This window comes from Dermacentor silvarum, chromosome 10 (genome assembly GCF_013339745.2).
Source record: "Dermacentor silvarum isolate Dsil-2018 chromosome 10, BIME_Dsil_1.4, whole genome shotgun sequence".
NCBI lineage: Eukaryota > Metazoa > Arthropoda > Arachnida > Ixodida > Ixodidae > Dermacentor > Dermacentor silvarum.
The window spans coordinates 61,019,552-61,236,008 of NC_051163.1; the positions used below are offsets into that span (position 1 = coordinate 61,019,552).

Genomic DNA, 216,457 nt, shown 5'->3' on the forward strand with positions numbered 1-216,457 from the left:
TTACGTGAGCTCAGTTTCTAATATTGTACCTTCTTTTGCGCAAGATAGGTGTTCGTTCACGAAAGAATTGCCAATTCGGCGCAGGCATCGCGTTCAAGATGCTTCTGGTACGGAACGGTAACGCGCACTAAGAAGTAATGTCTATTTTCGTCAACAGAATGATAGTATTCGCCATAAAATTTCCCCGTAATAATTCAACTGTTTCCTCAGAGCAGGTAATAAAGGCATCATTTGAGCATCATTTCATCGAATAGCATCATCAAATAGCATCACTTGCGATCTATTATTCCTACCGGTGTGAACGAAGCAGTAATGGCAGTTCGACTTCAAGATGCTACACTGTCAGCGATCATTACTTGCCTATCGAAGTCCTCCTGATAAAAACACTGTTGCAACTTCAGCATCTTTAATTTGCGTTAGCATTACAACAACTGCATGATAGATATTATTTTCTTCATTATTTCTAGCATAACCGTTTCACGTGTTTGTCGGACCTTTCCTGTTCCATACGACGATGAGGTATAGGTGGTAGTTTCGGTTAAATTTCCGTTTAACCGGGAGTTCATAAAAGATGTGTCCCGTTTAACCCAAGTTTGCCAACATTGTGCCTATGGGCGGCCAACCAAAGTTGATACAATTGTTTCGTTTATCCAGCATTTTCGTTTAAACGAGTTTCGTTTATCGGGAGTCCCCTGTATTTATTTACATTCAACGTAAGTAAGCTTGCTGCATATTTCACTGTCCTTCTGCTTTGTAAAGTCGCGCGCCACATTATACTGTGGAAGGCCAGTCGAGCTGTCTATAATAGCACAGCCTTTCTTCTTTGGATAATCCAGTTCCTTTACTCATGACTTGAGTAAACGTTCAATACTAATATATCAAAGCAAGAAGTTCGAAGCGGTAGAACTTCAGTCCTTTGGATTTCGCCCCAGCCGAACGAGCAACCAGTCTTGCCAGAGCCATGCAATTGCAGTGTCTAAAAGAATTTAAGTTGGGATAAACACTAAGGCGTGCGCTGCTGAGCACGAGATCGCGGGATCGAATCCCGGCCGCGGCGGCCGCATTTCGATGGAGGCGAATTGCAAAAACGCCTGTGTGCTTGAGTTGTAGTGCACGTTAAAGAACCCCAGGTGGTTAAAATTAATCCGGAGCCCTCCACTACGGCGTGCCTCATAATCAGAACTGGTTTTGGCACGTAAAACCCCAGAAAGAAGAAGAAGAAGCTTCGTATAATTTACCAGTAAATACACTGTAGTGGCCCTTGAGCAGAAGAATCTGTCACAGCAGACTGACGATAACACAGGGTAAAAGAAACATATTGGGCGCGATAAGTTAAGAAGCTCGTGCGCGCCCTAGCCAGTAGAGCGCGCTCTAAGTAACTTAACAGCCGAAAGGAACTTCCGGTGCCCGATAACGGAGCGCGCTCCACCAACGCCTCCTAGATAGCACTAGGCCGGTGCACTTCGATCCGTGACGTCAGCTACCTTGCCCGACTGGCATATAATTTAAAGGGGACGCTACCGAGTAAGCCGCGGTGGTTTTGACGTCACCGCTTCCGTTACACCTGACTTGGAAATTTCGGCAGCCTCTGCTTGTCAGACGCAGCGGTACGTAACCAAATAATCGTTCTTCGGCGACTATTTTACGGAAGCGTTTAGGTGCCGCCATCTTGGGCTGTTAACGCTGCTGTCTTCTATCGTTAACAACATGTATGTTACTACAGTCGATTTGTAAGCATGAAAATACTTGTATCAAGGCGTTCAGCGTTTGATGACCATGTTACGTGGCTTCACTCCTCATGAAACTTGGAAATTGTTTGTGTACAACAGCCCAAGATGGCGGCGCTCGTGAATTGAATATAAAATCAGCTGACCGCATAATTCTAAACACCTCCAATCATAAGGCTCTCCGTCCTCCTGCGATCTGCAATGAATTACTATACAGTAGTCCTACGACGGAGCAGAAACAATTGGCGTGCTGCGCGGTACTAATCATAGGCAGCGCGAACAGCTTTCATCACAAACGTAAACCGCTGTCGATGCCTCCGTCGCTGCGCGTTGAGTTCCTCGTGCTCGTCAATATCGATCAATAACTGCAGCAGCGTCGCAGCGGTGCCATGTTCACAAAGCGCGGGAAATGCGGTAGCGGATGCGGACGCGATATAGCACTCGTCGAGTGGCGCATTGGTGTTCCCGGGTACGTACATTGAAAACCTATAGAAGGCGCTGTACAGCGCCTTAGAAACCGCGGTTGAACGCGATTGGCTGAAACGCCGGACGGGGACGCTATGATGTCACGCCTTGAAGGACTATTGCCATTGCGCGTCGCCCGCGATAGGTTAGGTCAAGTTAGGTTAGGTTAGGTTAGCGTAAAAGGCGTTAGGTGGCGCGGCGTACTCTCACACTGGCGGTTGCAAATGGCGTCGAGCGTCGCCGGCGGCGTTTCAGCCAATCGCGTTCAACCGCGGTGGCTAAGGCACCGTGCCGTCTGGATTTTCAATATATGCTTCACGCGTCGCCTAAAATCGCCATTAAACTACGCTCCAAAGGCGTCGCGCCCGAGCGCGCGCTCCGAGTGCGTGGATTTTGGAGTTAACTTGGCGCGCCCATTGCTATACATGCACTCTGCGTGCGTCTCTCGTACAGTGCGCGCGGGAGACCCGGCGAAGAAGACCATGAACTCAACCGTTTTGCTCGAGCTGTCAGCTACGCTGGACAGCGTTCCAATTCCTGTTGTAAGCAAACTCTGTAAATAGTCTTCAGAGTAATTATTCCTTCATTCGCGATACAGTATTACGGCAGTTACAGCTTAAGCGAATTGAACGAAACGTAATTACACGAAGACAGACGCCAACACGTTAAACAAGGAATGTTCCCATATTTGCCTTAAAACGCTTCAGCAGGAATACTGGAGTAAATTTCACTCACTGCGATCATAAGCACGAATGTTCATCGTTCGTTAGACAACTTTATCGCACCAATAACTTAATTAGACGAAATATAACATTCCTTAATAGCGGCACAAAAACTTTCATTAGCAAATTCATATTTGCGCGAAAGTTACAATAGATGCAATAAGACGACGTAATACAATGAGATGGAAATTATAAGAGTCGTGAAGTGGACTGTTTGCAGGCAGGCAGTGCCTGCCAGTGCACTCGCCTTCTCTCGAAAGGAATCCTCGTCATCGTACGTGAGCGTCCTACGCCTCTTCCAGCTGTGGTAATACGCTCCCATGGGCGTCGTGTTGTGGTAGCCCCAAATGTAATCACTGTACTTGCATGCCTACAAGCGTTCGATAACAAAAAAACAAAAATATTGTAATGTACGTTCTGTTAATCGCACCGGCGACAAATATCTGAGGAACAACGCTGGCACATTATCAACTGAACGAGCAGTGCTAAAATTCGCGAGCTGTCAGTAAGATTTTTGATAGGAAGACCTGGTAACCACCTGAAAGTAGCAATTAGCAACAAACAAGGCAATAACTTGGCTGACTCATTTCTTTTTCCAGAGCAGTAAGCAACAAGTGGACGGCTCACACCACATTCGTTACCTCCGAAACTGCAGCTCATCGTATATGGCACCGTTTAGCTGTCCATGCATGTATTTCAGTTTTTCATTTTGTTTTGCAATGATTCACCCATTTATACGGCTATTATATCGCATGTACGCCTACACTATAGGGCAATGATCCTCGATTGGTAGCTATATTAGTCGCTTTCCGTACATACTTTTCGCTGCTTTTAAATTTAATTTCTGATTTTTTTTTCATTTTTGTACTCACTACTTTGATGTTGCATGTTATCCCGCTGGGTGAATAATGCTTTTGTTACGTTGACGTTTTTTCTTGATTTCATTATTAAGGCTTCTTTTACGTTTATGCAACCGTAGTACACCCTCACTCAATGCCTTCCTGGAAGCCTGGAACGCATTAATTGATGGACACGAAAGGTCGCAGTGTCTATTGGCCAGTATCGTCATCCTTGTGTTCTGCACGCCAAAATCGCCTCCGACAGTGAACCAAGAAACGCAGACCTTAAACTACTTATGTCGATAACTTTGGCTTTGGAAACAACGTGAACTGCCATTTAGCTATACGTGCAATGTACACCTGAGCTTTCCCGGCATGGCAGTCGGGAGTCTGGCGAAACTGAGTACAAGACATCAATCTGGCATCTGATGGGGTAACAAGGCCGATCCTGAAGTCCAGAACGAAAGTAACTGCCCAGTTTCTCGGTCATTGTCGCTATCGCACACATATATAGCACTTGAATCTGTCGCTTCAGTCCTACAATGTACTAGACATATATAGGAGACCCTCCCCCTGACAACTTATCTCGATCACAATGCGGCCGCTAATCGCTTTCATTATAGCGAGCGTATCCTTGTCGACAACCTCCGAACTACACAAAAGCTATATAGCAAAACCTGCATTACAAATCAAGCCCAGCTGCAAGTTATTCTGGGTAACAAAATGGCCTTCGAAGCGTTCTGCGACGCCCTCTCGGCATTTAATTTCTGGCTTTTCCATTATTCCATTCAAATTTCCCCACCCGTGACGCAGTTTGACTCATCTCTTCCTCTTTCGATCAGAAGGGCTGGCTACGTTAGAAAGACAGCCTTAATTCCTCGTTGAAGAGTCAGACACAGGAAGTGGCCACGAAATAGGGTAAGAGGATGAACCGAAGTAAATGAAGGGGTATTTCGAGCCCCGGCTACCCCGCCATCTCCTCAAGTTGTGAACCAATGGTTCAGTCGACCTTTCAGTAAAGGAGGACCTTTCAGTAAAGGACCGGAGGTTCAGTAAACCTCCGGTCGCATATCGTCTACGGAGAAAAATGAAGTATTTATGGCCCCGTAGTCGACTAGAGATGCATTCCTTGTCAAAAGTGTACGGGCTTCATTGCCTGCGACCGACGGCTTGACTATAAGTCTGTTTGAAAAAATTTCTGCGGTATGCCATAAGTTACAGTGCCCTGCAGAATGAATAGAATCATTGTGCGCAGCATTCAACATGTCTCGAGTGTCAGTAATGCCCCAGTTACCGCAACGCACAGTCCAACGATATACCGGCTGTTCAAAATTAAGCTTTATGGTTTTCTTAAAATTCGGCACTGGGAGGCACGCGAAGACTACCTGTGCAAATATGTTATGTGGCCAGGGGGACACAAAGTGAGATGATAATTATCGCTGTCAGCAGCCTAATTAACTAAATTTGAATAATTCGCGTTTTATTGACTGCCCTAAGTGTGTACGTTTGTATTCAAAAGTTAGATGTAGTCGTGTTTCTACACAGCTTCACTTGGAAGAATTCTTCTAGCACGTCTATGCTCCGAGATATCCGGCTCCGAATTTTGATTGTCGTTCGCGTGATCACGTAAACCTGATGTGACGCGGCTGTTGCGTGTGGCGTTTAGTCCGACAACAGGGCGGAGGCATAGTCAAAGATGATTACTCTTCATCTTCCCCTCTCGGCTGGCGAAATCAAGATATGACAGCGCGGTGTCACCATCACGCACGCGCACTGCCCTCCATGCAGCTTCTCTGCTCGCGCTATTACCTCGGCATGGCAGCTGCCGCCATCGTTACAGGCTGCGCGGTCGCGTGTTACGACAGCGGTTCCGGACTCTTCGATTTTTTATTTCGCCAGCCGAGAGAAAAAAAAAAAGGGGGGGGGCAGTTATGATCTTTGCCAATGCCTCCGCCCCGTTGTCAGACTAAACGCCGCACGCAATAGCCGCGTCACATCAGGGAGGAGCTGTGCGCCCACCCTCACTCTCTTGCATGCGTAATCACGCGAACGACAATTAAAATTTGGAGTCGGATATCTCGGAGCACAGACATGCTACAAGAATTCTTGCAAGTGAAGCTGTGTAGAAACACGACTGCCTCTAACTTTTGAATACAAACATATACACTCACTGTCGTCAATAAAAGGTTAATTGTTTGACTTTAGTTAATTGGACGTGGCAGCAATAATTATCATCTCATTTTGTGCCCCTCTGGCCACATAACTTATTTGCACAGGTGGTCTTCGCGTGCCTCCCAGTGCTTAATTTTAAGAAAACCATAAAGCTTAATTTTGAACACCCTGTATATGGCGAAGGCGCGTATCAGCCCGTATACTTTTGACAAAGACTGTACACTGTTATTGCTGTGTTCGAACATGAGAAACATACCGAGTGCGTCGAACAAATGTATGCAGCTTTCTTGTCCATTTCGGAGTAAAATTCGTTTATCAATATGAGCTTTAAAGTCGCAGCAAAAATTGGCGCCAGCTAGCGGGTCCTACATGCACTTGTAGGCTATTGAACCTTGATGCTCTCTTCGTTACCCGCTAAATTTAGCGGGCTGTTCCAGAGGGCAGTACCAGAAGTCTTTGGACAGCTCTGTGTGCAAATAGGAAAGTAGTCTTATAGGTGTGCACCGAAGGCGACGACGCGAAGAGACAGATGGTGATATGCTATGCGCAGATAAAGCCCGAAAGCGAACGATATATAGGAGCGTACCTCAGCGATGCTCATGAAAAGGGGGTCTTTGGTCGCGACATTTTTCTCCAGCATGCCGGGCTTCAAGTGTGGCTTGTAGTTGCGAGCGGCCATTGTGACCGAAAGGAAGAACTGCGTGTAGCCCACCTTCATTTTCGCCATTTTCCGGAGAGCCGCGTGGGCGGTGTCCTGCACGCATCGGAAAGTACCACGCCACGCGTTTAGGTCACTCGGCGGCTGTGTTGCGCTTTCCTGCAGATCACGGTAAAGCTACATTCGAAATATCCAGTAAGGAGATAATCTAAGAAGCATGTAAAATCAAATATAAAGGCAGGCATTGCCAACTTTCTGTGGCAATGAAGGAAAAACTACAGGTGCTACAGGGGCGAAGCTTCCGCACGTGTATTACTGCGCCAAGTAGTCCGGCAGCGTTTGACAGCGATTTTGGTTCCTCGGCACAAATACTGAATCAATCGCAGCTTCCACGTGCGGCAGTTTCGCATATGCCCCTACGCGGAAGGGAAAAAGCTGACGAACAGGTGAAAATTAACACTCAGCTAGTATTTTGTGTCATTTCGCTTTTTTAGATAGTACGTTAGCGTTTTCTCTTCCCCAGCCTAAATTAACGCGGATGAAAATGTGGGACTACTTTCAGTAGCGCTCTAAATTGTACGCGCTGTGCCTCCGTAGCCTTCCCTTCGTTGCCGCAGAAAATTTCCCACGAAAAAAAGTTAGATATGTTTGAAAGGGAAAGGGAAATATATTCAGTCGTTGCTGGAGACCGGATGTTTCGACTCTAAAAAATGTTTTAGTAGCCTATTAACAGGCACTAAAGCTATCATTTAAGAGATACACTTATAGGCACCAAATGCTGTCTGTTAGGCAGGTGCAGTATACACTCAATAAGAACTTCCGCTGTGCATCTAAGGATAAATTATAATATTCTAAGGAACACAGCCCACTAAATCTATGTTTTGTTAAATTCGCTTTATTTTTTTTTATGAAACGGACTGAGGCAAGTTGCGTAGGTAAGTTACACGTTTTATATGAAGCTTATCGTGACTATACAGCATGAGAAAAGTCGTGAGAGCAGTGACAAACAAGCACCCTCTCAAGATTTTCGGTTTCTTGTTGGCCTTTTTTCCCTGAGTATTAGCTTGAATGCCAGGAAAGCAAACCTAAACATCCACCGAAGTATAGGGACATATACAGTATTTGTACATCAAAACGTTCGATGATCGAACGCCCTCTATAATTCTAGAATGTTTCGCTGATCAGAACGTTTGGCAGTTCTTTCAGTACCGAAAAACCCGGGATTTCCATTCGAGAGAGATTGAAGTTTACAATTATTTCTATCACCAACTGGTCCATTGATGATGGAGGCAAGCCGTCCCTGAATGCTTAAAATGAGCCCCACATTCCGGGTCAAAGTTGCGTCCGAGCATTCAAGTTTCTTGATGATGCCTTCTAAAAAGGTTGTCGTGAGCGCACAAGTTCGCCAAGTCCCCTTCAAGTGTATCGTCGCGTATACCGCAGTCGGCGGCCCTTTCACAGCGATTCTCTCGTCCGCAGCAAAGCTGTCAATAACAACCTTTACACCGGCAAGGTGCTTGTGGTAATAATCGGTTGGCTTCAGCTAAGTTACACACTAGGTGATAACATTATAAACAAAATAAGGCCCGGACAAAACACGGGAAAAAGACATTTTTAGGCTCCGAGAATCCAGTACAGGCACCAATATCGCAATAAAAAGTGTCGTTAAAGAGTTATGGGACTGAACTTTTGAAGATTACAGAGGCTTGAAATGAATGTAAGGACACCGCAATAAGCGTTATAAGGAAGAATGATAATCATAACGATCATAAATAGGGTCATGCAAGTATTGGCTAGAAAGCAAACAGGCAAGTAGCTGACATTCAAGACAACATTAAAAGTATCAAAAGACGTACACCTGTGCAAGTCATGTGATGTTGGGCCGGGGACGCCCGCCGCCATAGGTCATCGCAAGCATGATGTCGAATTTTGTGGCTTCGGCTACCACCGGCCGGCAAGTTGTACTTTTCACGACAAACATTTCCAGAGATCTTATTAAATGCGAAGCATTTCTTGGCGAACATTTGCTACTTTGACAGTATCTATCTATCCATCTATCTATCTAGCCGCCTACGTCTTTGTGCTCTAATGGTCGTTTCGTTACCTTGGTATGTACCAAAATTGGCATACTATGACAAGAGTATATGACGAACATAAATGATATGTCATGACATGCGTGTCATGTACGCCATGAAACAGCCGCCTACGTCTTTGTGCTCTCATGGTCGTTTCGTTAACTTGGTAGGTGCCAAAATTGGCATACTATGACAAGAGTATATGACGAACATAAATGATATGTCATGACATGCGGGTCATGTAGGTCATGACATTGACCCAGCGAAAAAGAGTAACAATCAAAAACCACTGAAATGGGTTCGGACGTGGGTGCCAAGCGATGGAAACACGGAAGTCTGATGGTAGAAGTCATTGTCATGAGCATTACTCAGCGAAAATGACAATGACTCAGCGAAAAAACATTAATACTCAAAAGCCACGGAAATGGGTTGTGACGTGGGTGTTAAGTGAAGATAACACTAAAGTATGATGGTAGAAGTGATAGCTATGAGCATGACTCAGCAAAAATGACAATGACTCAGCGAAAAAAGATTAGCACTCAAAAGCCACTGAAATGGGTTGTGAAGTGGGTGCTAAGTGAAGGAAAAGGCTAAAGGTTGATGGTCGCAGTCACAGTCATGAGCATGACTAAGGCTTTCGCCTTAAGGTCTCTCACGTGTAGCTAAGGAGACTCCTGATGACTCATGACATGAATGTCATGACATGCGTGTCATGTAGGTCATCAAAGAGCCGAATACGCATTGGTGCTCTCGTGGTGGTTTCATTAGCTTTGTAGGCTCCCCGCACACTGCTTCGATTCCCACAGGGCGTGGGATCTGCCGGCTTTTTCTTTTTATCTACATTTCAATAAAAGCCGCAGTTAAATTCCCCTAGGCTTTTTTTTTCTTCATTGCCCGTTTGCTTTGTATGGTTGTGTAAACAATTACGCGAAACCAACGCGCTTGCGGGAATCTACATGAAGCTGGTAATCGAACGCTATAAAAAAAAAATTGGCAGTTTCACCCGAAGCGTCAAGCACCGACTGCGATAACAATGTTTAGCGTTGCGCCTAGACTTCTTGGATGGTGTTCCAACTATACGCGAGTCCAACTAACGCGAGTCCGACCAACCGCGGGCTGGTGTGCTATTTTCTGTGTGTGACTTATTCGATAAGACAGCAGCAGCAAACACAGTCACCAAAGCAGCGCTTTCTTCGCTGCCGTAATTAACCACCCAAACACTAGCGAGAAAGCTTCACTTTCTTTGCTTACATTTTTTCGACTAATGCATAAGCATAGTTCGACTAGTGCATAACCATGTGTTTGAACCATGTGCATAACTATTTTTTTTCTCTCACTCATTGTATATACTCAGTAATAAGTCATTGTTTTTGCTCTAATTCGTGTTTAGTGATTCTTATTGCCCTAATTCATATTTTCTTCTTTCGTTATGTTTTTGTGTATTTTGTGCCCCATTCATCGTAATCACTCCCCCCCCCCCCCTTATGTAATGCCATCTGGGATTTTAGGGTACCTGAATAAATAAATGAATATAACAAGCAACAGAAACAAGACAACGATTAGTTACATACAGTGAGCACGTGCAAAGTTGCAACAGACAGCTTTACTAATAGCGTCCTCATAGCCAGCGAACGCTAACCACACTCCATAAAGAGAACCGAAGACGAGTCATGGTTCAGCGCATGCGCCCGGACGAGTGTTTCAAATAGCTGGCTGGCTTTGGAACAAGAAAACTATGCGTGCGATCTTTTTCACTACAGTGTATTTATATGCATTGAGTTTTGCCGGCAATAAAGACAGAATAAAAAGAAAGATTGTGACCTAATGGTTAGAGCACCGGGTTACTGCGCGCGACGGCAGAGGTTAGATTCCGCCGATGGTTACACGTTATTTTCTTTTTGATGAGGCGAGACAGGAACCTACCTAGAATACCTACCAGCCGCAATGGGCCAAGAATGAGGCAAAGAATGCTTTGTAAAAATGCGATAAATATTTCAGAGTGTACCGTACAACGGCCTGGTCGCATTCAGTAAACTGAAACAGCTAAAGAAAGCAAATATTTGTTACAGTTTGCCTGTTGCAATCAACATGGCTTTCAATCAGTCAATAATACTACTAAAGTTAGCGTTATTTAACAAACTGCGGTGGAACTGATTGTCCATGTGAGCGAAGTTCATAACTTCGTACTGTTATTTCATCATACTACGCTTGTCTTTTTGTTCTTCCCTTTTCGTGTGTATAGTTGAAGCTTCGTGTTTTTTTTTTTTTTTTGTGCCTATTTCACAGCTGCTCCTCGCAGTCGGGTGCAAGCCTGACAGCGAGACGTGCATGGCCAAGAACTTCGTCGCAAACATATGTAACACTTTTTGCCGTGTATAGTATTGTTACGTTATAGGCAACCAAACATTCGGGTACCACGGGGAATGCTTCACTAAGCATGGCCCCCCAATCGCAGCCAGTTTTGTTCGACGTCTGTCAAGCGACAATCCCCAGCACGCGGCAGCAGCTACGCCAAACAATGGTCAGGTATAGACAAAGAAAGTTGCACTGCGATGTACGTCACACCACGTACGTCACACCACATACGTCACACCACATACGTCACACCACATACATTTTTGCGACGAATTTCTGATTCTGTCCTCTGCAAAACCTATATCCACATGCTGGGTGAAGATATCGCAGGGACTACGACTGCCAGCAACCTTAAAGAAAGGAACTATGCGACCAGCCGCTGACGCGACGGACTCACCAGATTGAAAGGATACTTTGCCGCTGTCTCAGACGAATTCCAGAAGGTGGGCGGTACGACCACGCCCCTTCCCCTGTCATCGAAGGTCACGTGCCCGTAAATGACACCTGCTTGAATGTGCAGTCTTTCTCTGGAAGTAAGGAACATTAGCGTATGAGCACTTTTTTTTTAACTTCCAATACCATTCGTGTTAACTTTGTCACGAAATGACGGCATCACTCCGATTTGCATTTCGGCAAATGTCATCATTATCATCATAATCATCAGCCTGTACTATGCCCGCTGCTGTGCGATGGTGTTTCCATTGCACAGCTCTGCTGTTCGATTGTATTGAATTGAATTGAGTTTATTCTGCAACAACAAACTTGCGAGGATGACCAGGCAAAAAGCTCCAAGTAGCAGGTTGAGGGAAACCTGGCCACCTCATACACAATGGTGCAAAGTAATTAATTTTGTGGAAATCCACGAGGTGGAAGAAGTTTCGTAAAAGGGCACATTGTAATCGACTTCTATTTAGCACGAAGCTACTGGTGGATGGCAATTTACTACCGTTTTCTTTTTTTTATTTGTAGCGTTTAACACCCCGAAGCGTACAGTGGGTTATGGGGGATTCCGTGGTCCAGGTCTCCGGATTAATTAATGCAAGGTTCTTTTTCTTTAAGTGTAAGTTACGCTAGCGCTTTTGCATTCCGCCCCCAACGGAATGTGGTCGCTATGGCCTGGGATACGTACCCTTGGCATTGTACTCAGCAGCCACTAAGCCCCCGCAAAGGATTTTACTCTTTCGCAACCCTTTACGCATCAGCCGAATTCATCGGATGCCTGGAAATTTTCGCAATATTTATGGCCTACATTCAGGATTCACACAGTGTGCCGAACTTGTGGATCAGATATGATTCTCTGTATTTTCTATCTCTGAAAGAACGTCCAAACAAACAAATTAACTACGTCATAGAAGTCATTGAAATTTCTTCCCTTTAAACTCAACATTTGCGTGTTTGGAGTTCCAAACTTGATACCTCAATTTTTCTTTTTTCTTTTATTGGGGGGGAGGAGTATATCAGTATGTGCAAATGTGAGCATACATTAAAGGTCACCTCGACACCGTCAATACAATTTATTTCCTTTAAATACAAAATTTCAAATTCGTTGAGCTGCTGCATTAAAAATGTGTTTACGCGTTTCAATATTTCTATCTTGACAATGACTGCCTTAATTTTAAATTTTATTTCAGAATTACTGCCGGAATTCAAAGAAGGCCTTAGGTAGCAGTGGGACGTACATAGCAAAAGCGAAAAAATACATAGCAGCAGTTATGTATTTTTATTTTATGCTCAGCAGTTAAAACAGACTATCGCAGGGTCACAATGGTAACTCCATCGAACGGCTGTACAAAACGCAGGAACAATTTCCGATTTCCCCATTTGGCACCGGAAATGAACAGATCACTGTCATTTGGGAGAAGATGGCTCAGAATTCTCACACGGAAATGGAATAAACAAGTGCCACACATACCTGATATTATTAAATGCATAGTTCCTCCAAACCTTGCTCCCGTAAGACTCGGCTATGAGAAAATAGCTTGGCCGTGACGGAGGGAGTCCTTTGTGAAGAGCTTCTTTAACTTTCTGCGCGCCGGCGATGGAAAAAAAAGGTAATAAATTGTTCTCGATGTCTTCGTGACAAGATGGATACACAAAGCAATGGTCACTATAGCAGCACACACAATTAACCACTCGAGGCTATTAGATCTATATAATAGTGACTTAGTGATGAATATATACTTGAATAACGCAATATTAGTTAAGTACATTATTTAGTAATGTAATATGATCTTCCACAACATTGATTTAGAAACATAATGGGACCAACCAAGTACTCCGCCCAAATTTCCAATGCAAATATCTGCAGCCGCACAAGAAGCCAGACAAACCCTCAGTAGGGTGAGAGGAACACGAATGGGAGAAAGAAATCACTTTAGACTGATACAGTATTCTTTCCAAGCAGTTCCGCGTTCGATTTTTAGAGGATAATTATCACTGGTGGAGAAAATTAATAACAAATTTCATTCTCTTGAAGTTCGCGCTCAACCCACGAAACCAATAACGGCGGTGTTACCACAGATTCCAAGGCATTTTAGCTGGCGTTCCCCACTTGTATAAAGCAAACGTTCTCAAGTGTCGTCACGTTGGGTTATTGCTTGCTTTCAAGTGCAACACAACTTTTGTTTAACTGGCAAATCAGTAACAGTCCCAAGAAGGCGCTCTCAAAATCAATAACGTATGGTCATAGGGAATGGAAATGTGGTGTCACCACTTGGCTTAACATAGTATATCTATTTAGCGTGCCTTTTAGGCGTTGTACAGGAGCTGTTCCTTCCTTGTAAAAAAATATTATCGTGCATAATTATCAAAGGTGCACCAAGAAGGCATCAAGCCCACAGATGCATGGAGAGTATTTATGCTGCAACTGCTTTTGTCTACACTTCTTATGCAGAGAGATCACCACTTCCAACTGGAAATTTCGCAGAACCTGTTGAAAATAGCAATTTCCGGCTGGAAACAGAATGCAGTCACCTCAGCTTGAAATTACATTTCCGGTCCATCATGCTACAGTCAACGCTTTCTAGTTCTCGCTTAGAAAGTGTTTTCCAGCTTGAAGCTTCTCAGTTCTAGCTGGTACAGCGACGCGCGAAGCGCGAGCTTCCGATTTCACGGCAGCTTGTGGAACAAAACTGTTGTTGACGTTGTCTTTTTCGGGGGGAGAGTATTCACGTGACATCACCTAACGCCATATTGTTGTACTATTAACAGTTTCCACTGTACTGCTCGAGATAAGCGAATTGAAATCACCCCCGTAGCTTCTTCTTTTCTGGTGTTTTACGAGCAAAACCCAGTTCTGATTATGAGGCACGCCGTAGTGGAGGACTCCGGATTATTTTGGACACCCTGGGGTTCATTAACCTGCACTACAACGCAAGCACACGGGCGTTTTTGCATATCATCATCATCATCATCATCATCATCATCATTATCATCAGCCTATATTTATGTCCACTGCAGGACGAAGGCCTCTCCCTGCGATCTCCAATTACCCCTGTCTTGCGCTAGCGTATTCCAATTTGCGCCTGCGAATTTCCTAACTTCATCATCCCACCTGGTTTTCTGCCGTCCTCGACTGCGCTTCCCTTCTCTTGGTATCCATTCTGTAGCCCTAATGGTCCATCGGTTATCCATCCTACGCATTACATGGCCTGCCCAGCTCCATTTCTTCCGCTTAATGTCAACTAGAATGTCGTCTATCCCCGTTTGTTCTCTGATCCACACCGCTCTCTTCCTGTCTCTTAACGTTACTCCTAAGATTTTTCGTTCCGTCGCTCTTAGTGCGGTCCTTAACTTGTTCTCGAGCTTCTTTGTTAACCTCCAAGTTTCTGCCCCATATGTTAGCACCGGTAGGATGCAACGATTGTACACTTTTCTTTTCAACGACAGTGGTAAGCTCCCAGTTAGGATTTGGCAATGCCTGCCGTATGCACTCCAACCCAACTTTATTCTTCTGTAAATTTCTTCCTCGTGATCAGGGTCCCCTGTGAGTAATTGACCTAGATAAACGTATTCCTTTACAGACTCTAGAGGTTGACTGGCGATCCTGAATTCTTGTTCCCTTGCCGTGCTATTGAACATTATCTTTGTCTTCTGCATATTCATCTTCAACCCAATTCTTACACTTTCTCGATTGAGGTCCTCAATCATTTGTTGTAATTCGTCTCCATTGTTCTTGAATAGGACAATGTCATCAGCAAACCGAAAGTTGCTGAGATATTCGCCGTCGATCCTCACTCCTAAGCCTTCCCAGTCTAAGAGCTTGAATACTTCTTCTAAGCATGCAGTGAATAGCATTGGAGAGATTGTGTCCCCTTGCCTGACCCCTTTCTTGATAGGTATCTTTCTACTTTTCTTGTGGAGAACCAAGGTAGCTGTGGAATCCTTGTAGATGTTTGCTAAGATATTCACGTATGCCTCCTGTACTCCTTGATTACGCAATGCCTCTATGACTGCTGGTATCTCTACTGAATCAAATGCCTTTTCATAATCTATGAAAGCCATGTAGAGAGGTTGATTGTACTCCGCAGATTTCTCGATTACCTGATTGATGACATGGATATATGATCCATTGTAGAATATCCCTCCTGAAGCCAACCTGTACTCTTGGTTGGCTGAAGTCAAGTGTTGCCCTGATTCTATTGGAAATTATCTTGGTGAATATTTTATACAATACTGAAAGCAAGCTAATGGGTCTGTAATTCTTCAATTCTTTAACGTCTCCCTTCTTATGGATAAGTATAATGTTAGCGTTCTTCCAGTTCTCTGGTACACTTGAAGTTGTGAGGCATTTCGTATAAAGGGCCGCAAGCTTTTCATATCGCCTCCATCTAAATGCGGCCGCCGCGGCCGGGGTTTGATCCCGCGACCTCGTGATCAGCAGAGCAACGTCTTAGCCACTAAGCAACCACGGCGGGTCATGTAGAACTTCATGACCACGCACTTTGGATGGGTTAGCCGTGAGAACACTACCTCTGTGATCATGGTTGGAGACTTGAATGTGGACATTTCAGAACCAGACAAGAAAGGGTTCACTCAGTTTGTGCTAGAAGAGTTTCGTTATAAGTGACACATCAATCCGATGCTGGCGCTGAGCCGTGCTCCCTCAAGGGCTGCAGAAGATAGCTCCAACCTTTCCAACTCACGCAACTACTCAACAACGGTCGTGTATATAGGTTTACCTTGGCCAAGAACTGTCTAAGGTTGTACCCGAACCAATCACTGTATAGCACACTAATCACAAAGCTATCATCATTACCATTAACGGACGGACGGACAGATGGATAGATGGATGGAAAACCTTGATTATAGTCCATTAGGTCGCGCTAGTTTAGTAGCGCGAAGCGGGTCGCTCCCTACGTTGGGACCGAAAGGCCTAGCCTTTCGGCCACTTCGTGGGCCCGTTGGACTGCCCATAGCAGTTCATCTAATATGAGACTGCGTAGAGCTGCGTCCCACCGCTCTTCAGTGTTGTCCTTGCCGCTGCGTAACGCGGAGCAACGCCAGAGCATATGACTAAGATCTATGGTGTCGTTATATTTATCGCATGAGAGATCTCCGGATAGATATTGTTGATTAATAGCGGGCTCGGATAAGTTCTTGTTTGTAAGAGCCTTAGCGTAATGGCCTGAGCTCAATTTAGTTTACTGTGCAGAGGGTGGAAGACCCTGCGTTGTAGGTAGAAGTGCTTGGTTATCTCCTTGTACGTGAGGAGGTGGTCCCTGCAATCAGGAACCTCAGCATATTCTTGCCTTGTGGCTGCATGGTTGGCAAGCCCTCGTGCAGCATTGCGGGCAGATTCGTTGAGGTTCGCGGGAGCACCGTTGATTTCTCCCATATGAGCAGGAAACCAGATCATCGTGTGGGGTTTGACGACCTTTCCGTCGAGAATTGCCAGGGCCTGTCTAGAGATGACTCCTTTGGTAAATGCTCGGACGGATGCCCTAGAATCGCTGTGGATCCTGGATCTCTTTTGGTCTCAAAGTGCTAATGCGATGGCTTCTTGTTCTTCAATTTCTGGTTGCGTGGTGTACGTGGAAGCCGAGTTGACGACTTAACCTTTGCAGTTCAGAAGGACTGCTGTGAAGGCTCGTCTATTGGACATGAAAGCCGCGTCGACGAACGAGCATTCTTGAGCCTGATATTTAGCTTTCTCTAGCAGGGCTTTGGCTCTGGCTTGCCTTCTGCCCACGTTATGAATGGGGTGAACATTCCTTGGAACAGGCATGACTGTTATATTGTTCCGCAGATCTTTGGGAATTTCTCTATGGTTATTATCTATTGCTGTAATTGGTACACCAATTTGTTTGAGGATGTGTCTTCCTGATCGCGGGGTAGAGAGTCTAAAGAACTGGGCTCATTCTTCTGCCTCGGCTATTTCCTCCAGTGTATTGTGCATCCCTAGTTAACGAGTTATCCATTAACGAATGATGAAAATAAATATGTACCCTTGTCTAACCCTGTGTGACGTGCAACAGCTTCGCTGGTCATCCCCCTTCACAGAGTGAAATGGCTCCTCAATTTTTTTTTCAGCCGGAGTGTTTTACTTCTATATAAAAACGTTCACCTGTAAGAAAATGTCCTTGACTTCCTAGCCCGAGTGATGCAGACAATTGTCATATTTTGCGATGTATGGGGAAGAGAAGACACTGGCAAATGTAACGATATGAAAACACAGGGTGTACGTTGTACGCTAGAGAGAAATACACCAAAGGCTTTGGCCTATGGTTTTTCCTGTATCTGTTTATTTTATTATCATATGTTCAATAAATTTTCGCGAGTACTTGGTTACATTTCTGATAAGCCTTGTATTAAGGTAGTTCATGCCGCTACTCGTGCTGTTTTCAGGTTTTTCAGGTGGCTATTCGTGTTATTATCAGGTTTCTTATCTAATTGAAATACTTGTTTTTTTTTCGATTTTCTTTGTTTTGCACTGCTTATTTCTCTATCTAGCATGCTGTTTTGGCACTCAGCCATGGTCTAGGAAGGTAAGCAGAAATAAAACCTCTTTCCTCTATGCAATGTCTCTCTCTCTCTTTCTCAATCTATCTATCCATCTATCTATCTATATCTGCCTTGCAGTGGCTACCTGTGTTTTTGTGAAGCTTTTTATAGTTTTTATCTCATGTAGCCAGCCAGAAGTATCTGGTAAAAAGTGCATCGAATTGAATTGAATTGACATATATTCAAGAAGACTGGTGACAGAACAGTACAAAACAGGCGGGTTGGCGAGATCGAGCACTAAATTGAGTTTTTCCCGACTAGCAAACGCGCAGTTTCGTAAGTTATTCAAAAAAAGCTTACGTTGAGATTATGGAACACATTCCTGTAAGTCCTCATGGTCAGGCCCGTGTACGGCAATCTCAGAAAGGCGTAGTGGTAAATGTTCTTTCTCCACAGATCCTCCAGTGTCTTTCTGGCTATATCTTGAGTAAGTAGTTCTTCCGTGTTATTCATGAAGCTGGAAAATAGAAAAATCCCGTCAAGTCTCTCCAATAGAACTGACAACCGGGCTTGTAAGTAATGATTCATTATAATGAGACGGTAGTGGAATACAAGACGAGTACAAGGACAGAATGACACGTGACCAGTGGAAGAAGCTTTGGGTGCCCATACATCACATACTTCCTTTCTTTTTTTCTCTTTTTCGGTCTTTCAGCTCTTCATGCGCTCATGCACACTGAAATGTTGCAACTCCGTTGTGCGTAGCATGGTAAAGAAGTACAGTATTGTTACATTATGTAGTTTTAGGTGCCAAAACCACGATCTGATTATGAGGCACGCCGTAGTGGGGGACTCCGGAAAATTTCGACCACCTGGGGTTCTTTAACGTGCACCTCAATCTAAGTACACGAGTGTTTTCGCATTTCGCCCCCATCGAAATGCAGCCGCCGTGTCTGGGATTCGATCCCGCGACCTCGTGCTTAGCAGCCCAACACCGTAGCCACTAAGCAACCGCGGCGGGTAGTACAGTATTGTTTCGCACCTTTAATATTTCAGTCTCAGAACATTTAACAGAAAATACATGCGCTGTCTGTGTTTTGTTTCATGACATTTGTTTGTGGGCTATCGTTCTCATAATTCGGGGAATAACTTTGTCAAGAATGTAAGCCAAGGTATGTGCAACTTTAGTGATATCATTGGTAGATGTCTCATTGGGTGTATGTTTCATTTTCCATTTAATTAGTACTTAATTAGCGCCCGTCCTGCTTTCTTCCTTGCCCTCGTCTTGCGAATTGCGCTACCGTCCCCATACATGAACGCGACAAGCGCTTGTAAACAAAAGTGTGACCGATCTAAGCCGGTGAATTGTGCACATTTCGTGATTTTTGTCACAAGTGTCGGCCCGTAAGCACACAAACATTTTATGCATACAAAGCATGAACATGGAGCCTTAAAAAGTTTTCGAACACATGTTCCTGGCAAGCAATGGCGAAGGATGCAGCCAATTATCGATCAGCGCTATGTGCAAGCTTCCTTGTGGCCTAGTACCTCCATCAATTCCAGTCTGTGTTCCAAGGCTATGCGGAATTTCCCTATTTTTGTTATTTGTTCGTTAACTTCACGTTCCACAAACCTAAGTTGGCTGGCGTAGATTGCTGCACACTTCAACTGTGGGACCCTGGCATTAAATCAGTGGTGCTATTAAAAATTTGCAGATAAAGAAACATATGGTTCTGCAGAGTATTTTTATCGAGCTGTGATCAGTTCCGTTCAGTTCCTCGTATGTATGTTCGCAGGAACAAATTACTTTGGAAGAGCACAAATATGCTGGGCCAGGGCCACTAGGTCTTGCAAGCAATTTGTACTTGTGTTTTGTGGAGCATAAAGACAAGTGTGACACCAATAAAAGAAAGCGGTGTGTACAAATAGCTACTACTGTAAAGCTTTTAGGTATCTTTACTTTTTATATACTTTCTATATACTTCGGCGAAGTGCGACCATGGAGCGACATTACGTGCGCACGCCGTAGCTCCAATGGTTGCGCGTTTGTCGCCAATCGGCTATACCTGGCATAATGTATATGCCACGCCTTGCTATATGGCATGCCGTAAAAGCGGGTTATATTGCCACACGATTCTATCACTAAAGTTGCTCATACATTGCCTTACATTCTTGACAAAGTTATTCCTCGGAATTATGACAATGATAGCCCACAAACAAATGTCATGAAACAAAACACCGACAGCGTATGCCTTTTATGTTAAATCTTCTGAGATTGAAATATTAAAAGTGCGAAACAATAACAGAAACCTGAAAACGATTTGATCTGTATTGGCGTGCCTTTGCACTACCTCCGGGATCGCCCCACGCAAGAGGCCGCGTTTCTACCAGAAAGCTCGCCTTCGTGCATAGCGTTCACCGCCAACATTTCCCGGTTAACATTACGGTTACATCAGCTGCAGTTGCTTGGAAGCATGAGAAGCAGTCGGGGATCTTTTAATGCTATCGCGTTTCACTCTTAAAAGCGAAGCTTAAGCGTCCTCCCATTTCTTTTTAAAGCTAAGCTTTATATGTCTAGGCGAAATCGTATATGGCTAGGTGAAATCGCCTTGTCCAGAAAACTATCATCATCAGCATTGGCTTGAGCATCGTCTTCTTCCGCAGCTGGCTGGTTGGCGCCCCTCGGGTTGCGCTCGTGCTCAGCACGCTGCTCGTGCCACTGCTCCCGCGTTCGTCGTCGTCGTCTTCTCCCACAGCTGGCTGCGTTGCCAGCTCATCATTCCAGCGTAGAATTTCCCTTCTCTTCTGTCGTCGTAATGGGGAGGCCGCGTTTATGGGGGTATGAGCCATTGCTTAAGGGGGTATGAGCCATTCATTGTCTTACGTGACGGACAGATTTAATTTTGAAGCAATTTAATTTCGAAGAATCGCAAGCGGAAATGGCGGACTAGAAGTATGCTACCGTATGCTACGGTATGCTAAGCCACGCCACCGAGCAAACTCGAGACATCGAACGCAAGCGACAACGGCGGACTGCGGGCATACCGTCAGTGACGTCGTTCTCTCCGTCGCAGCCGAACGTGTGTGTAACCTCATAATTGAGAAATACTTTAATGAACCCTCGGGATTAACCCAGTGATAAACACCGGGGCCGCACGTTTCAGCTTCGCTGGTTAACCATCTTCACGCAGTGGAAGGGCCGACGAAATTTTTGAGGGGGGATCACAGACATATATTTTTTTATTTAACTCAATATTAGCAACAATAGTATTACTGAGAATGTTCTCGCGATCACGAAATCTGCTAATAGCGGTTTGCTGCTCGGTCGCTTGCGATGTAGCTGCTGACGACATTGCGAAGGAGAGAGCAAACGCTTTTTGACCGTTTTTGACACGAGATTGTAAAGTCCCTGCTGCATGCAGTGGAATAATATTTAGCTCACATCTTCGCTAGAGCTTCGTCTACACATCGGCAACGTGTTCTTACAATGTTCAGAAAGTGTTTCAGAGCTGCTTTAATGGAATGGGGTGGACGTTACTCGCGTGACAAATCGCGATGTCCAGGCAACTAATTAAATATTTATTAACTAACCTTTTAATTATTCACTTAAGAGCACATGGTTCAAGCACAAAATCCAGTCCAGGCTGTAGTGAAATCAAGTTTGGTTAACATAAATCTTAAGTCTAGCACCACATTCGACATATCCATCCGTGAAACATGCTACGTAATAGATGTGCTTTCTAGCTAACAGTTTCCCAATAGTGTGCCTCACGCTTTACGGGACCTCAATCTTAATTGTAATGCCAGTAAATTTTGTAGCAGGTTTTGGTGACGGGCATCTCAAAAGGGACGCTATTAGGATTTGTGCTGAGCAAGCATAACATCACTACGGCAGGGCTTCAATATGAAAATAGGAACATGTGCTCTGAGGCGAACATTAAAAGCGTTAATTGAGTATAAAGGTTTTTAATTAACTACCTGTATGTTCTGACTTATCGCGAAAATCATGCCCACCCCTTCAGATAGCCTACCTGAACAAGCCGAATCAAGCTATATGCTCCACTGAATTTCTCAAAAATTCATTCAAACAAAAACAAAAAAACACGTGGTGCAGGAAGCCGCAGTTCTAACCAAGGTAGCAGGCGAAGATGTTGAAGAATGGCTCAAACTGCGGGAAAATAAGCTGGAGAGCCGGCGTAACAAGTCGAATTCTGTCACCGAGCTAAACAACACTGTGTTCTTCCCTAGGGAGACCACGCTGATTTAGTTTGATAACCACGAGTACACTTTGATGACGTGGGAAACTTTCGTTGAAGAAACCAAACTGTTCTTTGGAGATGCTAATATGCACCGTTTACTTCTACTTCTGTGGTCCCTGCGTTATCATCCCCTACTTGTCCTGTCCTTTCTGTCTCTTGTCTACGTGTTTAATCGTTACGGCTGGAAAAAGTTATCCTTTCAATTAAAACCAACGACCCCAGCTCGTTATCCTTATTACATTCTAATCATCTCCATCCGTTGCTGTCAGACATCCTCAGCAAATTACACTTATAGTTGCCCAGAGGTCTTTTCCATGGCGTTATCGACGCCGTACGGATCTGGAAACTCCAGCTGCGCACAGCCGTAGTTTCCTGCAGACCAGTCGTATCCCGAGGCAAGCAAGAGAGTCTGCCCTACTCACTCGTAGTCGAAGCTGAGACCATACTCTGTCTTGTTATGCTCGGCAGCCGCCTGCAGGATGAGCTCGAAGGTGGCGGCGTAGGGACCGCCGGGACCCTGTAGCATGGCGTGCCTCTCCTCCCACGCCTGGTAGAAGCTGAAGTCGCACAGGCCGTCCTCGGGCAACTCCGACACTGAGTTCAGGCTCGTGTTGGCGTTCAAGGTGCAGACCAGCGAGTTGTACGGCATCGCTGGCGCATAGATGGCAAAAGCAACGTGCAACTTCATTACGAAAGAGCAGCGCTTAAAAAAATTCGGAGTCGTCACTAAGAAATATCGCTTTCTCGTGGCCAGCCCGAAGTTTGTGTTTCTGCGGCAGGCAATCAGTATAGAGTATACAGATGCCGAATATGGCCAATCAGTTCCGCGGAAATCATCAAGGTGAAGGAAGATTCACGAAACATAAAAAAAATTGTCATCCACTCCAGACTAGCTCCAAAACAGAAAGGAAACCAATGGGTTTCTCTGAAAGCCTAGCAATCGAAGAAAAATAACTCAGGGTTCGAACCCGGGACCAATGTGTTCCCAGGCTGGTGTCGCTATACCACATGAGATAGCAGATTGCAGAGCGAGGCCGAATTAATCGACAACTCGAAGCACAGCAATACTACATAAGTTTATATTGGTAACGTTTTCTTTCAAAGCCTCGTTTTAATTCATTTGTCATTGTTTACTAGCGTATAAAACTGAGACCCAACTTTCCTTAAATTTCGCGCCGAAGCTCCAGTGACGACACGTCAGTGTGACACAGTTCAATGTATCTTTTCGTAGTTGGGCAGTTTTGGTGCAGCACAAGTTCAAGAAACTTGCTAGTTGACGTTCTTGCTTACTTCAGCATTCAATGTCGGCCTTCTTTACCGACACAAAACTAACTGTTGATACCCGAGTAGTCGCTGTCGAAATTCATCAAGTCACTGCGAGCTCGTGGAGAAACTTCAAGCGGCACGCCGTCCATCGTCCGTGCTGGCGTCTTTTCTCGCTTACGAAACCTCCCTGGTGTCAAGGTAACATGGACATCTACTTGCTATTGCAGAAGCGTAATTCGTTACGACTGCTGAATGGTGCTGCATGTCTACGCACAAGTAACGATCGCACCTTCGTGCGGGACTGCTTGCCGTTGTAATTTTGAAAGCGCGCCAGCGCGAGCCTCGGACGAAATGCATAAGCACCATGACTACTAATTGTTCCCCAACCGTATGTTCTGTTTTACCGCTAGTCGCGCTGAAAACAGCGAATGTTGCAATCATTTTGCCCCGTAATAATCATTCATAAAGTGCCTAATATGCAACCACGAAATAAACGGGAAAGTAATTAGAGAGCAAGAAGTACTTACCCGTTGTTGTGGTTGTCGTCCTTGTGGTTCGCGCCCCTGAAAGATTTGGTGACAAGTCAATCCACTTCGTGTTAGGCTTAAAGGCTGGCTTTATGTCGTGCGAGTCATACTCGTTGACTATGAGATCATCGTCTGTTATATACGTTTGTACGAGTTTTATCTTCCTAAAACACAATAATGATGGGTTCATATTGTTCGACAATTGATAAGCAGACAAATTCCAAATTTTACTAGTGTAAGAGAACATTGACGTCTGTAAAAGACTAACTGCAACGAAATATCACTTTGGCTAATGTGGTTGTGAGCGAGTAGTGTGCAGTATACGTATATAGATGAGTAAAACGAGAGGGGTGGTATTTGTTTAATTATCTCATTAACACTCCTAAAGCAGCACCTAAGCGGACGACGCATGCATCATATGGTTAAAGAGTATGACGCGAATCTCAGACCATGACCTCAAGGAGGTGGGACGTAATGCTAACGAATTTCTCTCGCATTTATCGTTTCTTTTTTAGTTTTTTCACTTTCAGCAATTCCCTAACATTATAAACTTTTCGTGACAAATTCACTCGCATTTCGAACGTAATTTTTTTCCACCGATGGCTGTTATACCTGCGCCATATAAAGCTAGAACTTTTTGCGCGGCACAATATTTCGTTGCAGTTGTCTTTAAGTGAAGCCAGTCCGGTCTCATCCACGTTGTAGTTACATGTGGTCAGTGACGCATGCTAATTTTTCTCTGCGCACTATGTTCATGCACGCGCGTTTATTCCTGCATTTTAACAGCGGAGCTGTTTAAGCTTTTCGTTTCCCCGCGTAGAGTTCGCAAAAACTCGCCTAGCGATGACGTCACTGCGCAAAGCTGCGCCTCGCTTTGCTAGCTCCTCCGCCGCCGCGCTAGCGATGACGTCACTGCGCGCAGCTGCGTCTCGCTTCACCTTGCGATAGCCAATCGATAGCCGATCAATAGCTAATCGATAATCGATCAATGATCAATAAATTCCGGAAAATGCGGGGGATAACTTGGTAGTGCTTAGCCTATAGGCTACAGCCCAAATACGTGGCCAATACTGTGCGATAGCCAATCGATAGTCGATCAATAACTAATCGATAATAAATCAATAATCAAGAAATTCCTGAAAATGCTGGGGATGACTTGGTAGTGCTTAGCCTAGCCCAAATACGTGGCCAATGCCTTGCGATAGCCAATCGATAGCCAATCAACAGAGAATCGATAATCGATCAATAATCAATATACTCCGGAGAAGCATAACCCGTAAGGCCAATACAAGCTAGGTGCCGATCAGCTCCGCGGTTTCTTTAGCCTTGCGCCACTAGTGCAAGCTACGCAATTTTATTTTATATATATATACACTAGCACATAAAGCCGTGCATGCATAAACATGCTCCTTACCTCTTGTTGTGGTCGTCGTCACAGTGCTTGATGCATTCCTCTCCGCCATGCCTGCAGTGGTGCCGTCCGCATTGTGTGGCATAACAATGCTCGTTTCCGTGGCTGTAGAAAAAAAGCGTAATAACCGGATATGGTTACTTGTTTCGCCCACTAGAAGTTAATATATACGCGCCTCTGTCTCCTAAACAGCATGAGAAGGCACGCTAATATGTGCACCTTGACTCTGTTTTCATTGTGCTATAAAAACCTGGGTGTGGTCATAATCATAGGTCGTCATACTCACTCACGAGCACGGACCCCTCCCCCTCCTCTGATACACTCTCTCTCCACATTCATTTCACAAGAGCGAGAGGGAGCGTCAGTGAGTGAAGAAAGGCGTGACTATAAACTAGAGCGAGTATGACCAGTAGTGAGTGCCGGTTAAGGTTAGTACGAACCAAAGTCGGTGATCTCACGTCGACGTCGGTAGATGAATGTCAGTTACTGTCGGCGATTGTGAGGACGTACGTGAATGGGTGCCTGTATGTGTGACTGCGAGAGACCGTTATATTAGCGCGAGTGAGTCTTGGTGAGTCTGGATCGAGCGTGAGTGAGTATTGAAGAGTCTGAGTACACGTGAGTGTGAGTCAGTTCAGAGCCGGCGAAAAATATTGGTGAGTGAGCGTAAGCGAGCATCCGCCTATTGCGCCGACCTGTGGTCGTTATCGTGGTCGTTAGCCTATTCAAGTCAGGTCAGGGACAAAAGTATCTCCGACCGATCACTCTTCACTCCTCTGCCTCCTATCAGCTCGCTTCCCCCTGTGCGTGCTAATTTTATCATTTCGTTACTCGGCATAATCTCTCCCTATTTCGCTTTCCCCTGTGTGGTCGACCTCAATTACACTCTCAGTAATGTTCCACTGAGGTTCCACTGAGCGGAACATTTGTGCAAATACCTTATATACTCGTGTAATGGCCGCAGGCCTTCTTTCGAGATAGCACTGCCAACTTTCTAAAAAATCAAGGGTGCGGCGTATACACGGGTACTTTTTAAATATGTTTTGGGGGGAGATTTTTCGCAAAGTTCTGGGTGGCGGCTTTTACACGGCTGAGGCCATTACACGAGTATATACGGTATGTTTCACTTAGTTGGTGAAACGATATTAAGAGTGATATATAATAACAGCGACAGCAAAAGCTCGACTGTATAAGAAAAGCTCGAGATGGACATTCTCGTTTCTGATTGTACGAATGTGCAATAAAAATAATCGATATCATATCAAGGACGCGGTCCCACAGTATGAGTCGCAAAATGCTACAAAGAAAAACTTACTGGGCGTCGTCCGGTGCTGCGCTGCGGTTGTTGCTCTTCCTGCGACGATTCGCAAGTGGACGTAAGCAACTTGTACAGAAATACGCTTATCAGGCCGAATGGTGCTTACCTATCAGCTCGCGACTACAGCCTTTATCCATGTTTTTAGCCATTGAACCAAAAGTATTGCTTAAACGCGTTCACAACTTTTTAAAACATCGTTCGCATTATAGAAGTTATTTGTTTGTAATTTACGAAACACACTACTATCCCAGTGATGAGAAGACAGCAGTTGATTCAATTATTTTCCGTGACGTAGTGTCACCGCGTTTCCTCCGACTAGGTTGCGCCGTAGTTCCAACGTCATTGTACTTAATCGAAGAAAAAATTACACACATCAAAGCTCACACCGCATATCATAGTTTTTAAGTAATCGCCTGGCGCCGATGCGTTTAGCATGGTATGCCTTTTTTTTTTTTTGCACCCTTTAGCAACACCTTATACTCCGAGACGTCCGTTGATATCTATTTTTACGTCAGAACACCAATTTCACGTTGTATTTTCCTCACCTTGGGCTGGCCACCAGCCACTACCTTGGTGCAATATGGCGTATGTAGCCTTTTTCGTACATAAGATGACACTATAGTTATGATCATGACAACCACAGCTGTCGCGATGGATTGTTGCAGAGGGCCAACGAAAGAACTCTGCCACCGACTAAGCACCACAACAACGGCACTACTTCGAAAAGGACGACATGGCGATGTTGTCGGCACGACGACGGTAACAGCTAAAGATGGCTCTCACGTTGCGAACCTAGAATTGGGCGCACAGAGAGCGATCTAGTTCACGCGCGCCGGCCTACTCTTTTTCTCACTGCTGATCTATTTTTTTCTTTTTTTTTTTTGACGGAATTGCTAGACCTCTACTTAAAAATTTCAGAGCGAAACAGAAAGCCAGAAATGATTGAGACGATCGAGGCAGTGGGGGCAGACGACGAGAAACTAGAAGAATGCTTAAGTAGCATTAAGGAAAAAGAAGAGCGCGAGCGCATAGCACGTGAGGCCGAGGAAGAGCACAGAATTCGGATGGAAGAAATTCGAAAGGAATTTCAACATATCGCAGGGCAACCTGCACGGTACCTGCTGCGCGCCTTCAAAGAGGGCGAAAACATACAAAGATTTCTTGCTTTTTGTGAGAAGGTTTGCGCGGAGGTTGAGCTTGACCGTGAATTGTGGTCTTTTGAGCTGTATGGCGTGTTTCCCTCTAACCGGTCTTGCGTCTTGTCTCGCCTTTTTATACGACGAGTACCGGAATTTCGATACAGCCGAGACAGCTTTATTTCGGTATTCCGGTTGAGAGTGATCGGAAGGGTCAACGGGACAAACAGAGAGTTCTTTCTTTTGAGGAAACTGAGCGACAAGTCGCGGTTGAGGTCGCGTCAGTGAATGGAGAGCACGGGAAGTGCAACGTTGCAAAACCCTCAGAGGTAGAGCACGTGGAGAGCGAGGCCGTCGCCTGTCTACAAACAGGGACGACTCCGTAAAGCGTCTCTTGCGAGGAAGACGCTGGTTCCAGCAGCCATGAGAAGGTTAAGGAGGCCTACCTCACGCCTCTGTATATGGGCGAAAGGCCGGAGTCGTCTAAGGTAGACCCAGATAGCGGGGCGGCCGAGCTAAGTAAGGACGCTACGATTCTAGATTCCAGCAGTACTGTCGGGGAGGGCCTGACTAAGCAAAGAATGTTCAGCGTTAGCACAGGTAAACTGACCCGACAGTACAGGGAACCGGAGATTGCTCTGGGCTCGTGCTTCGGAGATTGCGCAATGCACGCGTCTGCCGAAACCGAGTCAGCGGCCGGCCATCCCGGAGAGCCGTCGTCTAGTCCTCCCGGAACCCGACAACGGTGGTTTACGCCTCGGCAACGCTAGCGCCAACTTCCCCGGTGCGACGGCCAGGTTTCAAAGCGAGCAAGCTGCAGTGCGTGTGACCGGTTGTGGTTAGAGCACAACGCGGTACTCGTCAGTGCACTTCGTTCGGAGGAACACCGAAGAAACACACGACCAGCTTCGCTTACCCCCACTTCCTCGACAGGGGAGCGAAGGCTACTAATTTTTTGTTCTTGGAGCCTGTTTATGCGAAACGCGCCCAATTCGTGCTCAGAGACTCTGCATGTCTTCCGCGCACGTGTGTTATATCTCTACGTGAATATCGACAGCATCGCATTAGTGCCCGCTAGTACGACGAAAGCCTTTCCCGCAGAGATATCCAAAAACGCATGCATTTGCCTATCAGCCAAATGCATGCATACTACGCCGGCCACTATCCTAATTTCGTCACTACGTCTTACCCCTTGACACCCCTCAACCGCGATCTCGCGTTGTAGTCTTCTGAGGAGGTGCTCATTTTATGCATCATTAGTGTTACAGAATGGGGGTCAAAGGAACGGAAGTGCGGTAGAGGAGGGCAGAAAATTAGGTGGGGTGATGAAATTAGGAAATTGGCAGGCGCAAGTTGGGATCGGCTAGCACAAGACAGGGGTAACTGGAGATCGCTGTGAGAGGCCTCCGTCTTGCAATATAGACATAAAGAAATAGGCTGATGATGACGATGAAGGTTCTTTGACGTGGACCTAAATTTAACTACACCAGCGTTTCTGCATTTCGCCCCCATCACAACGGGCCGCCGCTGCCAGGAAACGAATCATTAGTCACATACAAATCGACTTGGCATTCACGAAACTCCGCTTCTGCGAGTGGATTGTTAGTTCAGGTGGCGCTACTTGCAGGAGAAATCACGAGGTTCACTGAACTCCAAGATATATATATATATATATATATATATATATATATATATATATATATATATATATATATATATATATATATACGCTGTTCTTCGCATTGTACCTTCATTCGAACTTTCTGTTGTGTTAGCCTAACATTGCTTCCTCATATGTATTGTAGATGTAATTAGTATTGTATGTTATTACATTTGACATTCTGCTTTGTTATTTTATGTACCCCACTCCCCGCTGTAAGGCTTTGTGCACTTGAGGGTAAAATAAATAAATAAAGTAAGTATTGATCGCTTTACAAAAGCACAGCTGGAACCGAGCTGTGCGCAGCGCGGCTCACCGACGGACGCAATTAACTGACAGTCACTTCTCGAAAACTGAGTTTGTGCAGTCGTGAATAGACAGGACAGGACATAAAGCCGATTGTATGTAATCGATTACATGTAATTGATTTCTTGTAATCACTTACATTTTTTTATTTTTGAAAAAGATCGATTACTTTTATTATTCGGCACCGGTCGCTGTAATCAATTACATGTAACCAATTACTTATTGGCTAGACAAGCTGTAACAGGAGATGCAGCTTTTAGCCTTTGAATTTGGTAGGGAACAACAGTAGCACGCCCACGTCCTGTGACGCGGCAACCTCAACGACACGCATGTTTCGACAGGCAAACCGGAGCGCTGTGTATTTGTGTCCTCATCTTAACAGCAGGTTCCGGTTCTTAACGGCAGATTCGGCACTTCGCTGTGGTTTCGTTTTTCCGTTGTCATTCGGCAGTTTCCGAACTTTTTTTCTTCTTCAAGTTCGCCGTCCGTGCCTCGGCGTTTGCGACGTTTGTGAAAACGGTAAGACACGTTTCCCTGTATAGTTGTGGTTACATTTCGAAAAGTTCGTTGCTTCATGAAAGGACGTTATGTAAACCTTTGGTTCCTGCGGGGTTGTGAGAATAATCGGTGAACAGCACTTTCTAGGGTACTGTATACTGCTGGATATTGAAAAGAGTTTCCCCATGTAGTGATGTTTAGCATGCACAAAGAATCAAAGACATTTCAGCTCCCGCGTGTGGCATCCTTGTTGAAAAGAGGATACGTAGGCTCGTTTGATTATGTAGGCTCAAAACATGGGTAGCGTTCACTAATTTCTGCCGTTGCGGAGCTAGGTGGGAGGTTTTAATAACGAAGTTCACGACACAAACCTTCTACGATGATTTATCTAAGCTGATGCGAAGCATTTCTAGATACTATGATGACGCAAGTGTAATGTGTAATCTTTTTTTTAATTCGTTTGTGCTTGTCCGGTGACGCTCCGAGCTCTACTATCTGCCCCCTGCAGCGCAAAGCAACCGAAGCTATACGCCACTTGGGTGAATTGAATGACTCACCTTTGTTGCCTGGTGGGGTGTTGAATTTTGCGGCGGTCGGCGCAGGCGCTGTGACAGCCTGCACGGCGACTTCGCTTGCGCCTGTGACACTCTTTGTACTCGCAGTTGCTCCTCCTCCTCCACCTTCAGCGCGTAGGCTACCAGGCGGCGACTTTGGCGCTGAGGGCACAAATAAAGAAACGTTTATTTAAAGAAGTTAAAGACGGGACAATTGTGTGCTGTATTCTTCGAGCATTCTGGCTTATTCGCACATTAACCAGATACTGCTTGATATTGCACAGACGCAAAGAGCATGCCACCGCACGATATGGCACAATGTTCAAGATAATATTACAGCGTTCCTAACAAACTGTGAAACTTTTAATGTTACCTTGCATACGCTGTAATTGTAGCAGTGACAAAGATCTTGCGTCGTTTCCTTTGTATTTCTCAGGATGTAATTTTTTGTCATCTCATTTAATGTATTTATGCTCGTACTTATTAATCTACTACACTTGTTTTCTATATTTAAGACCATCCAACGGGCCTGTAAAGCATCGTAAATACTTTAGTTCTGTCTGATTTAGTTGCTAATAGCAACACAGTCATTCAGTAGTGAAGGAGCCTGCTAAAAGTTAACAGGAGGTCTCGAAAATTATTATTAAGCACTACACGATAAGTTTCTGGGACAATCACATGGCATCGTCTCTTTCCATGCCTCTTCTTGCACATCGCTTGCTTCGTAAGCCATTGATATCGAGTTGACAATGACAACAGAACATTTTCTGTCGTAACGACAGGAAATTCTTGTCGAATTTCTGCACGTAACGCATTCGTCGCGACAAAAGGTTCTGTTGCAAACACGGGCTCATGGTAACAGATTTCTAACACCGTGGCCACATAAACTTATCGAGAACACTGTAACAAATAAGTGTATGGTTAACTACTTTTGCAGGAATGATCTGCGTAATCCACGTTTAGCTTTATTTTCTGCAGTTCTTGTACTCACCAAAGCAGTAAGTTTATTTTATTTGTGCCGGAGAAGAGTGAAAGTACACGGCACTCTAACAAGCATGTATTTGTCAAAACTGCAGAAAGTTGGAAAGGTGACACGGTCAGCATCTACCACAAACTTGGGCTTGCAAGACAATCTCGCATGAACGCGTGGACAATAATACCTCGGCAGATATTCCGACTAATTTGCAAATGGTCTGTTATTATAATTTGCAATCGCAAACAGTCTGTTACTATACGTTGCAAACGCAAATACTTTATTACTATATTGTCATGCGCATTGTCTCCTAACTCTCTTGCTCGTGCCGTGACGCCTGTGGCGCCTTCCAGAACTGCCGCTATCAATCTCGCATTATTGGGAATCTGCAATGGAGCCTTCAAATACCGGCTAGCCTAAGCTATACGTTTAATCAGCCACATTTTATTATGGACACCATGCATGCCCATGTCATTGCTGTCGCATTTACTACTTTTTATACTGGCATAAGGTTGTCCTAATCACGGTGTAAGCTCTTACACCGTGGTCCTAATGAAAAAGTTCAACGAAGAATATCTCGCGTCAACGTATGGGTTCTTAAATTCCGTGACCTCCGCATCACCACATGATGCTTGTTGCACCGGAATCTTGTCCGCTTTAAGAAACGGCGTTGTATATGATCAATAATGACGTACCGACCGAGCTGACCAGACCCGACACGACACGTCCCGACACTACCTGACATGACTCGACAGTGCTAGAACCAACCCAGTTTGGCCCAAACATACCCAGAGTGCTAGTTTGGACGCTGTCAAGTTTCGCCATATTGACTAATGGCCGGCATATTGAGCCAAAGGGGGAACTAGCGTCCCTATGGGCCAATCAGCGCTGGCCAGATGGCGAATTCGACACTACGGCTTTAAAGTGTCCAGGATGTAGCACCCCCGGCACGACCCTGTCTGACCCGACACGACCGGCCGACTCTATAACATTTAGACTTTGGCTTCAAGAAGGTTCACTTGCTCCATACTATATGAGCGATGCCGTTTGAGGAGGGCTCCACATTAATTTTGGCCGCTGAACTTCATTTCAAGAGCATCAAAACCTCAGCACACAATCTTTATGGCTCCGTGCCCAATGACGTGACGGTGGCCGTAACCAAACATCGCACCCAGCCGTGAAATCGCGCTCAGCAACAAAGCGTATTAGCCTTTGTTCCTGCGGCATGTAGACAATACCGGAAAGACATGTATACGTGAAACTGCGTGCCAACTGCAAGGTTGACCTCCGACTGACTGAGTGAAGCGCACGGACGCACCCGTTGAAGATGCCATCAGCATGATGACGATCAACCCGAAGACGCAGATCAGCAGGAGGACGCTCACGACGGGGCACACGAGCGACCCTGTCTTTGACCTGCGATCACCGTAATATATAGGGCACAGCCTGTGACAATAATTGCCCTCTAATCAGCATAGCAGTGTTTGCTTTCGTGCGATGGCAAACTGTGCCATTTGTCGTTATGCTCAATTACAGGAGAACTACGGCTTCCAGCTCAGTCTCACATGAAGCTACAAGAAAAAAAAACAGCAGTGACTTTTGATACAGTTAGTCTGACGTATTGAAGCCCAAAACCCTGAAACAATGCGTAAAAACACCTAACACAGCAACAACAGATTATTTCTTGCCAAATGAGTTCTGTGGAAATACGCTAGGTTGAGGAGGTTTCATGAAAGGAAGAAATCGTCATCCACCAGAGTTTAGTGAGCGCATGGCGACAGCGCTACTAGTACTAGGACTGAAGAAGGTTTGAACAGAACATGCCCGGAATACGCACTGCTTTCTGTTCTGTTGTATAGCATAAAGCTACAAAAGAAATGCACACGGGTTTCTCAAAATGGAAGCTTAGCAGTTGAAGTTCTTCCGGGAATCGTGCCCGGGACCAACGCCTTTCCTGTGTGGTTTCCCTGCGAATATGATCTAACCTGGAGGCTAAGAGATTCAGTCCTTCTATCGGCTATCCTCCTGATTAGTTCATATGGTAGAGCGACCGCCGCGGAAAGACGTTGGTTGCGGGTTCGATCCCCGGGTCAGCTTGAACTGCGAAGCTTCCGTTCTGAGAAGCTCGCACGGGTTTTGTTTGCCGCTCCATGGTACACTCACGGGCATAACAATTTAATTCTTTATTGTCCCGTCGTCTGCTCTGTTCACCGTGTTATTCACAAACCAACTTGTCCGATTTCGAACTCTCGAGAAGCCTCTTAAGTTCCAGCCAGGATTGTACTGTACTCGTTTGCTTGCAATTTGCAACTTTTTTTATCGAATAAGCTCAGTTTGCACGCGCCAGTTAACGCCGTTCTTGCGATTATCTCTCTAGGATGCTGGAAACGGAACTCGGGCAAATAAGGCATAACTTCAATGAGTTACGGCAGAGTCTTTTTAGGCGACATGGTATGATTTTTGTTACTGTACTTACTTCACGTCTTCGTTTCCTGCAAGATATTTTACGGCCACTTACACATAAGGAATTCAACAGTATGATGAAGTTTACTCACCTCGGTCAGCGGTGCTTTCTCTAGCTGAGATGAGGACGTTGAGAAATTATATAAGTATTCCTCAAAAGCTTGCATGCGAAAAATTGGCACCGACATGGATACTTACGTTCTTCTTCTTCATCAGCAATAGCTTCTTCGTCTTCGTCGTCCGTACCTGAAAGCAACGAAGCGGCACTTTATTTACAGGCAAGACTCGGACACCGAAAAATGGTGTTCGTTTGATGTTGTGCGTTTTGTGGTGAGTGAAGTACCGGCAGTGAGGCCACTTTCACTGATAAGATGACAAGCTACTCTAGCTACAAAAGCACTACAGTGATTGAACTCGGGGAGGAGATTACTCGGCAAGAATACGCTTTTCATGAGGCAGACAAATTTATAATAAATTTTGAGGAGGCAGATGTGAGGCACTTTGAATTTTGTTAGCGTGAAACAAGAGAGAAAAATGAGCCATGTTACACCAACATGCTAATTTAAGGGATCGAAGATAATAGGCCAATTGAGAAGAGTTTGACAAGAAGCCTGTTTGCCAGAAAAATTATCCGTTTCAGTTTTACGGAAAAGTATAATATACTTGGTGGAAATAGAAAGAGGGGGAAGTGAATGTTGCAGGAGATGTGCGTTACTTATTCGTAGCAATTGGAAATTTGTAATTTCCCTTCTTTTATTGCGATCGCAATTATATGCATACTTCAACCACATATTCACCATCGTCGTTGGCGTGAGGTTCCGTATAAAGTTCTAGTGCGATAAGATCCCATCGCTCCCCACGCGCCGTATGCTGTTGGTGTGGGAGAAAGAGTGCGAGGGTGAGCCGAGAAGGATGGTGGCCTGATGAGCGCCCAATGTTGCACGCCCAGCAGGTGCAAAGCACAGGCGAGCCGAGATGGCTGGTGGCTGCATGTGCATCATATTTCCGTGTGTCTGGTGCTGGAGTTCGCGTAATCTAAAGGCTCGGAGACGCGTTGAAGCGAGAGGCAGCAGAAACGTTCGTTCTCCTCTGTTCGCGCTCTTCATCACGCCAGCGTTGTGACAGCGAGTGTTCGCGGTCATTGAGTGAGATCCGTTCTTGTTTGCCTGTGCGCGCGTGGCTTGTTAATTTATTAATAGGCGAATGGTTACTGCAATTTAGTGGGCCGATCAATCTATGAGCCTTACTTCGTTTAGTTGTCTAATGCTTTGCTATCGCTATCTATGATTCGCTTTTTGGGCGAAACCACGACTTTTTTTGTATTGCAATAGCAGTTATATGGACACACCAAGCGAATTATTGCTGTCATCGTCACCGTGAGGTTCCGTATACCAGGTGTTCGAAATTGAGCTTTACGGAATTTTTTTAACTCGCCTGTGTCAGGTAGCTTAATTCTTATCGTTGAGTTGGGTTATTCGAAAATGCGGACATTAGTAGCATGAGAAATCGAAACACATATTCAATTAACGAAAATTGACTAATGGACTTCTTAGTTAATTACTTTACGACACATATTGCAATTTACCGCTCTACCACTCTGGCCGTCATCAGCCGAGTGTCTGCTAGACAGCGCCACAATACCACGCTGTGGGAAACCCAGAGGCTTCATCGAAGCGCGCAGTATATGTGTGCATTGCTAGCGCAATTGTTTTCTGCAAATAAGTTCTGCTGAATCTCGCAAGGTGGAGAGCAAGGTTCAGGAAAGGGAAATGACTGTCAGCTACCTAGACTGCAGCAAGAAACTACAAGAGAAACTCGTTCGGGATTCACAAAAGGAAAGCTTCGCAGTTGGACAAAAATTGGTACTGGCCCTGGATCTTTTTTTTTTCGTTCTTTTATGAAATACCTGTATAGGTTTTCTTTGTATCTTCTTGCTATACAATCTGGATGGATGAAAAATTTTTCCCTTTCACGCTAATTCATCAGCGTGCACCTGCAGCGGTGAATAATGAGCAACAGCACGTACGTCAGTGGCATCGTGTGCCACTCAGTCCGGTCCCAGTTTCATGAGAAGCGCACTTGGTTTTTTTTTTTTGTTTTGTTTTTTTTAATACTGTCCATCGGTATTTCGAAGATAATGCAATTTAGCCGCTACCGCGGCGTAAGGTGAAGGCATAGCGGTATACCGAACGAAAGCGTGCCCTAGTTAACGGCAAAGGCTGAATCCACTCACCCATACGAGGTTCAACTTCCTCGGCTGGTTGGCGACAAGTGAAATGGCGCAACCCTCTATACGGGGGAGCTTTTGTTCTGATTCCTCTGGCCGTTACCCACTACGGGAGAATAGGTAAGTAGGCAGGAGAGGAGGAGAAGGGGAGGGGGAGGTAGCAGAAAAGGAGGCTTCACTTGTGTGTGCCTATGCCACCTTGTCGAGCAAAATCAATTCTATTAGATACGACTGCAAAATTTGGTAAAAGGAGTAAATGTCACTAGCCATAGCAAAAAAAAGCAATGTCGTCAGCATAAACGCAGGTACTGACACCTGGATGAACAGGAATTTTGCTCAGTATAATACTGTGAACTCTCACTTGAGTGAACTTCAAGGGACCCAAGAAAATATTTCACTTAACTGAAAGTTAACTAAAGTGGATATTCACAAGAATATGGAACAGCATAGGGCACTCCAGACAGCTAATCAAAAGTGTGAAGTGCAATATATGGAGGCATGGTTTATGGAGCGTAACAATTACGCTGTTGCCTATCTAATTTTGAAAAAATCTGTAGTTTTCATTTACACTGGGGCTCTTAAAGAGTAAGAAGTAACAAAGCTGTCCAGAGAGTCTGTTTTTGTCCACTTCCTCTGGCACAGCTTGTTGAAGAGACACGAAGTTTCGCAACTTTCCAAGGCATCCTACAGCCTCAGCTAGAGTTACAGGATTTGAATCTGCCTCTGCAATCGCATCTTCCTCGTCGTACTCTTCTTCTTCGGGACGAACACTGGAAACAATTTCCAGATCTGACAGTTCAGCTCAGGTAACGAGCTCACTGTCACACTGCGCATAGTCTTCAAACGAAGTTTTGCTCTCAGCATCCAGCTGGTGACAGACCTCTGTCCCCATCCAGGGGTAAACACAAGCGATGCTGCGCCACCACCACTGCAGGGGCGATATGGGGGGGGGGGGGGGGGGGGCTCCAACGTGCAATGCTCCAATGTACAATTGCGTATTACGCAACGAAGTAGGGCATTTGTGTCTGTTCGTGAGAATGGAATGCGTAGTTCAGTCGCATTATTTAAAGCAGCTTTCGCTTCAGCGTCTGCCTGTTCGTTCCCTATCACACAACAGTGTGAGGGTATCCACTCCATTCCTATTTGCATGGTCGAGAAGCTCTGCGATTTCTATAGCCATTGAATAATACGGGCCCCGCCTGAGGACACAGTCAATGGTTTGAAGAGCTGGCTTGGAATCGCAGAATATCGTCCATGCGCGAGGAGGCTCCTGGGAGAGAAATCGAAGTGCCTCCCGGATAGCAGCAAGTTCTGCGGCAGTTGATGTTATCCCATGGTATAGTTTAAACTGCTGTGCGACGATCATATGTGTGCATTGAAGTTGCGGGCCCATTAACATCAGTTGAAAGACAAGGAATAATATTCCACATATTCTGCCGTGTCTTTCAACTGATGTTAATGGGCCCGCAACTTCAAAACACACAGGTATATGATCACCGGTTGTACAGAAATCAATCGTAGTCCCAGATGTCACGTCAGCGCGTGTGCTTTAAAAGTCCAATCTAACACTGAGCGAGATTGGCCACCGACAAAAATGTAGGTTATCTCATATTTAGGCAGGAGAGATTTTTATCTATGGTCCAGTGTCATAAACGCGTACCACAAGCATCTGTTCTGTACCCCCATGACACGTGTTGCGAGTGTAAGTGACCAGTAATGATTACTTCATTTTTGCAGCTAGCGAACGCACTATCCAAATGGTGTGTATTGGTAACGCCCTTAGGAGAATATGCATTTATAATTGAAAATGAACGGTCACCTAGCATTCCGAGGTCCACTGCCAAATTTTCACATTCTGGGGACATTAAGTGAAAAGTTATTTTCGCCATATGACAGAATTTACATGACAACAAAATCATTAAGCCACCTCCTAGTGAAAGGTGATCTAACCGAAAGGATCGAAAATCCTTAAAATGAAAATTTCTATCAGGAATATGCCCGGTTTCTTGCAAGATTATGACGTCAGGACTAAAGCTGTTTTATTAAATAAATAATTTAAGTATGTTGAAGCAGGAATCAAGCAACGACAGTTCCACTGTAGCACTTTTAAAAATGTACAGTGTTGATCGAATTACTTCAGCGACTACCGTCGCAATTTACTCTCTTGCCAGAATGAGCCGGTCATTGTTCAAATGAAGACCAAGTGCTCGCTGCACATCCTACACAGCACATGGAGGATGTGCGTCATCAGTGAGGGAAAACGAAACAAAACGAAACATTGAACATTGCCATTCCCGATATTCTATTTTTGGGAGCCTCCTCTCTAGGGCATTCTCAAAGGGACGTTGGTTAATTGAATGTTGGTTACAATTGAATCAGGACGATTTCCTTGCTAAATGCTTAGATCTATCTTTATGCGACTTCATTTTTTTTATCTATTCAAAATGTATCATTAGTGTTTCTCTTTAGACTCGACTAATCATTTTCCGAAGTCCCCCTATTCTTGGCCAATCCCCCATAGCGGGTACGAGCCACTTGTAGAGGGAGACATGTTTTGAGGCAACAACAATATGTTAGGCCAATGCGACAGTCTGCTGTAGTATAGTATAGAGCACTATATAGTATAGTACTCGGCCTGAAATTAAACTCGCTGGTGATGCTGTCTTTCGGGGTTTCTCTGCTTGGACACTCACGCAGGGATGTATGCATCGCCTTAGAGAAATTCATTCGTGAATCTAATCGACTTCATTGTTAGTTGTATTAACCATTTGATTCCTCGCTTATTGACTCTTCTTTATAAATATGCATACATAGTTTCTTTCATTTTGTGTGTTCTGTCAGAATGAGTGTTTATTAAATCGACTTGTATTTTACTCGCTTTAACTTATTCGTCAAAATTATTTATTTCTAAATTTATTTCCTTAACACATGTTTAAAATATGTCCGACTCTTGTCCAATCCTCCTTAGTGGATATGTGCCAATGTCCTTAAGGTCATTATTACCATCACACTGTCTCTTGCGCATAGTTCACACGAAAGCGTCCACATTTTCTATGTCATTACTACAAGCAAACTGTGCTTGTACACGCTGTTTGCAAAAAATGGCTATGCCGCCATTATTTGGGCAAATAGCCTCGCAGAAAAACTTGCATACAGTTATTGTGGCAAAGTGTATATAATACCAGTGCCACACGTACACTTAGATCTGATCGCGATCGAGGCTGATCCGGATCGGCTTTCTTGATCTCGAACGATCCGGATCGAGTTATTATCGTCTGTTGGTCGTCGGCAACACTCAGAACTGCATAATGCATTGGCTACAAATTCATACTTGCAAAATATGGTTAAACTTGGACAATATTCTATTTTTCAGCGTTCTATTGGTGATAAAAATGTTTTAAACGTTTTTTATTGAGCTACTGTCACTTTTTTTGTTTTTAGCGTTTTCAGAATACTGTGCGCTAGAGGGCACAGACGTCAGCCTGCGAAAGTAATCAGAAAGAAAGTGAGAGAAATAGAGACCGTGAATAGGATGCAAAGAATGGAAACAAAAAGGACAAAGAATATTTCCAAGAATGAGAAGAAAGAAATTAGAAGGAAAAATCTGTACGATAACACAAAGGGCAGTGTCTTGCTATTTGAGGCTCGAGCCGGTTGCCTAATGACGAAAACATACCGAAGCAAATATTCGGAACTAGATGAGGCGTGTGTATGCTGCAGCAAAGATCCGGAGATCACTCAACACATCCTAGTGGAATATGGAGGGATTCACCCAGTGAGAACAGTTGGTAACGTACACCCGTGAGCAAAAGTATACGGACTACAGGTCAACGCCTCCTTTACTAGGATGCCTGGCACGTCAGCGCCGAAGCCCCCGCTCAGCCCTCTCCTGTTTACGCGCGCCGCTGCCGCGCAGCGGCGCTGTGTTCTGACACTATCGTGCGCCCCACCGGCACCGCTAGTGCCCGCGCAGTATCGGTGGTAGCCCATTCGGAGTCAGGATTAACGTTCTAGGTCTTAGTTTTTCTCGGCGCCCGACGTGCTGCTTTTTATCGCTTGTCTTGCCGCTTCATTGCTCGGCCTAATAACCGAGTTGAAGCCCAGCCACACGGTATTGCTGCGTGCCCTTTTGCATGTCAAGCCAGCGCAAGAAGCTCCCTGGCTTTTCTGTCTTGTATATCTCGCGTAGTTAGTGAAAAAAATTGCGTGTGAGAACTGTGTGGCTTTAGTTAAGAAGTCAAAGAGAAACTCTGTTATGGATGGGTTGATTTCTGACCAAGATAGGGGTGGCCTCTACTACCAGACAGTAGAACTCATTAGTTCTTTGTGGTCTGAAGAAATATGTGGAATGCTATCAAACCGAAAATCTCTTCTGAAACCTATGGAGCAGTGTTTGTAGTGCAGCGTGAGTGTAATCGCAGTCTTGCCTGTGCTGAAATGTGAAAGCTGCAACGACGACCACGGGAGGCTTTTGTACAGCTCATATGAAAAAAAAAAATTAATGAAGCAGATATCTGCATCTAATCACATCAATATTGAAACTGCATATAATAACTGTAGGCTTTGACATGTTCTTTGTTTCTTTAGTGAAGTGATTTTATCAGACTGCAGACATGAAAAACTATGATATTGTCACGTAGTAGTGACGCTGAAGAAAACAGTCGTAAAACTGTACAACGAAACTGGTTGTTTATTGGGCGAACCTGTGCCCACAAAAGCAAGGTACACTCAAAGCACAACGATAGCGGCGAACACAGTCGGCGATCGTCGAAAATCTGATCAGCGGCGAAACGCGTCGGCTTTTATACCTGAGTCATCGAAGGTTCTAGATTAATCCCTGATGCCCGCGTGTCTTCCATAAAGTTCTAGACAATTCGCGTCAGTCATGCAATCAGATAACATAAGCGTCGGTGAAAACAGGCAATGGAAAGAAGCGTCGATAACGTTCTAGAAACTTCCGATACAGGCGCGTCCTGCGCCGAGCGATAACGTTTAACATTTGTTAGCCGGTGGAAAGCGGCCACCGGTGAAAGATAAACATCTATACGTGTCAATATTAACAGTGTTATGAATCGGGGAACCTTTCTTCCCTATTCCTTGCTTTCAATAATTGTTGGCTTCCTTCATATGTATGGCATAATTAACGAAGCCCCTCATTTCCCTACCCTTGTTTGTGATAGCAAAGTCATTTCCTGTTTTGCACCTCCATTAACTGTCTATCTTTTGCATTTTTCTTCATTGCTGGGACTGCTGCTAATATGCATAAACAGTGTCATACTTTTTCCTGCCATGAAATGTTTACATATTCTTTTTTCTTCTTTGTTCATAATTTCCTTATCATTACGTGCATGAACCCATATTTGACCTCGCTTTGCATTCTTGCTTTCTTTCTTCCCTCTTTCTTTCCCTCTTCCCCTTCCCCCAACGCAGAGTAGCTGGCTAGAGGAATTTACCTCAGGCCGACCTCTCTGCATTTCGCATCATTAAACTTCTCTCTCTATCTCTCCCCCCCCCCCCCCCATTCTTGCTTTTGCCTTTTTCATATTGAATCAATTTATGATCTCATTATTACAGTTCTGTGACAATGCGTTATCTGCAACATGCCCTTTTAGCAAAGAATATTTAGCCTGCACTTCTGTTGCAGTAAATAAACAGTGTGCTATTGTTATTTTACTTCATTTACTTTCTCGTTTCGTCTTCAAAACTACATAATTTCACTCTGCTGAGCTTTGCAAATCTTGAAGCACAAAATTTCCACAGTTCAGCGCTGCAAACCTTCGGAAAGAGACTGGAGCAGTGACTTTCTATTGCGGAGCAAGCGGTGCGTAGTGTCAGAAGTTAGCGCCACCTCGCGGAAAGCCGGAGAAACACAGCGGTCCCGGGCGAACAATAGGAGCGCGGCCGACGTGCCAGGCATCTCAGAGTAGAGGAGGCGCTGTACAGGTTCGCCTAAAAAAAACTGAATTTCTTCGTAATTAACATGCATAAACTGAAATTTACAGATATACTGGAAAGTTCGCAAAGCCAAGTTTGGACTGCAGTCCTCAATTTCAAGTTGCATTAGCAGGCAGTTGAAAAAATCAGCTTTATCGCGCAATCCCTGGTCCATATACTTCTGATTACGGGTGTACACCTTCCACAAACAAGCGCTTGGGTTTAAAGTGCATGGAATCATAAACCGGTCAGCAGTCGAGATAAGCAAAAAACGTTTAGAGTATTGGTGGAAAAAAAAGCAGGGAAGAGGTTGATACGACCTCATTTGATCTCTTATAGTCATGGGTAGCGGTACGAGGTAGAAATCGAAAAAAAAAAAAGATTAATGAAATGCATACAAAAGCGCGTGATCGCGCTCAAGTGCTCCAGTCTGACCATGCTAAGTGGTGCGGACCAGCTTTGTCCCTCGCCAGCTTGACCGACGGATAGCAACCACATCTAACTTGCGCGTTTTGGAAGCGCTATCAAATAGTCTGCCAAGGCGTCTAACCCGGAGCGGCGAAGAGTGAGCGCGCGCCCGCAAGCGTGCGTGTGGTCTGACCAGGCTATCTTCTTGATTGCCATCAGCATTGGTCAATAGCAGCCACTTATGGTATTCCGCTATATGTCGAAATAAAGCGTCCAGAAGAGAGTGAGGAGCAGGCTTCCGTTGAAAAGAGAGCGTTTGAGAGAGAGGTAACTTGTCGCTCCACTTGCGAGCTCCACGCGTCGCGCACGACTGCAAAGCTTAGCTGAAATGTTCACAGCAGCGTACGCTATCCGTGGACAATGTTTGTTTTCACCAAGCGCTTCTCAGGACCTTCAACAAAGTTCTTTATTGGGGTGGTTCAGGACCCCTTTAAAGCTGGCTTCGCCACTATATGAGACCTTCTGGGGTAAAGCCTGCCTTCGGGAGAGTTCGTATCTGTGCGTGCGTGCGTGCGTGCGCGCGCGCGATAAGAATGGGAATACAAACACGTGGTCTTGGGAGGCACTGCTCTCCGAACTGGACTGGGGTAGTCAACTGGGGACCCTAGACCAGGCCCGGTGAGCCGCGGAAGCCAGTGGAGCCCTGCCGAAGGGCACACCACCCGGGATTGAACGACCACAGAGAACCTTACATAAAGTTTCTACACACACGCACACACTGGGAAGACAGGTAGCCCTGTACCGGACTCAAAATTGCTTAGCACGTACTTCCACAGATATAAGAACCGTAGCAGTGGCACAGCTTGCTATCCCAGAGGCACACCCCAGAACATTATCAGCCCTCGGTCGCCACCAGCTCTGTGCGCCACCAGCTCTATGCGCCACCAGCTCTGTGCACCACCAGCTCTGTGCGCCACCAGCTCTGTGCGCCACCAGCTTGGTGCACCAGCTCAGTAAATCGCACGGTGGGGTGAGTTATTCGGACGCTGCGAAGGCACCCTAAAAAATTCAGTGGCCATTTAGCGGCAAATGCGAGAGAAATGCGTTAGAACCTCTTTGAGGTCCCGGATCCGTGATCTAACCCATGTTCACCACACTGCAAAGCGTTGTTCAAGAGCTCGCTCGACACGCGTCCTGCCTCTTCGAGGAGCGAGTATACAGGGTGTCCCAGCTATCACGCAGCACGATTTTTAAAAAAAGAGGAACGGCGTTACACGAAGCAAACCTAGCGTGTATTGTTTCCAGTAAAGTGGAGTTGCCGCCACTAATTTTTTCGTTACTGAGATTTAATTAGGTAATTGTAATTAGTTATCTAACTCGAGAATTACTGTGAAATAATTAGGTAATTGTAATTAATTATCTAACTTGAGAAGTACTGTCCTAATTATCAAAGTGTCAATGAGAAAGTTGTAGAGCAACATGAAAAACTACCGATACAGATTTCTGTTGCTCAATACGTGCTACATAAAAGTGTTTTTCCGAGCGTGAAAGAAGCCCGCAAATGGACGCAAAGTGCCTCGAGCGGACAGTCACGCGGCAATTCTGCGTGTATTCGCGGGCTTCTTTCACGCTCGAAAAAACGCATATATATATATATATATATATATATATATATATATATATATATATATATGGGGCGTAGCCAGGGGGGGGGGGGGGGTGCTGATAGAGCTTCAGCCCCCCCCCCCCCCCCCGAAACTTTTTCGTGCTGGCATGCACCCGTTTGGCCCCGTTTTTAGCGCTGTTCGTTTTTCCAAGTCATGTACCAGCTAGGTCATCGATATACATTATATAAAGATATCCATTCGTAAACGAAATTTTATATTTTTTGTTCTCATCATTTTTAAACATAGCATAAAGATGATAGCATAGTTTGTTACGAAGTGGCTGCACGCCTTAGCAATGAAAAACTTTTGTCAGAAGTATAAGCAACGTGTTGTTTCGGCAACGCAAAAACGTGCACCTGCGTTGTTAAAGCGTTCTTGTCCGTGGAGTGCTAGGAGTTTGTGCGTGGTGTACAACTGTCATATATATATATATATATATATATATATATATATATATATATATATATATATATATATACTGTGAACAGTTTGTTTCGCGCATTTCCCGGTGTCGCCAACGCGCCCGCCTCAACACCGATGCCAGTCAACAAGACCGCAAAACTCGCTATGATGCATCCCACCGTGTCGTTTCCTTCCACCCTAGAGACGAAGTGTTGCTGTGGACTCCAGTTCGCGCTCCTGGCCTATGCGATAAATTTCAGTCCCGTTTTATCGGGCCCTACACTGTTCGGGAACAGGCTTCGCCAGTTAACTATCGTGTCACTCCCGTTGTTATATGCCTTTGGACGGCCGCTGCCGTGCCACAGAGATTGTGCGTGTTTCACCTTTAAAGCCATTCATACGGCGTTCGCCGCCATAACCAGCGGACAGTTTTGCCGCTTCCATGCGCGGGGGTAATTGTGTGAGCATTATATGGCCCCTTCATCTTCTTCATCTGTATATATTCATCATCATGACCAGCGTCATTCGCTTCAGCGCGTGGCCTGAAAAATAAACCGTCGAGGTTTAAGAGCTGTTTCTTCATATATATATATATATATATATATATATATATATATATATATATATATATATATGATATATATAGAGAGAGAGAGAGAGAGAGATGTGTGTGTGTGTGTGTGTGTGTGTGTGTGTGTGTGTGTGTGTGTGTGTGTGTGTGTGTGTGGTGTGTGTGTGTGTGTGTGTGTGTGTGTGTGTGTGGTGTGTGTGTGTGTGTGTGTGTGTGTGTGGTGTGTGTGTGTGTGTGTGTGTGTGTGTGTGTGTGTGTGTGTGTGTGTGTGTGGAGAGAAAGGGAGGAATGCTAGTTTTCAGAGGAGACCCCCCCACCCGAAATAAATTTCCGGCTACACCACTTGCACTGCCGACTAATGCCATAGAGGAAGTGACTAGAACGAAGAAAATTCCGGTTGGATGACTACGCTGCCGAATTCCATTTCTAAATTTTTAAATATACACAGAGCTGGTCCCTCATCGAACTGTCCCTATTGCGGGCAACGTGAAACATTAGATCATTTCCTCATTGTCTGTCAAAGATATGCTGAATTGCGAAAACGAAACTTAGAAACACCGTTCCGACTTCTTAGATTATAATTAAATGTTCAAAATTTACTATCTTTGGGGGCCTCGACCCTTGGGCACATCGACAGGAAGGTTGCTGATGCCATCCAGGATTTCATTGCAGGGTCACAAAGATTTATACTATAAAATCAGAGCTTAAGGTTCCGTTATATTTTTACAAAATCGATGATTACCTGTTTATTTATTTTTTAATTTTCATTTATTTCTTTATCCTACTAAAATCACGTTCTTAATCTGCCTATTAATTCTCATATATACGTACCTATTCCCAAATTTATGTTTGCCGTATTTCACATTCTCCTTTCTTATTGTTATGTTGAACTAGCCGGTTCTTGGCCAATCTCCCAAAGTGGGTATGAGCCACTAGTCCATCTAGGCTCTACATGGGATAGGATAGGAATAAACTTTATTTGTCCAACGGTTATGGCAAAGGCAAAGGTGATAAGGATAAGCGAGCTCGTAGGGCCACTTACAGCAACGTCGGTGATATATAGAATGGTAACGCAAGCCATAAAATTAGAACTGTCGGAGTGGGTGGAGAGAACATTATGTACTGAGGGAACTACAGAATGGGTTCAGGCCAGGCAGACGCTTAGAGGATATTATGTTTGTACTAACTCAGTGCATAGAGATTTCAGTAGCTCAGAATAGACCTTAATCGATAGCATTTCTAGATAATAAAGTACCCTATGACAACGTAGACAGGGAATTCTTATGGGATATTATTAAACACGAAGGCATACATGACGATTTCGGGGAGCTGCTGAGGGAGATAAATAAAGACAATCAAGTGCAAGTTGCATAGGAAGGTCGAAAAGGTAATGAAATGGTGGGAATTCATCAAGGATTGAAGCAAGCATGTCCTCTGTTTTCATTGTTGTTCTCGCTTCATGTTAAGAGCATAGAAAGACGACTGTAAAACAGCAAATTAGGGTTTGATTTATCCTACATGCGTAATGGACAAATGGTGCAACAGAACGTCCCTGGACTGACGTGCGCAGACGACATAGTGCTACTAGCGGACAATACAAGAGATTTGCAGACACTTGCGAATATCTGTGGCAACGCAGCGACAAATCTACACCTTAAGTTTAACACAGAGAAATTGGGAATTATGACCTTAAATGTGGAGACGAATAATTACGTGGTGTCAATTCAACAGCAAGTCATACACGTAATTTGTGTACGCCCGCGATTGTGCGTGCGTGTAATCGTACGTGTCGATGCACCCACACAAAGCTTCGCTGTATGTAGATTCCAACTCGTTGGATATGCTGCACTTTTTTTTAGGAAGTGCATCAACTTTTTAATTATGACCTTAAGGCAACCATAGATACCTGAAGTCAACGCTCTTCATAACTCTCGCGCGCCCTCCCTATATATCACTGACCGCGTCGCCTCCGCAGTCCCCCTACCCCGCGGGGAACCATTGATGACGCATAATGAGATCACTAAGCATTATTATCTGTCAAGACGGGTATTCCCCCTCCCGCACCCTGCCTTATGCAGGGCGCGGGCGGTGACCCTTCGACTTTTACAAGCTCGTGCGTATCCTAACCTTGCGGTTGTTCACGCTATACACCCTGAAAGGTATCCCAGTGCGGACTGCCCTGCCTGTGGACTAACGGCAACATTGAACCATGTGTTGTGGGAGTGTGAAGCCATGGGCTCCGCCTTCAGCGAGGATAGGTGGGCTGCGCTTTTGAGCAGCCCCGAACTCAACGACTAAACCCTGGCCGTCCAGCGTGCGCGCGATCGGGCAGTCAAGCTCGGCTTGGCGGTCCCTACGTGGGACTAGCCGGGTGACACGGGGTCTCCCCTGCGTCTTCTCTGGACCTAAATAAAGTTATTTCACTCACTCACTCCCTCCCTACCTCTACCACGTGACCACACTTCACACATATACATTTCAAGCTCCAAAATGATGCCGCATTAAAAAGGCTAGCAAGGAAACCGAAGACTGGCAAACAAAACAAAACTAGTCTGTTTCGGTGCACGCTAGAGGATCCCAGGCTCATTGTAAAAATTAATCACCGTAATTTGTGGTGCGTAGCCGTGGTAGCCATGGCAACCCGGAAAAGGAGGAGGAGGAGACCGCGTGTATCGCGTGCGCACGCGGTCTCCTCCTTGCCAGCTCCATGCCTTCCCGACACCTGCCTCTCTTATCTCCGCGGCGCGCTGAGCTAGGAGAAAAAAAAAGGCGTGAGCTTGCACTAGGCCGCGCAAAGCTCAAGACACAGCTACAGTCTAGTACACTGTAACACAGCGAAGCTGGCCGATTGATATCGAGCGGCTAGCCTCCAGCGCGTTCGGCGTCGGCAAGCAGAAGCGTTCTTGGCACTGTGCCAACCTTGGTTAGCCTGCCTGTGTTTGTGGCATGCCAGGAACGCTATCGCTCGTAGGCGCCGACGCGTCCAGCGCTAGTCACGCGAAGTGTCGCCAACGCGTTCGGCGTCTGCAAGCGACAGTGTTCTTGGCACTGTACCAAACTTGGTTAGCCTGCCCGCGTTTGTGGCATGCCAGGAGTAAAGTCCCTAGATATTTTTTTAGGGGCGTAGCTCCTCTTAGTCTAACCTTGTCACGTCTCCGTTGTCCGGCGTATCTCCCGGCAGTAAACGGCAGTATCTCCCGTATAAGGCAATAGATGGCGCTGTCTCATAGAAGTACATATGATTTCAACGGCTCTCTAGTGCTGGATTTGTGTGATGAACAGAACCTTATAGTAGTTAACAGTGAGAATAAGTGTCATGGGCAGGTAACATGGCAATGCGGAAACAGGCAGTCATGTACCGACTACGCCTTATCTCAGAAATGGTCTACGAACAACTAGACCAAATGATAATAGACGAAAATGGAAAAAATAGCCTGGGAAGCGATCATAGACGTTTAGCATTAAAGTTTGGGCGAGATACCAGCGCAGAACATGAACCAATAGCCTCAGAGTTTTTAAAAATGAATGACGAGCAAATAACAGAGATCGCAAACAACATAGAGAAGAAAATTGAGGCTTTTCCTACAGCAGTCTGGGAATATAAGGAACTGGTGGAGGTTATGCAGCATGAAATAAGGCGGACACGGCAAAACAATTGTTGTATTGGAAAGAGGAAACCACGTAAGTGGTGGAACAAGGAAATTAAACAAGCTATAGAAGAGCGTAAAGAGGCATCTAGGGTTCATCGAGAAGCCAAAAAGTTGGGATTACAAGAAGAAGAGGTGCTCCTTAGATGGAATACATACCGAGAAAAGAAAAGGGTTGCGAGTGAGCTCGTGCAAGAGAAAATTAAATGCGCAAGTGAACGTTGGGTGCATAACATTCACAAAAGAGACAAAGGCGCCCCAAAAAGATTCTGGAACCATATAAAAGCACTCGGAGCTCCAACTAGAAACTCGCAAACGGCTATAAGGGATGAAGACGGTAACATCTATGAAGGCGATGATGCGCTGCGGTACATCACAGACGTTATCAGGCATAACTTCGGCACGAGAAAAAGCGTAGGTCAGACAACAGATCCAGCAACAACAGAGAGGCCTGAGAGATCAAAATTTAGCATAGAAAGCTTTTATTAGAAAACGGCAGCAGAAAATGTCCCTAACAACACGGCAGCAGGACCCGATGAAATCCCAATACAGCTAATCAAAAACCTCGGTCCAAAAAGCAAGGCACTGCTGACTAATGCCATAGAGCAAGTAATTAAAACAAAGAATATTCCCGTTGGATGGCGTGAAAGCAAGATGAATCTCATCTACAAAGGCAAAGGAGATAAGGATAAGACGAGCTCGTACAGTCCAGTTACAGTAACGTCGGTGATATATAGAATGGCAATGCAAGCCATAAAATTAGAACTGTCGAAGTGGGTGGAGGAAAACGGTGAATTGGGGGAACTACAGAATGGGTTCAGGCCAGGCAGACGCTTAGAAGACAATATGTTTGTACTAACTCCGTGCATAGAGATTTCAGTAGCTCAGAAAAGACCTTTATGGATAGCATTTCTAGATATTAAAGGAGCTTATGACAACGTAGACAGGGAATTGTTGTGGGATATTCTTCAATACGAAGGCATAGATGACGATTTCGTGGAGCTGCTGAGGGAGATATATCGAGACAACCAAGTACAAGTGGCATGGGAAGGCCGAAAAGGAAATGAAATGGTGGGAATTCACCAAGGATTGAAGCAAGGATGCCCTCTGTCACCATTGTTGTTCACGCTTTACGTCAAGGGCATAGAAAGACGACTGGAAAACAGCGAATTAGGTTTTGATTTATCCTACATGCGTAATGGACAAATGGTGCAACAGAAGGTCCCCGGACTGATGTACGCAGACGACATTGTGCTACTAGCGGACAATAAAAAAGATTTACAGATACTTGCGAATATCTGTGGGAACGCAGCGACAAATCTAGGCCTTAAGTTTAGCACAGAGAAATCAGGGATTATGATCTTTAATGAACACGCGAGTAACTTCGTGGTGTCAATTCAACAGCAAGTAATACCCATAGTGAAGCAATATAAGTACCTCGGCGTAGACATAAACGAAGGAGAGAATTACTCAAGCAACCACCAAGATGATCTGAAAATAAAGGGGAAGTGGAATGCAGCAATAATGAAACACAGAGCACTGTGAGGCCACAATAAGTATGAGGTGGTGCGTGGAATCTGGAAAGGAGTAATGGTGCCAGCGCTAACATTCGCAAATGCCATTATATGCTTAAAATCGGATATATTGGCGGGTTTGGAAGTTAACCAAAGATCAGTAGGCCGGTTGGCTTTGGGAGCACACGGTAATACGACAAATGAGGCAGTGCATGGTGACATGGGTTGGGCCTCTTTCGAAGTCAGAGAAGCACAAAGCAAAATTAGTTTTGAAGAAAGGCTCAGGAACATGGATGAAAATAAATGGGCGGCTAAAGTGCACAAGTATCTCTACATGAAAAGCGTGGACACAGAATGGAGGAAGAGGTCAAGGAAGTTGGCAACCAAGTACAGGATAATCGAAACTGTAAATAGGCAACCAGGGGTCATCAGGAAGAAAGTGAGAGAAATAGATACCGTGAATTGGATGCAAAGAATGGAAACAAAAAGGACAATGGAGATTTACAAGAATGAGAAGAAAGAAATTAGAAGGGAAAATCTGTACGATAACACAAAGGGCAGTGCCTTGCTATTTGAGGCTCGAGCCGGTTGCCTAAGGACGAAAACATATCGGAACAAATATTAGGAACTAGATGAGACATGTGTATGCTGCAGTAAAGATCCAGAGACCACTCAGCACATCCTAATGGAATGCGACGGGATCCACCCAGTGAGAACCGTAGGTAACGTGCAACTCCCAGAAGCGCTTGGGTTTAAAGTGGAAGGAAACATAAACAGATCAGCCGTAGAGATCAGCAAGAGACGATTAGAGTACTGGTGGGAAAAAAGCAGGGAAAAAATGGATACGACCTGATCTCTTAAAATCATAGGCAGTGGTACAAGGTAAATTTTTGAAAAATAAAAATAATGAGAGGTATACAAAAATGCTAGATAAAGAACATGTATAGTATACCTGATTAAATCAAGCAGGCTAGGTGACTATTTGTCGCCGCCCCGTTTCAAAGGGGATGCCAATAAATCCTCATTTTATCGGGCGAACTTCTCGGAAGATTAACGGTATCACCCATAAGCTCCGGAGCTTCGCCCACCTCACCATCATTCACCTCGTGGATATGCTGTGATTTTTTTTTTTTTTTTTTTTGCTTTCTTTAGCCAGGAGCGCTGTCGCTCGTAGACGCGCACGCGTCCAGCGCTAGTCACGCGAAATGTCGCGAAAGGAATGGTACCTCCGAAAATGATCGCTCGAGACCTTCCTACATGCGTAGTAAGTTCATATTGGTTCATACCAAGTTCTTACCTAGCAGTAGCAGCCAGTAAGCTTCGCTGTGCCTAAGCTTTGCGCGACCGAGTGTTTTAGCGCTGTCAGTTTATTCTCTCATCGATATTTCATTCGTTTCCGTTCCCAAATTCCTGCAGGACAAAAACACTTTTTTTTTTTTACTTTGCGTTGTATGGATGGATGGATGGATGAGGCTGAACCCTTTAAATCGGGCGGTGGCATACGCCACCTAGCCATGACTATTAACACAATTTGTACTTTGTGGTGGGTGAAATTTCACCCCTGCCTTGATTTTATCCACCAATCAGATAACCTCTGTTTGGTTATTTCTACCCGCTTAAAGTCTATTTTGCCTTCACTGTCCCTAAACCCCAATGCTTTGAAAAAATCAGCCCCGTTGCCTTGCACTGTAGGGTTAAGCCCTTTACAGAAAAGTATGAGGTGTTCAGCCGTTTCCTCTTCTTCTCCACACGCACAGCACCCCTGCACCTTGGTACTTGACTCGGTACATCTTGTCCGCAATACTCCCGTCCTGGCTTCAAACAACAAAGAGCTTCCCCTAGAATTATCGTAGATATTTTCTTTGGCAATTTCTTGCTTGAAAGTTCGGTATGTTCCCAGTGCTGATTTCGTCTGCATCCCCGTTTTCCACAGACCCCTCTCTGTTTCCTTAACCTTTTTCTTAACCGCTGTTTCCTGGTTTGCAGGAAACAGCGGTTAAGCTGTTTCCTGCAGTCCAAATATTTGATTGACAGTTTTCTGGTCAGCTTCCTCTATTTTGTATCAACATTCCTCATGTACAAATAACTGAAAACTCTCCTTGCCCACCGCTTTTCTGCCATTTCTCTCAATCGCTCCTCAAATTCTATCTTGCTGCTGCAGCTTCCCTGCCCTCGAATGACGTCCATCCCATGTCACCCTGTACCCCCTGATTTGGTGTATTTCCGTGTGCTCCCAGAGCCAGTCTACCTACCCCTCGCTGCTTAACTTCCAACCTTGCTCGAACCTCTGATCTCATGCACAGGACCGCATTGCCGAAAGTCAAACTAGGGACCATCACCCCTTTCCAAATCCCTCTCACCACTTCGTACCTATTGTAATTCCACAGTGCCCTATTTTTCATCACAGCTGCATTTCTGCTACCTTTAGCCGTCACATATTTTTCATATTCCGTTAGGTACTCAGCCCCATTGTTTATCCACACTCCAAGATATTTGTACTTATCCACCACCTCCAGCGTAACCTCCTGTATCCTATGCTCGCTGCCCTGATTATCATTAAAAGTCATGACTGCCGATTTTTTTTACTAAACTTCAAACCTAAGCTATCTCCCTCTTTACCACAGATGTCCATTAATCTCTGCAAGTCTTCCTTGCTGTCAGCCATAAGTACAATGTCATCTGCATACATCAGTCCTGGTAATGACTGTTTAATCCATTCTCCTTGCTTGAAATAGGAAAGGTTGAAGCCAAGTCCGCTCCTCTCTAATTTTTTCTCTAATCCTTGTAAATACAGCATGAACAACAGAGGTGACAGAGGGCACCCCTGCCTAAGCCCCTGCTGTATCTCTATAGGCCCAGATACCTTGTTTTCCCATTTTATAAGCACCTTGTTACTTTTATAGATATCTTTTAAAAGATTTCTTACTCCATCTTCCACCTCTAGAGTGCCCAGTATGTCCCACAAATCCTTTTGGATTACACTGTCATAGGCTCCCTTGATATCCAGAAAGGCAAGCCATAGGGGCCTGTGTTCCTTTTCTGCTATTTCAATACACTGTGTCAATGAGAACAGATTATCTTCTAACCTTCTTTGTTTTCGGAACCCATTTTGTAGTTCCCCCAGCACCTCCTCGCTCTCCACCCATGCCTGCAGTCTGTCCTTTATAATCTGCATCACCACCCTGTAAACCACTGACGTCACTGTTATGGGACGGTAGTTGTTTATGTCGGCTTTGTCCCCCTTTCCCTTGCTCATCCTGCTCAGTTTCCACCCGTCGGGGGCTTTACCGTCCATTATCATTTTGCTCACTGCCTCTCTTAATGCTTTCTTAGATTTTGGGCCCAATGTCTTTATCAACATAATTGGGATGCCATCAGGACTACTAAGTGGTTCATTTGGAAAGGAAGGGGTTGGCGCTATCTTCTGCAGCCCTTGAGGGAGCACGGCTCAGGGCCAACCATCAGGACCTGTCGACGTGCTACTAGGAACCCTCTTCTCTGCCCTTTCCCACTCGCTTTGTGCCAGTGGAGCCACTGCACTGACTAGTCCCTGCCTAGCGCTGTCATCGTTAGCGATGACAGCGCTAGGAAAGCACGGTGGCCGCTTTCAGCACTTCTCCAAAAACGGGCTTCTTGAGCGCCGCTCAACTAGCGTTGGGCGCGCTGCTGTGCATTGCATTGTTACATTTTTCACTTCTCTGCAGTGCAACTCAACTGATGCAAACTGTGTCGAATGCGGCTTACCCATTTATAGAGTGCTTGTGCGAATTTGGTGCTTTGAATGTTCGTTGTATGTCGGCAGTGTTGTGCTTATGGTTGCGAGTCTGTCGTTGAACCGTTTCTGTGATGCATCCCGTGCTCGGTTTTAGTCGGCGCTGACGCTGAAGTGGCATGTTACATCCTTGACTGTGCTTGCGCGCGAAGCTTTCTAAAGAAATGCCGGGCGATAAATGGCCAGCGCACTGTCCATATAATGTGAGTACTGTAGTGAAGTCATTACTGACTCATATATGAGTATCAAAAGCGGTGGTTTGCACTTCGTGTGCGCTCCTTGATAATGCTCGGAGATCGAAATGCGCGCGCTTTATAAAACTGGCATGCAGCTTTCGCTGACGCGATAACGATGTTTTCAAATAACAGCGAGCACATTGTCAGCACACTGTCACCTTGCCCGCAGAAACTGTTTAATGCGTAAGGTGAGGCTGTCACCGCGACGTTGACGTCACAAGTTTCCCCGTTGCGACAGCCTGAAGGAAACGAAAAAGGAAACGTTAGGCTAAACTGCTCCTGACTAAACTTTCGCGTAGTTGTGTGCGGTTCATGACTCAGTTCAGGCGCAGCAATACTGCTGCTAGAAGCATATCGTAGAATTCGCGGCTGTACTTAGTAGTATGTAATGAGCAGAAGAAACATATATTGTACCTTAAACTTCCTGTAGTACAGTTTTAGGTAATTCCATGCGAATGATAATATCGTGTTTGGCAGTTATTCTCGGTAAAAACGACACAATGCCTTTTTGAGAAATCGAGATTTTAATCTCGGCGTTTAAATTTCAGCTCCAAACTGCCGTCTCTTCGCCATTGTTGCTTTTCAGTAAGGATTAACCAAATAGGTATATGGAGATTCTGTCCGCACATAAATAAAGCTGAACAGTGTGCCATTGTTTATTTGCATGCAACGTAGTAATATTGACAACGCCATTGGAGCTTGCAAGGCAGCTGCGACTCTGATTTTCACTGTCTTACATAAATAGTTGGCCCACTCGGCCATTTGTTAACTGTGTTTCTGTGTGCAAATATTTGAAAATTTCATATAGCGAATTCAGTTTTCTGCTGTTAAAATTCAGTCATCAGGCGGAATATCTGCCATTTAAAATTTCTGATATACTTTTTTTTTCATCAAATTACGTTCTGAGCAATCCACAGTAACATGGAAATAACTGAAAAGTGTACATGAATGAGCAAGCTGAATGGCACGTCATTGAACCATAAATGCAGGCGGAGCTCACAGTGACCTCACCAAAGAAGTTTGTAATGCCTGACTTCTAACACGAATGTGCCAAATAGAATGCAGCTACTGTAACTTCACTCAGGAACTGAAACAAGCATTTCATTAATGTAATATAAAGTCAGTCACTGTAATTATCAAATTATCCAAAAAAGATTACACGGTGTTTGGGGGCTGTATGACTTGCATGCAGTTCATTTGAAAGGTCACCATTCATTGCTCTTAAGGGCCACCCTTTCATGCCCTCTCTGTTTCGTTTACAGTATATTCAGACAGCTGATGTTCTTTTTGCTTGATTCACAACACTGATAAAGTGGTAGTCGCACAGCAGTATTTGCAACAGGTCATTGCAACTGTACTTTATGTCTCAGTTCTGAAATAAAATGTACATTACGAGTCATATGTGGAAGCCACACCCCACTTAATTTTACGTACTTCGAACCGTAAGGGAAGGAAAGCTTAGGAGAGACCCCGACCGCAAAGGAAAAAGCGGGGTGCAATTCGTGTGTCTTTTGCAAAGGCACACTGCGACTAGTGGTCCAAACAGCAACATTGTTATAGCAACAGCTCCTTGATCCCCTAGTGCGGGCAACGTTGACTATGGTTGTACATCCGTTGGCACACCTTCACTTTCACCGCACACAGAGAAGGCACATGCAATGCTGTCATAGTGCTGCGTGCATTTGCAGGGCTTGCATTGACACGTATTGCAGTTTACAAATTGTAGCTGTTTGTGAGGCATATTCAGTTGGAAATAATTACAAGGATGGAACCGGTTTCGAGGTATGCACCCTCAAGCTTTTGGTAAAAATGCACTGTTGTTCCTCTTACTTTATAATAAAGAACCGTTTTCTGCATTGAAGCACAAACAGTAACTGGACTGCCAATGTATTTCATCGCATGCTTTGGGAACTAATGTCTTAAAACTGATGTCATCCTCAGAGAGAGGGTGAAAAAAACGGAAAGTCAAGGAGGGGGGGGGGTTCACCAGAAGGACGTCTGGTGTGATAACCTGCAAGGTGGAGAAAGCATGGGTGATTAAAAGAAGGAAGCAGAAACACACAGTAGTAGACGCAAGATGTTAATATAAGTGTTTTGTCTTTCGTCGATTTTAGAGGTCATATGAGCGCACATAGTTTTCTGGGTTGATGATGGATGAGGTCAAGCACCCAGGATCTTTGCCTGCGTAAAGGGTCGACCGTCCAATTGGCTAGGTGCGTTCCTAAAAGGCTGACATTGGATGTCAAAGCAAGTGCAGTGGCAGGAGAGGGGTTCAATGGTCTCCTCAAAGTTCATATATAGGTCACTTATGGGTGAGTCGGCCATTCCACTGAGGAAGGAGTATGAATTGGTGAAAGCTACACCCAGTCGTAGGCAGCACAGCAGTGTAGTGCCACAACAGGAGAGGTTTGATGGTAATCACAGTTGCAGTAGTGGATCAAGTATGCACAAACAATGGTTGCAAGACAATACTCCAGTGTCTTGCAAAGAGCCAGCATGCCATGAGTAGTTCATTGAAGTTCCCTAGCTGTGTCCGTTCTTGATAGTGGTATGAGCGAAAATAAGCGCAGACAGAAAGAGAATTCGCACGGGAAGAAAGAGGCAAAGACAAGCGCTACACTCACAACTGTTTAAAAGCAGGAAGGGTTTCACAAATATATCACCTTGTCATTCATGCGCACAATCACAATACGGAAACATAGCAGGTAGAAATGTGTAGGTCAAAGGCGGCTTGCGCGAGAAGTCGAATTCCGAGTTGAGAAATGCAATCGATGACTCAATTATACAACGATCTCTGTTCTGTTTAATAAAAAAGGCTTCCAATGCAAGTCTAGAAAAAGCGTTAGCACTCGTGCCCAGAATCTTCAAGCACACAGGCCATGAGCATGGCCTGTGTGTTATAATAGGCTGATCTGGCAGCTTCATCAGCAAGGTGGCTGACAAAAATGCCGCAGTGACCAGGTAGCCACTGGAAAATGAGATGTCCTTTTCCAACAGTGCAACTGTCGATTTCTGTTGGGTTTGAAATGAAGTATTCCTAATCTCACTGGAACAGTGCCACCTGCAGGCTTTGAAGGGCTGCTTTAGAATCGCAAAACACTGCTCATTTGCATGGTGATTCCTGTCCAATATATACTCCTGGGAATTTGTTGCAAGCCTTGCGGATACACTATCTATAATTTGTGAGTTGCAATATCTGTCATAAAATAATTAGTTAAACCAAATTTTTGAAACTTTGTCAAATAGTCAGTTATGTATTTCAATTTCTTGTGTAAGGAATGTCCACCTCTTCGAGTAATTCTGCTCAAGGACTAGAATTGTGTTATCTGGGACAGGCAATTTTCTAAAATTCTGTATAGCCTAAAAAAAGGCACCTGGTATGAACTCTCTTTGTGTTGGACAGTGGCATATTTGCCACTGCATTCTTAAGCTGTCACCAACAATGGGCAGTAGCATGTGCTGTGTGGTCATGAAGATTAGACACACAATACTGGGCACAGTTCTTGACTGATAGCTGCTTGGTGTGTGTTTTACCATGCCATTGGTGAAAAGGCACAGACTAGTTTAGAAATAGCATTTTGCAGTTCTACACAGTCTTAATAACCTTGCATGGCCCAGTTAAAGGGGCCGTGACACTTAATTTTGGTGCTTCAGTTAGGTGTTCGCACATTAAACCATACGCATCCCACAGCAAGCTGGCGAAATGTGAATGCATTCGGTGCGGTAGAAATTTTTTGTAAAATTTTCTTGTATTGCAGTTGGGTCGTACAGCAGTCTCGCAACACTGACGAATTACAAGATGAAGTTCATTCGGCATGGTTGATGTGCGCAGTATGCGTGGGGTTTCGTTTTCGCACGTGCATCTCAAAAGTCAGCCCGAAATGGTTAATGCAGGCATTCTCTGGTTTGTGCCGTATTTATCGCACGAGTAAAAGAGTTCTTGACACAATGCAACATAAATTCCCTTCTGCGCTGTTGAATGCCAGACTGTGCCGGGCAAGGGGAGTCCGGCAAGGCGTGCACATTGTTTTGGAATGTTTTGGAGCAAACGACACAGCGGCAGTCTCACATTTTTTGAGGTCACACAAGCCATGCCAAAATGGCAGTCGCTGTCGCTGGGAGGCACTTAGAGTCATGATTTTCAATTTAAAATGTCCGGTTAAATTGTGTGCCAGGCACCTAGTTCTCTTGTGTGTGTGTAACCATATTGGCACCCCTCTACTCTTGGTTACAATGGTGTACTGAAAATAATTGGACAACCATTCCATGGCCCCTTTAAAAAAACTCTTGCTTTACCTGTTAGGTCGGAGAGGATGCAACATGTCACTTCATTGCACGACTGCCTCCTTTGGCTACCCACTTATATAAGTTCCTTGCATGTTTTTCGTAATTGTAACACTGGCATTATAAAATGTCTGTGCGATTGTGGTTTGCATGGTCTGGACTCTTTGTGAGCGTTTTGATATTGAAAGCTAAACTGGTTATTTCTCCATATTTTTCAGGTTGTCCACTTCTAAAGCTGGTTAGGAATGAACGCACCCCAGCATTCCTGTGTGTTGACTCAACCATGGCAGTTCTAGTGCAGTGACTGAATAGTGGAAGCAAAAGACTGTTGTGACAGTGTTGCAGTCTTATTACTCCCAAGCCAAATGGGATAAAAAAATGTTTTGTTTAGTCACCTTAACCTTTTATGAAATGCATGTGGTAGTCAGAGAGATTGTCAAGTGTAAGAGATGTGACATTTGATAACCTTGTGTTGTGAACTTACACATAGAAAGGTGCTTTGATATGTGTTTGGCTAACCTTGGTGGTATGCTTCTTTATTGTATTGAGCCCCAATTTAGAGCTTTCATGTTTCCAATTTGCATATACTTAGTTGTGAGCACTTTGTTGCTGCAGTAGCTGAATTCATACTGCTAAAACTATGAAGTTGGGCTGAGAGCTTCTGCTGATTGTATTTTTGTGTGCTGCTTTGTGTGTTTTCTTTCATTGCTGACAGTTTACATAACGATATTTCATGCAGTCTCATATTTGTGTGCACCATTTAAAAATTTACTTGTAAACATTGCAGCTGCAATGCTATGAAGTTCATCAATGCCAGTAATGTCAGATGCAGCCTGCTTCTTAGCTCTGTACATTTTTCTTTTTTGTAGTTGCTTTGCCTACTGTATTCATGTTAATATGCTTCTTGATTGTAAAGCTCTATCTTGCTGTTGAAAAAAAAGGTAGAATCAGACTAGCCTGTGTAACACATGACTATTTATGTTTTGAATTCTAATAATGAAAAGCTTTTAAACCTTTAGCAACAGGTCTCATCAATTGCAGCGCAGCAAAAAAAAGAAAAAAAGTAGGCCTCAAGTTGTTTTGCAAAAAAAAAAATAGTTTTAGCATTTGCCAACAATAGAATGTAGTTTGTTTTGTTTTTCGGTCATTCCTGATTGTGACATAATCTGTTCCATTCATGCAGGTCAAATTGTGTTTGCCATTTGCCGTAAGCCTCCTAAAGGGCCCTAGCTGTGCAGCTCTCCTCGGGAGCAATGCAGCATTTTGTTTTTCACAGCACCTTCTTTGGTACAATCCACGGCACACACAACACATTTGACATTGCTAGAAACAAGTTGCCGGAACTTGCATTTCCAATAGGCAACAGAATTTCATAATCCACTGTGAAGAAAGTGACTGTCATTTAAATCATCACCAAGCAGAATTGCAGAATATCTTTTAATCTCCTGATTGTTGCAGTAATGACTCTCCAGAAATAAGATAATGGGGATGTAAAAATGAAAGAAGTTACAACATCACACCGCATTGCACAAAAGTTCGGCTTTTTGATGTTTGCACAAATGTTGTGCAAACGTAATGCTTGTGACGGAAATGTTAACACAAAATTATGCAAATAGAATAATTTTATTCACTTCTTGCCTCAGCACCTGCAAAGTGGATAAAAAAGGCAAAGGAAGCTTAAATTTAAAGTAGAGCAAATATTTCTGCAGCCACCTCTGTCAACATAAACAGCAGTGACATGCAAATTTTATTGTGAGAGAATTGTAATCTATTCAACAATCCATTCCTGCTTCCTCTGATTTAGCCAGAACATATTTATCCCACGTGTGCTCCGTGCCCATGCGACTGCTGTTTATTGGTTATGAGGTGGTGGCTAATCATTATGTGCAGGCAATATGCCTGTCTGCATGTACAGCAATAGAAATACTTTAACTAAATGCTTGAAGTTATTCATATATTGCATGTGAAACTCCCTGAGCTTGCATACATTACCCAGAACAGTATAAGTTATGTGTCGAACATGTAATTCTTCTTTCATTGTGCATGAACATTGTGCAAGCAACGCAACTAAGCCTCTTCTGTTTTACAAACTGCGCCGGCTTTGTTACCTGTGTTCCTCGAATGAAATTGAAAATGAGTTTGATCAACATTCTACCAATACTAGGTTCCATTATTTTTGACTAACTGCAGTATAATGTATGAGGTGATACTAGTGCCAGTATTTGTGATTGCATTTCATAGACTTGCACATGAACCAACACTGTCTCTGTATGTAAAATATTGTATCTTTTTCTTATATTAAGGTAAGGATGTGGTATGTTGAGTCATGCAGAACTCATTGAAGTGTTACGGTTGCCTAATAATTGTCATTTTTTAGCTTTTTGGCCCTGCTTGGCAATTATTACAAAAATTATGATGCTAGTTCAACTCATTGCCTGAATTTGACTGGGTTTCTTTAGTAATTCACTGTTTATGTAGTTCTAAAAATAACACAATGCCATTATGCCATGGTGGCTTCCAGACCCCATTTCGTGAATCTTTAGGGAGTTATTCAAGATGACTACTTCATTTGCATACCAGCTAGCAAAAGACATCTTTTCTCATTTTAGAAGGACACGGAAGACATGCAATGAAGCAGTTTAGACTGGTAGAGTGTTGCTTCAAAACTTTATTTGCATTTCTCTGCAAAAACTATCCTCCTTCAAAATCTGGTGCCAAAGTTGGCGCACGCATGATGCCATTACAACGTCACAAATTTCACAGCAGTTCTGATGATTTGAGCCATTTTTTGCGCAGCTAGGCAAAGTTACCAAACAGAGGCAAACTGATTCAAAGCTTACTTAACACAATGTAATCTTCCTTTATTGGTGAACACTTAAATATTCCCAAGCAGGCATTTTAAAAATTCATGACTAAGTGAGGAGGCAGCTAGTGGCAAGAGATTGTCAAGGTGGCATTGCCACCTCTAATTTAGCACCCTTTGTAGCTCACCAAGCTTCCACTTATGATAAGAGCGAGCTGTTTGAAATTCCGGCATGTGTAATCTACCAATCCATTAGCTTTCCTGTTAGTGTCCTGTTGTAACTTTAGTCTTGCATGGTTCAGTTGGTATGCATTAACTGATGACATAAACTTTGTTTTGATTCACAGGGTTGGTGCCAGGCAGTGGAGCACCTGTCACATTTTGCACAGATTCTCAAGAACAGGTAGAAGACGTCTGGACCACTACCACAACAGCACCTGGTGCGAGTGATGAGAGGAATCCAGACACTAGCAACATTGTTTTCATGCTTCAACTAGGTTTAACCAAATCGCAGCCACCGCAGCAGATTCTGGCAGATCACATCAAGACTGAACACGAGATGTCACCTGTTACCTCTGGAAATGGCCCTGATATCCAGTTCGAAAACCCTTCTCAAGAAGAGCTGTCGGTTTGCGACACCATCTGCCAACCCAAGGCTACATCCCAAGGTTTCCCAGCACCGGAGCTTTATCGTCTCCCGACAAAGCACATTAAGCTACCGCGCACACAGCCCTCAAAGGACACTATCGAGCATTCTTTGCAGCTTTGTGAAATCACCGGGCAATCTGAGGAAGGAGCGACCGGCACTGGTATTGTTGTCGGCTCTGCTGAGGACACAGGTCTGCGGGTGAAGAAGCATGACAAGACGAGTTCCGTGACTAAGCAAAAGCTCCCTGACAGAAGTGGGCAGTCCAAGCCCAAAAAACGAAGGTCTGCCCTCTTGGGCCTTCCTGTCAAGGTCATCACAGCGCCAGCGCAAACACCGCAAGGCACAGGGTATTCTCAAAGGCTCCGTCGAACCTCAGCAGAGCAGAAAAAATTGTTTCAGTGCCCACAGTGCCCAGAAGCATTTGTCTATGAGGGCAATTTACTGTGGCACATTAATGAGCACAACCAGAAGAAAGTGTTCCAGTGCCCTCACTGCAAGATGAAATTTTCAGCGAAGAATTTCCTCACAACTCACATCCGGAATAGCCACCCCTGATATACCCTTCCGCACTGCCATTCTTCTGTTCGATGAAGAGAACTGTAAAGAACTGTAGTCTCGTGCAGGTGTTCTTTTTCCATTCTTGTTAGTTTGTTTCTGCAGAAAGCTGAGTTGTTGATATTGCAAGAAGCAATATTGTTCCAGTGTAAGATGGTGCACTAGGTTCTAGTCGCGTACCAATATTTCCCACAGTGATTGAAAATTACCGCTATTTCTGGAATGCGTGCTGGTCTTGTTGAGACATTTCTGACCGCTTTATGAACAGATTTAGAACAGAAAAAGAAAAACAAATAGCACTGTTTGTGCTATTTGTATAGCACCCAGATTTTCAGGTAAACGTAATACCTGTTCGACATTGCATTTTACAGTCAAACAGCGACCACAGTGTGTAAGAATCTGGATGGTCATTTATAATGAGGCGGGGAGGCAGGCACAAAGCCATCTTTAAAGATTAGACATGCCTGTGTGAGCATTTAATTTTGCGGTTGTATCAGGATGATAAGCCTTTGGCATTAATATCACTTTGCTAAAATAAGTGAAGTATTTGGTCCCCGATATTCTGGATGCAGCACATTCTGAGTTATATATAATTGCATACCATGTTTGTTTGTTTAGCTTTATTGTTTATCTCCTATGTTTGAGTGTTCTTGTTCCAGTGTGCTTGTCAGAAAAGTTGTGGGCAAGACATTGCAGGGTGGAGCTTGTTGAGAATGATGGAGTCATTAGGAGGGATATTTCACATATTTGAAATGTGCTCAAAATGATTTAACCTTTTGGCAGTTAAAAAAGAAAAGAAAAAAGACGTGGAAGAAATGACATGGTCAGATTTGAGGTAAAGTGGTAAAACCACATTTCTTTTTCTCTTATTAGTCACTGTATGCTCCACATAGATTTCATGTCTAGCTCGTACTTTTCATTACAACTTTAATTTCTTTATAACTTGCACCAGTTTTGTTACCACATTAGTGCTTTACATGTTCATCATTGTGTTGACAAAGTGTGATCAGCACCTTTAATCTTCTAAATTGCCTATTGCTGGTGTAGTTTCAGCAGTTTAATAAAGTTCTATGAGTAAAGTTTCCAGCTGTGCATGACTGTTCTTTTGCTTATAAACCACCAGGAGCAACCAACAGTCTGCAAAATGTGACATGGAGATGTGGCAATGCTGTCGCCATTTTTGATGTAGGAAAGTGAAAAGGCTGTATTCATTGTGTCGATGAGCACAAGTGAGCTGATGGCCATAATTATTGCAGTTGCGGCAAACTTGGCATTAGTTCTGCCGGAATGAATGTTGAATAATTTGGGGCTAGTCTACAGAAAGTTACTTGTCTAAACTGCAGTTTATCTATGCCACTGCACATTAAGCTGGGTGTAGTGTTGCTGGCCCCATATTTGTTTGCGACCCTGTTTCTACTGTGTTATTTTTGTCACTCTTGGCTAAGGTTTGCCTGCAATGTGATGTCGTGCTTTGGATTGTGACAATGTTTACTATATAATCAAACTTGTGTTTGGTGAAGTGTCCGTATGTGGGCCATTTGTTTAAAGGCCCTTCTGCCAGGACCCGTCAGAAGTTCTTGTTTTACACTGGAAGTTGTAAAGCGCCATCTAGGGAGTGTTCTACTACAAGAATTATAGAAAAAGGAGTCAGTGTTAGCGGAGACAGAAGCAAATTAAGTGTTATACAATCATTAAAGGAGGTGTGCAACCCTCTCCACAGCAGAAACCCTCTCTCACTCGACCAATGCCTGCAAGCGATATTCCTCCAATGCCTTCTCTTGCATTAGAACCGAGGGCCCATACAATGTTCAGAGCACTTTCCATTGTTGCTGTGCAACACATTTCGACTGGCAGTTTTGCACGTCCTGCATCTTACGGAAACCCCCATGTTGCTCTTTGCTATTCGTGCACTGCATTTGATGTGTGAGGCAGAGGTGGTGTCAGCGGTGTTTTCTGTGCTGTCAAATAGAGTGGCTCATTGGAGATGAATGGCTCATAGGCGTTTGTTTGAATCTTCAGCTGCTCCATTGGCATGCATTGTTTTAATGCAAGAGGATTGCAGATTTGGCGAATGGAAAGCGCCCACGATGATCAGTGCACGAAAAGACGAGACCAAGAATGTGAAAACATTGGACAAGTGCTATTTTCTTATTCTTGGTCTCGTCTTTCTGGACACACTGATAATCATGAGTCAGGGTAACACTTAGCAGACGTGATGGTCATTTTAAGATGTGCCCACCGTGCTTGTCATTTTGCAATGCCAAAGCTGATGAGGGGACCTCTAAGCTTGCATAAAAGGTTAGAGAGACATTAACAATCAAGGGAACAAAATGAAGCACATTTTCACGTCACAAGATGACGGCAAAGTGCAGCTGAATCACAGTGATTACAACTTCTAGATAGAACTGCTAAATTTTGCATGTATTCCCCAAAGTTAAATGAAATATGCTAGAAAACAATTATGAGTTACTATATGAGCAGACGTAAAGACAGTACAGCTGGGTTCCATAGTGCAGAGAAGAGAGAGAGACGTCCTCATATCTGTCAGAGTGGCATCTATATTTGTTGGCTCAAGCAAACCTACACAGCTGCTTAAATGTCAAACACGTGTATGCAATATTAATGATTCAGGAACATGCCTAAATTTGCAGGTTCTGGTTCTCTTCTATAAAAAAGCCAAAATAATTGAATTAACTGAAACCCTTACTTGAATTGAGCAGCTTAAATTTTAAAGAATACAGTAGGCCAAGCAAAAATTGTCCCTTGTATTTCGCGCTGTTTTCATTCTTAATGCCATGTCCCAACAGCAAACTGTCGTGAAACACCTTGATTTGTTTGTAATTCAGCATTTGAACTAAGAGTTCGGATCGCCACTAGTTGACTGTTTTTATCAAGGAGATAGATGCATTGCATGTCCTAAGTAAATGGAATTTGTAATTCAGATAACATAGGGCCACTCTTCAGCAGTGTCAGATACTCTGTGCATGGAAAATTGCATTCTAAAACGGCTATACCTGTGTGTGTTGCCTTTAGCATGCAACCATTGATCAAGCGACGAAAAGTAGCTGTGACATCTGAAATTTGTGAATGGGCCTGCTTCTGGCAGCAGACACCTTTTCAGATAATGCTTTCCTTTTGTGATCGCTTAGACCAACGTAACTTCACGAAACTCCAGTAATACTGACAGCAATGTTGGTTAAGGCAAGCGAGATGGCCATCCCACGGCTTGACATGCACAAGTGAGCTTGCAGCCCTATTCCACAGTTTCAAAGAAGCTATGTTACACAAGTTTTGTTGAAACGGCTAATGCATGGAGACAACTTTTTAAAAATTTGCCTTTTAGTATCATTCAACGTGACGGTAGCCAATGAAGTGAGCAGTCGGAGAGATTTTTCAGCTGTTTTCATGCAAACATCTACACCCTATCCAGGCACCTTCCTGCACGACATACTGTAGTGTCCTCTTTGTTTAAAGATGCATAACTTGTTGACAGTGAGGCAACATATTGGGTATTGTATCATACGAAAGTATTATTAAATAATAATCCATGGTATGGCCTTAGTGTGCTGAAACCTTTGAGTATCTCATTATACAGGTTATAACATGCCTATGAGCCCAGCTGTCTTTGCACGCTTGCTGAAACATGAACATGCAAAATACATTAGATCTGAAGACCAGCGAAAGTAGTTTTGCCATTCTTCACAGGATATCTTGTGCTTTTTATAAAAACTTCATATTTATCGCAGTATCCAAGAATGGCATTTCTTGATAAGCTGTTCACAGATAATTGTTAACAGATTGTTGTTAACAGCTAACACTAGTCCTTAAATACCGGGCATAGATAAATTGGCAAGTTCCAACTATTTAGTGCATTTGGAGAGCTCCCCTACTTTGCACTGCGCATTGATCTCCAGAGATGTCTTTTAACCACCCGATTTGTATTAGCTGCTAGTGACAAAGGATTACTAGTTTTCCTGCTGAAATAATACCTATGCCTCTCTTTAACATTCTGCTAGTTAACACATCTCGATGCCAGAAAGCGCAGAGTATCGCCACTTTTCAATTGAAGGGGTCGCTGTCAATAATGCTGCTTGATGACTCCTGCAAAAAGGAGTTGAATTTGAAGCAGCCATCCACACAAGTACTTTTGAGGTGATGGTGAAGGCGCCTGATAATGAAATTGCAGCTCGGAAACCACCATGGAACACTTTAATTGCAGCAATGACTTCAGCTGGAAGAGAAGTGCTGTCCATTCCCCAAAGTTCTGGTGATTCGTCGATCAGAGGAATCGAGAATTTTGAAGCTAATCAACTCATGTCTGAACTAGGCTTGCACCTTCAGTACTGAATTATTGAAACGAAATGAAGGCAGACGAACAAGGAAGTCCAATGCCTGCTGGACTATAGAGTTGTGTACCTCTTGCACTCTGTGAAAGAAAACCCCAGTGCATGTACAAGCAAGTATTTGGCTGATTACACACCGAGTGGCGCAAATGGTGGTTTCTTCGCAGCATGGCCATCATCCCTCATCTTAACACCGGTGCCAGATGGTGCTGCCGAGCGCAAACCTCTTGTACCGGTCCCACCTCAAGTGACGGCCACAAGCGTGACACCTCACGGGATAGGTCAGTGACCAGCATTTCATTTGCTTAAATCTCCTCTGGTATTTTCATATTTTCAGTGTTACGCAATTTCACGAGGACTGCATTGTAGCTAGAAATCCCTGATGAAGCTGAGATTGCAATTTTTTTTGCAATCCAATCTTTGTTATTTGTTCTGTGTCCAATTAGTTGATTAGGTATAGTTCTTGCCTTTGTGTAGTATTGTTGACAAATGAAATGGGTACCCGCCGTGCTTGCTCAGTGGCTATGGTGTTGGGCTGCTGAGCACGAGGTCGCGGGATCGAATCCCGGCCACGGCGGCCGCATTTCGATGGGGGTGAAATGCGAAAACACCCATGTACTTAGATTTAGGTGCATGTTAAAGAACCCCAGGTGGTCCAAATTTCCAGAGTCCCCCACTACGGCGTGCCTCATAATCAGATCGTGGTTTTGGCACGTAAAATGCCATAATTTAATTTAATGAAATGGGAATGAATAAGGCTAAGTGAAATGCATTCTTTTGTTTCAATGTTTGCCACTTTGTACAGTCGAATGACTTCATAATGAAGTGCTTGGGGCCTCCGAAATCATTTGTTATACAGGTCAATTTTTTCGTTGTAAAGGTCGTGCACCCCACACCTCACAATAGAACTATGACATAGGATGGAATTATTCCTTCATCATACGGGTCATTTTGTTGTAGATGCTCTCAATTGTATAATGTTGTCATAATTTCAGCTTGTATGCTTAGTTTCTGGCCATGCCATCTTTGAAACCTGATATGTAGCAAAATGAATGGAACTCACTCTTACTCACTTGTGAAAGCTACTTTTAGCTTAGGGCATCTGTTGTGGTGGCGTAGTGGCTATGGCATTGCGCTACTAAGCCTGACGGTGCAGGAGCGAATCCTGGCCGCCGTGGCCGCATTGCGATGGGAGTGAAATGCGAAAACAAATGTGTACCTTGCATTGGGTGCATGTTAAAGAACCCCAGGTGGTCAAAATTAATCCCGAGTCCCTACTACGGCATGCCTCATAACTAAATTGTGGTTTTGGCACATAAAACCCCAGAATTTAATCTAATTTTATAACTTCTAGATTAGGGCCCGCTCAGACTCACGAGAGATGAACTTGGCTGAGCTCACTCGAACTCAGACTCACTGGAAATCATACAGTTGGGATTACTCGGAATGGTCTCTCTGCACCAAAGCGCCTGCCCAATTTTCTGGATAAGCTGGCACAGTACAGGTGTACCGTGCCACTACAGAACACGTGACCCAAATCAGGACCTTGCAATAAACGTGCCAAAATTTGACATAATTGTACAAAATTTAAGTATGTCGATCGCTCTCGAAACCACCATTGTGAAAGCGGACAGTCCTTAGAACCAGGAAAAGGCAAAGGGACACACTACTACTAGAGTGTACTAGATTGGAGGAGTGCATTCAATGCGGGCTCCCCGCTGAGGCTTTTTTTTTTATTTATTGAAAAGTGTGGCGCCACCGTCACCTTCTCCTGAATGAGCGGTCCCGCGCGCCGGCCAGGACGCTTGTCGTGTCGGAGACCCTACCGCAGCTGCATGGAGCTTTGACAGGCGTTTCACTCAGCTGCTTCTAGTTTTGATACTCGGTGGTGGCAACATTGATATTATTCCTCACCGATCTGTAGTAAATAAAAAGGAAGAAGAGCGACGAAAAGAATGCAAACGATGCAACAACGACGGTGCGTCAAGCCGACGACAGCTACTCAGCTCGTGAGCCCACCTCTGCCAATGGGCACTGCCGAAACATCCGGAGCCAACGTTTATTGGCCGGAGCTTCAGGCTAAGGCAGCGACAGCGCCACCGCAATTTCAACGTTTTTTGCATCACCCTCGGCGCTTGCCAAGGCGTTCGCTGGACCCACTCCCCCATTCTAATGCACTCTACTACTACACAGTGTGTCCCTGTGCCCTCACTTTCACTGCTGCTTCCGTTTACAAAATGCCGCACCAATCAGTCCATTCCAATGAACCGTTACTCAATATCCCTGGTCATTTGAAAATTTTCCCCAATAAGTGGTGCTCATTTCATTGTTTCAAAGTCCTTGGCACCGGCAGAATGTTTGGGAACTATTGTCTTGTAGAGCTTATTTGAAGACCTAACCCTTCCAAGGAACTCACTCTTAATCCTTTCTCTCTTGCCGCAGTATGCACACCCTTCGACCCGGCGATTCTTCATAGGGGCATTGACATCGCAGGGCCCTGTGCGCCCAGTATCAACCAGTGTGAGTTGTCAGCACACGGCAGCAGTGCTAGAGCTGCAGACTTTGCCGCTACCGGTGAGCCCATCATTCAGCAGCTGGGCGAAGGAGGGGCCAGCAGTGGCCAGGACATGGCTGCCCAGAGGATGCCCAAGCCCTTTGCCTGTCACGTCTGCCCCATGAGCTTTGGCTTCCACTCCCAGCTTCAGGTACACCTGCGGTCACACACGAAGGAGACACCGTATCGATGTCCGCACTGCTTCAAGGGCTTCTCGCAGAAGGGCAACTACAACCGACACATGCGGATCCACATGTCAGGAGAGGTAGCGTATCGAAGCAACGCGGACGTTTAAGGTCGGGACTCGCTCTTTCCCCGCGTTGCAGGGACAGGGAGTGCAGTGACGTGAAGTGCTTCGCCTAGTCTTGCCGGTGCTTCCGTGCCAAGAAAATTAAGTTGCTTGACAACATATTAGAATGAGAGAGCTTCCCCATGCGTCTGAACAGAAGGTAGTTTCACACTTTCTGCTCAGATGTCTGAAAGCGGCTGAACTGATGGACACTCACCTTCATGCCCTGGAATGAGACGCCCAGACCCAGACTAGCAGGGAGAGGTTTTTTGCACTTGATCTCACCCCCGCTTCTCTCTGCACATGGGCCACGTGGTATTCTAAGGCGCTGTTATCCTATTTGAGGGGTCTACGATATGGTAGAACTTGTCCCTGGCATGGTCTAGTGGTTAGGATACCTGGCTCTCACCCAGGAGGTCCGTGTTTGATTCCCGGTGTTGGAATTATTATTATTATTATTATTATTTTGCTTAGTACGCATTGACGGGGTTAGGTTAGGTTAGTTTAGGTTAGGCCAACGATGCGCCAAACAGACGGTCTCACTGCCCTCCTCCCTTCCACGGAAGATCTCGCGCCTCAATCGCTATAGCAATGCGGTGCATGCACAGAGAGCAGTAGTGGTGAGATCAAGTGCAAAAAACCTCTCCCCTAGTATACCAGGCATAGTTGTGCTAGAAGCAACAGAATCATGATCACCACCACCACCACTACGTTGGCCACCTAGAGTGTGTCGAAATGTCTGTTCATTTTGGACATGCCCCACAAGACTGTGCAGTGACAAGCAACGTCCAGTGGTACACCATGTTCGTGCTCAAGTAACTGCAGGCATATGTCAGATGTGCATTGAACATTCTTTTCTGGATATTGTAGATATCCATTGGGCATTGCTGGATGTCTAGCGCTTGTAGAATGTTTAATGTTAGTTGTGTTGTATATCTGTGGACATTGTTACTGCCGGCGAGCGTGCGATTTTCCGAGATTGCGTGAAAAAGGGTAATTCGGATTTTTTTAAGACAAAGAAGCACTGCTTCACCTTCCATGGGCTCTCGTTATGTTTTGGCCCGTTCATATAGCTGTAAGAAGCATGTGCAATCACACACCAAAGAGACTGCTATGATTCCCTTCTGCTTCTAGGGTTCCACCCAGAAAAACAGCTACAACTACCATGTGTATGTCCACATGTAACAGGAAGGCAGTGTGTGATTAACTAAACAATAGTGCAGGTGGCGTGCCAAGATGTTGCTGCTTTCTTGAACTCACTCTGCAACAGTGTGTACAGTGATGATTTGTATAAAGAACACCCAGTGAATTGCTTGGACTATGACTACTGGTTGCATAAATATTCAAGCTTTACCCTGAGAACACGTATGTGTACGTCTCCATCTCATTCTCTTTCTTCTCGACATGTGCATGTATGTGTGTGCCAGTAAGAATAAGTAAGGTTGTTCTTCGTACTATTCTGCTTGTGTATTTGCACAAACGTACATTGGTCTTCACTTAGAAAGCTGAACAAGTTGGTGTAACTTCATGGGTATGAAATGGCAGGCATACAAAACATGGACAGATAAAGAAAAAAAGGCCAGCATAAACGGTTTTTGTGTTGTATCTCTTTTTTTTTTCATGCCTTGTACGCCTGCCTTTTCATTTCTTAATTTCTCTAACTGCTCACCTAAAAGTGTGCTTGTAGTTTTTTTTATTTTTTTCTGGAAACAAGCTACGACTTAAAGTGTTTGCTGTTCCTCTACTTCTCTCCCTTTTTCTGTGCCTGTTCTTATTGGGTCTAACAACTACACTTATTAGCTGTATGCAGTTGGAAACAGCCAATCCTAGACACCTTGTTACGTGGTCCTTCACACATGCATAGAACATTGGCAAACTAGCTCTGCAGAAATTGGCTAGGTGAAGGAGATTTTGCAATAATGGAAAACTGTAATCCACGTGACCATAGCATGAAATTACAAGGGAAACCCACATGGGTTTCGCAGTTGAAGAAATAGTCGTCCTGGTCCGGGGACCGAACTCCGGAGTAAAACCTTTCCGAGTCAATCGCTTTGCCATCTGAGGTAACCAGGAGGCTAGCCGATCGCAAAGCAAGGCCGAATTAATCGACAACTCGACATGCAGCGACACTAAATATGATATGGGGGGGAGCTCTGCAGACTTTTGTGACAGCTTCACTGTCCTCCTTTCCGTACCCCTACCACAATATTTGGTCACGGAAGGTAACTCGTCTTTGTTCACAAAGCAAATAACACCCAGGAACGTACACCTTTGCCTATGGCTCAAGTAAGTGGCTGTTTCAGATCCTGAGGCTATGGCTGTTGCGTATGGTGGGTGCAAACTAAAAGTACTTGTGGAATATTTTTGGGAGTTTGCTTTTTAGGGTGGCTATTATCCAAGTTTATATTGTACTTGCAGGACTTGGAAAAAGCTTGCCTTTGTGTATTAACCTTGGTTATCTTTACGAGGTGTTTTTTTTTTTTTTTTTTTTTTTTTTTTTTTTTTTTAAGCTGCACCAAGTGTTTACAAATCGTCTATGGCAGATATCACAATTCTAACTCTCGCACTAAATTATTCGATGAGTTGCACATTGTTTCTGCAAGAAATCAAAATGTATAATCAATGAATTAACAAAAAATACTGATTAACTTTTAAATTCATTACTTCACAGCACATATTTGCAATTTATGAATTGTAACCGGCGGGTTTGCAAGGGGTATCCACTATATTTTCAGGATGACACCAGTTTCAAGATATTCACTTTTGCGACGAAATGCATTGGTGTGTTCAGTTACTTTTGTGCTTAAATGCACAAAGCATTTTCTTAAAAAGTAAGCGGAACAGTTTATTTTTACCGCAACTTTGATGGCGCATGTCACGAAACCAGTGCCTTCCTCAGAATTCATTCAAGTTGGTATGTCTTGCAACCTCACTAGCTACAATTTCTAAATTGTAATATTTGCTGTAATTTGCTTAGCAAAAAATTTAATTAGTAAAATTTTGTTAATTAGTCAATTACGCATTTGATTGCTCGTGCAAGTAATGTTGACATCACCGAATAATTTAGTTCAAGGGTTAGGATCGTGCTGTCTGCCACAGGTGATATTTAAAAATTCAGTGCAGCTAGAAAGAACGCCTGATATACACGCAAGTACAGTAATTTATTAGTTCTGTGGTAGTTCGTATTTTATCGCTTGCCACTGACACCAAAAGTAAGTTAGCGGATGGTGTGACTGGTTTTAACCTAGCTTTCTTGCCATTATTTATTGTGCCACTGAGTAGCTAACTCAGTGAGAATTTTGAAATAACATTAAGCTGCAATCAGAGCACCTTACTGTGTCTGGTAATGCAAGGAGGTATAGCATTTAAACCTGGCAAAGCTTGACGGTGGTGCTGACGTGATTATACATCTTGATATTGCGGAGATGTAGATCTTCTAATACCTCTTAAGTCACACTTTCTGGGCCTAGTAGATTGTGTAGATGCTTTCATGAGCAAGCCTCCTGCCAACATTTGCAGCAAGCGTAGCTTAGAAGCCAGGTTTCAGATGAGAATAAATGTTTTCTAATGCATTCTACAAGGCATTCCAAACACATTAACGGAAAGCAAGACCTCCTTTGCAAACGAAACCGTTCACATCCTATTAGTAGCCATCTGAACGGTCTATGAGTGTATTTTGTATTCTGCTTAATTACTAGTCAGTAATGTCATTCACAACCACTCACTCTTAACTTTGCTTTCAGCGCAACGCTGCCTGTGGACGAAGGAAGAGACTGAGGCACAGACAGCGCTAATTCCTTATTACCACTACATATATGTAGCAGTACTATGTTTTTGTGCTCATTGGAAAACAGCAGTGGTGTTTGTTTGTGGAATGCTCTCTTTCGTGTGCCTTTTCTACTGTGACAGCAGTTAAAGGCTCGAAGCTGGGTTTGCTGTGTCTGTCCGTTCTTTCCGTTACGCTGTTGTCATTGTAAAGGCGAGAGCCCTTTCGAAGGAAAGAGCAGGCTTCGTCGTCGGGGATGGACAAGCCTTGAGACAAAGAGACAATGCCGTCAGCTCGTCTTCGGCGTTATTTTCTTCTTTTTTTTTTTCTTTTCTCGTGTCCATGCACCGCATTCCACGTGCCACGCGCACTCCTCCGAACCTCTTTCTCGTCGACTTCTATGTGCCGCATCAGCGTAGCAGACGACGCTACCACTATACTTGAAACAGGCGTTTCAACAGTCATCATAGCGGCATCACCATTGTCAATTCGTCGTCATCAGGCCACTTCCTCGTTCCCAGCTTCGCCCTCACCATATGGCAAACAAAACAATATTTTGAATTAACAATATTTTGCCCATCATCGCACCAGTTGCTCCTGTCACTGCAGCAATGTGCAGTTGGGAGCCAAAACATGGCGGCCATGACATGTTTCCGGCATTTGAAATTGCCTCCAGCACATGCAACCTGCAAAAGTGTAGCCTTCGAGATTGGTTTCCGTTACTCGGAGTCATCGCTGTGGGGTAAATTTGGACAGCACCTGCGGTACAGATTTTGCACTAGGCAATGGAGGGTTTCACGATGAATGGAGTTTCACAATGAATGGAGGGTGTGCGAATTACTAGAAGTAGGCTTTTCCAGAATATTAGGTCGCCTTACATAAAATGGTCAACCTCCCGCTCACGGCACCACTGAGCCGAGTGTAGGCTGTCACCATGTGAGAGTCAAACGAGGTGCATGACAAAGAACACTTGCAGAATTTCGCATAACACCTAATTGTTGCAGATATTTGTGCACCATGCAGACTCTGAGAGAAGCAGTGCGGTGTCTTTGCATGATTTCAGAGGCCACAAAAAAAGTAATACTGTAGCAGATGAAGATGTGTGCATCGCAGACAAGTCGTTCTTGACAAGAGAGAGAAATTAGAAAAGGCAGGATTAACCAGCATTATCCGTCATAATAGCATGCATAACATTTTTCAAAGCATGTGTCATGTAATTGCTATGAGGCTATACTTAAGATTGAATCAAGATCAAGAAATGGGGTCGATGCTGGAACATATTTGAGAATTCAACTTTCCTTAGCACACACCGCCATCATGTGCTTTTTTTTTTTTCTCTCGTTTCTTTTTTTTTTTTGTACACTTTCTTTAAAAGCACAGGAAATGCAAATATTGAGTTAAGGTGGAATGATGGATCTGTGCTGCCACATCTCCAACGCACCAGTTTTCTTTCTTTGCTTCTTTCTTCTTAGAACACAACCTTTATATGTCACAAAATTACTTAAACATGGGATAGTATCGGCACCGCTGATGTGACACTACATGCTACCCTGACACTACAGCTCCCCTGACACTACATGTGTAATTTATAATTCGTCAATCCCACTCAGCCGATAGTAAAACAATATGTTGCATGTGAAGCAAAAAAAAAAACACACATTTGTCAATTTTTTATCTGATTTTCGTGCAGAAGAATTCACGGATGCTACCTTTTCACACCACTGTCTCAGCACCATTTAAAGACCTTACTATTTCTGGAAGTGCAGCACCCTTTCCCTTCAGGCGTACTACTCAAAGCGAGCTGGAATTCCCAGGAGGGCGCAATTTCCAAGATCAACAGTGAGGCCACGCAAGGGACATTGTTCAACGTGGGCGATTCGAATTGCAAAAATACGGCACAGCCCTTTCAGTCACATCTCTGAAGATAAGTTATCTCTTGACATAAAACACACATTGCGAGATTTATAGAAAGTTCATCTAGCATTATTAATTTATTCAACAGTTGTCTCTAGTGACCCTTTAAAAGAACATGGACCCAATTTTGTTAGCACTGTCGAGGGCTCCCTGACAGCTAAATGTTTAAGAGCCACTGTTCTTTATTAGCATTAAATGAACTTGGCTGGCTGCTTGATTTCCCCTTATTTGGAGGGCTTGTATACATCAATTCTTTTTCTTTTTTTTTTACCAGTGCTGGACAAGGAGGCATTGTATGTGATAACAACAGATTTATCTTAATATTGCTAACATTCCATTTCCACTGCATCTGTTTCACTTCATAAAGTGGAGGATGGTGCATGTGTTATGTTGCCCAACTGAAAAGTTGTATATATGGATGGTCAGTTTTTTAAGTAAAGGACAAGATCATGCCATACTGTTTCTATGTCTCATTCGTGCTCCAATCCATGCGCACATTTATGTTCACAAATGCTTTGCTAGTCTGACCTTGAAACTTGTCTGCCACATAATATGCTCAGCTGTTGGTCATGCTGTGCTGGTTGTTCCAGTTCTCATGGGAACATCAAAGCTAAACAGCATTCGGTTCGGCCACTCCTTGGGAAGGAGACCAGTTGGGAATCTTTTGAGTGTTCACCCTTTAAGTATCTGTTTCAGTTCGAAAAAACTACCATAATGGCTCATTTTTTAATTGCATGTGCCTTAATAAAATATGGTTATAACACAAAAGTGTGTCTGCAAGTATTCTGAGAAATCTAATTCAATAAAAAAGATGGTAGAATGTCGTCTGCCACCTTCAACATTGTATTGAGAGCTTGTCATATAAGCCGAAAAGCGACGCTCACTCGTGACAAGCTGAGGTATTAGTCAGGATCCCTTATGGGGTTAATGGCTCTCTATCTGTCGCAGAATAGAACCCTGGGTCACAATGTCTGTGGCAGCCAGGAATTGCCAGCATGCCATAAACACAACCAGCATATTGACACGTGTACTTGTTTATCACTGCCACATGACAATACACACTGCACATTACATTGTACATCATCTTACATTATATATCATCTTTATGTATGCTAGCTTTCTGCAGTGTCTAAGCTATAAGGCAGGAAAAAGTTTGATGTGGAAACAGGTTACGGGAACAGTGTGGAGCTGGACACTTTCATGCCAGCAACCATTATGTCATACTACAGTGGAAGATATGCGAGACATGCTTTGGCACTTGAGGCTGAGCAAATGCTCGGATGGAAAAGGACACGCTATGCAGAAGTGTGCGTTGCATGACTGCACTCCTTGTTTGTCATCAGCTTTAGTTCAACTTATGGAGAAATGAAAATGGCTTCCACTCCAGTGCTGCATTATTTTGGAAGAGAAATGGGTAATATGCCTGTTGGCAGAGGCTTGGAGGTCATGGGAGCAAGAAGTTTGGTCAGTGCTATGAATAGCAATCATTAAACATGCCTTTAGTACGTGCAATCAATAAACATGGCCTTTAGTACGTGCTCTCACCTGGAAGACCACCTAAGATCACACACCAAAGTGACCCCATTCCAGTGCATGCCACTGTCAGGAGAGTTTTACGGTAAAGAGGAACCTATTCCGGCACATACGGCAAAAGCACAATTGAGAAGACCATGTGTGTGAAACAGACCAATGAGCAAGCGACAACAGGGAGCTTTAAATATAGTGGACCCAAAGTTAGTGAATGACAGCTGCCTTGTACACAAAATACCGTTAAACAGAGTTTAGGTTTTGCGCATGCACAGTGACTCTGATGCTATTTTTGGGCACACAAAAACTCCCTAATACATTTATGAGCAGCAGATGCAAGCAACAGAGCATATCCGAAGGATTGGGTCAGCAGCTAGCATGGAACCTAAACTCAGTTTGAGTTCTTAAGTACCCAGGGTGGATGGCTTATGCTAAATTTGGGTTCCTCCAATGCCACCAGTTCTCTTGAAAGCCCTAGCTATGGTCCCCAAAAGAGCTTCGACATTTCATCAAACAAGTGCAGTGCATAATATATTTTAATGCATATTACCCTCTCCAAATATTTTCAGACCTTCAAGTACAAATTTAGTATGCAAACTACATGCAAATCTTTCTGTTGATGCATGGTGTGGCTTCACTGCAACATGCCACAGGGCCACATTGCAATTCAACATGGCAGTACAATGTTAATGACTGAACATGCAAACAGGGTTGATCCTGAAAATATTGTTCAAATGCTGACAGCTGTGATGGTTTACTTACTTAAATATTTGAGCATTGCTGTGTGCAGTTATTCGTGTGTGTTGTGTGCACAAACGAACAGCTGTCCTTGCTTTCCGTGCTACACTTGGCAGCGATGCTGTCCGCTTTCTGTCTGTGCCTTAAAACCCTTTGTTTTTTCTTTCTAAAGGTAAAGCACAGTACATCACTCGCTTTGCCATGGTACAAGAGGCATTTATAAACCATTAACAATACTGGCAGCTGTTCAGTGTGTTCACTGTAGCAGCTGTTCAATGAGTGTCCACATGGGTAGGGATTTTGATTGGGGTAAACAGGTATGCAAAAAAACAACACTTTTGAACGGGACAGAGGCAGAGATGACAGACACGAGCACTGACTAGCAGCCATACAGTTTATTCGTCTGGTGAAAGGCCACATATATGCAGTGATCACCTGGTGCACAAGAGCATGATGCGTTTAGATTTCGCAATCAGGATCTTACAACTCTTTCCTAAGTAAAGATTTAGAGAGTTCACTGACATTTAAAAGCACTGTTTCTTTGCTTATGTACCACCCAACCCAAGTTGGCACACTGTTAAACAGATATGTTTTGACACGAAAGTACCCACCCGACTATGCCTCTGGCCAGATCCGCAAACTGACCTACACTTACAGTTGTAGATAGGTACAAAAATATCTATGAGAGTAATGTCTCATCCAGTGCCACTGATGATGGGGAGGATTCAGCACGGGCTGACATCTTCTTCCAGAGTTTTTGATCTTGAACTTACTTCCAATCTAAGATACTATCATGCATGGTGTATTCTCAATGGAACATGAGTGCAAATGAAGCACCACAAAGAAGACAAACATCGGAAGGGTACCATTTGATAGTAACACCTTGTCATACCGTTGTGTGTTCACATTAGAAAATATTGAGTGCAGATGAAACTCCACTAAGAATGGCAATGGAGTGATACTACCAAATCGTAGTTCTCCATTGTTATGTGTCTCCTTTGCGATGCTTCGTCTGTACTTATGTTCTGTTGTGTACACACCATTGGACAACAGAGTGCAACTATTAACTGGTTGTGCTTTGTTGTTGTTGTCTGCCTTTTTTGTGTTGTTTCATCTGTGCTTAACATGATCCATTGTGAACACACCATGGTACAACAGAGTGACACTAGTGATTGGTAGCACTTCACTGCTGTGTGTCTTCTTCGTGACATTTTGTCCGCATTCATGTTCCATTGCGGACACACCTTGTGACAATGTAGTGCTAATACTAAATCGTAGCGCCTGGATGTTGTCTAGTGCTGAGCGAAATCGAACCCGCGTCAGTACATTCAGAAAATTTTGGCTGAAGATATATTCCCCTGTGCCACGTGTGGACTTTGCAGCGGCGCAGCTAATTGGCGCAGTGTGTCCAGAGGGAAATGTGAAAGAGATGCCCAGCTGCGTACGCACCTCATAAATGGCACGTCTCTGCGATGGCAATACAGTCTGTCGCTACATTGCTAATCACATTAATGTCGACATTCGCTGTGACATGGTTTCTTCCAGGACTTTACTGTGATTAGCATTTTAACAGCGAAGCTGTTTAAGCCAGCCGTAAAACGTGCGCGTTTCACGAAAAGCCAGCGACGCCGCAGCTGCCTGCCACTGCGTTGCCTAGCAACCACCTCGCGAAGCGTCGCATGCTATGCTCGGGAGAGAGAAAGAGAAAATGAGAGAGAGAAGCAAATTGTAGCAGTACCAATGAGGCAACGCGCAGAGGTGCTGCTGATGCCAACCTCGCTTCTCCGTTTCCTTGCATTAGCGCTGAACGCTCGCGGTGTCCGTGACTGCATCAGGCACCTCTGGCGGCGGCTCGGCCGAGCTCCCACCAGCTGCGCGCTACTGCACATGTGCCATGATGTCATCCCAGCATTTCATCTACTGTGCGCCACCCATACACTGTGCATAGCTTTTGAGCCACTTCCCCTACATGTGCTCGAACTGCAAGTGCTTCGCAAGGCATTACCCGATACCATGGACCAGGAGAAAATGCTTATACACTTGGTATAGCCATGACCAACTAGGAACCGATCAGCTCCCCTATGTCTTTAGCCTTGCGCCACTAATGCAAGCTACCCCGATTATTTGATAGTGTACTTCACACACTTTCCAGGGGCTAACTGTGTACCTATCTATCCATGTCTCCAACTGTTTTCCTGCAAACCTGGGTCTCTGGGTACTCCATGCTCAAATGGGTAGCGCGTCGGGCAGCGTCGGGCAGCAGATGGCGCATTGTGTCCAGAAAGTAAGCGAGAGAGAGAGAGAGCAGCCCCCCGCTGTTGCGTGGTGCATTTCTCAGCGCCATGCATTTCGGATACCACACGCAGGCTTCGCAGCGGCGCCGTTAGGTGGTGCAAAATGTTCACTGGGAACCCCGAGAGAGGAGTCCTGCTGTAGTACACACCTCATACGTGACTCGTTTCGACGGTGGCAATATTTTGTGTGGTTGTATTGATTCAATGCTAAGCGCCTTGCCGTCGACAGTCGTCGGGACATGGGTTCTGCCAAATGTTTTATTTGTCCATTTGTCACACGGGGAGGGGGGAGGGCTGTGGAAATGCACAAAAATAGTTTCACAAACATATCGGCCACTTTTTATACAAAGTAGCTACGAGTATCGCGTAGAGCACAGAAAATAGAAACAAATACGTGTGCTAAATGAAACTGAGTACAGGATATTTCAACACCCTGCACTTAAATAAATAAAAAAATAAAGAAGAAACAACAGATCAGTGCACGTGCTGACACATGCCTACAACAGTGAATAAAACAAAAATTGCTGCATCCACTGAAAGGCTTATGAGGAACAAATTAAGCTGCACTCAAAAAACATAGTTCCGCTAAGTGAATAAACTTGTGGAACCTTAATAAATATGGTAGACATAATGTTAATGGAATAACTGAAATAAAATAGTGGGCCTGCGTATTCCTATATGCGATGTGCTGTTGATAAATTCAGGGTTCAGGTGTGGACTAACACAGCAAGAAATTACGGAGCCAAGCAGGACCTGTTTCTTTTCTTTCATGTCCTTTCCCCCGTGCAAACACAACTGTGCATGAGCTCACTGCTAATCTGCATCACATATGATATGAGAGATGCAAGGAGTGTGTCTCTTTGGCATGCTTGCGGCACTAAGTAGAAGCTTTTTTATTTTAATATATTAAAGCCCACATTTAGGGTAAACTCTAACTGTGCACAAACAAAATCTTGTTGATCTTGTTGGTGTATCGAATTCTTTGAGAATGCGTGGAAGTCCAGGGTGTAGCAGCGACACGGTAATGTACCACACGTAGTTTCATCTTCATAACTGTGTTTGGGCAATGAATTGCAGTTTTTACCATAGCAAGCATGAAAATATGGTTCCTTCTTCCACACACATGGAGATGCCGATTTTGGCATCTAACCATGATACCCAAGTTTTTAAAATGTTTTTCATGTTTGTAACATGCCAGTACACAATAAAAACGAGCTTGAAGAATGATTATGTCCCATAGCTGTATTCGGGTCTCACAAGGATATACTAACATGCCGTGCCTTTGCATATTTGTTTAGGCTAGGCGTTGTGCAGCAAGCTTGCTGATAACAAGGCACGTCGTGAGAGTGGAATAGGAACTGATAAAGATTATCTTGTATATGGAAGAAAAATCAGCATGTGCGCTATTTTTGTGCGCCATACGTTAATCCTGCAACTTGACTTCTTGCAAGGTAGCTTATCATGCAACATTTAATAATGCATTTTTTTTTAGCCTTTAACCCTGAATCGCTAGCTGTACTCATCATGAGAGGTTATACGAATATCGCCAATGATGAGTCACACTCATTTAGCTCGATGTTGTGATGCTCCCAGCGCCAAAGACAAGTTACGGTCGGTAATTGGCTCTGGGTTAAATTTTCAGCATTAGAGGAAGTCCAGAAAAAATCATGTAATCAAGTATGAAGAATCAAGTAATATGTTTTCATAATCAGAATGACAGAAAAATTTATGGCTACACAAAAAATATTGGAAAACTTTGTACCTTCTTCCGGAATTATTTTGGGGATTAAAGGGTTAATGTGAACAATTTCCTATCTGAAGCAGTTCATTTTCTATGGGCTTGACTGTATGTCTATTGTGCAAAGTGTGTAAGAGAAGAAAGGCTCTTAAACACAAACGCACTGAACTTGAAATGTGTACGAAACTAATAAATATGCAAGACATATTCTCTGTATTACTAGGCTAGTTAAATTAAGCAATAAACTTGTGCAAAATAGTTTTTTTTTTTTTTTCAGACTGTGTTTCTCTTCAGCATTCATACTTGTCACTCACAAATGTGATTGTTTGGGTGTGTTGGTAAGACATGACTAAAAACTTTAAGCACACAACCAGAAGATGACGGTGAAAGAAGATGGGAGACACACGAGCACCAACTTGCAACAGTTTATCGAGAACTGCAAAGCGGTTTCCTTTCACCGTCCTCATCTGGTTGTGCGCTTAAGTTTTAGTCACGTCACTCACAGCTGAGAAGAGAGTGAATATGAGTGTGCCAGCCCACGACCTATCTAGCTCTTGGCTATTTCAGTAGCGTGACAGGGCATCTGCGCTTGACGCACATTGTGGGTGTGTGTCCTCGTGCTTCTTCATCTGCAATTTATGTGTGAACACCATTGGGCAAAAGCGACACCCAAACGGCTTCTCGCCCGTGTGCGTTCGAATGTGGGCCTCGAGGATTCTCTTCTGCGTGAAGGCCATGGGGCAGAGGTGGCAGGGGAAAGGTCTCTCGCCAGTGTGGTTGCGAAAATGCACGACCAGGCTGCTCTTCCGCGTGAAGGCCTTGCCGCAGAGGTTACACTTGTGTGGCTGCTCGCCCGTGTGCATTCTTTGGTGATTCAGCATGTTTGTACGGATAGTTGTGCTATAGCCGCACACGAGACACCGCCGCAGACGCCTTCCCAAGAGCGAGTCTGGGACACATGGGTGGCCAGGGCTGCGATTCACAGCAACAGAGTCTGCGTAAATTAAGATATGCACATTCTCAGCAATACGTAAGGGAAATGAAAGAGAATTAGGCAGGGAGGTTAGCCAGTATAAGCTGCTGTACTTTGTACTGGGGTAAAGGGGTGGTGATGGTGAAACATGATGAGTGACGAGATTATGAAAACTATGAAAGAGTGCAGAACTGTTGTCATCTTATCACACAACTCTTATTGAAATGTAAAGTGCATAACTTTTATAGCCTGTCATATAGCTCGCATGTGAGAAAGAACAGCAGTGATGCATTTAAAGCACTCTGTGCTGATAACAGTCTCGACCTAGTGGATGGGAATTTTTTTTATTTGGTGGGGGCAGTGTTAAAGTGTGTAGCATTATCAAAATCTTATCTTTGTACTCTGTACGGGGGCCACCACAAAGGGTTTTGCTCGAGTTTCTTCTCACAGTTTAGGCCAATGTCAAAAGCAACCCACAAGAAGCATACCTTCTCATGTCGATGAGAGTGTTTTCTTGCAGCCGTATGGCATTTGGCCATGAATAATGAAAGAGGCATTCCTCTGCCAAACTTGTTAAATGGCAAGTGTGTGCGAGTGACAAGATGCACAGCTGCTCCACAACCTAGATAGTTGTCAAATATGGAATGGACAACTAATGATGTACAAGCGACAATTGGGGGCAGCAGACGTCAGAGCTTGAACCTCACTTGCTGATGTATTTCATGCAGCTCTTTTGTCAAAGCAAATGCCCTGTTGTGTGTTTATTATTTCACAGTAGAAACTATAGGAACATGAGGTATTCAATGCAAATCAGGTGCTGCTCTTGACATTGATATTCAGTGTTTGCACTCACACTCTACCATGCATAGCTAATATTGACAGCTGTTGATGGTGGAGCTTTCATTGTCAACATAAGTGCAAATAGAGTCTTTCAGACTACATCAGGGCTTATTGAAGCTGCATTATTTATCACGAAGTGGTTTGTAAAATATATGTTTGTTTGCCAGTAAACATTGAAACTAGTCATGAGACATCAGTAGCACAGCTCTAGTGACATACAGGGGCTAAACTGCAAGCTTCCTTGCTTATAAGGGGGTTAAATTAAGTAAATGGTCTGGGCCTGGTAATTGTTACTGTTAAGCTATGCACGCATTGTGACGGGCAGTTGTCTGCAATTTTCTTGTGAACTAATTCTACTACAAGTTGATCTGGGGATTAAGCGCACGCATATTGAATGCATGCAGCTTAAGATCAACAAAGATGCATGAATATCGAAAATGGAAACTAGGTGATGAGACAAAAAATGTCGCAGTTTCGCCCGAAAGGCGAAGCATCGATTGCGATAGCAAATTAGTAGAGAGCTAGTCAGGGTAGGGATAGTAGTTTTATCGGCTGCATGAACTTGGACACATTGGCTTACTAACTGAATTAACAATCGTGGTGTCAGCGCGCACAAGCAAACATGAATAGATCACACTGAATGACCGCAGCCAACAACTGTCAAAACGCTGGCAGCAAGCGCAGGTTCGCGCGGTCTATCACTTCAACGGAAACTGAGCGGCGAATGCACAGCGCATAGAAAGGTCAGAGCCGTGTGGAGATAAGAGACGGTGCGGACGACCGGCATCCCCCGGCAAAGCGCAAAGGAGAAGCTTCCCCCCCCCCTCCCCCCCTCTTCCCACTTTGTTGCTTTCGCGTGGGAGATTGAGTGGCAAGATACGCCTTTGGTGCCGGAGCACAGCGCCGCCCCGCCTCCCTCCCTCCCTCCCTCCCTCCCTCCCTCCCTCCCTCCCATACCCCCACGGTCTTTTGCACGACAGTCACATTTGCTTTCCGCCGAGCGTTCACTCTCCGTGATAGCGCGGGGGGGGGGGGGGGGGGGGTTCGCTCTCCGTGATTTCGCTGGCGCATATGGCGCGCGGCGACGATTTATCGCCCTTGGAATCTATACGGAACCTCACGGTGACGACGACAGCAGAAATCCGGTTGAAGTGTCCATATAATTGCTATCGCAATAAAAAGTAATTTAGTGTAGTCGTCAGAGTACGGGATTGCCTGGCTTTATTTGTTCTCCTCTGTCAACTTATACTTGCTAATGTATTATATGCATTCTATGCCTTATGGTTAGCATTTGTGAGATTAAAGTTATCAATGGAGCACTATTTTCTGTTCATTGCATTTATCCTATCACACTGCCTTAAAATTACATGCGTCTTTTGGTACTTCAGCGACAACAAGCAACAATAAAATGAAGAAATGAACGTGTTTTTATTAGTACAGAAATACCAAAGGCAGCCAGTAAACCTTCCCTCAAGTAAATCTTTGCTTTGAAATTTTTTGGTGCTTTAGCCACAGCTTCTGTTAGCAATACACAATTTAGGTGCAGATTTACAACTTATATTCAGCATTCTGAAGTGCCTTTAAGAAATGCTTTTGCCATTCTAAGCACACTGATTGTGAAACGCAGGAAGTAAACAACATTGCAGATCAAAATAAAACACGAACACAACCTCCAACACTGCCACCCACATTGTGTTGAGTGGAACTACTATTACACTGTGCATAAACATGACAGTGAAATCGTCATCCATTGCACTTTGATAAGGAACTCTCACAACCTACATTTGGTCTGAGGCAGAACGACACAATGCAAAAAAGAAAAGAAAAAAAACATGCCAAGGACGAACAATAATTGGGCATATATGAGGTACACCATTAAACACCACCACACCACACAGCAGAGCAGCAATACTTAAGAACACTGAGGCAACTCTTTAACACCAACTCCTCAACAATGGTCTTGTAGGCACACATGGAATATAGTGCAGAATTCTGGATGTAATCCGTCTGTTGCATTGATTTCCAGGTAAAAGCGCGAGCATCTCACGAAGTAGGTGAATCTCTCAATGTGAGCTGGAAAGAGCATTTTGTAGCAACCTTGGACAAGCCAAGCACAACAACTTCATGACTGGAATGCTTTCATCACACAAAGTCTTGATTCAATGTGAAAATATATTGTTACGCAGAGTTTGCCTGACACAAATGTATACTGGGTGTTTCTACAAAGACTTCCAGTCGTATTTAAAAAGAGCCCTTTTGAAATAAAAGAGCAGTTCCTTCTAAAATATGCCGTAAGCGGTGGCTTCCATGGGGTGACGAGTGATACGAAGCACTTAGTCACTAATTGCAAAAGATCTAATAATTAACTTTTAAGCTTATAACTTCAGTGGGCTCATCGTATATGGCAAATTGAAGGGAGCGCCTCCCCCCCCCCCCCCCCCATAAATGTCACACCAACTTTTGCATCTGAAAAGATGTGATTACCTGCAGAACTGTGGCACGACCAAATTCAGCTATCCGAGCGTGCAAAACTGAAACTTGGAGGCTGCGGCACACGCCTAGCAGGGCCCCTCAAGGCAACATTCAGATTGCATCATTTAGCAGTGGGTAGCCAGCGTGTTGCAGCTCTTTGCTCCTGGCTGTTGCAGCTCGCAGGCTGGCCTGCCACTGGATGAAGCAAACAGAATATTGTTTCACAGGGTGTGACTACATGCACGGTGCTGCCTCCCAGTTTTAGTTTAACATGCTCAGATATCCAAGATTCCTCGGGCCGCAGTTACTCGGGTAATCGCATATTTTCCGATCCAAAAGTTGATGAGGCTCGTACAAGGAGCTCGCTTCAATTTCCTGATGATGATGAGCCCGCTGAAATGAAGTCTAAATGATAATTATTAGATTATTGTTAATTAAGGACTAATTACATTTCATCACGCATCACCCCATGGTCGCCACCGCTCACAGCATGGCTTCGAAGGAATTGTCCTTTTATTTCAAACTGGCTCTGCTTAAATATTACTAAAAGTCTTCATGGAAATACCTGGCATATAAAGTATTGACATGTAAAGGTAGACAAGAAGGTGATACACTGACAGTTCCAGCAAATGGCCTGCCACTACTTCACTGCTTTCTACGCAGGTTCGTCCTTTCCAAATACCTCTATAACAATATCAATCATCAGAACGTACTGTCAGTTGTACCCACTGTCACGCATTTATATTTCACAATACTCTGTAGCGCAGCTGCAAAATTACTGCATAGTTAAGCAGATAGCATTAAATCACATTTCTTTCATTGTTTTATCTGTAATGCAAACTGTCTTACCGCATTATTCAAGCTCCCTATATGACTAGCTGTGGCCATTCTCTCCAGGCCTTTGGAATGCTGCTGAAGTAGCTTTAGTTGTTCCACTTAAGTGTCTCTTTACCTATATGTAAACATTGCCATTTTGCAAAGCCTGACAATCCTGACACTCTCATAGCAACTGAAGACGAGCAAGAACCTCTCTCTTGCGAAGGTTTCCTGCAATGCTCACCACCAGCAATTGTCACCAGTACTGTGCGGCCAGCCCTTCAAGGTGCTGCGGTCCCTTATAAGTGCATGCGATGTTCGTGGTACCTCCGCGACAACTTGCGGGCAAAGGCCATGGGACAAAAGCGACACTGGAACGGTCTCTCCCCGGTATGCGTCAGCACGTGATACTTGAGGTTCACTTTCTGCGTGAAGGCCCGAGGGCACAGGTTGCAGCGAAATGGTCTCTCGCCGGTGTGGATGCGGAGGTGAACGGTCAGGCTGCCACGCGTTGTGAAGGACTTGTTGCAGTAGCTGCAAGTGTGCTGTTCGACGTCCACATTTTCAGAGGGGCACAGGCCACTTCTGCTAACTTCTGTGTGTGAGAAATGTTGTCCCGCTTGAGTGGCAGACGAGTTGTCTGCGTGCTGATGAGCACTGTGCTGCCATTTGACGGTACCTGCAAGACAGACGATTCAGTTTAGTGCAGGGACCACACTATGGAAAGTTCAAGAGCACAGCTTATATTTCTTAAACCTGCCAGATAACAGAGGCTGCAAGTGCTTGTAAAAGCTAGGAAACGCACAGAAAGTTTAACGACACAACACACTATACTAGAATTAAGGCACTGCGCATGGATTCTGCATGCTTCCTCACCTCTAAGCTCTCATCACCATGACGACTGTTATGGTCCCTAGCGCTCATGCACCAGGAACTAGCACAATTATTTGCATACAGCAGACAACCATAGCAGTACAGTTTTAAAACATTGCACATGACTTTGCACACATGACGAGAACTCGTTCTTCCACAGCTATTCATACACATAATAGCTATATAGGCAGCATAGTCAAGTATCAAATTTGTACTTAACAAGAGACACTGTTGAGGAGTTGTAAATACTTATATGAAGGCAAGTACTTTCTTCATCACTCAATCTTAAGTCTTCAGGTACCTTTATTTCTGCCACGAAAAAAAAAAATTTTTTAATTAGATGAGGGAATGGATAGTTTTTTGTGTTTGCCAACAGCCCAGAGGCCTCTGCGACAGTACACAATGTCATGTACAAAATACTTATTGCACACAATAAGGTATTAAATGTCTTGCAGCAATTTAGTGTACAGTGAAATATAAGTGTGGATTAGAGAGCGAATGGGAGTAGCCAATATTCTAGTTGGCATTAAGAGGGAAAAATGGAGCTGGGCAGGCCATGTAATGCATAAGACAGACAGCAGGTGGTCTACTGGAATTACAGAATGGGTGCCAAGAGAAGGGAAGCAGTCAAGGATGGCAGAGAATTGGGTGTTGTGATGAAATTAGGAAATTTGCAGGCGTAACTTGGAATCGGCTAGCGCAAGAGGCCTTTGTCCTGCGGTGAGCATAAAGATAGCCTGATTATGGTGATGACGGTGATAAAATATAAGTACCACTGTTATGTCATGTTTACAATACTCTATGACATATTGAGGAGTTCATGACATAGAAATAATAGCACAAGTAAACATTTTCAAATCAAAATGTAGTGCAAGAACATTGTGTTGTAAGTTCGTTGTAAATGCATCATAAAGCAGGCGGCTTGTTTGTCTGTGTAAAATATATGCAAATACTAGTATACTTTGCTAGGCGGCACACAGAATCGTAAATATGACAATGCCGTCACTGCAAATCATACCGTGTACCACTAGGTGCAAAAATTTTATATCATGCGCAAGCCTCCTGCCGAATCAAGCCTCTAGGCTCATGTCCTGTCAGGACAGACTTGTAAAAACGTTGGCCCACGTGTGTTGTCAAATGCTATGCGCACAAATTTCTGCTGCACATTTGCCATCAAATTGCTATAATATATAGACAGAGAGTTCCACAATATAAAGCAGGGCCAGATAGAGCACAACAGAGGCTACAAAAGCACTTTCAGCTAGTGAAAACTTTTTATTAACTGACAAACAATTCCAAGCAATCACAGGCAACATTAACAGCGTGTGATACATGCACGCAAAAAATCCAGCTGGCAGCCAAATCGGAGATTGATGTCCCTGACTTGACTCAGTCACCATATTGCTCCACCTGCAAGAAAATATTCGAATATTGTGCTGTGAATCTTTCTGATAAAATATATATATACTGAAGTTTTCTTCCAGGTTAAGCTGAAGCCTGTTTATCGAGCACCATCGCTCAACTGACATGATGTCTTGCTGCAGAAAATGGCAGTCATTTATACTTTCAAATAAAATTACTATACACTACCAGCAAGTAACATTTATGAATTGCAGGTCTCTTGTGTAAATCATTATTAAATACTAAAAGCAACAAAAGCCCAAGGTTTAAGACTTAAGGCACACCCGAACACGACACAAAAGACTGCTGGAAGATGCGGTCTGAGAACCTGACCAGGTTGCAGCTCACTTCAGGTACCTACACAACCACAAACAAGGCGGATGATTGTCTTGTAGCTTTTTAGTTTTAGCGAAAGTATCTCGCATGAAACCTTGCTGAATTAATATGCGAGCCAGTGGTAGAGAATGGTACGCGAGACGAAGGCAATGTAACAAGGGACGGTGTTGTGTCATCTATGTCTTGTTCCCTAGCTGTGGTTCTCAACGAAAAAACCAAGAACAACAATGTGATGCATTACCAGCCTTGTTGAATGCTTTAGTCGCGTTAATGTCTGTGCATACACACATGCACACAAAGGAAAAGTCGGCACAGCTTTGTATGGATACGTTACTTTCTTGTTTTTTATTATTTTGTTATTCTTTTCAGCTACCCCCTTCTCTAATGCCTGAGGGTATTTTAAGTAAGCAATAAGTAACTTAATTTTTTCCTTTTAATAGAGCAAATTAATGCAGCTAGTATTACGTTACGTAACAATGATAACTGAACTTTATCGAGAGCAGACGAAGTTGTTTGGTTGCCTTCCTTGCGGTTGGCCTCCTAAGTCCAGGAAGCCATGTGACCAGGCCGCCTGCCTTGCTCTGTTCACCAGCTGCGGCTGGTCATCACGGCTACATAACCAAGAACATTTTTACACAGATATTAGTTACTAAACTGATGCATAAAATCTTGCTCAAATTTCGTCCAGCTCTTCGTGGGCTTCCCGATCAATTGGCTGTCATCGCCTGCTGCCAATGCGATGTCATAGAATGTTACCAGCTCCTGTTGGCCACACCCTCTCAAACTTCACAACGAGACACACCAGAGCAACTACAGGGTGGGGGAAAAAAAAAGAAGACAGACTCGCACGATAGACCAAATACCAATTCATTCTAGAGTCGTGACGTGGCTTCGAGGTACCAAACCGCACTGTGCCAAGTTGAGTCATTGCAATGAGCCATAAATTGCATTACAGTGTGAATCTACCTTAAAGGGTAACTCTAGAAGAAATGTTTTTTTCAAACTACATAGAAAAAAAACAACGTATTGAAACCAAAACTGCTCAGGGTAGCTTGGAGGTTAACTACGCGTGACGAAATCAGAGCCTACCCTTTTTGAACACAGTGAGTGCCGACAGAGCATTCTTTGTCAAGTGTCTACTGTAGCTTGGCATTGCAAGCCCCGAATGCTTCCATCAAGTTCAAATATAAAACATTTAAGAAAACAAGAAAGGCAATTGAATGTTATGTGCCATTCTATTTGGAGGTCTGTGTGCTTTAATACTGTATGTCTAACGGCCAAGGAATGAACCTTGCACTGCATATGAGTGCGTGTGCAAAATGACTACTTGGCAAGCACTCGCTGCTCGATCAGCACCGTCTGCTAGTAGGCACTGATATCGGCAAGCACAGGACGATAACTAAAAAATCACGCATTCGCGGGCGCAAGTTGAGAGCATGTATGATAATCTTTAAAATTCATTTTATATGAAATTGAATAATGTTCTGTCATAAAATTTTACATGCCAGAGAGAACGTTTAGCAGAAATTTTGTTATGATTCACAGACCTCACAATATCACCAGAGTGGCCTTTTATGCAAAGAAAAAAAAAGGTCAAAGTCACACAAAATATTAAGCGAGAGAATGTGGCAAGTTGTATAAAACTAGCTGTGACAACTTTAGATTTACTGCACAGCCTGGAAGCCATAGGATAATTAAGCAGAGGCGATGACACAGAACTCCCCACCCCCACCTCTGCTTCCTTGTCTTATGTCAAAATGTGCTGTGTCATCTCCCTCTGCCTGTTCATCCTGCATTCCACAATGTAGTACAGTGATTTATGCCTTAACAACACATCCACCTTTGAGGAAAAAAGAAGGAAGGCACCTAGCAAGGTATTAGAGAGTTATGGTGCATTCCTCACATCAACAGGATTTCATGGCTTTCAGTATTGTGGTAGTGGCAAATGCCCAAGTAGTGCCTCGAGTGCAATGAACTACTTTGCTGTTAACACTTCAACATAGATGCTCATCACCAGAGTCCTGAATCGCTGTGTGGTATGACCCGTTAGTGGGCCACAAACTATGCATCTCAGCTGCACTATAAGTATTCTGTATTTTCAGGCTTTATTGAGGGGCAAGTCTGATGCCGTTTTTCATCTATTTTGTCAGCAAATGTTGCAGATGATCGAAACTTCCCCTCACAGAGTTATGAAATTGTGAGTTTTTCGTTCTTCTTAGTGTTGCTTGCCTTCCACCTTCTCCTACTCAAAAAAAAAAAAAGAAAGAAAAGAAAGAAAGCAGAAGGGTGTGGGGGTGGCAGCATATAGCTCTAGAAATATTCTTACCTACAATCAACATTTACAATCGCAGAAGGGTTTATTGCTGTTACAAGTTATTGTAACACATACGTGCATATTTAGTAATGCTGGGATTGATCATTGCAGCACATTTTTCCTAATTTACAAAATGAAACATTGAGAATGCTCCTTCAGCATCCACACTGGATACAATAAAAGGCAGCAGATCCAGCACAGCACGTGAAAGGACGGGCCTGTTTCGGGCATGCATCTTCCTGAACATTAGGGGCTCAACAATTTCATGACAGCATGTTCCTGATGGCACTACCTAGCCAGCAAGGCAATATATATCACACCCTAGTAGTGAAACGGCAGAAAACAACTGCTCAAGCATGTCGAACCCTGTAAACAGTTTCATCTTTATGTTTGGAAGGGTCCCGAAATTCAGAGTTTTTCAAATAAATCCAAATTATCAAATTTCTTACCAGAGCATGTTTTTAGGATTTTATCAGTATAATCTGCAAATGCAGAATCTTAACTATAAGCTACAGTCAAGTCTGTAAAATGGCAATTTCATGCATCTAGAGGCTCTTTGTGCCAAGTGCAAGAATATTCAACATGTATTCATCGACGTGATGCCCATGCTTACTCCTTGCAGACCAGGCCAAGGTGCACGTTTTATAATATTGGCAGTAATCAACTCCCAACTGATACGAGGAGTTGCAATGCATTGCAGCCCATGGACTTCTTTAATTAGGCACCAAGATTTAAAGTTACGTAAATGTTAGATTTCCTTCTATGTAACCCTTCTGCTGGCCTGTGTTACGACTGGACACAGGGGTCATGGGACTGCTAACAACTTCAGCATTCCAGAGGGACAGTGCGTCAGATTTGCGAAGGGGTCAAGAGCCTCTATTCAAGCAACTCGACGTCGCTGTCAATGTGGGTCTTGTCTGCCGAAGCCTGCACGTTTCTCAAGCGGCTGTCATCTGTCGATGCTCATGTGAAACCGCAATCGCTGCCAGAAGCCCAAGCTGACCGTCACGGAGAGCCAACTAACTGCTGCAAGGAGCCAACGTACGACGACTTCCCTGAGAATGGCTTCAACTCCTGCTTCCCGATTGCCTTGTGATAGCGTCATATGCGGCAGCGAAGGCACAACATTAGGGGCGGAGGCTGACGAGGTGGTGCAACAAAATGGGCAGAGTGCTGTGAACTGTTGACCATTCTGATTGTCCAGGTCAGGGTAGTCGAATTCCCCCGCCTAGGAACATAGGGAGAACAATTACTTTAAAAAGACTTATTCAGTGTGTCTCGGGAGAGCTACGAAATGTAAAGTGCTCCAACATGTAGTGTGCTTTTATTCAGTCATGCAGACTGCTGAGATACAGTCCTAACAACTGGTTTACAACGGTGAGATGGAACCTTTGACCAACTCCAGTTGCCAACAGCTGGATGGTGAGTGGCAGGATGAACACAGTGCATCATGACTCCACTGTATAGGAGGAGTGCCTGGCTTATACTTCATATGCATTGCGTCATTTGGCCTAGAGCTGTTAAGACCAATTGGGCATATACAACTGCCTGGAGAAATTTTGGTTCTTGTGTGGTGATCTACCGGAATTCCCATCAACTGAAGGCAACTTAGGACTGACGACTTCTTGCAATTGATTGGATACGGTGGAGGAGAACCTGAGAACATGGTGTTGCTCGGTGGGTAGGTGTTTGGTTTCTGCAATAATGTTTGCCAGGCTGGTAGATCTTTACTTGTATTGCGAATTGTGCGGGTTTCACAACAACTATTCTGCAACAGCGGAATCAAATCTTAAAGTAGTCCCTTATGAGTTTAACAGGAACTAGCTTGATGCAGTTTTCTGAGGAGCTCTCAATAGAATCTGATATTATTTGCTTCAATATGTAAATAAACCTCTTCTTTTCGCTCCTACTCCCGGACATACTCCACCCTATGCCTGGCGGGCTCCTGGCCTCAACGCTACCCTTAATCGCGACGTCTGTGGCATCTGCAAGAAACAAGAGCATGAAGCAGAGATTTCAGCAGACGAGAACTGCAATGAAAATGGGTGGCACATGCGCCATTGGGTATTACAATACACTTTGTGTCCACCTCTCAACTTCTTAACCTACCACGGCAGTTCACTGGTTACACAGGTAAAGAAAAATATGAGTGTGTCCACTAGTGTGTCTTTGATAGCCACAGTGTTGCTTTGGTACACTTTGGTACATTAAGTAAACCCCTCGAAGATCAATGGATCGTGCTCAATTCCCTAGCTCTTACCAAAAAAAAATGGTAATATTTAAAAACTTTTTTTGTACTTTGTCAAATATTTATGTACAATATATGCTTGAAAAATATGTTGTAGACAAAGCTTATCTCTCTCAGTCACCCAGAAAAGGGGCTCTTACTCAACACGTGCAAGCTTTACATCTGACAAGAAAATTAATGTAAAATACAAAATAGTATGCATGGGGTGGAGAGACGGTGGAGCTGAACACAACTGCACATGCTGACATTGCCTTGTTTCTGACAAACAAAGCAAAACTACCCACATCCTGAACTAGTTGCACTTACATTTTGTGAAACTGCATGGTTGGTTGGTTATGGTATATATTACAGGCAGTGTTAGCCTGGAACAATTGCTCCACCTGTTCGTCTCTTTTGCTGCTCAGGAACTTGCATCCACATGTACATGAGTTCAGTGTCGCATAAGATCTCCTTACAAACTATCCTCAGTCCTTTGGGAAACATTATCTGCATGAGACCTTTAGGACAATCGGGAGTTTTCAAAATAATGGGACCCAAAGTCAAGGGCTGCTATCAGGCAGGCGTAGAAAAAGAATGCAAAAGGCATGCAAAGGAGTAGGGGTTTTGTGGTACGCAAAGCCACTTGGAGGTATTTCCAAAAACTTCTGGATAGTAGTTAATGCTTGGGAGTTCAAGGGTTTGCCCTGTGCAAAATGTTATGGAAGAGCTAAAAGCTTTTGCTTTCTATGGAAGTGTTAGGGCTGGTCAAATGTGGAAGTTTTTTCAGATTGTGCAAGAGGCACTGGAAGCGGAGTGCAGTTAAAGCTCCCATATATGCTTTAAAGAAGGCATATCCAGTGACTTTAGGAGTAGTATGACTAGTACTTTAGGGGTAGTATCCTGGAATTATACTTCGTTTCATACATATGAGGCAACGCTGCAGAAGCTACACAAGTAGTGTGGTCTCAGAAGTCTCACTCAGCATGTTTTGCAATGCAGTTATTCTTGATCTGCAGCATTTTTTATGAAATGACTACTTCGTATATTACAACTGCTACTTGTCGATACAAGTTTACATCAAATCATGCATTAGTTATGCATATTTAAGCTTCTAGAAGGCGGCATACTATGTCTTCGTCACGGTGCAAGTGATGCGCTGTGGCTGCTCATCGCAGTTAGTCCATGTTAGAACATGTTAGACCACTCGTATGGTGGTAAATAGATTTAAATCTCTGACACCATTCATGTAATGAATACATCATGTTGTGTGACACAGAAGTACGAGACCTAATTTTACTTTGAATTACACAGTGCATACCTAACATTTTTCTTTCATATGTGATGCACTTCTGTTTGGTCGCAGATGCGAGAGAAGTCTCTCAAGTCTTCGTAGCATTGCCTGATATGAATGAAACGAAGTTAATCTGTGTGTTCGTGGCTTAGCACATGAGACTCTTGTTGTGTACTTCACAACCTGAAGCATCATTAGAGGCAAGTGTGCTGAGTCACATGATATACTGCTTACTGCACTCTCATGGGCATTCAAAGTATCTTAAGAATTTAGGCTCCAGCGAGATGAACCAATTAATGCACACCAACAAGCAAAACTTAAAAAATAAAGCAGTCTCAAAAAGGCATCGTTGCATCCAACCTTGTGCCCAGTCTCGTGTTGTTCTTCCTCTTTAAATGAGAAGTCTGGAATATCGAGACGCAGCCATGGTTAAGTACAATAGCTTGCAGTGTGCACCTTTTAGCCCTCCACTAAACAATGCACATGCTGCCACATTGTGTTTGATTTTCATGACTGGATAATGCAAACTGTGGGCTCGCTAAGCTAGAACCCGCGGCAGTCGGTTTCCTTTGAGACGTTAAGAACCCACAATGTGCACAACTAGACGCAAGTTTGCAACAAAACGAAGCAGTTGTGAATAAGGCTATTGTACTTGTGGTGCACTTAAAGTGCATTAGCCATAACAAAACATTTTCCATGGTACCCTCGCTCCTGCAGTTCTCCAAATAAGACATTGCCAGTGAAAGTGCGCGCAAACCCCTCCGAACGCTTTACCAAACCACGACAAGACTGCTTCAGAACTACGTACTTTACAAGGACCAATAGCATTCGCTGCAAGGGATCAAGCGCAGTCAACATTTACTGCATCATTTAGTCAAGTTAAAATAAATTGTGCAAAAGTAAAATTGAGCAGAAAATGTAAGCAAATAGCCCAAACACTTCTAGATATCTATTCACTTTATTTAAGGAATTATGCGCTCAAAGGCGTTTACTTATTGTAGTATGGATATTCAGGTAGAGTTTGTTGTTTCGTTGCATAATTCAGTAGAGAACAATAGCTGTAGAACCAGCACGTCGTTAGCAGTAGCATAGACCGAGCACTCCACTACAGCACCTAAACCTTCAAACGCCCCAAAGCTCTGGCACGGACAGCAAGCCCGTCTAGTGCCGGTTGTGCGAGATCGCACAGCTATGCATTGGTGCCTTTGTATCGGCGGTGAAAGTGCGACGTTCACAAAATCGGGCAAAAAAGCCAAAGAAGGCTATTCACAATGAACTGGCAGCTTCGCAACCTGACTGCGAAGCTGCCAGTGTGAGAAATAACTCGAGGATTACCAGCACAGTGTCTCCATCTGACTCCATGTGCGCGGGCGCGTTTCCAGTGTGTTGACACCTCGTATCTATGCCATGAAAAAAAAAATTAAAGGCAACAAGATGTGTTTCGTGCCTTAGTGCACCAATGTGTAATATGTGCCAATGTATGAATGGAGTCTTCATTCCTTTCCAACAGACGCACGTCTAAATAGAAGTGGGTAATGTAGCTCTGGATTGGCAAGCTGTCAATGCGGCTAATGTAGGTTTGTAGCGCTTACTTCTTCACCGAAAACTTCTTCTGGAGCAGCATCGGTAAGCAAAATACCAACTGTCGACATTAAAACGTTGTGGCTGTAGTTTTTTTGAACGGTAGGTTCGACACGGCACAAAAAGACAAGCCAACTAGTTTGATCTCATCACTTAGTAATTCAAGACTGTGATTTATGTATTTACCCGGGGTGCAAGGCGTGGTAAGACATGCGGAAAGCATGGCTGAAAAATATTTCCCATGATGAAATCGAAATTAGTGCTGTTTAGATGGTATTGGCAAACTGTCAACCCCCCCCTGGCAGAGATCCTGGGTGCGCTACTGGCTCAGGCATACTGATATGACCGACTGCCTCCGTCAAACAAAAACTCAAATTCGTGTAGTATGAGGCTTCCCTTGTGATGTCTGTACAAACCACCTTTTAATAGCAATAGCTTGAGTGCTGCATGCCTTGACAGATGCTACAACAAATAAGAGCAAACTTTCAGAACTTCCTTGCCTTCTATTACACACGGGATATGTACTTTTTTTCACAGGTAAGAGGTTTGGAGGTGATCCATCATGTCTACTAAAGACAGCTGTTTCGTACATGGTAGCGCCAATGCAACCTTTTCCCACAGCCGATAAGAAGCAGCTCGGTGTGCTATGACACGGACATGCGGTCAGCTGTCCTGATGTTTTTAACAACCATCATCGATCACCTTGCGTGCCACCTATATATATATATAGTGCGTATGCATTGCGAATTTGCTATAAAGGACACCTTAATGCTAAACATCTTTCCCACGGCATTTTAAATGGGTTGTTACAAGATCATTTAACAAGTCTAGCAATAGATACTATCATTGCTACAGATGTGTCAAAATGCGAAGAAAAGTCGGGTACTTGGCATTTTCTCCCCTGCTCTTGGTTGGTCTTTCTCCCTCAGAATTCCTGATTATTATTTTTAGCTGAATTCCTGGTGGTAATATTAGCCTGGAGAAAACTAGTCTACCACCTTCATCAGTACTCATAATAAGATTCGTATGTTCATCACTCACTGCCAATAGTGAATTAGTGAATCTCGCATCTTGCATACATTCCATTCTCTTGTGCCTGCCCAATTAAAGTTAAGTAAACTTGTCTGGGTACCAGGGCATAAGGGATTATTTATGAATAAAATGGAGCTCGGCGAGAGCGGCCCTCAGTGGCCTAATTCTCTCGGTACTTCCAGTGGCAACTTGCATTACATAAGCTAGACTCAGGTCATATGCTATCATGCTCAACATTTTAAACCCAGCTATAACTAATTTTACAGAGTAGCGACGCCCCTTGGCACAGAAATTTCCTTCACACTAGTAAAACTGAAGCAACTTTCACACAATTACAGTGCCAAATACCTTTCTTAAAATTTTATCAACGCAGGGCTGGTCTGGCTCCCTCACAACTGTGTCCATTCTGCGGTGAAGATGAGACAATTGACATTTTTTCTTACTCTGTAGATGATTCACACATGCAAGGAAAAGCATTTTAGAAAAAACATTTAGAAAAATTGGAGTGAATTTCCCAATTCCTGAAATTATTTCCCTCGCGCCTCCTCTCTTGGGAAATGTCACAAGGATGCTTGCTCAGCCGTTGAAGAGCTTATAGTTGTAAAAGCATCGAAAGTTCCATATCAAAAAGCGTGCTGATATGTGCATAAGTGAGCCATCTGAGTACTAACTGACAAGTTGCATTTTTGTGCGCCACCCCGATTGACATACGTAGAAACTCGGTGTATACTTATTTCTTAAATATCTCTATATTTAGTCCGCATGCTCTTGTACATGCTCACTTTACTCAGCCTGCGACCAGATAGCTAATGAATACAGGTTGTTTCAGCTAACTTTAGCCAGAGTTTAAAAATATGGCGATGCAATAGCTCCAAGACGACGCGACCAAATGCATGTTGCTCACTTTTGTACGTAGTGTGTGACGCTATTTTTTGCATTTTGCTTAATTAAATAATTAGTCAAGATTAATTGACCAACTTCTGAAGCAACGAAGCTAGGAAAAAAGTTCCAATTAGAAAGTTGCAGAGCGGTTTGCAAAACGTCCTAATAAACAGTTTCGGTCTTCCTATCTAATAATTAAGTATTAGTGTTTTTCAGCTTACTGATGATGCCTGCAGAATACGAAAAAAAAAAAAAAAAAGGCCACGTGACATGCCCGCTTGCGCGTGGCAGCGCTACCCGAAGCGTTCCGCGCTGCTGCTTAAGAAAGCGACGGGGCAGCGACGTCGTAAGCGTTGGCTGTTCGATTTAAACCGTTATCCCTTGCGCTGCGCAAAGCGACTAACGGACGTGATGGTAGTGGTAGTTCCAGACAGCGACAAACAGACTATCGTGCATCGGCTGTTACAGGGCGAGCAATTTCGTGATGCCGCCAGCTGTCGCCCTGCAGAGCACAGCCGTACAAAGCCGACCGCTCGCGCGCTCAGCGCAGTAGTAGACGGCATTGTACTACGTGCTCCCTAACCTCTCCGCTTTTTCAACACTGCCGGGAAAGTGTCCGACATCGCAGTTTGTTGGATGATGCTTTTTTTTTTTTTTTTTCCCCAGCTCTTGTCAGATTTGTTTGATTATCTGCGCTGTCAGACCGAGCAAGCAACGTCACCGAGGAAGTGTTTTGGAACTTGACGGAAAAAAGCAGCTGACATGACCTGCACCTCGGCATTCGATTCAAAATCGCGTGCAACGTGCGAGGCAATGAATGTGCTGCTCCAGCACCTGCGGCACGTTTATCCGCTGCATCGGCATTGCTCTAACTTCAGCACCGGTTCTGTAAACACAGGAATCGAACGTACCCTTTGCTGCTCATTACAAAGGCGGAGAACAAAAGTTCGAAAAAATTTCACTGGCATTGGTCATCATCGTTCGGCTGAGTGCACAACAGTGTAGTGGACCAGAACATTGTCGCCGAGTCGCACTTTTTTTCACGTAAATAACGGGCACGCGCTCATGCATGGTGTTGATGTTGTAAACAGCACCAGTCAAAACAATTGTCAAACTGGTCCTCGCTGCTGCTAGTCACGATGGAGCTTCCCTAGGCATCTCGGAAAACAAGTGAGAAAAATATTTGGTAGTGCCGAAATTGCGAGAGGCGGTTTCCATGCGGTTCCAGCCACGCACCTGGGGTACAGTGCTCAGTACCTGGCTTGCTTGAAGATAAGCAAAGCAAAAGCAAATAGATAAGCGCATGAATGGGAACGTAGGCATGCGTAGTACGTAAAACGCGGGTGCTTTGAAAATAAATAATGCGCGAACGAGTGCGAACTTCCTCCGTATCAGAAATTACGACATAAACCAGCCCATCATGAATGTCGACGTTAATCCTTAGCATTGAAGTAATGTATCGACGCGCCTTGCCGCCGTAGAGACGTGATCTGTGGGGCGCATGCGCAGCCGGGTGCCTCTCTCGCGCCTCCCACTAAACACGTTGCGCCATCAAGCGGCGCCGCGGCGAAGTACGCGCGTAGAGCGTGCTTGATTACCGAGTAATACGACATATGGGTTCGTTACCACCCAGAACCGAAGAAATTATTGTCATTTTTTTTTACACCTGAGATTATAATAAAGCAGGTGGCATAGGATCACCAGGGCATCCAACGGGGGCACCCAATAATAATTAATAATGACACGCTATTACAACTTTTAAAAAAATTAAGGAAGTATAATTACACCCAGCTGGGAACTCGTGATGCTATGATGCGAAGTTCAGCACTACCGCTTCCCGTGACTTATGCAATGCCAGTCAGAACCTTGCCATTTTTTGGCATTGCACAGCAGCACATATCCAGTGACCCAAGTTGGTGTTAAAGAGGTCCATTGAAGAGCTAATCAATAAATAATGCTAATCACATTCCTGCAAAGCAGTCGGAACAACAAAAGTCATATGTTGTTGCTCTTCTACAAAGAGCTAAATGAGTGGCATAAAAGGCACTACATATGTCTGCAATGTTGCTGCATAGGGTGCCTTTGATGTGTTTGCATTTGGTGAGAGTGGTTGCACACCAATACGTAAGCACGGGACACGATAGAGCTTAGTTTAGTGGTCTAGTTTCTCTTTATTTCCAGGCTTCCGAGATGCTCGTTTTGGCACAGGCTAAGAAGAACCGACGTATTCACCTTGGCCTTGTGTTGTGGCACTCATCTTTGGTGCCCAATTTGCCAGAGGGTCACCAATTTCAGTAGCCGCTTATGTGAAAAACCTCAAGCACTTGCTCTTGCGGTGCAATGCTTTCGAGGCGTCGTGGGAGGAACTCTTGAGCTGCTACTGCACACACAGGCTGCAAGCTGACAGCGTTGAGCCACTATTGTAACCACGTAGGCTGCAACCCCTCTCGCATGCAGGAGGAAGCTCACAAAACACTGTGCGACTTCCTCGAAAGCGGTCCTGCCTTGCCACCAGGCTGCTCAGCTCATTCACAATATTCTACCTGTCCAAATTTTATTGGTTATTTACAAGCACTAAATTTCAAAAGACAGGATGAATGTGGTTCAGTACAAAGAGATGACCTGTCAACTGTTCCAAGTTTTTCACCAAAGCAACACTGGTGTGAGACACCACCAGATTAAATTCAACCACGGGGAGCGATCCGGCGCGGAGCGAGTTGATCCAAAACGACCAGTGAAAAGCGCGAACCCGCTCCAGATTTACCAGTAAAATTCGGATTCGTTGCCGCGGAGCAGGAACTCCTGCTCCGAATCGACTAGTGAAAAACACGTGCACACATGTTTTTTCCATTACGCTTTCTTCAGCATGCAGCCAGGTATTGAACCCAAGACCTCACTCTCTAGCAGGACAAATCGAGTCTAAGCACTGGCATGCATTTTAAGGGATTGACAAAAGCATTTCATAGCGCATTAATTCTAAATTTTTACAATATTCTAAATCATGTTCTTGATGGAAACTGTGGGGTCTCACACATGCTCTTGGGACAGAGGAACGACAACACAGTAGTGCAAACAATCAAAAGGGAATTTATTGCACCTTTCTTACACTAATGCCTGCTATCCGAATTACTATACTCATAGAAGTTGCCGATGGGCGCGCAACAAATCGAGCAAGTTCGACTCACCGCGACCGGATAGCGAGCGAATATGTTTGCTCCCATGCTGGACACAGACACCTAATCATTCGTGTGTATGGTCACGCGAAGAGTGGCGCGTTTGAACGATTGTGTTCGTCCATTCCGGTGTCCTGCTCCTAAGCATTTCGCAGGATGGTTCCATTAGGTGGCGTTAGTAGCGCAACACCCGCGCCATCTCTCACACCATTCTGCAACTACACCGACAGCCGGATTACAGCTACGCTAAGCTATGTGGGGAAGCCGAATTACAGGAGATGTGAGAGCCATGCGGGGAAAACATAAGGGGGCGCAAGAGAGTCGAGCGTCCCCACAAAACCACACCATCTTACTGTGGGGGTGAGGTAAGAACTGTCCAAGAGAATTTTTGACAGATTTTTTGCAGTCCAAAAAAATCATGAAAATTACATTCTTGCAAAGACTAAGTCATTAATAGAATCTCATAGGTTGGCAAAATGGGTACACGCCAGTTAACATTTGTGCACCGGTGCCTTTTATTTTCAGCTATGCACTCTTACATTCACGCTCACATCTACTGATGATCACCACATTCTTGTCTCTAGTCACACTCGTCACTCGCAACTGAGAAGAGAGTGAGTACGAGAGTGTGCACTTATTAAGTGAGCGAGCCAGCCCATGCCTATTCTAGCCCGGACCATTTGAGTCGTTTGACAAGGCATACTGCGTTAATGAACGCAGTGGGTGCGTGTCTTCGTGCTTCTTCATCTGCCATTTATGCGTGAACACCAGTCGGGCAGAACCGACACTTAAACGGCTTCTCGCCCGTGTGTGTTCGAATATGGGCCTCAAGGATTCTCTTCTGCGTGAAGGCATTGGGGCAGAGGTGACATGGGAAGGGTCTCTCGCCGGTATGCATACGTAGGTGCGCAATTAGGTTGTTTTTCCTCGTGAAGGCCTTGCTGCAGTAGTCACACTGGTGCGGGCGCTCACCCGTGTGTCTTCTTTGGTGATTTTGCATGCTCGACTTGAAAATTGTAGTGTAGCCACACACAAGACACCGCCGCAGACTCCTTCCCTTCTTGCGACTTCCCATGCGCGAGTCTGGAATAGATTGTTGCTCAGGGCGGTGATCCACAGCAACGGAGTCTGCACAAATTAAAATGGCACATTCGCAGCAAAAAAAAAAGGAGAGGGAAATGAAAGGGAATAAGTGAAGTTAACCAGTAATGTTCAGTTGATTACTCAGTAATGGGGTTAGAGGGTGGTGATAGCGAAACATGAGCAGCGACGAGATTGTGAAAAGAATAAAACTTGCACATAAGCATGATAAAATTCGCAACTCTTACAGCTTATCATGCAGTCCACATGTGAGAAAGAACAGCAGTGATGCATCTAAAGCTTTCTTTGCTGATAACAGTTTAGACCAGTGTACCGAAATTCTGTCTTTTGATGGGGAAATTCTAACATGTTCAGCATGGTCAAGATCTATAAAGTGCAATGCTGCAGAGAGAGAAAGAAACATGGCTGAAGTTTCCCATAGCAGCCACGGATGTCAAAAGTAACACATGTGGAGCAAAAAAGCTTCCCAAGCCAACGAGTGCTTGCTTGCAACCCCAAGACATATCGCTGTGAATACAGAATGAGGCACTCACGTGTTGAACCTGTCCTTATTGAATGGTGAGTGTATGTGAGTGACAACATGTATGCCTGCTCTGCAGCCTAGAGGGCAGTCAAATGCGAAATGGAAAACTACTTGAATGATTACAGTAGACGTGCAAGATTGAACCCCACTTGCCGATACCTGGCATGCAACTCTTTTGACAAAGCCAATGACCCGTGATGTGTGTGCAATTTCAAAGCAGAAGCACTGAGAATAGGCAGTCTTGAATGCAAATCGCATGTTTCATTTTTGCATCGGTGCTCAGTGTGCACACTTGCACTCTAACAGTGCTGCATGGCTAATATCGATGGCTGTTGACAGTGACGTCTAACAGTGTCTTTCAGGCTTCATTCGGACTTATTGAAGTTTATAGCCAATATGCAAGTAACCTAAATGTTCACCAGTCAGTGAACATCTACATTACTTATGTGACACTGGTAGCACACCTCTAATGACATAATAGGATAATAAGGCAAGCTGCAAGCTTTTGTTAGTGTGTGCATGTGTGCTTGAGGGTTGGGGGGAGGGTTCAGTTGCAACAGTAAATTGTCTGGGCACGGTAACTGCTACCACTAAAGCTATGCATGCATTGTGACGTGCAGTTATCTCTACCTGTAGTGTGCAGTTTTTTTACAAACTAATTCCTCTAGAAGTATATGAAAAAGAAGCACGCACATTCTGGACCTATGCAGCTTATGAAGAGCAACAAAGACACATGAACATCTAAAATGGAAGCTAAGTGATGAGACAAAATGTCGAATCATTAAACTATTCAGGTGTATGGTTGTTGGAATACACACATTGCCTGGCTTTTCTTTTTGTTCTCTGTCAACTTCTGCTTAGTAATGAATGAAATGCAAATGTTGTTTTACGGTTTGCAGTTGTGATATCACAAGAAATAAAATCAAAAAGGTCAAGCAGAGCACAGTTTTGTGCGCATTCATTGCATTTATCCTATTACACTGCCATGAAATTGCATGAGCCATTCGGCACTTTAGCAACAACAAATTCCAATAAACTGAAGCACCCTTTATTAATTAAAAAGAAAACTATGACGTGTTTAAAAACTATATGTGTCCCGAAGATGGCATTCTGTTCACTTGAACACATTGTGTTTGAAGCACTAATATAACCGAGGAGGCGATAGAAATTTCAAGAAAATTGAAAGATCCACGTGCACTCAAGGGTGACCTCTGATCAACATTCATCACACATAGATGCACACAACCAAAGAAAAAGCAGACCATATTGAGGAAGTCTGCCTGTCTCTTATTTGCTGCAGAAGCTTGAAGACAAAGCTCGTGGCAAATAATTTTAGCTAAATGAGTGGTGGCAAACATGGCAGTGTCCCACCGAAATTTTTGAAATGATTTCCTATGCATGCGCTTTGGCCAGACACACCAAACTTGGGCAGCACGCCTCAACCCCACTAGACCTCTTTTACCTCACCCTGAGCATTTCTGACACCTCTGTCAACAAAGGAATCGGGAAACCAGCTGTGCAAAATTAGGTCATATGATAAAAAATGCAGAATTTTACATAAATGAGTGGAAACAAAAGATTCAAACTTGTATGATGTCAATAATGAAGAGAAAGGAAAAAGAAACCAAGAGCTCAAAAAGCAGCGAACAAAGTAATGTGACAATCGGCACTGTCAATCGCGAGTGCCATAGAAAATGGGCACACGAGGCAAATGGCTAAGTAAGCTGTTGATAAGACAACCAATTTTTGAAGGTCTCTTCATGTTCATATTAAAGGGTGCCTACTGTAGTCCTACATTTTGAAGGCAAAATGAAATTGCCTAGTCAACTTGAAGCATGCCACTCTGTACAAGCCCACACTTTCTTCAGTGTGAAAATTAGGGAGAGATGTGCCTCAGAGATCCACTTTCGTTAATCATGAAGCTAATTAAGGGAAATTCCCAGTTTAGTCTCTTATTTTCGAATATGATCTTATTTTCTGAATATCTTATATGGTTGTTTTTCTGTAGCCCCTGGAAGTACAAAAAGTGACGTCTCTAGTACAAGGTTTGCGCTTCATAACAGGACTATGAGAGCATTATAAAATAGTCGATATTGCTCCTTATAGTATACATATACTTCCAAGTAAGCTGAAACATCGTTTCCCTTTAGCTTTATTACTTAAAGAAAATATCTTTAATCTAGACCATAGTTATTGAAAACATTCTTGACAAGTTTCCCAAAACTACGGTGACCAAGATTGCTGTAAATTCAGTGAAGTCTATTCACTTGCATTCTACACATCCTTGTGCATGTGCATGCAAACTCTGGCCGAGACTGAGCCACACAAGTTTTGTGCAGAAGTAGCAAAAACCGCCCATGATTGGAAAAAAAAAATGTGAATTGAAAATTCTACACAAGCTTAATCAACCATTCCATCAATCAATCAATCAATCAATCAATCAATCATTTGCTTATCATGCCCAGGAACAACCATGCGGTCTAAGTGCTGGCACACGTATACATAGAAAAAGAAATACCACTGTGGAATAGCAATAAAAAATAAACTATGAATAAAAAATAGCAATCTTGAAAAGAAAAGTGTACATACAAGAAGGCACAAAATGCATACATAAGAAAAAGGAGGCGAAGGGAAGTTGAACAATAGTATGCAAAACTAAGAGACAACAACGCAAAGCTCAGACAAGAATAATGACAGCGAGTTGTGAAAAATATCAAGGTCATGAAAGTGGGCGTTATAAAGACTCTGTATATTCTGTGTACGGTTGAATGTTGGTGGTGACAGGCAGCAACATGGAAAGGTCCGTGTTCTCTGGTGATGTTGCGCGGAATACGAAACATGATACAACTGAGGAGTTCGGGCCACATGAGGATACCATGAAGGAGTTTGGAAAGAAACAGAAGGTCAGCGCGATTACGTCAGCAGCGAAGTGAGAGCAATGGCAATAATCCAACAGTGCTAGAGCAAGCTCCAGCATCTGTGTTAGCAAAGCGGTGATGATATATGCTTAGAAACTTTTTCTGGACCCGATCTATAATGTCACTGTTGGATCTAGAGATGCCGTTCCAGACGACCGACGCGTATTAGAGTTAAAGATAATCAGTTATAAAGAAATCTGGCTCGAATGCAATCCGGCTTTCTAGAAGAAGTATGAAGCTTCAAAATTATCCTGCTGCTTAGCTGGTACCTTTAGAACCTTTGCAAACCTTCTCCTGCAACCAGGCTTCCTTTGCTACACTGCCTTGACGAGATTTAGCTTCAGCTGTCTGTATTCCAGAGATTCCTTTGATTCTTTTCTGGCCTCAATCATTCCTCAGAATGATCAACTTCCAATTTGGAAGGATGCCCAATTTGTGTCCCAACAAGAGGTCATCCCCGTAACAATTCGCGAAGCAAATTGTGTTTTGGGACACAGCAACCAAATCTTGCTGTTGAGGCACTCAGCTGCATATTGGGGTTTGCCTCGAATACAGTGAAGCAACAGCTTTTTGCATGTCAGCCTCTGATATGTAGGACACACAGCCTGAAGCACTGGTGAAAATAGAGAATGAGCTAGTGAAGACTAAGCCAGGGCTAGTGCTAGCTAGTTGTTACACCAGGAAAGCTCACTATCTTGGGAAAACATGTGGTTGGGAGTCTCATCAGTAGAGAATGAATGGGAAAATAAAGGCCCTACAGCTATCAATCATCAATGAGAATCATTTTTCGCAGTCTTCAGGTTGGAGAAACGCTTTAATCTTTTACACGTGAGAATAGGATGTTGAAATGCAATTTTGCAATCGAAATCTAAAATAGAATTTTTAAAAAGCAATATGCAATTTTTCTAACCCTAGCTCTCATCTTAAACAAAAAAGGAAGCCAGTACATCTACACCCTTTGGCACTAATGTAGAAGGTTGCAATGCAGAAGGTATTGTGACATTTCCAGCCATTAAAGGTGGAAAAGAACACTTTACAAGAAGGATAAACAACAAGACACGTGTTGAAAATGTTTTAGATGTCTAAGTTCGAACCAGCCCAACTACTGTTAAAAAGGTCATTACATTATGTCTTGAAATCGTATGCAAGGATAAAACATCAAAATGCACAAACTAAATGGTAGCCAGGTTAACTGTACCTCCAATGACTTGCTTAGAAATTTTGTTGTTGCTTTGGCCATAACTTCTGCCAGCAATACACATTTTCGGTGCATATTGTGTGACTTATATTCAGCGTTCAGAAGTACCCTAAGAAATTTAGGAATTCTTCTACCATTCCAAGCACAATGACTGTGTGAAGTGAACAACAATGCATGCCTAAATAAAACGCAAACACTACCTCAAACACTATTATCCATAATGATTACGTCAAGTGCAACTACTGATCACTGTGCCTAAACATGACAGCGAAATGGTCATCTCATCTATTACAATTTGATGAGGAACTCTCATGACCTATATTTCCTCTGAGGCTAGAATGGCGCCAAGCAAATATATTATAACGACATATACGAGGTAAGCCACTAAACACCCCCACATAGCACAGCAGTGTAAAGTACATAATGAACACTGACAGTTCAACTCATGTCAACATGTCCTGCAGGCACAAATGGAGGTAGTGCAGAACTGTCGAATGTAATTAGTCCACTGCAATTGATTTCCAGGCATCTCACAGAGTATGTGTTTAGTGCATGAATCTCTCAAAATGAATTGAAAAATTCCTTACTAGCAGTAACCTTGGACAAGCCAACTGCAACAGCGTTATAATGACCAGGATGCTTTCATCACACAAAGCCTTGATCTAGTGTGAAAAGATATTGGTATGGAGAGTAATCATATGATGCACATACAAACTATTCTCATGTGAAGATAGACACGTAACGTTACTACACACTAACAAATACAGCAAATGGCCTGCCTCTACTTTTTCATTGCTTTACACCCACACGTTTGTCTCTTCCAAGTATCTCTATAACAATATCAATCATCAGAATGTGCTGTCGGTTGTACCTACCGTCACACATTTATATTTTACAATACTCCATTGCGCAGCTTCAAAATTATTGCTATATGAAATTCAGCAGATAGGATTAAATCACAGTTTTTTACCGTCCTATCAGGAATCCAAATTGGCTTGCCATAACATCCAAGCTTCCTATATGCCTAGCCATGGCCATTCTCTCCAGGCCTTTGGAATGCTGCTAAAGTAGCTTTATTATTGTTTATTCTTAAAATCACACTAAATAGAAAAACAAGTTGATGTGTATGACTGAATTATGCTCCTACAGTACCAGAAAAGCCGCTCTTATTATGAGAGGACACTTGGTAAATCTGAAAACATGGAAGAACAAATAACAAGTGGCACTGCCACCTTGATATTCCCAGATTACCTCGCCGTGACAGGGATTGTGACGGCATGTAATCCAGTCTCCATAATGTTTTCTTGTCAGTAAGAATTTACTACCCTGTATTCTAAAAGAGACAAGTTTTGAGGAATTTCACTGAGCCACACGAGCCCAAATACGCAAAAATACTTTGGAATCCATGACGATACACTAACAAACTGGCAGTGGCATTCTGACATAAAATTTAAAAAATGGTAGTTAGTCCTTCGTTTCCATTTTTTAGCAATAAACCACTTGCCAAGGAAATGACAAAATCAATGTTTTGGAGAAACACTTCAATGACTTATTCCCTCAGAACTCACATTTTTGGCAATTTCACTGATTCGCTAAGCTGATTTATTGTTCCGCTTTAGTGTCCATAATCCATTCAAGTCTGCACAAACACAGTCCTCTTGCAATGTCTGACAATGTCATAGGGAAAACACGGGGAATGCGGGAGATGGAAATTCAAGACGATGTGTCGCCTTGAAGCAGACAAGTCCACTTGTCGAAACGTTGGCTCCTGCTCTCACCTTATTCTCGTTTTGCTCATCGTCCTGTGCTCATCGTCCTGACAATGTCATAGGAACTTAACGTAGGCAAAAGCATCCTGATTGCAAAGGTTTCTCACATCGCTCACTACCAATCACCGATATGCAGTAAGCCCTTCAAGGAGCTGCGGTCCCTTTTGAGTGCATGCGATGCTCATGGTATCTCCACGGCAACTTGCGCGCAAAGGCCATGGGACAAAAGCGGCACTGGAACGGTCTCTCCCCGGTATGCGTCCGCACGTGATGCTTGAGGTTCACTTTCTGCACGAAGGCCCGAGGGCACAGGTGGCAGCGAAAGGGTCTCTCGCCGGTGTGGATGCGGAGGTGAACGATAAGGCTGCAACGCTTTGTGAAGGACTTGTTGCAGTAGCTGCAAGTGAGCTGCTCGACGTCCACATTTTTGGAGGGGCCCAGGACACTTTTGGTAACTTCTGTGTGTGAGAAACGTTGTCCCGCTTGAGTGGCAGACGAGTTGTCTATGTGTTGCTGAGCACTGTGCTGCCATCTGATAGTGCCTGCAAAACAGATGATTCAATTTAGTGCAGAGACTACACTGTGTGGGAAGTTCAACTGCACAATTTGCATTTCTTACATCTGCCACATAAAAAAGTCTGCAAGCGCTGGTAACCGCTAGGGAATGCATGGAAAGTTTGATGACAGCATAAAGTATGCTAGAACACGCTGCATGTATGTCAATCCTGATGAAAAGAGGGAACATCGACCAATAAAAAACTTTTATTGAAAAATTAAAAGACATTCAGGCTCCCACACAGCTCCCAGACGAGCCTGAACGTCTTTTAATTTTTCTATAAACGTTTTTTTATTGGTCGGCATTTGCTTTCTTCGTCATGCCTCTTCCCTACCAGACGGGATTCCGTAAAACCCTGGATTACATCGATCCTGCATGCTTGCTGATCTCTTAGCTTTCAACGCAATGACTACTGTTATCCTCCCTAGCATTTCATGCACCAGGAACTAGCACAATTATTTGCTAACAGCAGACAGCAATATCAGTACAGTTATAAACTTTGTACACATGTCTTGGTAAACATGACAAGAACTCTTTCTTTCACTGCTATCCATACAGCTGATAGCTGCTTTGATATTAGTCAAATACCAAGGCGAGAATTAGTACTTAATGCAAAATACAATGCAGTTTAGCAGTTGTAAGCACTGATATGGAGGCAAGTATCTTCTTCCATCCGTCAGACTTGCATCCTCCAGCACCTTTCCTTCTGCCATTTTCAAACTTGCATCACACTTTTTCCAATTCACGGAATAAAGCATCGAGAATGCTCTTTGAATGTTCACACTGCATACAGTAAAAGGCAGCTCAAATACAGTACTAGAAAGGACAGGTCTGCTCGGAAATGCACCTTGCACAAAACTAGGTGCTTGATGATTTCATGATGGCACGCTCCTGATCATGATGACACTACATTGCCTGCATGGCAGTGTCGCACCCCAGTGGTGAAACAGCAGAAAGCATTTACTCAAATGTGTCGAATGCTATCAACAGCTACATCTTCATGCTTGGGTTCACGATGTGAAGTTGCTGATGATGATGACTTGCCGATCTACTGCAACCACAATTTGTGAGGAACGTTTCGCTGCACGGTATGGCTCCACTGTTCTGCAACAGTGACGTAGTACTCTAGGAGTTTGCTTGATGATGCCGCAGTGCCACTCCTCCTTTACAATGTCAATGCAGGTGATGTTCGTGGCAAAAGTTGTCGCAGATGTGCAATTCCACTGAACGAACCTCAGTTTGATGAGCAGGTCTTGCGAGGAGTCACACGCACTACACAGTCTGCCCATGCGGATCTGTTTTTCACCCCCATTTCCTTTCTGTTCACCCCATTTCTGTTTTCACCCCCATTTTCAACCTGTGGACCCCAGGTCCCAAGCTACTCAAGCACAACGATAATGCCGCGTCTCTCGAAGGCATGGCATGTGACCACAAGTGAGGGTCCCAAAATTCAGAGTTTTTCAAATAAATCCAAACTGTCAAATTTTTGAACAGAGAGTGTCTTTTTGGATTTTTTTGGTTTAATCTGCAAATGCCCAGCAGGTATGTGGTGGACTGCAATATGGCAATTCCGTGCATGTAGTTTCTTTGAGCCGAATGCGAGAAATGTATTCGGTAGCATGACACCTATGCCTAGTCTTTGCAGACCAGGCCCAGGCGAAATTGTCAGCTCTTGGCAGAAATTTAAACACAGGTCATAGGAGTAACTGCAAAGCACTGCACACACTGGGCTTGTACATCTACACAACCAAGATCAAAAGTTTTTTTTTTCTGTAAATGTTCAATTTGCTCCATTGATGCTGTCCTCCTTCTGCTGGCCTGTGAAATGGTTGTGGCATCTGTAAAAGACGAGAGTATCAAGCACAGGGATTTCAGAGATTGGGTGGCATATGTGGCATTGGGTATTAAAATGCACTTTGTCTTTACCTCTGCACTTCCTAACCCGACATGGTGGCTAAGTGGCTATGCTGCTGCTGTGCTCGAGGTCATGCGTTCAATTTCTTGTTGCCACAATCACATTCCCTGAACTGAGTGCATACAAAAATGCTCATGTGCTTAGACTTGGGTGATATTAAAAACCACAGGTAAAGAAAATTAATATGAACAAGTCTGCTAGGGTGTCTGATAGCCACAGTATTGCTTTGGCACGCTAAACAAGCCACTTGAAGATTGGTGGATCACGATCAACTCCTTAGCCCTCACCCGAACAAATGCCAAATGAAAAATACATTTTTTGCAATTCATAAATTTTTATGTATAATGCACGTACTTATAAATATACTGTAGGCAAGCTTTGTCTTTGTTGGTCACCTAGAATATTTAATATTTCTTTTGTAAAAGATGCTCTTCCTCAGCATATGCAAGTTTTGCACCTAGCTGACAAAGATGACGTAAAATACAAATTTTGAGGTGGAGTGGAGGGAGAGAGGTGCCTAAATCAACCACAGGTGCTGAAATTAGTTTGTATCTGCCAAATGAAGCCAAGCAACCTGCTGCCTGAAATTTGCCGATATAAGTACTTTTAGGACATAGGGAGCTTTACAAGTAGGCAAGCCTAAGTCAGGGGATGCTATCAGCAAGGCATACAAAACAAGTAAGAGTGTTTAGGCACAAAAAGCCACTTTTGGCCGCCATTTCTACACTCCCAAATAACATTTAGGGTTTGGGAGTTCAAGGGTTAGGCCTTCTGCAAAATGCTATGCAAGAGCTAGTAGCTTTTGCATTCTATGGAAGTATTAAAGCTGCTCAAACGTCAAAGTTATTTTGATTCTACTCAATGCACTGGACACTGGGTGCTGTTAAAGTTTCCAAATATGCTTCGAAGCAAGCATATCCGGAGACTTCAGCTGTAACATACTGAACGATGCTCTGGAATTAGTGCTTGATCTCGTGTTTGTGCCAGAAACACAGGCAACTCATGTTGTGTGCTTCACAACAGCATTAGGCAAATGTTGTGCCGAGTCACCCATGATACCGTTTGCTGCACTATTAATGGCGTTTGAAGTATCTCAAGAATTTAAGCTCCAGTGAGATAAGCCAATTAATTCACACCGTCAAGGAAAAAAAAAAAAAGGTGGTCGAAAGCCATTGTTGCGTCTGACTACATGTCGCGTCTCGCATTGCGTTCCCTTTTCATCTAAGCAACCTGCAATTTCGAGATGCAGCCCCTAGTTAGCTGCATTAGCATGCGGTGTGCTCATTCTGGACCCCTCATCAAACAATGCGCATGCTGCCACATTGTGCTCGAATTTCATGACAGCATGATAGGACAGTGCAAATGTGCAACAGGCCACAAGCTTGTGAATAGAACCAGTCACAAATAAAGTTACTTTCCTCGGTTGTATAGATAAAATAAATAGGCTGCAAGAAAGCTTTTTCCATGGCACCCTAGCTCCCTCCTCTTCTCTAAACAAAATATTACTACCAACAGTGCATGCAAATCTTTCCAAATGCTTTATCAGACCACAACAAGACTTCTCCAAAACTACTTTACAAGGACCAATAATTGCTGTGGTGAATCAAGCACAGTGAACCCTACTGCACCATTTAGTCAAGCAGTGACAGCAAAAGCACTGCACTTGAACTACTCAGACTGTGCTGTAACTATATACGAGAGTGCAACATGCAGAAACGCATCCCACAAGGCAACACAATCTAAGCAGAAGAAAAATTATGTGCCCTTGCAGCTAAGGCATCTCATAGCATTAGTGTCAAGACAAGACAAATGGGGTGAATGGGCCCAGTGAAATATTATTTCCGTAAAGAAAACTGGGGGTGCTAGTGCCAGTGAAATAACAATTTCAGACTGTGGGCCCTAACATTGTTGTGCAATTTTTAATTGCCTGAGAATTTCCAGACAACGAAATAGCACCGCCCACCCCGCTCACTGCGCCTGCGCGAAACTTGTTGCAGTCGCCGGCCGACGGTGGCGCGGAGCAGACGCCACGCGCTCCGGTGTTCCCTTTAACAGTGGGCCGCTCTGTACGTACCTTTGTAGAGGCCCCGTAATCGGTCGCCATCCTATGTACACTTTAAGTCGCGATCGGGCCCCATCCGGATCGAAATTCTCGACCGCGATTGGCTCTTTCTAGTAGCTTGCGCAAAGGAGACAATCGCAGTCGAGAATTTCGATCCGGATCGGGTTAGAAAACAGGCGAAAATGCAAAAGAAAGCTATTCGCTTAAAGAGAGAGAGACAGAGAAACAACTTTGCTGTTCATCACATAAGCTCAAAAAAATAGCACTGGCATTCACCGTCCGTCGGCTGAGTGTACAACACACTCTGGCGTCCAGTCATCAGAATGCAACACGAACACATGCTGCTCATGCATGGTGTTTCCATCGACAGTCAAAACCGCGATTATAGAAAGGTTACAGTTGAGGTCCCGGTCAAAACGACGGTCAAAAGCTCGTTCTTGCTGCTGCGATTCACGATGGAGCTTCCCTATAAAAAATCTCAGGGAACAAGACATGCGAAACATATTTCTGTCAAATCCATTGGGTTTCCGGCGCGAACCTGTAGGGAACATAAGGAGGTGAAAAAAGGAGAAGCAAAGCAAAAACAAAGCGCATGATAGCCTTATCGAAACTCACGTGATCGAAGGTGGCGTGTCACGTAAGACGCGGGTGCTTTGAAATACATAAACACTGCCAGCCGGAATATGTTGTTCTTCTGTTGCAAAGAGCTAAATCTCATAACTAACTTTTCAGTCATATAAAGACTACATATCAATCCCCAAAGTTTCTGTGTGCTTTTGAAGGGTTTGCATTCGGACCGCGAGCGTGGACGTCAGTACACCAGCATGTCGTGTTGATCGCTAATAAAATGTCGCAGTTTCACCCGAAAGGCGAAGCATCAATTGCGATAGCAACTTAGTAGAGAGCTATATGGAGTAAGGATAGTAGTTTTATCAGCTGTATAAACTTGGACATGCAGCAGCACCAGCAACGCGCAGAACTGTTGTCGACGCCGTCGCCGTTCTGCCCGCGTTCGCACCGAACGCGCGCGGCGTTGGTGACTGTTGCCAGGGCCTCTGGGGGCGGCTCGGAGGTTTATGACGAGATCGAACGGGAAACTAACTTTTCAGTCATAAAACACTACATATCAGACCCCAAAGTTTATGTGCGCTTTTGAAGGGTTTGCATTCGGACCAGCCTCGACGACACAGGCGGTAACTTTAACCTGATTTATTCACGTACACCAGCGCGCGAGGGCAGGACACGGCACATATATAACTTAGTTTCTTTTAATGCATTAACATTAATTCTTAGGGTACTTCAGCACTTTTCGCAGGTTATCTATGTATGTATGTTAAAACCTAACTAACCGTTTTCCCCCTGGGTCACTGAGTAGTCCGCCCGTGGTCGAATGGGCGCATCGGGCTGTTGTGCAGAGGGGACAGGGTTCGAAATCAACCGCTGCAGACAAACTTATAGATCACTGAGTATGTGCCGCTCTTTAAAGAACCTTTAGAGTTAACCTTTTCCTTCGACCTTTCCACTGCTGCTGTTGTAGCTATCTTGCACGCGTCGCGTGTGGCGGTGGTTCAGAGCGTGGAGTTACATGGCAGGAGCGTAGCAGAGAGGAAAGGCGACGCGAGAAACTCGTTCGGACCGTTCCATCGCGTCGCATGTGCACATTGCCCTCTGGAGCTCCCTGGGCGTTGACACAATACCCTCTGGCCAGCTGTAATTATATACCCGTGATCCCCCGCAAAAGCACTGCAGAAGCTGCAAGCGCGTTCTTTTCTCCTAACCTGCAACAGTTCAAGGGGAGGTAAGAAGCAGGAGGGCCGAACCGAGAGGAGGCAAGAAATGGATAGAACGGACACAGTCACGAAACGAGTGAATATGACAGCTGCAGCCTTGCCACCCCTCGCTCCCAGGCGAGGAAACGCTACCAGCTAGAACCTGCGCACTCTTTAAGTTCAACAAATCGCCACAAAAGGTGAGAAAAGCGACCGCGGCGCTGCTAAATAAACCAGCATAGTACCTCCACCGTCCAGTATAAAAATTAATGCTCTTGATTATATATAGCACTCTCGAGTACCGACTGTTGTTTACCAATCGTAAAGGCAAAATAACGTTCCGCATCATGGACCTCCCACGTGACTTATGCCCTCACGGTTCAAAATTCTTTATTCTATGGCCGCACCCTCCCTCCCCTAACCCAGGGGCCTTTCGCGCGACGGAAGACGGCGCGTTTCCTTCCCGCTTTCCTGCCTTGCGCGCGCGAGATTTGAGCCACGATTGTCGGCTCCCCTCGCGCACACAGCGCAAGGCGACGGTGTTATCACCCGTGGACTTCATACGGAACATCACGGCGACGACAACGACAAAAATGCGCCTGAACTGCATATAATTGCTATCGCGATAAAATAAAGCACTGGTGGCCTACAGGGGACTCCTCAGGAATTGAAATTAGGGGGGGTCTAAATTTCTAGGGGGGGGGGGGGCAGGCATTGAATATAGAGGAGCTAGGAGCTGTAGTCATCTTTATTTTTTATTTGTGTCCTTGATTCCAACAATCGTGACGAAGATGCAAACAGTTATTTCACTTTACACAAGGACGAAAGTCTGATTTCTGAAGAGACAAAAGTAAAGAGGACTACATAAAACGTGTTGAGAAACTATGCGGCAGTTTAGAGTACTTGAAGTAAAACCTACAAAATCTAGCTGCTCAACCGCACTTGCGGAACGCAGACGTGGAAAATGATGTAAAACACATGCACTTGTGCACTAGGCATAACATATCAATTCTTAATTAAGCACACACACACCAGGAAGTCGAATCTATGCTGAACACTGTCGGCACACGGGGAAGGTGTATATGGGAGCTTCGATATTGGCCATGACGATATGCATGACATTGACATATCAAGATAGTATGAATTTACGGCTGCTACACACAATTGGTTGAATATGTACAAGCCCGGGCACCTTACACATCCTGACCATTTACCACATAACTAAACTAATAAAGGAATTATGAACCAAGAAGTGAGCATCACTGTCCTTCGTACCAATAAAACTAAACTGCCACAAATATATGTAGGCATTCTCAACCACATTCCAAACTGTTACATCCGCCTGGGTTTCTTGCTGCAACACCCCACCACTTTCGCAATAAAAGCTTGAAAAACGCGTCGGTCATTGTCAGTGGCATCTCGGACGTCTGGCAGTTCTGGGCCTTCAATGGTGATGCTTGCAGCTAATTCATGTGGTTAGGGAGAACTGGGTAGGTACTATGTGCCACTCAGTCTGTACTGGTCTTAAATGAATCTCTTTGATGCCTACTTTGATTGCTGGGTATGTGCCAGTAGGTGCATGCCGCTTTTCAATGAATGTCTTTGACATCAGCTTGGGTAACTAAGCATGTGCCGCTCTACAATGACGAAAAAGATCCCTTAAATTTACCCAATGCAGAGTGAAATCGAATCGATTTCACAAGAGTTTCTCAAGGAAAGCAGCCCGACACTTCAGCAGGCCGCACCACAAATGCGCTGGGTATGTCCCGCTCTTCAATGAACCTCTCGCCAAAGTGGGTTATTGAGTATATGCCAGTGGGTGTGTGGCAAACGAGGGAACAGTTCTCAACGTTCGCAGGCACCGGTGCACCTAACTTCTCAGCAACACCACTAGATTGTGCAGCGGGTCCAGAGATAAGGCCGAGAGAAGAGCCAGGCTGCTGCATTACGCGTTTCTCAGAGTTCACCATGCACGGGTGCGCCATGCATTTCGGAGTCCTTGCGGTGTCACCACTAGATGGTGTCAAGTGCTCTCAGGGATGCGGGAAAGAGGAGTCCCGCCTGCAGTGCACACCTCATACATAACTCATTTTGATGGCGGTAATACATTGTGTCGCTATACTTAATTCAATGCTAAATGCATTACCGTCGACAGTCATTGTGAGAAGGGGTCTGCCTATCTTTTTGTAATTGTAGAGCGCCACGTTCCCAGTGGAAATGGACCTAGTTACCCAAATTGGCATCAAAAATGTTTGTTGAAGAGCAGCACATCATCAGCGTCGAAGAGGTTTATTGAAGAGCGGCACATCGGTACGCAGTGTAACATACCCAGTGATCCGAGTTGGTCCAATCGGTTCAAACCCTGTTCACTCAGAACAGCAGCCCGACGTGCTAGCCATTCTGACCAATGCTGACTACCCAGTTCGCTACCTCAATGGTCCCTGAACGCGACGCTCGGCAACAGTCTTTCAGATTCCATTCGGGCTTATCGAAGGTCGCAGCTACTATGTATATTATCGCAGAATGGTTTGTTAGATAAATGTTTGCTGGTCTGCAAACATCAGCACTACTTATACAACACCAGTAGCACAGCTCTGATGACTAAGCTGCAAGGTGTTTACCTCTAAAAGGTAGTAACTGAAAACTAAGCACACACATACTAGTACAGTTACAGGTAACGAAGTTATTAGCAGAGCACAATTTGTGTACGTCATTTCTTTTATTATACTGCCTTAAAATTACATAGACCTTATGGTACTTTATCAACAACAGGCCTCAATAAAGTGAAGAAGCTTTTATTTGTCAAGAAATCTGTAGTTTCAGAACAAAATATTTTGTGCCCCATAGGTGACATGCAGTTCATTAGAATTTAGTGTGTTCTGAAGCACTAAAATAACTGAGAGAAGGCAAAGTAAATAGCAGCAAAATGGTAGGATACACATGTGCACAAGACTGACCTCTGATCAACATTATTCACACATACGGTGCACACAACCAGAGAAAATGCACACCATATTGTGGAAACATGCCACTGTGATGTATATTATGAGACATGGCGATTGTGAATCCAGCATTGTCTTATTTGCTGCAGAAGCTTGATGATATAAGCATATGTGGAGGTGATCTTAGCTACAGACAGAGTGACAACAGTCCATATCTCGTATGGAGGAGTAACTCGATAACCCTTGAACAAAACTTGCCTGAATGTAGGGATTTTTAAAGTGTTTGTCATGATTTTCACCGTGCCTAGCGTGTCCTTGAGCCCACAAGTACTACTGCCACCTCTGCTAACATCTTACACCTCAATTTTACTAAAGCTTCCGACATTGCTTCATCTCCAACGTACACGCCAGCTTTCTGAAATCACTAATTCAGTTCACCTAGCAAACACAGGTTTCCGTGTGGAAGGGGGTATTCAAGACTCCCAAAAACAGTAGGGCTAAGTCAGCAGGGGAGGGTTTATAAACATAAGTTGTCATGAATCAACTGCTATGAACAGAATGTTACAATACCCTAAAATTCACTTTCACCTTGGTTTAAGAACTCGCTAAAACGACTGCATCACAAAATGAAGTGCATATTCTGACACACCAAACTAATAAATCAAGGAGATTGTTCTGCTCATCAAACTACTGTATTAACCTAGAATACATTATGGCTGCATCAGTTGAAAAGAAAAGTGCTTTTTTATAAAGCTCTTCCACTATAGAGAAGACTGGGAGCAAAAAGAAAGGTGTGAGGTCAACTTCAAATAAGACGAACAGTTTTTCAAGGTCCCTTCATGCTTGTAATAAAGGGTGTCAACTGTAGTCTAACAATTTGAAAACAACATGAAATTGCTCAGTGAGCTTCAAACACACCACTCTGTACTCTGTTTAACATGGACTCACATGGACATGGACTGTACTCTAGCTAATGCAGAATGTTTCAGTGTGGAAAGTCCTGTCCTGTGGCATTTCCATCACTTAAAGAAGAAAAGTAACTCAAGAAAATACAATTAATAGAGGTGCTGGAAATGTATAGATTTGTCTAGGTTTCAACCAGCCCAGCTTTTTGCCTTAACTGATTTAAACAAGGTCATTTCAGTATGTCTTGAAGTTTTACATAAAGATATAAGCTGAACCTGCACAAACTAAAGTGGCGGTGGGATTGACTGTGGCTTGAATGTGTTGCTTTTGCTTAGAAAATGTTTTGTTGCTTTGGCCACAACTTCTGCCAGCAATGCACACTTTAGGTGCACATCGTATACTCGAAACTCTGCAATGCTTTTAGAAGCATGCTTCCGCCTTTTTAGGCACAGTGACTGTGAAAAGCAGGAAGTGAACAATATTGCAAGCAAAAATAACACACATTACCTGAAGTGCTGTCATTCACACACAATGTGCCAAGTGCGACTACTATTCACTGTGCATAAACATGACGGCAAAATAGTCATTCATTACACGTTGATAAGTAACTCTCAAGACTTACATTTGTTCTGAGGAAGAATGGCACAAGGCAGAAAACATTCCACGGACATAGATTAATTGGCCATATACAAGGCAAACCATTAAACACAACCACATGACGCAGCAGAGGAAATATTCATATGCAATGCTGTCTTGCAGGCGCAGATGGATGTAGTGCATAATTCTTATATGTGTAATCTGTCTGTCGCAATTGATTTTCAGGCATCTCGTGGAGTAAGCCTGAAGTGTCTGAATTTCTCACATTGAATTGAAAATGAAAAATCCAAGCACACCTAAGCACTTATGAGTTGTGAATGTGGAAGCATCGATGCCCATTTGAATGCCGTTAAGCGGTCCCTCAAGTTATTAACTTCTCGCGGGCAAGCAAGTGCGTTGAGGCGCATCACGCATTTTGATTTGGCCTTACCGAGGTGCAGTCAGAACACAGGCGAGAGCTTCTGTGGACAAGGAACACACGGATAAAACACCGGCTTTCGAGAGTGAGGGTGATTTGGCGATGCTCTTTCCCCTCACACAACACCTGGCACGCTACTGCGGCAGCAGGTGTTCCCTTTTCGACCGCTCTGCTCCGTCGAGGCGCGCTCGATTGTGACGCCGTGTCGCAGCCCATGGGAATTTAGGTGCTGTTTTGCTGCTACAGACGCCGGGTGCTGGCTTTATCACTCAATGAGCCATTTGATGCTTTCGCATCAATAATTAGACGAAACCTTGGACGAGCCACGTGCAACAGCTTTATAATCACCGGGTTGCTTTCATTACGCAAAGCATTGATCCAGCATGGAAAGATTTCAGAGTGCATCGTCAGTTGTACTGACTGTCACACATTTATATTTCACAGAACCCTATGGTGCAGTTCGACATTACTCCTGGAAATACGAGATAAGCAGATAGGATTAAAGCACTGTTTTTCACCCAGCTATCAGTAATCCACATTGGCTCTCACGTAGTTTTATGCAAGCTCCCCATGTGACTAGCGACGCGTACATTTTTCTGGCCCTCAGAATATTGCTGAAGTAGCTTAATTTCGGTTCTTAAATGGCCAATAAAGAAAAATTAGGTTGATCTGTATTAGTAAGTCACCTTTCTCCAATATCAGAGAAGCCACTGATATCAAGAGATGAGCCTTGTTGTGCCAGAAGACATGCAAAAATAATAGGCGGGTGGTGCCGTCACTTTGAAGTTTGCCATGACATCATAGATTTTGATGGTGTCTGCTCTAGCCTAGTTAAATCTTTATTGGCAGAGATGGAGTACACTGTATTCTAAGAGAGACAAACGCTTACCACGACATTGACAAAAATAAAGTTTTGAAGGAGTCTAAACTGATTTAGCCATTGCTCTTTAGTGTCCCTTTAAAAATCTGCGAACATTGGCCTTTTCTTCAGCTAATATTGACGAAGTCATAGCAACAGAAGACAGGCAAGAACATCTCTTGCACGAAGATTTCTTGCAATGCTCGTCACCGGTAAATGTCACCGTTATGTGGAAAGCCCTTCAGGGAACACCGGCCCCTTTTGGGTGCCTGCGGAGTTCGTGGTACCTGCACGGCAACTTGCGTGCGAAGGCCATGGGACAAAAGCGACACTGGTACGGTCTCTCCCCCGTGTGCGTCCGCACGTGGTGCACAAGGGTTGCTTTCTGTGTGAAGGCCTTGGGACACAAGTGGCACTGAAACGGCCTCTCGCCAGTGTGTATGCGGAGGTGAGCATTCAGGTTGCCCCGCGTTGCGAAGGACTTGCTGCAGTAGCTGCAAATGTGCAGCTCGATGTCCACATTTTCAGGGGGGCACAGGTCGCCCCCACTATTTTCCGCGAGCGGGAAATATTGCCCCACTTGTCTGACAGACAAGTCGTTTACATGCTCTTGGGCACTGTGCTGCCATCTGGCGACACCTGCAAGATGGACAATGCAATTTAGTGCAAGAACTACACTCCGTGGAAAGCACGGTTTGCACTCCTTCCATTTGTATGCTTGCCAGCTCTGCCGAACTTTCAGCAAGTTTATTGAATTTGGGCTCGTTCCATGATTTTACAAATGTTTTGTCAAGGTATCAGAAAAAGTAAATTATCCCCCTTAACACTGAAATATTTTCAGTTAATCAATTCTGTTAGTGAAGATTTTTTCCTGGTTAGTATTCAACCATTTGCTTGGAAGACTGTGGTTGCTGGAAGGACACCAGAAGGGTACCTGCATCAAGCCAGTTTATCTAGACAAGTTCCCGAAGCAGGCAAAATCGGCAACAGCAAAGTAGCTGAAAAAGTAACTGATCTAAAAATAGAGTGCTGTTTAGCCGTTTTTTGTGGTTGCATGTTTTCGTGTGTGCTGCATTTAAGGAAATATAGTAATCGTTAATGAATTGCAAGTATACTCCACAAAAGGTTTGTGCATAGGGCAATATTAAAGAAGAAGGTATGTGCTATTGCCCCATCTAGCCCTTTCATGTGCATGTGTGAGATTTCTACCAATTTTCTGACAATGATACATGGCGTTTTATGGCGCAAGGTCTAGAGATGGCCAAAGAGCACAATTTTTACCAAATTTTATGTTCACAGGCTGGCAAGCACGCATCTGCTAGCTAACAGAGTTCAAGTTCTAATAACAAAGAACGAGCTGAAACTTCGACGAGAGCACATGCTGTGCTTGAAGAAGCTGTACATCAATTGTAATAAAGACATTGAATCACGTAATAAAGACATTGAATCGACGTTACTTAGTTGTTAGGTTGAGCGGTGATGGAACATTTTTGGCTAGATATCACTACACATACATGCAGCAGAGAACATATCTTACTCAAGATTGACACACCTCTTCCTGAGCTTTCTCATGAATTAGCTACCATCGCCTGTTACAATGTGGCATCATAGAATGTTACCAGCTCCTGTAGACCTCATTATCAAAAACATCCCAAACAAGAGCCGCCAGAGCAAGTACAGTGGTGTCAAAAACAAAAAAATATATGCGAGATTCACACGATAGGCCAAATACCAATTCATTTTACTGACCAATTGCGACTGTAGCTCAATGACGCCAAATTTCACTGTACTTATGGGCTTCATAGACACACTACTGACAGTGGAATTCAGTGCCACATACTCATCCACATCAAGGCGAGAAATTGCATCCATCATGTGAATTTAGTTAGAACTATAGAACTTACATAAACTTAGAAATAAGGACAGAGTTGTGCCGTAAGTTGACAGAATGTGGCAAGTTGTGTTCACAAAGCTAGCCACGACCACTTTAGATGTGCTGGAAAGAATAATTCACTGCACAGCATGGAAGACACATGACAAATAAGTTGTGGGGATGACACAGGCTCCCCTCCCAACCTCTGCCTGTTTGCCCTATGTCACAATGCTGTTTGTTGACCCCCTTTTGTTGTTCGCCCCATGTTTTTCACACTGCACAGTGAATTACGCCTTACCAACAGGTCCAAATATCTGCCTGCAAAGAATGAGAAAGAAGGAATCCAACAAAAATGTGTTATAGTTATGCCGCATATCCCGCACTGGCCATGTTCCATAGCATGTTAAGAGCAAAAGTACTATAATGCCTCAAGTGTGGTGAACTACTTTGTTGTTTAACACTTCGAAGTGTGTGTGCTCTTCATCAAAGTTCTCAATTGTGTGTGGTACAACCAATCAGTGGAGGCCACAAGCCTCACCTCTAAGGTGCAGTATAAACTACCAGCTGGTCTATGGCAGACTGCAAGATGGCAATTCTATGCATGAAGAGTTTTTCTATGCCAATTGCAAGTATACTCAAGAAATTTTTTTCACCAGCACGATGTCTGCACCTAAATTCACAGACCGGGCCCAGGTGCAAATTTCAACGTCTTGGCACAAGAGACAGAAGAAAGGGGAAAGGCAGAGAGGTTAACCAGATGGGAAGATCCGGTTTGCTACCCTACGCTGGGGAGAGAGGGGAGGGGGAGGTAAAGTGACAGGAAAGTAGTGATAAAGAAAGAAAGGAGCACAGGCACACAATCGCAGTCGGTCACAGGTGACGCAGCACAGTCTTGGCACAAATTTGAACTCAAACCGTAGGAGTAAGTGCAAAGCATTGGAGACGCTAGGCTAGTTTATCTGCACAACCAAGATATATAAAGTTCTTTCTGTAGACGTTGAATTTGCTCCCTTGAAGTTGTCTTCCTTGTGCTGGCCTGTGAAAATGGCTCTGGCATCTGCAAAAGATGAGAGCTGTGAAGCACACAAATTTCAGCAGAAGCGAATTGCAATAAAGATGGGTGGCACATACACCGCTGGATATTATAATACTTTGTTAACCTTTTAAAGGCCAACTGCAACAAAGTTTCGGACCACGTAAAACACCTTGTAACTACGCGGTAGGGTAGTTACAACCCCACTGAGTAGTTAGAGCATCCATATAAAATTTCGCTTTTGAAGTATCAGTAGCAGCATCACGAAAAGCTCATAAAAGTAGCTATTTTTAATAACGAAATCTAAAAAAAAAAGTCATGCCACCATTACTGCTTGCCAGAATACTGATGCTTTTATGAAAAGAACACTTAAGGCCTGAGGGTTCTGCAGAGCGCTATGCCCTTGCTTTCCATGGAAGTGTACAGCTGTTCAAACGTGGAAGCTGTTCTAGAATTTGCAAGACATACTGGAAGCCAAGTGCAGTTTAAGTTCCTGTACATGCTTTAAAGCAAGCATATTCAGGGACTTTACGAGTAGCTACTCAGTGGTACTCTAGAATTAATGCGTGATCTTGTGTGTGTGTGTATCACAAATGCACAAGACCCCTGTTGTGTGCTTCACAACCTGAAGCAGAATTGTAGGCAAATGTTGTGCTGTGTCTCAGGTGTTACTGCTTGCTCCTCTCTTGTAAGCATTTGAAGGATCTCAAGGATTTAAGCTCCAGTGAAGCAGGACAATTAATTCAGTGACAAGGAAATATCACTGGTGTAAAGGCATCATTGCATTCAACTTCATGTGCAGTCTTGCGCTGTCTCTCATTTATCCAATGAATCTGGGATATTGAGACAGCCTGTGGTAAGCTACAGCAGCATACAGTGCATGCACATGCAGCTACATCGCATTCAATTTGCATGATAGGACAGCACAAGTTCATAACTCGGCGCAAGTGTGTGAAATGAAACATTTGCAAAGAAAGTGAGCTTTCTTGCGGTGCACTTAAGTGCTATGCATTTAACATAAGGGCTGCAAGAACACATTTTTCATGGAGACTCCTCACTTCTGTTCTCTAAAAAACACCCGCGAATCCTACCAAACACTTTATCAGACTATGGCAGAACTGGTTCAAAACTACTTTACAAGGAAAAATGGCATTCACTGCAGTGAATTATGTACAGTCAACCTTCACTGGACTATTTAGTTATGTTGTTAGAAAGACTGTGCTGTACATCACATGAGCTCGAACAAACTTCACTGACATTGGTAATCATCATTCGGTTGATAGTGACGGTTGAAGATATCGTAGTACACTATCTTCGAGTCAGCACTGTCAGTGCGCAGTGCAAAATCAGGCACGCAACAATGAAGGTTGATGTTGCTGTCACAAACAGTCAGCATCTGTCAAGGAAAGAGAGAGAGAGATTGATTTCTATATATATATATATATATATATATATATATATATATATATATATATATACAAAGAACAAGGTACAGCCAGCTTACAAGCAGAGGCAGGTACACCTTAAGAGCATGATAACAAGAGAAAAAGGGGAAGGCGGTTAAGAACTCAAGCTGAACACTAATCTGGCACAGTCACATGATAGTCACAGAAAATCACAGCACGCCTAGAAGTCCAGCCGATTTCACGATATCCGGGAGTATTCACTGATTCGCAGTGCACCAATTAACATTGCCTCGTCAGAAAAGAGCACCCTTGGTGTCCTGAAGCGGTAACCCTAAGCGATGAAACCATTCGTTCATAGTTATCTCGTTGCCGTATTTCGTGCACTCCAACAGCACATGCAACTTGTCGGCTTTAATGTGGCATTCAATACAGTTTGAGGACGGAAGGTGCCATACGGAGGGCAGGAGAGTGTGCGAGCACTGTTGTTGAAAACAATGTAGAACTCTCCAAGTCGTTGATGATGATGATGAAGTTGTTGATACCTCTTGTAACCAATGCAGGCTTCTCTGCCAAGAGGCCCAGTGATGGAAACACACAATGGCCGTGAACCACGCATCAGAGCTCTCCAGGGCCGTCAAGTGGAGTTGTGATGTCAGCTGATAAGAATGCGCAGGACTAGCAACACTGTCGACCCACTCATTGCTGCTATTCCAAGATGCGATGGCACCCATTGAAATGTGACCGTTTTTTTTCCAGCCTGTAGGAGTCACTTTGGTTTTATAAGAGTGAGAAACATTATGTTGTCCACGGGCTTTTGAAGGCATTGCACAGCAGCCTTGAAGTCAGTGATTACCACCACGGAGATATTGTCTGTGCAGATAAGGGAGTCCATGCAGTGCTGTGCTAATTGCAATGATTTCTGTTTGTGAGGATGATACAAAACACTTCAGGCATTCAGCCTATTCTTTGCTGGTATTGGGTATATAAAAAGCTCTTGTCATGCTACTATAGTTTGTCTGTTCACCGAGCCATTTGTATAGATCCTCAAATGGTTGTGGTATGTGTCTTCAGTGCATCTTGCATAACTGCTGTGGTTATAGTTCTTTTCGGGAGCATGAGGGGTATTGAATCCATGCAAGCAAAACCAGTCTTCTGCCATGATCCATTAGTTGTCACCTAGATGACTCGTTTTGCACTATCTTCTGCTTGCAACAGCTCTCATTCGCACTTGCTTTGATTGTCATGGTTTGCGATTGTTTTTACAGTGATGAGTCGAAACTGGGACCTCCTGACGGAAAGCTTTTGTAGACAGTACGCCATATACGATTCTGTACGACAAGACGGAACCTGAATACAAGGACACGGAGGCGACACACAGTACTGCATTCTCATTGTATTTTGAACGTGGCGTCGACGCTGTTGCATCAAAAAGGAGCACATCAACATGACTGTGAACACAGTGGCAACGACACTGTTATCATCATCTGGTATGACTCGCGTTAAGAACGAAGGACAAAGAATGTAAACACAGTGCCGATCTTTCAGCAGACGAAGCAAAAAGCATACAACATCTCACACCTACATGCAGAGTAAGAAAGAGGAGGCAAGATTTGCATGGTTTCACATGACTGCCATGGCGGCAAATCGCCAGTCAGTGTGGCAGCACTGCCGTTGCAATGTTTTACCGACGGCGGCATGCCCCGTGCGTTTTCCTCCAGTGTGGCTGGGGCTTGACAGTGCCTGAAATGCAGCCATAGAAATTTGGCAGTTTCAACAGCACTGACAGCGATAGCAGATTTGGTGTTGCACTTGAACTCCTCGAAAAGTGTTATATAAGTGGATGCGACATGTTGGCATGATGCAGCATGCAAAGTTACTCCTGCTAGGCGGAAGGAACAGCGCTCTGGCAGCTCGTGTTCCACAGGAGCGGGCAACACGTGGCAACCCTCCCAGAACGGCCGCTTTTTACAGCTGCCAACATGTGACCGAGTTTATGCTAGCGCCACCTTCACAGCAGCTAGCTTCCCCATAGAATAGGCAACTTCGGATTTTAAAGCAAACCATTAGGCCACAATCACACGTATACATCCGTCATGCCAACGCCAAGTACTTTTTAAGGTGATCGACGCGTGTGTCACATTGTGTATCACAGGTGCGCCGCGCGCAAGCACATGAGCATGCACCAGTTTCCTTTACACCTAAGATGAAGGAATGAAATCGGTAAATTTATAGCATTTGATTAACTGCATAAACTGCATATAGCATTTGATTTTGTATAAAAGGAAATTGCATTTATATGTATTGCAGGACAATCTTTTTTATTTCGCATTTATTGGCATATTAGCAGGCACCATTAGTTCCAACATACCTCTCTAATTCCCTGTTATCACGCCTTACGGATATTCGACTGCAGGCAGAAAACATGGCGCATGTTCCAATTCATCGTGGACTTGGAACAGGTTGCAACCTACATCCTTGTGTTGCAACACGAGGATGTATGGCCTACATCCTTGTGTTGTAGAACAGGCATGCTCTCACTAAATTGAATCATTCTTGACAGCCAAGAGCTGCTGACTTTACATGCACTTCAACCTTGCAACGGAAAATTGTTTCTGGGTCCTCAAAAGTGCAGAATGTGTAGAATACTGCGTTGTTTAAAACTACCACTGCAGACGTAGTCACGTATAGGTAGATGCTGAAAGAGTCATTATTGAGTAAAAACTTTGAAACGCAATAAATTGGACAAGTCCCGTTTACACTAATTGGCAAATTTACTGGTTTAGCAGTCTCACTTATAATCACCATTTAGTGCTCCAGGATAACTTCCAACTTCCAACCATTCCACTGACTTCCAACCATTCCTTTCCAACTCCATTCCGGGTGTTTGAAAATGTAGAGCGATTCTAGAATCATTCGAACTCCAGAAATGCCATTCCACAATGATTCCAATGTGTGCATTGGATCTACATAATTTTTATTTTTTAAGAACAAAGCAATTAACTTGCCAAGTGTTACATTGAATGATCCTGACCATAAAATGCACTCTTTCAACAAACTTTCATTAAGAATATAGCAGTACGGCAAAATCATTTTTCTGCAATTTTAAGCGAAAAGCACACGTCTCTGTATGTGCGAAGGCTAAGATAGAATGCGGTGCTTCTAGGGACAGGCTTGAATGCACGCCACTAATGAGCGCTCTCGAAGTTGTGAATAGCAGCATTAATGTAGCTCCCAGAGATCTTCGCTTGGATGACAAAAACGCTGGCGCCTTGCCTGTGGGAGGAGTCGAGATGGCCATATGCACCTGCTAGCTGTCAATTTTCTGTTCGGTGCCTAAAGATGCATACGAGGGGCGCATTATTTCTTAGCTCGTCTAGCTTAATCTTGGCAGTTGGCTTCTTGCTTGCCTAAGTCAATTTGTCCACTTGAGGATCTGAACTAGTGTTCCTTCTTTATCTCAGTGTCATTCTTTGTTTCTGTAGCGTCATTCGTATTCATGCAGGTCTGTTCATCCATCCTTGTGGCTGTCGGTAGTAGCTCCTGCCGATTCTTTGACCCTTCCACAAAAGATCTCGCATGCTTAGAGACAGCTTTAGAGACTGCAACCTTTCAACAAAACCATGTGGCCTTCTGCACAGTTCGGGCATTTCGGAGGAGTTTCTGGCTGGCATTTTTCGATGTCATTCTCACGCACTTCTGACATCCACTTCTGACAACAAACTTCGTCCCATGTCTCATCCTTTCGCATTTGAAGCATGTACATCAGTGGGGGCTCAAAGAATTCACTCACCTCGTGCCTTCTAAATCCCAGATTCACCACAGCAAGTTGTTCACTGTTCAGCTGGAAAGTCAGAACAACTCTGTCTGTCGCGCTGGTGGGCATTTCGTCGTTGCTGACCCTTAAGTGCATCATGAGGCGGTGCGTATGCACAACCCCTTGGGGAGCCGAGTACTCTAGAAGCTCTTGGTCTGAATGCCACTTTGGAACAGCCCTGATAATGCCCGTGTTCTTTTGATAGGCAAGTGGAATGACTGCCTTAACGGCGACAAATGAGTAGTCGGTGCACTGCGTCTTGCGACGGGAAGTCTAAGGAAAGGCCTCCGCATGCTGTGAAATGATGGCACGTTGGACTTGCCCCGGCATTTGGCGCTTAGGAGGACGATTTTATATTTTGCAGTTGCTGACAGTCTGACGGTTGGATAAGGTCAAGGACCCCTGTCCTTATCCAACCGTCAGACCACTGTCGTGCTAACTCACGATAGTGCGTTTTTTTTTTTTTTTTTTTTTTTTTTTTTTGTGTAGTTGCCGGCTGCGTCTTCCCTATCCACGCATTTCTTTGGGTCGGTATTTGTTTGGGTAGTATACCGGTACGTGTCACACGGGGCATTTTCGATTGCGATAGGGCCTGATCCGGATCTAATACCGGTGTCACACGGAGCACTTTCAATCGCGATTGGGCCCGGCCAGGATCGAATTTTGTATCGTTATTGGCTCCCTTCCTCAGCCTGGGCAAAGGAGCCAATCGCGATGGGGAAATTCGATCCCGATCTGCCTCGATCGCGATCGAAAGTGTCCCGTGTGACACCGGTATAATTTCTCAATCGCGATTGTACAGGCTGAGGAAAGGAGTCAATCGCGATCGAGAAATTAAATCCGAATCTCACTCGATCGCGATCTAAAGTGGCCCGTGTAACTTACGTCGGCAGCCTGAGAAGTCTTCGACGCGATCCACGATGGGCAGCTTCTCGGTGAACACAGCTTGACTGTCGGCAAGACGACGCATCCGCGCGCGAGGACTGATACGAAGGGACTCGGCAAAGTAGAGAAATTAAAAAAATATATATCTATGCTCGGCAAGGGACTCGGGTATACACTATAACTCGGGACTGCGCATCTGTCAAACGACTGTGCGCGAACGCGCAAACTGAATAAACTCTAAACTCGTTCTTGGTGCTGCTAATCACGATGGAGCTTCCCCATGCTTCCCTCGGCAGAAATCAGGAAAAGCGAAAATAATTTTTAAGCGTCGAATTAAAGTGAAGAGAGGAGAAGCATTGAAGCAAAAACAATATAGCAAAGCGCACGGCCAAGTCGAAATTCACGTGATCGAATGCAGGCATGTGACGTAAAGCGCGGGTGTTTCAAAAACAAATAATGCGCAGAAGAGTACGAACACTTGTTCCGTAAGAGCACTGCCTGAGAAGCCGCGTTGGAAAAACCATGACACGTGTTGTCGTTATGCTGCATAGAGCTAACTAAGTGGCATAAATCGCTCTACATGCGTCGGCAATGTTGCTTTGTGTGATTCCTTCACTGATGCGTTTGCATTCGGCGAGAGCGGTCGGCCCACAAATGCGCGCGAGACACGGCACGCGTAGAGTTCAGTTTCCATTCTGGCTTCCGAGCCGATCGAGTTTTGGTGCGGCGTAGGCAGGCAGAAAGCAAGCAAGCAAGGAGCTGAGGTACTCATCTTGTAGTCGTGTCGCGGCCCTCGTCCCCGATATTTTCTCCAGTGGTACCGATCGATTCAGTAGCCGCTAATCTTTCTCCAGGCTTAGCACGCCCGTACAGTAACTTCGTGCGTGAGAAATCGCGGTTCGGTTTCCTAACTTTACTGCATGAGTAGTATGAGCAATGAGCGAGAGGCAGTGGCGTAGCCAGGAACTGTTTTTCGGGGGAGGCACATGCTTGACCGAAAAAAAAAAGGAGAAAAAAAAAAAAAAAAGACAGATCTAGGCTACATAAGCAGATATTAGCAGAAAAAGAAAAGAAAAAGAAACACCACGAAAGAACTGAAGTGAAACAGGTCTTTTTACAGTTGTCCAGTCATTAAAAAAAAAAAAAAAACACTTCTAAATTAAGTCCTATATTAGCTTTTGTAAATTAATACTGCTTACAAAGTTGCTTCCAATACAAACTAGTTGCACTGTGTATATGCATCCTGAAATTTTTCTTGTTCAATTCGTGCTCATATTTCTCTTAAATTTCATCAGCTGTAGAATTTTATTAGCTTGCGTTTGCTTTCTAGTTTGTGCCTGCTATCTGGTAGCGTCAGTCACTACCACTGTCCTCTTCCCTTCGCTGCATATCTATATAGTACTTGTCCACGGTGGAAACATTCTTAGTCAAATGTTTATTGGATATTATTGATCAGGAGAGAGAGTGCAACAGTAGAAATTCAGTTCCAAGTAAGAAAAACCAGAGAAGGCTTGCAAAATTAGTCATATGCACTGAATACTATAAAAAGAATGTTCAAATATATAGTGATTTGGTGACACTGCTCGCATTCACCATCTTCGTTACGGCGCAGTTTCGAATGTAAGCTTACACGCGCGGTCATTTCATGCTAGAAAGCTTAGTATGAGACGCTATGGCCTAATTTATACTATAGTGTTCACATTATTTATGCAAGGTTTATGAAACAAATACACTGGCCTTGAAAATGTGTATGAACATTCCTGATCGTTTGGGCATGCAGCATTTAATTGGTAGGCATTTGGCGATTGTTGCTTACACAAGTACTCATTTCAACCTTTTAACAAAGTCAAAGCTGTTTTATTGGCCCATAATTAGTACATTTTGACGGCTGTGAAAATGAACCTGCAGCATAAATATAAAGAAAAGGCCACATTTTTTTTTTCTTATATGGCACTGAATAGAAGATACTGCCAAATTTTTCACTTCAAGAAATAGAAAATTAAAAAGATAAATAGTGAACAGCAATAACAGATCAATGCACTTTCTGATACATTCCTACAAGGACAACAACATAAGAAAACAAAAATTAATGCATCCATGCACTGGAAGGTTTATAAGGAACAAGTGGCTCTCATGAATCACAAGGTTCTAAATGCATATCTGTGGAACATTAATCAATATATAAATAAGAAATGTTAATCAAATAAATGAAATTAAAATTATGTGGATCCCATGCACAAGGGCAGACATTCCCAAACTGGCTTCTGGGGAACCCAGGGGTCCCGAAAACAGCATTTTAGGGTTCCACGAGTGGCCAAAACAAATGAAACCCCATACCCCCTTCAGTGGATCTTTAGATTAGAGTTGGTACTTAACAATTAGAACCACCCTATCCGCACTTCGGACATTCAGTTGTTCCATCGCAACAGTCAATCGTGAGGCCATGGACAAGTAGATGGTTGGAAAAAGAAGTAGGGAGGAGGGGGGGATTTCTGCGGCACTCTGAGAAGGCAAGTGGCATTCCCCACGGCCAAGATGTTTGAGAACTTCTGCACTAGGGAATCAATTTAAGGTAAGCGTTCATTGGTGTTGGGAAAGAACACCATTCTTGTTTAACGAACAATTAGCGAGTACAGACCACTTGACAAAGTTACACATTTTCACCTGAAAGAACCTCACTCGACGTAAACTTCTGCTGCACCATCACGGTCAGACGTGTCCAACACAAACCACAGTCTATCAAATACATTGAATAAATGAATTCTGGGGTTTCACACACCAAAATCACAATTTGATTATGAGGCACGCCGTGGTGGGGGACTCCGGATTAATTTAAACCACCAGGGGATCTTTAACGTAACCCCAATGCACGGGACACGGGCGTTTCTTATCAAACACATCGAACCCGAACTCACCCTGCACGAAAAATTTCTCAAAGTACTTGTTCGCAACCGTAAATTAAACGGTCCTGTTTCGCTGCTGTTTCATCACTGTGTATAGATGCCACCGGGCTTTGCATTTTTGAGCAAGAGTGCACTCGTGCTCCAAGTCATTCTTCACTGTTCGTCGACATTTCCCCATTTCATGTTTCTGTGGGCATGATGTTCATTGCACTCCTCAGAGTTGATTGGTTCTATTCGACGTTGCACCACTTTGTGTTTACGAGCACGCTTGTGCTCGAGTTCCAACCATGTTTTGCCATTTGTCGAGGATGTTCCTGCTCCGCTCGGCATTTTTTCCGAACGTCTGTCTCCTCCATAGAGTTTCATACGATAATCACTAGAGGGCGCTAGTGTCTATGGGAGCTGCAAGCGGGGCGCTTCAAGCAGCATTGGAATGATGGTCAGTGCATAGATTTGCATAAACTTTGTCCTTCTGGCTTCAAACGGCTCTGCGACTTTGTAAACTCGTCATTTTCAACAAAGTACTGCGTTATAAATAATTAGATAATCGTTAATAAAATTGACAGACGGCACGATTCAGACAGAGGACCTCTAGCGCAGAAGTCCGATATTGAAACCATTACACCACTGACACATGCATCGATAAGCGGCGTAGAACACCCTTATGAATTTACCACGCGCAAGCCAGCGCATTGAAACGCTTACAACATTTCGATTTGGCCACCTCGATGGGCTGAACCACTGCAATCAGTAGCGATTAAGCGTGATCGCAGAGTCTTCTGCATTTAGAAAACTATAGGTGGCTTTGAAATTTAGGAAAATGAAGGCAGATACTAAATGGTAAAAAAACAAAGCCACAAGAACGTCTGAATCCACAAGCATGAAGATCAGATAAATCCATGTACTCCCCATCGTTCCCATGGTGGCTTAACAATATCAGCGCCAGAGTTTCCTCGTGTAATTAATGCCACATTAATTACTCTATGGTTTCCTTCACACCTGGTACGTTCTCCAGCCCAATTTAGTTTGTGTTAAAACTCACATCTAATACCCCTGGTTGTCCTCAGCCACTTCGATTTGCAGCATCTCTGGGAACAGCCCACCCTGCAAGGCTGCAGCCAGCAGCCGCAAAGTGAATGAAAGAAGCAAAGAAAGCTTTGCTTCAAAAGTGATACAGTGTTCAACCAAGCCTACTAGCCTGTATCACGGTACTGGCACACTGTATCACTGGAACACTGCATCACTTTTGAAGCTTCAAAAGTGGGCTTGGGGCTTGTGGGCTTCGCTTCAAAAGGCAAAAAGCTTTTGAAGCTTCGCTTCAAGAGGCTAGTGGGCTTGGTTGAACACTATCACTTTTGAAGCTTCGCTTCAAAAGTCATACAGTGTTCAACCAAGCCCACTAGCCAACCACCACGACCACATGGCCGATGAGAATAGTTCGAGTTGTAATCTCTTGCGATTCATCTTGAAAGACAAAAGTCACAAGCTGCAAATTGGGGTGGGAAAGGCAGAATGCTTTATAACAATGGACCTGCACATTCCTATTATATAATAGTATTCTATAATAGTAGGTTATGGTATTCTGAGTGCTAATTACATAAAGGAACCTGGAGTAATATTTTGCAAGCACTCTATTAATTTTTCATTCTTTTCGTCCTATGTCATTAGATCTCTCAGCCATGCCACTGTCATAATGAAACCAGCCACTGATCACATGCACTGATCACATCCACTCATGCTCATTGTCACTCACTATCATTCACACCTGAGAAATGAGTTAATGAGCCTGAGGGAGTGCGTTCAGAATTGTGCCAGCCCACTGCTTTACTAGCCCTAACCTGTTGAGTGGTGTGGCAAAGACCCTGCACTTGACACCGCAGCATCGACGGCACGCGACGTGTGTGTCAATTCATGATTCTCCAGCAGCAGTTTGTGTGCAAACACCATCAGGCAAAAGCGACACTGAAACGGCTTCTCGCCCGTGTGCGTTCGCACGTGGCTAACAAGGTTTATCTTCTGCGTGAAGGCCATAGGGCAGAGGTGGCACAGGAAAGGTCTCTCGCCAGTGTGGATCCGTAGGTGCGCGACCAGGTTGCCCTTCTGCATGAAGGCCTTGCCACAGTAGTCACACTTGTGCGGGCGCTCGCCCGTGTGTATTCTTTGGTGATTCTGCATGCTAGAGTGGTAAACTGTGGTGTAGCCGCACACGAGACACCGCCGCAGACGCTTTCCCATGTGCTTGTCTTGAAGAGACCGTGGTCGGCCAGGGCGGCGATGCACAGCGACAGAGTCTGCGTAAATTAAAATGGCACATTCTAAGCAATAAAGAGAGAGGCAGGTTTGAGGGAAGACAAGGAGGTTTGCCAATATATGGTGCAGCTGGCCACTCAGTATTGGGGTAAGGGGATGGTGATAGCGAAACATGAGAGACAAGATTACGAAAAGAAAAAAAGAAAACTTGCCAGTAAAAGTGCACAACTCTTCTAGCCTGTTACAGAATCTAAATGTCATTAAGAAGAGCAGTAACACATTCAAAGCTCTCTGTGCTGACAACACTCCATACCAGGGTACCAGAATTAATTTCTTTGAATGACACAATTCTAAAGTGTTCAGCGTGGTCAAGATCTTGTCTTCACACTGTAGTCAGGGCAACCACAAAGGATGTAGCCCAACTCTCTTCATGTCACAGGCAGCGTAAGCAACCCAAACAGAGCAGAGCTCCCCATGCTAATGAGAGTGTCAGCTTGCTACTCCAAGGCATTCTCACCAAACCTATCCCTGTTATATGGCAAGCCTGTGCAAGCAACAAGGTTCAGGCCTGCTCTCTGACATAGAGGAAAGTCGTATGTGAAAGAGACAACTAATTCGTATTATGGAGAAGCTTTCGTCACCTACCCTCTTGGATTTCGATTGGCTGCTGGAGGCTATTGGATCGGTAAATATCTCAGCGGATATATTTGTGGACATGCACACAAGGCTGGTGTATGCACCAATTGCTAGTCACGTATGCTGACCGACAATGTAGTGCGACTATGCACACCTCTTTTTTGGGTAATAAAAACATTAAATTCATATGTAAAACCTGAACTTATAAAGTAGGCTCATATGTATTGCTGAACCACACACAACTCTTAATGAAAATGCGTATTATGCTCAACAGATTCTTCAATTACCTTGATAATCCATGATTTAAGCATTCGGAATGTGCCACTGGATTTGTGCCCACTCTTGGCCAGTCTTTCGGGATGTGTACATTCCACAAAGACAGAGAGGGTATAGAGGCATTAACTGTATTCATGCGTAGGTGAAAATGTGGCATACAAGGTCATTATAATTGATAGCTTTAGTTGATTTACTTGAAAGTCTTACTTAAAAACAACTTTACATTCCATGTCCTCTTTGATTTTTCATTTTTATTCTCTTGTTCAACTTGCCTACTACAATATTCATCCACTGGGTATGTGCCTCATGTGAGTGGGAGAACGCTGTTGCGGCCGTAACCAGCGTTGTCCGAGCGTATGACAGTTGCACTTAAGTCATGGTACCGAAGCAGATCACGTGTTTGCACTAGATATGAAAGGAATCGACCTTCATACTTCACGTTTCATACTTTACCATTCTTCACTGCTCTACATACACCATTTTCCCAATAAGAATCGTCCGTGGAATCGTGCGATGACACAGCCCTAGTCAGAAGCCACATATTGTTCACCAAATGACTAAAATGTTCACAACCAAATGACTCAAAATTTATTTTAAATAATATAATGTTGGGCAGGAACTTTAAAACACACATTGAAAGATGGCCACATCAGTCTTTATATAGCATAATATAGCCATCACCAATAAAGAAAGGTTCGCTTCACATAGATTCCAACATGTGCATTGGATCTGCGTAACTATTTTTAGTCAACAATTGCAGAAGATGTGCGCACTTGGACCTCCTTTGCTAATACTTGTCGCATAGCCTCTGTGTGAAAGCAAGTAGTCCTAAGGCGCGTTTGTGATTTCAGAGCAGACACACTGATTACAGCCACTCTTGAATGCAAATCAGGTTTCCTTTCATAATGGAGCTCACTTTTAGTGCATCCCTTTAAGCATATGCAAACACTGCCCTTCCACAAAGTCTGACAATGTCATAGCAAATGAGTACGAGCAATGACATCTGTTTTGCAAGGATTTCCTTTAAGGCTCATCACTAGCAAATGTCAGCCGTATGTGGCAAGCCCTTCAAGAAGCAGCGGTCTCTGTCAAGTGCTTGCGGATCTCGTGGTCCTTCCGTTCCAACTTGCGTACAAAGGCCTTCAGGCAAAAGCGGCATTGGTACGGTCTCTCCCCCGTGTGTGTCCGCACATGGTGCACGAGGGTCACCTTCTGCGTGAAAGCCCGGGGGCACAGGTGGCACTGAAATGGTCTCTCGCCAGTGTGGATGCGGAGGTGGGTGTTCAGGTTGCCACGCGCTGTGAAGGACTTCTTGCAGTAGTTGCAAGTGTACGACTCGTTGGCATGCACATTTTCGGAGGGGCACAGGTTACTGCCACTAGTCTCTGTGAGCGAGAACTGCGTTCCCACTTGGTCGGCGGACGAGTTGCGTACGCGCCGACGGGCACTGCGCTGTCGTCTGGTGGTGCCTGCAAGACAAGACAGTGCACTTCAACGCAAGAGCTACACTCTATGGAAAGTTCAGCAGTACAATTTCCATTTATTACATCTGCATGCCTACAACTCACCCGAATTTTCAGCAAAGTTCACGATTTCGGGCTCATTCTAGAATTTATGAGTGTTCCGTCAAGTCTTAAGAAAAATGTTTGCAAGAATTTGTTGCTCGTCAGTATCCAACCATTCCCTTGGAAGTCTACTGGTGGTAGAGGGACACTAGAGGGGTAACTGCTCCGAGCAAGTTTATTTAGACAAGTTCCTCAAGCTGGTGAAATTGGCAATAACAATGTCACCGAAAAATTCACAGCGATCTAAAAACAGTGTTGCTTGTTAGGTTGCATGGTTCCAAGTTTGTGTGTTTGCTGCGTTTAAAAGGAATCATCGTTAATAAAGTGCACATGTACCCCATAAAAGGTGTGTGCTCAGGACAAAGTTAAAAAAAGAAAGTATGTGCAATTACCCAACTTCCTCAGTATCCAGTGTTGTGTGCGCAGGATTTTTAATAACTTTAATGTTCACATGTTAACAGTTATGCATCTGCAAGCTAACAGAGAATGCAACTGCTAATAACAGTGAATGCATATCTTTGGCAACAGCCCACACTACACTCCATTTCATACATAAGGCACTGCTATTAAGGCTAGAGAAACTTCTCTGTTTGCATCCGCAACCAATAAGTAGTGCATCCCATATATAATAGAAATATATTAGGTACATGTCATGTAATTCCACGTAAAATTAAGTCTTGTACCTTTACGCTGCAAAATAGGGCGTATTTATTACACGAAAGGCGTCACAGAAACATATTTACCACCAAACGAGCAGAGTAATATGTTCTTGTGATCAGTGATCACAGCGCATCACTTGGCCTCAAGACTAAAACATAGTATGTCGCCTACTAGAACCACAAATACGTACAAGTAATATGTGATTTGACGTAAACTTACGTACAGAAGTTGTAGTTGTAATATTTGAAGCAGTCACATAAAATGTTGCAGATCAAGAATAACAGAACTGTGAAACGCACAGAATGAGACTTCTCTAAAGTGTATGCTTGGGATTTTTGGTATTGCATTGTTAAAACCAAGAGTGCAAAGACAACAAAAACACAGAGATAGACATGAACACCACGGCACTCTCTAAAATGCCATTATGTTCATGTCTGTCTGTGTTTTTGCTGTCTTCGTGCTCTTGGATTTAACGAGACTTGTCTAACTGCACTACCTGCGCAGCTTCTGCATGTATGAAACAGAGCATATGCTAAGAAATGCTCTACATTATTTCTACATGCTTCCTTGTCTATAAGCGCTCACCCCCATGACTACTGTTATTCTCGTGAACAGCTTTATGCACCAGCAACTAGGGCAATTATTTGTATACAGAGGACAGCAATAGTAGCACATTTTTGAAACTCTGCACATTGCATTGGTAAACATGACAATAACGTTTTCTTCCACTGCTACCCATGCAGACAATCGAATATGAAAGTAAGCATTAGTACACTGAAAGGACACTGCTGTTGAGCAGTTGCAAACAGTGACGTGGAGACAAGCATTTCTTTCACCAGTCAAGCTCATGTGCTCCAGTAGCTTTCGGCTGTTTTCTAAAACTGCACCGATGCCCACCCACCCACCCATGCACGTACACATGCACGCACACACACAGTATGTACACAACTTTGGAGGCATACACAAAAGAATACAACTAATTTTCTCTTGAAGGGCTCTGCAACATATTTTGAAAACAGTAAATGAATGATACCACTTATTAGGTTGTGTAGCGATGAACGTTTTTGTTGCACGAATATTAATTACTAAAACCATGCACAAGGCAGAGAACATAAAATATTGAACGTCTTTGACACCGACTTGGATATGTGCCACTGGATATGCTTGGACATTGCGGCGTCACCACAACATGGCACAGCACGTCCAGAGGAGAGCACGAGGGAGGACTCCGGCTGCACTGTACGCTTCATACACAATGCATTTCAGCTATTTGCAGTTATATAGTCATCACGAACGAGTTGTGCTAGAAATTTGTCCACACTGTACAGTGAATTATGCCTTACCAACAGGGTCCAAGTTTCTACCTTTGAGGAAAGGAAGGCATCCAACAAAAAGAGTTACAGAGTTGTGCTGCACGTCCCACGCTGAGAGTTGTGGCAAAAGTACGAGTAATACCTTAAGGGTCATGAACTACTCTGCTGTTAAACACTTCACTTTGCTGTTAAGCATTTCAATGTGAGTGCTCTATCCTGAATCCTGAGTGGTACCACCGCTGGACCACAAACCATGCACCAATTCACTTCGGGTGCACTATGGACTACTGCCAGGCGACAGGTCTGCAGTAGACTGCAAGATGACAGTTCTGTCCATCTAGAGGTTCTCCACACGAACTGCAAGTTGACTAATTTTCTTTTTTTTCCACTAGCGTGATGCCTACACCTGAACCTCTCAATGAGCAAATTTCACCACCATGTCGCAAACTTGAATCCAGACCACGGGAGGAGCTGCAAAGCATTGCAGCCAGCGGACTTGTACAATTATACAACTAAGATCTAAAGTTGTTTCTATAAACGTTGAATTTGCTCCATTTATGTAGTCTTCCTTCTGCTGGCCTGTGGAATGGCTGCATCTGCAGAAAAGGAGAGCATGAAGCATACAGATTTCAGCAGTAGAGAATTGCAATAAAGATGGGTGGCATGTGCAGCATTGGATATTACACTTCATGTTGACCTCCAAAATCTCTAGCCAACCACCGTAGTTCAGTGGCTATTCTGCTAAACAAGCACTGTGATCAGGCTAGTTGGTATGGATCCATAAAGTTAGATAGCACAAAAGCAATGCAGGCACATATCCTGAGTAGTTGTGTCTTTCTGCCCTCTTGCGCTATCCGAGGTTGTAGCATTTCTGCTTCTGAGCAAAAAGTTGTGGGTGCGATACCTGGCAGCCACAACCACATTTGAAAAGGTGTCACGTACCAGAAAAGGAACATGGCACCAGAAAATGTGGCACATGTTCTTACACTTAGGCACACATAAAAAACTTCCAGATAAACAGGGTGTTTTTGGTAGCCGCAGCGATGCCTACGGACATTAAATCCCATGCAAATCAAATGCTCCCGCTTAACTCCCTAACCCTTTCCCGGGAGAAATTATGAAAATTTTCCGAATACTTTCGGGCTTTCCTGCAGAATATATATGTTTTAAGGTATATTGTTGAAAAGCCAAATTTTTCACACCCAATATATTCAAGACTTGGTCTATAAAGGGCACTTCCCCTCAACATGAAAGTTTTACATCTGGCAAAAAAATTAACATAAAATACAAAGCAATAAGCAAGAGGTAGAGGGGCAGCGGGGCCTAATACAACTTCACATGCAGAGATTAGTTTGCATCTGGCAAACAAAGCAAAACCAGAAGTTGCCTACTGTTCTTTTAGGACAATAACAGCTAAGGCTTCAGAGTTCCAAAGGTAAAGCTTTCCGCAATGTGCTGTTGAAAATCTAGTAGGTATTGCTTTCCAACGAAGTGTTTGAGCTGGTCAAACATGGAAGCTGTGTTGGAAGGTACACCGGAAGCCAAGTGCGGTTAATGTTAGGGGAAATGTTGCACTGCGTCATCCGAGCTCTTGCTTGCTGCAATCTTATTAACATTTGAAAGATCTCAAGTGTTCAGGCTCCAGCCAGTATGATGTACCAATTAATTGACTGACAAGAAGAAAAAAATGGCCAAAGGGAATCTTTGTACTAGGGTTAATTTTCCACTTGGGCTTGTTGGTTTTCCATTAAGAATGTGTAGCATTGCGCACAAAAAAACATTGACAAAAGAAGGGACATGGTTTACACACACGTATGTGTAAACCGTGTCCCTTCTTTCGTCCATGCTTTTTGCACGCAATACTACACATTCTTAATGGAATATCTGTGTGTCCGACTTCCTATGAAGTCTCTCCTTGTGTTTTCTTTGTTATCCAAGAAATCAAGAGTTTCGAGACGCAGCCAAAGTCGCAGCACCGCGTGCGCCTTTTCCTGCCGACGGTTTCACTGGTCTCTACTAAACGACGCTCACGCTGCCACATCGCGTTCATTTTCAAAACGGGACAGCAGGGCTGCGATTTCGTAATGATGCCGTTTCCGATGCTATTCCTTCTCGCGCTTCCTCGATGGTCAGAGCGACGATCCGCCCGCGTTTGAGCCGGCCGTGGAAGCGGGTGGCGCATAAAATGCAGCGGAAAGCATCGCTGCACAACCGGCAACAAGTTTGTGAAGGGAAGCAGTCGCGAAGAAAGAGGGTTTCTTTCGATACATTTGTAGCAGCACCAGCAACGCGCAGAACTGTTGTCGACGCCGTCCGCGTTTTCCCCGCGTTCGCACCGAACGCTCGCGGCGTCCCGGTGCCTCTGGCGGTGGCTCGGAGGTTTTCGACCAGCAGATCAGAACTGGACACTCGCCGAGCAGCGTCGGAAGTCTTTGCCGTGCACCCTCTCGCCTCGCAACGTTTCTATAAACAAGTTTCTGTTTGTAGATGTGTGCTTACTCGTGCTTAAGCAACTTCTTCACGGGTAACACATGCACGCTACATCTACACATTTAAGCACAATGGCTGCAAGAATAAATTTTCCGTGGTGTCCCTCCCCCCTGTTCTCTAAAAAAGCAGCACGCGCGAGTTCTACCAGACGCTTTGTCAGACGACGACCACACTGTTTAAAGACTACTTGACAAGGGGGAATAGCATTCACTGCGGTCGATCAAACACAGTCAACCTTTACTGTACTTAGTCAAGTTGTTCAAAAGACTGCTGCTCATCACAAATGATCAAACACGCTTTGCCGGTCGTCGTCGTTCGGCTGAGTGCACAACAGTAGAGTGGTGCGCGGCGCAAAGGTCACAATTCTTCACACGTAAAGATCGGGCACGCAACAACGAAGACTCTGATGATGATCGCGCTGCTGTATCGTGCTGTTGTAAGGAAGAACACCCTTGTAACACAGAACACATACAACATGCATGTCTACACTTTGTAAACAGTTGTCATATGTCAAAAATAACGAGTTCTTGCTGCTGCTAATCACGATGGAGCTTTCCTTGACATATCAGGAAAGAAGTGTGAAAAATAATCGGATCGGTGGAGTACAAATTGCGGAAGGTGGTTTTTGGCACGCACTTGGGGGCCGAGTGAGGAAGTGAAGCGTGTAGAAGCAAAGCAAAAACCATGCAATAACAATGAACAAAGCGAATGGCCTAATCAAAATCCACGTGATCGAACGTAGGATCGTGACGTAGGCGCGGTTTTTGAAAACTATCGGTGCGCAGAAGAGTGCGAACTTGCGTTTGCTCCGTCAAAGTACTGTCATAGGTACTGCCCGCTCAGCGGCCGGAACAACAAAGCCGCATGTAGTTGCACTGCTGCATGAAGCTGACGCTCTACACGTGTCCTTAAAGTTGCTGTGTATGATGTCTTCGATGCGTTAGCGTACGTGAGAGCGGTCGCACATCCAACACGCAAGCGCGAAGGATGACACACGTACGTACAGAGTTCGCGTTTAAAGCGATAATTAATAGCTTTCTTTGGCAATTCCCTCCACTTTGCGATTTGTACATACATACGTATATATGTTTTGTCTGGCTTCGCGTACAGCGATTTCCACATTGCGTGGGATCTTCACAATTTTAATTGCGGTAGCAATTGTATGGATACTCCAGGCGAATTTTTGCCGTCGCCGTGATGTTCCAAGTGCAAGGTGAATGAGTGGCCCGCTCAAGCGTGAGGTTGAGCCGAGAAAGACGATGGCTTGATGCGCGCAGTCTTCGCGTCCAATGTTAGCGGTCACGTGATTGAGTGCGCGCGTCTCCTGTTCTCCGAATGTTGAAGGCAACCTGCGGCAGTTGCAATGTTTAAGGGCGAGCCAAGATGGCTGGTGGCTTCCTGCGCGTTATGGCGAATGCGCGTTGACAATTCCCTCGCGTCTGTTGTTGGACATTACGTTACCAGAGTTTCGGATATGCGGAACAGTTCTTCTTCTTCTTTCTGGGGTTTTACGTGCCAAAACCAGTTCTGATTATGAGGCACACCAGTAGTAGAGGGCTCCGGATTAATTTTGACCACCTGGGGTTCTTTAACGTGCACTACAACGCAAGCACACGGGCGTTTTTGCATTTCGCCTCCATCTAAATGCGGCCGCCGCGGCCGGGATTCGATCCCGCGATCACGTGCTCAGCAGCGCAACGCCTTAGCTGACTGAGCCACCCCGGCGGGTGGAACAGTTGAAATAATGAATTGGGCTAACTAAGCGTTGACTTCCTGCTGCCAGCGCTCCTCATCACTCCAGCATGGTGACAGTGCTGTTCGACTGAAATCTGTTCGTTTGCCTGTGCCCACGTGACATCATATATGATTATTTAGTTAGTAAGTGCATGAGCTGTTTAGTGCATTTTATACAGCTAACCTATAAAATATTAACCTTAATTGCTACATGTAATTGTCTAATACTTTGCTATCACTATCAATGTTTCGTCTTTTGGGCAAAACTACTTTTGTCTTCTTTTATTGGCTTCTGAGATGCCCGAGTTATGGCACACAGTAAGAAGACAGAAGGTAAGCAAGCAAGGAGCCGAGACATTCACCTTGGATTCGTCACTGGGCTTCGATTCTTCAGACAGCGACCAATTTCAGTAGCCGCTCATGTGCCTCCCTGGTGTGCCCGTGTACAACACAATGTGTGGGAAACCACATTTGGTGAGGTTAATTCTGTCACTCTTCTAGAAGTCAACAGTCTCTGCAATGGCCCTCGTGCCAGGCGACAATATATGTTGGCGCTCCTTCTGGCATTGCAAAACAAAACAGGCACTCACCTAAGATTTAAAAGGAAATAAAAACATATACGAGGTCTGTTAGAAAAGTATCCGACCTTATTATTTTTTTTTTTCGAACACCTGATGGATATGAAACAAGCACGCTTGCATCAGCCGACCTTGAACCTTCATGCGCATGCGCAAATTTTTTCCCACCTGTCGATAGCATCAGTCGCTGGGACGCAGCGTTTGAGTGAGGTAGTGCGCAGTGCTCTTGACGGTTTTTTTATTGCAAGGAAAATGGCGGAGCGACTGGAGCAGCGCTACTGCATCAAATTTTGCCAGAAACTGGGCGACAGCCAAGAGGAAACTATTCAGAAGATTCAGACGGCTTTCGGTGATGATGCTATGAGTAGCACACAGATTAAGGAGTGGTACAACCGGTTTGAAGACGGCCGGCACATCGGTGGACAGCGAGCCACGCTTCAGGTCGGCCATCAACATGCTGAAATGACCAAGGGCGGTATTCTGTAAGAGTCTACCTAGTGAACTGTCCATTTCGGCTGTCGCTGATTTGGCTGCTGCTTGACGTGCAGGAAGGAGACTGGCTGGCACCTTCCTGCACATCAAGCAGCAGCATAATCAGCGACAGCCGAAATGGACAGTCCACTAGGTAGACGCTTACAGAATACCGCCCCAGGTCATTGCCGAAGTGAACGCTGTGGTGATGCGGGACCGTCGTGTGACTATCCGAGAAATTGCGGGAGAGGTGAGCATCAGCACTTTTTCTGCACATTCCATTATGACCGAAGATTTGGCCATGAAGAGAGTTGGGGCGAAATTCGCGCCGAAGCTGCTCACGGTGGAGCAAAAGCAACTTCGTGTTGAAGTCTCACAGGACATGCTGGATTCAACAAACAGTGACCCCGACTTCATGAACACCATAATCACTGGTGATGAGTCTTGGCTGTACGGGTACGACCCGGAAACCAAATGCCAGTCGTCACAGTGGAAGCATTCCACGTCACCAAGACCAAAGAAGGCCCGCCAAGTGCGCAGCAACGTCAAAGTGATGCTGACTGCTTTCTTTGACTCCCGCGGTGTGGTGCACCACCCACAGGGTCAAACAATCACCAAAGAGTACTACAGGGATGTCCTCCGTCGCCTACGTGATGCTGTGCAGCGCAAGAGACCGGAGTTCTGGTCAACAGAAAATTGGCGCATCCATCACGGCAATGCTCCTGCACATTCCTCACACTTTATTCAGACTTTTTTTGGCAAAAAACCGGACTCCTGTAGTTCAACAGGCTCCTTATTCTCCTGATATGGCCCCCTGCGACTTCTGGCTGTTTCCCAAAATCAAGAGGCCATTGAAAGGAGCGCGATTTCAGACAAGAGATGACATTTATGGCTGCAATGACAGTTGAGCTAAACTGCATTCCTAAAGAGGGCCTTCTCGGAATGCTTCCAACAATGGCAGCACCGCTGGGAGAAGTGTGCGGAGTCCCAAGGAGATTACTTTGAGGGCGATTAGGTTTCCAATGCTCCAGTTATGCCAGTTTTTTTTTCTTCAGCCAAAGGTCGGATACTTTTCTAACAGACCTCGTAATGACGTTTCGAGACCGCTACGATAGCTGTAGAGGCCTTAAAACGTCATTTATGTTTTATTTCCTTTTAAACCTTAGGCGAGTGCCTGTTTTGCTTTGACAATGTATCACCCTCGCCCGACAAGTTTTTTGTCGAACCTTCGACTATCTTTCTGGAATTCCATTTGTTCCCAGTGCTAATGTCAGAGGATCTTGTACTCTAACAACCTTGAATGATCCTGCAGTCAAACCTGTAACAAGTTTTTGGTGCTGATGATACATGTTGACGATACATGTTTGACGATGCATGTTTGTCCCCGCTCACCGAAGAGTTTGGCTTTCAACTCACGTACATTGGGAAGGGACTTTACGTGCAGCATAGTTACATTGCACTTGCCAACAAAGTGCAATCAACTAAATTCACCCTGCTGTTTACCAGCAGAGACCAAATTTCGTAATTTCAACAGGTTTGTGCACATCGCTGTATTTCATGTTAGCATACTGCTCCAGAGCACAAGGCAACACATCTATTAATGTGTTACATGAATGACAAACTTAAAATATCATGATAGCACATAACCTTATGTTTATAACCTGCTTGAAGTAGACAAGGGACTATATGCAACCGAACATAATATAGGCTACAAGCAAAAATGATCGTTGCGATGTGGTGGCCCCGATTATTGTCGGATGCATCGCCATCCTCCTCACCTGCGCAGTCTGCAGAAAAAGGCTAACAGCTGGGACTTCGAGAATTTCTCTACACTACTTAATGCTACACCACGTGGCTGCATTTGCGCTTCATTCCAGTGTTTGCAGTGACTGTGTGTCCTCTTTGCATCCTGTTTCTACTGTTCTGGTAGCATGAATCAAGAAGCTCGCAACAGTGCACATGTGAAACAGTGCACATGTGTTTCTCTAAAAAGAAAAAAAAAACAAGTTCAGTCTAATTATAATATTAATGGGACGCAACTGTTGACTGTGTCAGAATTTAAATATTTGGGAGTGTATTTCACCACTGATTTATCTTGGACACGTCACATTGATCATATTACTGCCAAAGCATCTCGTGTGCTAGGATTTATGAAAATAAACGCAAAAAAATTTCCAATCAAAGCAAAGGCTCTACTCTATCTCTCTAGTGTCCGATCAATACTTGAATATGCCAGCACGGTTTGGGATCTTTGGACACGAACAAACATAGACAAACTGAAAAGAGTTCAGAGTAGGGCTGTGCGCTTTGTATTTAAAAATTACACAAGGAATTGTAACAGAGGCCAAAAAGAAAATTGAGTGGGACATGCTGCAAAAACGACGTTTAATTCATAGATTAAAACTGTTCCACAATATTTTTCATTCAAGAACAGGTATTAATCGCTTGAATTATTTACATTTGCCCGACTACGTGTCTATGAGAGTTGATCATGAACTCAAAGTGAAAGAAACTTCATGTAAAACAAATGTGTTTAAAAAATCCTTTTTCCCCAATACAATCCGTGACTGGAATCGGTTACCACGTGATATTGTGAACATAACTTCAACTGACATGTTTGTACAGACACTTCACGATGCAATAGTATAGTAATGAACATGATGTGGTGTTTTATCCTATGTTACCTGTATTATGTTTCTTTTCTTTTTTTCTGTTATGTAAACCCCCCCACTGTAATGCCTATTGAAGGCGCTGTGGGTACTCTGGTAAATAAATAAATAAAAATAAATAAAACCAACTATAGCCCATTTAACAACACCATCTGCTCTATCAGCAAACAAATCATCATGGCAAAAGCGGAAGCCAGAGCTGTTGTCTTTGAAACGTCTCGCTTGCTTACGGCCTATTCGTACATTTTATTTGCATGCAGCATTGATCATTCATTCGAACCATGTTTGAGGGCACAAAGAATTCTGTGCACAAGCATCTGTAGTCACTTGATACTTTTTCAGATTTCGTGAGGTTTCTTTGGAGCCCCCCAAAAATTAAACAGCTATATTTATGGAAAGAATTCAATTGGCTATTTCTCAACATGCTCGACAACTTTCATTTTGAGTTTGCATCGACAACTTGAGTTTTGCATTGAAATCAATATGTTAAAAATTTGTTAATTAATGGGTTAATTATTTATGCTCATATTAAAGGGACACTAAAGAGAAAAATGATTTCTTCTGTATCAGTAGATTACCCTTCCACAATACCGAAAACACCACCCTTACCGCGAGAAGCCGTTTGACAAACCAGAAAAAAAAAAAAAAAAACAGAAGGCGAGTGGTGACGCCACCTTGAAGTTCCTGCACCAGCTCACCGTGACGTCATGGATTTTGACAGCGTCTTCTGGGTCTAAGTTAATTCTTTAGCGGTAAAGATTGACTACATTGTGTTCTAAAGTAGCCAGAGACTGAATATGGCAAGTTTCGCAAACGTTTACTGAGCCAACGAGGCCCAAATACGAAAAATTACTTCAGAAGTCATGACGTTACACTGAAGTGCTAGCCGTTGGGGTACCCGCGCGAAATACAAAAAATTTAACTTAGAGCTTCAGTTTCTCTTCTAATAATTTACCTATTGCAGTGTAATTAACGGCAGCAAAGTTTTTGAAGAATAGTACTTTATCAGTCTAAGGCCCGTATTCAAGAACGCAACTCAAGTTGAAGCCCATATGCTTGACTTGATTTAAATGACGCCTGTCGTGAACGCGCCGGAGGAAATGCAATGAGCGTCCTGGGCACGTTGACGCCAGGTGTCACTCAGATCAAGTCAAGCATGGGCCTCAACTTAAGATGCGTTCTTGAATACCGTGGTAAGTTGATTTACTGTTTTGCTTTAGTGTCCCCTTTAAAGGATACATTGAGTTGCTTGAAAGGGCAGTCAACAATACTGCATTGGTTGCATTCGCGTAGCATGCACCTGATTTTTTTTTAAGGCTTGCCGCAAGTTAGCTTCATTCTGAATTCACGGTTACAGCATAAAAAAGATGGGGCACAGGAGCGTTCGTGTGCACTGCCACTTCATTGTTCTCTCTCTCTCTCTGTGCGTGCGTGCATATATAATCGTTGAACAATCGAATATGAGTGCCACAGATGCAGCAATCAACTGTGCAACTGGTAGTCCGCAAATGTGCAACTGGTAGTGGTCAACAGCTTGCAAGGCTCACCACGAGGCTGTTTTGCTGTGGCATTATGTCCGACATAATTTTCTATGAAGTACAGCAAACCAGCCCACTGAAGCACAACCGACCTCTCGGCACTTGACCAGTCATCCAAAACAACCTAGCTTCTACAATTAGCTGTACATTAATACAGCTTATAAAAAATACACATAAGTGGCTTTAGGGCAAGGTGGTCGCCAATACTGACTAGTTGTGCTCGTACATGCGTCTTGTAATTTTTCTTGTCAAGTTAGTGCTGATATTTTTCTTTCCAATTTCAGCTGTAGAATGTTATTAGCTTGCATTTGCTCTCTACTTCTTGCACACCATATAGCAGCTGTCAATTCCTCTTCCTTTAGCTGCACCTATAGTCGCCAATATGTGTTCAAGGCAGAAATATCCTTAGGCAATTTTTGTTGGCTGTTATAGATTAGGAGGGAGATTACGAGACTGGAAATTTAGTTCTAAGTAAGCAAAGGCCAGCATCCATGAAAAGCAAAAAAAAAAAAAAAAAGTCCTAAGTGATGGCTGCATTCACCATCTTTGTTCTGGTGTAGATATGAACATGATCTGATCACCCACACCCGTTCTATGCTAGAAAGCTTAGTATAAAGCTCCACGGTCTAAATTATAGTGTATACTAATCCACGCAAGGTTTATCTTACAGCCTTGAAAAAAAAAGATTACTGAAGGTTTGCGCATGTAGCACGGAAGTGGTAGGTATATTGCAATTGCTACATGCAGAAGCAGACAGTTGCGCCTTTTCAAAACGTGAAGGTGGTTTATTTGCACACAGTTGTTACACAGGGAGGGCTGTAAAAATGAACCAGCAGCACATAAATAAAAGAACAAATTGTGCATTAACATGACGCTGAATGCTCTATGCAGATAGAAAAAATAGAGAGAAGGAGGAAAGAAAGAGATGTATATAAAACAGCAATAACTGATCAGTGCACTTGCTGATATGAACCTACAAAGACACCAGCGTATAAGACAAAGCATCCACCAGAAGGTTATACAGGAACAAAGTAAGTGGTCCTCACTATGTCTTGTGACGGCTACTTATGATTGTGGCCCACTAAGCACATTCCACCAAGCACATAAATGTGCAGGACCTTAATAAATATACGAGACATCATGTTAATGGAATAAGTGAAATGAAACATTGAACTTGTGCTTTCCTAAATGCAATGCGTTGTTGCAGCCATTGATAAACTCGGGGTTTGGGTGAGGGCAAACATCCAGACACCATGGAGCCCAGGCAGTAACTGCCATTTCATTTCCTTTGGTTCTGTGCTCACTGCCCACCTCCCTTTGCTTACAATGCGAGAGATGGATAGAGTCTTTAGCTCATGCTCGTGACACCATAATTAAAGTATGTTAAATACTGTAGAGCCCACTTAAATAGGTCCCACTTAGGTTGAACTCTAGCTTAGCACAAACAACTTTTTTGTCCCCCGAAAATTTTTGCATTTCGCATACTGAGTGTACCTCATTTAAAATGACCTTGGCTCATATTCCACATAAACTCTACTCATTTTCCATTCTGTTCATCCCGTCGCATTAGCCCGCACGCTATCAAAGTCGCCTGGACAACGAATTAATGTGGTTAAAAGAAATCAACTGCTATAAAACAAAAGCTCTGGTTGCTGCACCAGTTCAGTCAAAACAAATAAAACTGTGGTGCAGCGTCATTATTTCCCGACATACAAATCAGACCTGCCAACCGTAGAATTCAAGAAAGCACAACAGTGGAAGGCAAGGAATACTGAAATTCACTGGAAAATAGTAAAAATTATTACAATTGTAGTCGGGAAGAGAGTCACGAACTATTGAGAGAAGACAACGAAGTCCAGCAGCCTGGAGAGCGGGAGACACCAACCGATGCTCTTGGTCCAAGGCTGTTGTTGCGTAGCCCTGCCCCCTTATACAATATGTGTTTACTGTTTGTTACAAGTTTGAACGCTGTGTTTCGCAGGGATGCTGTGAATAGGCACTCTGCTCTATACAGGGTGTTTCATTTTAGCTGCACCAAATATTTAAAGATTGCCTGTGGCAGATAGCACGATGATAATCCTTGATCTAAACTACTCAATGAGGCGTCCATTACTTCCACAAGAAATCAAAACGCCTAATTAAATAATTAACACAGTTACGCTAATGAACTTTTTCATTAATTATTTTATGGCACATATTTCAATCTACGAATTATAGCCGCTGAGTTCGCAAGGTGTATCCACTTGGAACGAATTCTCAGGACTGAACCAGTTTCGAGATATTAATTTTCAAAGTGTCCGACGAAATGCATGGGCGTTCCAGTGAACTTTATGCTAGAATGCATATAACAGCGTTTTCCTCAAAAACTTAACTGGAACGCCCATGCATTTCGTCGGACACTTTGAAAGTTAATATCTCGAAAGTGGTTCAGTCCTGAGAATTCGTTCCAAGTGGATACGCCTAGCGAACTCAGTGGCTATAATTCGTAGATTGAAATATGTGCCATAAAATAATTAATGAAAAAGTTCATTAGCATAACTGTGTTAATTATTTAATTAGGCGTTTTGATTTCTCGTGGAAGTAATGGGCGCCTCATCAAGTAGTTTAGATCAAGGATTATCATCGTGCTATCTGCCACAGGCAATTTTTAAAATTTTGGTGCAGCTAAAATGAAACACCCTGTATAACTCGCAGTAACAATGATCTGTGCTGCAGACAAGCAGAAATGTTTATGAAGTTTATTAATGCAATATTCACGTAATGGCTGCCAAATATTTGGTTGCAATGTTACATAGGCTCTATCAGTTTATGACGCTGCCACACATGCCTGTGTAATGAATGGCTCCGAAAAATAGGACCGCATAATTTATTCAGCGACTGTACTTGTCTTCCTTTTGAAGTTAATTTTACCCTAAACTATATGCAAATGAAAAATCGTAAAATATTCGTGTCAATATGACAATCATAAATGAGCGCTAGAAATTGGGCATTTTGCAATAAAATTGTAAAAAGCTGACAGGTATGCAACAAAGTGAAGGGAACAAAAGAAGAATACACCAAGCTGGTAAAGGCTGTATAAAATTCACTAATGACTGACCGATAGAGTTCGAACGTCCAAATGCAGCACAAGAGCTATGAGAGACACTGTTGCAAGGGGCACTGGATTAATTTCAACCTGGGATTCTTCTGACTGCACCCTAAGCTTGGTATTGTATGCACATATACAGGAGTACAGTGGAATCTCGTTGATAGGATCTTCATGGGAACCAAAAAATAAAATGTATCATCTGGACAATCGTATTACCCAAAAATAATCGTATATAAGAAAAGAAAAACACTTATCCCGAAAAACGTATTATGCAGAATCGTATCAATGAGATTCTACTGTATACTTTTTCATTCTTGCATAGCCGGGAACTGAACCTGTGACCTCACATGCAAGAACAGAATGCCATAGCTATTGAGCCATTGCCAGTGTGTGTGCATGAATTCACGAAAGAAGCAAGACCATGAAACAGAGCTAAAGGTCTGCAATAAATTTTATGCTACAACATGTCTGCACTGTGCGAATTTGTGGTGCTATAGGTTACAGGTAGCAAGCAAGTAGATAGCCTTGCACACCGCGAGAGTGCAATTGTTGTGTAGGAACCGGTAGAGCATACTCATTATGCGTCTTGCAAAACATCATTATGTGCACTATTTTTTGCAAGTCAGATGTTAATCCTGCAACTTGCCAACTTCCCGAAAGGTTGCTTTAGGTGCCAACCTTTCATAATGCACTTCTCCTAATGCAAGCGCTCTCTAATATGAAGCAGTTCGTTGTCTTCCAAGGCCTAACTGTATATCTCTATTATGCAAAGTGTGAGAGAAAAAGAAGGCTATGAAAACACAAACACACTGAACTGGAAATGCATAGAAAGGTAATAAATATGCAAGACGTATTGCCAGAAGTACAAGGCTAGCGCAATGAAATAAACATTTGCAAAATAGATATTGAAATGTCTATGCCTCGTAATAAGCTTATGGTTGGTAGTGTAACTGGCACAACACGCGTGCAGAGCAGAAAGGGTTTGTCAAGGGTCATCCACCTGCATGCAGCTGTACATCTACCACCTTACTTAGGTAACAGGAAGACATTTATACCGTAAACAGCTTGTTCGCAGGCTTTATTGTTCACAATTTTGTTCATATTCAAAACTTTTTAGGTACCTATTCACAAATGCTAAATATAGTGAGGCAGGGTGAATGCAGTTCAGCATAAAAAGCTGGTCCGCGTGCCAGCAACCCTTTCAAATTGCAAAACTTGTCACACAACCACATAGATTGGACCTACTTTGTGGTTTGCACTGTTCAAGTGAGGCAGGCTGGTAGCAGCTTCCTGTGATTTTACACTGTTCAAGTGAGGCAGGCTGGTACCAGCTTCCTGTGATTTACACTGTTCAAGTGAGGCAGGCTGGTACCAGCTTCCTGTGATTTACACTGTTCAAGTGAGGCAGGCTGGTACCAGCTTCCTGTGATTTACGCTGTTCAAGTGAGGCAGGCTGGTACCAGCTTTCTGTGGCACCTTTACGAGCGCTGATGTTAAGGTGGACCTTTTGCTTTGGCATGAAGTCCACACAGGCAGCATGAGGATGGAGGAGCATAATAATAACTGTTGCGCTTTTCAATGTCTTACAAGCATAGGTTGGCACACTCACAAGTCACTGATTCATACTCACTCCACCCTCATATCACAGCCCTGAGACAGAGCACTAGTGAGTGATGAACGGTAACGGTGGATGCGAGTATTAACAGGAGTAAAAGCTAACCAACATGAGTACTAATGAAAGTCTCTGACCGGATGTTAGCACGTACATAGGTGACTGTCGACGAGTGGATGCGAGTGAGTGGGAGTGAATGTAAATATGAGCGTGAGTAGGTGCTGGTAAGTATTAATGAAAGTCACTATGAATGTGAGCAAGTGCTTGTATCAGTGAGCGCAAGTAACGTGAGCGAATGTTGGCGAGTGTGGGTACATATGCTGCAAAAATATTGGTGAGCAAATACGAGTGAGTATCTCCTCATTATGTTGACCTATGTCCATTACAGACACCATGCTGTAGGGCTCCAGATAAATTTTTATGTGTACGCAAGTGCATTCTAGAATGCAGCCACCAAAGCTGAGAACTGAACACTGAGCTTTGCACTTCATAGCAGGAAAAATATCAGCTAAACCATTATGGTAGGTATCATTCTCTATGCAGATCTAAAGCTTATGCACATGCATACCTTGTTTAAAGGGCTAGGATAAAGAACTTCATATGTGCATAAATTCCACATTTTGGTGTTGTCCTAAGCCATGCTCACAGGTTGTGCGGGTCGAGGTGCATAAACCCGTTTATGTTGCTGCTCCTCTGCGCCATGTCTGAGCCTTCCCTGCACCATGTCGGAGAATAGAAGAACCCTGCCGTAGCGCCTTTGTGCGTTGTGGACTGGAGGAACGTTGCGCCCTTTTCTTGACCATTGCTCGTAGGGTGAGCCTCCTGCAAACCCATCTCCACAAGGCTGATCCAGAGGGGGACCCCCCTTGCCTCCATTCTCTCTCTGTATACATTGACGAGGGCTATCTCTAAATCATACTCGTTGGCAGATCCAGAGCTACTCTGGATCCATCCCTAGTCATACTTATCATAGAATCATACTGTGTTACTGCGAGAACCATTACATGCAGCCATTATCACTTTCAGACTGGCGATAAAGAGTTCAGTGATTGTTAATGTGTGTGTGTGTGTGTGTGTGTGTGTGTGTGCGTGTGTGTGTGTCTATGCAGGGTTTGAAGAGTTGAGGCAAGAATTGTCAGTGAGATTATTTTCTGGCAGTCCACGTGTAAATATTTAAAATTGGCTGCTTGCAAAGACGAAGTCATTATCAACACTGTCTGCTTTTTTCATAGTTTGGCAAACCACTGGTGGCACTTGCGAGCGACCACTCCTTTAAGATATGCACTCACTCGGACTTCACCTCCTACCTGATTACACTCACATGCACTTATGCTCACCCGCACTTGCTCCCACGTTCATATATTTACTCACACCTGAGAATAGAGTGAGTACAAGCGAGTTCGTTCGCTCAGTGAGTGCGTGTGACAGCCCATAGCTTTTCTAGCCCTGACCATTAGATTCGTTCGGCAGAGCCCCCACGCCTGATGCCACAGCATCATCAGCACGCCATGTGTGCATCTCCTCATGTCTCTTCACTTGCATTTTGCGTGCGAACACCATCGGGCAAAAACGACACTGAAACGGCTTCTCGCCCGTGTGCGTTCGCACGTGGCCCACAAGGCTAGTCTTCTGTGTAAAGGCCATGGAGCAGAGATGGCACCGGAAGGGTCTCTCGCCAGTGTGGATGCGCAGGTGTGCGACCAGGTTGCCCTTCTGCATGAAGGCCTTGCCGCAGTAGTCACACTTGTGCGGGCGCTCGCCCGTGTGTATTCTTTGGTGATTCTGCATGCTCGTGTGGAAAGCTGTGGTGTAGCCGCACACGAGACACCGCCGCAGACGCCTTCCCATGTGCGAGTCCAGAAGAGGTGGTCGACCGGGGCGGCGACGCACAGCAACAAAGTCTGCGTAAATCGAACAGGAGCATTCTTAGCAAAAGGGAGAGGAACATTGGAGGGAAAGACTGGGAGGTTAGCCAGTATGAGCTGCAGCTTGCCACTCTAACTGGGGCGAAACGGTGGTGGCAGTGAAACGTGAGGAGAGACGAGGTTATGAAAAGAACTTGCACATAAATGCGAGGAAGTACACAATTCTCATAGCCTCTCATGCAATCCACATGTGAGGAAAAAACAGCAGTGATGCATTTAAAGCCCTCTGGGCTGATAACAGTCTAGACAAGCGTACCAGAATTCGGGGCAATCTTAAACCGTTTAGCATAACCAACATCTCATCTTTGCACGCTGTAGCCAGGGCAACCAGAAAGGATGTTTCCCAAGTTTATTTTTGCAGCCAAAGATGTCAAAAGCAACAAACATGGAGCACAGCTTCCCAAGTCAATGAGAGTTTGGCTTGGTGCCCCAGGCACTTGACTGTGAATATAGAATGGGGCACTCACCTCCTAAACCTGTCCATGATATATCGAGAGTGTGCTTGAGTGACAAGATGCATGCCTGTGCTACAACCTACAGGGCATTCGAATGTGAGTGGGACACCTAATCACTTTCCAAGTAACGACTGCAGTAGACATCCAAGCTTGAAGCTCACTTGCTGATACTTGCCACATAGCCTCCGAGTCAAAGCCATTACCCTGTCATGCGTTTGTGATTTTAGGGCAGAAACATCAATAGGCTGTCTTGAATGCAAGTCCTTTACTTTCATATTGCAGTCCACTATTTAACATCACACAACACCAGTGTTGCATCACTAAGTTCAATAGCTACTGGCGGCGACAGCCACTATGTAAAATGTTGTGGTATTAGTGCATGGCACGCTTGTATCTGCCCGATTGTTTATGTATGCTTGTTCTTCGTTAAAAGGTTGTTAATAGTATGAGTGTTTGTATTATTTACTGATTCCTTTGTCTGTTCCCACTTTGTTCAGAAGATGAATCACCACACAGCAAAGCAGAGCAACAACACGTATGAACACTGAGGCAGCTCTTCACCGCCATCTCATTAACAATGCCCTACCACAAGCACAGATGGATGTATTTCAGAATCATCAAATGTATTCTGTCAATTGCAAGTGATTTCCAGGCAGGCACTACCTATCTACTGCAGAGGTTTGCATGCATTTCACACACTATGTGTTCAGCACCAGAATCTCACGTTCTGGCAGCAACCTTGGACAAGCAAACCGTAACAGCTTTGTAATGACCGGAGAGCTTTTATTACACAAATGCCTTGATCCAGTGTGAAAAGATATCACCAAAGTGCAATATCAGTCGTACTTACTGTCACACATTCATATTTCACAAAATTTCACAGCACAGCTCTACCATTACTTCTAAAGATAGGCAGATAGGATTAAAGCAGCTTACGACTGTGCCACTAGTAATTCAATATGGCTGCAACAAAGTTTTTATGCAAGTTCCCTATGACTATCCAGGCCGACTTTTTCCAGGCCTTGGGGGTGCTGCTCAAATAGCTTTGTTTCAGTTTCTTTTCTCTTTTTTTTTTCTGAAGTGTATGCAAACATTGTCATTATCTTCTGCAACGTCTCACAATGTCACAGCAACTGAAGACTGGCAAAGACATCACCAACCAATGTCACCAGTGCGTGGCAAGCCCTTCAAGGAGCAGTGGTCCCTTTCAAGTGCCTGCTGAGCTCGTGGTATTTCCGCTGAAACTTGCGCACGAAGGCCTTGGGACAATAGCGACACTGGTATGGTCTCTCCCCCGTATGTGTCCGCACATGATCCACGAGATGCACCTTCTGCGTGAAGGCCTGGGGGCACAGGTGGCATTGAAACGGTCTCTCACCGGTGTGGATGCGGAGGTGGGTGGTCAGCTTGGTACGCACTGTGAAGGACTTGCAGCAGTAGCTGCAAACATACAACTCGCTGATGTGGACATTTTCGGAGCGGCACAGGTCGCTGCCACTAGTTTCAGTGAGCGGGAAATGTGGACCTGCTTGTCTGGCAGATGAAGTGTCTACATGCTGATGAGCACTGTGCTGCTGCTGCCATCTGGTGGTGCCTGCAACACAGATAATTCAATTTAATGTAGGAACTACACTGCGTGCAAGGTTTAACAGCACAGCTTGCATTTCTTACATCTGCCAGCTAACAGCGGCTGCAAGGGCTGGTAACAGGGAATGCATAGAAGGTTTGCCTCATGAGAGCACACAGTATGATCACTAGTTTGGAAGTAACTAGTGAGAGCCTAGAGACGAGGAAGCATGCAGGATTCACGCAAAGTGTGTGCTGTCATCAAGCCTTCTATGTATACAACAGCATAGATGCACTCCTCCCAGCAGCTTGAAGGAGTGGACTACACCCCAATGGAAGTTTGAAAAAGTATGGCGGTCACTTGTGGAGCAGGACGTCATGAATGTGCTGGGCCTGGAGGCCTGACCCTACCAAAGAGTCCTGTAATGGGGCCTACAAGACTAATAAATGTTATTTCCTCCTCTTCTATGTTGTCACCACTGCGACTGTTATCCTTCCTAACACTTCCGTGCCCCAAATACTAGCATAATTACAGTTAAATGTTGATATAACAATGACTGATATAAATAATTATAGGGTATAACAAAGTAAACTTGAAATTTTCTCTCCGCACCAATTCGACAGTAGCATACAGCTGTCGGGCAGATGCCCTTTTCCCCTTTCACGAACCTTACTCCACCTTGCAGGCTACCACATTTGCCAACATTCGCATACAGCAAACATGCGCTTATCGATTCACATAATGGGTCGAGTCCCCAATTTACTTTACTGACTGATCGTGATGTGGCTCAAAGGTAACAAATCACGCTGCTCATAAGGACTTCATAGACACATTGCTGGCAGTAGGAATTGGTTCCACTCGCTTATTTTTAGTGAGCGCAATGAGCAGAACACTGCATCCATCATGTGAATCCACCTTAAACAATTTACACAAAGACAAATTCGTATCAAAATTTAAGTGAGAGAACATGGCAAGTTGGTTTCACGAAACGAGCTGTGGCCATTTAAATGCACTGGAAAGTGAATAATTCACTGTATGGCATCGAAAACAGGATGAATAAGCAGAGGAGAGGACACAGCTGCCCCACCTCCTTCCACCTTGGCCTCTTTGTCCCATGTCACAATGTTGAGTGTTGTCCAATCTGTTTTTTTAAACCTGTTTTCCACACTGTACAGTGAATTATGCCTTGTCAACAGGTCTAAATAACTACCCTCAAGGAAAGAGAAAGAAGATATCCAACATAGAAAAGTGCTATAGTTATGGTTCATGTCCCACACCACTAGAATTTCATAGCTTTCGGTATTGTGGGAGCAGCCAACATACGAGCAGCATGATGAAGTAGGGGGGCGCAATCAACACATACAAAGCCAAAGAAAAGGGCGTGCTCGTGTTGTCCTTTGCTTTGGCTTTGTATGTGTTGATTGCGCTCCCCTACTTCACCATAGAGCCTTACCAAATCGCCCAAATGTCAACCTTGCTAGAGGAGCAGCGCCTCAATGGTGGTGAAATAATTTGCTGCTTAACATTTCAACACGACTGCTCTTTTTCATAGTCCTATACCTGTTTGATACGACTCTATTGGGCCACAAACCACCCAATTACAGGTCCGTAGGGCTGTGGTGGGCTGCAATATGGCAATTTGGTGTGTATTAAGTTTCTCCGTACCTCAATTGCAATCATATTCAGAAACTTTTTTTTTTTTTTTCACCAGCACAATGCCTACACCTCACAGATCAGCTAAACTGCAAATTTACAGCCCCTTGGCAGAAATTTGCAATTGGACCATTGGAAGAACTGCAAAGCGTTGTAGGATCCAAAGTTATCCCTGCAAATGTTGGCTTTGCTTCTTTTATGTAGTCTTTCTTCTGCTGGCCTATGGAATGGTTGTGGCATCTGTAAAAAAAAGTGAGAGCGTAAAGCACTGAGATTTCAACCGAGGAGTACTGCAATGAAAATGTTGAGTGCATGCGACATTGGGTGTTATAATGTACTTTATGCATTAACCTCCCATGTGCCAAACCTGCCGTGACAGCTCAGTGGCTATGGTTCTCTGCTAATGAGCATGTAGTAAGGTATATGAATTCCTATAGTCGCCACAGCCGCACTTCAAAGGGGGTGACATACAAATACGCTTGTGTAGCTAGATTTAGGCGCACATTAAGATAATCCCAGGTGGTCAATATTAAACTGCTGTCTTTAATACCCTAGTGTTGCTTTGTCAGGTTAAACACCCAAGATCAATCAGTCATAATTAAATTTGTAGCCCTTTACAAAAAAATTTATATACACTGTCTCTACTTGCAAACATACCATAGACCATGCTTTGTCTTTCTTATTCACCAAAATATTGAACTTATTCTGTACAAGACGCTTTTACTCTACACCCATTCAAGTCTCGAATACCTGTCTGTGTGACAAGAAAATAAATGCATAACAAAATTGCGCAAGCGGGGAGGAACGGTGAAGTCTAGATCAACTGCACCTCCTGATATTAGTTGAGTGGGGTTTATATCCAGTGAGCAAAGCGAAACAACCTGCTGCCTGAACTAGTTGAGCACTCATATTTGTTCGTACTGTTGTGTTCCCAAATCCCATGCTAGCTTGGGAGTTGAAGGGTTAAGCTCTCAATAGGTACAATTTTGTGGCCCTTCCAAAGAATGCTATGGAAAAGCTAGTTGCTCTTGCTTTCCATGAAGTTAGTTACAGTTGCTCAAATGTGGTAGTAGTTTCAGAATTTGCAAGAAGCTCTAAAAGCAGGAAGCAGTTGCTCACTTATATAGTGCTTGCTTGTGTGTTAGTGGCATACATACGAGGCTCATATGCGTCTGCACAATTTGACGCAGCATCAGAGGCAAATGTTGCGTTATGCAAACTGAAATAGTGCGTGCTGCACTAGCTCTTGTTGGCGTTTGAAATATCTCAAGGATTTAGATGGGCCAGATAATTCACACTGACAAGAGAGTGAGAGAAAGAAAGGGAGGTTAAAAACTCATCGTTGCGTTCCATTTGTCCAACCTGTCCCACGCCGTTTCGTTTTTGCTTTATTCAAGGAATCTGGAATTTCCAGACGCAGCCCAAGGTAAGCTACAGAAGCAAGCGCTGTGGCAGCTACACCTTCTGGACCAAGATTTTTACTGGCCTCCAGTAAACAATGCGCATAATGCCACATCATCTTGCCAAACGGCATCATGCAATGGACACAGTCTGTGTGCACTACCGATAACTGCGTTCGATTTGCGTGACAACGCAACTGCACAACCACAGCCTCCTATATATTCTTATATAGGAGGCTGTGGCACAACCTAACGCAAGTTTGTGGAACACCGCAGCGAACAAAACGAGTTTCTACGCGGTGCATTGTGGTGCTGCGTAATTAAGTGCGAATCATTTCACTTGGTTCTCCAAGCTAAAAAAAAAGTTACCGACAGTGCGCGCGTGATCAGCGCATTACAGACTACAACAGGGCTGCTTATTTACAGGCCGTAACGGACGAATAGCATTGAACGCAGTAGATCATGCGAAGTCAACTTTTGCTACACTGTTCAGTGAAGTTGTTCAGAAGCTGCTCATCATAATTGCTAGAACAAATTAAACTACAATAGCACTGGTCGTCGCCGTCGGCCGAGAGCGCAACAGTGGAGTGGAGCGAGTACGCTGTCGTCGATGCAAGCGCCAGCGCGCAGTGCAGAAGTTTAAGGTCGAGCGCACAACACATATAAAAGGCTGCATCCCCCACTGTAGGTACGCGCCACGAACACTCGCGAAAAGAACGAAGTTTCGTTGCAAACAGTCAGCAGTCAACATCTGTCGTACATCTGTCAAGCGATCGTAAAACTCCATGGATGTAAATTTAACTCGTTCTCGCTGCTGCTGATCACGATGGAGCTTCCCAGGATATGTAAGAAAACAAGAAGTGTGAATAATGTTTGAATTGGTTTCTTTATTAGCGGTCGCATTACGTAACAATGACGTTACGCGGACGAACGACAGAAAAAAGCACCCTTTTTGTGGCTACTGCCGAGTCCCGCGAAAACAAAATAACACTGGAAGTCTCCGCATCATGAGAAAAGTCATGTTGCGGTCAAACCGAAAGAAACAAGGAGTACGCAAGACGAATGGTGGTGACGCGGAACATACACTTTAGCTTTATTCGCTCTCAATTTTTACAAGTTTGGGTAACACGCATGATGATAAGTGGTTCTTGAGGGAAAGGGAAAGGTTGGCGCTATCTTCTGCAGCCCTTGAGGGAGCACGGCTCAGCGCCAACACGCATACCCGGATGTCGCTTTTAGAAGTTCATATCATCCCGTCGCCCTCTCTCACTGTGGCGGCGGTAAGAGAGGAGGATGTCAGTCGCCTTCCAAGCCAGCGCTCGCGCAGCGCAGCGCAGACGACACACACATATGACAAATGCAGCACGATAAAAAAAAAAAAAAAAAAAAAAAAAAGGAACGGCGTTACGCGAAGCAAACACTTAAAAAAAAGTTTCAGTACAGTGGAGTAGCCACCAGTATTTTTTTTTTCGTTACTGTTATTTAATTAGGTACGTATAATTGTAATTAATTATCTAAGTCGAGAAGTACTGTCCTAATCACGGTGTTCCTAATTATCAAAGTGTAAATGAGAAAATGGTAGAGCACCATGAAAAACTACCGATACAGCTTTCTGTTGCTCCATACGTGCTACTTATAAATGTCTTTTTCCGAACGTGAAAGAAGCCCGCGAATATATATACACGCAAATTGCCTCGAGCGGCCTGTCGCGCGGCAATTCTGCATTTACTCTTTTTTTTTAATCGTGCTGCGTGATAGCTGGGACACCCTGGATATATATATATATATATATATATATATATATATATATATATATATATATATATAAGCAATTCAGAAGCAATTAAGTAGCTTTCTATAAGTTCATGAGAGCTAGTGGCTTGTTGGGCTAGTTGGTACATAGTTATACTAGCTAAGAGATTGCCAGCAAACTTTAAAGAGGGCCGGGAAAATCGAGAGGCAGACATAGACAAAAAGACAGGAAGGTGGCTTCATTATGAGGGTATGGATATTTTATATATTGTGCCTTGCGCATGTATGCGGACTTGAGGGACGCTGTTTTCAAGAATAAAGTTCAGTTGTTAGTCCATCCAGCTTCCCGCCACTTTTTCCATGTCTGACTCGACTTTTCCCTTTTTCAAGTTTGAGGGGATTGTCCTATATAGCGTTATATATACATCACTCTATTCGCTTAGATTGACAGCTGTCGTCGATATACTTTCTGTAGAATTTTTTAAACTCCTAATGCCATGGCAGCAAGCTATTGCTGACATGCATCGCAAATGATTTCAACCGGAATCTTTCTTCTCTGAGTTCCGCAGTCATAGAAACATAACGTTCACAATGAGTTCACAATGAGTTCACAATTTTGTCTTTCTCTTGACTCATTGCTGCTTGATGAGCGTGATAACATGCACGTCTACGGCGGAGATGATGTCACTTGTCTTCTGCAGGTATGCTGCCAGGTCCCCCCCACGCTCCTTAGCTTCAGCCTTCTTAGCAGCATGACGACGAGCTACCTCTTCTTTCCTCTTCTTTTGCATCTCAGCAGAGCTAAGTGCACATTTAGACAAATTTCTATATTAAACCACATCAAAGGCAAAGGCAGTACAAGAACACGACATGTCTGGGAGTCAGTGAGTCTGGAAAGTGTTAGCGAGTGGCGGACATGCAACTCCAACTTGGAAACAGCAATGCAAAATTAAGACACACACAGGATGAAGCAATCGAGAACGCATACAAACAAAGCATACAGATTTCTCAGAAATACAGCTCTACGACTGAAGAAAAATTCGGACTTATTAAAGAGATTTAAGTATCCCTCTACTTTGAGGTGTCGATTATTTCCGCCTTGCTCTGCGATCTGCTAGCGTCCTGGTCAGCTCATATGCTAGAGCCCAAGAAAGGCGTTGGTTCTTTCCGATCTCCAGGCCAGAGGTACTAGTCTGAACTTGCCATCTTGCAGCTCCGATTGGCCCAGAGGACTGCACAGCATCTCTGACTGGCTCGAAATGCTGTCATTACAGAATTTGACAATATGATGAAATTCGGTGATATCCAGAATAGACCCCGAGATTAAGTTTCTTCAACTAAGAAGCCTTTTTTCTAAGAATACCGTATGGGGTTTCCTTTGAAGCTACGTGCTACAGTTGGTTTAATGACATTTTTCCCTTTTGTTAATAAAAGTTGGGAGGAAACTAACGTAAAAGTACATTTTTGAATAAAGTAATTGTAGTCGGTTACTTTTTTTCTTTTTTGTAATGTGTACAAGTCTGGCAACTACTCATTATACGCCACCATGTAGCAGTGTAGTAGACAGCTGAGTGAGGTCGACCAGCAAGGACCGCGTACACATATAGCTCCAGCAAAACAAAACCAAAACTGCTTCATGAAAAAGCTATTACAGTAAATTATTTGGGGCGCTGTGAGGTTTGCCAGTATTATTTCTAGGGTTTCGAGGTCGAGGGCCTTCATTAGAAGCTAAAAATGAAAAGTAAAAGATGTCATATCAGCACTCCTTCAAACATTCTGTGAATTAACGCAAATGTTAACACTGCTTTATGACACCATTTAAAGTTTCATACAAGTAATTTATACAAGTGCTTCTAATCAGCCGACCAAAGAGTACAACATAACCGGCACAACCAACACAGCCATCTTACTTGTTCACACATTTTTAGGCCTTATTTGTTTAAGTATTCAGCAACAGGAAAAGACATCTGCATTTGTGGGGAGTAGCTACCGTCACAACTCAGCAAACAGACCACTTTGTACATTCTTGGCATAACCGTGCAAAATGCAGTAGCAAAAAACATCGACTGTCAAGAACCGCTGTCGTTGCTGATATTTAATTTAATTAAGAACAGCAACACTCAAGAATTTCTACAGGTCTCAAAGTGAGATTCTGATAACTGGCAAAAAGGCACAGGCGATTAAGCAAAGGCTCATAAAACAAACATTGTCTGTAGAACAGTATCCCCCGTTGCCAAAAGCTCCACATGCATTCCAGAATGTCCAGAATGCGGTGCAGTAGTGGGGAGCAATTTGCCCAATCTGCCGTCTGGGGTAATTGCTGATACACCCCTCCCACTCTATTATAATATAGTAATTTAAGCCAGGGTTTCGGAATAAAAACTACTTGCGGGCAACATAAGCCCTAGCTCCTGCTCTCCCTATTCAAGATACACTTCCAGAGCCCCTATGTGGTAGTACAGCATTAATGACTGAACACCCAAACAGAATAGCTTTTAGAACTTTTGTTTGTTGTGTTCGTGTTTCTGATGGGCCATTAAACGAAGTTTCCTGGCCTACTACCCTAAGGTTTTATGTCGGTATATGTGTTTCTCACCTGCAGTGCACAGATGATACGGATGCATGACGGTGAATGAGAGAGCAAAGGCATATAATTGGAGGGAGAAAACTGACAAGGAAGCACGCTGTGTCGTAATAAAGACAGGCAAATTGGCTTGTGTGCTGGCCTCACAGACATGCCAATGAGCAGCTCCGTTTTTAACGAAATTATGCCATGAAACAACGAATGATCTCAAAATATCTTCGCTGAAATAAATATAGAGCTTCAAGAGTATAATTCTGTAACTGATTATGGTAACAATATGTCGAGAAACAACTGCTACAGCACTCAAAGTGAGCTTTGCCTGCAATCTCAGGGGCTAGACAGGGGTCGTGAATCAAGTCCGCACTACTTTGCCTCAGTAAAACCAGACGGTGCTTCAATCCCAATTCTGGGATAAGAGGCATGTTGGATGGACAAAAGCAATTGGTACATACAGTTTATACATCATGGAATAGGCTCCCTTTCCTTCCAAATAACACCGAGTGTGTTGATAGTATCCTACGGCACCTCCAGCACCTCCTTATAGAGGAAGAGAATGAAGCATGGTGTTGGTCATTCAAGCATGCTGGAAGCAAAACGTCAGGTTACTCATTCGTACAGAGAAAAAGGTAAGTGGAGAACAACATGTGTAGGTTTCTGAAGCAAGTCATAACACAACTGCTACAGGGAAGAGACCAGTGAATAAATGGTTAGCTTTGGGTCATAAAGCTAGTCATTCACACAGAGAATATGTGAGAGAACAACAACATGTGCCAGCTTTTGAAGCAAAACATCGAGTGACTTGTTCTCAAAGGGCTGTACTGAGGTAATCTGTATACACATCGACAAATCAGCACTTCGCAAAGCAGTTCGTTGAAGACGACTTCGGGGTACGTGTAAACACATAGATAAGCATACGCAATCACACACGCAAAGCACATGCATATGCATAAACACAGAAAATAAGCCTAAGTTTCAACATTTAATTATAAACTCAAAGAAGCTTTGTGTCCAATTTGCACTTGTCCAGTTATCATGCATGTCCTTTCCATCGTTTCTTGTGACTCAGTAGCACCCATTCACTACATCAGGTACAAACAAATAGCCCCAACCTGAGCTCTTCTAGGCCTGCACTTGATGCAGCAGAATCAGCAGCACACATCATGTGTCTCCTCCTTTACCTAAACACCATCCGGCAAAGGTGTCCTGCCTTCGTGCGTTTTCAAGTGGCGCGTAAGGCCCTTCTTCAGTACAAAATCCATGGGGCAGAGGTGGCAGTAGAATGGTCTCTCGCCAGTATGAGTGCGCACATGTCCGACCAAGTGGCTCCTCTGCACGAAGGCTTTGCCGCAATAGTCGCACTTGTGCGGGCGCTCGCCCGTGTGTATTCTTTGGTGATGCTTCATGGTAGTGGGGAAAGGCGTGGTGTAGCCGCAGACGAGACACCGCCGCAGACGCTTTCCCGTGTGCCGGTCTTGAGACTGCGGTCGCCCAGTGGAGCGACACACAGCAACAGAGTCTGCACAAATTAAAATGACACATTTTCGGCGAGAGAGAACTACACGAGAATAAGAGGGAAAGACAGCAAGGTTGGACAGTATAAGGATCACCTTGCTATGCTAGACTGGGGTAAAGGGTTAGTGATACCAAACATAAAGACAATTTGCAACCCGAATGTGCAGAAACGCACAACCAGAGTCCTGTACAGCTGCACTGGATGAAATCCGCATAAAAGAAAAGGTAAAACATTCTAAGCCCTTTTTAATGTAAGGAGACCAGACCAGTGAACCAGCAATCTTGTTTCCAATTAAATCAATTGTGCAGTCTGTCAGCATGATTAAGAGCTCTTGTCTTGGTGCACTTCTGATAACAGAAAACCACAACCGAGTTTGTCCACAAGGACCAAAATGTAAGGGACATAACTGGAGGCCTTGAATATTGAAAGAGAAGAGGACAAGTGCATTAGCAAGCCGCCAGTAGCTCTTAGTGGGAAAGGTTTATGGTTTTCACCAAAGCACCATTTTCTTTAGCCTCTATTCCTCTTCGGAGAGATCGTTCGAGTTTCTTGTATTTGGCAGGTGTCGGTTTTCAACATTTGAGTGACAAGGTTTAAGTTCTATTTCTACTTTTTGTTGTATCCAGAAGGCTCTGTAGTGCTAGTGTGGTTTTTGATCTTTATCAATGTTTTCTTTTTTAGTTTGTCTAGTGCACATTTTGTCACCAATAATCTCATGACTGTGTCAGGTGCTCGTGCGTGTATTCTGCTTAGTGTCCTCCTCTGCTTGGTCACTGTCCAGCATGAACATTCCCCCAACAAGGCCTATTGCCCCTGCTACTGCAGCATACTGCACGTAGCCATTCAAGTGATCCATTGCATCATTCATCAAGAGGCCAAGCATAAGCAGTCGAGTGAACGTTGGTAAAATTGTGCGACCGGTACTTTTCCCTCGCACTTTCCTACCAGGACAGAGAGTGGAGATACAGCCTATACCCGAGCGCAGATGTACAAGACACTGCAGTGTTAAGAAAAATCAGCTTCTTCATGGCTTGGGCATGCCGGCACAGATTTCTAGCTGTACTGCTGTGGTTGTATACACAAACACAAACATGACCCTTTCAAATTCAAAAATTGGTTTATTTGCTTACTTCGTACAAATGGCGAGTGCTGAAGAATTACACCAGCGAAAACAGCTTGATCACCTCCTCTGTTCTTCTGATATACAAGAAAGCAGTAAACAGCAATGCATGCTGACCAGTCTTGCATACGTATATACATATACACTTATGCTTCAATTTAACGAAGTAAAAGGGACCCGAGGCTTATCATGTTACACTAACAACAGTTAAAACACTCACGCGGCTAACACGGTATTATTCAAGAGCCAAAAAAGACATAACTTTTGCCTTTGTGGACATTTTTTGGAAGAAATAATTGTGGACTAAGGCTACACCGAGAAGACAACACTCGTTTTATCTTGGCTGCAATACAGTAGCTGGTGCCATTTGGCAAGTCAATTCTGAGTTTGCAACACTGTAATATTACAATGGAATGTTTCATAAAAGCAAAACCACCTACCTAAAACAGGCAAGGTAAGGTGTTCACTTTTGCAACATGCAAATAAATTTCATGGAGTTTTGAAACCAACTAGTGCCCTATGTGTCGGGTTCAAAACACAAAACAGGACTTCATAGGACACATGAAGTCAACAAATGCACAAAATCCGTATAGAGCTTTAACAAATTTGTCATTTGTATTGTTAAAATAAAACAACGTAATGAACGTATAATGTGCTTTAACTGGTATTTTGGGAATGTTTACATTTATTAGCAAGGATGTGGAGGGAAAAATAAAGCACTCTGAAACACAAATGCAGTGAACTTAAATGTGCGAAGCAGCAATAAATATGCAACACACTGTTAGTAGTAAAAGGCTAATGAGCTAGAATGTGAAGCAATGGACTCTTGAATGATTTATGAAGTGGTGAGCCATGAAACAAGCATACGGCAGTTGACAACCCATGCACAGCCTCTCTGCAGAACAACAGTAGTCGTCACTGGTAGCTTCAACAGGTGAAAATTTTCCATTCCTCCTTGCTAGCAGGGTGCTTAGCTCCCCTGCAATCATTGTGGAGCATGCATGGCTTGCCACTTGTGTACCTTCTCCATGTGCTTCTGCCGGTGTGGCTTGCGGCTGAATGCCAATGGACATAAGCTACACTGAAATGGCTTTATGCCTGTGTGCGTTTGCGCGTGCCGTATCATGCCCGATTTTTGTGTAAAGCTCATGGGGCAGAGGTGACACTGGAACGGTTTCTCGCCGGTGTGGATACGCAGGTGATCGTCCAAGTTGCTCTTTTGGAAGAATAACTTGTTGCAGTAGTCGCACTGGTGCGAGCGATGCCTAATACGTTCTCTTCGGCGACGAGTATCTATTCTCCTTTTGGAAGCTGCGACGTGGATGGGGTGCCGCACAAGATACCTTTCCGCGTTCGAGCATCGTAGAGGGTATGGCTCTAGCTGGTGATGCACGGCGAAGATGTCTGCGCAAAAGAAGGTGACACATTCTGAGCAAAGCACGGTGCTTGCAGTTTGCTGCACAAGTGAGCATGTTGGCTCACTATCTGAAGGCTGCAGTTGTCAGTGAAGGACAAAGGTTTTTCTTATGTTAGTACCAGAAGTAATCGCGCGCAGGTCGTGAGAATAGGCAAATGAGAATAATAGTGAATGGCCTCAAGAACGTTCGTGGCCAGGTTATATCAGTGACAGTGGCAGGAAAAGGATGATTCATTTTGAAGCTTTACGATGTCTTGATTTGCACAGGATGTATCGTACCTCAAAAAGTCTTCTGCCAGTGTGCACACGTAAATGTGTTTCTCACATTTTCCTGTGCAACCAGGATGGAATAACATTTTCTGCCAAATCACTAACATAGTCTAGCTACATACATTCTCATAATGTACAGTTAATAACATCTGCTGTCAACACAGGGTACACTTATGCCTTGTTGTTGTTTTATCATTCCACCCCTTACGTAATATCACCCGAAGAGGTCTTTAAGCAAACTCTCCAAAATATAGTAGATTAAAATAAGGCTTGAGCTAAGTCCGTCGTTCAGTTTCCAGCATGATGTAAAATTTAAACAGGACGCGACACAGAACTCCTCTTCCAATTATGTGAAATCATGATCATGTGGTTGTGGCATAACTCTACACTGAACATGCTTTAGCCACAATACTAGGTTTCTGCAGTATAATATCAATACCACACACAGTGGCGAATGTGGACAACAAAATGTGTCTTTGAGCAAGATGGACAATTGTGTAAGTGGTGCGCAGCTTCCGCATGTGCATTATCACGCCGAGTGGTCCAGCATCGTTAGACAGCGTTTTTGGTTTCTTGGAGCAGATACTAAACCGGGTGCAGCTTTCATGTGCGACGGTTTCAAATTTGGTCAGACGCAGAAGAGAAAAGCAGTAACAGAAGCCAAATTTAACACTCAGTGGTGTGTGTAGCCCTGATCTGCTACGGTAAATATTTTACCCATTGTCTAATAGTGGAGACTCACCAAGATAACCAAGTCTTCTAGTTTGAATGCTCATACTCATGCTTTATTCTGGTGTTGTGGTACATGTAGAGGGAAGGTGCACACGCACTCTGTTTGAAACAGTGCAGACAAGGTTAAAAGGCTCATGAAAAAGTACCTGTCCCATCTGTGCTGTTTCAAATATGAACGTCAACTAACACGCCGAACTGTCCACTATATTACATACTCTGCGTCCTGCATGCTCGTGCATGTGGTTCTTTGGTTGCTCGTTCAAGACACTGCTTCTCTTTCTGCACTAGCTTCTTGCCATCCACAAGTCTAATGCAAACATTCCTTCCATAATGTGCTTTAGTGCAGTACATGTGCTACAATAGCATGGAATTATCTATCACGTGTTATAATATTACCAAACGTTACCTGTGTCTCCGAGAAATCATTTAGAACAATCTTGAGGTTTACTACTGGATTAAAAGCACTGCACTCCTTTTATGCTGTGATTTTCTTTTCTACGTATCCTGCAGCTCATTTATGTCTGACGATGATCTTCTTCTTTCTGGGGTTTTACGTGCCAAAACCAGTTCTGATTATGAGGCACGCCGTAGTGGAGGGCTCCGGATTAATTTTGACCACCTGGGGTTCTTTAACCTGCACTACAATGCAAGCACACGGGCGTTTTTGCATTTCGCCTCCATCGAAATGTGGCCGCCGCGGCCGGGATTCGAAACTGCGATCTCGTGCTCTGCAGCGCAATGCCTTAGCTTATTCAGCCACTGCGCCGGGTGTCTGGCGATGATGATGGTACATGCAAACTGGTAGCAGTGTCAAATATTTAAAACTTTCAAGTAATAATTTATTTGATTTGGTCCATATATCGAATAGTTGCTATTTGAAAAGTCAAAGAAGTTTAGAATTATTTTAGAATACTGCATATCATACCTTAAATCACACCATAACACCATAACTTCATGTCATATTACAATTAAACATAAAGCAGAGGCAAGCATGCGACCACTTTCATAGCAGCCATAGTGAACACAAAAATTTTTCACCAGTCTAACTTATATGCTCGAGTACCCTTCTTTCAGTCATTTTAAGAACACACAAATGTCCTGCATGCACACAGCAACACAAAAAAAAGAAAAGAAAAAAGGTCTACACAGCTTCAGAGGCACAAAGTAAAAAAAATCACCGCATCCTAGCAACTAATTTTCTCTTGAAAGGCTCTGCAACACGTTTTGAACAGGGTGAATAAATTGTGCTACAATCGAACCCGGATATATCGAATCTGAAGGGGATCACAAAAAAGTTTGATATAAAGGTAATTCTATATGTCAAATTTTATAAATAAAAATTTTCTACAGAAACTTTCGAGGGGATATTACAGCTATTCCACATACACAATAATTCGTTATATGTGGGTTCAATATATCCGGGTTTGACTGTAGTTCTTAGACTGTGTGAGGAACACTTTTACCAAGATGTTACTATACACCCATACATATAACAGAGAATTGAAAATGAGACCAAAGGAAATGCACTGCATTGCTGTTAGTGGATTCATTCGTTCATGCATCAAGATCCAAGGTTATTTCTGTAGACGGCTTTGATCCTTTCACGTAGTCCTCTCTTTGCTGGCCTGTGGAATGGCCGTAGCATCTGGAAGAAATGAAAGCATGAAGCAGAGATTTCAGAACAACAGAACTGCCATGAAAATAGGACGCCCTTGCGGCATTGGGAATTATAATGCACTCTGTGTTACCCTCTCAATAGCACGACGGCTCAGTGACTATTAGGGCTGCCATATTGCTGGTTTTCCTCTTCAACCCTCACACGGGCACTCCACTTGCCAGTTTTCCAGTTTTCCCTAAGTCAGTACATTAAAAACTGAATCACAAGCACTCTGTCTCGTATTCATACATTGCAAACAACCGATCTGTCGCAAGCAGATGTATTCCCATTGCCTTACACTTTTCACCATCGTGTTATCCAAAGTTGCAAGATTAAACCAGCTACCTCATTGCTTTTTTTCTTCTTCAGAGTTTGAGCTTTCTCCTAGAGTCCAAACACGTGCTTGGCTTCTCTCTGATAAGTGTTTTCGGAAATCGGCCACTGCTAGCCCTTGCTGCATCAGCAGGCGCAACCAGTTTGACACACACAGGCGAAACGGTCGCATAACGTTCGTTCTGCCACCACACAACCACACAACATGAAACCAATGCACAGCCTGCTGTCAGCTTTACTTGGTCTTTTTAAAAGTTTTGAAAGCATGCCAAATATTATATAAAGGCTTCAGGTAATCAGATCGTGCTCAGCCAAGTTGCTGTAATTGCCGAGATCAGCCACCAATTACACCCACTCATGCTTATTGTTACTCACTCGCACTCACAACTTAGAAAATGAATGCACACGTGAGCGAGTGTGCCAGCTCCTGGCTTTTATAGTCCTAACCATTTAAGTGGTGCCAGAGATCCCCCGCATTTCATGCCACACCATCAGCAGCATTCATTCATTCATTCATGCAGTTCTATTCAGCGTCATGTCACATGGTGTCTCCTTGGTCTCTTCTGCTGCAGTTTTCATGCAATTGCCACGGAAGCAAAGGCGCCCCTGAAATGGCATCTCGCCTTTGTGGATCTGCAAGGTCCTTCTTCTGCGCAACATCCATGGGGCAGAGTTGGCAATAGAGTGGTCTCCCGACGGTATCGATGCATAGGTCTACAACCAAGTGGCTCCTCTGCATGAAGGAAGTGCCAAAGTAGTTGCACTTGTGAAGACACCTGTGTGTATTCTTTGGCGATTCTGCATGCTTGCGCAGACAGCCGTGATGTAGCCTCCCATGAAACATTGCCACAGATGTTGTCCCATGCGAGTCTAATCAAGGTCAGTTGGCACGGCTATGCACATCAACAAAGTCTGCTTAAAGCAATGCGGCCCATTCTCAGCAAAAGAAACAGAGGAAATTGAGAGGAATAGACAGGGAGGTTAGCCAGTATAAGGTGCAACTGGCAACTCTCTACTGGGGTAACAAGGCGACAACACTGAAACATAAGTAGACACAAGATTTAAACAAGAGCTTGAAACATAAACGTGAGAAAATGCTTAACACTTACAACCTGTCACAAAGTAAAGAAAGCAGTGAGGGCGTTTATTGTGCACTTCTTCATCATCTATACATTATCATCATCATCGCACGTGTGGGCGCATCATCAGCGTGGTCTGTGCCGAGGGTCCCTTCGCCGTGTCTCTCAGGCTCAATTTTGGGCCCCCATGTCGTTAACAGTCTAAACCAATGATCCAGCAATATTTTCTCTGATGGAGCCATTTGTATAGTCTGTCGGCGTGGTGAAGATCTCTTGTGTTGAGGCTCTGTAGCGAGGGCTGTCACAGAGAACATGCCAGATGTTTAGTCCTGGTACCTACTGTGTTGCAATCTGGCAGTGCTTGCAAGATAAAGGATGCAGTTTAGGGCAAGAACTACACTCTGTGGAAAGTTCGACAGTGGAGATTGTATCTCTTACATCTACCAGTCAAGAGCGCATGCAGATGCAGGAAACAAGGAATGCATAAAAGCACATACTTAAATCTATAAAGTGCGTAAACATGGTGAGCATCCGTTGCATCAAAGCACTAACTTGCAAAACACTATGAGGGGTGCTGATAAAATTTGTGTTATTGCCACGAAGGGAGAGATTCAGCGATGAGAGTCGGGTAGTGTGTGCTGTTACTTGCCTATGCACTGCAAGGACTGCACGTGTGAACCGTGGTTTTGTAATATAAGGATTCTTGGCAGTGGGAGGAATCAGATGACATGGGAAACAATGAAAGCCTATTACATAAAAAAGCTAGACAGCACATGTACAAGTGATACGTCCATACAGCTGGCTGAGATTATATTCCTTAAATGTTGGCTGTCCCATCAGATGTGATTGACGCCTTCTGAACATGCGACCAACATGTGTACATTTATATTCTATCGTTCGTACCCTAAACAAGTCGCAAAGCACCGCCTGGAGCACCACAGCGTGATGCCGGCACAGACTTGGCTTTTTTTTTTTTTTTTTTTCTTTCTTTCACTGGCGAGTTCACATTCGCACGATTTCGTTTCTGGATCAATGAATTGAACTCTGGGGTTTTACGCAGTTTTACGTGCCAAAACCACAATTTGATTAGAGGCACGCCGCCGTAGTGGGGGTCTCCGGATTAATTTTGACCGCCAGGTGATCTTTAACGTGCCCCAATGCAAGGGACACGGGAGTTCTTGCATTTCACCCCCATCAAGATACGGCCGCCGCAGCCGGGATTTGATCCCGCGACCTCGTACTTAGCAGAGCACCACCACCGCGGCGGGTCCTTCCTGGGTCATAATGGTGCATCCATCTAAGGTGATGAGGAGGTCGATAAAGTAATCAGTGTCGCTCTCACAAAGTTTCAACAGTTTTGCGGCTGCTTCATTCCGGAAGTCTTTCTGCATTGCTCAGCATTCGTGCTACCCAGAGCGCGGCTGCCTTTGCCACGTGCAGGTTGTTGCGACGGGTATTCTGGACTACGCCGACTCACGTTATCCTGTGTCAGTGTTTGTTCGATAGATATCCGCCAGTCAGCGAGCGCTAGAGCCTCCACTTGCAGCAGTAATTTGTGGTTCACCACCGAGCGACGGTCAGCCGCTTTGTTGTTCGTCGCCCAGAGGCTAGTTCGATCGCTTTGAAATCGACTGCGCTGTCATCAGTTGGGGCAGTGTCACCGTACACCACCACCAGCTCCGCGTGAATTTTCTTGGAATTGCATTCCTTCAAATACAGAAAACAGATCACTGTTCGTGCTTGAAACCCTTGTGTCTAACTTTCTCGATGGACGCTGACATCTTTTCACTGCAGCCCTAGCGGTGTTTTGTGCCACGTGACCTCCGAGATAGCTACGGCTCTGAATTTATAATGCAGGTCTTAGAGGCTATGCTTTTGTTAGTTGAATACGGCACTAGTGAATACGGCGGCTCCAGGAGCTTTACACGCGTCCACGCGTCGGGCTTTGGACACCACCTACCACACCACCTACCACAAACTCCGGAGTACGGAGTACAGCAAGTAGTGGTCGGAGAGAGCAGATTGCCTCCAAGATAGACGCGCGCGGCCGCGCTCAGCCGCCGCGGCTGGAGAAGATGGGCACTAGCCTGCCCCCCTCCCCCTTTTTTTTTTCTTCTAGTGCGCGCACATTTCCCGCTCCCCCACCTTGCGCGCGTGAGAAGACGCCGCTGCATCAAGCCATCAACCTTCTCCACTTACCCTCGCAAGCTTTCGCTCGCACCTACAGCATACGACGCGTAGCCGCGATGTTATAGCACTTGGACTATATACGGAACATCACGCCGACGACGACGGCGGAAATTCGCCATGTGCGTCCATATAACTGCTATCGCACTACAACCTTTATGTAGCACACATACTGAGCAACAGAAAACTGGGTAGGGGATTTTTCAGGATGGTCTACAATTTTATCATTGACACTTTTGCTCTGAATATAATATTTGAGAAATTGATGAATTAATAACTAATTAGGCGAAATACAAGTCTGATTTGCTCCAAGGGATGGAAAGAGAGAGAGAGAAAGCACTTTATTTGCACCCGTCAGTGAGTATGGGTGATCAGGGTGAGACGCAGCTCCCCCTTTCACCGTCTACTTCCTCCCTAGACGTAAGAGATGGGAAACAACATTACCTAAGGCTCTGCCCAGCTACGTGGCACTTCCATATTTCTAAATTTTGGCACTAGTTACGTGAAACACATGGTATATTCAAGAGCAACTTGTAGCGCAATTTCCTTACATATTCAGGTTACAAATTACACTTATTTCTTACCTTCTTTTCAAAGATCAGTCTGGAAGTGCACAAAAAAAATTAAATTCTGGGGTATTACGTGCCAAGACCACAATATGATTATGAGGCACACCGTAGTGGTGAACTCGGGGTTAATTTTGACCACCTGGGGCTATATATAAGCCGGTAATAATTGGAGCACATAGTTGGCAAATGAGGGTCACTTGCATTTTTTTTGAAAATTATTTGTCACTGTAATTCGTTGCATTTTGATGCTTAAATATAAACCGCTCCTTTTCTTCATTAACGAGTACAAATCTGTTTTTTATTAGCAAAAGAACTCTGCGACACATTGAAAAGGTTACTTTGTTTCCGCAGCTGGACATTAGAGTGGGTCTCAGTTAAATTGATGAGCTTAATTATGTCTATAGTCAAACAATTTATCACACAATGTATAGTCACACAACGTAGGTAACTGGCATTTTCACACCGTGATCATCCCTTGCAAGGCACATTAAAAGGGATACGGTCGCAAGCACGCAGTCCTGGCCACTGCGTACAACATTCGACAGTTGGCTTCCCACACGCAACATTGCTACGAGCGGTGGAACTGCGAAAACAGCACTCTCCTTCTGGAGAGAATGACGAATGAAACGGCCGGAGCAAAGGTGCACCCGTGCAATCATGGAGGCCACGAACATAGCATAGCCTTCAAAAATTTTAGGCACAGTCTTATGCAGACTACTCATGAAGGCTATCAAGATAATTTTTTATACTCCATTAAAGCTAGACGGACGTGCGCTCATTTTGATGCCTCTCTTGTACACTTGTTGCAAATTTATGACACTGGTAATACAAACTTCGTGCCTTGTATCCAAGAGACAACGACTAAATTGTGCGGTTTAACATTCTGAAACTACACAGCTGGTTATGTGAGACACCACAGTAGATGACTTTTGATTAATTTTTACCACCTGGGATTCTTTAATGTGCACTTAAATAAGTAAAAGAGAGTTATTGGCTTTTGCCCCTGTCAAAAAGAAGACAATATGCATTAGTACTGCACGGTTCATTATCTCTTCGCTTTCACCACTGTTATCTGTGTAAACACTATTATGCACCAAAAACTAACAGTCAAGTCCTAAAACTTTCTGCATCGCATCAGAAAGCATGACATGAACACCTTCTCCCACTGCTATAGAAACGTCTACCTGTTGTGTGGATAATACGGCTGAACATCAAGATGCAGTACTTCGAAGAACAAAACACTGCTACTGAGCATCTGTAAACAATGATACAGGGGCAAGTTTCCACGGTCAAACTTACCTGCTCCAGTACCTTTCCTTGTGTTGTTTAAAAAGAAGCACACACACAGATGTTTGTGCATACATGCACAACAAAAACAGAGAAAGAGGGATGGGCAGAATATTTTGGCTTTGCAGGCATACAGGAAACAATAACAGTAAATGCATCTGAGTAATTTTCTCTCGAAAGACTGCAACACATATGTTTTGAACATGGGTTACTAGTAATTGCGGTTTTCTCTGTAACTCGACTGCGCTCACACACCCTACAATGAGCAGGCAGGTGCAGGCCCAACAAAGTATTCAAAGATGATAAGTGCTTGCTTAACAGTATGTTTGCCCAACGTCCAGTTTGGCTACACACCCAAACTTACAGAACAGTGGCAGCCTGTAAACAATGCATGTTCTGCAACTAATGAAATGGTGGCTAGCCTCTCAGTATACACACAGCGCAGACCATACTTGAACAACATAGTCTTATTTGCAATGGCAGGGCAAATATCACCAAGATTGTTGAGAGCAGAAATAACCGTATGCATAAACCATACCTTCATGAAACATTGCAATGCAAACCAACATTGGAATTGATTCTTCAATTTCTTTGTACAGCAGGCTGAGTATTATATGGTTTAATTCCAACTGATTAAGTATAGCCAGTGAGTGTGACTCTCTTCTGCATAATGAAACAATTACTCGCAAAATAAAATCAGCACATATCATGCCGGTTCATGTGTATGTCCAAGACACACATACCTCCTAATAGAACAGTACATACCATTCAACCCCTTTAATTCTTATATTTTCGGTACACCATTCTGGTATGTGCGTAGGATACTGCAGCCTCTATAGCACAGAATTCTGATCGATGAAGTAATTCCAGTGAGTGCACCTGTTCTGTGTAATCAAATAATTAATCCCAGCATGAGAGAGAGAACTTGTTAGTGGAAAGGCAGAGAGGTCAGCTTGAGCTAGTACACTCTGGCTGCTACTCTTTTGCACAGGGAAACAAAAGGAAAGGGGACAAAAAAAGAGCGATGAAAGACGATGAGAACAAGAGGAATGGATGGATGGATGGATGGATGTAAAACTTTAATAAAAGGAGGAATGGATGCATATATACAATAACTATTTTTATTAAATTATACGATAAATTTATTTCTTTTGTTTGTATTCTATGTATCCACTCCTGCATGGGCCTGAGAAGAGCCTGCAGTATCTGCAAACAAAGAAATAACCATGTAACGCAGTGGTTTCCTTAATTGTTCCAGTGTTGGGTTTCTTCGAAGGTGACGAACACCCAGCGTCAGGATTTTTCTTCTCGGATTTTATGAAACGAACACAACAGTTTATTGTCGGTTTTGCAGAACTGACAAAATAGCACAGCTAAAATGCTCACTTGGTGTGGTCTTCACATTCCCATCTGACAAAAGGAATGTCATAGGCACATGGTGGGACAAAAACGCAGGACTGTACCGGTACGTCAGTGATGCTGTTAAAGTCTGGAGTCTAGTCCAGTGCTCTTCAAATAGTCCAGTTGTAGCTGTTGCTGCAACTGTGGAATCCCAGCATGAAACCTGCATATGTCGGCTGATAGTTATCACTAAAGCATGGACCTATTAATAAATAGTGTGATATTTAGGGATATTTAGGGGTGTGCAAGTATTCGAAACATTTGAATCACTATTTCTTTTTTAACTTTCAAAGCTCCTATTCGTAAATACAAATATTTTCCAAACAGTTTTGAATAGTACTTCAACAAGCCAACTGGGTGCAATAAACTTAAAATTGGAACAAAAGCGTGACAAATTTAATCCCCATGAGCTTAATATAGGCATAAAACATGAGAACTTACGTAGTGGAGCAGGCTACATTTGCACACTCCTAGTGGTATTCAATAGCTTCTTTAATTTTCTTAAATTTCTTATATCTGGATATTCCACTCTTGTGACATTGGCTATCTGCTTATTGGACAATCCTCCAATATGGGTGGGTATCTGCCACTGTGACACATGTGGTACAGAATGCTAAGTATATCCTGATAGGTGTGATACTTCTCTACATATACATCTCTCATCACCATTCTTTTTTCGACAAGCATCACATACATCGCCTCAGTGCTCATAACACTGTGTTGACATTTCAAATTGTACATCCGCCTCATTCAGCATTTGCGTTTCAGCATAATTTGTGAACAGTGTATCACATAAACATAAACATTGCATGGAATTTATGCCATGATGTGTACCACACAACATCCTGACGTTTCTTTACCAGACAACTAAAAAAAATCAGTCATCATACCATTGCTATCGTACTATTGTCATCACGGTTGTCATCGCCTTGCTGCTGGCAATGGGCACATGACTGGATCATGCTCACCGCTTGCTTCAATAACACTTCAGTTGGGGCTAGTTGGTACATAGTATTTTAAGGTGATGGCATCAGTGCTTGCCTCGTCTCTTAAGTGGCGCACCAACGGGGGGGGGGGGGGGTTTGGGTGTTGTAACCCCCCCCCCACGCGTCCGGCCCCACCGGTCCAACGTGTACCTTCAGCGCTCTGTTCACATTGTCATTACATTTCAGGAGGTGGCTTGAGGTCGAATTTTCTTTATTAGCAAAAACACTATCACTGTCTTGTATTTTTTCATTCACTTTTAAATTATTTTCAGTAAAACACTGAAGAAATAAAGATCGTCATCATCCTTGGTGTCATTATATTATTATAATTATTAGGCATTTTATTTGCTGTTGGATTCCTCTGGCTAAAGCAAGGAAATTGCATATTATGCAAAGTGCTTGCTTTAACCCCCCCCACCACCACAAAAATTCAACCTCCCCCTGGCAGAGATCGCGGGTGCGTTACTGCGTCTCTTCTTTGTGGTTTGTCCTGGGCATTTGCGCTGAATTTTTCTCACGTTTAAATCACCACTTGCTTGCCTTACCCAAAAATGTTCATCCATATAGTAACGATTTGCAGAAGCCCAAACAATGTTGGATGGTCAGCTACCTGCAAAATGTTTCATATGACCGATTCCTCCAGTGCAGGGGATCTGAATGCATTTTATTTCCAAGCACTGCAAGAATTTGTGAATGCAGTCTTTTGACATGATGCAGTGGCTCTGTCGATCTTGTCCTGGATTGGAAATTTCGACCCATTTGATCAGTTACCTTTGCTTCAGGAGGACCTGCACATGCCTGCACATTGTAGGGGTTGTGGAAGACTCCCCCTCCCCAATATGATAACATAGAAAACCACGATTTTGTTTAGACACAAAGACCAGGACATAAGAAAAAAATGTGGTTGATCCCTCTTATATAGGAATCGGTATAGAACACGAAAGTGAAACGTGTCTTCACAGAAGTAGTGTAATGTTTATTGCACATTGATATATAATGTCTATTGGTGTTTTGTGGCTAAAGCGCCCTTAGGCGTTGATGCACCCACGCTGACGCCTGGTGGCACGTCTCCTCCATCACGACTACCAACGTCGATGACCATGAGCAACCGTCGTGCATATGGAAGCTGCACTACGCTGCACACGCTAGCACAACGCGAAAGACGAAGCACGTAACTGACACACTAATACAACGCGCAAGACAAAGCACGTAACTGAATCGTCACCGAGTCAAATCAGCGCGTACAGCGCGTCGTAATTGCAGCCTCCGCGATCAACTTCAGAAACATTTTCAGAGCTAATTGCGGAGGCCACGCTCCGCTGTGCTGAGTACGGTGAACGCCACTACCAACGCCACCTAGGTGGCGTTGGTAGTGCTTCTTGATGCCAGCGTCCCTTCGAATGCTGGCATCGAGGCGTCGTAGTGGTGAGACCACCGAAGCGTTCACTGTCGGTGCGCGTTAGTGTCATAATGCAGTACTTCTCTTTTCTGCTCGTAGGCGGCGGCACCGCCCCGAACAAGAGCGCGGGTACACGGAGGAGTGTTAGATATATAAGGCGCGTCTGTGTAGCTCTCTGCAAATGCGTTTGTGGCGCAATGGGTTAAACGCTCGGCGATCTATCGTCGCGGACCGAGAGGTCGTGGGTTCGATTCCCAAATTTTGCATGTTTGTGGAACTTTTTCTTCTGGTTTCTTTCTTTGTATTATGTTCTATGACGTATTTCCGTGACGGAAATGCGTCAGTGAAGTCTTGGTGGACCCCGGAATAAAACACTTTCGTGTTAAAATCATGGAGGCCTTGTAAGTTGCAAGGAAATGGAACAAGTTATTAGCAAATCGTCAGTTGGAAGTAGCAGGAAAGGATTAAGATTTTTGCAAGAGCATGATTTTCATTAACCGGCATTCCATTTCGAAGAAACCTTTTGTGTGTGTGTGTATGTGTGTTTTTTGCACACGTTGTTTCTCTTCATCTAAAAGACAACGTTTAGGTTCTATCTTTCTTTTTGTTGTACTCAAAAGGCATTGTCATGCATAGGCCCTTTTTATCTGTATCAATGTTTTATTTTTTAATTTGTTATGTTTACATTTTTTCACCAATAAACTCGTAGCTGTGAGTCAGTACTCATATGTATGCCTTACATATTCCTCATCTGCTTGGGCTCTGTCCAGCAAATGCACTGCCCTGAAAGAATTGCCCCAACAAGCCCCATTTTCCCTGCTACTGCAGTATATTGCGCGTAGCCATTCAATTGATCTATTGCATCATTCGTCAAGTCAGCACTGGAGTGGACATTCGTAAAATTGTGTGTTGGGGCCGGTACTTTTCCCTGGCACATTTCCCCAGGGTCAGGGAGTGGAAATTCCAGCCATATGCCTACACCCCAAGCACAGACGTACAAAGTACTGCGGTGTTTAGAAATATTAGCCTTCTTCGTGGTTTGGGCACACTACCATAAATTTCTAACTGTACTGTTGTTGTGCACACAAACTTAAACCTGATCATTTCAAGTTCAAAAATTCATTTATTTGCTCACTTCTTATACATGGTGAGTGCTGAAGAATTACACCAGTGGAAACAGCTAGATCACCAGATACAAGGCAGCAATAAACAGCATTGCAAGCAGTTTCTCAAAAAGGAAGACCACTGTTGTACAAACAATGCGTTAAACCTCTATTTAACAGTTCAAGGGATAGGAGACTCATCTTGTTACATTGGCAAAACTCATGCGACTAACGCACAGAGCTATAAGACAAGCTCAAGAGCCATAAGACATAACTTTAGTCTTTGTGGGCTTTGTCAGAATAAGTAATTGTGGGATAATTCTGCACCGAGAAGACACCTCTTTTAACATGGCTGCGATAGAACAGCTGGCACCATATGCTAAGCCAATGCTGAACTTGAGATACCGAGACACTGCAATAAACTGTTACATAAAAGGAAAACTTCCCACCTGAAACTGGCAAGGTGATGCATTCATAACTACAACACATGAATAAATTTAGTAAAATTCTGAACCCAACCTTGGTCTCATGTGACATGTTCGTTCCTTTACCCATGTATTCCCTAAAAATAGAATTGATTCAGGTAAGACATTAGGCTCGCCTCGTTCCTTCGAGGTTTCAGGCTCTCTATATATATTATTTCTGAATACAAAACATTTCATTAACTAGAAAATTTTGTAAAGCTGGGTTTCGTTAAATTGAGGTTTGACTGTATATAAAATGAGAAGATTGTGGCACACTGCTTTAACAAAAAAAAAAAAAAATCAATGGATCACTGGTACAAACCCACAAAACAAGTGGAACTGCAACAAAAATTAGCGCACACAATGAAAATTTTGCACTGTTTTACAAGAAGGAACACAGCCCATTAGTGAACACAAAGTCAATAAATGCATAAATCAGCCAAACATATACAGTGTAGACCGCTTATAACGTAAGTCGCTGGAGTCGTGAATATCTGCACTATAAGCGGTACCGCACTATAACCAAAACAACGATTTTCAAGCCCTGCACGTATGCAAAACATGTAGACCAAGCAGCCACGCATATCCAAGAATCGAAGCGTGCGACTGGGAGTTTTGCATCCGTTTAAATTTACGAACATTGAAAGGTTAATGTCCAAGTACCCACGATCTTCGTATGAAGCAGACAAAGTAATAATCTTAAAATATGTCTGAAATTAGTAGAGAGCTATAAGGAGTAGGGATAGTAGTTTTATCGGCTGCATAAACTTGACACATTCACTTACTAACTGAATTAACAAGCGTGGTGTCAACGCGCACAAGCAAACATGAACAGACTCAATGACCACAAACAGCCACTGTTAAAACGCGGGCGTGGGGAAACGCGGCCACTGCAGCGAGCGAAGGTTCGTGCGGTCGATCGCTTCAACGGAAACTGAGCGGCTTAAGCACAGCGCATACAAAGGTCAGAGCCGTGTGGAAATCGCTTTCAAGATACGATGCGCGCGACAACACCGACAGCCGGCATAGGCGCGAACGCATTTGTTGGCGGAGTAGAAGCCGCCCTCCCTCCCGTGCTGCCTTCCTGCTTTGCTCCTTTCACGTGGGAGATTGCGTCGCCAGTTCCCCTTGCGCCCGGTTGCAAGATACGCATTTGGAGCCGCAGCACAGCGTCGCCCCCCCTCCCTCCCTCCCATACCTCCACGGCCTTCCGCGTGATGGAAGTCGCGTTTGCTCTCTGCTGTGCGTTCGCTCTCCGTGAAGGCGCGCATCCCCCGCGCGTTTTCACTCGCACATATGGCACGCGGCAATGATTTTATCACCCTTGGACTCATGCTCTACGTCTGATGCTCCTCCTCCGCATCGCCCTCGTTGATCTCCTCTCCCATCGGTGGGCGCACCTCGTTGAGAAGCGTGCTCGCTACCGCCCTTGTGGGCACGATTTTCCCGCGGGAGCCGCATTATAACCGGTATTTCGTCTCACGCGGCTGCACTGTAAGCGGTATGCATTCACATGAAGTGCTATGGGAAAATTAACGGGAGTCTGCAAAGACCGTACTAAATCCGGTCCTGCACTATAAGCGGTTACGTTATAAGTGGTCTATACTGTACAAATATGTCAATTGTAATGCTAAACTTTAAATTTACCGATAAAGGTATGTTGGAAAAATAAAGAACGTTTAAACCACGATTGCAATAAATGTAAATGCGTGGAAAATTGATATACAGGGTGTCCCAGCTAATTTTAGCCAAGCTGTTCAACTAAAAGAAAGATTGGAAAAACATGGTGATAGACACGATTTCAAGATCAATGGTGTTCGGTTGTCAGACCTTTGACGACCGAACACCAGGTCTTATGAGTGTACCTTCTACCGTGTTTTTTCTCTCCTTCTACCCTCCTCCCACCTCGTTGAATAGCTTGGGTGAAGTAAGCTGGGACACTGTTAACAGTCGAAAGTTAATCAGCTAGCATGTGAAGCAATAGACTCTTGAATGATTGTTGAAATATCTGTCCCTCGAAGTGAGCATACGGAAGTTGACATCCCACGTACAGCCTCTCTGCAGCACAAGAACAAGCTGTCACTGATAGCTTCACACGGCAGGCGGAAATTTCCTATTCCGCCTTGCTCAAGTGGTGCTTAGTTCTCCAGCATTCGTTGCCCCAATGTGTGTGGCCTGCCGCACGTGTATCTTCTCCTCGTGCCTCTTCTGGTGCGCCTTGTGGCCAAACCTCATTGGGCAAAAGCCACACCGATACGGTTTCTCGCCTCTGTGCGATTGTATGTGCCGCATGAGGACCCTTTCTGCGCGCAGGCCATAGGGCAGAGGGTCAGTGGAACGGTCTCTCGCCTGTATGGGTGCGTAGATGTATGTCCAGGTTGTACCTCAGTGGGAACACCTTGCCGCAGTAGTCACACTTGTTAAGGGCACTTCCTATTGTGTGTCCTTTGGTGAATCTCTGTTGTACTGCAGGAAGTTGTGGCGTAGCTGCAAACGGGACAATGCGGCAGACGACTTCCCACGTTTGAGCATAGTTGAGAGGACGCCTCTGGGTAGCGACACATGGTGACGAAGTCTGTGCCACAGAAAGTGACACACTCGGAACTAGAGTGCCGACGAGGGCTAACTGGTACATATGAAAGTCTAAACAGCACGAAGGATGGAACATGTAAGAACACAAACGTTTTGTCATTTGTGTTCTTACTTGTTCCATCCTTCGTGCTGTTTAGACTTGGACACATTCTGAGACAAACATGACACCTGCCATTATCTGCACCAGTGAGCGTGTTCGCTGTCAGTAACAGGACATAGGCGTATCGCATGGTAGCGCAAGAGGTAATCGAAAACAGGTCATGAAAATAAGAAAATGACAATTTTAAAAGGCCTTTTGGTGGGCAGATTGTGACAGTGACTTGGTGAGGAAAGGAAATACATAAGCGTTAACGCACTTATGCCTTCTTGTTGTCTTATCATTCCACTCATTATGCAATACCATCCAAAGGACAACTGCTAAAAGGATAACGAAGGACTACTAAAAATAGAGGCTGCAAGAAGACTTGAGCTAAGCCTGTCATCGCACAATTTCCAGCATGATATGACATACGGCTGAATGTCATTGGGCAAAAGCTACACTGAAATGGTTTTTCATCAGTGTAGCACAAACAGGAATGGCACACGAATACAAACAAGAAGCAGCACAGTAGAACACCTCTTACAATTATTTGAAATTGTGACATGTCATTGTGACATAACTGCATGCTAAGTATCATACAGGGTGTCTGCGGTACCACATAAATATTACATGCAGTGGTGTGAAATGTGCTTTTATGCATGAGAGTATATATATACCCCCACTTGGAAGATTCGTGATGCAGGTGTATGAAGTTCGGCAGTAAATGTTGGCATAGCGCCAAGAATGAGGTCAGCGGTTCAGCTGTCACAGCAGATGATGGATGACCTAAATAAAGATAGGCAAGCGACGCTGCGGATGACGTCATCGGCACAGCTGGCGTGGTGTCAACTCGCATAGGTAGTGCAGCGTGAAGCGGATGGCTTCAGCGCCCAACATAACTCGGCGCTCAGGGAGGCACGCAATCAGTTCTGTATCGGCACTTGGAAAGGACAATTAGATAAACAATAACGGCAGAAATGAGAGAAAGTACGCTCACTCGACAGAGAGGTTCACTTCGTGGAACGAGGGTTGTTTTTTTTTTAGCAAGATGGATGACTGGGCTAGTGGTGCACATTAATCTAAGTGAGTCAGCCAATAGGCAATGGATAAGTTGCCCGCTGCAAAGTTAAGCAACGAGAAGGGACAAATCATTATGTTACTCCACCTACTTTTCCATTGTCCACGAGTAGAGACCTAACAAGAAACCAGATCTTCTACTTTGATAGCTCATATTTATGTTTTATTTATGCTATATGAGAGGTATGGCTGCCAGGAGTGCAATCATAAGGACAACTCTGAGAGGGAAAGTGCATACAAGGACAGCGTGGAATTTGTGAGGAAGCACCATTGTGCGATTCTGTCTCGCAGCATATCACACTGACCACAGGCTAACACGAACCCCTGCTCTTGTAGAGTTCAGTGTATGAAGGCACAGTCACACTTGTAATGTAAAGAAGGCAATCATGAAAATAAAAGCAGAAATAACACAAGCATAAAGGTGAAGACTGGGGCACAGAGGGTGCCAGTAATATTAATTGTCATTTGCTTAGATTGTTGGAAGTTGTAGTGGTTATGAAGAAACAGCAGAAAGTAAAAATGAATGTATTATGGACCAGGCATGGGCATCCTCACCCTCACCTGCCCTCACCCTCATGTGTTGAAGAGAGGGCAACGGAGGGTGACGATGTGAGGCTAAATGAGAAAGGTGCAATTCATGTCGCTAAAGTGCAGAGAAGCCACTTAGACCATATGCGTGGTGGGTTTGAGGTCTGAAGTTTTGAAGCACACTGGCAGGAAGCCTTTTTAGCTCAAATGTACATTGAAGCCCCATTTGTAACTGACCTCAGTCATAAATGGCTGTTGATGTTAGCTGTAGTTAAAATTAGCAACTGGTAGCTGTGGCAGCAATGAAAATGGGAACAGTGACAGCGACTTTCTGACGTTACTCCGTAGCTTGTTCTTTTTTCCACTGTTTACCACAATTCAGCACATTCCTTTAGCCGAAATAAGCATTGTGGAATCTATCTTTTCTTTCTCTGATTAGAGAGGGAGAACAACTTGAGGTTTGAGGCTTCTCAGGCATTGATAGCATTTGTTTACCTAGTGAAGGCAACCTCAAAAAGAAGAAAAACAAAAACAAAAAAACATGACATTAATATAGATAAAGCTTAACTACACTACAACGAAAACTGATTTGCTTTATGCTTCAGCTGGTGCATGGAAGTGGCGGCAGAGTGACCTTATTTACAGTAAAAATGTAACTTAAATTTTTTAGCTTAACCTCTATAAAGTCATGCCATTGTGCTGATTCTCTTAAATAAGCACAACGAGGTAGTTGATTAGTATAACAGGTAGTTTATTAGTATTCTACCACAAATTCCAAGAAGCTCTCTGTTTTGAAATCCCGAAAACTAGGTGGATGAACGCAAGAATTGCGATCAGCTTAATTTTTAGGCATAGTGAGCTGGTTTAGTCAATGCCCGTATAAGCAAAGCAATGTGGCATGCCTCGACAATTGGAATGGAATGGTAGGCAATCATATTTGTCAACTAAGCTCACTAGATGAGTAAACAGTTTATTTGAAAGTGTTACAAACTGAGAAGGATGGTTAGCCTGTTTAACATGAAGGTGAGATTGAAATAGAGCAGGTAAATTATTTACAGATGAGGGCGAGAGAGAGGGAGTAAAACCAAGAATGAGGGTAAATAGTAACACCTGTACTTGCTCTAATGTGTGTGGATGATAAGCAGCACACTGATCCCATAGCTCCTTCAAGCTGTAAGGTACTAGCACTTACACAGTGTTTGTGGTGGACACAGGCATCCTGTGCACACCAGTCACTATTATTGTAGCCATCACATCCAGCAAGTCTACCACAGGACAAGAAGATGCCAGATTCTTTAAGGACAAACAAAAACATCTCCAAATGGTCTCCAATTAATGCTCTTTCTCTGTGCTTGCCACACCAACCCTGTATTTGTCAATTCCCTGACTTCATTCCTTCCTTCATGGTTCATGCACAAAGATTGATGGACAGATTGCAACTTAGGAAATTTCGCACTTCCAGAAGAATGTTACAATCATACAGCAGGCTCTCTTCACAGCAAGATTTTCTGATAAGAAACAATATCACATGTTGGCAACCTTCGCTTAGTTTCCCGTGTACGCAGTAAGATGGACAAACGTCTAGGTATCCTACATGTTACAATTGTAATTTCATGACCTGAAAGCAAGAAGAAAACACTGTAAAATCTTGCCCCTTTGTGCCACTGCAATACGCTGCTACACAAAAGGAGGTCACTTAACGGGGCCCTGCAAGGCGCCAGGGAAAGTTTGTGGAGCGGCCAACCAAAACACCAGCACCACCTATATCACTGTTATCCATTTGATATGCACTTATTTGCTGCTACTGTTGTCTGTGTGACCTTGGAAATGACATTGCCATTCACCAGGAAGTCCTTGACCTCACATTTGTTAAGAGGTCAAATTAGACAAGGCAAAAACACACCAAGGATGTACAACCATTGGGAATTCACGGGGCAAATAAATGTCATCATTTTTCATAGCCAAACAACACTGTGTCCAATAATAGAGGAACAATATGTATCAAGGCTGTCCTCTCAATGACATGAATACATTACTGAATCTAGTGTAGAATTCTTAAAAATATATTAAAAAAATTTCTTTCAGTGGCTTGTATTAATGTTGCAGAACAATGTCCCCATGTGTGAGGCTCTTACAATCATTTAATGACAGTACTAACCTCAGAAAATTAATTGCAACAGCTTTCATCTGGGATAGTCTTGCTATACAAAAGTCCTTTACCTAGTGGCAGCTACCTAGGTCATAATGCAGCATTAATCAGGCCTTTAATTTTGCAGCCCATGTCCATGCTTCACGATATGCTTGGATGTTGCAGGACAGGAAAAGCTAACTGTGAAAGTTTTCAAAGCACAGGAGCCAGAAAAAAGTAGTTTTTTTTTAAGACATCGGCACTCAGCGTAGGTTTTCAGTGAGGAATATGGGCTGTCTCATGGTAAAGTATTTGCTGCACCGTTTGATACAAAGGTCCAACAGGCTGTGACAAGTATTTCACTTTTTCTTGGATACTGTGCCTTGTAACCTTTGCATGAGTGAGGAAACATTCTAGTTTGTCTTGAAAAATGTGCAGACATAACTCCTTCCTTTGGAAAGTGCATCACAGCTGCAACTAAAAGGAGTAGACACACCTGCCTCCCAAGGTCCACCGTTGAGGCTTGTCACATAGAATGCCAGCAAAATGTGGCGAACATCCTTCATAGAGCAGCCAAATGCTTCAAATGCTTGCTGCGCTCGTGGTTCCGCTGCAGCATCTTTCGTGCAAAGGCCCTGGGGCAATAGCGGCACTGATACGGCTTTTCTCCGGTGTGTGTTCGCATGTGATACATGAGAGTCGCCCTTTGCGTGAAGTTCCTGGGGCACAGGTGACACTGGAACGGCTTCTCACCGGTGTGGACGCGCAGGTGAACAGTCAGGGTTCCCCTCTTCTTGAAGACTTTTCTGCAGTAACTGCAAGTGAACCGTTCGTCACCGTGCACACCCTCGTGGTAGCTTAGGTCACTCCCACTAGTTGGAAAGAGGGAGCGATGCAGCCCTACTTGTGTGGTAGATGAGCCAACACCGAGCTGATAAGCACTGTGCTGCAGTAGTCTAGTGGAGCCTGCAAGACAGAATTAGATGCGACTGGTTGCAGAACAGGAAGGCTGATCACGTGGCCTGTATATCTTGCACATACAGGGTAACAGAATACATGAGCACAGGCAAGCGGTGAAGCACGAGTAGTCGAGAGCATCTTTACTAGATTGACACTGAGCACTGATCCAGCAAGCTTCATTTGCTGTAAGTTCCCATGGTAGGTGTTACCCTTTGTTCTCTGCTATGCTTTCCCACATTAAGGCTTGCCACAATCATTTGTATGTATAGCTCTCTGCAGGTGTATGTGTGTACTACAGGTGTATATGTTTGGTATATATGTACATTTACGTAAGTCTAAATACAAATTGCTTGGAAGCCCTCGTAAGAGCTGTAGCACTGACATAATGAAATTACAAAGAAAAATAGTACCGGAGTGAATAAACAACTGAAGAGCAGGAATGTTTTATAAATGCAGGAAGTTAGGATGGTTGGCCATTTGACTTGTGCAAAATATTTAGAGCACTAAATGCTTTAATGTCATCAATTTTTATGTGATAAGGAATTCATGTTTTGAAGCCATCTAGTTGCGTGTCAATATTTAGCATGATAAGTATGTCAAAAGAGCAGAAACAGAAGATATTAGAATACATTCTATGGGCTCTCAAAAGAAAACCTTTACACATGACACTGATTTTTATCTTGCACAGTTTTTGAAGCTGAAACTTAAAAGAGGTCTTAGAACTAAAACCTTTACATTTATGAAAGGAACATTCAATACTTTTGTGGTATTCATTGATATTGCTGCACACTCATAATTTTAGTTCCCTAAAATTGCCATTGTGAGTTAAAAGCTAAGAACTGTGATGAACAAACACTTTGTCTATATCAACTGCAATGAATAAACAAAGCAGACCATGATAAAAAAATAACAACACGACCACAGAAGCAGCAAGATGAAAAACCAAGCAGAGAGGTGCCATTAATGGTAACTGCCTTTTGCTGTTGAAGTTGTAATGGTTATTATATAAGGAGACAATCAAACATGATCGTGAACTCATCGTACAATGTGACTGCAAAAGCCCTTATGTTGCTCACGGCACTCTACATCATCACTGATCAATGCCTATCAACGGCAACTGACAGACTCAGCCACAACACATTGTTACTGACACAAAACAGAAAGTGCGGCTTTGTTGCACCCAACTCAGTGACAATGAGCAGCACTGACAGGACTCACTTTACGAAAGATCAAACATTCTGAAGTTATCAACGGCACAACAAATTCACAGGAAATGTGACAAAATGACAACAAAAGAAGGTGCACAAATAGACAGCAGCACAACTCGTACGGCTGTTAATTGTAGTGGACACTATGCATCTGCTGGTGACTGCTGCATGTGAACTTGGTGTATGTGCTTGCTTGCAGACATTTGCGAATAAAATGTTGTCGTCAGCTATTCTGACAAATCCTCTATTCCTTGGGTTGTGCATCTGCCTTGATGCCTGGAAAATCGAGGCACAGAGAAGTGGAGTCAGTGCAAGGTAAATCAGTGCCACAATTGGCCACGTCTATTACACTGAATGCCATGGATTCAGCACTCACAAGTAATGAGTACTGTAGAGAGCAGAACACATATTCACAAATGTAAAGTGCCACTGACAAAACAGAAAATCTTAGTGGTACATAGGATCCAGTGTACTTTCAGGTACCAACATATTCAGAAAATGCAGGTGCACCAGCCAAACTGCATTAGTGTGTTATGCTCTTCAGGGATGTACTTTTGCCACACAGTAATCATCATTATCACTCATTCTTATGGGCCGCTTTTTTTCTCCAGTGCAGTACACCCAGGGCCATTGCAAGGCCCCTGTTCGAGGAATGCTATGGGATCCTTAGATGTGCAGACAGTTCAAAAAAAAGGTACCAGCCACAAAAATGATTGCTGCATGGTTAAAGTACAGCCCGAAATGAGTTTATCTGTAAAAGGATCTTGCATGTGCTCACATGCTGACCACAGCCTCTGCTCTCCTTATGATTCTCATGCAAGGGGAACTGAGCATTGAACTGCCACATTCAAAAACACACTCTCAGGTGCTCTAATCTCTAGGTGAATGCCGACAATTTTGACCTGATGGCTCTACTTACAGTACGTGCTGACACTCTGAATGACTTCTGACAGGAACTGAGTTTTTTTTTTTTTTTTGCGCTGGTCGTATCAATGTGGAATACCAGCTAGCCCGGTCTCGTACCTTACTGAGCACCCAGCAGTCTTTCCCACAGAGGTCTGCCTTCATTCAAACTGCAAGTAACACACAGGTTAAAAGGAGACTGGTTGCACTTCACATTTACTGTTCAGTGATTGATGCTCTGATGACTCTGAAGCAGGTTCCCAAACGTCGCTAAATCAGCTGCTAGGCACCAGTCTCCACATCTTTCTTTCCTTCCAAAGATGAAAGCCCGACTTCCATGTGTTGTGGAATGAGGAATAGCAATCATTAAGAAACTATGCAAGGTCTTAAAGGGGCCCCAAAGAATAGTGACAATGTAGATTGCTAGATCACACTTCTGGAATATCAAATCGGTTGGCTTCACTGTGATATGACGCTTGCCAAGTGAGAGAGCATGCAAGGACAGTTGACAAGGAAAAAAAAAAGGAAAAGAAAAAACAGACCCATTGAATTTTCTCAAAATGAAACCTTTGCATGCAGTTGTAATGAAATTTGCTCTGGTTTGGGAACTGAACATGGCACCGCAACCACTTTTATGGGAGGCCAGTTTATCAATTGAGCTAATGACGAGGCAAGTAGGATGGTAAAAACTAATTACCAATATGAAGTTCAGGAACACCGAATAAGCAAATGAGCTCTGCATAAATATGCAAGGTGGTGGAGGTCTTATGAAAAAAAGAGACGGTATCCACCTCAAAAGTGGCATGTGGCCACAACAAAAATCCGAATGGTTTCCCTGAGCAAAAAACTGTGTTACTGCGTCATTGAAAGAAACAGGGATGTGCCATTTTTTGTGAGGGGTCTTATGAAAAAAAGAGACGGTATCCACCTCAAAAGTGGCATGTGGCCACAACAAAAATTCCGAATGGTTTCCTCAGCAAAAAACTTTGTTACTGCGTCATTGAAAGACAAGGGCATTGCCATTTGTGAGTCCAGTGAGAAGTTTAGAGACATTTTGAGATTAGTCATTTGCAAGTTGTTCAACTAAAAAATGTGAAGTGTGATTTGCACAAATTATGCCCGAGGATGGATTAACATTCTTTGTCACTATCGTGCATAGTCTAGCCAAAACAGCCATTGCTCCATTCCATCGCTCTATCACTGCAGGCATTCGAGACACTTCCAGTGCTTAGAAGGAAAAGAAACATCTTCGGAGGTGATAGAAATGATGAATGTCTCGGATGCAGTGGCGCACAGACAAATGGAGGGGGCACGTAACACCCCTAGAGGTCAGTCGACACGGCCTATAGTTTTGGATGTTCTCACTACTACTAAAAAATGAGGTTTTCAACCTAGCATTCATATTAATAGCAAATTTCTGTCATTACATTACATGTTATGAAGAATATTTGTTAAAAGCTAGCATTAGGATCAAATAAGCAGTTTGTTTGCATATACAGAACTCTTCGAAGAGTGCTGTATAGCTATAGTAAAGTATGATATCTATAGTTAAACTATGATATAATCAAGTCCGGTAAAATCCCCCGGCACTTTACTTCATTATATTTCATTAATTTGAAATTGTGTATAAACACACTTCTTTATATAGAGGTTCAATATACATGGTGTTCTGTGGACAAGTTATAAAAAGTTCATTACTTCATTATACTGAGGCTATTGATATAGTGAAGTTTGTTATATCGAGGCTTAACTGTATTTATATATATACATATTTGAACGAGAAGAAAGGGAACCGAGGGGCCCAATTTTCATTAGTCATATCATAAGATATATATATATATATATATATATATATATATATATGCTTTTAAGAACTACGATGATATCTTGCCAAAACACGAAAGCCAGGGTTCACTTCGAAGGTTGCCACTTTTCCAGATGCTGGTCATAATTTGTGAGGCACATTAAGGGCAGCATAAACATTTTTTTCATGCAAGTTATTGATGCTGTCAGTGTCGCATACAGAAGCGGCAGTAGTGCGGTAGAAAGGATGTTCTACATCCGCCGCCATGGCCATGAGCTGTGACACTGGCTAACACTCCCAGGGCTAGATCTAGCACACATATTGGATAGGAAAACAACGCTGCAGTAGTCCAATTGGTAATAATGTGTCACTCGTTATGCAAAGACGTGGGTTTGGATTCCACCTGCGGTGATACATTTTTTTTTTTTGTCTACTTTCATTTCCCTTCATTATATCATTTCCAACATTTTACTTCAAGACAAGTTACTTACATATCCTGTGCTTTCCTTAATTTCACTGTATGTTGCCATTATATGATAGTCACCAACAAAAATCAGGCCACTCAGTTCCCCCTTTTCTCATTCAGTAGTGCGTGAAGAAAGTTTACATACTCTAGCAATGACAGGAATAAAAATACAGGAAGCTATAGTTAAGTGCAAAGTGAAAGACCATATGACTATAGATTGATTATGGATTGTGTTGGTTCATTATCCTGGTCTTACAGTCCTCATTCCGTCTTCGGTGCAACTATGCAGCATTCTATATTGTCTCGGTACACAGGTCCATATCGAGTGCTGCGTGCTGCGACTCCAGTTACTTATGAAATCGCCCCAGTCAGTACCAGTGCCTTCTCTGCCCCGAATTTCACTGATGTTGTGCATGTCGCACGCCTCAAACCGTATTACTCTCCTGTTACCACTGATATTTAGACGCACCGGGACGGTACTTCTGCCACTGGGGGTAATGATACATGCATATTGCGTGTTTCTTGTGGACGATGCGTGCGGGCGCCCCGACGAAGAAGACGAACTGCTTCTTGCTCTCGAGCTGTCGGCTGAACTGGCCAGCGCTGCAGTTGTCCTTTGTAAATATACTTTGTAAATAGTCTCCAGTGCTTAATCCTTCGTTTGTGTAACATTTTGGTGGAGGTGCCGGGTCAATATTATACAATGAAACTGTTTTGGCAAGCACTGGAAATGGGGGCTGGCTCCTCGAAGCAGTGAGTGTCCAAAAACTTCTACAGTAATGCCGCCTGGTTATCAGTAACGCTGTTGGTCCCAGATAGGTAGAAAAGACTGCTACGATGCCTGCATCACTCTTTTAAAACAAAGTTAACAAGTCCCTCACACTGGTTTGTCGTGCATCAAGTGACAGTGGTTGGCTTTCGAGGCAGCAGGCGTACCGAAATTCCCGTGACACACCGTCTAAAGCCCGCCCCACATGGTGCGATTTTGCACTGCGTTTTTCGCAGCTACGATTTCCTCAAATGCGAACGTCGCATTGCCGTTTCACATGCACCGAGCGCAGCAGCTGCAATTTTCGCGTTTGCGAACATGTAGCGGAGTACTGAATTATTCTTGGCGTCAGTTTGCTTCGGTGAAAATAAAGTAAAACAACTTAGAAACTGTTTTCGTGACAGTCAATTGTTTGTGTTTGACTGCGTTACTTCATCAAAACAAAAATTAAGTAGGCAGGCCACAATGACGTGTTTACGATCCACGTTGTGATTGGTTCCCCGTCCTTGCCACATGTGCGTTTTCGCAGAGAAGTTCAGCCCTCCGAACATCGGAAAATCGCACGCACAAACGGTCGGACGGCCCATATTTGCCGCAACTGCGAATGCGCAAGTGCGAAAACGCAGTCAAATTCGCACCATGTGAAACGGGCTTTAGACTACCAATTTTTGCTCTAGCTCGTTCAAGAATGCCACTAGCTATCAAAAACATCAACCTATTTGTGTTCGGTGCACAACGAAGCCCTTTCCCAGCAGTCGCAGGAAACACTCCCTACATGTCGTGCAGCTGTTCAGATGAGATCCATTAGAACCACGCAAGGTGCGACTGTGGAAGGGGGCTATTATGTTCGCATTCTAATTAGTGATGTCGTAGAACCAAATCACACAGTAAACGTAAATTCATTCCGTATACCTTCCTTATTCCGTATGACACGTTGCCTATACTTAGTACTAACGCATGTTCTCACTTCCCACTGCGATCACGGCGCCCATTAAAGGACGCTAACAACTACTCCGCCGTTGTTGTTGTTCCCCTTCCCGTTTCGCACTATGCAATGTCAGTGCTCTCTTCGAAGTTGTTTGTGAGTGCCATTGAAGGGGCACACAAAGTTCACTGAACGATCAAACATCTTTCAGAGACCGCTGACACCGCTGGCGTCTGTCAAACATTGTATAAAATAGTAGGCTGCAGATTGTACTCAGAAGTTACTTCGGTGGCAACGATGGGGGCCAATGTCGCTGCTTCCCTCCAGCCTGTTAAAAAGACCAACACCTCGTATGTTAGGGCACACCACGCTAGCACTGGCCTCTCTAAGCAACCTCACAGTAACTTTCGCAGCTGTGTGGAACAATGTATTCGGTCATCATGCGTCCATGTTTCCACTTGCGTTCGCCTTTCCTGAAGCACTTGTTCGTAGGTGCTAGCTTTACGATCACCGTCACTGGTCGTCGCCGTTCGGCTGAGTGCATTAACATGCATTCAATGAGTGTATGCGCGGTACACACATAGTACACATGCGCTCAGTGGTCATTTGGTGGCAACGCAGAGACGCCAATACAGGCATACAGCCTTTTTCTCTGCCGAAACTACACGAAAGTGACGAAACGTACACTCGGGCAGACGACAAAGGAACGTGATGTTAGCGGCGATTGAGCTTTCTCAGGCCTGCCAACGGGCACACAAAAAATGTCGCTTTTGAATGGACCACTTTGCTAGCCAGTTTAACAAATATATCTAATAACAAAATCGTACTTTCCAAAATACTGTTAACGGGGAATTTGTTGACAGAGCGCGCAAAGCGGCAAAGCCAAAGCAAAGTCGTAAAGCCCGGAAAGTACGAAAACGAAACTCAAATTTTGTTAACCGCGGGATATGGCGGTTTATGGTGGCGGCGCGCGGACTCTGTCGGTGCTCGAACTGTCTTTAGCTCCAGTTTTTGGTGTTTGCGATGACAGGTTAGCGCTCTGTGACAGCGTAGAATCATCCTTCCTACTGGAGTTGAACTGGAGAGTTTGTCACATTTAGGCAAGCTACATGCCACCGCGGCTTCGTGACAGGTTCCCAACCACGCGACTCGACCGGCGTTTAGAACGCTTTGCTTCCGCTCATTTCTGCAGGTGCTTGGCCGTGGCTTTTTTGGAACACTGCAGTTGTTGGTAAATCTTAAAAACCGCGGAAGTATCCTTCAGCCTACTACTACGCATAAGATGTGATATGCGCATAAGTGACCGTCAAGACTCCCGGAATGATGACCGTGCACGCGTATTCTCCAACATCCAGAATCTTTCTGCCAACGTCGATTACCAGTCCACCTCCCCTGCGCTTTCGCATCGATAACTTTAACACAGATAACTGCCATCGTGCGTGCTAGCAAACCCCGCCTAGCATGAACGGCGGGGAATATAGCAAGCACTATGACAGGGATGGTAGGTGGCTGAGGTGGTAACGGTAAGCCATAGCACTATGCCAAACCGCCTCGCACTTTGTTCAGTCTTTTCTTGTCGCAATGACCATGTATGCATCAGATTGCGGGTGTAAAATACACAACCTTTGGAAGTCGTAAGGTCTGCCATGATCTGTAAAGTCATGCCATGCCGTATATTAAATCGTACCCCCTTTAAACACCAGTTACTTCTGTCGGTTGGAAATTAGCACATATTTCTTGCATATGCAGCATCATTAAAAACAAGCAGTGCCGCAGCATTTTTAAATTCACTGTGTTGTGTACAAATAATTTTGGCCTGCGTCTGAACACCAAAATGTATTTCAGGTACAGTACTGAAATTGTCGCACATGCAGCTAGTGTACCTAGTGAACGCAAACAATTCAAAAATTTGCCTGACGTAAATAAGAAATATAGCCGAACATCCGGCTACATGACCGCATACTGGCACTACTAGCAGTGATGATCTGTACTTCACAGAATTTCCATTCCTAGACACAAAAATTGTCTGTTTTCAGCCCTTTTCCCCGCATAATTCTGAGAATCCGTAAATTTCTCGGTGCATACATACACTAGATATAATCCTCGAAAAAGTACTTTGCCAACCCTGATTATTAGACGTGAAACATGCGGTGAAACATTGCACAGTTTATGCAACGTTTCGGTCGACAGTATAATGATGAACTTAATTTCTAATGTGGCTTCCTGTTCAGTTCCAGATGTCTATTCCACGTAGTTGGAGCATTAGTATCTACTACTACTAAAGTAGTCGTAGTAGTAGTAGCAGTAGATACTACTACGATAAAAAGCCCTGCCGCTTTTGAGCAATTCTTAGTAGTTTAACTTATCAAATAGTCACACAAAAGTCTGCAGTTCACATTTAATTGTATGAAACAGCATTTCGACTTTTCAACCATGCAGACTACGAGAATCTAAAATTGACTGACTTAGTTCTAGTTAAGCCCGTGCACCGACATGAGTTGTGGATCGATGATATGATGTTCTTTTTACTGGCATCAGTTTAATATTTACTCCACGAGTCTTAAAACTCCCTTTGCTCCAAAATTATGGCCTGAAAGTTCCAGAAAAAGGGAAAATTCCTTGCGTGGAACATCACCGACTACTAGTAAAAGCCCGTGTCAGTCTACCAGCTCTTCTTTATGACACACTTTAAGCTCATTTGCAGCGCAGGTATGATCAGCATTGCCATAAGATCCACATGGCACATCTTAAACTTTATCACTTTCATTAGTGTTAATGATTCTGCAGATTTATTTCTTAGTAGATGTTTGCATACGCGGTGCCCGAAGGTGATTGGTTGTTGCTTGCGTTTTCTACACATGGCAAAATGTTCAGGTCTGCCAGTTAGGATTGAATGCAAACAGTACCTGATAGGGCCCATTGCTTCCAGGACACAGTCATTGTTGCCTAGTGCAGTGCAAAAACAAACAAAGGTAGAAGAATACAGAAACGGCGCGACACAGGACAAGTATAGAGCACAGGACAGGGTGCTGACTAACAACCAAATACTTTATTTCCAGAAGCGGCATATAAAGACATCATTGAATGTCACACAAAAGAAATAAAAAGAGAAAGAAAAAGAAGGTTAAGTGTTAGCCACGAAGATAATCCAGTTCTTTTGTTGACAGCGTGACAGCCCTGTCCTGTGCTCTTTACTTGTCCTGTGTCGCGCTTTTTCTGTATTTTTCGAATGATGAACCAACCATCCCCTTTGAACATGCTGTTAAACAAAGGTACATCATTGCAAGTGTGCAGTAGCTCATAAGAAAAAAAGGAACCGGAATATTCACTAATCATGGAAAAGACATGACTAAGGCCAAAGGCACAACAAATGCTTTTATGTTTGTTCAATCTCTCCCATTTTCTGCAGACTTCTGGGTAGCCCTATCTAGGCAGCTGTATCCATAGGAATTGCAGGCATGTTAGGAATTTCAGAGAAGAACACAGAACTCGGTCTCTCTTACTCATTGATGTATTAACAGCAGACATGCAAATGACAGCGATTACGACTATTGAGTCGGGTAAACATACCCTAAGAGCTTAATGCACTTTCTTGTGACATCTTATGAATGTGTTGACATAGGTAACTTTAAACATGCTTTGCATTATGCGGAACATTTTGTACAAACTCAAATTTATATTGACTGCTGATCAGCTTTGAACCTGGATTATTTCTGGCCGAAAAAAAAAAAGAACCCTTAGCCACCAAGCATACCTATGACATGTGAAGCCGCCTCTATGAAACTCTTGACATGCCAGCTTCACTGGTTACTCAGTCTATGTCTGACAGCTAAAAGCAAAAGCCTTGCACTAGGTTGAAAAATGAGCTTGTTGGTGCATTGAAATTTTTGGAACAGTGCTAAATGACGGGACAAGAAAACACCCATGTGTTGTCTTGTTTAGTGCTGTTCCAAAGGTTGTGCTGGGTCTAGTGTTATCAAGTGTCATTGTGGCCTATTTGAACTGTATTCAGTTGTGCACAACCATTTGAAAGTCACTAAAATGCATTCACACCATAATGCATTTTCCCTCCTTTCAGTGTTAGCTGCTCCAGGAAAGAAAGACAAGGAGGCACGGAGATGCAGTAATCTCTCCCCGCTGGACAGTCATCTTAAGATGCTATGTTTACGCTATGTTTACATTAGCTATTAATAATAGCAGTATTTATGTGTTACTTTACAGTAGATGACCATTTTCCCCTATTGCGTGTACAAAGCACACTGCATGTTGTATTAAGTGTTCAGCTCAGTGATGGGTTTAAAACCCTAGTGTCTGGTTTTTGCCGCATATTCGTAATTATTCTCCATCTTGTCTTGTTTCCGAGTCTCTACTATAGTCGGCAATGGGTCAACAACGCAGTGCCAACTGTCTCTCAAAGAGAGCAGCTATACGTGCAGCTGTTAACAACCTCGTGTTGTTCGTCTTCTTCCTTCTTGCTATGCACATTCCCACTTTTGCCTTGCTCAAGTGTTGTCGTGTCACAAGCCTTCTTACTCAGGCCGGCAAAGGGTTGTTCGTTCATGAAGTACAGAAGATACCGCCGCAGTAGCCCACTGGATACGGCGTTGCTCTGCTGAACTCAAGGTCACTGGTTCAGTCTTGACCGCAGTGATTGCATTTTGATAGGGGCAAACACGATTGTGTACTTAGATTTAGATGCACATTGAAGAACCTCGGGTGGTCAGAATTAATCCGAAGTCCCCCCACTATGGGTTGTTTCTTATTCGGATCAGGGTTCTGAGATGTCAACGTTCAGAATTTAATTTTAATCACCTGCGGAGACTTGGTCTTCCATGCATCTTCCTGGCTGTTGCATATGCCACTATTGGGGGGGAATGGCAAGGAGGTAGATAGGCATTTCCTACGGCAATCATTTTGTAAAGCTGGTGCCTGTTGCATAATAGTGTGTGCGTGTGTGCATGTTCGTGCTGCCAGATGTCCTCTTTGTCACCGCGCTAACTGGTCTTCTTTCACCCCCGCATGCATTAACAGCCGAGATCCTTTTATAATTGGTAGTCGTTTTTATCAAGGGGGTCATTTTATCGAGAGGGTCACTAAATAATGTTTTCGTTTGCACTTTTTCAGGACCACACGATGATGGTGTACAGAGGATCGTAGAGAGGAAGTGAAGCCCGATATTTAGAGATGAACTGCAGAAGCATATGCATTTGGGTTGGTTGATTCACGACTTGAGTAGAAACAGCGTAAAATAACAGGACATAAAAAGGGACTGACAATGGTGCTGTTACCTGTCCCTTTCTTACATTTACATCCTGTTTTTCTTCTGCTGTTCCTGCTCAAGTCCTGATATTTAGGAAGCCTAGCTTTAAACTTTTTGGTCAAAGCGCAGTGAAAGTTTTGTCAATCTCTAACAGTCTGTTCGATGATTGAATTGAGTAGTTGTCGCTGAGTGGTGCTTGAATATTTATTGATGTTATGTTCTTGGCAAGTCAGCCTTAGTTTCTGGAATATGTGAAAGTGCTTTCTTACAGTAGCGTCAAAGCAGGTCAACCTCAAATATTTTGTTTATTTTGACTTAAGTTGACTTATTATGTTTTGAATATACTTCATTGTCGCATAAATTATATTTTTGCTTATTGCAAGCTTTTCCCCATCACCCAAAATTCCTGTAATAGAGGCAGCTCTTAAAGCAAGGTGTGGTTGATCAGAAATGTTCAAGTGTTTGATAAATGTGATATGCAAAGGTGCCTCTAGCAATACCTTCTCTTGGGGTTTATAGTCAGCTATAGGTTACTGGCTTTCGGGTGGCTTTTTGTTGATAAAATCTTACTGTTTAACAACAGCCAGTTCGTAACCGAATTTTGATAAGGCTTATGTTAGGTAAACAGACAAAAGCTTTATTTGTACATGTGTCAAGCCATTTATTGATCGTTTTGGCATTAAGAATGATAATTGAAATTTATGCCTTGAGCATGCTTGAAGTGGTAATCCTGCTGTGCTGCTATGTCATTTGAGAACGTCTGGTCAGCTGCAGACTGTACAGTGCTTTTTCTTTATTTTAATATGCTTCATCTGAAACTATCACATAGTCATGCAGAGCAAGGATGTAATGAAAATTGGTCATGTGTCACTATGCTAAATTATTGTCCTCCACAGAAAGGTGGATTTAAAGCCACAAACAGAAAATAAACGTAGATCCGCTCATGTTTCATTTCTTACTGAGCCGCACACAACAAATAGCTGTCTTATTCCTAAATCCTGCGTGCTCTGTGCAGTCCTGTGAAAAATCCGCCAAATTCGGTGCAGTCGTTTGGGGAGCCAAAGCCTTGGTGTTCCGATGCGCTGATGCGCCTCTTCATACAGTGTGTTTATTGGAAGTGCTTGCAGGAACATTGCTGTACAAATGAAACGAGAAATGTGTGAGCATTACAAAACACTATGTGCAAATAAGTATGCAGAGCATGCCGAGTGTTGCACTAAGGAGTTGTGTTGCAGTATTGACTTCTCTAGCTGTGGTTAGTATCTGCTAATATGGTAGTCTGTCAGCGGTTTGGAGGACATCGGAGGAAGGAGGAGATCAAGTTGAAGACTCCTGTCTCCTAAACTTTTTTCACGTTGGCGCACGAGTGAACAGTACTGCAGATTTCATGTGCCTTGGGTGTCTTGCCTTTTGAGTCTCGCAGATATGCGAAAATAATCGTCAAACGTGTAATTGTAATAAATAGAGAAGCTCAAAAGCAGTCCATCTGGCATTAGTGAGAAAGAGATGACATTCTTATATATTGCATTAAACTTTACTCTTTTTCATACGTAGAAGGCAACACTACAAAGTCTAGAGAGACTTCTCTCACAGCTCGCGTTTGCTAACAAAAATTTGTACATCACACATGAAAGATATAGGCATGAGTCATGTAATTTGACGTAACGTTGTGTCTCATACTTGTTGGTTGCAAAATAAGACGTAACTGTTACGTGTTGCAGATCTGCACTTATTTATCACCGAACGAGCCGAGTGACACGTTTCTCTGAATGGTGGCTACGGCGCACCACTTGCTCGCCACTAAAACATAGTCTGTTGCGTACTGGAAGGACAAGGGTACACATAATTCAATTTTTGATGTGGCCTAACATCCACAAGTTGTAACTTATCTAGTAGTTCATCCGTAGTAAGTGTTGCAAATGAAAAAATAACCACAATGCAAAACGTGCGAAGTGAGACTTGTATGACCACACTTGTTGCATAGTTTTGGCAGCCTTCAGAGTATGAAACTGGAGTACAAAACTTCTTTTCGGGGGGGGGGGGGGGAAGCACTAACCGATAGGTCATTATGTATCGTAGTTTGCTGTCCTCCTTTTGGGGCATTGTATTTCGTTTTCTAGCAGCATTTCAAAACAACAGTTATCTCCAAAAAGTTCAATTGCAGTTGATCCTAAATCCTCCTGATTTTTAATTTTTTTCCTTTTCCTCGACGTACTCACTTGTATTCCTGTTTCTGTGCCTTTCTTTTTCCTCTAGCACTGTCGGCCAAGACAAAGGCCCGTCCTTCCATGTGTCACCAGCAAACACAGTCTCTCCCCGTGTTTGTAAGTGGCTGCACGATCCACTGCAACATGTGCAGCTTCTCCACGGCGCAGGTGGGAACCATGGAGCAGCACCAGCTCACGCACACGGGGGAACGACCTTTTGTGTGCAACTACTGTCCTCGCACATTTGCACGCTGCTACGACCTCAAGATGCATGTGCGCATCCACACAGACGAGCGACCCTACTCGTGCCCCATCTGCCCGTCGACGTTCCACCAGAAGTCGAACCTGCAGCGCCACATGGTGTCCCACACAGACGAACGACCCTACAAGTGTAAGCGCTGCACACGGTCGTACCGCAGCTCTTCGGCACTCGATTACCACGTGAAACGGTGCACAGTTCCCATGGAGATGCCACCAACGTGAATGCCTGCCTCGGCATGCGCGTGTGTGTATGTGGTTTCCTGTGCTTACCTTGACAGTGACGTAGTATGTGAGCTGGCCTCAGTTCACAAGGACGCCTCTGAAGGCTGAGATTCTACTGGAGCTGAAACTGATATCATTTGGTGCAGCAGTTTATGTTCGTGTGTGCGGTCCATCCTGTGGCAGTCTGCGCAGTGACGTGCTCGTTAAAGTGGCTGCAGTTGCCAAGGATAACCATGAAAGGTGATAGTCAACACGAGTCAGGGACAACTGTACCCGAGGCTGCACAGCTCACAGTTGCCTGACATTTGTGGAGAAACGACCACAGTAAAAACATGCTTTAGAATGCACATAGGACAGCATTTGCTCTGTGCTCACTTCACATGGGACAGCACGTAGGTGCTGCCAAGTGTAAAACTTGTGATGGCAGTCATGAAGATAGCAAGTTTCTTTGTGACGTGGGTGTGCCACCTTTGAGTAATTCACTGTGATGCTGTGCACTTAAGTGCTATATACATTTCCAATTCTATGATGCATGTAATCTCTCAACTGCAAAAGAATCTTTTATCTTTTTTTTTTTTTTTTAATTGGCCTGTTCTCTAAGACGCTGCGACATGCAGTGCATGCATGCTCTAGTAAACGCTTGATGTGATTGTGGAAGAACTGCTTCTTAACCAGTTCACGCACATGAGCAACCTTGACTGGAGTGGCTCAGAGTCAACCTTTACTGCACTGTTTAGTCAAGTTAAAGAAAACTTCACAACCCATCACCATTTGGCTCAATGCACGACAGTAGAGTGGAACATGCTTTCAAGTGTATTGCAGTTCTATCAGTTTATTCACAATACAAGCACAATGCCGAAACGCATAAAATTTTTTCCTGTGAACCTCCGTCGCTGTTGTCACTAGGTCAAAATTTGTCAGACTCGTTCATTTTGCTGCTAGAGATGATGCATATCTACTGCACACATCAGCAGATGGGTAATGCTAAAAATGTTTGCTCATGTAACTTTATTAGTGACACAACTGATCACATAAAGAATAGGTTCACTTACAGCAACAAGTAAAGGCAATTTCTAAAAAAAAAAAAATTGATGTCTGGTGTAGGAGTGGTGCTGGACCTTGCAGTGCTCAAATGCAAGGAAAGTTAAAATAACTTGTTCACGTTCATTTTTAGCCATAGAGAGTAAATTTGTTACATAACAAATGCACAAATGTCTGCGCAGTGACATGCTCGAAAGTGGCTGCAATTGCCAAGGACAACCATGAAAGGTGATAGTCAACACGAGTTGTTGCACACAGGTGCACTTTCGCTTCCAGTTCCGTTTAACCAGAGTTCACTAATAGAAGCGTTCCGTTTAAACCAAGTTTGTCAACATTGTTCCTACAGGTGGCCAACCAAAGTTGGTACCCTTGTCCCGTTCATCTGGCATTTTCGTTTAGGCGAGTTTCGTTTATCTGGAGTGCACTGTACAATACGTTGGGCATTACAGGGTTAAAGCATAAAGATGAAACTGCATATGAACTGGCCAAGGGATTAAAGAATGGCGTTGGGAATTATTTTTTGCACAATCAATGAATTGAGGCGTTGTATCAGAATTGTGGGGTTGACAGCTACCAAATGGAGCACAAAAAAGGGAAAAAAAAGGAGACTAAAATTTCATGTTGGCACTGTTTTATTATTGGTGTCACGAGTGGCAGCACATAAATGATCTCATAAGTTTTTGTGCACTTTGCACCAAAGTAGTGATGATGACAGAATAAGCAGTGAGGAATGTGGAGAGGTTAACCATAAAGGTGGCTACCGTATGCAAAAGAAGGAAGGATGCAACAGAAAGAGGTCCCCTGGGCACATGCATGCGCAAGCTAAATGCGAGCAAAGGCAATCACACAGGCTAGTTGAACTTGCAATATGACTGGTGGCTTCAGAGACTTCTGCACCATTAAACAGTGCAATTTGTATTCTAAGATCTTGAAAACCTGGCAGACCTTGTGCTTCTATGAAGTAGAAATGCAATGAAGCCAGTTTTATGACTCTGTAGAGTTCAGATGTGCCTTCTGCCGACTCTAAACCCCAACATCAATCTGCAATTGCACGTTGCACTCAGCTCAGCTTACTTTGTGCCTGTGTGATTTTAAAAGTTTTATCGATTGTTTGCTTCTTCACAAGGCATCTGAGAATGAAGTCTCTCTGCAAACTTGTGACAGGGGTGTGCTGTGTACACTTGACCACAGAAGATGGTCGAAACACGCCAGTCTTGAGAAAACTTTTCTGTAGCGACTCACTTTGGCACTAAAAGCACAGTGGTGGTCGTGTCACTATCGGCCTATCTGTCCCCATGCCAATTGAAAGGCCCCTCCCAGTCACCTCTGACCCCATCCCATGCCTGCTGATCATACCACAATCCTTGCTATGCAGTTAGACCACAATAACCATGAGGTATTGGCTATACGCATCACAATAAACGCTAAATTACATTCCTTTCTGTTAACTTCAATCATAATGTGTGTTCACTCTCTAAACCATGCTGCCACTTTACAGTATTTCTAAATGCCAACTGCAATAAAATTTTGGGGTGCCTAGTTTCAGTTAGTGTTGGTATAGAACAGGCTCCGCGCACAATTTTACGTTTGAGATACGAGCAGATACGTCACAAAAAGCTCTTATGTCCCCAACCAACATGGCTCCTCTGCATGGCATCCGAGATGCAGCAATGCCTGTGCTGCTGCTGAAAATCTCGGTGGTGATATACTGAGATTCAAGTCATATCCACTAACTACCAGATGCACTCATCGTCTTATTTAGGAGCTATTTAAAGGCTGTTAAGAAAAAAAAAGAACAATTACCAGCTGTGCAACATTGCCGAGAGAGAGAATTTATTGAAGAAACACGGAGAGCTCGGCCTGAGGAAATAGTCTTCTAGCCTGATATTCTGCTCAGAGGGAGGAAAAGAGGTCTATGATGAGTAATGATGAGGATAGACAGTATAGAGGATGCAATTATATAAATGATTATGTCTGAAGTGCTCGGTAACAGCCTTTAGCCTAGGCCTAGGTGTAGCCTAGGTGTAGAAATAACAAGAGAGTTCAGACATTGGCCGTGAGATTGAGCAGAGTCACCACCTGGCGGGCACTGGTTGAACCACGGATAGTGTGGATTGCGCTGCGCGTCGTCTGCTAGCACTACGCGTTTACATGTGCGCATACGGCATGCATATCTTTAAAGGCCGTTTCTTCCGTGGTTGTAGCCCACTCGAAAATGTTGGTCAGCATTTTTTGACAATCTACAGCAGAATTTAGCTTTGTGCAGTCATCTTTTCTCTGTGGTAAGATCAGTGACTGCCCATGTCGAGTGCACAATGTGTTTCGAGTACATCCCTAAGAGAATTTTCACTCATTTTAAACAAATTAAGTGGTCGCAGCGAGGCGTGAATGCCGTGGTTTAGTGACTGGTCAGAATGTGTGGATCACTCCGCAATCTCTGATACCATCGAAACATGCGAGGTAGCATTAACATTACTGAGCAGCAGAATAGAGCATCAGTAGGCATGCACTCATATTGCAATGCATCAGTACACTTTATATTACGGTAACTGCATATGATAAGTGCGATGACTGCACGACTCTCACGTAGCTGGTTACGTGACCAGCCTTAATTAGCTATGCCTGAGGTTTTCTTTTAATGCGTGGTTCTGATGCCACTACTGTGAATTAATTTTGCCTCGTAAGTCAATCGTGGATTTTTCTACATTGATTTGCTTCTACAAAAGGAGAGCTCAGATGTATCTCGCATATGAGGACTATACGCAACGGCAGTCTATAGATGCAGGAGGTCATAACACTGAGTTGAAAGATGGCTATTATAATTTCCTTTCGCTCTTCAGTGTGGCATTTTTAGCTTGACGGAAAGTTCTTTTACGTACGAAAGTGTCGCCGGCAGCTTGACCATCGAGTGCACAGATTATTAGCTGAAATAAGACAACCTAGTTAGTTTATCTCCTCAAATCATTACAACTTTGTTGCGTCACTGTCGCGCACATAACCCATGCAAGGGCAGCTTTGGGCTTCATTGATGCGTTTTTAGTGTAACTGCGATAAAAATATTCTCTGAAGCAACTTGGTGATCCCATAGACCTACTGTCACGCACAGTGCCTAGCTTGTTTAATTGAACTCGTTACCAGTTTGCATTTCACAGTGAAATAATAAAACAAAAGAAATGGAGATGTATGCACACAATTGATGATGTAGAGTACGCATCAACTTGCTACTGTACGTTTGTAGTACAGGGACACAGAATTTTTATAAGCACAAGATTTGCAGAAAATGAAGTATTAAGTTGCGCAACAATATTAAGAAGTAGGCGGGACGCAAGCGAAACATACACAATAAGGTCCGAAGTGCCAAAACAAGAGACTGTGGCTGAGTACCGGTGCCCCATTGAATGAAAGTTTGAGCTTCTCTCAAGTAAATAGGAATGTTCTGTGCCTTTTGTGCGAAATGTGGCATTGGAGGGCAATGTGTGATCAATTCACTGCTGTCAGCGCATTTCATTACCAGAAAATCGGGCCCAATCGTTCACAGTGAAGCGCTACCACGTATATATCTCAAATGTGTGCCGTAGCCTGCCTATCAACACCGACGCGGCAATGGTGCTGCCACCTGTAGCTCAATCTCGCGGCGAATATGGCCCGCTTCATAGACATGACCAGCTAAGGGCCAAGTAACAGCTCACTCAATGGCCTGTTGTTAATTAGCATAAACGAAGAGGTCAATGCCCACTGTTTATGGTCATATTTGGGACAGTCAGCAGGTATGTTACGTCTCCCGCACATTACACGTCAGAGATTGACATGTCTGCGTGTTGGACACGATGCAAATATCATGGTGTAAAAGCAATACATAGTCTAAGCTCGTGAAGGAAGCTCGCGTGGCTGCTTTGAATGCCACACAGCATCCAAAATGACTTATGGGGATCGAGCTTACAGAAAAGAAAAATTGGCTGAGGTTTAACTCTTGTAAACCTAGTTATCACGAGCGTAAGGTCTGTTTTGCAAAGACTATGAACACATTGTTTTATTGATGCATGTTTCTGCGTTTGGTAAGCTTCTCTATAACGTGCTAATTAGGCTTCCCTTTGCTCCTCTGTTTCAGCAGCCAACTTTGCTTGAGATTTCGAGCCTGCCATCTAGCTATATGTACTGGATGCCTGGATTCAGCCTGTCGCTTGCGCTGTAACGCACGCACAGACAGCCAGCCGGCGCGCCATTCATGGTGAAACTGAGCGACCAAGCGCTGGCGAAGCAGCTGTTACTCCGTCGCCTAGTCACATAGTACCGCAGCGGCGAAGCTCTGAGCGAGTGCAGCTGTGATGCCTCTCCGCAGCAGATCACGTGGCGTGACGTCGCACCTGCCACACTTGCGCTCCGGCAGCTCGAGGTCATTGCGGCACGATGAATGACCTTGCGAGACATGGCGTAGTAGAACTTTCACTCTAAAAAAAATACAGTCCGGCTTCTACAAGTGTGCTGTCATTTTAAAGCTGTTTTTGCTGTTGCTTCAGGAGATCATGTCTGTGCAGTTCACAATGTCCACGGATCCACCGGTATACAATACAGTGTCCTTTTCTTTCAGCAACTGTGTGGAGTTGGTAATGTGTGGAGCAACTGTGTCTAGGGCCAGAAATTACTAAGAGTTTTCCTCACGACAGAATGAAGTATATTTGCAGCGCTAGTCTTGGGTCACATAACATGGTCCAAGTCAGACAGAGCTCGTAATAAATGTGCCTAACAGTAGCGATGCTGTGTGTTGGTATTCAAACTTGGATAACATTTTAGCAGAAGTAGACAAGGACAAAAGGGAAGCATAGACACCATGGTGTGCCAAGTTCAAGTTTATTCCCGGGAAATTTTCCATGCATTTATAGACCACGCACAACAGCACCACTCCTGGTTAGTAGTATGTCATACTGCTCTCTCCAAAAAGGCCGTTTCTGTATCAAGCAGGTTGACAAAAAGCGCAGTGCTAACACAGCTTTCAACATTATGCCTGATAGCCTGTGCATCTATGATTCCACGCACATTTTTTTCAGGCAAGAATCGCGCAATCATTGAACAACGGAGCACAGCCACAATCCTGACCATGAACAGAAAAATGACCATCACAGTAATTCCTTACACTTAAAGTATGCTCTCTTAGGCGGTCACTGGGACGTCATTCTGTCTTATGTATTTTTGGCCACTAGAAAATGCCAATTCATACACCATGGCCTCTTCACAATCAACGAAACGTTTCGGTTTTGATGTCTCTAGGAACAACCAGACACAGTTTTACTGCATGGGTTTGTCAACCGACACACTTTGCTAAGTTTATTGGGTCCAGAAAAAAAAAAAAAATTCTTGTATTCACCCACCTCGCAATCTCCCTAAGACAGTGTGCCATCCTGTATGTAGGTAGGGCACAACCGCAGTCTTTTATTTATTTGACTTTCCATATGAGATCTCCTGAGGAAACCCTCCAGTACCTACAAATCCAAGATCTTCAGGTACCTTGCTGCAGACAAATGTTCAGACTGTTTCTTTAGGCTTGTGGAGACCTTACGGTGGCACCACTTTCTTATGGCACTGCCTGGACGAAAGTTGGCAACGCGACTTTTAACCAGTTTTGAATGGGCATGCTGGATATATCAGCCTAGAGCCACTAATCTCTTGTTGTCTTATAATTCCGCCCATCAAATCCAGTTTCATACATTTTAACAAGGTTACAAGCATAAAAAAAATGAACCTTCAAAACATTTCCACACCTAGGATAGCAGCAGTGCATTCGGTTTCTGCCATCTTCCTCATTTTGACCAGCCAGATAATTTGATTGATTTTGTCCGTACCATCAAGGTCAAATTAATTGAAGTCACTGTACTGAATTCTCTATTGCTCACTGCATGAGTGGTGCTAAGGAGAGCCCGCATTCAGCGACACTTGGGAGTGACTTGTCATGTGTGTGTTTCCATGCGTGTGTTTCCATGTGTGTCTTTCCATGTGCCTTCTCAGAGTCGTCTCGTCTCTGTATACTTTGGGCACAAGCAACAGTGAAATGGCTTCTCGCCTGTGTGTGTTCGCATATGGCGCGAAACACACTGCTTCTGGGTGAATGTCATGGGGCAGAGATGGCAGCCGAATGGTCTCTCGCCGGTGTGGACACGTATGTGATTGTCCAGGTGAAACTTCTTCTGGAACATCTTGCGGCAGTAGCTGCACTTGTGCGGGTATTCCCTTATGTGGGAAGTTGCAACGTCGTTGCGCAAGAGACGCTGCAGCAGGTGCCTTCCCTCGGTCGAGCCTCGTTGAGGGGACAGCTCCAGCTTGACAGGTTCGACGATGGGGTCTGCACAAAAATACATGCTCTGAGCAAGACACTGCAACTATCGGCTTCTCATGCCAGCAAACACTGTCGCTCACTGTCATGAAGCTGTCACTTTTCAATGAAGCACACTGCCACATATTACACTCGCCGCATGTTATAATGCAAAAGGTGTTGTGGTACACATTTACGCATGCACACGTGTGGCAAAGGTACTACTGTACACGTTTGCGCCATGTAAATGTAACAGGCCTGTATGTGACTCAAGGCTTGCCGACACAAGCTTTCTAGGTGCAAGTACGACTACAGTTGCCATTTACAGTCGTAGCATTCTCCTGCCATTGGTCCCATAAATTAAAAAGCGGCATGGTGCAAAGGTACCCCAGTCGCTTTCTGCATGCCTTTCATGATGTTCTGTGAGTAACAAATAAGCTGCAGCTTCTCTGTTAGTTAATAACCATCGAGTGCTTTTTGTGATGTGTGCATTCTGCAACCACTGATAAAAAAGCTTGCTACAATCTGCTACCCTTTGTAGAAATACCATTCCATTTTTATGAAAACTAATCTCTATTGGAAAATAACAAAATAATACTAGTTGAATGACATATAGCACATCATACCAAGCAGCCAGTTCTGTTGACCACGCAGGATGTGGTGTCATGTCATGTGCATGGTGTGATGTCTGCTCTTTTCATCGCAGCCCATAAAGGGCTGCGATGGCTCAGCGAGTCAACAAGGACGTGCTAAAAGCAAACATTTACCACATGCATATCATATTGTCCTTATATTCTTTTTTTTTTCAAAGCTGCCTGGTGTACCAATTTCTTGTTATAAAAGTGTAAAGCAACCATTCCTTTCAAAAACCTGGCAAAAATAAGATGTAGAAGGCCATGAGTACAAATATAAGAAATAATAAAGAATAAGACTGAAAAGGTGCCCATTATGGTGAATAAACATGCTAAATCAGAGAATGGGCTCCCAAACACTTGAGCTAAACATCAATCTTGTATATGCAGCAAGGAGCCCACAATCTTGCTCAAGGGACCACCTGCCCTTCTGTTCAACTTCTTGAAGTCATTGTCTCTTGTTTTCAACGATTAACTTGCGCAAGATGAACAGATCTCCAGAACCTCTATTACAGTTGCACTATCTGGAAGAAAAAACAAACAAACAAAAGGAATAAATAAAATGTTAGACCATCTTGGAGCAGCACTTTTCCTTTAGTGCAGCAAGCACTTTTTGTTGAACTATACTCACAAAAATGTTGCCACACAAACAAAATGGTCAATTTCACATCACTTGATGTATGCCCAGGTAAAGATAAAGCACATAGAAATGCACAAATAGAAAGAGCTGCAAGCTGCAACTGTGGCTTCAAAGTTTGTTTCATTATAGCTGTGTTGCTTGGTCAACAAGTTTTGCAAGCTGTGCACACACTTTCCCACTGCGCCAACTGTCGTCCATTAACTCAACACACATTTTATCACACCAATGAGGAAAATCACAGCTTGACAAATATTGCAAAACGAAAACAACAGTGTCACCATCTGTTATGCGCTTATTTGCTAAATCTGCCATCTCCACGAGTGCTACAATGAAACCGTTGTCCATTCACATCCCAATTACACAAGACGCAAAATGGCATGGGGCAGGGCAATTTTTCTCAGTTTTATTATTTGGTTGGGTTGACCTCTCACAAGGAAACTGCAAATGGAGTAAGTCTTGGTCTGCAAGCTGGCATCATTAGAGCATTGCATATACTAAGCCGCAGAAGACGTATTAAACACGCCAGTCTTGAGATAACTTCATGTTTTGAACAACCCAGGCACATAGCCTGGCACTAATAGGAGCACTGTAGCTGCTCTGTCATCATCGGCCTACTTCAAAATATGCCAGGGCCAAAGGCCTCTCAACAATCTCCAATTACTCACAAACAAGCTTGATCATGAGAAGGAAATTTACAGAAACTCAAAATGGGTTGGAGCACGCACACAACAGGCATTATTAAATCATTGTCAGCAGCGTACCACTATCCTTGAAGAAAGAAATGTGTACAATCATTGCATTCTACTGGCACTAACATATGGGGCAGAAACTTGGAGGTTAATAAAGAAGCTTTAGAAGAAATTAAGGACTGTGCAGCAAGCAGCGAAACAAAAATGATAGGTGCAACATTAGAAGACAGTGGCGTGAATTAGAGAGCGAACAGGGTTATCAGATAATGCAGCTGAAATTAAGAGGAAGAAATGGAGGTGTGGCAGGAGATTGAGTACATAGGCCAGATAATTGGCCTATTACAGTTACAGGATGGGCAACAAGACAAGGGGAGGCTAGTCGGGGATAGCAGGGAACTAGGTGTCTGATGAAATTCGGAATCTTGCAGGCATATGACAGGGTGAGAAAGCACAATGCAGGGGTAACTGGCAATCGATGGGAGAGGCCTTCGTCCTCATACATAAACAGGCTGGCGATGATGACGAAATGTTTCTGTTGCTTTGTCAACAAGTTCTGCCAGTGATGCATGTCATAAACCACACAGCCAACTTCCATTATCCCGACACTCACTTCAGCACACAAATGATGAAAATCACCGTGTGACAACTATTGCCAACTAAAAGAAGACACCAGCACTACCTCCAGCGCTGTCACCCACTTGCAGTGGCGCACCGACGGGGGGGGATTCGGGGGTTGTAACCCCCCCCCTGAGGCCGACTTAACTCCCCCTTTTGTTTAACCCCTTTTCTTTCCTTACGCATTTGAGTACTGCAACTAAGATGTAAGGCGCGCAATCGTCTGCACACTCGCAAAAAGCGCATTTTTTCGACAATTTCCCGTGAAGAAATCGAAATTAGTGCTGTTTAGATGGTATTGGCAAACTGTCAACCCCCCCCCTGGCAGAGATCCTGGGTGCGCTACTGCCCACTTGTTATGCACTGCTCTGTCACTACCGTCTTCCGTGTGAGCGCGACAATAAAATCGGCATCCATGAGAGATATCACACGAAGTCTCATGCATCACATTTCTTACAAGGTCAAATCCCACCAGGCAAGAACTCGCCAGAGAGTTCATATGGCAAAATGTTTACATTTATGATGGCCAAATAACACAGTGTCGCATTGTCACGAGGTGCACGTGCTGCCATCACAAACAAAAGATGATGACAATGATGACGACGAAGACGTGCGTGATCCTGCAATGGCAGAGAAAAAAAAAACATTAACGAAAAAGAAGAATGGTCGGAGACCATTGTGGCATGAGCGAGGAATGCAGAAGTGGCACCATTGTGAAAGAAGAAGCGAAGAGAAGAAGGCAGCAGCCTGTCAGACTATTGGTCTGAGCTCTTGCCTATGCCTGGTGCTCCTGGGCTTATGGCTCAACGTGTAAAGCTGGTGTACGTCTGTGGGGCATCCAATGGAGCACCAACCACAGCCTCTATGCTCCTGGCTTACCTTACTGGCCTACATTCCGACGCCATCTCCCTTGGAAGGACCTAGTCACAGCGGACACTCGCCACCTGCATTACCTAAGCCTCTGATGTGCTCGAACACTCCACCTCTAAACAGGGTGATGCGTGAACTTTGTTTGATCTGTGTAGCTTGGAATAATTTGCAACTTTATACAGTGTAGACCGCTTATAACGTAAGTTGCCGGAGTCGTGAATATCTGCACTATAAGCGGTACCACACAATAACCAAAACAATGATTTTCAAGCCCTGCAGGTATGCAAAACATGTACACCAAGCAGCCGCGCGTGTCCGAGAATTGAAGCTTGCGACTGAAGTTTTGCATCTGTTTAAATTTACGAACGTTGAAAGGTACCCACGATCTTCACATGAAGCAGACAAAGTAATAATTAAAAAAAAGTCTCAGTTTCACTCGAAACACGAAGCATCAATTGCGATAGCAAATTAGTAGAGAGCTATAAGAGTAGGGATAGTAGTTTTATCGGCTGCATAAACTTCACACATTCGCTTACTAACTGAATTAACAAGCGTGGTGTCAATGCGCACAAGCAAACATGAATAGACTCGATGACCGCAGACAACCACTGTCAAAACGCGGGCGCCGCAGCGAGCGAAGCTTGTTCGTACGGTCTATTGCTTCAACGGAAACTGAGCGGCGTAAGCACAACGCATACAAAGGTCAGAGCCGTGTGAAGATCGCTAAA

The 216,457-nt window shown here is 43.9% G+C and overlaps 8 protein-coding genes and 1 long non-coding RNA gene across 13 annotated transcripts; 3 read left to right on the forward strand and 6 right to left on the reverse strand.

Moving 5' to 3' along the window:
• The first annotated feature begins 54,365 nt into the window (after window positions 1-54,365).
• LOC119465777 (zinc finger protein 236) lies at window positions 54,366-63,766 on the forward strand. The gene is made up of 2 exons (XM_037726235.2): window positions 54,366-54,671; window positions 62,139-63,766. The coding sequence occupies exon 2, from the start codon at window positions 62,276-62,278 to the stop codon at window positions 62,993-62,995; it is 720 nt and encodes a 239-aa protein (XP_037582163.1). The 5' UTR covers window positions 54,366-54,671; window positions 62,139-62,275; the 3' UTR covers window positions 62,996-63,766.
• A 2,439-nt stretch (window positions 63,767-66,205) lies between these two features.
• LOC125941024 (zinc finger protein 837-like) lies at window positions 66,206-71,543 on the forward strand. The gene is made up of 3 exons (XM_049657918.1): window positions 66,206-66,234; window positions 67,363-67,619; window positions 69,781-71,543. Exons 1-3 carry the CDS (start codon window positions 66,206-66,208, stop codon window positions 70,185-70,187), a joined length of 693 nt encoding a protein of 230 aa, XP_049513875.1. The 3' UTR covers window positions 70,188-71,543.
• A 13,610-nt stretch (window positions 71,544-85,153) lies between these two features.
• Window positions 85,154-106,414, reverse strand: LOC119431577 (zinc finger protein 674-like). Its single transcript, XM_049657919.1, has 4 exons — window positions 103,136-106,414; window positions 93,229-93,411; window positions 89,818-89,890; window positions 85,154-87,956 (listed from the first exon to the last, which is right to left on the reverse strand). Exons 1-4 carry the CDS (start codon window positions 103,442-103,444, stop codon window positions 87,559-87,561), a joined length of 963 nt encoding a protein of 320 aa, XP_049513876.1. The 5' UTR covers window positions 103,445-106,414; the 3' UTR covers window positions 85,154-87,558.
• Window positions 89,442-100,696, reverse strand: LOC125941121 (uncharacterized). 2 transcript variants are annotated; one of them, XR_007464155.1, is made up of 3 exons: window positions 100,108-100,696; window positions 97,037-97,101; window positions 89,442-96,105 (listed from the first exon to the last, which is right to left on the reverse strand). It is a non-coding gene; the product is annotated as an uncharacterized LOC125941121 (long non-coding RNA). The 2 variants fall into 2 exon arrangements; XR_007464154.1 differs by having other exon boundaries at window positions 89,442-97,101.
• A 15,380-nt stretch (window positions 106,415-121,794) lies between the features above and the next one.
• LOC119465784 (zinc finger protein 211-like) lies at window positions 121,795-137,002 on the reverse strand. The gene is made up of 5 exons (XM_049657920.1): window positions 136,990-137,002; window positions 135,821-136,107; window positions 130,914-131,059; window positions 124,744-124,832; window positions 121,795-122,541 (listed from the first exon to the last, which is right to left on the reverse strand). Exons 1-5 carry the CDS (start codon window positions 137,000-137,002, stop codon window positions 122,144-122,146), a joined length of 933 nt encoding a protein of 310 aa, XP_049513877.1. The 3' UTR covers window positions 121,795-122,143.
• Window positions 137,003-137,543: 541 nt separating this feature from the next.
• Window positions 137,544-157,758, reverse strand: LOC119431579 (zinc finger protein ZFP2-like). Its single transcript, XM_049657921.1, has 3 exons — window positions 156,142-157,758; window positions 147,293-147,383; window positions 137,544-138,467 (listed from the first exon to the last, which is right to left on the reverse strand). The coding sequence occupies exons 1-3, from the start codon at window positions 156,542-156,544 to the stop codon at window positions 138,047-138,049; spliced, it is 915 nt and encodes a 304-aa protein (XP_049513878.1). The 5' UTR covers window positions 156,545-157,758; the 3' UTR covers window positions 137,544-138,046.
• Window positions 157,759-157,838: 80 nt separating this feature from the next.
• On the reverse strand, window positions 157,839-194,616 carry LOC119431580 (zinc finger protein 420-like). Its single transcript, XM_049657922.1, has 8 exons — window positions 193,953-194,616; window positions 192,244-193,815; window positions 190,521-190,919; window positions 169,687-170,069; window positions 167,212-167,648; window positions 164,137-164,249; window positions 160,427-160,675; window positions 157,839-158,670 (listed from the first exon to the last, which is right to left on the reverse strand). Exons 2-8 carry the CDS (start codon window positions 192,383-192,385, stop codon window positions 158,264-158,266), a joined length of 2,130 nt encoding a protein of 709 aa, XP_049513879.1. The 5' UTR covers window positions 192,386-193,815; window positions 193,953-194,616; the 3' UTR covers window positions 157,839-158,263.
• Window positions 194,617-197,943: 3,327 nt separating this feature from the next.
• On the forward strand, window positions 197,944-205,584 carry LOC119465782 (adult enhancer factor 1-like). Of its 4 annotated transcripts, XM_049658072.1 has the most exons (3): window positions 197,944-198,180; window positions 202,113-202,199; window positions 204,505-205,584. In XM_049658072.1, exons 2-3 carry the CDS (start codon window positions 202,190-202,192, stop codon window positions 204,936-204,938), a joined length of 444 nt encoding a protein of 147 aa, XP_049514029.1. In that variant the 5' UTR covers window positions 197,944-198,180; window positions 202,113-202,189; the 3' UTR covers window positions 204,939-205,584. The 4 variants fall into 4 exon arrangements, 2 of the variants coding, with proteins under 2 accessions (XP_049514029.1, XP_049514028.1); XR_007464153.1 differs by lacking the exon at window positions 202,113-202,199 and having other exon boundaries at window positions 197,944-198,511; window positions 204,505-204,590; XR_007464152.1 differs by lacking the exon at window positions 204,505-205,584 and having other exon boundaries at window positions 197,944-201,611; window positions 202,113-202,183.
• Window positions 205,585-210,896: 5,312 nt separating this feature from the next.
• LOC119431582 (zinc finger protein 501-like) lies at window positions 210,897-215,764 on the reverse strand. The gene is made up of 3 exons (XM_049657924.1): window positions 215,752-215,764; window positions 212,067-212,313; window positions 210,897-211,068 (listed from the first exon to the last, which is right to left on the reverse strand). Exons 1-3 carry the CDS (start codon window positions 215,762-215,764, stop codon window positions 210,897-210,899), a joined length of 432 nt encoding a protein of 143 aa, XP_049513881.1.
• Between the last annotated feature and the right edge of the window lie 693 nt (window positions 215,765-216,457).

Coding starts and splice junctions, on each gene's coding strand:
- LOC119465777 (XM_037726235.2), top strand. CDS start 62,276: ATGCTTCAACTAGGTTTAACCAAATCGCAGCCACCGCAGCAGATTCTG.
- LOC125941024 (XM_049657918.1), top strand. CDS start 66,206: ATGGCCATCCCACGGCTTGACATGCACAA. Junction 66,235..67,362: donor CCACGGCTTGACATGCACAA/GTGAGCTTGCAG, acceptor AACGAAATGAAG/GCAGACGAACAAGGAAGTCC. Junction 67,620..69,780: donor CGTGACACCTCACGGGATAG/GTCAGTGACCAG, acceptor CTCTTGCCGCAG/TATGCACACCCTTCGACCCG.
- LOC119431577 (XM_049657919.1), bottom strand. CDS start 103,444: ATGGGAAGTCGCAAGAAGGGAAGGAGTCTGCGGCGGTGTCTTGTGTGT. Junction 93,412..103,135: donor GTCGGTTCTGCCCGACTGGT/GTTCACGCATAA, acceptor CTATGTTCCTAG/GCGGGGGAATTCGACTACCC. Junction 89,891..93,228: donor CCATTCTCAGGGAAGTCGTC/GTACGTTGGCTC, acceptor GTGGTTGTGTAG/GTACCTGAAGTGAGCTGCAA.
- LOC119465784 (XM_049657920.1), bottom strand. Junction 124,833..130,913: donor AGACTTCTCAGGCTGCCGAC/GTAAGTTACACG, acceptor CATCTTTTGCAG/ATGCCAGAGCCATTTTCACA. Junction 122,542..124,743: donor AAAGAACTTTATATATCTTG/GTTGTGCAGATA, acceptor TCCATCTTGCAG/GTGTCGCCAGATGGCAGCAC.
- LOC119431579 (XM_049657921.1), bottom strand. CDS start 156,544: ATGGGAAGGCGTCTGCGGCGGTGTCTCGTGTGCGGCTACACCACAGCT. Junction 147,384..156,141: donor GAACGAATCTAATGGTCAGG/GCTAGAAAAGCT, acceptor ACACATTAATAG/ATGTGTTGCCTTGTGCTCTG. Junction 138,468..147,292: donor ACGAAATTTGGTCTCTGCTG/GTAAACAGCAGG, acceptor CTTGCGTTGAAG/TGCACTGTCTTGTCTTGCAG.
- LOC119431580 (XM_049657922.1), bottom strand. CDS start 192,385: ATGCACAACCCAAGGAATAGAGGATTTGTCAGAATAGCTGACGACAAC. Junction 190,920..192,243: donor GTCCACTACAATTAACAGCC/GTACGAGTTGTG, acceptor TCTGTCTTGCAG/GCTCCACTAGACTACTGCAG. Junction 160,676..164,136: donor AGCATACCTGCAGAAGACAA/GTGACATCATCT, acceptor ATAGCCACTGAG/CTGTCACGGCAGGTTTGGCA.
- LOC119465782 (XM_049658071.1), top strand. CDS start 198,450: ATGAACGGCGGGGAATATAGCAAGCACTATGACAGGGATG. Junction 198,490..204,504: donor CAAGCACTATGACAGGGATG/GTAGGTGGCTGA, acceptor TTTTTCCTCTAG/CACTGTCGGCCAAGACAAAG.
- LOC119431582 (XM_049657924.1), bottom strand. Junction 211,069..212,066: donor ATGACATTCACCCAGAAGCA/GTGTGTTTCGCG, acceptor GTTCATGGTCAG/GATTGTGGCTGTGCTCCGTT.